The sequence below is a fragment of the Lemur catta genome, chromosome 11 (genome assembly GCF_020740605.2).
Source record: "Lemur catta isolate mLemCat1 chromosome 11, mLemCat1.pri, whole genome shotgun sequence".
NCBI classification, from domain to species: domain Eukaryota; kingdom Metazoa; phylum Chordata; class Mammalia; order Primates; family Lemuridae; genus Lemur; species Lemur catta.
In genome coordinates, this window is record NC_059138.1 from 79,879,217 (window position 1) to 80,167,574 (window position 288,358).

The window sequence follows — 288,358 nt, forward strand, 5'->3', positions numbered from 1 at the left end:
CTTCTGGGAGTGGCGGGCGCGGAGGAAGAGCCCTCTGGAGGTGGAGGGCGCGGGTGGAAGTTTCGGAGTCGATTAAGGCTGCGCGTGGAGCCCGCGCGGCCCAGGGGGCGGGGGCGGGGCGGCCGGACCCGGGAAGACGCCCCGGGACGGCCACGGAGGGGCGCTGTGCGCGCGCCCTGGGCGCCTCGGCCGCGGTGTCTCGGTTTACTGCACAGCGTGTGGCCGCGCTACCTAGAATGCCGCCGGGGAGGCGCCTGGATCTTGGATGCGAGGAACCGGCAAGACCCAATGTAAAATAACAAAGTATCTCGTGGGGCGCCGATAAGGGTCGAGACACAAGTGTAAACTGACAACTGGGATAGGGGCCGAGGCTGAAGGTGATAAATGGAACGGCCAGCCGGAGCCGGAAAGATTATCAACAAGTATGTTTAGTTTGTTGCACCTGCTGTAACCTTGTTGCTTAATAGAAAGCAAGAAAACTTTATGTGGTAATAAGACCGGAGACTTTCGTTGCAAACGTATTTTCTTTCACATAGCAGCAGAATGCGTGAGTAAATGAAACCCAGGAATATTCAAAACAAAACGGGATAGATCCCAGTTATCCCTTCTTTCCTCCTCCGCATTCTTTGCACAGAGCCCTACTGCCTCATGGATTACAACCAAGAGGTTCTTTTCCTGGCTGTGCCCGGTGGGCTTCATCCAAAAAGTTGTCTTTAAGTCCCAGTTTTGTAAATCAAGGCACATCATTCTGCTTATTTACGTCGGAATTTCAGGGACTTCACGTCGCTGTGGGTTCTTACACTTTTCGTTTCTCTGCCCAATGATTGCTTTATTAATACCACCATTCACTGTTACGCTTTTTTAAGGGACAGTGGATGCTTTTTAAAGGGAAAAGTGCCATGCTAATTAATAATCCCTCATACTCTATGTTTTGCGAATTTAGACTTTCAGATGTCTTTATTGGAGCTGGGAACGACTATTTTTGTACACTGGTTTTCAGAAAATGGTTGCAAGTGGGATACAGAAGGCTTGGAGTCTGAAACAATGGGTCAGATGAATCCAGTGTTACTTCTGGGATTAATGCTGAATTTATCAGGTTAAAAGAAACCTATTTCAATGTCTATTGAAGATAATAACAAAGAATTTGTTGATGGATTTTTTTTTAAAATGATTAGAAAGACTCATGGAAAAAGAGGTCCAACATTTCAACTATTGGATTGCTTGTGTGTCTGCCCCTGTATGTGAGAGGCCCTGGATTCAGGAACTGCCTCCCTTCATCTGATACCATTTTAGCAAACACTTGTTAAATGAATAAATGAGTGGATGAATACAGGAGATAACATAATCAAATTATCATTCATAACACTGTCTCCTGTAGTGTACTTGAAAGTCATTTAATTCTAGTTCTCTTCTTCTTGGTCTTGAATTTCTGGACAAGGGATCTTTCCTATCCATCAATTGTCCCTTGGAGCTGCGGTCTCCAACCCACTGCCATGGCCAGTTTGGGTCAGTGATCTGTTAGAAATGGGCATCACATCAGAGCTCCACACCACCACCGCCTGTCCATGGAAAAATTGTCTTCCATGAACAGGTCCCTGGTGCCAAAAAGGTTGGGGACCACTGCTAGAGCCTGGGTATGAAAGTTTGTTGAACGAATTGAAAGGGGAACACATATGTGTAAGACACACCCACTGGGTTTTTATAAGTTCCACAAGTGCTCATCAGTGCTTACCCCTCCTGGCTTGGCAACCACGTAGAGAATCCCAGAGAGGGGCACTGTGGAATATTTATTTTTAAGAAACGTGATCAATTTGGGTCCAGGTTCCAGTCACTGCATTCACCCATACCAACCCTTACATACAATGTATGTAAAGTATCTAACAATTACATCTATCGAAGTAATTGCTCAAAGAATATTTAAGGTAATTTTCTGGATCAAAGTAATTGCTCAATAACTATTCAAAATAGTGGGTGATGTATAAGGAAGATGACAAGCTCTTGGTCCTCCCAGAGTCTGAGACTGACCACCCGTAATGGGGTGGAGTAAGGGGAGAATGTAGCCCAATGGAGGGCTGGAGAGCAAGGGCAACCATGTGATCTCTGGACTGGTCCTGCGCTCCCTACGCTTCCAGCTTCTCAGCTATCTGAGCAGTTGATGCCCCCGGAATGGTTCCCGGCTTTCCTCATGTGCTTTACAAATGATACGCATTTTGTGGGTCCTTAAACATGGATAAAACAGTAGGCAATTCCTCATACCCCTTTCCCCAAAAGAAGGACATTTTACACAGGGAGAGTGAAGGAGTAGAAACTAGCACAGTCATGGGAAATTATATGCCAGATTTCATTTTATCCCTAGCACTATGAGATCCACAAAAGCAGGGAATGTAGTTAATTTATATCTGTATCCTCAGGCCAGTGCCTGCCACATAGTGGTGAATGCTAAATAAATAAACAAACTGAAAGCTACAAGCTGCATATTAAAAAAAATGTGTTATACATGGATTATCCTATGAATCAATTTAAGGTTATAATGAATTTAAATTAAGCATTACAATTACCATCCTTAATGTGCTTCCCCATCCTGGGAGTTCCAGATGCACCAGAAAGGTACTTCCTCTTGTGGCACTACGGAAATACCCAGCCTAGGCAGCTTCTAAGAACAGGCACGTGAAAGAACAAGCAGGCATGAAGAATCACTGGTCTCATACCCTGAGTGCAAACCCAATCCTTTTCTCACTACAAGCTACACTTTGAGCATTGAAATAAAAATGTTTGATTAAATATGTGATATATCTTTTAAACTTTGGACGTGGAGATAGAGGAGATTATAAGAAGGAAATTAGCATAAAAAGGAAGAACATAAAATAATAGAGGAAAACAATGAAATGTAGAAAAATAAAGCTTAGTGATATTAAAGCTAGGGGTCAGGGAATCATCAGCTGGGCAATGAAAAAAGTAAATTTCGTTAAGGGAAGACTGTGCTGGGAACCAGTTTTCTTATTTCTCCACATTGGCATTTTAAAGGCCCCATTTAGAACTTCCAAATGTTCCCTTTTTCCTCCCACTTGCTCTCCTACCCATGGAGTGACAGGTACATGAGAAAGCTGTGGCATTTATTTCTCATTTCCTTGAACTAGGTCACTTATTCACTGTATTCGAGAAATGTCCTAGGGTCAAGTTCTAGATTATGACAGTTGTCTTGCTAAACAGTTGCTCATCCCAAAATAGGAATCTGCATAATCCCAGCACACTGCATAGAAACCTAAAATGGGTGCAACAAAGTATGTCTGTGTAGCATTCAACTTTCAGCAAAGCTCCAACATTAACTTGTCACCGTGTTATAATGTATTCCTGTAGTCTGGTGAGAACAAATGTAAATTGCTACTTTATTGCTCTTCAAATTTTATCTTCTGTCTTTCTTAGAGCTGACCTTGTAATTTAAACCGTTCATGCTCCAGTGAGTGTTCCTGAGAACTCAGAGAGTTCATTATTATAGTCCTAGTTACAGTGCATTGTCGAGAACCACTGTGTTGCAGAGGGGCATGCCTCTTTAAAATGCAATTCCTGTTATTGAGAGCTTACTATGTTCTTAGTGCCTTAGTAGATGTTAGAGATATTACAAATTTATATACTAAGTCTCCATCCCCAAATGGCTTAAAGTTTAGTTGGAGAGGCAAGCTAAGCTAGAACAAAATATAGTTAAGTAGCAAAATGTGTGCTTCAGAGAATACATGCTAAAAGAATTCCGAAGAGAAAAGATGATGGCTGACATGATTTAGTTTTCAGGGAGGAGGTGAAATTTGATCTAGGCCAGGTTGGAAGGATGGATTTTGTTTGAATAGAATGGAACATGGAAAAAGAGTTATAGACAGGGAAAAGCACATTTCTAAAAGCCTTGATTTGGGGCTGGCTAAAATGAACATCTTAAGTCCCTTTCAGATGAGGAAGGACAGAAACACTAATGTAAGTTTGAGGAATAAATGAATGGATTAAAGAGTGAATAAATGAGATAAACAGTGAGTGGAATATGAAATGCCCAGATTGCCATGACCTGGAGGCTGGCTTTCAGAGCTCCCCAACTCTATCTAGACCAGAGCAGACTTCCCCAAGGATGCCAAGGTACCCCCACATTGAAGGTGGCCAGGTGGCCTTAGGAATACTGGCAGGCAAGAATTCTACCTCTGGCCTCTTCTTTGAGCCAGCATTTGTGTGCATGCGGCATTCCTCTGCTGACTCCTCGCCAGAAGCCTGAACCTTCCTCTCTCCTACCTTCAAACACAGAGGAGGATCTGGAGCTGATTCACTCATATATGGTCAGTCTCCTATCCCTACTAGCCAGGGTGCACACCTGGACGTGTCACACACTTTGTCCTCTCACTCCTAAGCTGTTCTCTCTACCTAGCCTGGCCTTGTGCTCCCTGAGGTCAGCAATCTGTTCCTGAGATATTCAGCTCTTCTCCAGAGCCACTGCCACTTGACTGTTCCCAGAGGACCTTCTCCTTTGGCAGGCTCATTTTCCCACAACTGCACTACTCTTTTTCCCACTCCTAGAAAGCTCCTCTGAAGTCTTTGTCATTTCTGTTCGTTCTCATTGATGTCCTGTATGGACTGCCCATTAGCTCCCTGCCCCCCATTTACTCTAGCAGTGGCCTTTGTCCTCCCTGTTCCTACCGATGGTAAGAATGACTTCGACACTGGGACTCTCAGCTCTTTGACATCCTCATCTCCAGAGACCTGCACTCTTTCTCCATGTCATCTACCCACTCTTATGGTCTCCCCCTGCACCTTGTTATCACCGAATCTAGTTTTGCTTCTGCATTTTAAAATTTAAACATCCCTGTCCCCAGCACCTCCAAGTGTCTTTGGTATTCCAACTCAATACCAGGGCCCATCACTGCAACTCCCTCTGCCAGGAGCTCACCTCCCTCCCCTGCATGGTCCTTCTGTCTCGGCCATGTGGCAGAATTTCACTGTCCAACTTTGGGTCTATACCCGTGCTGCTGAGTGCTACTGATGTCCTTAATTCCTCTCTCCTGTCCATAACTTCGAAGGCAGGAACCCTAATGGATTTCTACTTTCCATCAGCAACTGGACCCTACATGCTGCCTTCTACATTCTCCTAGCCCCATTCTCCAGAGCAGATAGAGCAGATGTCTTCTAGCTTCTCAAACCTGCCACCCTGTCACCAACTCCCACATGGCTGGAAGATAGTCTTACTTCCTACTCCATAGGGAATAGACACCATCAGAAGGAGCCTCCACAGACCCACAAACTCCCCTGAGATTCTCCTTTCTTCCCATCACAAGAAGGAACTCCTCTTCCGTACACAGCCAAACTCTCTTCCAGGGGATGGCCTCCCCCATCCCGCCATCTTGTCACTGGTGTTCTGTACAGACTGCTCATCAGCCTCCCCTTCTCCCTCACCATTTACTCTAGCATTGGCCGGTCCTCCAGTTCCTAGCATTGTTCCTCCCTCTACCAGCTAGCTGCTCAGTTATCATTCCGCTCTTTTGGCTGCCTTCCAACAGCCTTAAGCATGCCCAAGTGATTCCCACCTTAATTAGAACCCTCCCCAAAGCCAAGAGCTCCCCAAGGCAACTACCCTATCTCTTTCCTTCTTTCATTCATAGACATCCTTGGTAGAGTTCCTTACATCTGCTATCTCTGCTTCCTCAGAGATTTCCCAGAGTCACTGTGCTTTTCCCAGATGGATTTTGTAGTCACTCTCAAGTTCACAGAAGTCTGGCATTGCATCCAACCCCCCACAGAACTGCTCTCAGCAAGATCACTAGTGACCTCTGAATTGCTAGGTTCACAGGACATGCCAATCTTTATCTGTCTCATCATTGACCACTCCCTTCCTTTGCTTTCTCTGACCCACGCACTCCTGGGTTTTCTGATCTCTTTGGCTACTCTTTTCCAGTCTCCCTTGAAGGTACCTCTTGTTCACAAATGTTGATGTCCCCTAGAGTTCAGAAACTAGCCTCTTCTCATTTTACTCCACACACATCCACTGGGCAGTCCCATTACTGTCTTTTTGCTAGAGATTTCCAAACCTGGGTCTCCAGCCCTGTTCTCTTCCCTCAGTCTCAGACTCATGTACTCAACTGCCCATTTGATGCTTACACTGGGATGTCTTTTTGGCACCTCATACCCCAAATGGCACCACCATTTCCCCTATTCTCTTATCCAGGAAGTCATCCTGCTGATTCTCTCTCATAATTAGCCCTCAAACCAATTCATTTCCTTCCATCCTCACTGCCATGATCCACAGTTATTTTTCCCTTGGCCTCCAGCAGCACCTCCTAACTGGTCTCTGCATCTTCTCTTGCTGCCCGTCAATCTTCTGGAAAGCTACTTCTAATATGCAAATCCAATGCCATTCCTTGTTTTAAAAACCATTTGGCACTTCCAAATTCCTCAGTATGGCTACCAGGCCTTCATGATCTATGCCATGTACCCTCTTCCTGCCCCTTCCTCTCCAGCCTTGCCTCTCACCATTCCCCAGTGTTACATGCCTCTGTTCCCCTGGGCCTTCACCTATACTGTTCTCTTGGATGGCCGCTCTGCTGCCCTGCCCAGCCCCTGCCAGTTCTCCTGGATAACATTGGCTCAGCCTTCCCTTCTTGCTGAGAACTTGGTTCCTGGAGGAGCTTTCCTCTCCTCCCTGCCCCTGCCCTGCTAGACATCTAGTATAACCTACACTCTCCCCTGTCATATCTCTTACCACACTGTTTCATCTGCCAGTTTATGTCTGACTTCTCTGTTAGCCTATACAAGCTTCTGGAGCCTGTAAGAAACTGAGGAAAGTGGAACTGGGCAGAGACAAATTGAACTTCAATCCAATCCAACAGGGAGTTCTAGAGCTAGGATGGCCCTTCAAAGTCATTGCAAATTACAGCAATGGTCCCAAGCCTTTGGCCCCAACATCAATCAATTATCAATGCTGGTTGCTTCCAATAAGTGGGAGTAACTTCACCAAGGCAGCTCTCTTTGGCCAAGTGCAATTGCTAAAGAGGGACTCAGTGGTGAGCCCTCAGCCACCAGCTCCACTGGCATCCTGAGGGAGGTGGGAATGTGGGCCCCACAGCATCTGATACCAGTACCATGCAGTGGCTCATGGCCAGACACAGCATAGGTGCCTATTAAATCTTTGTTGGTTAATGGTAGAATACATGATCGAATGAATTCATTAAATAACAGAAAACAATGTTAATTAGGTTAAATGAGCTGAGATTCAAAGCCCTAAAGAAGGACAAATTTTTAATTTGGAAACAGGGAACTAGTGAAGGTTCCTGAGCAAGACACTGATGGGTTTTAAATAGGAGTTGAGGGACATTGTAGACGTAAATATGCTATAAGGAAGTAAACTTGTGGCGTGTGGGCGTGGGCGGTGGGGATGGCTGAGACGCTGGCGGGACTGTGGGCATGGGGAGAAAGCTCGGGGCCTGGGAGGCTGCTGCTATAACCAGGAGGGCTGGGGTATGGCAGAGCTGTAATAGAAAGTTGAGAGCATGACTAGACAGATAATGAGACCAACTGAAAGGTGAAACTAACTCTATGGAAGGTATGTGTGACTAGGTGTGCTTGATCTCATTCAAGCAAAGATTCGCCATTTGAAACATGTAGACTATAAATTAGGTGTGAGGTCCACGAATGCAACGCTGCATCGCCAGTGCCTAGAGCAGCACCTTCACACACTACATGCATAGCACATATTTTTTGAAAAATACATGAATCAAATCTTGTTTGACAGACCTCTAATACAGATCTCTAATAAATAGGAGATAGTTGCATTACATCTACTGTTTCAAAATATTTATTATGCATTTCTAAACTACACTTATTTTAGATTAATCCTGCCAGTATATTTAAAAACTAAGAGATCTAGTTGTTTTACTTACCAAGCAGGTGTTAATTCAATTCACCTCAGTTCAGAGCAGAAATCTTGGTTTGTTCTTAGGAACAAACGAGGAGTAGCTGGAAATGATTCATTGCCATCTCCAGATGATCTTGAACACACATTGCCCAGCAATACTGGAGGGAGTGAACACCTTTCTTCTGCCTGCCAAGAAGTTCCTTGATGTTACAGTGTCCTTTTTGTAGCAGGTAGCAGGTTAGAGAGGAGTGGCAGGTAAGGAGTCTTCCACCTTTCGGAGAAAACTAACTGACATGGGTTCCAGCACTTGGTTTTTGCACCTGGACAATGAACATTGTGTCTGGAAAAGTCAAGGTTGTTCTAGCAAGAGCTGAAGTACAAAGTACAATGAAATTGTGCACTAGCATTGACCTCTCACTTGCAGAGCAGTGGACACCATACTGGCTCCCTAGCAGCTTTGGGAGGAATGTGCTAGGTGGATTCTGTACAGTCTCAGGAGGAATAAAGACCCAGTTGTCATTGGCCTGAGCTAGTGAGAGGACTGGAAGACACAGGGAAAGAAAGGGTTCATCCCAATTCTTTCTCAACTGCCCCAGATGGCTTGCTTGATGGGTTCAGTGTGCAAAGGAGGAAGAAGCAGCATTAACTAAGCACACAGCCCAAAACTCCATCCTTGGTCCGTAATGCACATTTCATGGACTTCCACCCACATTACTGGATGTGGGTACAATGATGTTAATGATGCATTAGGGCCAATACTTTTCTTGACACTTAGCCTGTCTCACTACTCACTTGTTAAAAGGGTGGAAATCAGAGAGGGTTAAGTGGTTCAAATGCTTTGTCTTGCTTTGTGCAATCAGAGTTTAGTTACACTTCGATCAAAACAATCTTGTGAGCAAGTTGGCACTGACCAATGCATGGTTCCTGTGGCAGCTTATGATAGCACTACAGTTCATACACACACTTGCTATTGTTCTTCTGTCATCTCCCGTGGTGAAATAAACACAACTAGGACTTTAAGAAGTCACCTGTGGAGTGCACACAATTCCTTTAACATCAGCTTCAGAGTTCGAATCTGCAATATTATTTTCTTCATGGGAATCAGGTTTGCGTGGAGAATCTGATGTGAGTTACTTAATATGACATAGACAGCCATGTAATACAAGATGCAGCCCTCTGCAGCAATCCGGGGCAGCTAGATCAATGCTTGGTCATCTCTGAAGCCCACTCCAGCCAGAGATGATGCACAATGGCATGGAGACATTGGGAAGCTAAACTACAAGTTAAATGCAAATGTTTTAAAAATTGGTTTACCTTACTGCAACCTTATGTTTTCTGAATGTCTTTTCTTCTGTGACTGTTTTTGACAAATGCATGCATTCCAGAAGCCATTGAGTGGTTAAGATGGTTGAGAGAGAAAGAGTATGTTGAAATGAGAGGAGGACTGAGGGCCTTAGCAAGGGCAGCCTAGGGAATGGAGAGAAAATGCAGGGAGAGTAGGAAGGAGACGAGTTAGGGGAAGGGCAGCTCATTGGAGCTGGAGGCAGAGGTGACACTGATGTTTGGAGTCCCTCATGCAGCTGGGTAAGGGGCCTCAGGGAAGCTTCCCTGAAGGCCCAGGACAGGCCCTTGCTGAAGCCCAAGCCTGCCTCATCCCTGCTTCACGTCAGCTTGGAGGCACCTCTTCACCTAGTTTAGTTACTGGGATTCCAGGCACAATTTTATTTTAGAGATGGCACTGCTGCTATAAAAATAAAGTGAAATAAGATACCTAGGAAGCTTGCTTCAAATGCATTTTATCAGCCCCTGTCCCTAGAGAATGAAGACTTTGAGGTGGGGTTGTAGTCTGCATTTGTAGCCAGCGGATTGTGATGCATTGCAGTTCCTGACACACCTTACAAAATGCTGGCCTGGAAGGTGGTTTAAGGCTCATTTACTCCAGTGAATCAGTTCTCAGTGTTTGGAGGTCACACTCCCCAGTAATTTAAGGGTTTTTAAAATTTTCCTCCTGTAAGAACAAATAAATATTTTCTCAGATTGCTCTATTATTAACATCTAATAATCTGTATACTTGTGAAGGATACATTCAGGAAAGGGAAACAAATTTTGTCTGTAGAAATCATAGAAAAAAAAATAGACGTACATTTTCACAAAATTTACCCTTCATCTTTTTTTTTTTTTTTGAATCATATTTTAGAGGAATAGCTATTGAATGCCCAAGATAATTCTTCTTTAGTGGTTTAAGATGGATCTTGGAAACAGGTCTTGAAAATACTGCCAAGAACATGAGGTAGGTAACAATAGGCCATGTACTATTTATAAAGCTTTGTTAAAAGGTTACACAGATATATTATTTTGGGATCTGTGGAGTTGGACTATTTCAGAGACAGGAGTCTTTGGGCTTTTCTTGGAACCTGTAGGAAGGGGACAAACGAGGTAACCACGGCAGCTCAGTGGACAACGTGAAGATCTGGCAGCGTTAAAATGACCTCGAAGGCTCTGGGAAATGCTAATGCCCAGCTGTCACTCCAGACCAACGAAAGCACAAAGGGAGAGCATGTGCACCTTTCAGACGGTCCTCAGGTGATTCTGCCAAATGGGGAGCTGCAGACCCACAGCTTTAGGGAAAAAAGAAATGACCTCTATTCTTATTCCTTATGATACGGTAGAAATTTTAATACATCTTAATTTATCTTTACCCAGAGTCTGTACAGGAAAAGGGAAAAACAAAGAGGTAACAAGCAATGCAGACTGTCACTCTGTTCACAAGTCAAAAGAGGAAGTGGTTTTCCCATATCAAGAGTAGGAGTCGTCCCTCGCACTGGTCTCTATTTGAGCTCCCTTTTGTAACCTCTCCAACACTGAGGTCAGGCCATGAATGCTAATTTAACCTGCAGTGCACGGTAGGTACACAGTATGAGATGGCAAATGTTTGAAACTTTAACCTGGGATGCTAGAGGTCCTCCTCCCAGAACCCCGCTCCTCCCCTCTGCCTGGCCCCGGCTTGGCTACAGCTCGGGCAACCTGAGCAGGACTCCCCCCCTTCCCCTCTCCCTGGACTGGCCAGAAACAGAAAGGGCCTAAAAATGATGGATGTAGGGAGGTAGAAATGAACCACGGTGGAAGTCCGAGAGCCAGTGAAGAGGGTCATGAAATATCTTGGAGAAAACCTCTCTGTGGCAAATCTCATTTTTCCTGGAGTTACTCGAGCACAAGACACATTTCAGGAGCCAGCCAACGAAGAGGCTTATGGAATTTTAAGTGTCATGCACACAAAAGAAACCCAGCCTTAGCCAGCCTATGTACTTAATGTATGGGCATAATTCAGTGCAGTAATGATACATTTGTTCTTTACTCCCAAAGACAAGAAGACTGACAAAACATCAAGGAAAACCCTCAGAAAAGGGAAAACTCTCACAATACCAAGTGATGACAGCTCCTACAAAACTGGCTTTTACCAGGTCCAGGCACTGTTCTGTGTTTTCACATGTTACCTTGTTGAATTCTCACAGCAGCCTACAAGGTGCATATTTTCATCATCTCCCATTTATAAGGCAAAGAACACAGACAGGCTGAGGAACTTGTTCAAGGTCATAGGGCTAGTCAGGGGTGGAACTTGGGTGTGAAGCTATGTGGGCCACTGTGCCTAACCCTTGAGATGGAAAATTCATAAAAGACAGGCATCATGAGTTGTGGTTTCCCTTAAAAGCTAAAAATTACTTCCTTGAAAATAAAGGCCAGAAGATCTTGAGGTCACAGTCAATCACAAGAAAGCACGTTCAGTGCAACTGATTGTAGCACATCATGGGGATTAACTTGAGTTCTCTTTAATTGATATGTTAAAAAGTAAGTCATTTGCAGACTTTGGAACTGTATTGTTAGTCACAAATGATTGGCACCACTGGGGACAGCCCATGGTAGCACCCCACTGTGTTGTGACACCACCATGACTGGGAACCACTGGCCTGGAAAGTAGACGTGAGCAGAAAGATACTGATGTACCTGTGTTGGCAAAGGTAGCTAGAAGGTGCGTAAACCCAGACATTGGCAGCGTATGTCGGGCCCCCCAGCTGATACCCTTCCTGGAAAAGTGGGCAGGAAACGTAGCTGGTGGCAAAGCAAACGCTTCACAGTGTTGTGTGTGAACCTACAGAGATCAGCTTTGGGGCATTCTGCTGCCACTAAGACTAGAGGACATAAGTTTCAGAAGACACAGCATTTGCTGCACAAGATTAAATCACTTCTAGCTGACAATTTCTCACTAAAAAAAAAGCATATTACAGGTCATGGGGGAAAGAATGACATCACCCAGGACATCTGTGTTGCTGCTTCTTAGCCATTTTAGTCCCTTGATCCTCCAGGTCAGCTATGTGACTTTGGTCAAGGTACTAATTGTTATTGTGAGGAGATGAAAAATATGATTCCCTAACTTCCTTTCAGCTCAAAAAATCTGTGATGCTTTGATTAAAACGAGACTGGAATATACTTCTGATTCCCTTTGAGAAGGGTGAGCTCTGATTGCTAGATTTTCACTGCATATTTTCCTCCTGTCTTCAATATTCTTCCAACAATCCACCCCCAAATCATTTTCTTTTTCATTTCAAATGAATAGACTTTTCATGAGCCTTAGTGTGTCTCTGGTTCACAGATACTAAGACATATATACTTGTATTCATTCCCTATTAGCAGTATTTGTTTATAAGCCTAATACATATCTGAATCTCTAAATACTGTGTCTACAAACTTCCCTTAATCATTATGCATTCTTTTTTTCCATTCCAATCCCACCTAAAATACATGTTGTGGTATTTCATTAAAAAGAAGAAATTATATTGGAGAAGTTTGTTTTGAAACATCAACATGTGCCTTTTGGTTACATTTCAGATTATCAAGATGGACTTAAAAGAGACAACCCCACTTAGTGTGCTATTTATCACAAGATTCTTAAAGTACACCAGAGCTCTAGGTGGTTTTGCTATTTAAGAAATGTGACTATAAAAACTTTCGTCCATAAATCCAGCATGCATTGAGTATTTACTATGGGGTCGAGTAGTGGGCTTGCTATTGAGGATGAAGATGAACAAAACAGAGTCCTGTTAAGTCTAGTAGAGCAGAAAAATGTGTAAGTAGGTTGTAGCAACCACCTTGTGGAATGGCTCTCCTTCTGTCCCTTACACCGTCCCCACCCCTTTCCCCTCTATGCCCAGGAGGCTGCTGCAGAGTTGTATTATGTGATTGGACCCTGAATGGATATTGACTCAAGCAGGGCCAAGGACATTGTCTGTCCCAGGAATTTGGGCCCATTACTAAGAGGTCTAATTTAGTCTGGACAAACCAGGTGAATAAAAGACTGAAAACCAAAAATGATGGAGCAGCTACTTCTGCTTGTCATGTCAGCTGAGAAGTAGAAATAATCAGTCTGCACAAAGAGTGGAATGCAGCAGACACAGTGAGAAGTGGAGCAGTGGGTGGAGAGAGAGAAAGAAAGACTGAGAGAGGCTAGTTTCCCACCAGTTGTTGGTTCCAGACCCTCTCAAGGCCTAGCCACACTCCAACACTCCAGTGCTTGATGTGCCCTTCATTTCTCTTTTCTGTGTATACCTACTCACATTGGGTTTTTTTCTTTGGAACCAAGAATTTTAACTAATAAATGAGTGCAATTAATTGTTATTGGTATGACAATTGAAATGGGTACAGAACAAATTTTTACCTATCTTATTTATTAATATATAAATAAAGATGTCAATTGTATGCAATAATGAATAGGCCAATGACAACTCATTTTTGTTCTTAAATTCTTTCCACTATGAACTTTCCTATGTAGCAGCATTTGCAAGACATCAAGCTTTGGCACTGAGTGTAACAAGATGTATAGCAAGGGTGGGCAACCAGACTTGATCAAGAGCAAATTCAGGAAAAAGCAAAAGTGCTTACAGGCTACATTTCTCTTTCATTTAAAATCTCTTTATTATTGAGCTCATGGGGGAAATTATACTTTTACAATGCAGGTAATTTATTTATTGAAGTTCTCTTTTCCAATAAGAAAACTGTTTTTCAGCCTCTGAAAGATATAATGTAATCCAATTTGAGAATTAGTGATGCCAGACAGCTTTTTCTAGTTGTTCATCTCTTTTGTGTGGCCAGCACCTTAACGTTCACATGAGTTCATCTGCGTTAGTCCCAGTTATCCTCCCATCCCTCCAAAAAAATTGAGCCCAAGAGGTATTATTGCCCCATTTAACATATGAGAAACTGAAGCTCTGCGGAAGTTTCGGAGCATGTCTGTAAATTCTTTGACACTCTTCTCAACAAGCAGAGGGACCTACATCCACTCCCTTGGAACATGTGCAGCACTCCTGACTCTCTCCGTGAGTATAACATGGTGGAAGTGACCCTGTGTGACTTGTAAGGCTGGATTGCACAGGGCAGTTGACTTCCACCTGCCTCTCGCCTGGGACAAACACCTTGGGAGCCTGGGCCTTCATGGAAGAAGCCCTGCTACCCTGAAGCCACCATGCTGGAGAGGCCACGTGGAGGGACTGCACTGGGATAGGGAGAGGTGTCTGAGGAGCCCCAGATGTTCCAGCCTCAGCTATTTAGATTTTCCCAGGCCAGACACCAAACAATATGAATGGAAAGCCCTTCGAGAACTCTAGTCCCAGCCATTGTCTGACTGTCACTGCACGAGGACCAAAAACTGCCTAGCTGAGCCCAGTCAACCCCAAAGTAGTGAAAGATAATAACAATAAATGCTTGCTTATTTGTTTAACAGTAAATGTTTTATACCACTAACTTTGGAGTGGTTTCTTGTGCTGCACTCTTTAAGAGAAGTAACTTTCCAAGATCACTCAGGAATGTCCTGGTGGAGCTGGGGCTCAAATCAATTCATTCCAGTCAATGCAGTGTTAACCAGACAACTCTGTTAGGCCCTGGGGACCAGGGAAGGTTAAAGAAGCCCAAGCCTTCTGCCAGTCCAGGCCTCCTCCTTCCACCTTCATCTCCACGGCAGCTCTTCCTCTCTGGGGGTGACCAGGATGGATGAGACCCACCACTGCTGAGTTCCAGAAGGAACTGGTGCCAGGGCACTCTAGCCATTCCTCTGCCCCATGCTGTGTGCAGGTGGCTCTGACACCAGGAGGTGGTACCAAGCCTGCTGCCAGCCTTGGCTTTCTCTTCAGTCCTGCTCTGATGAGTTGATAGCCTGTGTTTGAAATCGAGGGCAGGCAGTATCGCAAAGGTAGGTTGGCGCCATCCAAACTGCCTGCAGAGTGTTGGTTGGTTCTGATGAATCATACCCAGTGCCTGGGCTCGCATTTGGTTGGATCTTCAGGAAAAATATGTGTTCTGGGTGCCAGCTGATCCTTTTAGCTAGCTTCTGTCCTAAGGTAAATATTACCTGTGAAAATTCTAAATTTTCATCTGCTTCCTCCAAAGAGATTGATAGAAAGACATAAAATACATAAAAATCATTGTCGCTTGTATGTAATGAGCTCAGGGCTGCTGAGTGGCCCGCGCTCACCCAGCACCCTGGGACTGTGCTGCAGGGGACACCAAACACACACACCACCAGGCAGAGGGCGCCCAGACTGCGGCTGCGCCAAGGTATTGTGTTCCAGGCGAAAACAGATTGCCATTCTCATTCCTGAAGCACAGGTAATGCAGTTTCATATAACATTTGCATGTTTCATAAATTAAGGCAAAAAATATTTACCAAGTATTGATTTTATTAAATATCCTTTTTTTCTAGAATAAAAGAGAGCCAGCTTATTTTTTCCTGTCATGAAATCAGAGATCAATTAAATAATCATTGCCAAATTTATATTTTTGTGTTCTAGGTTTCCTTTATTTAAGGTATTCCTATACAGTCAGAGGAAGAAGAGAAGAGGGAGAGGGAAGGGAGAAAAGGAGGGGGGAGGAGGAGAGTGAGGAGGAGGAGGGAGGAAGAGGGAAGGGAGGAGGAGAGTATGTGTGTTGGGAGTCAGGAGAAGCTGCCCAAATAGTTAACCTGGGTTATTATTTTGCTTTTGGTTTAAAAAAAGATACCATTGCATCAAATTAGGCAGTGAGCAATCGTGAAGCAGGCAGAGCCAGGCATGAAGCAGATTTTCCTAAATCATCTTTCACAGAACACCAATTCACCAAGATGTTAATAAGCGTTTCCAGAGAAAGATGTCTATTTTTCAGATAAGTTCAGAACAGGCTGCATCTCCACTCCTGGTGATTCACAGTTCATTTTAGCATTTAGTTGAAGGCTCTGGAAAGTGCTTGCATAAAAGCAACCTGAAGCACACCAAGCTAAAAGCTTGACTGACTTTGTTTTAGCCTGACCCTCCCACCCCAGATGGTGGAACCCGTTTATTTAAATCGCCGATGAACACAGCCCATGGAACGCGGTGGCAATCCTCTGACAGATGCGTGACTGTGGGGTGGTCCCTGCTGGCTGCCTGCTAGGTCCCAGCGTGGCACTGGAGGTCACAAGACTCCAGTCAGGCTCTCTGGCATCCTGCTTTTTGATAGGGAGAGAAACTTCCAGATTGAGTGTGAACTGAAAATCACTTTCCCCTTGCACCACAGTGGTGGAAACCCCGGCATGGTGTCCCACTGTGAAGCATTCCCCAGCCCTGCAGTGCCTCAGGCCTGTGCCGCTTTGCCCTCCTCCTGCCCTTTCTGGGTAACCTGTCATGATGACCTTCCTCCAGCTTCCATTCTATTTTTGCAGCATGCCGCAGCCCCTCTGGCTAATCCCCAGACCCGCAGACGAGACACGAGGTGAGAAAGCAGAGTTCCGGAAGTGCCCACCTTCCTCCTGGCTCTGGAGGCTCATCCTGAGTGCAGGGGGAGCAGAGCCGGACGGAGAGGGGCCCCTGGCGGGGACTGGTTCTGCTGTGAACATTTTGGTCCTGTCCCTGTGCCTTTCCACGCCTCCCCCCTGCACTGCCCCGGTGGTTAAGCAGACACTGAGCCTCAGTTTCCCCCCTGTCTCAAATGTTCTCATTTCAGGGTTGGGATAAGGAGTAAATAACGTATTTAGAGTATTAAGCATAGTGCCTGGCCCCTGATAGCTGCTCAATAAATGGTCATTACGGATCATTACTGCTCTCGCCCCATCTTCCTGAGGCCTCTCCACGCTGAGGATACAAATGAGGTCAGGTTAACAGCACCGTTTCAGTCTCACGACTGCTTGGCCCGGCCATGGCCTTCCCACCCCTGCACCTGTAAGCGCCAGGCTAGTATTTCTGGGACTCACCGGAGGCTGTCTCGCAGGTGTGTGAGAGCAAGCTCGCTCCCCGCAGGCCCGCCTGTGCCCCACCTGTCATCAGACGGCTCATCACCGGCTGTCACAGCTCGGTAGGGTGCAGGAACTCACCCCGATCAGCCTGGCACAGCGACTCCCCGATGGTGGCTGTGGCCTCTGTGCCAGCCGTCTGCTCCGACGTCCGAGATCAGCCTGTGCGCGGCCACTGTGTTACTGGCCGCTGGAGGGGCGCCAGGTAGGGCTCCTTGAGACTCCCGTGATGGAACTTACAGAGTTATTATTTTTAAAAATCTAGTCTTTTTTTCTCTCTAGGAAAGGAGCCAGGCTGGGGACAGGGTGAGTAACTGCTTTCACGCTGAACTCGGAATCTCCGCCCTCCCCGGCAGTGAAGCCTGTTACTGGGTCCAGCCTGCTGCCCTGGCACCCCTGCTCTTGGGAGGGTCCTGCCCTGGTCTGTTCGGTTCCCTGCAGATAGTCAGCCCCGTGGTGGGCCCAGCCTTAGTCCTCTTCCCGGTGCCGCTTCTGCCTGTGCCACCCGCCCTCCACCTGCTGGTCTCTCAGCCTCAGCGGCCTGCCCTGGTGCTGTCCCACAGGAGCCACCCCTCCTGCGTCTCTGTCCCCTCAAAGGAATGCCCACTGTAGCCACCACAGGTTCTGCCTGGCACCTGCTGGCAACTCTCTGCTGCCATTGCCAGGACACAGCTCTTTCTGGCCCAGAGCGACAATCCTGGCAAATGACCTTGGATAGCCTGGCCTCTAAGCTGAATGCAAAGAAACCAGCATATGGTGAGCACTGACCATATGCTGGCATTGTGTCCAGCCGTCGCCCTCACCCCTGTGCAGGGATTCCCCTTCCATAGAGGGGGTGACAGGAGCCTACTCGGCCCTAGGCAGGAGCCAGGCCTCAAACCCAAGTCTGGCTGAACCAAAAGTCCGCACTTCCCAGAGACTTGCCATCTCTCTGTTCCTAAGGGAATCTTTGCTGTTATCATCACACCTCACTGTGTCAAGACAGTCACAGGAAGTCCCCCAGGAGCTAGGCTGCTGGTGACCGGACGCTGCGCTGTCTGACCAGCATGCTCCTCCCACATTGCGGCTAAGCTGGCCAGCACCCAGTCTGGCTTTGCCCGTGTAGTACCTGGCACCTTTCTGCGGGGCTGCAGTAACTGTCCCTAGTCCCTCTTCGAGTGTGTCTCCTTATCCTGAGGTCTAAAGTTCTGATAATCTCCCCCAGTGAACCCCCACTTTCTCCAAGGGGCCTAGGTCCCCGAGGGCATGGGACCCCCAGTGGCCTGCCTTGCCAACCTGGGCCTTCTCAGGTGGGTGTGCTCCCAGGGAGCATTAGCCCAGAGGAAGCACCTGATCAGTCCCTGCCCATTACCCCTAAAAGCCACAATAATAGACTCATAGTGATGACCTGCTATACCAGAACCTCGCCCTCAGCAGAACTGCTATTGGTCTCAAAGGCGACACTGTGAAGAACTGCTGGAAATTCCCACTCTCCTAGCCTCCTGTTTATTGACTGCATAGCCGCCTCCCCTGAGTAGAACCACTGGGGAATGTGTGTAGACACCACGCGTCAGCCATCATGTTTTCATTCAGAATCCGCCCTGTGCCCAGTGAAGTGCCAGGTACAGAGTGAGATTCCATGCAAAAATATGCGGCATAGTCCTGTAAATAATTTGCAATTAACCAGGAAGATACATTAACACAGGAGAATTAAAGAACAGTGGTAAGTACACACCGGAAGTGAGAAAGCTCTGTGGCTTCCCTCACTGCCCCACTTTACCCCTGCCAGCTCAGCCCGGCCGCTTGCTGAACCCCAATCATGCCCAGCGACTCCTGCCTCAGAGGCTTGTCCTGCTAATTCCTACCACCTGGAAAACCTTCTTCCGGACCTTGCTAGTGCTCCCTTTCTCGCTTTGGTCAGTTTTCCACTTCAATGTCCCCTCCTCAGGGGGCCCTCCCCAGGTGGCTGTCTCTAAAATAGCTCCTCTTACAGCGTCTTCTCAGCTCACTTCAGTTTTTCTTCAGAGCTCTTATCACCACCACCTCATATTTACTTATTTATTGTTCATTGACTGTCAGGAGTGGTGTCTGTGGTTCCCGGCAGTATCCCCGGAGTCTGGAATAGCGGCTGGCATAAACCAAGCTGAGGAAATGAGGTAATAAATGAGGACATTGGATGAATGAATGAATGAATGAATGGGACAGTCTGTACCTCTGGTAGGCTATATATATTAACGAGGATAATGATAAAAATAATACAATTTTACATTTGTTTATCACTCAGTCTATTTCCAAGACCACATACATGCGTGTGAGTTATGTACTGTGTGCTGTGTGTACGTGTGCGAGTGTTGTTTGTGCGGATCCATTCAATTGATCATTGTGCAGGAGAAAAACTCAGACCCTATAGTCAGACAAGTCTTCCTTCACAGTGCTGCTCTGTCTTGTAACTATAAGACAATAAATATACTTGTCAACTTCTCTAAAACTGGGTTTCTTCATCTGTAACACAGGGATTTGCAAAGATATGAAATCAACATAAGTGGCCATCAACTGATGAGTGAATAAAGAAAATGTGGTGCATATATACACACACACACACACACACACACACACCATGGAGTACTACTCTGCCATGAAAAAGAATGGAATAATGTCTTTTGCAACAACTTGGATGGAACTGGACACCACTATTCTAAGTGATGTATTACTGTCTCAGGAATGGGAAAACAAATACAGCATGTACTCACCTGTAAGTGGGAGCTAAGCGATGGGTGTACGGGGTCATACAGAGTGCTATAATGAATGTTGGAGACTAAGGAGGGAGGACAGTGGGGGAAGAGTGGGAGGGGGATGAGGGATCAAAAACTACCTGTCAGGAGCAATGTACACTGTACAGGTGATGGGTACACTAAAAGCCCTGACTTCACAGGGATTTCAATAGATTTGTTTATCCATGTTACAAAAAACCATGTGTACTCCCTAAATCTATTGACATTTTTTAAAAGTACTTATTTCATAGGTTTGTTATGGGGATGGAATGAGGCAACATACCTAAAACACTTTACAAATAAGAAATACTAAAAAAAGCCAACTATTTTTTGATGTGTATATTTCTTTTCTTATAATTTTTTAATTTTTAATTTACACAAGATAATCACTGATTTTGGTGTATAGTTGTATGATTTTTCCAAGTGCATACGATTGTGTTACCACCACCACAATCAAGTTAACCCAGAGTTTTCCCTCTAACTTCCCCATGTGGGGCAACTTCTCCTACTCCAAGCTCCTGGCAACCACTGATCTGTTCTTCTTTCCTATACTTTTGCCTTTTCCAGGGTGGCACGTAAATGGATTACCATATGTAGTTTCTTGAGCCTAGTTTTTTAAATTTAGCATAATGAATTTGAGATTCCTCTATGTTGCATGTATCAAAATTTTGTTCCTTTTTTCTGGCTGAATTTGCTTATTCATTGTTTATCCATTCACTAAAGGACATATAAGTTGTTTCCAATTTTGGATGATTACGGATAAAGCTGCTATATTACATTTGCATAATGGTTTTATGTGAACATAAGTTTTCATTTTTTTTTCCTTTGGATAAATACCTTAAAGTGAGATTGCTGGATCATATAGTAAGTGAATATTTAAGTTTACAAGAAACTGCCAAACTTATTCAAAATGCTACTGGGGCCCTGAATCCTCACTAGTACTTTTGTTTTGTCATATTTTATTTAAACTTTAGTCTTCATAATAAGTGTGTAGTGGTATCTCATTATGGTTTTAATTTGCATTTCCGTAGTGACCAGTGATGGTGACTGTCTTTTCATGTGCTTATTTGCCATACATAGATATTTTGGTTGAAGTGTCTGTCTAAATCTTTGACCCATTTTTAAATGTCTTATTTTATTGTTGCATTTTAGAATTCTTTATATATTCTGGATACAAGTCTTTTGTCATATATGTGATTTGCAGATGTATTTTTCTTTGTGGCTTTTCTTTGTATTCTTTTGACAATGTCATTTGCACAGTAAATTCTTAATTTTTGATGGAGTCCAGTTTATCAGTTTTTATATGTATTATGTTTTTGGTGTCATATATAAGAATCTTTTGCCTAATTCAGTGCTGCAATAATTTTCTCCTATATTTTCTTCTAAAACTGTCTAGTTTTACACCGTATACTTAGCCCTATGATTCACCTGAGTTAATTTTGTTGAAGAAACTATTCTCTCTCCACTAAATTGTCTCTGTACCTTTTTCAAAATTCAATTGACCATATTTGTGTAGGTGTATTTCTAGACTCTGTTTTGTTTGATTGACTTATGTGTTTATCCTTTTGCCAATATCATACTGTCTTAATTACTCTAACTTGTAATCAATTGGTGTGAGTTTTCCAGTTTTGCTCTTTTTAAAATTTGTTTGCTATTCTAGTTCTTTTGCTTTTCCCTATATACTTCAGAATCAGCTTGTCAATATGTACAAAAAGATCTGCTGGAATTTTGATTATAATTGCATTGAACCTATAGATAAATTTGAGGAGAATTGACACCATGTTTCTATGAACACAGTACAATTTATTTAGGCCACCTTTGGAATTTTTTTTAAGATCAGGGTTTATAGTTTTTAGCATACAGATCCTGCTAATATTACATTTAATGTTAATATTTTATTTTATGGTGCTATTATAAATGGCATACTTGTAAAATTTCAATATAAATTGTTTATTGGTAGTATGTACAAATAAAACTAATTTTCATATATTGACATTTTTAGCCAATTATCAGTTTTAGGAGCATTTTTGTAGATTCCTTGGGATTTTCTACACAGTCATTTTGTCTAAACAAAGAAAGTTTTATTTTTTTATTTCCAATCTGCATGCCTTTTATTTCTTTTTCTTGCCTTATCACACTGGCTCAGCCTTCCAGTACAATGTTGTATAACAGTGCTAACAACGAAAATCCATGCCTTGTTTCTTATGTTAGGGTGAAAGAATTCATTAAGCTAACAGCACATTTTTTTCTAGATACCCTTTATCAGTTAAGAAAGTTTCTTTGTATTATTACTTTCCTGAGAATTTTTATTATGAATAGATATTAAAAATTTTAAATGTGTTTTCTGTATCTATTGAGACAATCATGGTTTTTCTTTCTTAACCTATTAATATGATTAAGTACTTTGATTGATGTTCAAATGCTGAACCAGTCTTGCACTTCCAAGCTAAACCCCACCCAGTAATGGTGTATTATCCATTTTAAATAGTGTTGGATTAGATTTGCTAAAATTTCTTTAGAATTTTTAAATCAGTGTTCATGAGGGCTGTTAGTCTGGTTTTGGTGTCAGTGTAATTCTAGTCTAATAAAATAAGTTATAAAGTATTTCCTTCTTTTCTATTTTTTTAGAAATGATTGTGTAGATTTGTTATTTCTTCCTTAAATGTTTGGGAGAATTGCCCAGTGAAACCATCTGGATGTGGAGTTTTCTTTTTTGGAATATTTTAACTGCAAATTCAATTTCTTTGATAGATATGAGATAAATCAGGTAACTAATGTTTCTTCACCGAGTGTTGTTAGTTTGTGTCTTTCAAGGAATTGGTCCATTTCATCTCAGTTGTCATATGAGAATAGAATCATTTATTTTATCCACTTTTTCATTCCTGATACTGGTAGTTTTTGTACTCTCTCTCCCTCCCTCTCTCTCCCACTCTCTTTGTTAGTTTAGCTAGAGATTTATGCATTTTATTGATATTTTAATTGGCTTTCTCTATTGCTTTTCTGCTTTTACATTCACTGATTTTTGCTCTTATTTTTATTAATTTCTTCCTTCTACTTGCTTTGTGTTTACTTTGTTCTTTTTTTCTAGTTTCTTAATGTGGAGGCATACGTTATTGATTTGAAACTCTCTTTTCTAATATGAGCATTTAGTGCTATAATTCTCTTCTCTTTAAGCACTTCTACAATTTTTTATATGTAGTATTTTATTATTATTTATTTAAACATATTTTCTTATTTCCCTTGAAACTTATTTGACCAATGGGCTATTTAGAATTATGTTGTTTAACTTCCAAATGATTGGTTATTTTCTAGATATCCTTCCATTTTTTACTTTTTTCTTTAAGTGTGTATAGTCATACATACTTATTATTGTGAACATATTTAGTATACTTTCAATTGTCTAAACATTCTTAAGGTTTATCAAATGGCTCAGAATGTGGTCTTCCTGGGCACTTGAAAAGTGTTATGTGCCCTTTGCTGTTGGTCACCTGTTGATGGTTCTGCCCCTGAGAACTGGTCACGTTGTCCTGCTTTTTTGTGTGTCAAGTAATTTTTGTATTGTGTCCTAGACACTTATGTTGAGAGACTCTGAGTCCTGTTAAAATCCTCTGGAGAATGTTAGCTTGCTTGTTGTTGTTTTAGTAGCCAATCAACCTGGTTAGGTACAGACAACAAGCTCCGTGGAAGAAGAGTGGTTTCCATACCAGGTCAGCTCTCACAGTGGGGGCTTTATGTTGCTTTGAGTCTGTGTAATGCATGCACAGCTTGGTCGCTAGCCCAGAACTAGCGCTGGTTTGTACACAGAATTAACGTATCTCCTTCTCCACTTCTTCCCTCTAGGATCTCCCTCACACTCTCCAGTTCCAAAGGGCCCCCGTGCCTGGTTCCTCTGGCCAGAAAGATGAGTTCCCTTTCGAACTTCATACCAACCACTGTGTTATGCAATTTCCACATGACTGGAGCTACTCTCAGAGTGAAGTGGTGGGAAAAAAAAAGAAAGAGGAATCAAAGGAGGATTTCTCCCATTTACTTGGGAGCACAGGGAACCCTTTTGTAAGATCCTCTGACCAGAGAGGTAGGCTTTCCCCCTCTGTGTTTCAGGTGCTCATGCCACAACTGCTGCCGTGAAGCTCCAGACTGTATCTTTTCCTGAGTTAGAGGTAGGGGAAAAAAGAAGGGGAAAGAGAAAAAATAAAGGAATTTATCCTATACGTCTCAGCTCACGAAGGTCCCTTTTCCTGCTCTGGTTAAACAAATGAGGTTTCTCTTGGCATTTTGATGCCTGTGCCTACTGCACAGTTCTAAACTAGGGCCACTTTCAGGTCAAAGCAAGGAGATAAAAGAAGAAAGAACAAGCCAGGATACTCATCTCAGTGTTTTTTCTTCATGTTTTGACTCTGGTCTCTAACCTTCCTTCTAGTGTTTCTTTTCAGAGTCCTTAAATAGTTGCCTTTTGTATTTGTTTTTAGCTACAAGCCATGACCGAGACAGGTTACAGAGGACCTACTTTATCTTGGCCAGCAACGACAGTCTTAGTAATATTCTATGTACCACTCACATCTCCCTGTCCCTCCCTCTTTGGGAAGGCTTGTAAGAATCCTGGAGAGCTGGAATTTTGGGAGACATTGTGGGAATGTGACTTCTGTTATAGCCCAGAGAGGCAGTGATAGCTTTGTTAAACAAATCCTTTCTATTAGTCTACTTGGGACTCATTTGCATATTGGTAGCTCCAACCTCCCAGAAATCACATTGATCCAGCGTCCCATTTTTATGTTCACACTCTGGAAATATATCTTGCTACTACTGCCACCATGACCTGTGATATTTAGTGTAATTGCTGGTTTCTATGTCTGTCTCCGCCTTGGGGTTCCTTGGGGACTCAGAATGTACCTTTGCCTTCTGAGCTCCAAGCAGTTTCTGGCACATAGCAGGAATGTGATTTTTTTTTTTTTTTTAGAAAATTGATCTTGCATTAAAATTGACTTTCAGATTCTTGGCATGAGGGATAGCATTTTTCTTGCCTCGTTAAACATTCGTGACAACGATACACCACAACCTCTGAGAACTATCTTGTGATCACAGCCCTCTGGTGCCTAGAAGGGTGGACACTGCACACATGCGTGTCCCGGAGCTGGTTGGAGCGGTCGCACGGAGTCTTCTGTCTCAGACACAGGCAGCCTAAGGCAGGGGGAGGTCAGGTGTCTTTCTACTCAACCTCAAATTATTAACCGCCGCAAAGAAACTGAAATGGGGAATCTGAGTCCATGCGGACGCAGAGTGGCAGCGCTGAGCTCGATTTCCGTCTGCTGCACAGTAGGCAGCCCGTATACATTGACACAGCACGCATTTTTCCTTTCCCATTAAGACATCATTTTAGAATAGGCTTTCTGACTTTCCCTGTGTCTCTGACTGCATTAACACCAAATGCCTAGCTGAGCCACGCTCTGCTGACACCACTGTGCTCCCACCTCGGATCATTTTCATCCTTTTGTGGAGCAAAAGTCTTAAAAATGCCTTTAGTTTAAAAAAGCGGGGGCCAGGGAAGGAGCATTTACATTCAGCCGGTGTATGAGTGCACTCTAGGCAATTTCATGTTATTTTCCAAGGCTTTTACATACTTGGGGAACTCGGCACAATGCATCTGAGAGGTTTCAGCAGGACGTCCCATCAGTCATTCACCTGCACGTTCTAACCGGGCGCCGGCCTCCTCCGGCTGCACGCTCCATCCATCTTGTCACCTGGAGCAGCTCGGCGGCCCTCAGGAGCCTCCCTGAGTCTCTCACACACTTCACAGGGTCACAGATTTGCCTCACATGGGATTCTGATTTCCTCCAGAGAATTTTACATTCTAGGAAACGGGCACTAGTAGATAAGAAAACGGGCAATGCTTCCAGGGCCTGTGCCCCAGACTTCTGCTCAATGCAAGTCCTATGCGGGAGCACGTTCAGCAGGGTCATGAGCACATCCAGCAGGGTCACCCACCACATTGGAGCCAGCAGCATCCTCTCACCTCCCGGTGACACCAGCGCGGGGCAGTCAGCTGTGGGACTCCATGAAGGTCTCTGCCCCTCCCATTAATTAGCTTATTACTGTGGGAGTAGAAAGAACAGGCTCCTCCTGGGAGCTGGGAGCTCCTGGGTTTAATAAACGACCTGTCTGCCTGCTTCCCGTCCCCTCTGTGGACACTGGCCACCCCGCTCCCACCTGCCGAGGTTCAGCCCCAGGCCTGAGAAGGTTTGGGATGAGCAGATCTGGGTAATTTACTTACAATTTCTGAGACCTTTGGAACCAAGTTCTTTAACTGCAGACTTTCTGTCTTACTTTTCCCTAGCAGGAGTGAGAGTACTTTTATTCTCAGCCAGCTAGTCTTTGTCCTTCATGTCCTGCACCACCTGGCCCCAAATATGAAATGTCAACTCCTGCATCCCTTACTTTCTAGACATCCAGTTCTGTCTCCCCTGAAATTAATGACTTCCGTCCAGGGCACTTTGGGTGTTGTTTGATTGTATCAGTGGATCAGACAGGCCCAAATCTAACTGCAAGCCTTGCCCCTTTCTAGTTGTAGGATCTTAGGAAAGGCACTTGCCATCTCGAACCTGATTTTCTCATCTGTAGAACAACTTTACGATGTTCTAAAGATTAAATGGCATAATATATAAACAGCCTAGTACACGGTAAGCCTATACATGATGGCTTTCTGTTTTTTAGTTTTTTTTTTTAGGGAGTGTCTGCCTATCCATTTTTTCTATGTCTGTTGGCCAGGTTTCCAGAACTCTTCATACATACCTTTCTTTGATCACACATCGCTGAGTCCATGGCTAAAAGAATCAGTTTTGGGCCTGACTGTCATTCAGATTTATACTATGCTTTCATGGAATAAATTTGGTGGTCAGCTATGGATTACTGGTCCTTCCTGAATTACTTTCTATGGTTTTTCTCTGCCTTACTGTCCTACTTTATGAGCCCCTAAGTTATTCAAGTGAGAAAGCAAAATTGTGCAATATAAATTATGCAAGGACAGCTTCACTCCAAAGTAAATTATAATATGTTATTCAGGAAATGACTGGATATTGATGGTTATATAGGTCTTCTACTAAAACAGTAGAATGAATGGTTTAAAGTTAGACACTTAGAAATAGATTGCTTTGCTTTTCTTAACTGATGACCTTTTTGGATCAGAAGAGATAGTCACAATATTAAATCTATAGTAAATTTGTGAAGGTAGCCAATAATAAGGTATCTATTGTCTTTGGATTTGATTTAGTTCACGTCTCCTCTGTAGGATGGAAGGGCCAGTACTGGAAGTGCCACAGGAAGCATCAGACAGAGATTAGACAGAGATAGTCCTTCCAGTAAATCTTAAGAGGGAGACTCCTCCTTATCTGGGCACTAGAATCAAGACTGCATTACGGTTGGAGTTATCAATCTACAACAACAAAAGGCTCATTATAATGATAAAAGTAATAAAGGTATAGTTAAGAATGATGGGACACACATTGCAGAAAAAGAAGTATATTAATTTCATTTCAGCATTAACTTGAGCAATAATATCTGCAACAACTACAAGGATTATACGTTCATTTATATTCTCATTAAAGGAGAGGATGGGCCCTTTTTGTATATGGATTGCTCATCTTTCCTTTGCACACCTCATGTCATGAATGCCCCATGCAGGTCTAAGCTGGATGGCCTTCTCTATTTCCAGACCATTTTTATTTATTATAAAATGATCAAACTAAGTATTATGTTTTTTTTTAATTTGTTATCTTGAATTACTATGGATACATAATATTGTATATCTTTTAGGGTACATGTGATGTTTTGCTACAGACATACAATGTGACTTAATCAAATCAGGGTAATTGGGATATCAAACACCTCAGACATTTTTAACATTTCTTTATGTTAGGAACATTCCAGTTCCACTCTTTTAGTTATGTTGAAGTATACGCTAACTTATTGTTGATTGTAGTCACTTTGTTGTGCTATCAAATATTTTTCATTCTATCTTACTATCTATTAATATATTTTTGCACCCATTGACCATCCTCACTTTATCCCCCCTTTCCTGCTACCCTTCCCAGCCTCTGGCAACCATCATTCTACTCTCTCTCTCCATGAGATCGATTCAAACTAAGTTTTAAAGAAAAGAATTTCTATCTTGTGCATTGCTAAAGGATCTTTTCCTAACATATGCCATTAGGTAGGTGTTATGGGCCGAAGTGTGTCCCCCTCCCCCATTCATATTTTGAAGCCCCAACCCCAGTAACTCAAATGTGACTATTAGGAGATAGGATGTTTCAAGAGCTAATTAAGGTAAAATGAGTTCGTTGGGGTGGGTCCTAATGTGACTGGTGTCCTTATGTGAAGAGATTAAGACACAGGCACAAAGGAAAGACCACGTGAAGACACAGGGAGAAGATGGCCATCTGTAGGGCAGGGAGAGAGGCCTCGGATGAAACCAGCCCTGCAGACACCTCAGTCTCAGACTTCTAGCCTCTAGAATTTTGAGACAATAAGTTTCTGTTGTTTAAATCACCCAGTCTGTGGTATTCTGCTCTGGCAGCTAGCAAACTAATATAATAGGTATCCCCCAAGGTGTACTGTGTTTCATTTCAGTGATCTATGTTCTGGCCAATTGTGTCTGTCATCTTCCTTTGTGTGGAAGTGGGTCCCCAGTGGACAAAAGCATAGTCAGCATTTAGAACCTACCATGACCTTGGGTCTGTGAGTATTTACTTCCAGTGATAAGATAACACATATAAAGTTAGTATAAAATACAGCAATAAAATGCAAAATGTGTGTGGACCAAGAAGTACCACAGTGGTTCAGGGAAGAGTTTGTATTAAGTGGTCAAGAAAGGCTTCAAAGTGGGAAAATTTAAGCTGCATCTTGAAATATGGGTATAATTTTTGGAGACATGTGGAGAGGCTGGAGAAAATGGAGAGAAAATAATAGTATGAGCCAAAATACGGACACGCTCAGAAGATTGAGCAAAGACTATCTTGATTTAGTTTTAGCAGGTGAACAATGGGAGATGAGATGGGCAAGGCGGACTGGGACTACGTTGTGGAATGTCTCCAGTGCCAGGTACAGACATGTGCCCTGGGAAGAGTGGGAAGCCACGGGAAGTTCCGAGTGGGAGAGTAGCCTGGATGTACGACAGCCAGTGTTTGGGAAGATTAGTCTGTGGTGGGAGGAAGGATGAGGCAAAGGGAAGAAGTGCTGGAAGACAGGGGTATAAGGTAAGAAGTTACTTCTGTTGTCTTTGCACCAGGTGAGGGGGAGTGACCACAGGCTGTATATCTGAACAGGAAAGCAAAGGACAATTCGAGAAGCATTATAGGAGGCATGGACAAGAGCTGGCTGGCAGTAGGGGTGGAGGAGAGTCAGGCAACTGATCTTTCAAATCTTGATTAAAAAGGAAAGATTAATGATGAATATGTCCATTTTACTGATGGAAACACCAAGGCATAACAGATTTGCCTATAAGTATTAAAATTTTAAGACCAATGAAACAAAATTCCTTCTCATTTGTCTTCCTTGGTAGGTAGCCTTTATCACATTTTCTACTGCCATGATATCACTAAAAATAATTATCATTAAAATTTCCCTGCCCAGATAACTGTGTCATCTATTTTTGCAATCTATTTATACCTTTACTCTTGAATTCTAATTGGTTCCTTTACCTTCAAACCATCATGTCTATTTTTCAGATTATCAGAGGCATAAGGAAGGAGTGAGGATCCCCTTGGGAGAAATTAATCTGCTGCAGCTACCACAGAGTAGCTATTTATTAAGCATTTATTTTAAACTGGGCTCTCTGATGCATACACATAGAATTTAATCTCCACAGCAGCCTGTGGGTAGGCAGTATTGTCCTCAGTTTATAGATGATTAAACAGATGTTCATGCAATTTAAATTCCCTGAGACCACAGCTAAGTGGTACAACGAGGGCTTCAACCCATGTGGAACTGACCCCAAACCCATGATTTCCTGCATCCAGCCACTGATAGAGCTGCCAGGATAGAGGGGACAGTGGTGCCATGGTTTTAGGCTGGTTCTTCTTTGCTTCCACCCTCTGCCTCTGTCACTGCTCCTTTTTGTCACCAGCCACGTAAGAGGTGCTTACAAAGTACTTAACTGAGCCCAACTGGATTGTATTCAGGCTCTAAGTTTGTTACTAAAAATCATCCACTTAAGATTCTGGAGAGTCTACCTTGAAAAAGCATTGAATGGAAACTTTCCTACTTTTCTAAAGATGCACCTGTTGCTATACAGTCTGTGTGTCATCAACTTTAACTGCTGTTTTTCAACAATAAATATTTTCATTATTTCATCCATCCTCTAAAAATTTCCTGTGGAAATAGATTTCTCTAGAACTCTATAGTTCACATGTTTTCCACCTAAACCAAAAAGGTTCAGTTGATTTGACTATTTTTTTCTTCTATTTTAAACCGCTTTTTTTCCCTTCCTCCTGAAATAAAAGTGTCCATGCCCAGGAGGCGTACACAGATGATGGGCTTTTTAGAGCCAAAAGGCCATTAGAGGTTATCTAAGCTGGAGAGAGTTGTATGAGAGAGGTGTTCTGCTGGGCAGGCAAGAGAGAAGTCGCCGCAGGCAGAAAGACAGACATGGGTGGGGAAAGAGCTGATTCCATCAAAGCAATATTGTACTATTTTTAGTTACCTTTTCTTTTAATTTTAAGACCTTAGTGATTTCCCTTATTTGTCCAGTTGTGGTTCTCCATGGAAACCATGCACATGGAATCTGTTTGTATATCTAAATTCATTTGGAAAACATGTCCCAAGTACCGACGAGAGGCTGGGTGTTGAGCTAGGTCTTGGACGAGCGAACAAACTGCTCTCCCAGTGAGGCAGGTGTGAGCCTCTAAGGAAGCGGGAGGCAGTAGAGACTGAAAGGCACTCAATCTGCGGACCCTGGAACAGGAGCCTGGATGGTATGGCAGAGACCTAAATGGAGATGCAGAAATTTCAGTCTTGCTTATGTTTCTGATCTGGAGAACAACATAGGTGACTTCATGTAACATCTTTGTATACTTTTGCTGAGCTCTCATGCTTATTTTCTGATGTCACCATGGTCTCAGGCAGTTAAGAAAATTGTTATAACATCAGAGTTCTTGCCTTCACTGTGGTGACTATATATATTAATTTTCCTGCAGGAGAGAGTGGCTCTGAAGGAAAAGTTGTCTCTTTAGTGAAGGCCTCCTTCACCTCTCTGGGACACTCTATGGTGACCTTGCTCCAGCTTGGGGGTGGGAGGGCTGTGGGCATACTGAATACGAGTATGAATTTGTGTGCGTGCGTGTGTGTGTGTGTGTGTGTGTGTGTCAGAAGATTTAAACGTATGCAGGTATTTGACAAAGAATATTGTTTCATATGATTGTGTGAATCATAATCATAAACCATCTAAGATGAAAAGATGACTAGCTATTTTAGCATTGTCTGAAACTGAAGTTTAGATTTGTTCTTTCTTAGGTGGTGAGAAAGTAATGCCCGGAGAAAATCCCCTGTTATGGTGAGTAGACGCTCTGATCAGCTCGGGGAGCAGAGTGTGGAAAGCGCTGGGAGGAGTGGGATTGAATCCCAGCCTGGTGGATGATCTGGGAGCTTGGCCTCATAACCCAAGTTTTCTACTGTTAATGTTCATGTTGCGGCTCTCCCCAGTCACGTGCAGACGAGGTTCTGGTGAGGCGCTGCAACATGGGGCAGGCCAGGCAGCTACCCACCCACCACTCCCTTCCCTTTCCCTCCACATCTCTCATTCACCACTTCTCTCACACTGTTGCAGGTAGTAAGAGTATGAAGTAGAAAAAAGAGCAGTAGAGCCACTTATTAAAGAGGTAAGCCACAAACTTTGCCTCTGTTTACCTTTTTGGTTTCTCTCTCTCTCTCAAGGTAAAATCATCTGATACAAAAGACAGGAATTTAGAGAAACATTGACAAACTCCCTCTAAAAGTAGTCAGAAACAGCCACCTTTCCCGTCCTGACTAGGATACGACATTGATAAAATTTGTACACTGGACACCAACTCCCTTGATGGTATTCGGCTTCATCTCCAATCGAGAAGCAGTCATTTGCCTTTTTAGATTTGTTTTGCCTTCACTGGTAAGAAGTTAGTCAGAAGGCAAGACTCTAGAGGCCTGAGGCTGTTGAGTTTTCTATTTTATACCTGGAGGGTAAGCCCACTCTAGCAAATGCAAAGTTATTTCAAAACTCAAAGCCATGTGTTACCACTGCACTATAGCACCCTGCTATTTTGCAGTGTAACCTACATTCATTCATATGTTCATACCTTCAGGCTGTGTGCATTTTCTGTTTCTAGTATAATGGCTTTTAAAAATTAAAGATATAAATTAGCCCTTAATAGAGAAGCAGCACAGTCATAAAGCTCCCCCAAATTGGCATAATAAAATATTGTTAGTAGACTCCAGAGGGGACAGACAATCCCTAAAGAATAAACAAACTATTGAGTAGAGAATAGAAACACCACCCAATAAGCAACTGCTCTGTGCTGATCTTCAAACAATCAGCTCCTGGATCTAAGCAATAAAAACGAAGGCAGCAACAACAAACCGCTACCAGGTGCTTACTCTGTCGTATATGCTTTGCATGTATTACTTCATTTTTTCCTTCAAACATCATTTTCGAAGGAGATACCTTTAATATCTCCATTTTGCAGATGATAAAATTTTAATGTTAATTTCCTAGCTAGTAAATGGTAGAGCAGGAAGTCAAACCCAGTCTTAATTTATATACCAATATTTTGAACTGGATCCCCTGAACACCCAATATAGTGTTGGATACCTTAAAAAGAATTCAGAAAATGTTGATCGATTTTGGGGGGATAATTCAGCCACACTGTAGGAAGAGTAAATAGTAAAAATGACCCAAAGGGATCACCAGTCACCCTACCTTTAAAATCTTCCTATGTTCTAACCAGTTATTTTCCACATTATTCCTCTGTGCAACATTTACTGATCACCTACTATGTGCCAGGCACTGTGCTGGGTGGAAAACAGAAACCAGTAAGACACAAATCCTGCATTTAAGTAATTCACAGCTCAATAAGGGACGCAAAAAAGCAGACAGATCATTTTTAAACTATCAAACCATGTGACAAGTGAAGTGGAATTAGCAGACCACAGAGGGGAGGGTCAGGACAGGACAAAGGGGAGGGGAGGACAGGTAAGACCTTAGCAGGCTGAGGGGAAGGGGTGAACAAAGGCAGGAAACAGTTGTTGGAAATTTCAAGCAGTTCATCTCACTGACCCCTGGGAGGGTCAGCGGTCCCAGAGAGGAGGCAGGATGCAAAGCACAGAGAGCCTCCTAGAGCACTGGCGGAGGGAGATGATGACTCAAGCAATGGCAGAGAGGAGTGGGTGAGGGAGGGAGGAGCTAGGAAAGGTACTATCCACTGAGATCATCACAACTGAAAGTGTAGTTCATGTCCTTGAGTTCTCTTGCTTGCTCCCATTTTCTGTTAAAACTCATGTAAATTTCATGGCAAATATTATAATGTCATAGCCAGCAGATGGCACTAAGTATACATAAAATGAACATTTTGCACACTATAACTTTTTTAGTAGGCATTTCCTCCTACTTATTTTAAAAGTAATTTAGTCTTTATAATAGAGTAAATCATTTGATTAAGTGTGAGGAATATGGAAGAGCTATAGTTCCTATCAAGATTGTTTTGTTTTTTGTGATATTATAAAAGGAGTCTAATATAGCCAATGTTCATTTAAAATAACTGCGATTGGCCAGAATTATTTTATGACCAAATTTCCATGTTTAACTCTTCATAGAAATTACAGTGTATTACATACCATGCCTCAAAGATCTGAATGCTCAGCCTCTACTGTTCTCAAGGGACTTTTCTTCATTCTGGGGACTCTGAGATTTGACTAGAGTCTGGAGCTGTGAGACAGGATAAGCATCTCATGGGCATTCAGTCCTCTCATCTGACGGTGAGTACTGTGCTTTACAGCCTCAAAGGGATTCCCTCGGGAGATACTACTAAAGTTGTAAAATTAATAATTGCCTTGGTGGCACCGTTTCTGGGTGGTGAATTTCCAGGAAAATTCATGGAAAATTAGGATGGGTGAAAGGGTAAAATTAAGAAGGGGTAAGAGCTGTTAAAGATAGAGGAGGGGGAAGCAGGATTGGGTGGGGAGAGCCTTCAGCCTGCGAGGCTGATCTGGAACCTGTGACAGGAGGAACAAGCAGGGAAAAGCTCCCGCTGCAGAGACATCTGACGAGGCCTGGGCTTACTGAAAGCAAAAGTGGGCTGCTTGACGAGGCCAGCATTGGGCAATACCCTGCTTTGCTCAGTCATTGTCTTGGCACTGTCTGGGAAGAGTGTGACCTGGGCGAGAATGCTCTGACAGAGGCTGGTGGTGCTGCGCTCCCCACTGCTGGACAGCAAGTTCTTTCTCAGAGGAAGTTCCCAGGGGGCGGTGCACTTTTGTGCCTGCCACACCATCCTAAAGAAATAACTCTTATGTTTATGATTCCCGTTGTATTCCTTAGGTCTCTGATGAAGCTGTGGGAATCGGCTCTGTCTTTTCCATAGCTGAGGTGCTACAGAAGCTAGTTACTAGGTTCTTGTGTATAATTCAATCCAGTACATTCCATGAAGTGGCTTTGCAGCTTCTTCTGAATAATCTCAATATCTATATCTGAGTTATATGTAGCTCTTGGATGAAATTTTTAAAAGTCAAGTCCATTGTCTATGTGTTCAAAGGATAGAAATGAATTTTAATTTAATAGGGAAGTCACTATGGGCACAAGCTCCTTTAACATAATTCAAAGTCAAGTATAAATGATCTTATTATTTGCTCTTTCAGATTGTTAATACATCTCAGTGCTTTTTATTAACATCCAATTCAAAGATGACCCACGTCTTAGGTGGTACTAAAATGGATCACACGTGTTGCACTTAATGCCTTTCCACAGGGAATATCTTGTTCGATCTTAATGATTCTGTCAGGTAGGTATTATAGCCAATGTACAGATAAAGAGCGGATCCTGAGAGCTAACTGACTAGAGAGTAACGGCTTATACTATCCTCCCACTCCAGAGCCTAAATCTTCCTTTCCACTCTGCTACCCTCCTGATCTGCTTCTGTCTCTCCAGCTGATGGTATGTTCCTCCACGTGCACGTGCTTCCACTGAATCAAAACGCAGTTCCTTGCTGGTGCTATATGCCTTAATGGTCCTATGCTGTTGCACATGCCATTCTCGGTCCCTGGAATGATGCCTTCCCCATTTATTATACTTGGTTACTTCCTACCTTCCCTTCAAGATACAAATCTAGCAGCCTCTAAACAGTCTGAGATGAAATGGTCTGCTCAAGTGTCCTGCTGTGCCCAGCACAGATTATAAAGTGATCATCACCCACTAGCTTCTAAGCTAGTGAATATTTGAGAATAGAGAATGCCTTTAAAGAGTAAATGGACTGGCTGGGCATGGTGGCCCACACCTGTAATCTCAGTGCTTTGGGAGGCTGAGGTGGGAAGATTGCTTGAGGCCAGGAGTTCCAGACCAGCCTGGGCAACATAGCAAGATCCCATGTCTCTACAAAATAAAAATATTAGCAGGGCATGGTAACATGTCCCTGTAGTCCCAGCTACTTGGGAGGCTAAGGCAGGAGGACTCCTTCAGCCCAGAAGTTGGAGGCTACAGTGAGCTATGATTGTGCCACTACATCCAGCCTAAGCAACAGACTGAGACCTTGTCTTTTTTGTGTTTTTAAAAGAAAAGAAAAAAAGTATATGGACAGACTCTTGCATATTGTATCCATACGGTTTGCAGACAATGTATGTTGAATACAACAAAGAAAGACTTTAAAAGTTGCAGGGTATACAAAGTGGTATTAAATATCAAGTATTAATACTTGATTTTATTTCATTTCAAAGAAAAGCAATGTTTTTCCTATTGAATGTTACCAAAACCTATGTTAGAGATATTTTTTGAAAAAATCCCTTTTGGATCATGTGCTAAGTAGGTACATTTTTGTATTTTTTCCAATCTTTGTAGTTAACCACAGGAAGAGATGAAAAATAGTAATTTAACCCAATTAAAGAGAAACAGGGATACTAATTTGAAGTTCTGATCAATGTACAGCTGAAAGCTGGGTAATAAAAATCTTGATTTTTTTAAAAATTAAAACATCTAATTTGTATTTTTCCTAGACAGTATATGATACAATATGGGTGTTGAAATACAAGGGGCATCAAAAACACTGATGAACTGGGTTGCAAAAACAGCATTCTCATCATATGAAGGCTATTTTAAGGCCACGAAGAAACCCCATAATATTGCACATCTTGATTATACAAAAAAATCAAGTAACTGCTATGAATTGCAATGTAATAAAAGACATTAATTTCTATGAATGTCTTTTTTCAAAATCCTGTGAACCACAATCTGAAAATTTTTAAGAAGGTGTACTACTCCTGAAAGTTCATATATTTATTATCCTGGATTTTCCAACTCTTCCTTCATTAACATGAATTACTTTTCATAGACAAAAATTTAAATAAGAAAACAATATACAAAATAATCAAATTACTCTTTCTAGTTTGTTCTGTTCAGTAAAGGCATAGTCACAGCAACTGCTATTTGAAAAAAACAAAGTAATATATTGCACAAATGGAAACTCAATACAATTTACAATCTGAGAATTTGTTTGAATAGCTGAATCTCAGTCATCAGAACAACTCTTGATGCTGTTTAAGCACCCAGAGCTACTTAAAGAGAATGTGAGGTTTTAAGAAACACAGATGTGGTAAAACAATACTTTGAAGAGTATAAAATATATTAGACATTATAAAGTGTCCATTTTAAAGGATTATAAAATGAACACATGTACGTAGCACCAAGTTAAAAAATGAAATAGTAATATTGAAGCACCCAGGGCCTCTCCTGTATTGCATTCTCTCCTGGAAGTGATCACCAGCCTATGTTTTGAACTAATTATGCCTATGCTTTCATTGTCTTGCCACATTGTATCTCCTATAAATATTGCTTTGTGTTCAGTCTATATATAAATGGCATATCTATTTACATACGTATATACCCCCTTTGAATACTTAGTTTTTTATCCTTAACCTTATACTTGAGATTGGTTCCTGCTGATACTAGTGAGTGTAGATCACTTTCACGCCTTTATAATATTCCACTATATAGAAATACTTCATTTAATACATTCTGTTGGTGGCTTGTTGGGTTGTTTTCAGCTTTTTTTTTTCAGGTACAAATAATACTTTCATGAACATTCTTATATTAATAATTGGTTTCTCTAGTATATTTATACAAACATTTCTTTAGGCTGAAATTTTTGGTTGTAGGGACTACATACCTTAAAATTTTTTAGGTACCAAGTTATTTTCCAAGGTGGCTGTACCAGTTTATACTCCTGCTATAATTTCATGAGAGTTCTTATTGCTCCCTGTCCTCACCAATTCTTATTATCAGACTTGTAAATTTTGCCATGTGGTTTTAATTTGCATTTCTCTATTTTCTTCCAAAAGTTTTAAAGTTCTGCCAGTTTAAGTCCTTGACTCATCTTAATTTGATTTTTGTGCAAGAAATTATATACCTACTTGCTCTTTTGAAAATTTCCTTATATTTCTCATAGTTAAAATTATTTTCTGATAGAGATTTTTTTCTTTCTTATCTCTATCCCCACCACTTATGAGGAGACTCAATGTATTAATCAAAGAATAGAAGCACATACAGAGCTCCAGAGAAGTACACATTCTAAATAAAAAGAATACAGTGAATTTTTACTGGACATGGAATAATGCAAATTAAAATAATAATATTTTGAAACTCACAATTAGCAAAAAGTAGTTCTAATGAGGCTAACCAACGTGAGAGTGTTGTAAAATGAGGACTGTCACACAACTAACTTTTGGTGGTGCATACAATCCTTTGCAAAGGTAATTTTAGCAAACTGCACTGAAGGCTTTAAGGGCGTCCACATTCTTTTAATGATATTTAGCTTTATGAAATCTATCCTATGGAAATAATTTTGAAATCATAAAAAATATCTTAATGCACTAAGATGTGAATTGTGGTGTTCTATGTATACATACACATAATAGCAAAAATTAAAATAGCTTAACAGTGGTTAAAGATACACACACAAAATGGGATATTACATAGCCACTAAAGTTGCCTATAACAACATATTTCCATATTTATTATGTCAAGAATAAAATAAAACAGCTTAAAGCTATGTTAAAAGAGGAAAATAAGCAAAAAAATATATGGCTAAGAGAAAGTCTGGAAGAAAACAATGAAATGTTAATGGTGTCTATGAATATTTTCCCCTGTTCTTTCAAATTGCCTGTTTTTTCAAAACTAATTTTCCATAATGAGTTCATATTGCTTGTATAATAGAAACATATACAATATAAACATGTTTATTATTAAAATAAAAAATATTCAACTGTTTTGGATGTGTTGTCTATAAGCTGCAAAAGGGTAGCACACACATATTTATTGCAGCTCTGCATCAGCCTCTGACAACTGGATGATGGCAGGGGTTGCTGCAGCTTGTGTGCCCCTCCTGTCTCGCCATGGTTTCAAATCCATGTGCAAAAATATAATCACAGGAAACCACCTGCCTTCTGGCAGGCAAGAAGCCAATAGAATAATTTATACAAAAGTAAGCTGTTGTCCAGTATTACTATTTGTTGACACCAAATAAAGGAAGGACTATTTGAAATTCTGAAATTAGCTAACTTCACCCTGTAACATAATATTACTGAAATGGTTATTTAGTGGGATGGGGGAGAGGGAGGAGAAAAACTAATGTTGTTGAGTGCCTTTATGCGCTAAGCACTTTGACACATTATTTCACTAATACTCATAATGACCCTGCCAAATAGGTATTGTGAGTTTTGATTTCCAAGTTGAGAAATTGAAGCTCATAGAGTTAAGTAACATGGCTAAACTTAAGCACTATGCCTGGTATACTGTAAGTGCCCAATAAATATTTTTTGCATGGATGGTAGGTATATCTGGTATGGAAGAACCAGGAATCAAACTTAGATTCATCTCATTACAAAGCCCATACTATTTTCATCACAGTACAGTGCCATCTGTGTGAGACTCTACAGAACTATTTGAAAATAGGTAAGAAAAATCACCGCCATCATAAGCATAGCTATTAAATCTGGCAACCTATGATTTCTCCCTTCATATGAAAACTATTTCAATTTCAAATGTATGCTTGGTAAAAGACATGAAAAGACAGAAAAAACACACAGGATCTTCAATGGCTTTTAAATTATTTAACATACATAGCACATGAAAATAACATAAATCCATCTGAAAACGTGTATGGCACATTTTATTAGTTAATACAGCTCATCCCCTTTTTGTTGAATTCTGCCAACTTCTTTAAAATGTTTCCTATGAACCATTATCTGAAAAGTGTAAGTTTATCAACATTGGGTGTTATGTCTCTTTTCCATCTTTGCCCCACACTTACACTGAAACAATTATTTGAAAATGCTAAAATGAATAAAATGTGGTATGCTTTCTTAGCTGTTTTGTATCCTGCATCAAAATAATTTACAACCATAAAAGTTGAAAATAATTTTATTGGTTCTCCTATACATAAATCCACATAACCAATAGAATGCTCCTTTTTAAAAAAAATTCTGCCAACTTCCTTAAAATATTTCCTGTGAAAACATCACCCAAAATGTGTTATTTTAATTTTTATGAATATTAGGTGTTATGCTTATTTTCTTTCTTTGGCCCTTACCTTTACTCCACACTTACACCAAAACAAATTATTTGTATATGCTAAAATAAATAAAATGTGACATGCTTTCTTAGTTTTGTATATTATAATAAAATGTTTACAACTATAATTGAAAAATAATTTTATTGTTCTGTATATAATTGTCTATCTACTATAAGTGAACTAATAATCTCTGGAATTAAGTCATTTTGTTATCTCAAGTATAAAGGGCCAAAAATTTAAGGAAATTGTAAAAACTCCAAGATGACTACTTTAAAGTAGATGCACATTAAAATATTACAGATCTTGCATATTTAATATTTATCAAACAGAGAAAAAGATTGTTTATCTTTGCAGTTGGAAATTATATCTTCAAGAAAACTTTTTACCACTTTTCAAAGCATTATTGTTTGGTAGGTTGTACTGAAGGAGAAGATTTGTAAAACAATGACCTTCCTCATCTAAAACCAAAAACAAATGAGGACTTAAAAATATGTTATTACAAAAGATGGTGACCAGAAATAAGGACTATGTCCAATAAGCTACAGGGCTCTTCATTTAAGATTTAGGATCTGAAAATCTCATTTGATAAATTTAACTGGATTTTCTTTTATGATTGTGTTTAACCCCAAAATTTGGTTGTATATCATAGCAATTTTAATTTTACCTGGATATTAAAAGAAAACCCATGGGATTCCAAAGGCAGATCAATACCCTATTGAACTTAGATTGAGAACTAATCAGTAGAATATACTTATCTGGTTGGGTAAATACATTTCAAGAGATTCTAAACATTACAAAACAAGATGTTTTTAGAAATACTAAAGTTATCAAAGCTATTAAATATCTTTCTTATAGGCTAGTTAAGAAAAAAACACCTTAGTAGACACATGGTTACAAATTTCCTCATGGAGGTAAAGAGGTTGTGACCAGTATCAGGATCTTAAACCAGTGTTGTTTCAGAGCCTAAGTTATTCTACTCTCAGTAAAGAGTTTGAGCTGGTACACCCTGATACTAGAAAAAATCTATAGCAGTGCACCTAGTTGGATTAAAAAAAAAACTTAACCTTGATTTATTAAAATTCATTGTTCTTTTACATACATTTTTCTTTAAAATTCTAAGATGGGCATTTGTTTATGCAGTATGGAATAAGCTTTATAAGGCTGATGTTTCAATGAAAAACAATTAATCTACCTTTAGTAATTGGAAAAATTTTAAATCACTTCTATTTTCTTATATTTAAGCATCCCTTATTAAAGCCTGTGATTTTTATTAATGCAAATAAGGCAAAAAGTGATTGTTTTTGACACACTTCACTGTACCACAGTGTAATTGATAGTCTCAATCTGAGTTAACCTTCAATACTCTGTACATACTATTCTGAAATACTGTGGTGAAGTAAGGCCTTGCATCCTTGAGCAAGATGCTGCATAAGGGAGCGTTAGCTGCATTGGACGGGTCTTCCACATCCCAGATTTCAAGCATACTGCAACCAGGCCTAAAACAAGATAGACATATATATGTATAAAAATGTATTCATATCTAGAGGAGAGACATAAATTATAAACTATCTCCTAGATTTTCAGAGACTAATTTATTTAATAAATTAAATATTTTAAAGCATTTCAAAAAACATAAGTTCAACATTTAGAAATTAAAAAATTAAATTAAGTATGTTGCATTTTTATGTCCTACTTAGCTAAATAATGAGACATCCTAAAATAAAGGCTCAACATAACATTTATAAATATATACTTAAAAATTAACTTTCAAAATGAAATATAAATATTTTACAAGTGACATTACCATCCAAACATAAGGTCCATTTATAGTGGAATGAGACAAATTAAAGGAAAGCTAATCAAATTCCTGATGAATTTCATATTGTTGAGCATAAATTGCCTTGGATTAGCATGAAAACAAACTCCAAGTCAGGGAAAGGAGGCTCTTAAGCCAATTTGTTTTCCTCACCCCTTTCTGGTTTAGGGTGGCTGCTATGAGTAGGCTAAATGAGACAATATTACTCACTACAGAGTAACCCTGCATGAAAGTCATTAAAGGAAAGGAGTGAGGCAGAATTGGTTTCTTTCTTATTTTCTCTCTCTCTCTCTCTCAGGCTGGTCTCGTGATTTCTAATTTTTTTAACATCTATATTGAAGCATAATTTATATGTAATAAAATTCACCCATTTTATGTGTAAAGTTTGTTAAGTATGGGCAAATGTGTATACATGTGTAAGCACTACCACAATCATAATGCAGAAAATTACCATCACCCCAGCAAGTTCCCATGTGCCGTTCTACAGTTAACGCCCTCCCCAAAACATGGCCCCAGGCAACTACTGATCTTTCTGCACTATAGTTTTGCCTTTTCTAGAATTTCATATAAATACATTATGTAGTCTTTTAATTTTTGGCTTCTTTACCTTAGCATGTCTTTGATATTCATACCTCAGATGTTGTAGTTCTTCCATTTCTAACTGTAGTTCAGTAGTTCCTTACTTTTTATTGCTAAACAGTATTTCATTGTGTGGAGATAACACAATTTATCCATGTGTAAGTTAATAAACATTTGAGATGTTTTGAGTTTTTGGTGATAATGAGCAATGCTGCTATGAACAATCATGGACAAGGCTTTGTGTGGACATACGCTATCATTTCTCTTAGGAGCACATCTAGGAATGGAATTGCTGGGTTGTGTGGTAAGTGTGTACTTAACTTTATAAGCAACTTCAAAACTGTTTTCCAAAGTAAATGCACCATTTTCCATTTCCACCAAAAATTTATGAGAGTTTAAGTTGTTCTTTATCCTCAGAAACACTTGGTATTATCAGTTTTTGTAATTTTAGTCAGGCTAGTGTGGTTATGGTTCATTCAAAATATTTTCTTTGGGGGAATGTCTATTCATTAGTTTGCCAAATTTTGTGTTGTTTCTTATTTATTGAGGTCTGAGTTCTTTACATATTCTGAATAAAAGTCCTTGTCAGATTTTTTAGCAGCTTTATCAAGGCATAACTGCTCAATAACTACTCAACAAACTACACATACTTAGTACACACTCTGATGCATTTTAACATATGTATACATCTGTGAAACCACAGCCACAATAAAAATCATGAACATATCCATCTCTCCCAAAAGTTTACTTCTGCCCTTTTGTAATCCTATTCTCTTGTCCCAGCCAACTCCCCTCCTCAGGCTATTCATCTGCCTTCTGTCACTAAAGATTTATTTGCATTTTCTGGAATTATTGCATATTATCTTTTTTGTCTGGCTTCCTCAGTAGAATTATTTTGAGATTCATCCATATTGTGTGTATCAATAGTTCATTATTTCCTTTTGGTATTATTAAACTGGCTGGATATTACACAATAGTGTGTTTATCCATTCATCTGTTGATGAATATTTGGGTCATTTCTAGTTTTTGATTATTATAAAATATAAGCTGCTATGAACATTTGGGTACAATTATTGGTTTGGCTGTATGCTTTATCTTATGTAAATACACATAGTAGGTGTATGTTGCACTTTTTATAAAATTGCTGAACTGTCTTGCAAAGTGGTTGTACTATATTACATTCATACCATCAGTATATGAGAATTCTAGGTCCTTCAGAGTGTCAGCACCACTTGGCATGATCGTTTTTTCTAATTTTAGACATATTATTAGTTCTTTAGTGGTATCTCATTGTAGTTTTGACTTGTATTTCACAAATAACTAATAATATCAAGCATATTTTCTTGTGATTATTTTCCATCCAGATTTTTTTTGTTGTTGAAGTGCCTGTCCAAATATTTTGCCCTTTTATTGGGTTGTTTGCTTATTACTGCATTTTGAGTGTTCTTAATAAATCTAGATAAAGTCCTTTGTGAGACATAGGCTTTGAAAATGCTTTCTCCTAGACTGTAGTTTATCTTTTAATTCTTCCTAACAGTGTTTATAAAAGATCAAAGGTTTGTAATTTTAGTAAGATTGTATTTACCAATATGTTCTATGGATCATGCTCATGATACTGTACCTAAGAAATCTTTGCTTGACCAAAGGTTTTCTAGAAATTTTATATTCTTAGATAAATAAGTTACCTTCTATTTCTAGTTTTCAGAGGGCTTCTAATTAATTATGGATATTGGATTATGTCAAATACTGAATCTATTTTCCTGAATATATTGAGATGATCATGTGGTCTTACTTTTTTAGTTTGTGAATATGGTGAATTCCCTTGATTGATTTCCAAATATTGAGACAACCTTGCATTCTTGGGATAAACTCCACTTGCATATCATGCCCACTCTTTTTAAAAATATACTGCTGGATTTGTTTGCTATAATTTTATCTAGAAATTTTACATATATGTTCATGAGAAATTCTGGTCTGTTGTTTCCTTTTATTGTAATGTTTTTCTGGTGTTGATATCAGGATAATGCTGGCCTCATAGAACATATTGGTAAGTAATCCCTCCTTTTTAATTTTCTGGAATAGTTTGTGAAATTAGAGTTACTTGCAGTAAAGATATCTACCCTAAAGTTTTCTTTGTGAGAAGAATTTTTTTTACTATAAATTCAAATTTATTATAAGATATAAGATCATTCGTATTAGATATAACATGTTCTATTTTTTCTTAAGTGAGCTTTAGCAGTTTGCATCTTTCAAGGAATTTGTCCATTTTCATCTATTTTGTCCTACATGGTGAAGTAAAGTTGTTCATAATATTCCCTAATTATCCTTTTAATTTCTTTAGATGCTGTAGTGACAAAATTGTTTTGAGAAACTTAATTATGATGTTTATTGGTGTAGTATTTTTCATGTTTGTCTTTGGGGTTTGTAACCTTTTTGGATTTATGGGTATAGTTTTCATGAACTTTGGAAACAATTACACAATTATTACTTCAAATATTTTATGTCCCACATATGGGGACTCCAATTATATGTATATTAAATCACTTAAAGTCCTGTAGATCATTGATGGTCTATGAATATATATTTTTCTTCTTTCTCTATATATTTCATCTTGCATAGTTGCCATTGCTACATCTTCAAGTTCATCAATCTTTTCTTCTTCTACATCTAATCTGTCATTAATTCTATCCAGTGTATTGTTCATCTCAGACTTAAAATTTTTCCTCATTAGATGTTAAATTTGGGTCTTTTATATGTCTTCCATGTTTCCACTTAACTTTTTGAACATATGGAATGTAGTTATTTTAATTGTTTTAATGTTCTTGTCTGCTAATTCTAACACCTGTTCCAGTTCTGCTTTGCTTTTGATTGGTTGATTTTTCTCCACATTATGGAGATATTTCCCTGCTATTTTTAACTGATAATCATTGAATGAATAACAGACATTATGAATCTTACTGTTTGTTACTGGACGCCTTTGTGTTGCTGTAAATATTCTAGAGCTTTGTTCTATGATGTAGTTAATTTACTTGGTCCTTTTGTTAAGTGGGACCAGAGAAATGTATAATCTGGGGCTAATTACTCTCCACCACTGAGGCCCTTCTTAGTACTGTACCCAATGCCCCATGAAATATGAGGTTTGCTAGTCTGTGAGAGTGCCAAAGCTCCTCTCATTTATCATCTTGATTCTTTCCACAGCCTTAGTTTCCTCAGAAGCATGGCCTCATAATTACTCTACTGAATACTCAAAAGGGAAACCTCACAGATCTCTGGAGGTCTTTCTCTGTGATGATCTATTCTCTGTAGTCTTCTGTCCTGCTCACCCTAACTCTCTTAGTATCCCCAAACTCTCAGAAGATCACAAGGACTTTCTGTTTTCTCCTAGTTATTTCACAGTTTTAGCTCTTCTGTATAGGTCTATTACCCACTTAAAATAAAAGAAAAAATGGAAAGATTTGAGGTAAAGGGTTTCTTTGTATGTGCATGCATATGGAAGTGCAATTGTTCTAGTGCATTTTGTTGAAAAAAATTTTACTTTCTCCAATAACTACCTTGGTGTCTTTGTTGAAAATCAATAGAGCATGTAAGTGTGTGTCTATTTTGAAGTGTTGTTTTTGTTCTAGTTATCTATCTTTATGGAAATACCGCACTGTCTTGTTTACTATAGCTTTGTCATAAGTCTTAATATCTTTTGCTATTGTTCTATAAAATTGTTTGGTCATTCTAGGTCCTTTGTATTTCCATATAAATTTCAGAATCAACTGGTCATTTTCAACAGGAAGCCTACTGGGATACTGATTGGAATTGCGTTGTACCAATAGACCAATTTGGGGAGAACTGCCAAATGCTCTTTTAATCAATGAAGTGAATTTTTCAACAATGTTCTATAGTTTTTGGTGTACAAGTCTTGCTCTAGTTTCAGGAAATGTATTCCTAATATTTTAAATGATAACATAAATAGAATTTATTTTTAATTTCATTCTCCATTTTTTCATTGCTGACGTATAGAAATACAACTGATTTTCAAATATTGATCTTTTCCTGTGATACTGATACACTTATTCGTTTATCACCTTTTATATAAACATGTTAACTATAAATAAATTCAGTTTTTCCTCTTCCCTTTTAATCTCAATGCCTTTTGTTTCTTTTTTCTTGACTTACTACATTGGTTATGACTTCTGTACAATGTTTTATAGAAATGGAGAGAAAAGATAACATTGCTTTCATCCCAATCATTGGGAGAAAACATTCAGTCCTTCATCATTAAGGTTGTTAGTTGTAGGTTTTTTGTTTACATGATTTATCACATTGAATAAGTTCCCTTCTATTTCCCATTTGCTGAGAGTTTTACCATGAATGGGTACTTAATGTTATCAAATGCTGTTTCTATACCTATTGAGATGATCACATAGATTTTCTCTTCATTAAACTAATACAGTAAATTTAAATCATTTTTGTATTCCTGAGATAAAACCCACTGGTCTTGATGGATTATTCTTTTTAAGTATTGCTGAACTCAATTTACTAATTGTTAAGGATTTTTCATCTATGTTCACATGAGATAACTGTCTGCAGTTTTCTTGTGAAATCTTCTCAGTAGTATCAGGGAAACATATACCTCAGGAAATGAGTGGGGAAATGATACTGCTTGCTCTATTTTCTCGAAGATTTTGTAAAGGGTTAGTATTATTTCTTTATTAAATATTTGACAGAATTCACCATTGAAATACCTGGGCTTTCTGAAGCATTCTTTGTGGGAAAGATTTAATTTTGAATTCAATTCATTTAATAAGCACTAAAATATTCTATTTTGGGGGGTAGTTTTGGTAGTTTAAGAAATTTCTCCATTTTCAGTAAGCTGTCATATTTATTGATGAAAATTTATTTGTAATATTCCCTTATTCTTTCTAATGACTGTATGATTCCTTTTTGTACCAATATATTGGTATTTCATGCATTTCCTCTTTTTTTGTTGATTGATCAAATCAGAAGGTCATCAATTTCATTAATCTTTTCAAAGAACCAGCTTTTCTTTTCATTGATTTCTTATTGTTTTCCTGTTTTCTACAACGGATGACCACTCTGTAATATCCTGCCTTCTACTTAGTTTGGGTTTACTTTTTTTTTTTTTTTCACTACCTTTTTAAGGTGAAAGCTTAGATAACTGATTTAATATCTTACTTGTCTTCTAATATAAACAAAGCTATAAATTTCTTTCTAAGTACTACTTTGGTCATATCCCACAAATTTTGATATGCTGTGGTTTCAAGTTCATTCGGTTCAAATATTTTCTAATTTCTCTTGTGGGAGTTAAGAGCATATTGTTTAATTTACAATTATTTGGGCGTTTTTCACATAGCTTTCTGTTGTTGATTTCAGATTCAATTCCATTTTGTCAGAAAATACAGTCTGTATGATTTCAACAGTTTTAAATGTATTGAGATTTGTGTCATAGCATATTGTACATGTTGCACTGGCACTTGAAAAGAATGAAAAGTACATGTATCTGCTGTTTTGCGGCAGAGCTTTATATAAATTTCATTTGGGTTATGTTGGTTCGTAGTATTGTTCCAATGTTCTATATTGTCGATTTTTTGTGGGTTTTTTGTATCATTTAACTGAGAGAATTATTGAAATCTCCAATTATAATTATTGGTCTACTTTTAAGTTCTGTCATTTTTTGCTTCATATATTTTGGAATTCTCTTTTAAGTTCATACACATTCAAATTATCATATCTTTGTGCTGTATTGAACTATTTAGCATCATATAATAAAATGCGATTGTCTCTAGTATTACTCCTTGTCTTAACATCTACTTTATCTGACATTAATATATATTCACTTCAGCTTTCATATGTTTACTCATATGGAATATATTTTCCTTTCTTCCTTCAATCAATATATATATTTGTATTTAAAATGCATCTCTTACAGGCAGCCCATAGTTGGGTTTTGCTTTTGTATTCAGTCTGCCAATCTCTGTCTTTTGTTTTGAGCGTTTAGTCTCTATTCACATTTGTAATGACTAATGTGATTTGATTTAGGCTTGCTATTATGCCCTTTAAAAAAAAAAACTGTTTGAGACATTTGGAGATCTACATGAAGTAAGAAATAATACAAAGAGATCTTGTATAGTCTTTAGATAGCTTCCCTCAATGGTAATATCTTGAAATTTTCTCTAATATCACTTCGAGGTTATTTATATAGATAGAATCGAGATACAGAACATTTCTATCACACAAGGATCTCTTACGTTGTTGCCCTTGCGTAGCCACACCCACTTTCCTCATATTCCCATCCAACCTTAACCCCTAGCAACCACTAATCATTCTCCATGGCTATAAATTTGTCATTTGATATATGTAACCTTTAGGGATTATCTTTTTTTTCATTCAAATAATTCTCTGGAGATTCATCTAGGTTCTTATGTATAACAATAGTTTGATCCTTTTTATTGCTAAGTAGCATTCCACGGTATGAATGTATCATCATTAACCATTCACCTCATGAAAAACATCTGAGTTGTTTCAGGTTTGTGATATTATAGACAAAACTGCTATAGACATTTGTCCACAGAATTTTGTGTGAACGTAACTTTTCATTTTTCTGGAATAAATGGCCAGGAGTACAACCGCTGTGTCTTATGTTAGTTACATGTTTACTTTTTTCCATTTCTTTTTAGTTGACACATAACAGTTGTACATATTGGGGTAGCAGGATATCCATCATCTCAAACACTTATCATTTCTTTGTGTGGGGAAAATTCAAAATCCTGTATTCTAGCTTTTTGAACACATACAATAAATTATTAACTATTAATATATTTGTCCTATAGTGCTATAGAACCCTACAACTTATTCCTCCTATCTAGCTGTAATTTTGTACCCATTAACCAACTTCTCCCTATCCTGCCCTCCCTGTTCCCCTTCCCTGCTCTAATAACCATAATTCTACCCTCTGCTTCTACAAACTCAATTTTTTTTTTAGCTTCCACATATGAGTGAGAACACACAGTATTTATCTTCCTGTGCCTGAATTATTTCACTTAACACAATGACTTCCAGGCTCGTTCAGGTCATTATGCTCTTTTTTTTTTTTTCCTATTTGTTTCATTTCTTTTTTGATTCTGTTTCTCTTTCTTGCCTTCTTTTATATTAAACAAAACATTTTTAGTATATCATTGACTTCATCTATTGGATCATTAGGGTTTTTTGGGTTTTTTTTTTTTTTTGCTTTTTTTTAAGTGGTTGCTCTAGGGATAACAAAAGGCATCTTCTAACATATCACAATTTACTTACCATTAAAATTGAATTATCTCCAGTAAATCATATATTTTATTTCCATTTATATTCCATTTTTGTGCTATTACTGGCATGTATATTCAATTAATTTATAATGTAAACTCAAAAATATAATACTATTATCTTTGCTTTATATATCTGTTAAAGATTTCCAGAGAATAAAATGTATAGTGATTAATATCCATACATTTACCATTTCCAGTGCATTTCAGTATTTCCTGTATATCCGAGTTACCATCTGGTATCATTTCTCATTAGCTATAGGACTTCCAGTCCATCTTGAAGTATAGGTCTGTTAGTAACAAGTTATCTTTGATTTTGTTGATCTCAAAATGTCTTTATTGACCTTCATTTTAAAAAGATAAGTTCACTAAATATAGAATTCTTGATTTTTTTCCTTTAGTACTTTGAATTATCATCCCTATGCCTGTTTATTTCCACTATTTCTGATGAGAAGTCAGATGTTTATATAGTGTATCATTTTTTCATTTGTTATTTTCAAGGTTTCACTTTATCTTTTGCTTTCACCAGTTTGACTATGATATGCCTTGCTATGGTTTTCTTTGGGTTTGTCCTAATTGGATTTGTTGAGCTTAGTGCATCTTTAAATTTAATGGCTTTTACCAAACTTAAGAAATTTTTGGCCAACATTTCTTCAAGTATTTTTTCTGTCCCTTTTTTCTTTCATTCTGTCTAGTACTAAAATTATTCATGTGTTGAACTACTTGATGATGTTACACAGGTCCATGCTACTTTGGCTATTTTTATTCAATCTATTTGGTCCCTGTTTTTTCGACTAGCTACTTTTTCTTGTTCTATCTTTAAATTCATCGAATTTTCTGTTTTCATTTTAAAGCTGTTGTTGAGTGCATTGAAAGAATTTTCACTTCATTTATTATGCTTTTTAGCTCTAGAATTTCCATGGAGGGAGATATTTCTATTTCTCCATTGAGATTCTTTATCTCTTCACTCATTGATACCATGTTTCCTTTAATTCTTTGCACACATTTTTCTTAATCCTTTGAATATATTTATAATAGTGTCTTTGTTGCTAAATCTAACATCTGGGCCTACTGGAATCAGTTTCCACTAACTTGTATTTTTCAGAGTATTTTTCACACTTTCTCATTTTTTTTTTGCAGGTCTGATAATTTTTGGTTGAAAGATGGATAACGTAGATAATACAGTGTAGCAACTGTAGAATCTATTCTGCTCTTTTGATTGTCAATTTGTTGTTGTTGTTGTTATAATAGGCAATTAACTTGCCTGAATCTCCTGTCATGTGCAGCAACTCATATATCTGCTTAGGAATCTAAATAAAGTCCTCAAAAGAGCCATTAAATATCTTAGGATTTTATGATTGTTAGAGATTCAAAATTCAGAAACTTAACATTTTTATTAGAAATATTTTTATCTCATTTCTCTTAAGTCTTACACATCCAATATAATTTAGCTGTTGTAACAGAAAGATATCTTTGTCACAAATTCAAATCAGGATTTTAGACATCTAATAAAAACTGTCATAAATATTTGAAAAATTGTGAAAAAATCTAAATTTAAGATGTTGAATTAAAAACTTAGGCTACTAAAATATACTATGATTTTTTTGTAATTAGGTTCTACCTAAAAGATAGTATAATTTTACTTCTCTAGATGAAATAATTTTAACTAAAATGCCAGGATGATATTTTAATGGAATTTATTTAAAATAAAAAATTCTTAAAGAATCAGAACTACAGTAATAAAGTGAAACATCTATTGCTTAAAAATATATGGTTATCATATAGCATAGGATTAATACTCACTTAGTTCTTACAACACACCATGCCTCTTCCAAAACATAATAATGCACATGTAACTCCAACAATTTATCTCTTACTTCTTTTGGGGATTTTCGACTATATGCAGAATAAACTATTTTTGTCCGGGCCCTTTAAATTTAAACAACAGGTTAAAAGATTTTAAAATAAATTATAATAAAGTAGACTAAAGAAATCTTACTAGCAAATTGAAATCTCAATACTCACTATAAGGAACATTGATATATATGACCCAAAATAGCATAAATTATTTTAGGGATAGCAGTTCTACATTCCTACTTATATTTTGAATGTGCTAAAACTTAGAGCCATTTTAATTTTGCAATATTGCTTGTTAGTGTATAAATTGTCTAGAGTTGTACTGGGTAGAATAGAAGCTCAAGATATAAAGTTTTCATCATATAATTCACAAAATTATTATGGAATATATTCTGATAGAGACTGAAGGTAGTAAAAAAATAGATTTCAATAGATAATTTCATCCACAGAAGCTCTAAGAAACACATGAATTGAAGCTGAATGTATCAAGTAGAACATTTAGACAATGGGCATCTATGGTATCAGAATAGGTAGAAAAAACACCTTCACAGAATCTTGAGAAATAGGGAGGCTCACCAAATCATGGTACAACAGATAATTTGGCTCTAAGTGGGAGTTCTCATGAAATCCTGAACAAACCACTACTTATGCATTAGCTATTACTCAGGATTTCAAGCATATGGGATGTCCAATCACCAGAGCTACACATAAAACTTAAATTAAATAAAAAATTACCTCCAATAATAGGCCAAAAGTCCATTAAAAGGAAAATATTACCCTTACAATTACTAGAATGATCAAAATAATTTTTTACAACCTTCAATTTAAGTAAACAAAATTTTAGACCTCAATGGAAACTAGCTAGAGTTCTCATAATCAACTAGCAAAATACCCTAAAATTTTCATAAAAGCATGTAATACAGAAAATCTCATGTACTTTTTCTACCTGTTAAAAAAGGGTAGATGTTGGCCACCAATAAAATCTAGAAATGGTTTCTTAAACCAGAGAGGGGCTTGTGGTCTAGAGCAGGGGTTGCCAAACTATGGCTGTGAATCAAATCCATCCTACCGCCTCCTACTACTACTTAGGAGTTTTACTGAAATACACACACACACACACACACACACACACACACACACACACACAAGCCATAAATATGTGACATGGTTTTCACTTTAAGAAAAACTGGCTTTTGCTTTTTTCAGTTTTCAGAAGTTTATTAAACCTGCTTCAGAGGCAACAGGTACATATTGTCATTTCTGGATAGTTACTATAATTTTTTTTTAACTTCCAGCACAAATATGCAAATGAGAACATGTGTGTGTGTGTGTATGTGTGTGTGTGTGTGTGTGTGTGTATGCATCTAGATTCTTCCCAATTCCTAAGAATCAGTAGTAAGTAGCAAGTGAGTCTGGCTGAATATTCAATCGGTGTCCAACCTCAAGTCTGCATCCTCATAATGTGGGTGATTCACAATGGGATGAAGCGTAGACAGCTTGACACTTGCCATTGTAGGCATGGCACCTGCGAAAACAGCATCTAAAAGACACGATTATACTCCTTACTAAAATGTTCTCAAGAAAACCAAAAGTTAAACTTATTTATAATATTTGAGCCCAAATTAAGAAAGATGAAGCATATTTAAATAACCATTGACATCATTCTTTGTCTACGTTCATTGTCTTACTATAATAACAGCTAACTTCTGTTAAATGTTATCTTGGTGCTAGAAACTGTGCTCATTATTTTTTTACAAGGATTAAACAACTTAATTTGCACAACACCTCTAAGATGTATGTTCTCTGTTCTTGTTTTGTAGATAAGGATGCAACTGCAGAGACAGTGAAGTTAAGTGACTTGCCCAAGACTACACAGTTAGGAAGTCTCTTAGCCACATTACTACAGCTTCCTGCCAGGAAAGAGGACTATGCTAAGGGCCAGGACTGCAGAGAGACACACAGGGCTATACAGAATGTAAAATTTCATATCTTGTCCCAATAATTTAAAATGCTAGAACTGAGAGACTGCTATAAAGGGTAAGCCTCATAGTACATCTTTCAAATGATTTTTGCAGATTATGAACTGTACTCCTGTGGAGGTGCCAGACAAAAGCATTGTTTTCTTCCCTCAGATCATCTGTAAATATTCATAATTAAGTTCTCTTAGTTTCCATTTGACTTCATACTATTTATACATTCCATCAAATCATTTTATGCTTGCTAGTAGTACTTTTCGGAATAATAGCATGTATAAATTTGGTCCTGACTAGAGCTACACCAAAATCTATTATCTGGCTTTAGATTCATGTCTTAAAAGACCAAAAGACCAGATGCTTACTTCCTGGCTCTTTTGTATAATAAATGATTATATAATTGTGAAGATTATTATCATTTTTAATCAGCACAAAAAGCAATAATAAAAACATGTTATTCAGTTCTGCTGTGAATAACTGAATGTTTACTTTCAAATATAACTAAACATTCTAAACATAACTTTGAATGAAAATCCCTTATAAGCCTTAAATTTGAATATTTATATGTTAACTGAAGAAGGAACGTGTATTTATTATTGCAAGATTCAATAATTAATGATGACAGCTTTTAGGCCAGAGAAGTAGTTCTCAACCAGGGGTGATTATCAACTCTGATTATCAACTCCTCTGCTCCCCAGGGGACACTATCAACTTCTGGAGACATTTGTGATTGTCACACTGGGGTGTGGAGTAAGATGTTATTGGCATTTGGTACGTAGATGCCAGGGATATCTTGCAATGCACAGGAGAGCTCCCTGTGTCAACAGTGCTAAGCTTCAAAACTCCTGGGCAGAGGGACCCAAAAACCCAGGGTCAGGGTCATCCAGAAGAATCTAGGAATGCCTATTCAGCAAGAGCTGGAACCACTGAGAAGATACCATCTATAGCAGAGAATGATGGACAAATACTCCCCACCTTTTCTTTTGGCAGTGAGGTAAATGACCACAACAAGGAATAGGAAATAAGATGTTTCCCTATCAAGGGACTAAAGTTTACATTTAGACTACTACATGGATTAGAAAAAGGCAGCCCCTCTGACTTGACAGAGCCCCACTAGTACAGGGCTTGATAAATGGACCATAGGCTGGATTTCAGCTCCCATTTGTCCTCTCAACTAATTACCTCTGTGCAGTGCACAAACTATAAAACCTTACATGGTGGACCTCAATGTAAGCATCAGTCCAACTCATACCTTAAAACTTCATGCAGCTTTTAATAAATATGTGGTAACCATGAGAGAATTCATACTAATAGGAATTAAAAAAAGAATAAAACAGATTGAAAAGAAGATCAAAGAAGAGGCAGCTAAAAATGAGATAGGGGTTTGTGGGTTTATCTCAGAATGGTAAGTTGCTAAACACTGGTTTTGTATGCCAGGAACCCAAGACAAACACTGGAACAAAGAAACACACAAGAAAAGATTAAAAGAGTAGGTATCTTTAAAAGCTTGGGGAAAATAACTGTAACTGGGGAGGGGCAAGGGAAAAGAAAGGGAATTCCTATCTTGAGCTCCTACAGGTAAAGTCCGTTGGGGATTAATTTAAAATTTCTAATTAAAATGGTGTGGCAGTTTAATGAGGCACTGTCACCCATACCCTTTGAAACCACAGACAAAATATCTGAGTTGAAGCTTATAAAGATTTACCTTAATGATGGTTAATTAGTAAAATGATGACTATCAAATAAGAGATAGAAGGAAACCAACTCAAGGAGGCACAGGAAAATTTACATAAACTACGGTGAATAATTTGTGCCAGAGAAAGTTACCAAATATCAAAAATAGTCTCAGACAAGATTATAGATTTAGTTACAGAAAATCTTGTAGAATATACTTATTCTCTGCAAAGGTATTTAAAAATGAAATATCTATTTGCTTGAGGTAGTTCTGAATAAAGATAGCAAGAAAAGAAGATATGCTAAAAATAACATTTTGGAGTATTTCAAAGTAGGATGTATACTCATCCCTCAGAGATGATTTAGTAAAGAAAACAGAATATCCAAGATTTTAACTCTTCTGCACATGGCTGGTTTTACAGAGTCAGAGGAGACAGCACTGACTAAAGTGGTAGAAAAGGTGCTGGGTAAGTCCCCACAATCAAAAGTATCTTCACCGGGGGCCTGCCAAAAGGTGTGAAATTTTGCTCTCTTAAAGATTTCCTCAATTTGTTGTTGTTATAGTTAAAATACAATAATGCTGAGAGTTAGAGCACATAACTTGCAGAAAATCATTAATTCCTTGGTGTTAATTAAATTTTTTTGACAGTTACCTAGGAGAGGTTTAAAGGCAATACAAAATTGCCTTTTGAAAGGGTTTCATTGAGTGGTCACTGCAACAGGCATGCTCAAAGTTTGTGAGAGTATGAATGACTGTATTTGTAAATCATATACACATATACATAAACAGACATATATGAGTGATAACTATATAATTATATACAAATATGTATGTTTGTGAGTGTGTGTGTGTAAAACTAACTACACATATAACTAAAGAGCTACATACCTGGTCTGGTGTTGTATCTGATCCATTGTATAAGTTCTTCCTGAGGCAAATTATTAAATTCCCCTATTATGCTCCATTGATTATGGAGGTTGGCACAACCTTGTACTGACATCACTGTTAGAATGCCAAAGATAACATTCTCAAAACGAACTCTGCAAAAAAGCCAGCCAAAGAGCTGCAATAAAAGAAATTATTTATTTATAATTCTTATATGAAGAGTGCTATAGAGTCTATAGTAAATTGTCACCTTGCAATTTAAACCAAGGTGTATTATCCTTTTATATCCGTACACAAGTATACAGAATTATCATCACCCATTGTTTAAAAACAATGAACATGTTGGAATTACAGGACCCAGGTAAAAATGGAGCTTTCTTTCCACTCAAAAGAATTAAGGAAGGAATGAATACCTGATCCTTCTAATATTTATTTACCACCAGGGATTAAGATTAGTAATTCACAATTGTGAAACATCCTAGAACAGTGATCCCTAACCTTTTTGACATCAGGGACCGCTTTCGTGGAAGACATTTTTTCCATTGACTGGGGGGTGGAGGTGGGGGCTGGTGCTGGAGGATGTCGCCGTCTTGGCTCCACCTTGGGCTTTCGCTTCTTAAGGGGAGCGCAACCTGGAACCCTCGCATGTGCAGTTTGCGGTGGGAGTCACACACCAATGAGGGTCTGATGCCAGGCTGATCTGACGCGGGAGGTGTGGAGGGGCCCCTCCGGTCGTGATGGGAGTGATGGGGAGCGGCTGTGGGTGCAGGTGGGGCTTTGCTTGCCTCCTGCTGTGAGGCCCAGCCTGGATCCTGGTGGTCTGCAGGCTGGGGTGGGGTGGCGGTTGCAGTCCTAGAACTAAATTCTTTAACACTGGCTGCCTTTTATGGAAATCTTGAATAACTAGGGGAACCCTATTAGCATTGTCAGGGATATTCCTCTCAGAAAAACAGGTGTTATGAAATTTTAAGACAATACACTCGAAATCAAAACTATCTAAGGTGTTTCCAGAAGTGCCTTAGTCCCAAAATTCTAGTTACTTTATCTAGCTATTTTGTATGTTAGATAGAATAATAGAATCCCAGGATTTTTTAGGGATTCTCTGAGCCAAACAGGACTATACTACAGCAATTGCTCTGCACCTACTCCCGTCTTGGATAAGTAATTGAGGGTAGTTCTGGGGAGGAAGGAGACTCTTCCAACAGACCTGAGCTCCAAAAGATTATGCGTGCGGATAGGATGCTAATGGAGGGAAAAGTGCGCCTCATCACTTGTGACAGAAATACCTGTTAAAATCTAGAAATGATTTTCAAAGCTACTTGAAATTGCTTTTTCTACTCTATAGTGAATCATGAACATTTTAAATCATTTTATTAGTAGTTATGTTAAAAACATTTAGTGCTTTTATGTTTTGAATTACTCAGCAAAGCCATGGTAACTACACTGTAGCTGCTACAGTTATCACAGTGTAGTCATACAAGAATGAATTCCTTACCCGTCGTGAACACATCAAGGAAGCCATAATGCACATATGTGGTGTCAAAAACAGCTTCAGCCTCATAATTAAAATGGCAAGGGTAGTAAATGCTAACAACTGCAATGTGTGAAAAACCAGCTATAAAACACAAATAAAACAAAATGACATTTTTACTTTATACATTTTTAAATTAATAAATATAAAATATATTAAAACTATTATATTCATTAGAACAAGGATCTTCTAACTTAGTAATAAGTCTATTAACATTTATTCATTCATTCAACAAGGTTTATTGAATGCTTTCTATAGTCCAGGTACTGGTCTGTGTGTTTTAGATACAACAGAGAACAATTTCTGCCCCTGTGAGACTTATGTGTAAAATTAGTCTAAACCCATTTATCCATGAAAGTTCTCTATTATTTAAATATTGTAATTATGACTCTGCCCTATCCCCACTTTCCCCCTTAGAAAGCTTTCTATTCTTAGGCTAAATATTCATAAGACTTCACTTATTAGTTCTGTATTGTCCCAGTTCTGGTTTCCCTTCTCTGGACATAGTGCAGATTGCCTTAAAATGTGGCATCAAGAAATAGCCTATAATAGATATGGTCTAATCAATGCAACCACACATCTAATTTTCCCCAATACTCCTTTCCTTTGGCTATTTTGTGCCACAGATTGACACTGTCATTTTCTCTCATATTCCATTTGCTTCTACCTCAGCAACAACTTTTCACATGATCACAATTAAATCCAAAGTAGTAATTCTTCTTGACTTTCTTCTGTTATCTAAGGGTTAAAAGAAGGACTCTGTTTTCATGTGGGGACTTGAATAAGCCCTACCATTTCCTTATCTTTCCTGTATGTTTTTTGTTTGTTTTTGTTTTTTTGTGGCTGGATGACAGACTAGCAGCTATTCCAAATGGCATCACATGTTTGTTTTTCTGTTCTCTCCCAAATGCTCCTAACCATCCGCTACTCTCAGGCTCCTGACATACCATACAGTTCTATCAGACAGATTTCTTTTTAGCAACTAAGTAGAGGACAGAAGGCTACAGTCAGATAGTGTAGTCCAAAAATCACTACTATAAGTACACTACTGTCGACTTGTTAGTACCTCTTTCCATGTAAAAAATTATTAGGAAAATCTTCTCAACATTTTTTAGAGACTGGAAGCAAGGCAGGAAGAAAACTGTTCACTATCAGTCTTTGGAATAAGTGAACCCAACAGGATAAAGAGTGAGGTAGCAGCTACCAAGTGGAGAGAAAATGAGGATTACATGTCTAAGAGCAGTCCAAAGGGCAGGACTGATCCTTTAAAAACTACCTCCAATCAGAGTTCAGAGATGTCATGTGAACAAGCTAAAGAGATGCCCCTTCATGGACACAGTTAACAGAGGCAGAATACTAGCTGGAGCCTCCTGACCTCTTGGTCCAGAAGTGCACAGGTGAACATTTACACAGTGCTTAGCTTATATGAGGCATTATTCTATGTACCTTACGTGTAATTCATTTAATCCCTAGAAACCATATGAGGTAGGTACTATTATTGTTCCCAGAATGACATTAAGCAACTTGGTCAAGATCACATAGTAAGTGGCAGAACTAGGATCTGAGTCCAGTCTCGCTCCTGAGTCTCTGCCTTTACCACTATTATGCTTCCTCTCCAAATAAACTATTGATCAACATGGTCAACTGGGTTGTTAACATGGAAGTGAAAATACCTCCAAACACACATCACTCAGTTTCTCAAAAAAAGTAATTCTCCCTCCAAATTCTGTATCATTTCACTCCTTTAATAGAATACCTCCATATTGATTCAGATACCTTCACAGCTGCTTGTCACAGAAAACCCTTCAGCTGTAAGTCATAGAAAAACCTTGTTTGTAACAGAAAACACAGACTCAACTGACTTAAAATATAAAGGGTCAAATATAAACTGATCAAATGACATAATGAACTGCAGGGATTAGAAAAAAAAGTGAAGGCTGATGATACAGGACTGACTGTTACAGACAAAACGACATGTGAGTGGGTCAAAAGAATAGTTGGGCAGAGAATACGCTCAATATCATCTTTCCACAGCCTATCTTCACACTAATTCCCTATAGTGATGATGACATTCTGGCAGTAAATATTGTTCCCAACTCTCTTTCCCTTCTTTCTCATTGCTGTGAATTACTAGGTATGTCTTCACTAATTTCTAAGCCCATAAAAAAATTGGTTAAAAGGTACTAATTTGACAAAATAAATATAGCCATTTTAAATTAGGAAAAATTACAACAGAATCCTTTAACAAGTTTTACTAATCAATATCATAAGTGTAGGGAGATATCCTAGGGGTTTATTTAGTGAGTTAGGGGATGCAGACTGTCCCCAACCCAGAGTACTGGCAGAAAGCAAGCAATCCAACACTCACTCCCTGATGATAAAATTATCCTACCGAATCCTCCCCTAACCCTGAAACACACTGGGATGTACACCTTTGGTCATCACACCGCAGTCACAGTGAGCAGCACCCTCTGTACTACTCCTGCCACATCTGCTCCTCCCTAAAGAGAAAACAGTCCCTGTCTCCAAAGCCATGTGAGAGAGATTAATCAAGTGAGTCCAAAGAGGGAATGGGATAAGGATATATGACTCTACATTGGCACTGCACTGAAATTTATCATTTCCTTCCATACAATCTGTTTTTGGAAATTTAAATTTCTAATCTGCCTGTGCATCAGGAGTTTTGCATATTCTTTTGTTAAGATATTTGCTATCACTGTCCTCCTGCTAGTCAGCTTCACTTCTGTTTGCCTTTTTAAAAAACACCTGCTTTACTGCCAACAGACCTAAAAACTCAGATATGACCTTACCATCTCCTGCTTAACAATAAAGTCCAGAATGAAGCTCAGATTCTTTGTGTACAAAGCCTCCATAGTCTGAACCCTGCCCACTTTTCCAGTCTCATTTTCTGCTACTATTTGCCTTTTTTGTATATCAGCAACACATTTGCTCACAGCACTGAACATATTACCTTATGCCACCTTTGCACATGCTTATCTTTTGACATTGGTAATTCCTTTTAACCTATTCCTTCTCTAAAGTCATTTCTAAAAAAATCTTTCCTCAACTACTCCATCCCCTTCATATAGATTTAATCACTTCTGTACTACTTTTGTATCTACTTTTACCATTATACATATAATTATCTATGTACATTATTTAATCTTCCCCCACTATACTGTAAATTCATTAAAGTAAGGACTTGATATATAGCAGGCACATGATAAAGAGTGAACTTTTAAGTACATAGCAGTGGTAGAAAAAGTAAATGTACAAAATAAGGATAAATGAAGAAATGAAAGACAATGAGAAAATAGCAAAATAATGTGAGAAATAAAGACAGAAAATTAAAGACCATTGTTTCTAAAAAGAGGTGGGTTTTAGATACTGTATGTTAAAATATAAAGTATGAATATGTACTAATAAGTAAAACTGGGTAATGTTACATTTCATGATTGATTTACATAAAGGTCATTTACATTAGGTACTAGTAGAATGAGTGCTTAAAAGCCTAAATTCTTTAGCTTAGCTGCCTGGGCTCATATTCCTTGGCTCAAAGCTAAGCTCATTTTAGCTTTGTAAACTTAGGCAAATTACTTAACCTTTCTATACCAGAGTTTCCTCATCTTTAGAACATAAATAATTATAGTACCTACCTCAAAGTGTTGTTATATGGATAAAATTATATATGTAAATTATATATTTACAAACAATGTCTTGCACACAGTAAACAATAATTGTTGAGAGCTTTGGAAAACTGAACTCCTTGGGTTCAAGTTGAAGCCTTACTACAAATTAGGTGTGAGATTTTAGGTAAGCTACTTAATTTTTATGAGTCTCTATTTCTTTGTTCTTTTTCCCAGACACATAGCTAGACTACATTTCCAGCTTCCCTGGTAGTTAGGTGAGGCCATGGGCCTGAGTTCTGGCTGTGGGCACAGTTACGTGCAACTGTTCCAGGCCTAGCCCTTACAAAAGCTCTAGTGCATGATCTTCATGTTCTTTCTCCTTTGCTGGCTTGAAACAGGCAAATATGTCAACTATGGAAGCCACATGTTGAAGATAGCAGAGTCACAGATAGAAGGAGTCTGAGTCCCTCAATTGTTGCTTGTCATAGAGCCACCTGCTAATGAGGAACTCTTGGTTTTAACTTTATGTAAGCAAAGAAACTTCTACTGAGTTAAGTTATTGAAATGTTGGTGTTTACCTCTGTAACAGCTAGTACTACCTAAATAACATACTTTATTTACAAAATGGGAATAATATTCTGAAAATTAAACAGCACAGTACATGGTAACTATTCAAAAAATATCAGTTGCAGATTGATCATCCTTAATCCAAAAACCTGAAATCCAAAATGCTACAGAATCTGAAACTTTTTGAGTGCCAAAAAGTTTAAATAAACTAAATATCTAAGTTTAAAATATTAGATACTAATACTAAAAATTACAACATGATGCTCAAAGTACACGCTCAATAGAAATGCTTATTGGAGCATTTCAGATTTTGGATTTTCAGATTAGGGATGTTCAACCATTAAGTATAATCTAAATATTCCAAAAATTTGAAAACAATCCAAAACCCTAAACATTTTTGGTCCCAAGCATTTTGAGTAAGGAACACTCCACATGTATCACTGTTCCTATTAAGTTCAAATTCAATAGCCCTGCCTTATAAATTTGACCTTTCCCTCAAGATCCACTTAAAGTTTGATCACTGAGGAAACCGTATTTCCAGCCCACACTGATCTTTGCCTTTGTATGCCAGCATCACGTAAAATGTTTTGTGTAATGTCTCCTTTGTAAAATTACACATATGTAAGTGTAGTAACATTACTACACTATCTTTTGTATCCTTCAACACTGCTGAGCTTGTAGCTGGCGGACCGTCAGGTCTACGTGGTGGCAGACAGCCACCAGCTGCAGGGCCACGAGTGCTTGCCCTGATGGACCACAGCTGCTTAGCTCAGCAGGCTAGAACCAAATGCTCGTTATTGTTGAATGAATGACTGATGGAATGAATGAAGGTAATTTAATTCAATTACGTTCCATGGTCATAAATCAGCCTTTGGCTTTCAGATCCTTGCTACTATTCAAAATTAAGAGCATATTAAGGAGTGAGAAGCATCAGCAGAAATTTATTACCAGTGCTGAACAACTCCAGCACTACTGATAGTGTATCAGCAGCAAGGTTATATCTTTGTGAATTAATCTTGAACTAGAATTTAATACACAAGTCTACCAGAGATTAAAATGAAAGCTTTACCTCACCATGTTCAAGGAGCTGTTTTCTGGAATAAAACAAAAATATTATCTATTTACTGAATGCACATTATACTAAGTTATGTAAGAATAAGCTTCATTTATTTGTTCTTATAATAGATTTAAAAATTTGATTCTCTCTAAACTACTTAAGAGTATAAAAAAATATTAGATACTACTACTAAAAATTACAGCAATTTAAAAGCCATAACTTACAGTCATCCTATTTAAGATATGTCAAAAAATCATTCTTTGGTTAACATAAAATAGGTTTTACTGATCCGTGGAGACTGGACTGCTGGAGGGATAAATGAATAGAAAGACTGTCTATTAAATATTCAACCCATGCACAGGATATATAATACTTTAGATAACCACTGTTAGACTTTTGAGTTATTTTCATTTTTCACAATTATAAATAACATGAACATCCTTGTACATAAAACTTTGTGAGCATCTCTGAATATTTCCTGCGGATAAATTTCCAGAAGAAAAATTACTGGGTAAAACATATAAATACTTTTAGTTACAGAAAAGTTGTGTCAATTTACAAAACACTTACATTATACCTACTGTGTTCTAGGCACTGTAAAGTCAATACAGTAGTCCCCCCCTTATTTGTGGATTTGCTTTCCACGATTTCAGTTACCTGTGGTTAGCCACATACTGAAAATATTAAATGGAAAATTCCAGAAATAAATAATTCATAACCTTTAAATTGAGCACCCTCAGTAGCATGATGAAATCTTGTGCCATCTCACTGAGGCTGTAAATCATTCCATTGTCCAGTGTATCCACCCTGAAGATGCTCCCCAGTTGTTAGTCATTCAGCAACTGTGGTGGTATTTCAGTGTTTGTGTTCAGGTCATACTTATTTGACTTAATAATGGCCCCAAAGTATAAGAGCAGTGATGCTGGCAATTTGAATATGCCAAAGAAGAGCTGTAAAGTGCTTTCTTTAAGTGAAAAGATGAAAGTTCTTGACTTAATATGGAAAGAAAAAAATCATATGCTAAAGTTGCTAAAACTTATGGTAAGAATGAATTTTTTGTCTCTGAAGTTGTGACGAAGGAAAAAGAAATTCATGCCAGTTTTGCTGTGACTCCTCAAACTGCAAAAGCTATTGCCAGAGTCCATGATAAGTGCTTAGTTAAGATGGAACAGACATTAAATTTGTGGGTAGAAGACATAAACAGAAATGTGTTCTGACTTAAGGCAATCAGCTGTGGTATTATTAATGTTATCCACTGGGGGTCTTAGAACATATCGCCCACAGATAAGGGGGACCACTATATAGCATGAATAATATAGATACAATTCTTATCCTCGTGGAGCCTATGCTAGATTTATACAAGAGGTAGAAGACTGCCTTTTCAATTGTTCCATTGAAAAGACTGGGTATTTTATATTTTACAAAAGGCTTTATAGGATGCAGGGGTATTCTAACATGAATTATAGGGGTGGAGACAGAAATAAGACAGTGTGAAAAAATTCAAGGATACCAAGACTCATGGATTTTAAAAAGGGTGGCTGGGGGCAGACCTCAAGGACAGTAGTGGAGTCACCAAATTACTCTGCCTCCACTGTAGCTCCTTCCCTACGCATGCACTTATGACAATGGGGTTCCTCCACTTTCCCTGCAATCTTCCAGTCACAACAGAATCCTGTAGTGTACTGTTTCATTGAAAGGAATAAACCTGGTAGGTAAGTAATTATTATAGTTACCAAGAACCCTGATAGTAACTACTGATAAAAATAAATCTAGTAGCTGATTTACAATATGAATATACAACCAAATCACAAGACACAAAAAGCATAAAGAGAAACACCAAAATGCCAAAATGAATAAGGAAAAAATAAAAAAAAAAACCCTAAAAAAAACAAAAAAACAACAATAAACCAAAACAAAACTAACCTCTCAAGAAACAGGTAAAATAAGAAATGAGAGAGTATTAAATTAAAGCTCCAATTTTTATCATCACAGAAGTTTGACAGGACACTGCATCCATATAATTAGAATAAGCTGCAATGAAAAGGAGTTTTCAGAAATTCTGAGAAAAACAGATTTGCTTAATTTAAAGTCTCAAAATACAGCTAAATGGCAGAAATGCACACAGCAGAAGTTGGTAATATTTAAGACTCACTTACAGAATTCTCTCAAAACACAGAGAAAAAAGAAATAGGTAATATGATAAAAGCAATAATAGAAGTTAAAAATAAAGAATAAAAGAAAAACAAAAAAATTTCCTCAGCTGAAGAAAGATTTGAGTGTTCAGTTTAGAATGACTCACGAATAAATATAACATGACATCTCTAAACCTTATAAATTTCTGCGAGAAAACTATATAGGATTTTTCATCTGTAATGCTCAATGCTAGAGAACAAAGAAGCAGTATCTGCAAAATGCTGAATAAAAACCAAAATATCTACTAACCAGCCCATCAGTCAAATATGAGGGCAAAACGAAAGCATTTTTCAGATAAGCAAGCACTCAGAAAGTATGCCATTTCTACACTCTTTCTGAGAAGCATAATTTGAGCATGTACTCAATGAATCTGAATAGGGGAAATCATAAGATTCAAGAAAACAGTCAAGAATACATCAGTAAAATCTGAAGGCTATCCAAAAATGGCGGTGTCTTCAATCTAAATGTTTAGAGACTTCTTAAAACAGAAGAGATATTACAACAATCTAGAAGTTAACTTTTGTACTGTTTCAGCACAACATGGGAGGTGAGGGCATGGAGGAAGGAAGAAGGAAAACACACAGGTCTCTAAAGCCAAAGCCTGAGTGCAAATCCTAGCTCCACTACTCCCTAGCTGTGTGCCTTTGGGAAAATTACTTATCTTCTTTGTGCTTTAATTTCCTTATTTGTAAATAATGGTAATAATAATTGACTCTTTTTTCACAGGGTGGATTTCAGGATTTATTGAGTTCATACAGGTAAAACACTTAAAATATATAGTAAACAATCAATAACTGTTAGCTATTATTGTTGGTGGTAATAGGTTTTAGATGCTGATTAATTCTTTATATCAAGATAAATATATTTGCTAATAATTTAAGGGAAACAACCTTAAAAAAATAAAATATTTTTATTTTATAGTAAAATAAAAATAAAATAAAATGGGATACAGATAACAAACAATTCAGTACATATCAAGAAAATCATTTTTGAAAAGCATGATGAATAGAAAACATAATATCAGATGGCTGGAAGAAGTACAAACACAGAAGTTATCATAATGAATATGAAAACAAGTTAAATTTACCAATTAAAAAAAGAATATCAGAGGAATTTGAATAGAAAAAATAAAATCCAACAATGAGAAATATACGTAAACCAAACTGTCACAAAAATGTTGAAAAATAACATAGATAAAGCATACCAGGCAGATAATATAAAAAGGAAAGTGGATGTGGCAATATTAATTTTCTGCAAAGAAGAATTCAAAGCAAAAATCATTAGACAAAGAAGATCCTTTATAATAATAAAAAGTACAATCCTATAATAACCATGCAATGAACAATTGCTCTGTCTATATAAACCAAACATATAAGACAATTTTGGAAGAAAAAATGCATTCCTAATGTTATATATGAAGACAGCATTCTGAGAAAATAACAGATAAAACAGAAAAATAAATTGGTGTACTAGAGCATTTAGAATAGCAATATTAATTACGAGATATAACATGTAAATTGAAACTCCTCTAACATAAAAAATGAACATTTTTAAAACCCTCTTAGAGCACTTATAAAAACTAAACATTAATCTCAATAAATTAATCATAAAGGCAAAATACAAAAACTAGTTAGAAATTTTAAGACATTCTTCTAAATGATTTTTGATTAAATGGTCAAAACTTGAATCACAGACTATACAGAAATCAACATTAATGGGAACTCTACATCATCCATGGGATATAGTCTAAGTTGTCTTGAAAAGAAAAAGTTATAACTTAAATGTGTTTACTATGAAACAATAATAATTGATAATAAATGAGCTGGACTTTAAACATAGAAAAACAAAAGCATACCAAAAGAAAAAATAAAAACCATAAAAATATTAATATAAGCAGAAATTAATAAAATGGAAAACAGCTTTGATAGATATGATAAATAAAACCAAAACCTGGTTCTTTGAAATGTCCAGAAAAGAAAGAGCTTTAATTAATCTGAATATGAAAAAAGATAAAAAATGCAAAATACAACATTAACATAGAGAAACATAACTACAAATACAGATGAAATTGTTTTAAAATAGTTCCTTGCACAATTTATAATCTATATGAAATGGATCCTTTTCTCTAAAAATATAAATCACAAAAAGTGACTTAAGAAGAACACGTGCATATACCTAATTGCTATATGCTTAAAAAAAAAAAAGCCAAAGAGCTGTTTTATAAGAAATGCTAAAAGGAGTTATTCAATCTGAAAGAAAAGGATGTTAGTGAACAATAAAAAATCATCTGAGGGTATACAACTCACTGGTAACAGTAAGTACACAAATACAGAATACCCTATTGCTGTAGTCGCAGTGTATAATCCACTTATACCTTGAGCAGGAAGACTAAAAGACAAACCTATCAAAAAAATAACTATGACAACTTTTGTGAGATAGATAGTATAAAGAGATATCAATGGAAAAAAAAAAGTAAAAAATGAAGGTGGATGATGGAATTAAAGTGTAGAGTTTCTTTTAAATATCTCTTTGTTTTTTGCAAACACAGTTATCATCTGTTTAAAATAATTGGTTATAAAATGGTTTCTGCAACCTTCATGGCAACCTCAAATCAAAAAACCTACAACAGATACACAAAAAATGAAATCAAGAAATTAAAATGTACTATCAGAGAAAATCACTTTTACACAAAGGAAGACAGGAAGGAAGGAAAGAAAAGAGGACCACAAAACAACTAGAAATCAAATAACAACATGGCAGTAGTAAGTCCTTTCCCATAAATAATAATGTTGAATGTAAATGGACTAAACTCTCCAATCAAAAGTCATAGACTAGCTGAATGGATAAAAAAAGAAATAAGAGCCAACTATATGGTGTCTACAAGAAACCCACTTCACCTCTGAAGACACACAGAGACTGAAAATAAAGGGATGGAAAATGATGTTCCATGCAAATGGAAACCAAAAAAGAGCAGAAGTAACTATACTTCTATCAGATACAATAGATTTCAAGACACTGTAAAAAAAGACAAAGAAGGTCATTATATAATGATAAAGGGGTCAATTTAGCAAGAGGATGGAACAATTCTAAATATATATGCACTCAACACTGGAGTGCCCAGATAAATAAACCAAACATTATCAGAGCCACAGAGAGAGACAGACCCCAATACAATAATCACTACAGACCTCAACACTCCACTTTCAGCATTGGACAGATCATCCTGACAAAAAGCAACTAAGGTTTGTGGCAACCCTTGTTGGGCAAATTTATTGGTGCCATTTTTCCAAAAGCATGTGCTTACTTCATCTCTCTGTGTCACATTTTGATCATTCTCACAATATTTCATGCTCTTTCATTACTACTATATCTGGTATCGTGATCTGTGATCAGCCAGTGATCTTTGACATTACTATTGTAATTATTTGGGGACACCATGAACCTCACCCATACGAAGAGATGGTGAACTCAACTGATAAATGTCATATGCATTCTGACTGCTCCATTCCCTGTATCTCTCTTGCTTCTTAGGCCTCCCTATTCCCTGAGATACAAGAATATTAAAATTGGGCCAATTAATAACCCTACCATGATCTCCACTGTGTTCAAGTAAAAGCAAAAGTCTTATATCTTTCATTTTAAATCAAAAGCTAGAAATGATTAAGGTTAGTGAGGAAGGCATGTTGAAAGCCGAGATATGCCAAAAGCTAGGCCTCTTGTACCAAACAGTCAAGTTGTGAAATGGAAAGGAAAATTATTGAAGGAAACTAAAAGTGCTACTCCAGTGAACACAAAAGTTATTAGAAAGCAAAACAGCCTTATTGCTGATACTGAGAAAGTTTTTGTGGTCTGGATAAAAGATCAAACAAGCCACAATATTCCTTTAAATCAAAGCCTAATCCAGAGCAAGGTCCTAACTGTCTTCAATTCTATAAAGGCTGAGAGAGGTGAGGAAGCTACAAAGGAAAATTTGGACGCTAGTAGAGGTTGGTTCTTGAGCCATCTCCATAACATAGAAGTGCAAGGTGAAGCAGCAAGTGATAATATAGAAGCTACAGCAAGTTATCCAGCAGATCTACCTAAGATAATTGATGAAGGTGGCCACACTAAACCATACATTTTTGATGTAGAAGAAATAGCCTTATATTGGAAGAAGATGCTATCTAGGACTTTCATAGCCAAAGACAGAAGTCAATGCCTGGCTTCACAGCTTCAAAGGACAGGCTGACTCTCTTGTTAAGGGATAAGGCAGCTGATGACTTTAGGTTGAAGTCATTGCTCATTTACCATTCTGAAAATCCTAGGGCTCTTAAGAATGCTAAATCTACTCTGCCTCTATAAGTGGCACAACAAAGTCTGGATGATAGCACATCTATTTATAGCATGGTTTACTGAGTATTTTAAGCCCATTGTTGATACCTACTGCTCAGAAAAAAAGATTCCTTTGAAAATATTATTGCTTCATTGGCAATGCACCTGGTAGCCCAAGAGCTCTGATGGAGATATATAAGGAGATTAATGTTATTTTCATGTCTGCTAATATTAATACAACAACCATTCTGTAGCCCATGGATCAAGGAGCCATTTCAACTTTTAAGTCTTATTATTTAAGAAATATACTTTGTGAGGCTATAGCTAACATAAATAGTGATTCATCTGATGGATCTGGGCAAAGTAAATTGAAAACCTTCTGGAAAGGATTCACTATTATAGATGTCATTTGTGGTTTATGCGAGAAGTTCAAAATATCAACATTAACAGGAGTTTGGGAGGTGATTCCAACCCTCATGGATGACTTTGCAGAGTTCAAGACTTTGGTGGAACTGCAGATAGAGTGAAAAATAGCAAGAGAACTAGAATTAGAATTGGAGCATGAAGATATGACTGAATTGCTGCAATCCTGAATAAATGAGGAATTGCTTCTTATGGATGAGCAAAGAGAGTGGTTTCTTGAGAAGGAGGCTATTCCTGGTGAAGATGCTATGAACATTTTTGAAGTGGCAACAAAAGATTTAGAATATTGAAAAAACTTAGTTGACACAGCAACAGTAGGGTTTGAGAAAACTGACTCACACTTTTAAAAAAGTTCTACTGTGGGCAAAATGTCATCAAACAGTATCATAAGCTACAGATAAATGTTTCATGAAAGGAAAAGTAAATAGATGTGGCAAATTTTGTTGTTGTCTTATTTAAACAAATTACCCCAGCCACCCCAACCCTCAGAAACCACCACCCTGATCAGTCAGCAGCCATCAATATCAAGGCAGGACACTCCACCAGCAAAATAATTACAACTTACTGAAGACTCAGATGATTGTTAGCATTTTTTAGCAATATAGTATTTTAATTGAAGTTTGCACATTTTTAAGACCTAATTCTATTGCACACTTAATAGACCACATTATAGTGTAAATATAACTTTTATATGCACTGGAAAATAAAAAAATTCATGTGACTTTCTTTATAATGACATTTGCTTTACTGTCATCTGTAACTGAACTTGCAACATCTCTGAGGTATGCCTGTGTCTAGAAAACCCTAACAATGGCATCATAAAACTGCTAGAGCTAATAAATTTATTTGGTAAAGTTGCAGGATAAAAGTCAACATACAAAAATAAAAATTTCACTTTTATACACTAACAGCAAACTATGTGTAAAGAATATTAGAAAAACAGCTCCATTTATAATAACACCAAAAGGAATAAAATATGTAGGAATAAACAACTAAGGAAGTGAAAAACTTGTTTTCTGAAAATGATAACACATTAATGAAAGAAATTAAAGAAGACATAAATACCTCCAAAGACATCCCACGTGACTGAATTATAAGATAATATTTTTTAAATGTCCATACTATCTCAAAAGGATTTATAGATTCAATACAATCTGTATCAAAATCCCAATGGCATTTCTTGTAGAAGTAGAAAAAACAACTCTAGAATTCACATGGAACTGAAAAAGACCATAAATAACTAAATAAAGCTGAAAGCAACACATGTTCTGACTTCAAAATATAGTATAAAAATACAGTATTCAAAACAGTATGGTAGCAGCATAAGGACAGACATATAGAACAATGGTACAGAATAGAGAGCAGCCCATAAATAAATCCACACATATATGGCCAACTGTTCTTCAACAATTGTGCTAAGACTACCTAATGGGAAAAGGTAGTCTCCAGCAATGATGTTAAGAAAACTGGATATCCATGTGCAAAAGAATAAAACTGGGCTCTTTTCTTACACCACATACAACAAAAATCAACTCAAAATGCATTGAAGACTTAAAGTTAAGATCCGAAACTCTAAAACTTCTAGAAGAAAACATAGGGGAAAAGCTCCATGACATTTGCCTTGGGAATGATTTCATGGACATGATACCAAGAGCACATGCAACAAAAGCAAAAACAAACAAGTGAGACTATATCAAACTAAAAAGCCTCTGTGCATAAAGGAAACAACAGAATGAAAAGTCAACCTATGGAATGGGAGAAAATATTTGCAAACCATGTATCTGATAAGAGGTTAACCTCTAAAATATTAATATATAAGAAACTCCAAAAACTAAATAGCAAAAACCTAATAACTCAGTTACAAAATGAGCTAAGGACCTGAATAGACATTTCTCCAAAGGAGACACAGAAATGGCCAACAGGTATATGAAAAAATATCACTAACTATCAGGGAAATGCAAATCCAAACCATGATGAGATTATCACCTCATACATGTCACAGTGGCTATTATCAAAAGAACAAAAGACAACAAGTATTGGCAAGGATGTGTAGAAATTGGAATCCTTACATACTATTGGTGAGAATGCAAATGGCACAGTTGCTATAGAAAACAGTATGGAAGTTCATCAAACAATTAAAACAGAACTACCATAACATCCAGCAATCCCACTTCTGGGTATTTATCCAAAAGAACTGAAACCAGAATCTTGGGGAGATACTTGCACTACCATGTTCACTGCAGGGTTATTCACAATAGTCAAGATATGGAAAAAACCTACATGTCTATCAACCAATGAATAGATAAATAAAATGTGGAATATATATATGTGTATACAATGGAATATTATTCATTCTTCAGAATGAATGAAATTCTGCAATATTAGACAACATGGATGAACCTTGAGGACATTATGCTAAGTGAAATAAGACAGTCATACAAAGACAAATATTGCATAATGCCACTTATATGAGGCATCTAAAATAGTCAAATTCATAGAATCAAAGAGTGGAATGTTAGGTACCAGGGGCTGGAGTGAGGGGGAAATGGGGAGTTACTAATTAATGGGCATAAAGGTTCACTTAAGCAAGATGAGTAAGTTCTAGAGATCTACTGTACAGCATTGTACCTATGGTCCACAATACTATAACATGTTAAGTATTCTTACCACAATAAACAAAAGAAACCTATTAGTGTAGTTATTCATAAAGGAGAAAAACCATATAATGATCCCCAAAATATTTTTAAAGCCAGTTTTTAAAAATTCAACATCTATTTTATAGTTTAATGAGTTATAATTCATATACCACGTACTTTCAATGTCCATTTTTAATTTAAAAATCATTTTGGTTTATATGGACTGAAAGGAAATTTCCTTCACTAAATAAAGCCTGTTACATCTGTTACATATTAACAGCAAATGAAACAGTCAGCCACTAAAGGCATTCTTCGCCTTGGAGTCAGAAACAAAATAAGGGCAAAGCAATCACTGCAATTCAAACTTGTTCTGGAAGTTCTAGCCAATACATGAGACAAGAAAATAAAGAGGTATAATTATTAAAGTATTCTCATTATTTGTAGATTATATGATAACCTGCCTAGAAAAGCCAGAGAATCATTTGAAAAACTACAAGAATTGAAAAGAAAGTTTGGTAATGTGGCTGAATACAAAAGTAATGCAAGAAATCAAACAGCTTTCCTAAAAGCTAGCAATGACAAATATATTTAATAATAAAAAAAAGTTATCATTTTCAACAGAAAAAAGGAAAACCCCCTATAAAATCCATATTTAAAAAATCATAGTAGGACTCACAGGGAAAAAAACTATAAAGTTTTACTAAGGTATAACAATTCGAACAATAAAAATAATAGCTAACACTCAAATGTTTGTTCTGTCAGCAATTCAAAGCACTTTCATATGCATTAACTCTTCTTATATATGGTCACCTGTGAGGTCAGTGTTATTCTCCCCATTTTATGGATGACGAAAGTGGGGCACAAAGGGGTTAAGTGACTTGCCCAGTCTAGTAAGTAGAGATATATCATACTCCTGGGATAGAGACTCAATCTTATAAAGATTAAGCTCTCTTTGAATTAATCTGAAGCAATTCCAATAGACTTTGTTGGATAACCAGGGGTGGGGAGGATTCTAAACATATTTATTCCAAGGTTTACCTGGAAAAGTAAATGCAAGCAAATGTGAAAAACGATAACAATAAAGGGACGATTGGAATTGTGTTGCTCTTGCTCAGAAACAAATAGATCAATATAAGAGAGAATCTAAAACAGACTCAAGTACATATGAGAATTAATTGATTAAGTGATAAAAACTGACCTTTCAAATGAATGAAAAAGATTATGTGATATTGTGTTTGGACCAGACCTCATTTGAGGGGATAAACAATAGACTCCTATATGTCATTATACTACAAAATTAATGCAAGAGTGATGAATGAACTATAGGCACAATACAAAAATATGAAAGAAAATATGGAAAAATATTTTAATGTTTTTGAGGTAGGGAAGTGTTTCCAAGCAACATATGAACACAGAAAACAAAATGTATTGTCATGATTGTATAGAAATTTTAAAGTTCTACAAAGCAAACATAAATAAACTATAAATTGAAATCTTGGAAGAAACTGTCAAGACACATAATAGACAAAAGGTTACTGTCTATTGAAAAAACCCTACAAAATACTAAAAATCAATTTTGTAAAGGTCAAGAAGAAATTAAATATTCAACAGACAGATGAAAAGATGCAAAACTTCACCGATAAAGAATTATTTTAAAAAGACTTTTTCTTTTTTTTTTTTTTTACCTATCATAAAAAGTTAGAAGTGTGATAACATTGGTGTTTGTAGAGATTCAGGGAAATGGACACTCTCATCATTATAATTTTTTGGTATTTATAAAATTATGATTTAGCAGTCCCAATTTAAATATTCTATGTTGTAGAAATACCAGAATAAGTGTGCAAAGATATGTATACAAGGATGTTGATTACTCATAACATTGATTGTTATGATAAAAGTTAAATATAATCTAAATATTGACAAGGGAATGGCTAAATACATGGTGGTCACTCATGATGGTGAACAAAAAAACTCTAAGACCATTAAAAAGTATGAGGAAGATCAAGGCAGATGCTCAAGAAACACTGTTGAATACAAGTAACAAGTTACAGAATAATAAGAATATTAGATTTCATTTTTTTAAAAAAAATTGTGTTTCTGTATGTGTTCCCTAGAATGATACATACAAAGCTGCTTACAATCAGTATCTCTGAGGAGCAGATCTAAAGGAGGGGAACATTCTCTCTTTTCTTGATGCATTGTTTACTTTAATGTACTATTACAACCATGTACAATATTTTTTATGTGTGATTTAAAGGACCCCTACCTCCCCAGGCCTGTCACATTCAGATATGTGATCAATAAGAAAGACTTCCTTATCCTGAGCTAAGAGTCTTCCACCCATTGGCCCCCTTAAGTATGTCCTCTTCCGCATTATACTCTCTCAAATAAATGAAGATAGCTGCTATGTAGCCCTCAATCTTCTATTATTCAATTAAATATCCCAAGTCCCTTCATATATTCCTTATGTAAATAATTTTCAGGGTTCTAAATACACTCTCTTTAGAATGTCAAGACATATTCCCCTGGGCTCCGTCTGACTAGAACAACATAAAGTGAGTCTATTATACCCCTTGTATTGGAAATGATTTCAACAAATGCACCTAAGATCTTCAGTAGCTGTTTATTATCTAACAAAACTGTTTATTAAAAATGCATGCATGGGGTACATATGAGGGTCATGGAAACTCTCTGTACTATCTTTTCAATTATTCTATAAATCTAAAACTGTTCTAAAGGATAAAAGTCATTAAATAAAATCAAATAACATATCTACACAGAAAATGTAATTTGAGATGAGATTTCCCCTAAGGAAACTTTTCTTTATAATATACTTCTTGTGTCCAGTAGCAATTTATGTGATTTATATGAGTCATGTTATATTTTACTGGCATCTATTTACGCCTTAATTCTAGTAACTTTGCCAAAACTATCAAAAAATGTAATACAACAAATAGTTTTAACAATAAATGTAGAAAAATATTGCCACCAAAAATATTCTGAAAAACAAACAATTATGCTTTCTCAGAAAGTTAAAAAAAGGAAAAAAAATGGCCAAAGTAAAATTTTAGCTTACTTTTGTTTACTGATGTTAAATTCTAGTGATACATTAAAATTAAACTAAATCAACTTAAACTTTGAGTTAGTTCACAAATGTAAGTATTTCCAAAACAAGTCCAAATACACAAAAGAAATCCATAAAAATAACAGTTTTTTTGAAGACAACATCTAAAGTTTGGTTCATATCGCCTCTCTTAATCCCATGCTGAAACTTAATGTGTACCATTCATTTGAAAAATATTAAAATTATTTAATAATCAAATATAGTATGTTTTAAAAACTATTATATAATTACCTTAGATAAGTGTTTGTAGATAAAACACATAAAATATCACGAACAGTCTGTGAATAGAACCAAATCAATGAAACTTTTCTAAGGAATGTTGTAACATTTAGAACGCTTTCATTCATTAATATAAATATCCCACCCAGGAAAGAAGTATTTTTTAATGTTTAAGTGAATCCTCAGGAACAATTTAGTCCCAGCTCTGCCCCAGACAAATAACTTCTTTTATTAATAACTTCCCCTTCTATAAAAATAGTGGTGGAGTAGATCTTTAAGCTGTCCACTTGGGGAACCTGTGGCCTTAAGGCCACATGTGGCTCTCCTGATCCCCAAGTGTGGCCCCTTTACAGAATCCAAACTTCACAGAACAAATCCCTTGATTAAAAGAATTTGTTCTGTAAAATTTGGATTCAGTCAAAAGGTCATACTCAAGAATCTAGAAGGCCACATGTGGCTCCAGGGCCGCAGACTCCCCAGCACGTTTGTATGTGGATAACTACTTACTAGTGCTGTGAGTTTACATTTTTACTGGGAAAGGGAGTAGGGTGGCGGGGTGGCTAGGCATGCACAAAGGAGGCTGCCTCCTCCATGCACTTTCAGAGACTATTTTATGTAAACCTCCAAAGCAAATTAATAATATCTATCCAGCTATCCATCTACCTACCTACCTACACACATCTATATTCCTACTTCACTCAAAACTCCATATTATCAAATTAATTATGGGCTTATCTGCTTCTCTGATCTCTGTTTTAACCTGAAATGGCTGCTACAGAAGGCTTAAGAGCACTCATCAAGATGTACCAAATGATGGTAAGGGTGTGAGAAAGGGAGAAGTAGAAGGTGAATGTGGCAGCTAAATTTGGTCAAAGAAGCTTTGGCAGCAATCGTGTGCGACTTAACTGGTAACACAAAAAAGTTATGGGTGACTGAAAAATTTGCACTCTGCATGACATGTATTTTATAACTCAGACAAATGTTGAAAAAGAATCATAGTTGAATTCGGATTCTAATTTAAAATGAAATTTAAGTTTAGAATTTTTGACTTTTCTCACTGATTTGAGAGCATCCTTCATAGAAAAATGTTTCCAATTCCATAGAAACTGATACATAATGCTGATATCACAATTTATTATGCATGAAGTTATGTAAATGAGATTCTAGTCACATGTACAAGCAGATGCCAATACGAGGGTATATTCATTTATAGGACTTTAAGATTCAATACTGTCACAGGAAAGTCACACTAGATATGCCTTCTGTTTTTCTTTACCAGAAGTGACTTTACAGAACAGAAAATTTAAATGCTCATCAGAAGTATCCTTGGGGTGAAAAATAAGCCACAATAAGACAAATAAAGACTTAAAGACTGAGAGGTTTATAAGCAAGTGCGGAGAAAGGAAAAAAGCTTTGGTGGCTGCAGGGATGGGCACACGCATGTGTGCTTATGTGCCTGCTAGTGCACATGCATAGTTTGGGCTGTGGTGTGTTTGGGGACTAACTGAGTATTTCTAAGTCTTGGATTTTAATTTTAAAGATATAGCAATAGCAGATTTAGCTATCATTTTCTCCCATGCCAGCTGTTTCTCCACTGAATAGCTAATTCATGTATTAGCCCCTCTAAGTGGAATCCTATAAGAATAGGCCACATTTGGCCGCGATGGAACAGAAATATGCCAGTGGAGAAAATCTTCAACCTGAGCTGGGATGGGAAAGGGGTTGGAGAGTGGCAAACTTGTTCACACTTCACCCACTCCTTCTTGTTTCCTCTATCCTGTCTCCAAAGCGTCCCTAGGGAATTGAATCAAGGGTGAAACAGCAGAGATGTAGAGGGAGATGCCTTTCTCACTCCTAAATTATTCATATGCTATGTGAAAACAAAGGACTCAGAAATATGAGAACTGGAATTATATAAAGAAAGTATACAATTTCACTTTAAATACAGAAAACTCATTTCAATAGAACCACAGCTGGTATGGTGGTAGAGAAATCACATGACTGTTATCTGCTTAAAAATATAAAATAAATACACACTGACTTAAGGCAAGACAACTTGTAAACAATATAAATAAAGATGGTTCAAAACTGTTAGAAATTCAAGGACCCACTGTTTTTACCCATGCTTTTATTAATAGATAAATCACGCCCAGAACAAAAATATCTGCCAGTGGTATTTTATTTTTTAAATTTTTTGACTACCTGGAGAATGCTAGTGGTATTTTAAAGATTATTTCTTTTATTGTGGTATTTTCTTCTATTGTGAAAACAGTGATTATATAGAAAATTATTTTTAAATGGCTATACAATTTTTTTCTGTGCATGTCTACTCAAAATAGATCAAGACTTATTTGTGCTGTATATTCGAAAGGTACTAAAGTTGTCACTGTACTTTTCTTTTATAGCACCTATAACAATTGCAGTTCTTTAGTCATTTGTGTGATCACTTGTTTAACGTTTGCAAACTGCCCCCCATAATCCAGGACTATCAGCTGAAGATGGAGTTGGCCATGTTTTATTTGTCCCAGTGTACCTACGATGTTAATGTGGTCCTCGGTACATAGTAAGTCATTAATATATTTTGAAAGAATAAATAATATTAATAATAACTTTTATAATATGGCTTTCTAAAAAACCCATATACTAGTTCATCTGGATAAAAAACAAATTTTTAGAGAGGGAAAGAGTTCACCCCAAAAATAAGATGGAATTCTGAGCAATTAGCATTAATCTATTATAGTCTTTATCTTGAATCCAAAAACAAGTTATAAATTTAAAAAAGTACCTTTTTAAAGATAAAACAAGTAATCACCATAACAACCGGAAGCAATAATGTCTTTGTGTATCTCAGTGGAGTCTGAAATATAGCAAATTATTCAAAATCATTATTTACTGAATTTTATATTAAATTACCAAAACTCTATGTCAAACTGACTGCCATGATAAAATTTCTTAAAGGTAAAAGTCTTCATCATTAGTAGAATATGTATTTATCAACTTCCACATTCTAATATAAGAATTAAAATTACAAAAATGTTATAAGAAGTATTCAAAAAAATTAATGATAAAAACTATTAAACCTGGAATTAGCTAGTCTTTTTTCCCTTTCTTTCAGTTTTGTTTTTATTTATACAATATTAACTTTTAAAATGTGTGTTCACTGATCCCTACATCATCATTTTCTGTGCTGTTTAGTTCCATTATTTTCATCAGTGAAGCTAGAGATAATGAGGAAGAAAGCTAACCAAGGTAATTACTGAGAGTTTGAATAAGTACAGAATTAATGTCAGTTAAATAATTCTCATGACCTATTATTGTGATAGGGAGTGATTTACCATATAACTAAATTATATATTTCTTGAAAGCAGAAACCAAGTCTTTTTCTTCTTTGTAGTCCCATAGCAAACTGCCTCACAGATAATCAGTGGTCAATAATAGATTTTAAAGGAATAGATAACTGGTTGGATAGATAAGAGAATAATGTAAAATTTAATTGTATATTTACCACTAATTTAGAATTCATAATCATGAGACAAAGACTAATCCAGTGACAACTTTTTCATGTTTTACAAAGAAAAAATTAAGCTGCAGACAGAGAAAAGAGCACTGGATTGGGAGTTCTAGAATCCATTAGCATCTATGTCCCAATATTGGCTTCAGTATATATTTTAGGCAAATCTTTTAAGCTGTATTTTCTTTATTTGCAAATGAAAGAATTATATTACATGGTCTCTAAGGTATCTTCTTGATCTTGTGCTCCATGATTCTACAAAGAGGCAAATATTTTAAAGCTTAACAACAGGAGCTTTTTTAAAGGATAATACCATGTATTTCTATAACTTAAAAGGGATTTTATGCTTTCATGAAAACCCATTAGTAATATACCTTTCTTGGCAATATTATGCTTAAAAATTTAATAATATTTGGAGTACTAAATGTAATAAAGCTAAATTTCTTAAAAATAAATAAGAATTTGGATTTCATTTTCCTGAATGGTCCCATATTTCCAAGTGGTCTAGATTATTAAAAGTAATTGATTTGTAATAATAGTAATTATTATGGGTCATATATTACATTAAGTATTCTTTCTGGATTATCTTATTGAACCATCATCAATAACTCTTTAAGATAAGAGCTATTATTCATTGATTTTACAGATAAATAAAACAGGTGAGGAAGGTCATATGATTAGCAAAAGTTTTAGTAAAAAATGATAGAATGTTTCTGAGTAAAAATGTTAAGTTTTAGATTGAAAGAATAACTAAAGAGCAAAAACCCATCATACCTGTACAGAAAGAAGAAATAAAGAAACATTCATACCGCTTTTTCCATGAAGTCAAATTCAGGAGCACAGGTGTATATTAAGGTATCGAAGTCTGTGTACCTTAAGATTCTAGCTGCTATAAGGTCACTCAGGCGAATCTGGGAGAAAATAAAGTAAAATGAATTAAAAGTACACAAATGATTGTAGTCAGTAATTGGTTTGATATAAGGATAATGAAGTTCACAGAGCAGATAAATCTAAGGTACATATACGTCTCTCAAAGAAAACAAAAACCTACAGTGAATCAAATGTACTATGTGCTGGCTTATTAAGATAACTGAAAATAAAGAGAAATATTAAGAAAAATGAAAAGTAGAAAGAGGTCAGAAAAAAATAAGCAGAGAAGATAAAGAGTGAGCTAAAATCATCTGCTGGGAAGAAATCACCATGCTGTTACGGTGAAAAACCATTTTATTTAACCCCTTTCACCACACATTATAAGTCATAAACAAACTTTCTATACATTGTCATTTTCACAAAGCTTCATACACTGATTATAATGTGTGGTACTTGACATTTTCTAAACATACATTCAAGCCAATAAATATGAGAGCTGATTCTCATAAGAATTTCAACAACTATACATACCACTTTTAGTTACTTGATCTCAAAGGCCTTAAAAATAAACACCAATAACTAAACCCATTGTAGAACTCTTATTTTCTACTGATTATTTACTACCTACTGTTGCTGAGACAATTATGTTTCCACTGCATTCTCACACGGCCAGAAAAACAAAAATATTTGGCATGTAAAATCTTAATTCAAATTATTTTATAGGGACAGAAGTTATTTTATAACAAGTTTGATAATTATCAGTGGTTTTCATTCCTTCATTGTTCCTCTTATCTGCCAGTACTCAAGGATAATTTAGAGTTGCACTTCAGTTTTCTAATTTAGAGTAGTCCTGGTGACTAAGAATAATTTAACCAAAAGCCACTATAGTTTTAAGTCTTTCTCATAGCTGTCACATAAAGGAAGTCATTTAGGACCACCAATAGGGTGTGTGGGTGTTTCTTTTAAGATTTAAAGAGCTGGGTGGCAATGTGGAGTAAGACAAGAAACAAAATCACAGACCAACTTAATAGATAAATAATGTAGAAAGTCTGAACAAAGTTCAGCATAAAGTATATACCCTACCAAAATAAAAAGAACAATAAAAGGGAAAGAAAAAAGGGAAATATGTCAGACATCCTAGAGGACAACAGCAACAAATAAACCTAATAAACCACTATACAAAGCTAGAAATGAATAGCAAATAAATGCTTACATTTAGAAATTTTATTTGGCATAAACACTTATTCGTGTTTTATTGAATAGCGAAAGCACTTGACCTTTCAGGGGGAGTACTATAATTCCTTGCTAAGTTAATGTAATTTCATCATCCGACAGGGCCCTAATTGCATAGCATGATACACTCATGTATACTTATTTCTAAATAGAAAGCGCTAGAAATCAAAAGTAAATTCATGCACTGTTTTCTATTCCCTAACCTAGTTAGTTAAGTAGGGACCTAGACTTTCAAAAGGGCCATTATTTAAGACATTAGACTTAAACCAAACAAAAATATCACACAGAGATAGTCTAGAAAATGAAAAGACAGAGAATCTTTACCATTCTCTTTTTATATAACAAAAAAGGCCTTAAAAATATCAAATTACATCTTAATTTTAGTCTGCATTTAGAAACAAATAAAACTCTATTGAAATTTAGAAATAGTTCTTTATTTCAAAGCTGAGGACAAGTTGCTCATGTTAACAAATGCAATAAATGGATTATTTGTATTTTAACTGAAATATAAACAAATAAATACTCAACAAATTATTAGTTGTTTCCCTAAAAGACTAAGAATTCACTGATACACTTTGTTCTTGCCAGGTCACAAAGATCACTGAACTGTGAACTGCAGGATTTTATTACTCAACTCTGGCAATAACTAGCTTGAGGATCTTAAAGAAAGCACTTACCCTCTGTAAAACAAAGACATAAGAATAGATGGTTCCTAAGTTTTCATCCAGCTACATATTTATAGGAACTTTTATGTTTTAACTATAAAGTACTTACATGGTCTGAAACACCTAAGATTTCAGATGTTAGAAATTTCAAAATGATTGTTCCACTCCACCAAGCACTACCTTGAATTAGCTGGAAAATATAATAGCAGTCGAGTCTTACAAATTATAAATTACCCAGTTAAAACATTTAGTTATACCTACAAATAGCATAGGAAAACTTTAATCATGTGAAGTATATTACTGAGTTATATATAGTGATGTCTACAAAAAGGCATGCTCCTTTAGAAAACATTCACAATGGCTAACTCTGGAACTGATATTTGTGTATAATGTGAGTTTTCCCCAGAGACACAATATATTGTTCCAGCATCATTCATTGAAAAGTGACCTACAAGGCAATCTTAGTGGAATTGTTTTGAATCTAAACATTAATTGGGGAGAACTGACATTATATGAATCTTCATACACATAAACATTATTTATTTTTCTATTTATTATTGGATATTATGTCTTAAGAATATTTAAATAAATTTCCTCATATAAATATTGTATGTATTTTGTTAGATTTATTTAGATACTATGCATTTTTCTTCTGTTTGTTGCCACAGAATATAAATGCAGTTGATATTTGAATATAAATCTTATATCTAGCCATGGCACTGAATTCTTATAATTCTTGGTTATAAATTATTTTATGTTTTCTATGTAAATATTGATATTATAATAAATTTTGCTTCTTCCTTTCCCTTTCTTTCTGATTCATGTTATTTACTTTTCTTGCTTTACTATGCTACCCCAAACATTTAATAAAATGTGAAAAAGTGTATTTATCTCTATTTTGATTTTAAATGGAATACTCCAAATACCTCATCTATAAGATCAATGATTGCTGAAGAATTTTACTGGGTTGAGAAAACTCCCTGCTATTTCATTATGCTAAAAGTTTTAATCATAAATAGTTGTTCAATTATATCAATTTCAATTTCTGTGTCTAATGAGATGATAAGGTATTTTTCTCCTTTAATCTGTTAGTGTGATAATTTATATTTATAAATTTTCCAGAAACACCTTTGCATTCCTGGCATACAGACAATTTGATCACAAATATATAATCGTCATTATATATATGGCTGTTCTTAAATTACTAATCTTTTTTATTTTTATATCTATGGAATGTTTTTAATCTAGGTGATCTTTTAAATCTATGTTTTGGTTTAAGAATGGCCTTTCTCATACTATCCTTATCTGGCCTTAATATTGAGCTTTAGATTACCACAGGGGTCGCTTTCTCCTCTTATAAGGATTCTCATGCCTTACGACACAAACAAAGCTCTCCTTTGTAAATTTCAGCATGTGTTCAGTTCAATAAGTACCTTGCAATGAAAAATCAAACTCTCCCATTAAACAATGAATTTGTGCCTACTGAAGGAAACTATAACCTAAAATTGCCTTGTTCAGGTTCTATGTAATAAATATTTATCTTTGCTAAAAATTCATAGGAGCTAAAAACAGAGAATAACATAATACTTAGGCTGGCTAAAAAAAAAAGAGAATCTTCTTCCAACTTATCATGCTATAGTAAGGAATATTAGATTTGATAAATCATAAATGATCATCTTTCTTTGCATTGTTTTACTGCCATTTAGTTTAAGAAGATAAGAATTTCTTTGTTTTTAAATTTATGACAGAGTATAATATACAATATAATTGTTATTCCATAGGCATGAAAGAATTACTTGGAATAATAAAACAGATTATTTTTGTAAGAAAAAGCTTAAGTTCACAAAATATCCTTGTTTTTCCTTCTTCACTGTTTTCTGTAAAAAAGGTATATCAAAGCAGAATATCTTTGGGTTTGTTTGTTTATATGACTACTATGATTTGTCTCTCCCTTTTGTAAGAGACTAATGAGATAAATCATTACTTTCAAACCACAAATATATCCTGAACATCGGTTAAATCTGAACTTTTCTTTCCTTAGATTTTTTGTTTCTTTGATATTCTTGAGTTTAAAGCTTAGTTAATTCTTGTCATTTCCAGTCCACTACTAAAAATGTAGAAAATATAGTTTAAGATAGTAAGTTTTCATCTGAGCACAGCTTTGTCAGAATTCCCTTAATGTACATACACGCTGTTCTATTTATTGTCATTTTCAATACTTTGTAATTGAAATTCTGCCTTTCTTTTGAGTTACTACAGTGCCTGATTTTTTTGGTGTGAAAAAATTATATTAGTATATTAAAAGTGTTATGTTATCCAACAACTTGGTTGACAAATTTTCCTATAATTTCACAGTAAAGGATGGGAGAATGCCTCCAGCAAGAAGAAACTGGCAAGTCACTCCATTTTGTTCTTTTGTATTATGAGTAGAAATATACCTCCCCATTTTATCATAACTTTCCCAGTTTTACCCTCTCAATATATAATATATAAACATCTGGCTCTTTAATACGGCAGGTTTCATTTTTAATACTAGTACATCAAAGACCCAGAGAAAAAGAATGAATATCTGTCTGAGATTAAGAGAATTAGTAATTGCAGGACATACCTGATAACTTGTTTCACTATGAAACAAAATACACAAATATACAGGTAACATGGCTATCCATTGGCATATTTGGGAAAAAGCCCAACAAAGATTAGGTGGTGGCTGAATTGAAATAAGAAAGGGCTGGGAGATTGTAGCAAAATGTTAAAGGGACAAAAATAAGAGTCTAAAGTTGGAAGCAGAAGGAAAGAGATGATGGATAGGTGTGGAGGAAAGAAAGGGGAAAGTTGGAAAAGGTTAAAGAAGCTAAAGAGAGAAACTGAAGACAAAATAAAAAAGAAATTTATAGAGTAAAACTGTATGGATACAGCAGAATGAAAAGTAAAGGAAGAATGGTCTGAGAATAGTGCTGAATAAATGAACTAATTCTTGAAAATGATTTATAGTCTTTGCTAAGAACTATTTCCTCCCTTAGATAGAAACAATTATAGTTGCTACTTATTTATTAAATATGTCATTACAGTTTTAAAGTATATTATCTGTATTCACTTTATAGAAATAAAAAGTAGAATTTAAAGAAACTGTGTTACAAACATTGAAACTTACCCAATAGTTGAGTTCAGATACTCCCAATTTTTGAATTTTATTTCTCTTTTGAATTATCACCTAAAATGCATATGATACAAAATGAAATAATGAAGTAAAATTAACACATATTTTATAGGAATGGTACATTTCAAAAATCACACAACTACTCCCTTTCATCTTGGCTATCACTGTCCTCCTTCATTGGTGATTTTTCAAATTTTGGACAAGGCACATTTCCTTGAGGTAAGAGCTAAATGGTTGGTGTGCCATAAAGTTGCCTCTTGAATCAAGTTAACTCCTGAGTTACTATGGACATGTTCTGCAGGGTAACTCCTCTACAAAGGCGGATGTGTAATTAGAGCATTCATGCAAGTCTATACGTGAGTTATCCAGCAAAATTAATGGACTAAATTAACAGAAAATCCTTCCTCTCCAAACTACCAAATGAAACATTTAAAAATGTTTCAAAAATGCATTACTGAATTTATGTGAAGGAAAAGGAACCTCTTTGGTTCCAGAACAAAGGAAGTAATAAAAAAAACTAAAATGTTAACATTAATTAGGAAAGGACCTATGACAGTCTTTAAGGAGGGTTGTAGAATAAAGTTACAATTCTGGGCTTGCATTATAAGAGGAGGGCACCAGAAGAGGCTTTAGGTATATGCAAAGTAAGAAGTTAGAACTGAGAGTCATGTATAAAGCCGGAGTCCTCAAAAACTACATCGTCAGTGGTGTGGCCCAAATGGTTTTATCCCTATCAAGTTCATGTACTGAATCTCTAATCTCTAATGTGATGATATCTGGAGGTGGGGCCTTTGGGAGGTAGTCAAGTCATGAGGGTGGAACCTTCATGAATGGGATTAGTGTCCTTGTAAGAATAGACTTTAGAGAGATGATGTCTCTCTACCCTGGGAGGATACAGCAAAAAGACCGCTGTCTGCAAATCAGAAAGAGGGCCCTCACCAGGAACCAAATTGACCAGCACCTGATTTTGTACTTCCTAGCCTCCAGAACTGTAAGAAATAAATTTCTACTGCTTAAGCCACCAGTCCATGGTATTTTTGTTATAACAGTCCAAACTGACTAAGATATACAATGATTAGGAATACTTCTTCACTTATCATCTTTACAAGTTGACAAGTTATGTGTTTATTCCCAAGTTTGGGGTAGAAAAAAATGCTTTCCATGAGAAACTAAATTCCTGAGCCTGTGTACTATTTAGATTTAGAATAGAATTTTGCATTATCTAGTTGTTTTAGAAATTCCCAAAATGATCCAGGATTCCTGAACTTCCAATAGGAAAATATAAATGTACTGGATTATTCATTGCAACATTGTTTGTAAATGCAAAATGTAGGAAACAACCTAAATGTCCAGATATGGGACAGTAGCTGAATTACCTATGGTGCATCCACAATAGAACACTATGAAACTACAAAAAAGAACGAGGAAAATCTCTATGAACTGATAACCAGGATAGGTTGTTAAGTAGGAAAAAAAAAACAAAGTGCAAAGACTATATTATGCTATCTTTCATGTAAGGAAGAGGAGATATAAGAAAATATACATGCAGCATTTTATTAGTGCTAAAAAAAAATCCTAACTAAATGGGTCAACCAGAGAACTAATGAGATTTTTTTTTTTTTACCTGTGAAGAATAGGTAGGAACAGGGTGAAAAGAAAGATGAAGAAAAAGGGGTGGAAGAAATAAGGAGTAACGATATTTTCTGAGTATAACTTTATATATATATATATATATATATAAAGTTATATATATATATCTTTATATATATATAAAGATATATATATATCTTCCTCTTAGAAACAGGGTAATATTTTACCCAAAATAGAATAAATTAGTTAACTAAAATGAATCAGAATGGAACTGCTTCTGGCCAAGTTTGTATAACAGGAGCCACATTTATTTTTCTGAAAAAACTAAATTACTATGCAAAATAGACCATAAAGATTCCTATGAACAATTATATGCCAACAAATTGAATAACAGAAGAAATAGATAAATTTCTAGAAACATACAATCTATTAAGAGTAAAATATGAAGAAATAGAAAGTCTCAAAAGACCTATAACTATTAAGGAGATTAAATCAGTAATCAGAAAACTTCCAAAAACAAAAGCCCAAGACCAGATAACTTCACCAGAGAATTCTATGAAACATCTGAAGAAGAATTAATTCCAATTCTTCTGAAAACTCTTCCAAAAAACTGAAGAAGAGGGAACACTTCCAAACACATTTTATGAGGCCAGCATTACCCTGACACCAAATCCAGAAAAAAAAAAAAACTACAGGAAAGCTACAGGCCAATATCTCTGATGAACATAGCAAAAAACCAAATACCCCTATTAAAAAATAGGCAAAGGAGTTGAATAAACATTTCTCCAAAGAAGACATATAAATGGCTAACAGGTATTTGAAAAGATGTTCAACATTACTAATCATCAGGGAAATGTAAATCAAAAACACAATGAGATTTCACTTCATACTGTTAGGGTGGCCATGGTGTGAATAAAATAAAATAAAACAAAACAAAACATAATCGTAAATAACAAGCATTGACAAATAGAAAAACTGGAACCCTAATGCACTGTTGGTAGGAATGTAAAGTGGTGCACCCACTATAGAAAACAGTATAGAGTTTCTTCAAAAAACTAAAAATAGAACTACTATACAATCCAACAATCCCACTTCTGGGTTATTTATCCAATAAAATTGGAAACAGGATCTCAAAGAGATATCTATGTACTCCTATGTTCACTGCAGCATTATTTATAATCGCCCAGAGGTGGAAACAATGTAAATGTCCATTGATGAATGAATGGATAAAGAAAATGTGGTATGTACATACAATGGAATGTTATTTAGCTCTAAATAAGTAGGAAATCCTGTTATATGCCACAACATGAATGAACCTTGAGGACATCGTGCTAAGTGAAATAAGCCATTCACAGAAGGACAAATACTGCGTAATTTCACTTATGTGAAATAGCTACAGTAGTCAAACTCATAGAAGTAGTATTAGAATGATGGTTTCCAGGGACTAGAGAAAAGGTAGAAGGGGAGTTGATGTTTAATGGGTACAGAGTTTCAGTCATGCAAGATGAAAAAGTTCTAGGTATCTGCTGACAATAACATGAATATAGTTACCAATACTGCATTTAAAAATTTAAGAGGGAAAATTTCATGTTTTGTGGTTTTTACCATACTACAACTACTACTAATTATAATAATAATGATTAAGGAACTTCAAAATTTTAAAAAGCAAAATATATAAAACAATGGTTTTCAAGAAACTGGATGACAGGCAACAATGGACAAAGATCACTGTGAGACAGGAAATAAATAAGGTGAGTGCTGTGATTGCTCCAACTTACTGCCTTGAGAGTGTACAGGCTACAAAACAGGGAAGGAGGAACCAGAAAAGGCACAGCAGTCTCCGTGAGCTGAGGAACTGGAATTAGGAGCCTAGGAAGACTCGAGTGGCTAGAGTTCACAGGTCAGAGTACTGGAGAGGAAAGAGCAGTGTAGACTCAGGGCTCCAGTGTACACAAGATCTCCCTTGTGTCTTCAGCTCACTGATCAGTGCATGCATATTAAAAAAAAACCCTGAAGCCAGGAATAGAAGCATATAAAGCAATTACAGGGAATAATCCCCAGAGCCTAGACAAAAAAGGAATAGTTCCTGCTCCCAGAGTGGAAACCTCATAAATCAGGAGGCATCAGGTAGTCTACATAGAAGGGTTTGCTTTAGTAGTGGAGTGATATTAGCCATAAACTAACCACTACTTTAGTTCCACCAAACAAATCTTAAAAGCAAGACCCAAAAGGATCAACTTGTTTCCAGAAAACTGCATTACAGTAAAAAGCTCAAGAATATTTATAGGAATAACAGAATATCCAGTACCTAACAAGGTAAAACTCATGAAGCCTGAAGAGTTAACTAAAACTGACATAGAAAACAGTAGGTGGAGACATTAAAGTAGTTACTGCAACTGTATTACACATATGAAAAAGAGATAAGAGAGAGAACATGTTAACTGGAGATAAAAATATTTTAAAAGATACAAATTAAACTTTTATATATGAAAACTACAATATCTAAGATAAAAAATATACTAGATAGGATTAAGAACAGATTTGATACTGCAGAAGAAACACTAGTGAACTTAAAGACACAGCAATATCAACTATCCAAAATTAAATACAGAACAAAAACATATTTGAAGAAATAATGGTCAAGAATTTTTCAAATTTGGGAGACAAAAATGGTGGAGTAAAGGTGACCTCCTGGATTCCTGCTCCCAGAGAAAGAGGCGTAGATCTCGGTCTGCTACACATGAGCAGATCGTTTCCCCTCAAGAACAGCATTGTGAATTGGCAGAGAATCAACACGGGACACACAAAACAGGAAAAAAAAAAAGGTGAACGGGAGATAGGATCGCGAAATCTGAAGAGTGCGAGACAAACAATAGAGAATAGAGCATGGGATGGCTGGGCCCACCAGGCCAGCGAGTGCAGTGGGCTCAGACCCACAGGAGAACGTCCTGCCTCCCCACTGACCTCCACACCCGCTCAGACAGGCATCTGCCTGAAGTCGGTGCAAAATCATGGCAGGAGACTCGGGGCTTTGTGGAGAAAACCATAGCGGGAAGCATCTTGAACCCCCAGAGCTCTGTGCCAGGACTGCACTGGGCGGGGGAGGGGCTGGTCTGAGCTACTGCTGGAGGGAGTTAGGAGACAAGTAACTTGCCTCTGGCAGTCAGCAGGATCAGAACAATGGAGGCGAACACTAAGTAGAGGACTCTAACCTGGAAACCGCTGCAGGGGAGTAAGCCTGCTTAGGGAGGGTCAGAAAGAGCAAGAGCTCCTGCTGGACAGGTGGGAGATTGTGAGAGGGTGACATAAAAGAGACAGCGGGCATCCTGATGACTCAGCTCCCTCATCCAGCACCTGCCAACTCCTGAACAGTCACCCCCAGTGCTAGCGCTCTGTGGACGGGTGTTGCCATTTTTGGGGTCATTTTGCCATTTTGTTAATGAAACAAAAAAGGTCTCAAATCAATGACTTTACATTATACCTTTAAAAGAACAGGAAAAAAAGAGTAAATTAAATCCAAAGTAAGCAGAAGAAATGAGGTAATAAAGATTGAGTAGAAATGAACAGAACAGAAAAAAAACAAAACAAAACACACAGTAGAGCCAATCAGTGAAACCCAAAGCTGTTTCCTTGAGAAAAATCAATACAATTGATAGACCTCCAGCAAGACTGATCAGAAGAAAAAGAAATAGGACACGAATATTTAATATCAGAAATGAGAGAAGAAATATCATTGCAGACACTATAGATATATAAAAGATAAAAAGAGACTATCATCATGAACTTTGTTAATAAATTTGACATCTTATATGAAATTGAAAAAATCCTTAACAGCTATAGCCAATCAAAATGCACTCAAGAAGAAACAGATAACCGTAATAGACTTATATCTTACTAACAAAATGGAACATGTAGTTAAAAACATTCCAACAAAGAAAGTCCTGGATGGCTTCGTTGGTAAATTGTACCAAACATTTAGGGAAGAAATCATACCAATTCTAAACAAATTCTTCCAGAAAATCAAAGAGAAGGGAATACCTCATAACTCATTTTACAAAGACAGTATTACCTTGACACCAAAACAAGATGAAGATATTGCAAGAAAACTGCGTACCAATAATCCTCATGAATGTAGGTACAAAAATTATAAATAAAATTGTAGAGAACTGTGTGCAACAACAAATAATTAGAATAATACAGCATGACCAAAGTAAGGTCTATTGAAGGGATATAAAGATGGTATAAAATGTGAAAATCAATCAATATAATTCACCATATTAACAAACTAGAAAAGAGAAACTATATAATATCACATCACCTTCAAAATTCATTTCTGAAAAAACTTTCAGCAAACTACAAATAGAAGGGAAATTCTTCAAACTTATAAACATTTCTCTGAAAAAACCTATAGCCAATACCATTACTTAAGGATGAAAGACTGAATAATTTAAAAAAATTCAAAAACAACTGAATCTTACATTTCAAAATAAGCTAAAAGATATTTAAAAATATTAAAAAATACAAAATAGTGACATAAATAGAAATTAGTAAAATTGAGAAATGAGTTAACAGGACTGAGGAAAGAATTTGAAATAAATGAAAAATAATTTCAGACATAAAAGGCAGAAGGAATATAAGGGTAAATAAACACAATAATAGTGCCTTAAGAGATATAAAAAGTGAGGAGAAGAAAACTTTTAGAAATAAAAAAAGAAATAAGATATAAAAAGCATTCAAGAGAAAGTAACACATTTAAAACACAAGTGAAACATATCCAACATACATTTAATGAGCCCCTGAAGAAAACCAAAGCAAGGAAACCAAACACTAAAAATTATTCTAAAACTTAATACTAACAATTATCATTTAAGAAATGTTTCATGAAATAAAAACAAAAATGTCTGAAACCACATATCGAAAGGGCATACTATATAACTGCGAAAATCAAGTGAAAACAAATGACAGTAACATATATGCTTATCTTTAAAGCAAAGGAAGATGACTTTGGGATCCAAGCAAAAAGATCAAGTCACTTAAAAAACTTCTAAAAGGAACCCTTTTGGACAGAAGAAAAACAAGATCGCAAAGAAAAAAAAAATATGAGCCAAGAATTTTACATTCAATTAAAAGGCCATAAGACAAACTGTGAAAAACACAAAAGAATTAAGGGAATTCCCATGGAGAATAAGCCTTAAATAACCAAAATAACTAGGAGGTAATGAAATAAGTTCTAGTGGTAAATGAATGTATATTCATTCATACAAAAACACAAAACAAGAGTTATAAGGCAGACAGCATGGTATGTAATGCCTCTGTGTTCTGACAATATAGATACAGAACTAGTAAAATAAATGGGTGAAGAGAATGAAATAAGGATATGCAAAAAAAATTCTTTATTTTCAGTAATCGTGGTGGTGTAGTAATTCATTCTTATGTGTGCACTTTGGGATAAAGCAAATCAATATGATAGTGTAATTATATCATCACTGGTTTCTTGAGAACCAAGAGATACAAATACAGGGTAGAAAGATTTAAGTAAAGACCTTGTAGTCCTATAGTCCTGAATTTGATTTGGAAATACCCGTAAGAACTCATTAGCTATTTTACCATAAATATACATACAGATACACTGTATCTCTCAGATTTTCTGAGAGACAGAGAGAACATACCCTATAACATTTCCTAGCTCTAGCCGCTGATAATGACCTACTCATAACCATGAACATTGAACACCCCTGGGGCCCAGACTGTGGTCTTGAAATACCATTTCCTCAATAAAGGAAAGCAGGGCTTGACTCCAAGCGTTGGCCAGGAGTATACAAGAGGGACCTAGAACAACTTGTTACACACAACGCAAGTAAACTAACTATCAGACTACCAGGGTCATGGCAAAAAGCTTAGGAGAAACCTAAAGAGGCTCTACTTGTCAACAATGAAACAATGTGAGGATGAGCAAAGATAATAGTTTCAATTGACTTAAAATATATCAAAAATATTTAAATCCCTATGTTCATTCATAATGATACTTACACACACACACACAAATACACACACACACACACACACACACACTCTCCCCCCACCTCTCTCTCTACTCCCCGCAAAAGATCCCACATTTGGAAGATGACAGAGAATCAATTCATTATTTTTAAAACTAGCAAATAAGGAGGTAAATCAAACATTTACTTCACTTTTCCTAAATGAACTGTAAATGAGAGATTAGAATATCACCATTTTGCAATCCCTATTGAATTAATGGATCTAGTATGGAGTGTTGATGGCTGCTATCAGAAAAGGAGAGGCGTTATGTGACTCCCAATGAAAGAACAATACTATAGACTTCCCAAAGTGGTTAAATCTGAACCTGTCTAAGTTTTGCATTCAATTACTAATATATTGGAAATTCAGAAGACAAAGGAACATGTTAAACTACACCATGAGAATTCAAAGAGCAAAATCTGGACCACTGAATTCTCCACATGTTCAATGACTTAGCTTCTTCAAAAAAAATCTCATGCTGAAAAACCAGGGAGATATACAGTAAGTGTGAAGATAAAAAGAGAAACTGAAGTGACAAAACTATAAAGGAATGTTAGTAAATAAATACTATAGTAGTCAAGACAGTCACGACTGTTTTAGGGTAGGGCAAGGGAGTTATAATTGGGACAGGTCACTTAGAGGGCTTCTAGAGTGGTTTGAAAAGTTATAATTTTGACTTGATGGTAGTTTAAGAATGTTTGCCAAATAACAGTTCATTAATCATTAGTACAGTTGGTCCTCCATATCTGTGGACTCCACACCCATGGCAGATTCAGCCAACAGCAGATAGAAAATATTTGAAAGAAATTTTTTTAAATAATACTAATTTTTAAAAATATAACAATTATTTCATAGCATTTACATTGTATTAGGTATTACAAAAATCTAGAGATGATTTAAAGTACATGAGAGATGTGTATATGCTATATGCAAATACTATGCCATTTTATATAAGGGACTTGAGCATCTGTGGACTTTTGTATCCTCAAGGGTGGGGAGGTGGGGTGTCCTGGAACCAGTTACCTCATTATTACAGAACTGTACTTAATCAGTATTAGTCAGTACTAAGTCACCACATAAAACATTTGTTTTATGCAGTTTTCTGTACCTATATTTCAAAATAAAAAAGTTTTCATGAGAAGACATGGATGAGCACACTCTTAGGAGTCCCTTACTCTGTAATGCTGAAAAAGTATGATAAAATGTTGAAAAGAAATCGCATATTTCTTTGAGGAGAGAGAAGGAGGAAGCATTAATTACTATGAGGGAAAAACAACGTGGAAAGCAAAAATGTTGAAACATAAGGGCTACCCCCAAAGATTTAATCACTGTACCACACATGGAAAAGAGCTATATTTTGGCATTACTGTTGTTGGTATCATTTTAAATCAGTGTGGAAATGGTAGATAGAGAAGAATATTCCAGGTTCTGGTTTATGGCTATCAGAAGTGTGACTATAAAGTAGTAAAAATGTTTTATTGAACCACCAATCCAAACACATGTCCAAATGAAGGTAATTCCATGAAAGTAAGTAATGTGAGGAAGCTACACACTTATTATAATTATTTTTCCATTGTTCAAAACAGTTTGGAACTTCATTTTGTAAACTGTCTTCAGAGATAATTCAGTTATAGGTGCAAGAGGTCCTATTACTTTATTATCATATTGTAGGTTAAAGAAAATCTGTTACCAAGCCCAATTACCTGCCTTATTTACAAGATTTTGGTTATTTCCAAAAATCAAATCCACCCTTGAAAGATGAAGATTTGCCACCATTGAGGATAGTCTTAAGAATGTGCCACAGTCTGTGAAGACAATTTATGGAGTTCCAAAAATGTTTAGGGCAATGGCAGTGTCACTGTAATAATACTTAGCCTACTAAGGTGACTTCGGAGAAATAAGTCATTTTTATCATAAAATATAGGATGCTTCTAAAGTAAGTCTTATTACCTTATGATCATTTAAAAAAATATTTACTTGGGCACTGCTTTCAAAAGAAAAATTTTATACTGTATTATAATATTTTTCAAGGATGAGATGGAGAATAAGCTTTATTTAGGGAAAACTTGTTTATGTGAATGAAAATCAGGAAAGGGCCCTATTCATTCTCCTATTCTGGTAATAGACAGGTTAACCTGGTATTTGGCAGGTTAAAAAAATCTTCGTGAACTTAACAAACACTTACCCATGTCATTAACAAAGATGAAGAATAATAAGAAGATAAGTACATTGGATTTCCAAACATCAAAACGAAACAAAGGAGAACTGAAGTCTGAAAAATGAAAAAAACACAAAACACATTTTATAGGTATTATATATATGGCATAATGCCTACTTTGTTTGGAGACATATAGCCATTTCTAATATTAATTCTATTTACATGAAGATGATGAATGAATCTTGGCCAAACAGTAATGGAATTTCAAGTTACTGCTAGGTTCTAGGCATTAAAATTCAAGACTATAAATTCTGTATGGCTGAATTTAATTCTTTTCTCCATCTTCTACTTGAAACAAATAAAAATAAATATTATTTCTATTGTTTTAACAATAAAGTAATATAATAAGAAAGAGTTATAAATATTAGTTTCACTGATTTTTGTTTGTTTGATTACTTCAGAATTTCCATCACTTGTGAAGCTTTCTTTTACTTTTTACTTTTCTTTCATGTTTTTAAGGAAAATATGCTTGGAAACTAAGATAAAAACAAAAATGAAACAACATGAAATTTCAGTTAGAGTGTCATATTCATGCAAAGGTCTAAAGATCTCAGGTCTGAGAAAGAAAAGGTAGTTTCAAAAGTAGTGACAATAATAATGATATATAAAAATAAAAAATAGTTTTAAAGCGTACAATAAATCTATAGTTGAAAGTATAATGAGCTGTAATATGATATCTATAATATATATTTCTAGTTTTCATTCAGGATATCACTAAAACCATATGTATTAAATAGTACCAAAGAGAAGGTACCCCCTAAAACAGAATCAGTTATGTTTTACAAACTCTGAGATCTTATTTTAGCATCTGACATAAATATCAAAAATGTTACCATGTTCATATAAATGATCTTCTGAAACTTGCTTGGCTCAATGTATCCCACAATATACATGGGAAATAATGAAGCTATCTGAAATAAAAATATAAAAATGCAAAAGTGAAAAAAATTGTAGAAAACAAACATTTCACTACTCATAGGCAAAGAAAATATAATGGAGAGTTTACAGTTCTAATAATGCTAGGCAAAATAATTTGAACCAACCTTCCTATTGAGATATAGACTAACTAGGAAAAAATATAAATATACATAAATAAAAAACCAGACATATAAAACCACAGATTATTAACATGGCAAATTAACAATTAAGAAGATAAAACCAGGGAAAATTATGGTCACTTTTCCCTAGAGGTATCTGCCAATTCCAGTAGAAGCAGATGCCTGCCTACTGACAGGCAGTTGAGAAATGAGCAAGCTGAGCAGGTATTTCAACAGACTCAGCCCTTAGGGCACACAAAGAAGGGGATACCTGGGAAATCCCCAGGCTTTGGTTTGGAGCTTCAAAGCACTATAAAAGCGAACCAGAAACCAAGCAGCCCTCAGACAGACCAAAACTCATCTATTAATCAACTCAACCTGATTGGATAAAGTTGATTCAAGATTATTAGTGCCCTTACTTGACTGCTGGAAGCAAATTTAATCTTCTCTACAAGAAGTTAGTATCAACTTAGCTTCAAATTGACTCTATAATTTTTTATATATCATGTCCAGCACCACATCAAAAATAACCAAGCAAAGGCAGGGAGAAGACAATACCACTAAAACAATAGAAACAGACCCACAAAGAATCTAGATCAGGGATCAGCAAACATGTTATATAAAATGCCAGACAGTAAATATGTTATGTCTTGTGGGCCACATACAGTCTCTGTTGTATATTATTCTTTTTCTATTTTTTACAACCCTTTAGAAATGTAAAAACCATTCTTAGACTGGAGACCACTCAAAAACATGTCAGACATGAATTTAAACTATGCTTGAAATGTTTAAGGAAATAATAGACAGGATTGAAAATTTCAAGAGAGGAGAGGACTAGAGGTCATAAAAAATCCAAATAGGAATTTTACAACTAAATAGTATAATAAATATTAAAAAGTTAACAAATAGGTTTAAAAGCAGATTAAATACAGCCAAAGAAGTGGTGAACTGGAAGATAGGTCAGAAGAAAACATCTAGAAGGAAGCACAAAATGATAAAAGGATGAAAAACACATGAAAGCATAAGAGATGTAGAGTACACAGCATAAAAACCTGATATGTTATACTTTACATCTCAGGAAGAGAGAAGGGAATTAGGTAGAAGCTATATTTAAAGGGAACTTCCCAAAGTTTATAGATAAAATTGAGCACTGATTCATGAAGCATTATAAACCCCCAAGGAGGGACACATTTTTAAAAAACCTAAGGCGATGGGTATATAGATAATGAGTGCGATGCACATCGTCTAGGGGATGGACACGCTTGAAGTTCTGATTCGGGTGGGAGGGGGGGCAAGGGTAATATACGGAACATAAACTTTTCTACCCCCATAATATGTGAAATTAAAAAAAAAAGCGAAGCTGCATCTAATATGTGGTCTCTTTGCACATGCCCATTTCCCCTTCTGCTTCCTTCTCTGACATCTTATGACATTGCACAAGGCCCTCACCAGACACCAGCCAGATGCAGCTGCTTGATCTGAGACCACCCACCCTCCAGAACTGTGAGCTAAATAAACCTGTTTCCTTTATAGATTACCTGGTCTGAGACATACTGTTATAGTACTAGAAAATGGACTAAGACAAACACTATAAAGCAAATGAAAAGACAAGCCAAAGACTGAGAGGAAATCTTTGCAAAAGCATGTTTGATAAAGGATTGGTATCAAAATATACAAAAACTCTTAAAACTCAATAATTAGAAAGCAACCAACCAATTTAAAAATGGGCAAATGACTGAACAAACACTTCAAGAATGAAGATATACAGATGGCAGGAATATGCACATGTAAAGATGCTCAACATTATATGCCATTAGGAAATTACAAATTAAAACAAGGAGATACCACTTCTCACTATAGAAAGGCTAAAATCCAATACACTGACATAAATGATACGGTCCTTAAAAAGGAAACATACTCTTACCATGCAATCCTGCAATCATACTCCTGCGTATTTGCCCAGTTGAGTTGAAAACTTATGTCCACACAAAAACCTTCACATGAATGTCTATGGTAGCTTACTCACAATCACCAAAGACTGGAAGCAATCATAATGTCCATCAACAGGCGAATGAATAAACTGTGGTATAATCATACAACCGAGTACTATTCAGCAATAAAAAGAAATGAGCAATTCACCCCTAGCAGGTGAGTGGATGAACTATGGTACACCCAAATAATGAAATATTATTTGGTACCAAAAGACATGAGCTATCAAGCCATGAAAAGACATGGAGAAATCTTCTTTATAATTTCAAAATATTAAAGGGGTACAAATGTCTTTGTTACATGGATAGCTTTTATAATGCTTAAGTCAGGGCCATTCATGTGCCCATCACCAGAATAGTGTTCATTGTAACTGTCAGGTAGGTTTTTAACCCTCTCCGCTCCCCCTTCTTGATTTCCAATGACTTTTACTTCTCTCTGAGCCCATGTGTGCCCATTGATTAGTTCCAATATTAGAGTACATATGTTGTTTGTTTTTCCATTCCTCAGCTACTTCACTTAAGATAATGGTGTCCAGTTCCATCCAAATTGTGGCAAAAGACATTAATTCATTTTTATGTCTGACTAGTACTCTACATTCTGTTAACACATTTTTGTGATTGTGAATTGTGCTACAATAAAGTACAGGTGTCTTTTTGATAAAATGACTTTTTTTCCTATGGGCAGATACCCAGTGGTAGGACTGCTGGGTTTAAAGGTAAGTCTATATTTATTTCTTTGAGGAATTTCCATACTGTTTTCCAGAGAGGATGTACTATTTTGCAGTTGCACCAACAGTGTATAAGCATTCCTTTCTCTCTGCATCCACACAAGCATCTACTGTTTTTGGACTTTTTAATAATGGCCATTCTGACAGGTGTAAGGTGATATCTTCTTGTGGTTTTAATTTGCATATTTCTCTGATGATTAGTGATGATGAGTATTTTTTCATGTTTGTTGGTCATTTGTCCATCTTCTTTTGAAAAACTTCTGTTCATGTCTTTTGCCTACTTTTTAATAGAGTTGTTTTTTTTTCTTGCTGTTATGTTTCAGTTCTTTGTAGAATCTGGACATAAGCCCTTTATAGATGCACACCCCAACACCTGGCCCAGTACCGTAGCCTGAAAGGAACCAGGCTGCTCAGTAGGAGGCTGAGTGGTGGGTGAGCAAGCAAAGCTTCATTTGTATTTACAGCTGCCCTCCATCGTTCGCATCACTGCCTGAGGTCTGCCTCCTATCAGATCAGTGGCAGCGTTAGAGTCTCATAGAAGCACAAATCCTACTGTAAATTACACATGTGAGGGATCGAGACTGCGTGCTTCCTATGAGAATCTAATGCCTGCTGATCTGATTTGGAGCTGAGGCAGTGACGCTAGGGCTGTGGGGTGGCTGCAAATATAGATTATCATTAGGAGAGGTTTGACTGCACAGAGACCATAATAAATCCATTGCTTGCAGACTCATATCAAAATACTACCAGGGAGTGGCAAGTGACAATTAAGCTGCATCTGGTGGCAGGCTTTATAGTGGCAAGTTAACATTTTACTTCAATTGTACAGCTGCATCTGGTGACAGGCTTTAAGTCAGAATCTGGCATTTATTTTAGCCTGTCCATGGCCTGCCCATTATTTTATTTACCACTTCCATCTGCACCTCTTTCTCACACTGAGTACTTGTCTCAGTCACAGTTTTGGTAAGCCCACAAGCTAACCCTAGCAAAATGAGTACAAAACAAACATTGTTGGAGAGCTTCCTTGAAAAGGGGGAAAGACCCAATGATGAGAGAGCAGAAGACTCTAAGACTGCCAACAAAATGAGAGCTACATTTGAAAGAAAATACCAAAAATCCCACTTAAATTATGGGTTCATTGCAACAGGTGATTCACATTCTCCAAGCCCACTTTGTATAATATGTGGCGACTGGCTATCCAAGGAAGCCATGAAACCTTCAAAACTGCTTTGCCACATGGAGCCCAAGCACCAAAGCATTAAAAGACAAGCCGTTGGAGTTTTTTAAAAGAAAGAAATATGAACAGGAAGAACAGAAGCAATTATTGAAGGCCACCACTTCATCAAATATGTCTGCACTGAGAGCATCATTATTAGTGGCTAATCGCATTGCGAAAGCTAAGAAGCCCTTTACTACTGGTGAAGAGTTGATCTTCCCTGGTGCTAAGGACATTAGCTGTGAACTTTTAGGAGAGGCTGCAGTTCAAAAGGTGGAACATGTTCCTCTTTTGGCTAGTACCACAACTAGATGAATTGATTAAATAGCAGAGGATACTGAGGCACAATTGTTAGAGAGGATTAATGAATCACCATGGTACACAATCCAGCTTGATAAGTCTACTGATGTTGACAACAAGGCAACAATGCTTGTTTTTGTGTGATATATTTTTCAGGAGGATGTGCAGGAGGATATGTTATGTGCAATTTCATTGATAACCAACACCACAGCTGCAGAAGTATTCAAGTCTTTGAATGAATACATATCAGGAAAACTGAATTGGTCATTTTGTGTTGTTGTATGCACAGATGAAGCAGTTGCCATGACTGCATGACTTTCTGGCTTCACTACTTGGGTCAAGGAGGTCACTACTGAATGTTAGTCTATGCACTGTGTCATCCATAGAGAAATGCTGGCTAGCTAAAAAAAATGCCGCAGAACTAAACAACATTTTGCAGGATGTGATTTAAATTACCAACCACATTAAAGTACAAGCCCTTAATGCATGTCTGTTCACACAGCTCTGTGAGGAGATGGATGCTAAGCACACACGTCTTCTCTTATACACAGAAGTGAGATGGCTTTCTAAAGGTAGATTATTGGCCAGAGTTTCCGAGTTATGAGAGCCACTGCAGAGATTTCTTTTAGAAAAAGTCATCACTAGCAGCACATTTCAGTGACACAGAATGGGTCACAAAACTTGGTTACTTGTGTGACATATTCAACCTGCTCAATGAATTCAATCTGTCATTTCAGGGGAAAAATGACAGCTGTGTTCAAGTTGGCAGATAAAGTGGCTGCATTCAAAGCCAAACTGGAATTATGGGGGCGACAAGTGAATTTTGGGATTTTTCACGTTTCAAACATTAGCAGAGATTTTGAAAGAGACTGAGCCAGGGCCTTCTTTCTCGCAGCTGGTGCATGATCACCTATCTCAGCTTTCAAAAGAGTTTGAGCATTATCTCCCAACACAAAAGACCCCTGAACTGGGAAGGAATGGATCAATGATCCAATTGTGAATAAACCAGGTGAATCAAGTTTGTCCATGCTAGAAGAGGATCAACTGCTTGATATCACAAATAGCAGGGCCTTAAAAGTATGTTTGAGACAACTTCAAATCTCCATACATTCTGGATTAAAGTCAAGGCTGAGTATCCTGAGATTGCCACAAAAGCACTGAAAAGCCTGCTTCCATTTCCAACATCCCATCTTTGTGAAGTAGGGTTTTCTGTAGTGACAGCAACCAAAACAAGATTACAGAGTAGAATGGACATAAACAACACACTTCAGGTGTCACTGTCTCCCATCACCCCCAGATGGGACCATCTAGTTGCAGGAAAACAAGCTAAGGGCTCCCACTGATTCTGCATTATGGTGAGTTATATAATTATTTCATTATATACTACAATGTAATAATAATAGAAATAAAGTACACAATAAATGTAATGCACTTAAATCATCCCCAACCCCCTACCTGTCCATGGAAAAACTGTCTTCCATAAAACCAGTCCCTGGTGCCAAAAATGTTGGGGACTGCACTGTTGTATAGAATGTATAGTTTGCAAATATTTTCTCCCAGTCTGTAGGTTGCTATTTACTCTGTTATTTCTTTTGCTGCACAGCAGCTTTTTAATTTAATCAGTCCCATTTATTTATTTTTGTTGTTGCTGTAACTGCCTTTGGAGTCTTATTCTTGAATTCTTTGCCGAGGCTGATGTCTAGAAGAGTTTTTCCTAAATTTTCTTCTAGAATTTGTATGGTTTTGTACCTTACATTTAAGTCTTTTATCTATCTTGAACTAATTTTTGTAAATGGCGAGAGATAGGGGACTTGTTTAATTCTTCTGCATGCGGCTAGCTAATATTCCCAGAACCATTTATTGAATAGGGATTCCTTTCCCCAGTGTATGTGGTTGTCTGCTTTGTTGAAAATCAGTTAGTTGAAGGTAGATGGTTTTAGATTTGGGTTCCTTGTTCTGTTCCATTGGTCTATGTCTCTATTTTGTACCAGTACCATGCTGTTTTTGTTACTATAGCCTTGTGTTAAACAGTATTAATTTGAAGTCTGGTAATGTGATGCCTCCAGATCTGTTCTTTTTGCTTAAGATTGCTTTGGCTTTTGGGGCTCTTTTTTGATTCCAAATGAAGTGTAATTTTTTCTAGACCTGAGAAATATGATATTGGGTATTATATTTTGATGGGGATTGCACTGGATCTGTGAATCACTTTGGGCAGTATAGACATTTTAACAATGTTGATTCTACCAATCCATGAGCATGATATGTTTTCTATTTGTTCGTGTAATCTGTGATTTTTTTCCTCAGTGTTTTATAATTCTTTTTGTACAGATCTTTGACCTTCATGGTTAAGTATATTCAGTACTTGATTTTCTTTGTATAATAGCTATTATGAATGGTATTGAGTCTTTGAATTGGCTCTCAGCTTGACTATTATTGGTATATAGAAATGCTGATTTGCATATGTTGATTTTGTAAACTGAGACTTTGGTGAATTTATTTATCAGTTCTAGGAGTCTTTGGGATTTTCTAGATATAGATCATCAGTAAAAAGGGATAGTTTAACCTCCTATTTCCCGACTTGGATACCCTTTATTTCTTTCTCTTGTCTCTGATTGCTCTGGCTAGGACTTCCAGTACTATGTTGAATAGAAGTGGTGACAGAGAGCACTCTTGTCTTGCTACAGTTCTTAGGGGGAATTCTTTCAACTTTGTCCCATTCAGTATGATGTTGCTAAGTGTTTATTATATATGGCTTTTATAATTTTGAGGTATGCTCCTTGTATGCCTAGTTTATTGAGGATTTTAATCATGAAAGAATTCTTGATTTTGTCAAATGTTTTTTCTGCATCTATTGAGATGATCACATCTTTATTTTTGCTTCTGTTTATGTGGTGAATTACATATACTGATTTATGTATGTTGAACCATCTTAACATCCTTGAGTTGAAGCCTACATGGTCATGGTAAATTTTTTTTAAAGTGCTGTTGGATTCAGTTTGTTAGTATATTGTTGAGGATATTTGCATCTATATTTATAAAAGATATTGGTCTGTAGTTTTCTTTTTTTGTTGTGTCCTTTCCTGGCTTTGATATCAAGGTGATACTTGATTAATAGAATGATTTAGGGAGGATTCCTTCCTTTTCCATGTTATGGAATAATTTCTATACGATGGGTACCAGCTCTTCCTTTTAGGTCTGGCAGAATTCAGCTATCATTCCAGGTGGTCTGGGGCATTTTTTTATTGGGAGATTTTTTAATTACTGCTTCAACCTCATTGCTCATTATTGGCCTGTTCAGCAGTTCTATTTCTTCCTGATTGAGGCTTGGGAGGTTGTGTATTTCCAAAAATTTTTCCATTTCCTCTATGTTTTCTAGTTTAAGCGTGTAGAGAATTTCATAGCATTCAGAGATAATGTTTTGTATTTTTATGCTATCAGTTGTAATATCTCCTTTTTCATTTCTGATTGAACTTATTTGGGTTATTTTCTATTCCTGGTTCATCTAGTAAGAGGTTTATCAATTATGTTTATCTTTTCAAAGAACCAACATTTTGTTTTGCTGGTGCTTTGTATTTTTTTTCTTTTTGATTTCATTTAGTTCTGCTCTGACCTTTGTTATTTGTTTTCTTCTGCTGGCTTTGGGTAGGATTTGGTCTTCCTTCTCTAGTTCCTTGAAATGTAACATTAGGTTGTTAATTTGCGATCTTTCTGTCTTTTTGATGTAGGCATTTAAGGCTATGAATTTTCCCATTAGGAATGCTTTTGCTGAATCCCATAGATTTTGATAGTTTGTACCCCTTTTGTCATTCAGTTCTAGGAATCTTTTTATTTCCATCTAAATTTCATCATTCACCTAAGAATTCTACAGCCACAGGTTGTTTAATTTCCATGACTTTGTGTAGATTTGAGTGTTTCTCTTGGAATTGATTTCTAGTTGTATTCCACTGTAATCAGAGAAGGTATGTGGTATGACTTCAATTTTTTTGAATTTGTTGAGAGCTTTTTATTGATAAATTGGACTTTATTAAAATTAAGAGCTTTTCTTCCTCAAAAGACACCTTAAAGAAAGTAAAAATGCAAGAACAGAATGGAAAAACATTTGCCATATGTGTATGTGACAAAAGCCTAACATCTATGATATGTAACTAAGTCACATAAATTGATAAGAAAAAAGACAACATGCTGGGAAAAATGGACAAGAGATTTGACCAGGCATTTCACAAAACATAACCAAATGGCCAAGAAGTACATGAAAAGATGCTCCACATTCTTCCTCATCAGAAAGATGCAAATAAAAACCACAATGTTATACTATTACTCAATGGCTAAAATTTAAATAAATAGACAATATCAAATGTTGGTAAGAGTGTAAAGTAGTACTCCTATGCTGCTGTCTATATAAACTGTTACTAATGCTTTCAAAAACCCTTTGGTAGTAAGAGATATGTTTTGTGGCCTAAGATATGATCAATCTTGGAGATTGTCCCATGTGCTGATGAGAAGAATGCATATTCAGTAGTTTTGGGATAGGAAAGTTTTTTAAATGTCTTTTAATTCCATTTGTTCTAGGGTCCTATTTAAGTCCAGTGTTTATTTATTTATTTTCTGCATCCATGAATCTGTCCAGCTCTGTCAATGGGGTGTTGACATCCACGGCAATTACGATGCCACTATTTATCTCTTTGCTTAGATCTAGTAGAATCTGCTTTATGAATCTGAGAGCTCCTATATTAGGTGCATATATATTTAGGATTATGTCTTCTTGTTGAATTGCTTACTTTACCATTATACAATGACCATCTTTGTTTACTGTTGTTGATTTAAAGTCAATTTTACCTGATATGAGAATAGCCATACCTGATCTACATTGGTTTCTGTTTGTTTAGAATATTTTTTCCATCCCTTCATCTTGAGTCTGTGTGAGTCCTTGTGGGTTAGATGTGTTTCCTGGAGACAGCAGATACTTGGGTTATGTTTTTTCATCCTTTCACTACGCCTATGTCTTTGGAGTTAAGCATGCAGACTGTTAACAGTGAGTGATAGTATTGATATGTGGAATGCTGTTCTGTTCATCATGTTGAGTAGTCCCTTATTGCTTTGTTTTCTGTCTTATGCTATTGTTTTATATGAGTTTTGAGTTTTAGCTTTTGTGTGATTTTACCCTGGTGGGTATCTATTGTGTTGATACATGTATAATGCAGTTCTTAGTATTTCCTACAGGGTTGGTCAGGTCATGACAAATTCCATGAGGGTTTGCTGGTCTGGAAAAGTCTATATTTCTCTGTCAATTATGAAACTTAGTTTTGCTGGATATAAAATTCTAGGCTGCCAGTTGTTCTGTTTAAGAAGACTGAAGATACGGCCCCAATCTCCTCTGCCTTGTCAGGTCTCTGCAGAGAAGTCTGCAGTTAGCCTGATGGATTTTCCTTTGTAGGTTAATTGTTGCTTTTTTCTTAATGCTTGTAGAATTTTCTCCTTCGTTTTAACTTTGGTCAGGTTGATTACTATGTGTCTTGGAGATTTCCTATTTGCTAAGAATATTCCCAGTGTTTGATGACCATCTTGTATCTGGATGTCTGACTGGCAATACTAAAGAAGTTTTTCTCAATAATTCCCTCAAATAGGTTTTCCATGCTTTTTGCTTTTTTTCCCTCTCTCTGGGATACCTATTAATTCATATACTGGCTCATTTCACACAGTCCCATATTTCTCTCAGTGATTGTTCTTTCTTCTTTATTCTTTTTTCTGCATCTTTTACCAATTAGGTTAGTTTGAAAGCCTTGTCTTCAAGCTCTGAGATGGTCCTGGAGTGGGAAACCTGTGCCCACAAGACCAAATATGGCCCTCTGGATTCCCAGGTGTTGCCCCTTGATCAAATCCAAACATCACAGAACAAATCCCTTTATTAAAATAATTTGATCTGTAAAATTTGGATTCAGTCTTGGCCTCACTCAAGGATCCAGAAGGCCAAATTAGGCCCCAAGGCTGCAGTTTTCCCACCCCATGAGTTGTTGAAGCTTTCTGTTGTATTTTGAAATTCCCTAAATAACTCTTTCATTTCTTTGTTATATCCTTCTTATGTTGTCTACCTCTTTGGTGACTTTTTCATTTTTTGGATTCTCATCCTAAAATATTTTGGCTTCCTGGTGTTGGTTTTCAACTTTCTCTTCAATTCAATTCATCTTATTTTCCATCCATATTCTGATTTCCATTTCTATCATTTCAACAATTTCCTTTTGGCTGGAGTCCACTACTGTAGTTCCATTGTTATCCCTTGTGGGTGTCAAACTTTTTTTGTGTTTTTATGTTGCCAGGATTCTCTTGCTGGTTTCTTCTCATGCGAATCCTCTTCTCTCAGCTCAAGGCTGATAGTTTCGCAGGGCACCTGTTCTCTTTTGCTGGGAATTCTCCTACTTAGCAAGAAGGGTAGGTCCCTAGATGGTGCTTTTTTGTCCTACTCTGGAATGTTGACATGGCAAGGGAGGGGCAGGAGTACTGATAGCCTCCAATACAGCTGTTGTTTTTTTCCATTCGCCTGTGATTGTCATAGTTCAAGCCAGTGCTGGATGATCTTCATGCAGGTTGGTGTGCTATTCCCCAGATTATTACTGGAAGTTCAAGTTGGGGGCTTGGTGAAACCCTCTCCTACAGCGACTGGCATTGTGTGGGATTGCTCTGCCCAGGGTGTTTCTCCACAGAGGTGACTGTGGCTGCCAGGTGAGGCTATCAAAGCAACGGTCACTGGTGTCCTAGCTGTGGGTTCTTGCTCAATTCAGGTCCAGGTGAAATGGCACCTCAAAGCTGGAGGGTGGGGTCCCGGGGGTGGAGCACTGGACCTCAGGGCGGTTCTATGGGCCCAGCGGCAGTGGTGGAGACTCAGGTCTTGGGGTCTAGGCACGATGCTGGAATCTTGGGGGTGGCATAATTGCCTCGTCAACTTCTCTTCACTCTGAATGTCCTGTGTCATTTCTCTGGAGTTTTACAATCTTCTTTCTAAGAAGAGTCATCCGTAGGTGGGCATATACCTACAACTTTTGATCCTTTCCTTGAGAGTGGCATGAGGGCTGCTACTAGTCCACCATCTTCCCTCCTCCTCCAACATGGAGGGATCTTAAATGCATACTGCTAAGTGAAAGAAGCCAATCTGAAAAGACTACATACTGTATGATCCCAATATATGACAACTTATAGAAAGCAAAACTTTAGAGAGAATAAAAAGATCAGTGGTTGCTGGGGTTGTGGACAGGGGCTAGGGGTAAACAGGTGAAGCACAGGGGATACCTTAGGGTGTGGAAACTATTCTATGTGATACTGTAATGATAGATACATACCATTATGCATTTGCCAAAACCCACAGAACTGTACAATACAGAGCGTGAACCTTAATGTAAACTATGGACTTTAGTTAACAATAATGTATCAATATCAGTTCATTAATTGTAACAAATGTATCACACTAATTCAAAATGTTAATAGTAGAGAAATCTATGTGGGGGTTGAGGTTGAGGTTCAGAGTGTAGGGAAAAAGCTAGGGAAAAAAAGCAGAATGTCCTCAAAAAGAAACAATGAGATGTACAACTAACCTCTCAACAGAAAGGAGTTGGAGATAATAGAATGAAATTTTCATAACAATGAGAAAAATAAACAAATTTAAATATTTTCCAACCTTGAATTCTATACCTAGACAAACTAACCTTCAAAAATGAAGGTGAAATGAACATTTTCAGACAAGCAAGCAAAAATTACCACCAGCAGGTCCACACTAAAAGAAAATACTAATGGATCTTTGGACAGAAAACAAAAGATCCTATATGGAAGTTTGGATACATAGAAAAAATTCAAGAATTAACAGAAAAATAAACCATGTAGGTAAATCTAATTATTATTGACTATATAAATAATGATGCTGTCTTATGAGGTTTAAAAATAAATGTATGTAGGCCAGGCACAGTGGCTCACGCCTGTAATCCTAGCACTCTGGGAGGCCGAGGTGGGAGGATTGCTCGAGGTCAGGAGTTCGAGACCAGCCTGAGGAAGAATGAGACCCCATCTCAATTTATAAAAATATTTTAAATTTAAACATTAAAAAATAATAAAAATAAATGTATGTATATGTGTTAAAATATATACATAGTATAAACACATGCATATATACACATATGTACATGAAAACATACATACACATACACATACTAACATACACACCAAAAATGGCATTTAAGCCAATAGGAGAGTAAATGGAGTTAAATTGTTATAAGACCTTCCTATTATTTGGGAAGAAGTGAAGGTGTTAATTTACACTGGACTTCCTAAATCAAGAATAAATGTTTACTCTCTAGGGCAACCATTAAAAGAATGAAAAATACATATGACTAAACAAGTAAACAGAACAGGGATATGAAATAATAAAAAGCATTTAACAACCCAACTGGGAAAGAGAAGTATAAAGATGATAGAGCAGATGGAGCAAACAGAAAGCCTTGGTAAGATGCTAGATTAAAATTAAATACATTAATAATCACATCGATCATAAATAGATTAAATGATCCAATTAAAAGACAGTAATATTTAACATGATTTTTTAAAAGACTAACTATACACTGCTTTTAAAGGAACACCTAAAATGAAAGATACTGAAAAGTTGAACATTAAAGAATGTTAAGAGATCTATGCAAACACTAACAAAAAGAATGATGATGTAGCTATATTATAGCATAAAAACAGGCTTTAAGGCAAAAAGATTACTAGCAATAAACAGGCACATTTCATAAAAATGAGAAGACTATATAACAGCTATGCACATAACTATACTGCATCAAAATGTTTAAGGTAAGAATTTAGAAAAGTAAAAGCAGATATAAACAAATCCAAATGTTACAATGAAAGATTTTAACACACTCTTCCTGTAGTAACTGAAATAAGCAAACAAAAATAATAGAAATCTAGAATATTTGAATAATGCAATTAACGAACTACCTAGTTAACATATGTAGAACTGTATACATAACAAATGTAAAATACCCAATATCTTTAAATGAATCAAAAATAGAAAATATTTCAGAACAAATATAATGAAAGATCTGTAAGATGTCTGTTTAAAAATCTATGAAACATTATTGGGAGAAATTAAACAAGAACTGTTAGTACGTATCATGTTCTTTGGAAGATGCAATATTTTAAAGATATCAAAATTTTTACTTAATGAAATGACACTTTTCCTTAGACTGAATAGGAAAGAAAAATATATGGGATCCCCTAAAATTTCATCTAAATTTGGGGAGAAAAAAATCCAGAAAACAAGCTTTAAGAGGCACTGGGAGAAAGAATAGTTGCTTTCTACTTGTCTACTATTGAGTCTAGCTCTTTTAATAAAATAGTTACAGTTAAGAGAAAATTCATAAATTCTTGTGAGGAAAATTAATCTTGATACTAATTATGAGAAATACATCATAAGGATTCTTATATAGGAAAGCAATTAGGTAATAGATTTAATTAATTATAGTTTCAGGAAAGACACATAAGTATTCTTCAAATGCATATTTCTTTTATCAATGTTGCATGAAAGGCAAAGGCTTTTCTGCAAGGAAACAACATAATTAAGTGTGTAACTTTTAATAGAGAAGAGTTCAAAAACCCTAAATACACAACAAAAACAAATTGGAAAGTGTAGATGTTTCACAGTGAGGCAGATCTAATTTTAATTAAATCTCCTGACCCTCAGTATCTTCATCTGTAAGAGTAAGTTAATAATACCTGCCTGACTGGACTGAGGATTGAATGAAATAAACTCCAATACTGAAGGCTGGCATAAATTTATCTTGCTTTCTTAACTCTCATAGATCAATACAGTTAAGATATGCAAATCTAGACCACAAATATCACAATTAAATATCACAAATTAAATATCACAATTAAGCTTTGGCTGAGAAAAATACTCCACAGGTGAAAACTCTGCTGAGTCTCTGAAATGTCACTATTTGAATTGCTGGTTAAAAAAGAGCTCCCTATTTTAGACACAAATAGCAGGGTTGATATTTTGCTGTGAAAATGTAGAAAACTGACTTCTGTTCTTGCCACCCAATGAGATTTCATCACACTTCCGCAGACACTGGCCTCATAGTCAGTACATCTGAGGGCAGGTCAAAATTTATTCACAAGAAACAAACAAGAGAATTTTTAATCTATTCGAGCCCTTGAACAAGTTTTGTTTCTGAAATCAGAGATGAGTGCAGATATCTTAAAGTAAATTATTTATAAGGATTTGAAATTATAACACTCCTTGTGAACTAATTTTTGATTCTATTTAGTTTACATGTAGATAATATAAACTATATTTTAACTATATTGTTGCCACAGTAAGATATTATCAAACTAACAAGGGGAAATCAACTAGGAGACTGAGTTTACATAAGTAACAAGATGCCATATCAGACAAAACCTTTAGAGAAAGAAGCTGGGATTTATAGTAAAAGAAGCTGCATCTATTTCTAATAGAGAAAACATCAAGTCCCCTTAGAAAAAAACACTTTTGGTGGCCTCTCTCAGTATTACAGATCAAAGGCAAGCCAGTACCTACGGTTCTTGAATAGAAGGTGAATTTGGCTTGACACAGATTGTCCTTTCTCTGACTCTTAGTGTGTGAAATGTAAAGTCCAGTGAAGGGGAACTAGAAAAAAAATTTCATAGGAAACCAAGAGTTTCCTGGGTAGAAACCTTTTTCTTTTGGGATTTACCAATATTTGAACATATCTAAGAAACTAGCGTAATCCTAATCTGGGGAAACTGGCAGACAGGACCCCAAAGAGCTTGGAAAACAAACATCATACAGACAAAAGGACTTAGGACTTTGAACTAGGGAGCTCACTCAATACCAGAGCACCAGAGTCTTTTCTTAGAAGAAGGCCAGTTAGTTCTTCAAGACAGCATGTAGTTGATGCTGAAACTCTTCTGACTTGACCAGCTATCTTAGCACTATAAGCATACTATGAGACAAAATGACCATAGTTACATAAAAGAGAGCTGTGCCACTTGTAAGTGAAAACACAAAGTCCTGATCCATTGAGTGTGAAGCACTCAGCAGGCATCTATGACTGCTGTGAAGGTTTCTGTGTTCAGTAAGGTGAATCTGAGTTCTTTAGGGCAACACCCACCAGGTGGTCTTCTTAAGTTCACACTTGGCCTCAGGTTCATTCAGAAAGCTTTAGGATAGGAAACATGACTTGTCAGCAGGGCAGCTTCAGATGGTTCTCTTCAGTAAGGATCCTCACAGAAGTCCATACAGCACCCTCACCCCCAGGTGACAGCTCAGGGGCAAACAAATGTCATGCACATCTGGTAGATGCAGAAGTCACCCTGGCTTAGGAGCTCCATAACTCACAGAAGCCTCCGTAAAGGAAATGCCAATTAAAAGACTCACTTCACTCAAGAAAGCCCAATGTTACAGCATCCCCCTCAGGTAGATCTTACTTTACTTACTGTTCCTTCCAGTCCAGATGCAACTAGGCAACCATCAAACAATGTGCCTAGGAACATCATGGACACACTACATTAACGGGGTTTCCAAGGGAAGAGAGCTAGAAAGTTAACAGGAAGTCAAATCTCATGCAGAAGGAAAGAGTGTTTTGTTAACAGCAATATAGTGGCACCTGCCATAGTACACAGAATCTCTCTCTCATGGTTACAGGATTCTCCAGATTTAAGCAGTCTGACTTCTGGCTCCAGTGGCGAGGCTAGAACATCTAATACTAATCCTTGCCCAAATAAACTGCCCATGATAAAAAGAGAAACTCCAAGGATGGTGGAAAATATTCTTGATACACGAAGGATGAGGGCGTGAGGTCATATCAATTTAAATATTCAAAGAAATATGAGCTTATTATGTACCCCAAACAAAGAACCAATTATATGAGGAAAGAAACTTAAACTGATAACCAGTTATGTATAAGCATATCAATACTAATAGTTGTACTCTTATAGACATTGGCCTAGGCAAAGAATTTATGAAGAAGACTCCAAAGGCAATCATAGCAACAACTAAAATAAATAAATGGGACCTGACTAAATTAAAAAGCTTCTGCACAGCCAAAGAAACAGTTACGAGAGTAAATAGACAACCTACAGAATGGGAAAAAATTTTTGCATGCTACACATCCAATAAAGGACTGATAACTAGAATCTATTTAGAACTCAGGAAAATCAGTAAGAAAAAATCAAACAACCCTATCAAAAAGTGGGCAAAGGACATGAATAGAAATTTTTCAAAAGAAGACAGAAGAATGGCCAACAAACATATGAAAAAATGCTCAACATCTCTAATCATCAGGGAAATGCAAATCAAAACCACGATGAGATATCACTTAACTCCAGTGAGAATGGCCTTTATCAAAAAGTCCCATAACAACAAATGTTGGTGTGGATGTGGAGAGACAGGAACACTCATACACTGCTGGTGGGACTGCAAACTAGTGCAACCTCTGTAGAAAGCAATATGGAGATACCTTAAACAGATACAAGTAGACCTACTATTTGATCCAGCAATCCCATTATTGGGCATCTACCCAAAAGAACAAAAGATATTCTATGACAAAGATACCTGCACCTGAATGTTTATAGCAGCACAATTCACAATCGCGAAGATTTGGAAACAACCCAAGTGTCCATCAATACATGAGTGTATTAATAAAATGTGGTATATGTATATCATGGCTATAAGAAACAATGGTGATATAGCACCTCTTGTATTTTCCTGGAAAGAGTTGGAACCCATTCTACTAAGTGAAGTATCCCAAGAATGGAAAAATAAGCACCACATGTACTCACCAGCAAATTGGTTTCACTGATCATCACCTAAGAGCACATTTAGGAATAACACTGATGGGGTATCGGGCAGATGTGGGTGGGGGAGGGTATGGGTGTATATATACATAATTAGTGCAATGCGCACTATCTAGGGGATGGACACGTTTGAAGCTCTGACTCAGGGGAGTGGGAGGGCAAGGGCAATATACGTAACCTAAACTTTTGTACCCCCACAATATGCTGAAATAAGAATAAAATAAATAAATAAATAAATAAATAAACGTATCAATACTATCTCTTCTGGAAATAATTTACATCTCTACCACTTCTGATTTTACAATCTCCTTTCTGCAACTATCACTTTCTATTTCCTTAGTCGTAACAGTCTGTCCTACATCAATGGAAATTCCCTAGTAATAAAATTAGAACACATTATAAATTAAAATCCAGTTACCAAAATTAAGTTACAATTTCTCAGTGTCTTTTAATGATAACATCTAAGGTCTCATCACCCCAAATACTCCAGGTTTCTACAACAGTCTCATAATTTTTTCCTTTGAAATGTAGCTAATCCTTGGCTCCTTAACCCCCATTTCTGAGACAATATGTTTAGGAGACATGAACTAATTTTAACCTTAATCTATGAAAAATGCAATCAATAATAAAATCTTAGAATACTCTCAGAGAAATAACTTTGAATCACCCCTCTGTTAGCATGAAAAAACAAACACAGAAACAATCAAAACTCTACACATTGGTTAAGAAAAATATAATAAAAGTCTAGAAAACCCTTTAAAATAACTAGAAAACTATTAAGGCAATATGAAACTTATCCAAAGAGCTTCTTAAATATTTTCATTAGCACCACTGAATTAATAAATTTGCTTGCAATGAAGTGATGCTCATTAAAAATCTATTCTACTATGCTGGCATGTGCAAATAATGAAAACCATAAAATAATTTCTGTATTATAACCTGAAAGGGGACAACTATTAGGAAGTAAAACCGAAGGAATACTTTACACATGCAGTACCAATTGAGGTTATAATTTCATGCTTTATAAACAACTGGAAGCATGAGGCTTCCTGGCAGAATTTCTCCCTTTCATTGTAGAACATTATTATTATCATCTGTGTTAGGTGGAAAGCAGTTCTAATGGAAAGTCTTAGTATCATGAAATTTCATCAAAATCTTCCATTTACTCTCTGATTCCCCACTTCAGTTTCTTGCCATTAGTTACTCAGTTGTTTTAGAAACAAGATTTGGCCTCAATTCACTTAAGTAATATCCTGATTAAAGCTCTCAGAAATGGTTCCCAGTAAAATTCTGCTCTTCAGACAAAATGGCCAACATTTAGCTGGATTAGAAATAGAAACCTCCTGCCATGAAGAGGAGGATTGGCCCTTAGCATACTGTGGATCTTGGCACCCAGAATAATTCCTAGGCAACGGAAAATCTACAGATATCATCTAAAATACCAACAAGAACATTTGTGAATTAAAATGACAGAAAACATCTTTTACACATTCAACAGTAATATTAATAACTCTCAAACTAACCAATACGCTAATAGAATTATATTGTTTTTTCAAATCACACATTTACATAAACTTTATAATTATTCCATATTTTGAAAATCTTTTCGGGCATAAATGCAATATTTTAAAATGTGTCTATAGAAACAACCATGTACACCTCACATTCAACTCAAATTAGTTAAAAATCATCTTACCTGTGTAAAAAGTATAAACTGAGCAAATTGCCAAGGAAGCATAAAAGCAACATTGGAAAGACAGAGTGCAATGTAATTCTTTCCACAATTGTTCGAGGTCCTTAATAGAGAGAATGATACCAATAAGTTTTACCATAAAAGTAGCCTGCCACTGAAAAAAAGACTATTGCAAAATGATAAAATCTAAATGATCCCTTTAATATAATACAACAAGATATAGTTAACTGTTAAAAGTTTATTAGAAAGAACTTAAAATGCCTTTAATATAATGTAATAAAATATAGTTAACTCTTAAAAGTTTACTAAAAAGAACTTGGACTATAAAAATGCTAAGCATTAAAACAATCAAAATTAGAGTTTGAACAGTATTGTAATTTATCATTAAATATTTTAAATATAAAAGTTCATTTTCCTTTAAATATGCATGACATTAGAAGTTTAACACTCCAGCAAGAAAGTCAGAAAATAGGACATGATGCTGGCCCTGCATGCCTTAAGAAATTCAGTTGAAGTACTGCATGTTGAAGTTTAAAATGCCCATTCTGCATAACTAAGATATATTAATACCCAACCCCTTTTACCACAAAGGACTTTACTATTTTTTAGAACATGAAAAAAGAAGTGCAAAAATTTTGTGTAAGTAATAAAGCTATAACTGTTCTTTTTATTAAGATTGCATTAGATTTTGATAAATCCTTGTAAAACAGTACATAAGTTTTTGAAAGCAAAATTTTAAATGTTCATATCGTTTAGTAATATTATCACAAAATATTCTCTAAGCACTCAGTAATCTTTATCAAACAAAAATTACTTTCGGCTAAGGTTCAGAGTATAGCACATGCCCTCCAGAACACAATCGTAGATGTTCTAATTAAGACATTGCATACCATGAAACCCCTGACTGCCCAGAATAATATCACTTCAAAAAAAAAAAACAAAAGAAAAAGAACCCATCTTCTGAGGAGTTTAACTGGGAATGAATGGGGTGCGAGGAGAATGGGCAGCCTCCTTCACTGTAATCTTTGAGAGAAGGCAATGTGTAGAGCAAAGATATCAAAATCTCAATGGGGAGCAGATTACCAAATCCAAATTCAATCTCAAAATATACCTGTAAGGTGATAACAAATCAGGAATTAGCTTGCTCCTTTCTCAAGGTATGTAGCCACCCAAATATGCCACTATTTACCTTCATTCAATTAGCTTCATATCAGCACCACAAATACCTGCATGGCAGTGTGTGAAGTGCTCTGTGGTTAAAGAGATAAATATGGCATGGTCCCTGTTTCCAGTGGTACTTTTAAATATATGTAAGTGTGTATGTAGATATTTGTATGTGTGAATGATTACAAATTTACACTTTCAAGAAAGAAAGAGGATACACACACAGATGACTTTCAGGTAAGGCAAAATCTGTCAGGGACTAACTAGTAAGGAAAGTACAAGGTTCCTTAGGTTGGAGGAGACAGTGACCACTATTGCAGTCAAGGAGCAATCTTACTAGCATTCTGTGAAACTTATTTCTATGATAAAGTTATTTATAGTACTCTACTGTTTGTGTGGTTTTTTTGGTTTGGTTTTTTTCTCAGACTTCTTAAACCTCTGAAATGCTTATAAACTTAGTCCCAACAAAAAATGTGTCAAAAAAACAGTTGAGATGAAACTCCGGTTGAACTGCTAGAAACATCAGTTGCTCAGCAGTGCTTCACAAATATGTGAATATATATATATATATTCCTTTATCCATCTAACCCAGCATTTCCCAAGTTTATTTCACTTAGAACACTTTTTCCATCGCACATACATTTATGCTCCATTAAACTCACAGGCTGGAAAACAATGAGTAAGAGTACATGAACTTTGAAGAAAAAAAGTAAATGTTTCTCAAAAGCCTTCAAATCTTTGCAAACTATGTGAGAACACACACATTTTAATTTATTAAAACATGGTGTAGTTATCTCCAACCTGTAGTCTAGACTCTTAAGTGGAAAGCAATTTTTACATATCAATTTTAAGTATTTTGTAACTGCATACTCTTCATAACTTTATTTTTTAAATAATTAAAATAATAGCCTAAGTTTGGAAATTATAACTTAATAGGTTGAAGCATATTTTAATAAACTTAACTTATAACTTATTTGGCTTTTGTGATAAATCAAAATTACCTGAGAATGAAAGTTAAAACATACATCTGAAGTACAAGGAATGGATATGAAAAACTTTCACGGAGAGGTGGCGTCCACATCACACGGGTGGCCTGAAATCAATAAAATGCTCACTTCGTATTATGTTCTATTACAACAAACATTGTTAATTTAGAAACCAGGGTTGTGACTTGTTTAAATAATTTTAATATTAGGCTTATTATCCATTTCTGAGCGCCTGGCATAGCTTCTCAGTTTTGGGAGCTCCCTTAATGCACAGGGCCATTACATAAAGAGTAGTGATTACTCCAAAACAAGTGAAAGATAGATCAGACCAAGCAAAAGAAAACCCCAGGGACAAACAAGCTGGTAGGTATAGGGGCTGTGAGGATTCTAGGGCTGACAAATCAGATCCACATGCCAGCCTGGCAGGTACGACCCTGTCATCCCAGGCTTTGGGATATATACATGACCAGAAAAATACTTAAACAAATGTTACCTAGGGCATTTGCAAACACCAAGAGAGTTTATACATAACAAGTTCAAGTGAGTACAGATACACAGCACAAGTAGTTAACATTGCCTCTGAATCTGCAACATTTACCTTCAAAAGGGTTAACTATAAAATTTGAAAACAACTAGAAGTATTTGGGAGTCATAAATGTGATACATGTAATGAAGGTATTCATTAAATTTTCATTAAAGTTATGTCTAAGATATATGGGTCAGAGTATTCATAAAAGCTTTCTATCAAAAATTGTAAAATTCTAGAAAGAATCCAAACTCTTATTACTTTGTGAGAGTCTTAAAATTTATTGCATCTCTTCCAAGAAACTAAAATTATGAACATTGGAAGATGAACTATACCAGTTGTCTGGCATACTGAAAGAAAAAGGCTTGTCTTTATATCAACACATTGCTGAATAACAATGCATTTGTTTAAGTTAAAATAATATATTTAAGGCACTTTATGTATAATTTTTAAGACTCCTTTGTCTAGCTGTCTTTTAAAACTTAACCCTTAACCCAATAGTAGCAGATAAAAATACTTCTACCCTATATAACCTGTGCCATAACATATTAATATTTTGCTTCCAAAAGCTAGCAGTCAGATTCTCTCTCTTTTTCACTGTCATATCCTCAGCATCTAACAGAGCATGGCACATCGTATGTACTCAAAATTTTGTTAAATGAATCCATCGCATTCAAAATAAGTTTCTATGAGCTCTTTTTAGGTGGACCATGTCCCATTGGGCTGAATTAGTTAAGTTAATTTCCATTTTGAATTCAGCATTTTGTGTTATTTAACGGGCAGCATGATGTAATAGAAAGAAGCGAGAGAGCAGGTGGCCATGCCTTAACTGTATGCCTATTGTCAGGGCGTCTTCCTTGTTAAAGGGTATAAAGTTTCAGTTAGACATTAATACTGTATTAACAATACTGTATTATACACTTAAAAATCTGTTAAGAGGACAGATTTCATGTTAAGTGTTCTTACCACAATTTTTTAAAAAGTTAAATATTTAGGTTTTAGACCCAGACAGGTGCAGAATGGGAAATCCAGCTTCATCAGGTAGTGAATGTGGAATCTTGGATAAGAAACTTAATCTTTCTAAATTTCAACTTCATACCTGGTATGGTGAGGATATCAATCACCCCCTAAAAATGTCTAGTAGGAGTAAATGAGATAATATATGTAAAGTGCTCAAACTCAGCAAGTACAGTATTTCCTTTTTTCTATAGAATATGTGTATACATATATATTTACTAAATACCCGGCAAGATATTTCACGTTTTAAATTCTAGTCATTTAAAAATTTAGATCAACATGATTAAAATATCAACTTACAACACAGGTTCCTTAAAATATTGTGAAGTCATAAGTAATTTGCAATTATATATTGTTTTGATAAGTATATTTCCTTGTTCTTATACAGCCCCTTCTATTTCTTAAAAATCTTCTAGAAAACAAACCTCTCCATGGTTGAAAAAGTAGCACAGTACTGTGATCAGACCACCTAGTTGAGTCCCACTGTAAAAAAAAAGCATACAAAACATAAAATCATAATTCATATATAGTGACTTCTTCACAAAATTATCTATTTTAAAATCATACTGTTATATATTTAAAGCATTATAGTATTAAACCATGTTAGTAAAAATTTCAAAAGTACCCATGTAGTTGATGTTGAAATCCTAAATGTACAACCAAAGTGTACATATAAAGTAATCTTAATTTTATGATCTACTATGTCTAAAATATTTTATAAATAAAATATATAAGGTATGAACATAAGATGATTTTTAACAGACTAGCATTTCAGAATGTTCACAAAGAATGTAAATATTCTGAAGATTAACTTTTGTCTTTTGAAATTAGATGTAAATGAATGAGAGATGAAGAGTCTAACAAGTTTCATTTAGCAGTAACTTGGAACTGTCTAAACTACAGCAAATATTCTTTTGGTGGGTCCCAAAGAAGCAATAGTATAGACTATAAAAGTCAGAACAAAGATGCCTATTAATCATCAAAGAGTAAGAACTATTTCTTTAGTTGCCTTTTGGTGATGGTGTGTGTCTGAGTGGGTGTGTATGAAAACACAGATGCTCAAACCCACGTGTGTAGTGTTTCTATGCCTCCCTATACACTGCCTCATGCCTCACTTTCCATAATCTACCACATTCTAAGCACCATGCAGGCAGGTTCTTCATCTGTCTTGTTCATCACTGTATGCCCAGCTTCACACTTGAAAGACTATAAATATTGGCTGAATGATTGAAGGAAGGAAGAAATGAGTTCAAAAAAAAAAAAAGCAGAAGAAAGCTAATGGGAATTGATTTACCATTAATAGATTATCTCTAAAGGAAATTCAAAGGATGCATTTCAAAAAAGAAGAAACTGAAAGGAAGGTGTGAGAAGCAAGGACCAACTGTACACACAGGAACTGAGAACATATGGATAAATCTAAACAAGACTTGACAACAAAAAGCAATAATAATCATGGCAGCTGTTAGGGGTAACAGGAGGAATACTAACCTGGTAATAACATGTAAGATGGAAGAGGATATTTTGAAGTAAAGCACTCTAAAATCCCTTGTGTTCATTTTAGACTTGATCAAGTTAGATGTGTATGTTACCATTTTAGGGTTAACCACCAAAAGGATAGAAATAGAATATCTACCTTCCAAGTTAGTGCCAGTGGGGGAGGGTGGTCAGGGTAAGAAATACAAAATTCCCCCCTCCCCCCTCCATTCCTATTGCTTTTGTTTCTTATATGCCACAGTTTCCAATCTCCTCACAGTTTTGGTGACACTTTGATATTTGTATATGTACATATCTTTCTTAAAGACTAGAGCCTAATAATGTATTTGATATTCCAGAACTGTGTAACCAATTTAGAGAGATTATCACCTCTTGGATAGCTCTTCCAGTAAAAAATACTGATTTTAAAAAGTTTCAGTTACTGTTGTATAACATTTTCCACATTAAAAACCAAAAATAGTTTGTATAAGAAATACAAACTATTTTCAAAAATAGAACATTTTTAAGCCTGCCAAAATAATCTCAAAGTAATCCTCTTCCCTCAAAATACTTTATTAAGCTTATATATATAATTTTTCCTATATGGATATAGAAAAGTGCATAAAATTTCTAGCTTATAGAACAATTATGACGTGAACACTCATGTAGCCACCATATAATTAGTTGAAATGGAGAAATGAATGGACCCTGAGTCCCCACTCTCCATTCCGAGAGACAGCCACTATCCTGATTTTTGATATTATCAGTATGACCACCTCGATATACATTCAAGCTATGATTTACTTTCATCTGTTTTTAAATTTTATACAAGTGGAAGTATGCAGTATTTTTAAACTTTTGTACCCGAATTCATTCAAAATTAAATTTGTAAGATCCATCCATGTTGACGTGTATAGCTGTGTAGTTCATTCTTATTACAGTATGGTATTTCACCATGTTAATAAAACAAAATGTATTCATTTCTCTCTTAACAAACATTTGTTTCCAGTTTGAAGTTATTGCAAATAATGCTGCTATACTCTTCTACATATTTACTGCTGTGCAAGAGTTTCTTGGGATTACATCCTTTAAATTAGAATTACTGAGTTATAAGGTATCTATACATTCAACTTTTCTAGACAACATATGTTGTTTTCCAAAACAGCTGTACTAATTTATATGTCTACCTGTGGTAGATGAAAGTTCCCTTACTAATCTGTTAGATGTGAGATAGTATTTCTTTATGGTTTGAATTGACATTTGCCTTATAACTAATGATGGCAGTCAACTTTACGTATGTTTATTGCCCATCTGGGGTTCTTCTAGGAAATGTCCATTCATAAATATTTTATCCATTTTTCTATCATGTTGTCTGTCTTGTTTGCCTTTGTATCCCTGGTAGACTGTAAATTTCACAAGGACAGAGATTGTCTGTTTTGTATTCCAAGCACCTAAAATAGTGCTCCTGGTCACAATAAGCTTTCAACAAATATTTGTCAAATTAATGAATGGAATTTCTACATACTATGTTTGGAATATACTTTGCAAATTTCTTCTCCCAGTTTATGACTTATTTTTAATTCATAGTGTCTTTTGAAGAACTGAAGTTCTTTTCATCAAATTTATCAGTTTTACCAGTTTTTTCTTCATGGCTGGATTTTTGAATCTTGTTTAAGAAATTCTTTCTTATTCCAAGTTACTGATGATATTCTCCTATATTTATACTAAACATTTATAAATGTGTCTTTCATACTTGAGTGTTTATCACAACTGAGATTATTCATATAGCTCCAATTTCTCTTCATTAAATATGATGTCCTAATTGTTTCAGCACCATTTATTAAGAAGCCTGTCTTTACTTACCAATCTGCAACATCCACTCTGTCATATATCAAGTCTCTTAAATGTACATTTCTGCTTCTGGTCAACAAAAAATATGTTGGAATTTTTATTGGTAGAGCACTGAACTATAAACCAATTTGGGGACAATTGTCATCTTTTTAATATTGAGTTTTCATGGCATCTGTCTCCATTTATTTACATTTTACTAAATGTATTAAGTTTTAACAATATTACCATACAGGCCATAAATATCTTTTATTAGCTTTATTCTTAGTAACTTCATGTTTTTCATACTATTCTAAGTGGCATTCTTTTAAAATTTCATTTTCTGTTTGATACTAGAGGATAGAATTTATAATTTCAGTGTATTAATTTTATAGCTGATAACACTGTAAATTTTCTTATTTCAAATACCTTATCCATAGACTTTTTAAATTTTCTACATATACAATGTGATCTATTTTTAAGAACACTGTTTCTCTTTTTTTCAAGAACTTTTTTTTTTTTTTTTTTACTTTACTGTGCTGGATAGGATGATCTCTGGTATAATATTGAATATGTCACTAGTGTTTATTGATTCTATGCTAGTTTCTTTTTATGTCAGAAACTTCCTAAAACAAGGTGTATATATATTTATAAATCTCTACAGTGACATAAGTCCTATGAAAATGCAATAAATACTTGTTAGAAGTTTAAATATAGACTTTTTATATGTTGTGCAGTTCAAGAATAACATTGTAAAGAAAGCTGATGATTCAGTTGGGAATATGTTTCACTGAAAGAAACAGAAAACCTAACAAAGGCAGCTTCAACAATATAGATATTTATTATATTATTCAACAAGAAAATGAAAGTAGGTGTTGGTATTGGTTCAGCAGCACAAATACTCCCTCATGGTCACAAGATAACTGCTGCAGCTCTGGGCATCACAACCAAGCAGGACGAAATAGAAGAGGTAGCTAATTCTGTCCTTTTGTGAGAAAGGCAAATGCTTTCCTAGGTGTAACCAAAGCTGACTTCACATTATTTTTCACTAGCAAAAGCTAGCTCATACAACTATCCCAAGGCGCAGTGGAGTATGGGAGCAAAATACGTGACCATCATAATTAATTTCAACGTATCACCTGAGACTGTTGCACTGTTTCTGCAAACAAAATTGAGGTACTGTTATCAAGAAGGATAAGCTAGCAAATGCAAGTGTCTGTCACAAGTGATATACAGTTTCTTGTACTGCTTTCCTAATTTCACCTTTACAGAGAATGCAATTAGAAATAGTCTGCTACTAATGCTAACCAAGGATCCCCTCTAATGTTTTAATAATTTTACACATGAAACTAGAAATAGTTTCATTAAAACCTGTGTTAAGAAATCTTAATTAATTAAAAAATATCCCTGCATGACAAAGGAGGCCTTTAAGATATTAGCGACATCTCCAATTTCTGGTTACATATTAGTTAATCTTCTGAAAGATCAAATAAATCCACAAACTGTCCAATTATTAATCAATTAATCTCATTAATTATCATTTTAATTCAATAAACAAATATCAGCTAGTCTTCATAATCCCACTGAAAGATCTTTTAATTCAGTAGTCTTACCTCAGGTATGTACCATATATGAAGAACAAGCCCATCATTAGTCCATTTAAAATAAAAATCACACCAACATAAAAGCAAGCAGGGTCTCCCAATCCTTTGAAAAGACACAGATTATTCAGCATTTAATGAATAAATGACTATGATGCAAGTGGACATAATTATCTCAGTGCTTTGTAATCAAGAACTCATGAATTTGCTGAAAGCATTTGCTTTCCATATTGCTGCTGTCTTTAATAGTAACTTTAATACTTTACCCTTATGTGAGGTTAGTATTTAGTTACACTTATACTTTATTCTTTATTATAGATACATTTATACTTTCCCCTAATGAAGTATTATTACACTGTAATGATTTGCTGAGGTTTCACATTTAGTTGATGCTATTGTTCAGCATCTGGAACTGTCAGTAGAGCCACTTGATGAATTCTGAGAGAAAATCCATTGCATTGTTTTTATCTTTTGCTAGGCTCTAGGATGAGTAAGAGATGGTCCTGATCTCAAGGAGCAGCTTTAGTCTGCATTAAATGATCCAGTTATTTAACCAATTATTATGTATAACTAGAATTTTAATATATCCCATACACAAGATTGTATTATAACACATATTATGTGCTTTACAATCACCTGATCTGACATAATTCTCAGAACAAATTTATGAGATTAGTTGGTATGAGAGTACTTTTCTTATGGTTGAGAAAACAGAACACAGAAAACTTAAGTAGCTTGTCAAAGGTTATTTAGCTCTAACTGGTTGGAGCTAGGATTTGAAGGCTAGCCCTCCTGATTCCTTCTACTTCTCTGCTCACTCCTTGAAGTCTGTTCTGATTAATTCTATTGTGTAATGCACCCTTCTTCAATACTGGGCCACCTTAGGCTCTGTCATATGCTCTTTTCTTTTCTTAGTCTGCATATTCTCCTTAAGAAAATTCTTTCACTTTTATGGCTTCAATTATCATCTATATACAGATGATTCCAAGCCTATATTCAGCCCAGAATTTTCTCCTTATTCTCATACATATGTATGCAGGTAGCCACTTGTCATCTCCTCTTTGAGGTCTCTCAGGTACCTCAAACTAATACATCTACAATGACATGTAGCAATTCAAACCTGCTACTTTTCAAATGTTTCCTATCATTCAAGGGGACTCAACTATTTAAGCTAGAAACCAAGCTGGTTACATGACTCTTCAATCTTTTGCCTCTCCTATCAAACAATTACCAAGTCTTATCAATTATACTTCCAAAATACCTCTCAAATCCAGGCATTTCCCAGTTATCTTTCCTGCAATTGCTTGCTGTGAATATAATAGTCTCCTATCTGGCCTCACTGAACTCACTTTTGTCCTTTACTAATATCCTTTCCATATAACTGACAAAATATGTTTTTTAAATACAAAGCTGTTACAATTCTTCAATGCATAAAGTAAAAATCCTTAACCAGTGTATAGCCCTTCATGATCTTGCTAACACTCCCAGCATCATTTCAAACCATTTTTCTTTTCTATCTCTTTCTTCCAAGAATTCTAGTCTTCTTTCAGTTCCCCACCTAGGATAGTTGAATATGCTAGTCTATATTAAAATACTCCTCTCTTGCTCCTAATCTCAACAACCTTATTTTCTTATTTGTAACATCCACCACACTTTTAACTGCTAACATCCCTCTGTGATATAAACTCTGTGAGGTTAAAACCCCATGTTTACTTGGTTCATCTCTGTGTCCCATATACCAAACACTAACCTATTGCTTACTGGAACGTAATACCATACGTGTCCACATATAAGGTGATTATTTTCATCCCTCAGGAATTATACCTGTTCACTGATTGAGTCATTACAAAGTCTCTCACTTTATGAGGCATTTTCTCCACTCCTTTACTGTATACAAAAAAAATATAATTGCCCTGCAAATTTCCTCACGAATTCTATTTTAGATGTTATAAAGCTCATCTGAGGGAATCAGTAAAAATGTAAGAAAAATATAGACTTGTAATATTCTAAGAGTTGAATGCTATCAAAACAAGTCTGTAAAAATATATTTATAAAATATAGTATGTAGTCATGTTAAGAACCAGAAGAAATGAAAAAACAACTGTGTTAGTGTTATGTAAGTAGATACATGTGGCTTTGAACAAGAGTCTCAAGGGATAGCATCAAAAAATGCTGAAATGCAAATATCTATTATTATATATCTGATTTTTAAATATGTATACATAACTAAATTAATATATTAACTATTACAAATAGATATTTGACTGTTTAATCTAGTCCCGAAATTTATACATTGAAGCTACCAAAAATTTTATCTTTTTTGTATCTTCTCACTCTGAAATAGAAGGCTGACTTACACTCAAGATTGCCTTACATTGGGGTATGTTAATACTCAAATTAAATTCCAAATTTATACTTAAATATATAAGTACATAACCTTCTCAGAAAACTACTTTAAAGTGTAAAATACTCATTGAGCTTAATCAGTTCTAAAAAAAATTAGAGTAGTTTATAATAATTCTTAAAATGAGTCATAACATTATAAGATGTTTATGAAAATACTAATGACAGCACAGTGGCACTTCAGGAAGAAACATGCCTTCACAGCTTTGTACTTCATTAAGAGGTTCTATTCTGGTGACATTCCAGCAGGTCTTAGTTTCTAGCCCAAATAAATTCATTATTCCCATGAATGTGCGATACCAGGAGGCTATGATTACCTAAAAAAGACAAAAACAAAGAGATAATGGAGGAAATTACCCTCTTTTCATAATAACCATTATTCCAAAATACCGTATCATTTTATAATATGATGGTTGCTTTTGACATTATCAACTTTGACAAATTTAAATCATTTCACTTAGGAATCGGCCATTTTAAAATTATATATAATGCTTCTATATATCAAATATACATTTTATATATAGTAAACAACTCTATAATATATTAATAGTAACTATTTAAGTCAATTAAAAAGTATATAATTAAAATATCAATGGTGATCAGTAGAAAAATACAAAGATTTACAGAAACATTTCACATTTCATTTAGATCCTTGGATTTATTTTCTTCGTAAAATATATGAAATATGTTATTAAAAAATACTGAAATAGAATGGAATAGCTCCCATGCCCATTAAAACTTTGATCAAACAGAAGATTTAATTAACCAATTCTTTCCAATCTGCAATCCATTTTTAAAAGTTCAAAGACAAGAGAAAAAACAGATAAATTTACAAATACAATGCTCATGTCCAAGGTTTTTAAAAAATAACTTTACACATTTTAGAAAAATATGAGATAATTTTGAAAAAAGTAAAAAAATAAAGAGTTGAAAAGAGAGAGTAATAACCACTCACAGCTAACCACTTTTAGTACTTAGATGGTCATCCTGCTAGTCATCTCCCTAGGCATTTAAAATATGTAACTAGAGTTACTTGATATTACATAATGAGAATATATCATAGATGTTATTGTAATATACATCAATAAACATCATAAACATCTTTCCATGGGCAGTAAGTGTAGATTGACTATTTTATCCCTTTATTTTAAAAAACTATCATTCTGCTAAAATTTATAATTTCTATTCCTATAAATTTATCATACGTACACACAAAAAATTACCACATTAAATATACTGCTAAACCTAGAATTATACTCCGTTCTGGGATGCAGCTTGATATAGAAGGGAAAGCATGGCTTTGAAGTCAGAATTGAACTTAAATCCTGACTCTGCAAGTTATAGTGTCTATGGACTCAAGTAATCCTTCAACCTCTGAACCTCAATCACCTGATCTCTCAAATGAGTTTAATAATAACTATTTTGTAAGAGGGGGTATAACAAGAGCTTATATATATATGTGTGTGTGTGTGTGTGTGTGTGTGTGTGTGTGTGTGTGTGTGTGTGTGTGTATATATATATATATATAGTGTTGGCATACAGTAAGTATGAAATGCTTTTACCTTTTCAAAACATATTGCTAAGCTGACATTTTTAGCTTTACATGAGAAATTAATTTCTTCGTGAACAGAAAAAGTATGAACATACAATTAAACATTATAGTACTGTTTATTATATAGGGTTGACAGTAAATCTAGATCTTCTCAATTTTGTATCTATGTAATGTAAAAAAAACTGAGAACAACTCCTTGTTGCCTATCATTTATAATACTATCAAGTTTTAAAAACAATTGAACTATATTATGATAATTACTTTTTATATCAAAAAAGAATTTGAAAAATGTGCTTACTAATATTTCAATAAGTATTATACAATAAGTAAAAAGAAAACAAATAGCTAAGGCCTCAGTGACCATACCATTGAAAATTAATGAAATATAAAATTTTACTACATAATTTAAAGATCTAAAAATAACAAAAAATAATAATTATCAAACACTGGGGAAGAAAGAGGCTAGTATAATAAGCTAAATCCTCATCTTATATAAATAATGTAAATCCTGTTATATATACAGAATAAATCAACATTAACTGAATCTGACAATAGGTTTTTCTTTGATTTTTGTATTTACACTATAGTTAGAGATAACCATTAGAATAAATTAAAAACAAGAGTGCTTCTGAAGAGTAAGTGAGAATATAGAGAATGCTGGTGCATAAAACTGCTTCTTTCATCTTAGACAGGTCTATACTATACAATTGTTACTATTACAAATTACATTTTTAAAAGTATGTAGGAGGATGTGTGAAAAAAAAATTACAGAAATCAAAACCAGAACGAAATCTGGGAAACTTCTAAGTGCTTGGAAATTAAACAACATAATTCTAAATAGCCGATGGACCAAAGAAGAAACCACATGGGAAATCAGAAAATAATTTGCACTGAACAAAATGAAAATACAATATATAAATATTTAAGTAATGCAAATGTTTGCTTTGGGGAAGATGCAATAGATGTACTTTTCCCTATTATTCCCTTTATGTGCAAGTAAAATCCCTTTGAATTATATATAAAGCAAACATAAGATGACTCTGAAAAGTAGAGAGAAAAAACTTGCCTCATTTTCTCAAATTTGGAGTTAAAGAGGCTGGCGATCCAGAAATGCAAATGGGTACTGCTGTGGTTTGAATGTGTCTCCAAAATTCAGGTGTTGAAACTTAATGGCCAATGTGGTAGTATTAAGAGGTGGGGCCTGTAAGAGGTAATTAGGCCATGAGAGTTCCTTATGAATGAGATTAAGGCTCTCTTGCCCTTCTGCACATGAGAACATAGTGTCTCTCCGCTTTGGAAGATATAACATCATGGCGCCATATTAGAAGTAGTGAGCATCTCTCACCAGATAAACAAACCTGCTGGGGCCTTGATCTTGGTCTTCCCAGCATCCAAAAAGGTGAGAAATAAATTTCTGTTCTTTATAAATTACCCAGTCTCAGCTATTTGTTGTGTGCTTATTGGTTTTTTTTTCTTTTTTTAAGATATTTCTAAATATTAAGAGGGTACAAATGTTTTTGTTACATGGTTAGCTTTTGTAATGCTTGAGTCAAAGCTGTAAGTGTGCCCATCACCAGAATAGTGTTCATTAGGTAGGTTTTCCCCTCTCCCTTCATCCTCCCTCCCTGCTGCTTGATTTCCAATGAGTTTTACTTCTCTCTGTGCACCATGTGTGCTCATTGGTTAGTTACAATTTATGAGAAGGCACATGTAGTGTTTATTATTCCATTCTTGAGATACTTCACTTAGGATAATGGTCTCCGGTTCCATCCAAATTGCTGTAAAAGACATTAATTCATCCTTTTTTATAGCTGAGTAGTACTCAATGGTATACACATACCACATTTTGTTAATCCACTCATGAATTGATGGGCACTTGAGTTGATTTCCATAGCTTTGCAATTATGAATTGTGCGGTAATAAACATTTGAGTGCAGGTATCTTTTTTATAAAATGACTTCTTTTCATTTAGGTAGATACCCAGTAGTGAGATTGCTGGACTGAATGGTAGGTCTACTTTTAGTTCTTTGAGAAATCTCCATACTGCTTTCCACAGAGGTTGTACTAATAATCATTGCAGTCCCACCAACACTGTATAAGCATTCCTTTCTCTCTGCATGTATGCCATCATCTGTTTTTTGGACTTTTTAATAAAAACCATTCTAACAGGGGTAAGGTGATATTCCATTGTGGTTTTAATTTGCATTTCCCTGATGATTAGTGACGTTGAGCATTTTTTTCATGTTTGTTGGCCAGCTGACTATCTTTTGAAAAACGTCTTGTTCATGCCTTTTGTCCACTTTTTGATGGGGTTGTTTAGTTTTTTCTTGCTGATTTGAGTTCTTTGTAGATTCTGGATATTAGCCCTTGATTGGATGTATAGTGTATAAATACTTTCTCTCATTCTATAGTTTGTCTATTTGCTCTGTTGACTATGTCCTTAACTGTGTGAAGCTTTTTAATTCAATCAAGTCCCATTTATTTCTTTTTGATGTTGCTATAACTGCCATTGGGGTCTTGATGATAAATTCTTTGCCTAAGGAGATAGCTAGAAGAGTTTTTCCTAGATTTACTTCTAGAATTCTATGGTTTCATGCCTTACATTTAAGTCTTCTATCCAGCTTGAATTAATTTTTCTGAGTGATGAGAGATAGGGGTCCTGTTTCATTCTTCTGCATGTGGCTATGCAATTTTCCCAGAACCATTCAATGATTAGGGCTTCTTTTCCCCAGTGTACGTTGTTGTCTGCTTTGTCAAAGATCATTTGGCTGTAGGTAGGTGGTTTTATATCTGGGTTCTCTATTCCATTCCATTGGTCTAGGTCTCTATTTTTATACCAATAATATGCTGTTTGGGGTACTATAGCCTTGTAGTATAATTTGAAGTCTAGTAATGTGATACCTCCAGATTTGTTCTTTTTGCTTAAGATTGCTTTAGCTATCTGAGCTCTTTTCTGATTCCAAACAAAGAATAGAATTATTTTTCTAGATCTGTGAAAGCTGACATTGGCATTTTGATGGGGATTACATTGAGCCTGTAAATCACTTTGGGTAATATGAACATTTTAGCAATGTTGATTCTATTAATCCATGAGCATGATATGTTTTTCCATTTATTTGTGTCATGTGAAATTTCTTTCCTCAGTGGTTTCTAGTTCTCCTTGCAGATATTGTTCACTTCTTTGGTTAAGTATATTCCTAGATATTTTGTTTTCTTTGTAGCTATTGTGAGTGGTATTGAATCTTTCATTTGACTCTCAGCTTGGCTGTTATTGGTATGTAGAAATGCTACTGATTTGTGTACATTAATTTTGTAAGATGAAACTTTGCTGAATTTATTTATCAAATTCAGAAATCTCTCCGTGGAGTCTTTGGGGTTTTCTATATACAACATCATATTGTCAGTGAAATGCAATAATTTGACCCCCTTTTCCCTTATTTGGATACCTTTTCTTTTTTTCTTGTGCCTTACTGCTTTGTCTAGGACTTCCAGCACCATATTGAATAGAAGTTATGACAGTGGGCACCCTTGTCTTGTTCCAGTTCTTAGGGGGAATGCTTTCAACTTTTCCCCATTGAGTAGAATGTTGGCTGTGGGTTTGTCATATATGGGTTTTATAATTTTGAGATAAGTTCCTTCTATGTCTAGTTTGTTGAGGGTTTTTATCATGAAAGGGTGCTGGATTTTGTCAAATGCTTTTTCTGCTTCTATTGAGATAATCACATGGTCATTGTTTTTCCTTCCATTTATGTGGTGAACCATATTTATTGATTTACATATGTTGAACCATCCTTGCATCCCTAGTATGAAGCCCACTTGGTCATGGTGGATTATTTTTTTGATGTTGAATTCGGTTTGCTAGTATATTATTGGGTATTTTTGCATACATATTCATAAGGCATGTTTGTATGCAGTTTTTCTTTTGTTGTTATGTTTTTTCCTGGCTTTGGTATCAAAGTGATACTGGCATTGTAGAATGAGTTGGGGATGATTCCCTCCTTCTCAATGTTATGGAATAATTTCTATTGTATGGGTACCAGTTCTCCTTTGTAGGTCTGGTAGAATTGGGCTTTACATCCATCTGGTACAGGGCTTTGTGTTGGAAGACTTTTTATTACTGGTTTGATCTTGCTGCTCATTACTGGTCTGTTTAGTTGTTCTATTTCTTCCTGATTGAGAGTTGGGATGTTGTGTGTTTGCAGGAATTTGTCCATTTCCTCTACGTTTTCTAGTTTATGTATGTGGAGATTTTCATAGTATTCATGAATGATGTTTTATAATTCTGTATTATCAGTTGTAATATCTTTTTCATTTCTGATTGAGATTGAGTCCTTTCTCTTCTGTTCCTGGTTAATCTAGCAAGAGGTCTATCAATTATGTTTATCTTTTCAAAGAACCAGCTTTTTGTTTTGCTGTTTCTTTGTATTGTTTTCATTTGTTTGTTTTTGATTTTATTTAGATCTGCTCTGACTTTTGTTATTTCTATTCTCGTGACAGATTTCAGTTTGATTTGCTCACCCTTTTCTAGTTCCTTGAGATGTGATATTAGGTTGCTAATTTGTGATCTTCCTGTTTTCTGATGTGCACATTTAAGACTATGAATTTGCCCCTTAGGAATGCTTTTGATGAATCCTATACATTTTGATAGTTTATGTCCCTTTTGTTGTTCAGTTCAAGGAATCTTTTGATTTCCATCTTAATTTTATTGTTGATCCAATAATTGTGCAGCAGCAGGTTACTTAATTTCCATGAGTTTGTGTAGATTTGAGTGTTTCTCTTTGAACTGATTTCTAGTTTCATTCCACTGTGGGCTGAGAAGATGCAAGGTATGATTTTGATTTTTTTTAATTTGCTGAGACAAGTTTTGTGACCTAAGATGTGATCAGTCTTGGAGAATGTCCCATGTGCCAATGAGAAGAATGTATATTCACGGGTTTGGGGGTAGAATTTTATGTAAATGTCTGTTAAGTCTACTTATTTTAGGTCCTATTTAATTCCAGTGTTCACTTATTTTATGCTTTGATGATTTGTCCACTCTGACCCAGAGTGAAGGCAGTGCTGAGAAGGAAATGTATAGCACTAAAATGAATACATTAGAAAAAAGGAATAAAATGAATAATTCAAGCTCACAGCTAGGAACCTAAAAACAAAAAAGAGCAAAATACACTGAAAACAAGCAGAAGGAAGGAAATAATAAAGACTCGATATCAGTGAAATTGAAAACAAAAATAATAGAGATGCCAATGAGGGAAAAGAAGAGCTGGGTCTTGAAAAGATCAATAAAATTAACAAATCTCTAGCAAGACTAACAAAAGAAAAAAGGGGAAGACACAAACTACCTCTATCAGGAATGTAACAGAGGCTACCACTACAGACTCTGCATACATCAAACGGATAGTAAGAGAATCTTGTAAACAACTCTACACATTTAAATTTGTCAATTTAGATGAAATATACAAATTACTTGAAAAACACAATCACCACTTGCCCAATATAAAATATATCATTTGAACTATAATTATTAAGGAACCTGAACTCAAATGCAGAAATTCTCCAGGGAAAAAAGTCCCAAATGTTTCCACTGGAGATTTCTACCAAACGTTTAAAAAAGAATTAACATCAATTTTATACAATCTCTTCCAGAAAAGAGAAGTCGAGGAAACATTTCCCAATTCTCTACCTCAAGCTGGTACTACCCTGATACTAAAAACAACAAAGTACCAGAAGTACCAAAAAAAAGGTAAATACAGACTAATGTCCCTTTTGAATATAGACACAAAAATCCCAAATAAAATAATAGCAAGTGGATTTCAAAATTATGTAAAAATAATTATATGCCATGACCAGGTAGAGTTTTATTCCATAGATGCAAGGCTGTTTCAATATTCAAATATCAATCAGTGCAATCTATCATATTAATAGGCTAAAGAAGAAAACTCATGTGATCAATATCAATTATTGCAGAAAAAGCATTTGAAAAAATTCAATTCTCATTCATAAGAACTCTCAGGAAAAAGGAGAAATTACAAATTTATAAAAACCATGTACAAAAAACTTATAGCTAACTTTATACTTAATGGTTAAAGACTGAATTCTTTCCCCTTAAGACCAAGAATAAGGGATGGAGGTTCACATTCACTTTTATTAAACATAGTGCTAAAAGTTCTAGATAATACAACAAGGCAAAGAAGAGAAATAAAAGGCATACAGATTTAAAAAAAAAGAATGTAAAACTTCCCCTATTTGCATGCAACATGACTATGTAGAAAATTGTAATAAATCTAAAAAAAAATAAAATGAAGACAATAAAACAACAAAACTCATAAGACTAATAAGTGAGTTCAACAAAATTGAATGATAAAACATAAACATACAAAAAAGTGTATTTCTATGTACTAGTAATGAGTACCAAAATTAAAAATACAGTTCCATTTACCATCACTTGAAAAACATGAAATACTTGAGTGTATATCTAACAAAATATGTACAAGACTTGGACGCTGAAAGCTATGCAATGCTTATGAAAGAAAAATCAAAGGATATGTAAATAAATGGAGAGACATACCACACTGACCAACAGAAAGATTTAATATAGTAAAGATATCAATTCTCCTGAAATTGATTTACAAATTTAAAGCAATTCTTATCAATGTCCCAATATGATATTTTATAAATATAGAAAAGATTATTTTGAAACTAAGCCAATTTTGAAAAAGAGTAAATTGGGATGAATCAAGCTACTAGATTCCAAGATTTATTACATAGATGCATTAATCAAGACTATATGGTATCAGAAGAGGGACAGACTTATAAATCAATGGAATGGAACAGAGAACTCAGAAATAGGCCCACACAAATATGTCTGATATTTGACAAAGGTGCAAAAGCAATTCAATGAAAGGAAGATACATCTTCTATAAATGATACTGGAGTAATGAACATCCAAAGGGAAACAAACAGACAAAATGAACCCTGACCTAAGTTTAACTCAAACCGGATCCGAGTTAAATGTAGAAAACAGAACTCTAAAACTTTCAGGAAAAGTACAGGAGAAAATCTTTAGCATCTAGGGCCACACAAAGAATTCTTAGACTTGACACCAAAGGCACAATCTATAGGGAAAAATTGATAAATTGGACTTCATAAAAATTTTAAAAGTTTGCTATCCAAAAGACCCTGTTTTAAGAAGGTGAAAAGGCAAACTACAAACTGGGAAGATATTGCAAACCACATATCTGAAAAAGAATTAGCATCTAGAATATATGAAGAACACCTTAAGATTTAACATTAAAAAAATAAACAATTCAAATAGAAAATGAACAAAAGACATAAAGACACATTTCACTGAAGAAGGTACAGATGGTAAATAAGTACAAGAAAATATGTTCAGCATCATCAGCTAGTAAAGAAATGCAAATTAAAATCACAATGATATATCACTACATACCTATAAGAATGAGTAAAATTAAAAATAGTGACAATACCAAATGCAGGTAAGAATGTAGAGAAATATACAGCTGTGTTTAAGTTATAACTATTAACTACCTAGTATGTACCATGACAAAATTAGCATAGTTTCATTCATTCAATGAATATTATATTGAATCTACTCTATAGTCCAGGCACTAGGCACCTGGCATACAGCCAAGGGATACAGATGGGCACAGAAATACAGTAGCAAACAAGGTCATTAGCTAAGAATGAAAAAAGGAGAGGGAGTTTGGGAAAACTGAAGAAAAAGGATATGAAATCACCATCAAGGATAGGCGTTAGCAAAAGTAAGGCCCAGATGTTTTCACTGGAGATTTCTACCAAAGGTTTAAAAAAGAATTAACATCAATTATACAAATCAAGACATATAGCCTAATTTTGTATCAGTAACTTTAGGGGGACAGTGCTTGTTACCTTTTCCCCAGCAGTTTAAGGATGTGGGAGATAAGAGAGTTTAAGGCTCATAGGGGAGGTAAAGGAGAAGGATGTGGGTGGGTTTCACACCTTTCCCTAAGTGGCTTCTGTTGTTCTCCCAGGCTTTACCAGGAAAGATGCTTTTTCAGTACTATTGCTAATCTTATTTTGTCAGCATCCTGTGAGATCTGTGAAAAAAGTCATTCCCTCACTAATCCATACTAGGCATTTACCAACTGGTGAATAATTTGAGCTGAATTCCTTACCTTGTTGTCTAGTGGCATCTGATCCACATAATCAAATGCTCTGTCGCTGTTCACCTTGCAGGTGCTTTCTTTCCTTTAATTTTGTGTTAGTTGATTTCTCTGTGACCTCAGCTCCCTGACAGCTTCAGGAAAATTGTAAATTTGCAGATTGTCTCGCTTTTCTTGTTGCCGCTGTTTTTGGAAGGCTGAGAGCAATGCTGTCTTTGGCTTCCTACATGCAAGGGAAAGCTGACCCAACATGATTAAATCCAACTCTTCACCTTCTCAGTGTTTACACTTGGGAAGCTGATTATTGCTGAAGAACAACCCTGCTGGCCAGTCTTGTTCTTAATTCAAGACCATCAGCCTCAAATTAAGGCCTTGGTGCTGCCCAGGAAATCCACCTTATATCCATAATATATTCATTTTCCTAGTTCATAAGTCAGCAAACTTTTACTACCAGGAGCCACTCTTTAGGCTTTGTAAGACAGTCTCTGTCTCATATTCTTCATCTGTGTTTGTACTTATTTCTAGGTTTGTATACGCATGTTTTGTTTATGTTATCAATTAATTCCTGAGTTTGGTATTTATCATTCTCGATGTTCTCTAAGCTTCTTGGATCTGCGGTTTGGTATCTGTCATTAATTTTAGAAAATTCTCAGTCACTTATAAATATTTCTTCTTTAAATATTTCTTCTTCCCCATCCTTCTTCCTTCTCCTACTAGAATTCTAATTATACATGTTATTATAGAATGTTTTATCTCACAGCTCTTAGATGCTGTTTTGTTTTTTCCTCCACTCTTTTTTCTCTTTGCATTTCAGTTTGTTTATTTCTATTGACCTATCTTCAATTCAAGCTGTTTCTTCCGCTGTGTTCTAAGCACTTTCATTTGTTACTGAGTTTATTTCTAGCATTTCCCTTTTATTCTTTCATATTATAGTGTCCCTCTCTCTGCTAAAATTATCTGTCTGATCTTGCATATCATCTATCTTTTCAATTTGAGCCTTTAAAATATTAATTGTAGTTATTTTATATTCTGTTTTTTCCCGTATCTGTGTTATTTGAGTCAGGTTGATGATCACTTTGTCTCTTCAGACTGTGCTTTTTCTTGCCTTTAGTATGTCTCATAACTTTTTGTTGAAAGCTAGACATATTGTATAGGACAGTAGAAACAGAAGTCAATATCTTTAAGCTTGAAAATACTGCTTTCCTTTCCTATTGCTAGGTCTTCATTGTGGGGGTTTGTGTTGATCTACTCAGGGGTTGGGCTGGGTTTAAAGTTTTTGGTTGCTATGATTATCAGAGCTGGAGTTTGTTGTTGCTGTGGACACTGGGAATTTCAAATTCCTTTAGTGGCACCTTGTTTTGAGGTTGGTTTGGGGTTTTCTCTTTGTGCTGCTTCTCAAAAGAAACTGTCCCTCCAAACTCTCCTAGTCATATTCCACTGTCATTTTTACTCATGGCTTATTAATGTGGTGAGAAGATGAAAGGTTTTCTGACATTCAGAATTATGCCTCAGTCTTAGGCAGGTACTGTGAACTTGGATCTTGGGGATGAAGGCTTCACAAGTGTTCCTGCTCCTCCTCCAGGAATACATCTTTTTTAAAAATATATATATATATATTATTTTTCTGCCTGTTCTCTTTCACGAGCTTCACTGGGCATCCACCAACGTCCTCAAACAATGATTTTGACATCCTTCTCCCTGCAGATCATAGCCGTTTTTACTTAGGAGAGACAGGAAGCATGGGTGTGAATGGAGTATGAGCAGTGGCTGCTGTTCCCCTTCCTTAGCCGGCACCACAGGGGAAGCTTTCTCCGGATTTTCTCCAATCTTCCCCAAGAGAGCCTGCTGACCTCCAGGGCCTTCACATCTCACCATAGCCCACACTGAGCCATTAGCAGTTTATTAAAAATTTCTAGTTTAATCTTTCTATTGGTTCCTATGGCATTCAATAGCATCTATCTCAGTCAAGCAAATGCTCAGTTCCTATTTTTCTCTGCAGGAGTCTGTCCGTTTCCAAATTTAGGGTTGGTTGTTTGTCCTCTGACCTCAGTTTTCTAATGAGTTCAAGAAAAGGTGTTAACTTGCAGTTTGTCCAGCTTTTTGTTTTGTTGTAGGAATGGGAGTGTCATCCTTCCAGTTCTCTTCATCTCCAAACTGAAACCTGAAGCCTCCAGAAGCTTAATATATAAAGAATTAAGAGTTCCTTGTATGTTAGGGTTTATAAAGCCCTTTTATGCTGATATATGTATTACAAATATTTTCTCCCAGTTTGTCAGTTGTCTTCTGATTTTGTTTATGGATTTTTCATTGTGCCCTGCTTTGCCTTCCCCACAGAAACCTCAATAAAGGCTTTGGCTTAGGCTTTCCCCTCACTGCTGCTCCTACCTGACCACCTGGAATTTCCCCTGTGGCCCTGGATGATGTGGCCTGTCCCCTTCTCCAGGGAAATGTCAGTCATAAATTCTCCTCTCAGTGGCATTGACATCTCCATGTCATCACTCAGTCAATTGCATAAATTAAGATCTGTGCACAGAATAATTCTATGATTCTATTCAAATAAAATTTTAGAAAATGCAAACTAAAGTGACAGAAAGCATATTGGTGGTTCCCTAGGTATGGGATGTGGGCAGAGAGTGGCAGGAAAGAGGCATTACCAAAGAACTCAGGGAAACTCCTGGGTAATGGATTGTTGTCTTGACTATAGTGATAATTTCATGTGTGCTAAAATTTATTTTTTTTTTCTTTTTTTTTTTTTTTTTATTTCAGCTCATCATGGGGGTACATAGGTTTAGGTCATATACATTGTCCATGTCCCGCCCATCCCCCCAAGTCAGAGTCCCAAGCGCATCCGTTCTCATTCTCCAGACAGTGTGCCTGGCACTCATCATGTATTAAAATGTATACTTTATCTATGACCATCCATGGTATGTCAGTTATGCCTCAATAAAGCTGTTTTAAAATTTTTAAGGTACTTTTATAGGAAGCAAAAAGTAAACCTGCTTTTATTTACAGACTGTGTAATCATATACATGTAAAAATAGGAAGGATTCTACAAGAAAGCTACTAAAACAACTAAGTGACTTCATCAAGATGCAGGTACAAAGTCAATATTTAAAATCAACTATACTTTCATAGAAAAGCAACAAAAAATGGAAAAATAAAAATTGTTAAATACATTATAATAAAAAACATTGTTGAGACAAATTAAAAATAATCAACAAAATGAAAATCTATACCATGATCATGGATTGGAATATTCCACATTGTTAAGATGTCAATTCTTCTCATATACATGGATAAATCTAACATAATCCCAGTCAAAATGCCAGCTAGTTTTTTTTTTTTGAAGAAACTAACAAGCTGCCTCTAACATTTATATAGAAATGTAATTTTGAAAAGGAAAAAGAAAGTTGGAAAACTACCTTCTTTCAAGATTTACTACAAACCTAGAGTAATCAAGACACTGTGGTACTGGCAAGTAGACATATAGATCAGCAGAATAATAAGAGTCTAGAAACGAATACGCACATAATACAATCAATTTTCAACAAATGTGCCAAGATAACTCAATGCAGAAAAATTATTACCACAAAGGAGCACATAGAAACTTTTTGGCATCATGGAAATGTTTTGAACTCCACTGCAGTGAAGGTTACACAGTTTCATACATTTGTCAAAACTCAAACGTGTACTCGAAATGTGTACATTTTATTACATATAAGTTGTACCTCAACAAGCTGATTACAGAGAAAGAAGCCAGAGTGAGAAAAGATATATTGAGGGTCCCGGATCCAGGATGGTGAGACAGAAAAGCTACTTGGCCCTGCAATGGTCTCCTCTCAATGCCATAGTTTGTGAGAAGGCAGAAACTTCCAGTGATGAAAGACCAAGGAGATCACTCAGAATACCAAAGATTTTTGTGGCTGTGAACCTGTCTACCTGTGATCTGTCACATCTTCAGAGAAGAGACTTCTTTTTCACTAAAAGAAACCAGGATTTTATGAGGAACTAAAATTCAAAATCTAGAGTTGAGTCATTATTTATATTCAGAACTAACTGGATGCTAATAAAAAATGCTAGGTATCCTTTTGGGCTTTTTTTCTCTTTTGTTATAAAAGTTCTATCTCTGATATTAATGTCAACTTTAAGCTTTCTAGGGCAAATGTATAAGTTTATTTTATAATAGGAAGCCAAAGATCCTTATGATGAGAGACATAATCTGCCTGAGCTGGTCTGAAGTGCAGATTCTACTCTGCATTGTAGAAAGGGACTTTTTCATGGCACCATGGAAAAATTTCTGTGTTTTTCAGAGATATCATAAAGGTGTGAAGAGTTTCCATGGACTATGTGTCAAAGAATTAGAGCTCCTGTCCAGATGGTTCATTTTCCCCATAGTGATTGCTTTTAGATGTGGACGTACCAGTCAGAAGAGAGTCTCTTGAAGGTTTTATTCTACATACAACCACATTGTCACTGTGCTATCAATGATGTGAGCATGGGCAATGACATCCAGCCAGGAAAGGAGAATCTGGAAACCATGTGCAACTTGCAGGGCAGAGGTGCCCTTGGCTTTCAGGCCAGGAAAGTTCTCAGATCAGTGAATTGTGGTTGAAGGCAACATTGTTCTCAGGGCAACTGCACAAGCCAGTCAAACAAGATGTGGTCAGTGCCTTCTTGACTATCACCAGCAGTTTATCACTGATTTGTTCATCCTGAGGTGCTTGCCCTGTGGTCAGCCAGTGGTTGGAGCAGGAAGATTCTGCTCAGTACTGGGGAGAGGTATACTAAGAAGAAGAAGGAAAAAAAAAAACGTTTCTAACTTCAGGGAGCCTCTGACTAATACTGAAGGCCAAATTACATGCAAGTATACATACACATTAAAACTTGTGTACTTAAAGGAAGGGGTGGGCCAGCAATTATGTCAATAAAAAGATATTACATTTACTTGGGCACACAGAACTTGTTATCAGTGCAGAAAAGCAGAAGAGAGGAATGTAATTTTCTTTTCTAGAAATGAGAATACTAGCAGAATGAATGGTAGATGTATGCAATCAGAAAGTCTAAGGGAAAGGTATTTCTACATCCCACTTTGGGTTAAAAAAAAAAGCTGAGAATAACACCTACTCTTATTTTGAGATGGAGTTTTAGCAAGATCTGGGAAAAATCTCAATTAATAGAGCAGGATAGCAGTGGCATACTAATAGAGAACTGTCCAGACAAAAATTTTTCAGCAGAGGTATATTATGTTTTGATTTATAAGCAGCGAATTTTTTTAAAGCAGTGTTTTTCAACATTTTGTGCTGGAGCTACTGGACATCCAAATGGAAAAAAAATATTAACCTTGACCTAAACATCACACTTCATACAAAACAACTCAGAATAGATCATTGGATTTAAGTGTAAAATGTAAAAGAAGACAACTTTTAGAGGGAAATGCAGAAAATCCTTGGGACCTATGACTTGGTGAACAGTTCTTAAGCCTGACACTGAAAGCATGACACATAAAAAAATAAAGATGTATTAGACTTCATCAAGTTTAAAAATATTTGCTCTATGTAAGACCCTGTTGAGAAGATGAAAAGAAATGATACACTGGAATACAATATTGGCAAACTACATATCTGACAGAAAAAAAATCAACAGTAAAAGGCCAATATAACTAGAAAATGAGCAAAAGATAAAAGATATTCCATTGAATAATATGAATGGCAAATTAGTATATGAAAATATGTTCAACATGTCTAGCCATTAGAGAAATGCAAATTAAGACCAATTAGAATAGCTAAAAAAGGTGACAATACCAAATGCTGGTGAGAATGTAGAAAACCTGGATCTCTTGTACATTGTTTCTGGGAATGGAAAATGGTATGGCCACTCCAGAAAATAGTTTGACAGTTTATTAAAAATTTAAACATGCTTACCATGCAGATCAGCAATTGCACTCCTGGATATTTGTCACAGAGAAACGAAAACTTAGATCCACACAAAAAACTATACAGGAACATTCATAGCAGCTTTATTTGTAATAGCCAAAAACTGAAAAAAACTCCCGTGTCCCTCAGCAGGTGAATGTTTAAATCCCATGGAATACAACTCAGCAGTAAAAAAGGAATGGACTACTGATCACACAGCAATTCAGCTGGATCTCAAGGGCATTATTTGAATGAACAAAAGCCACTCCCAAAATGTCACACATGGTATGATTCCATGTATATACAATGTCTTGAAATGACAGCTAGATAACAGAATCTACACATGATAAAATGGCATAGAGCTATGCATACACATTGTGCCAATGCCAGTTTCCTGATATTGATACTATGCCATAGCTGCATAAGATGTAACCACATGGGGAAGAAGGGTGAAGGGCACACAAGGACCTCTGTGTACTGTTTGTGCAACTTCCTGAAAATATGTAATTATCTCAAAATAAAAAGTTGAAAAACAAAAACAAAAAAAGAAATGTTCAGCATATATTATTTAGGATTACTACACAAAATATATTAATTATGCCAACAAATCAATAAGAAGACTGCCACCAAATAGGTGATAAAGATTTATACAGGTTATTGATAGAACAAACCCAAATGCCTATTAAACATGAAAAACATGTTTAACCCTACAAGTAATACATATAAATTAAAACAAAAACCATATCACAGCCATCATAGGAGTAAAAATCATAAGGTTTGATAATTCAAAATCTAATAAGGATATGAGAAAAATTCTCCTGGATAGCAGTGTGAATGCTTCAGAGAGCAATTTAACAATATCTCATAAAGCTGACAAAGCACACTCTACAACACAGCACTTTCACTTCTAGTTATGTATCAGAGAAAATCTTGCATATACACAGTAGAAAACACATATAAGAATGCACATTTTAGAATTGCTTATAATAAAAAAATTAGAAATAATTTAATATCCACAAATAGGAAAACAAATAAATTCTAGAATTCATAAAATGGTTAAAATTAAATAAATATATTTATATACACAGAGCTGAAAAATACAATATTGATGAAAAAGCTGTAGAGTGACACATTCAGTATGAGATCATTTATGTGGACTTAAAACACATAAAACAATCCTTGAAAACAGGGATTGGATGGATACACACATCAAGTTTACGATAAGGATACTTGTGGGAAGAGAAAAGGAGCAAATTGAACCAGAAACAAAACAAAGGTGACTTTAATTGTATTTATAGTATTTAGTTATTTTACAATGTCTGATGCAAAAATGACAAAAGATTAGCATTTCTTTATTCTAGATGGTTGGTCACACAATTGAATATTATTCTCTATGTTTCTGTAATTTTAAACATTTCAAAAAGAAAAGAATATTTTTAAAATCTATAAAAATATGAATAAAGGACTAAAAAGCACTAATTTTTAATTAATATATAAACTAAGCTTACTAGTATTTTTGCTTTTTAAATTTCTAGAGTTTATAGACTACTATAAAAAAACTATACTTTTTTTAGGTTAAGTATTGGAAGATATTCATAGATTTGTGGCTATGTGACTAAATAAATCTTACTTATGAAAACTCCAAGATCACTATTCTGCTCATCACTGTCACTGTCCCATCATGTGATCATCATACCCACTGCAAGGTCTCCAAAGCCAACAGCCCACACCCATTAGAGACTCTTTTGGCTCCCATGACTCTCAGGATCCCATGTGGCCTTGTCTACTACCCTGGTCATCATTTCCATACTAAGGTTTATTCTTTGAGTTCATGTAAGCACAGTTTCTGGGGTCTTTAAATCTTAAGAGGGAACTTTTGATATTTTGCTCAACTATAAGGATGCATACAATCAATCAATGTGAAAGGTCCTCTCCTTTTATATTAATATCATTATGCTTACTATTTTTATCTGAAAAAAAGGATCACTCTACAAATATTAATTGTCTCAAATTACCACTCACCTCTGGATAAAGATGGAAGCGTTTCACTGTATTGATTACAAGGGGATATTCAGTAAGCCTGTCATTCATAATCATCCACAGTCCTTCCAAAAATGAAGGTGCTTCAATAATGGTCTTAAAGTAGGAATAATAAAGTCCCTTTAGAAAAAGACACATATTATTGATATAAGTAAAACTTTATAAAAATAATATGACCTTTTCCTTCTTTTAAGACAGTTTTTTCTAAAAGAAGGAAAAGGTCGTAATAAAACTTCTTTATTACTCCTGGCTATCACATTCTTGAACTCAAAAATCACGTATTTTTAGGTTATCACTGTATTCTTTCAACTTTTCTATAGGTTTGAAAATTGTCAAACTAAAGAGGTGGAAGGATGGTCAAATGTTTTAAGGAGATTTTCTAATAGTGCCTTAAAATATGTATGCAGCATACTTTAATATTACCAAGTCTGGTTTTACCCTCACATTATGAGATGCTTGGAGGCTGGCATCTGATGATTTCTATCATAAATGGATGCTTTCATGCCCCTATACAACTTTGCATATATAAAATTATTTTTTCCCAAGCTTTTAGGAAATAACAAATAATTACCATTAGCATCATGGGCATGGAACTCCATGCTTCCAGCTTACTTGACAGCTGTATCTAATGGCTTGGCACAAAGTGAAAGCTAAATGTCAATTGACTATTTTGTTCACAAATGCTGGGTACTGAAAAGGGAATTCTTTTAGTGTACTGCTCCAGTATATGAAATAATGGATAGTAAAAGTGCTGCTGAGTTAAAAATTCATGGTTTAACAACAGCATCTTGTGTCTTATTTCCCTCATCAATTTCTTGTTTTCCTTCCTAAAACCTAAAAGCAAATAAAGGGCCACATTGTTTATAATATAGTCTCCCCCAAAAACATTAATCTTTAACTCTATAGTCATTCCTGCCCCATCCAACTACTTTACTTTTGGTACATTAAGCAATATTACTAACTACTAAATTAAAGATCTGTTTTAGCTGATGTCTGATGTCTGTTCCTCATAGTTTTGATTGGTAAAATATGACTTCATAAAGGATTTTCCTTTCTGTTTAGGAGGATAACAAGGCAATAAAACAATTAAAGGATATATAATATGTAAAAGTCTATATTCAGAGAAATATTAAATATATAAATATGTTTTATTATCAGCTATTTCTTTGTGCCAGGTACTATGCTATGTGCTCCCGTTCATGGTCTTCCTGCATTTTCACTAAAACTCTATAAGGCTGGCATTATTTCTATTTAACAGATGAGATTACTGAGAATCAGAGAGGCTGACTAGCCCTCATACAATGAAGCATAGAACCGTGATCAAAATCCAGTGTTCTGTCACCAAAGCCCAGACTCTGCCACAGCTACACTCTTTATTTAATAATATTTTATATCTTCTTTGGAAATAATACCTTTAAAGTATTCAAATGCCATACAAATGTTACCATATCCAATTCTTCAAAGGTTTACAGGAGCTATCGGGATGAAAATCAAAAAGCAGTGGCTGTGGTGTCTACAATAGGCACGTTCATAGATAAAAAGCAGAGAGGGGGATCAGGGTTTAGTGTATACAGAGTTTCCGTCTGGGATAGCAAAAAGTTCTGGAGATGGACAGTGGTAATGGCTGCACAACAATGTGAATGTACTTTAATGCCATTGAATTGTACACTTAAAAATGGTTAAAATGATAAATTTTATAAAACTTATGTTTCAATTTTTTAATTTAAATTTTACCACAATTTAAATTAAAAAGCAGTGGCTACAGAGTAAGGAAAGCCAGTTTTAATGCTTCACTCAGCCCCCAACCAGCTGTGAGTTGATCTGGAGGACTGTTGTGGACTCTTCTAAATGTAAAATTCTACAATTCTGGCATTCATTACCCCATTTAATACTCCCGGTAATTATGTGAGACATGTATGGCAGAGAATATTATCTCCGTTTTATAGATTAGATATCAAAAACCAGGAAAATTACTAAGAAATTATATCAAAAGTTATCTCTTAAAAGAGATTATCTTGAAATCAAAAGAGAGCTAAAACAAAAAATTAAAAGAGCCAGGTAAAACATGGGCTCTCCCGAACCTAGCCAAAGAGATAACAATTTCCGATAATATGTGATACCCCTGTATCACTTCTTCAGCGCTGTCTTTGTTCTCCTTCTTCATCCACTATTATAATTGATCTTTATTATTTTAAAAAGAAGTCTGCATTAGGAAAGGGGGAGAGATAACGAGATAAGTGAAAGAAAAAGAATCTCAAAACACTTTTCATATTACATTATATTAATAGCTTAAGAAACAGTGCAGTTCACCAAAAGGTCATTTTTGTTCCCAATAAACTTCTACCTTATAGTCTTACTATTTTTAAACCACAAAATGAATTCATTAGAAGAAAGAACCTAACCATTTCAGTGCGAAAAGTCATCTCCCGTTCCAAAGATGAGAGGTGAGAAAAATGGCGGTCATTTTCAAAAAGTGTTATTAAATGTATCCTAGGGAAAAAAATGAAGTATCGTATTATAAGAACAGGATTCAAAACCAGTATTAAGTTATAGATAAGCAAAGTAAGAAAGCCATAAAAAGAAAAAAATAAATTTTTATAATAAATATTGAGACAATTTTATAATTTGCTTACTAACTGCTATGTTTTTTAGGAATTTATAATCTAGTATTGCACACACCTGGAATTCCTTAACTTGCTGGTTTTTAAACTTACATAGCTAAAGTTCTTGTGGATCTCCCCACCCTTTCTACCACTGCAGGCCATTAAATCGGAACAGAGGCAGGTTTTTATTTGTTTTTTAAGTTTTACAGGTGATCCTGATGTACCAGGTTTGGGAAATATCTCCGTAACTATTGAAGAGCATTCAGAATATAATTTTCAACAAAATTTCTTTAGATTGAATTATTTTTTAAATAACTATAATACCACATAAGGGATCCATTTTTAAGTGCCAAAGAACACAAGATTGTACTCGATATTTTTGTGGTGTAACTCAATAGCTGTAGGAGGTGAAAAAAGGAACGTATGTGATGAACAAAATTAGTTATCATCAGCAATTATGCTATCTTTAATTTATATAGGAAGTGCTTTCCAGTGAAGTTGAAAATAAAGCAAAATTCCATATATCAACCTTGTTTTCCACTAACCCTTCTTTATATGTAGAACATATGGCAGGGTACCAATAGCTGTAGGAATATTTCCTACCATTATAGCCTTTGTTCTAACATCAAAATCTCCCTGCAGACTGAATGGCCAAAGCAACACTGTCCCAACAGAACATCAGGACAGATTCCATTTTTCCCAAGGGTAGAAATTCCTGAGCTCAGGTAGAAATGAAAATATTCCAGAGTAAAATATTATATTTTACATATAATTTATACAAATAGAACACTTTAGTAAAATAACGTGCACAGGCATGCACACTGAAAGGCTCCAAGTCATTTAATTACTACTGCAGAATCATCTTCACTTCTACGTGAATTCCAATTGGTAGGTGTTAATAAAATTTTATTTCTAAACTTATGTCACTAACAACACATAGGTACCAAAAAATAAGGAAGTGTTTTAGATGAGACATACATAATATACTGGAAAAGCTAGATATCTAAAGAAATACAGTATTTAATTCCTCACTAAAGCAAAACTATTCATAAGTTACAATTCCTGTAATATATCTATTTTGTAAATGCTGCTTCACATGAGATTTATCAAAAAGTAATATGTATATATAAACTGGTATACCTATAGGTGTTCTATACACATGGCCAAAAGTTATTGTTTTACTGTATGCAAACAGCGATAAAAAATTAATCCAAATGTTTTTACTTATTTCAAACTGAAACTTAATCTTACCAGTGCAAAATTCCCACAAAGGCAGCTGGAAAAAGAAAAAAAAAAAGAAAGTTATTAAAAGCTTATTTATTATAAAATACCTTTAAAACAAGTATTTCAAATGCATTCCTTTATATGTCTAGAGAGAGAGTACATAAAGGAAGATGGCCAGCTATTCCTGTCTACATGAGTGTAGGGAAAAAAATCCAGAAGGGCACAAAATTGTGAATAGTGTTTACTTCTGCAGGGGAACTTAATGAGCACAGAAAGAGATTGGAAAGGTTTTTACATCTCATGTACGAAATTCATAAAAGAGTGATTAAATCATGGATGATTTTGACTTTTTTGTGATTTTTCAATATTATTCTCTATTGTCTCATTCTCTAATCCTTTACATAAATTTTTAAAAAGAAGTAAATATATATAGTCTGCTCAGCTAGATTCTTTCAGAAAAGACTTGAGCCAACCAGAGCTACCCCAGTTCACTTTCCCTCATCAGAAGATGGTTAAATGCAGGCAATCACTTCCTCAGCAGCACATTTGAAAGCCCCATCATGCAATTCAACCCTTGATGAATTGCAAGCTCTTTGTGAGCTCCTAGATTGCTCAGAAGACTCCTCTAGAGTCACTGTGCTAATGCCCCATGCACAAACTAGACTTTATCAGGGAGCTGCAAGACAGGTCAAATAGTGACACTGCTCTGGGTGTAGGGCTTTTGGAAACGCTGCAAACACAGTCTGCCTCCTCTGGTGGCTGGGAAGTTCCTTGTTTTCAAGGGTACCATGGAGCTGGGCAGAGGGGATAGGGATAGAACAAGTTAAAACAACACAAGTCTTGCTGTTCTTAAAGAGGCTCAGCAGCTTTTCTTAAATTAATGCTCTTTAGATTATTGTAAACATTTGGTTAATTTCCAAAGTTTTAAAAAAGCTGACTTTGATAATTTTCCAAGTGTTTTTATTATTGTCATGGAGGAGTGAACTTAACTTGGCTATTCTAGAAGTCCTGCTTCCCCTCTAAGATTTTATAGTGGTATTTCTTATGGTTGTCTCTAATATACTTGGCAAGTCATCTTACAAACTACCAACATTAACCTGTTAAAAAATTACTCAAGTTGGCTAATATAAATGCAGATCAACTCAATAACTAATTATCAAAGAAATTAAATATAAAAGAAATTTTAAAATTGCAATGTTGAAATTACCAGTCATACCTCTCCAGGTCTTTTTCTATATTACTAACCATCCTGGGCTTATCTTAAATACTTCTCAGAAGATTCACTTGTTTTACATCAGGATGGGCAAACTATGGCCCATGGTCTGTTTTTGTACTGTCTGTAAACTAAAGATGATCTTTACATCTTTAAAAGGTTGTAAAAATAAAGAAATAAAAGATGATGAAGATGCAACAGAGTGTACATGGCCCTCGAAGCTCAAAATATTTACTTCCTGGGTCTTTACAGAAAACATATATATTTGACACACTTGTTAACTCTTTCTGTCTAGTACACTCTAAACCATTTGGAAATTAAACCTCATTATACGTTCTCTCTCACCTTGAAACAGGTGCCCCTCTGATTAGGCTTCATTAACTTTAAGATATACAGAGACTGCCCTAGTCAACTGTATTTGTATCCTTTCTTATTCTCCTGACAATTATATATTACTGGCAAAACATCTTCAAAATGATATTTAAGGAAAATATCAACTGTTATCAGATTCACCCAGCTTTCCAAAGATCCTCAAAATCTTTCTGTGTCTCTCACTCCCTCCCCTCACCCCACATTCCACATATGGGAAAAAAATATATATGGTGTAATCATGTCGATATTCTAATGCATGAAGTGCTTATCACAAGTCCTAAGTTGTGATGAAAAGCACATGCCCTGGACCCCTGCATCCTACCTCTATCAATCTCACCTTTGAAAGCCACCCAGCCTTATACTGCACAGAAACAAAGAACGTAGACATTTAGTAGACATTTAGTACATTCCATGGAAGATGGAAGGGGAAGAAATCTAAGAATCTGACCAAATGCTACAGAAAAACTGAAACGCACAAGAATTGAAGGCCATTGATTGTGCCTCTCTGCTCCCCCTCTCTCATCTTGCACTACACCACCCACCTGTCAGTCTGTCTCCATCAACTCTCACCTTGTCTTCTGCTCTCCATTCCTGCTTTGGCTACCCTCCTTAAGACCATTAGTGCCTGGATTCTGGTAATAGTTTTCCAACTTTTCTTTCTGCTACCTTTCTCAGTCCATCTCCAGTCCATCTTACATACTGCTGACAAGTTAATCTCTCCAAAGCACAGTTCTGATCACGTCACTCTCCTATTTAAAAATCATTCGGTGCCAACATTGGGAATGTACTAAATGCCACTGAATTGTTCACTTTAAAATGGTTAATTTTATGTTATATGATTTCACCTCATTAAAAAAAATTTTTTTTAAGGAAAAGGAGGAATCAGTGCCTTCCTACAGAATTAAGCTCAAATGCCTTACACCTAGCCTTGAATCAAACTCTCCACAGCTGGTCCCAATCAATCTTCTCAACATACTTCCCTCCTTTCCTATTCATTTCAGCCTAACTTTGCTTTCATGTTTTCTTACTTCCATAACTTCAATCATGCTGTTCTATTTGCCTCTAATACCTATTGTTCGCAGCTCCATACATCCATATATTAGCCTTTGTCACAATTCAAATCCCACCTTTTTCTAGAATTCTTCTCTGATCTCATTTCCCACCCTAAAGCGTTTGTTCACTCTTCTGAACTTCCATAACACAATATAGTCAGTCATTATTTCACCCAACACTCCAGTACCTCCAATGTGCCAGCCCTCAGTGCACTGGAGCTTGTATTTGGGACGTTTCCAAGACCATGTTGATTCTGGATGTGGGATATGTCTGTATGCATAATTAGAAATCTCATAAAATCTAAATGTGAACTCTCATTATTTCTCAAGTGTTGTTAACACTCCAAGTGTGCGGACTCACTCTACTCTGACATGAGCAGTCAACTCATGGTGGAGAAAAAAATTACAATAACTTACATTAAAGAGACATTTTATCTATGTTTCAGTTTTTATCAGCAACCAGTCTGATCAAGGACAAGGCTCAAAACTGATTTTATTACAATAGCAACTTTTAAGTTTCCTCTTTTTACTACAGAAAATGAGGGATGGAAGTGATGGAAGTGGAGGAAGAGAAACCTTTCAAATGCTTAAATAAGAAAATCCCCCAATATGGAAGTAAATGGATACCAACGCAAGCAATAAATGGCCTACTTTGATCCTATTTCCACTATTAATGATCTCAACTAATTAAAAAACAACACTTCTTTTACTTTGCTTTATTTAAGGTGGTGAGAAACATAATGTCTGTCTCTCAAGAGCTGACCAATTATTTTGACAAACTGTGATAACTGGCAGCCCAGATTAACATTTTGTTGACATCGGGGTGACGACTAACTCAGAAAATCCTGACAAAATGTTTTAAATAAGGGTTGGCGATCCTTGTCAGCGATTCTGCATAACTCAGACCTTGCCATTTTTGCTACTAGGCGCCCACAAACCCTTGCTTGTTAAATTAATCTCCTTCAAGACTGAAAACCACTTCAAACCTTGAGGATCAGACAAAAGAGCCTGCGGGTCCCTGCGGCCCCAAGGTCCTGGCTGGCGCCTTCGGGCTGCCTCCAAGGGCTCCGCCCGCCCGCCCTGCTCACCTATGCCGAAAATGCTCCTGCGGGAGAACCGCCGCGTTTGCAATACGTGCACCTTTTCGCGGAGCTGCTCCAGAAGTAAGCGGAGGAACTGGAAGCGTCCAAGAAAAAGAGTCCTGTCGACCACTTCCAGGTGCATGCAATTTTGCTCGTGCAGATTTCGGATCCTCCGCGGCGAGTAGTCCCGGGCTCCCCCCGGCAGGTTCCTGCCGCCTATGGGCGCAGGCTGCAGCGGCAGCTCGGGCTTTTCCACCTCCTTCTGCGATTCCTCCTCCATCTCCGGCTCCCCGGCTCCGGTGGGCCGGCGCCGCCGCTTGGACTGCACGGAGCGGGAAGACTGGCACGGCTCTGGCGCCGCTCCTTTGAGCTTACTCCTCGTTTGCCCGACCATTTTCTCATAGTCCCCGTTCGGATGGAGCTGGGTCACTCTGCGGTGCGGCCCAGCCGAGTCGGGCGAGGTCCGGAGGGGCCTGGCTCGCCTCACAGCCTCAACGACTCGTCCCTGCCGCCGTTGCTGCCGGCGGTCGTCATGGCGACCGCGAAACGCGGCGTGGGGGCGTGCGGTGGACGCTGCCGCGCGCGCGCACCCCCCGCGCGCCGCCACACGCGCGCAGCCCCACCCCCTTTCCGGCGCGCGCAGGCCCCCTCGCGCAGTCCCGGTCTGTGCCCCGCCTCGGGCCATAACCCTGCGGGCGGCCCCGTCTGAAGAACTTCCTGCCATTTAATTCTGTTCTTCGAAGTCAGACTGGGTTTTGACTTTTTCACTGAAAGGTTACACGTTAATTAACGAGGTTATCAAAGGGGAAGGAGACCGCAGTTAAATGACTGTGGAAAGAGAGCGAGTGAAGCCCACGAACACGCCGGCGCGCCTGTGGAGCGCCCGGCGCCTTAGGAACGCTCCCGTCTCCTGCGAACACGCCGTGGTGGGCGTTCGGTGCCCGTCTGCGCGGAGAGAGTGGCCCAAGGCCACGGGCAACACGTGGCAGAGCCAGTGTGAGTTGGGTGGGTCTGACGCCAAAGTCTCGTTGACGCGCGCTCGGTGGCACCGCGGTTTCCCAGTTGAGGGAAGTAAACTGCTCTGTTCCAACAAGGTTCCTCCGAATTCCTCAACCTTCCGAGCCTTGAGCTCAGCGAATTTAGCGCTCTCCTAAGCCAGACACCCCTCGGGACCAACTAGGAGAGGAGCGCTTAGCCTTGCAGTCAGTCGCTACACAGCCCTACCGGAAGCCGCAGCGGCCAGCACAGATGGACGGGGGCCAGTGATGTTTTCCTTGTCCTCTGTAAAAGGCTATACCGCCGGCGTCCACACTGCTTTCATGATGGATCAGATGTGAACTCCCTAATCCCCATTTCCCCGTCTAAACTATGGCCCATTGAGGCCATAGGTTTCCGATACAACTCAGCTCAAAAATGTTCATAGTTCCCCAAAGCCCACAAATAAAGTGTAAATTCCTTGGTTTGCTCATCGATGCCCTCAATAATCTGCCCCAATCTACATTTTCTACTTTAATTTCCCACTTTCCTGGACAAAAATCTTCCATCTCAGTCATTCCAAGTGAGGTCCGCACAGTGAGACTCCGTAATTACTGTATTCCTTTACTCATACGGAAAAGCCATCGTATCTTTTTCAGCCTTTGTCCCTGCCTATCTGAATCCTATCACTTTTCAAGCTCCAGCCCCTTTCTCCAGCCCAGATTAATTATGCCTTCTCTGAAGCGGAGCACTTATTGACATTACTATGCATCTTGTCACTCATTTAAATTTAGTAAGTACCGTTGCTGCTTATTTGTTTTGTAAGATTTTTTTCTCAAGAAGTATTTCTATATTCCTGGCACTGTGTTTGGTGCTTAAAATGTTTCCTCACTTAATTTTTACAATAATTATATGCAAATTAAAAAATTGAGGATCAGGGATGTGGTAATTTGCCCAAGTTTTAACAGCTAATAAATTGTATCCGTTCAATACTGATATTGGACAGATAACAAGGAATTTATGGGTAGCTGATAAAAATATATTCTTGGATTAATATACAAACTCAAAATAAAACAACTTATTTTTTTTTTTTTTTTTTTTGAGACAGAGTCTTACTCTGTTGCCCTGGCTAGAGTGAGTGCCATGGCGTCAGCCTAGCTCACAGCAACCTCAAACTCCTGGGCTTAAGCGATCCTACTGCCTCAGCCTCCCGAGTAGCTGGTACTACAGGTATGCACCACCATGCCCGCCTAATTTTTTATATATATATTTTTTAGTTGGCCAGATAATTTCTTTCTATTTTTAGTAGAGACAAGGTCTCGCTCTTGCTCAGGCTGGTCTCGAACTCCTGACCTTGAGCGATCCACCCGCCTCAGCCTCCCAGAGTGCTAGGATTACAGGCGTGAGCCACCACGCCTGGCCAAAACAACTTATTTTCAACATGAGTATTTTAATGCTTTTGGGGGAGGAACGCTAAGTGGAATGCAATGATTATGTTTCTCTTTTTGGTCAATTTGTTTTTTTCTAGAGTTTCCAGTTACCTTTTGGGTCACTCAATAAAACATGTTCTTACCTGTGGTCTAGCCATTGAAAGTGCAAATCTGGTCATTTTTACCATTTAAAAATTAATCTTTTTAGAAGAATGTTCATTATACTATTATTTGTATCAGTGAAAAAATAGAAATTGTCTCAATGTCAAACATTAAGTTATGAAACATTCATATTGTGAAGCACTAAAGTACTAAAGTCATTTTGAATGAATATTTAATGATATAGGGAAATAGTCATGATATAGTGTTAAAGGAAAAAGAGGCAGGATCTATTTTATGATTCAGATATATAATAAACACAAAAGATTAACTGTCTGCCATATGCCTCTCTAAATTTTTTACATAGAGAACTCATATAGGAAGATTACCAGTAAGTGACATTGAACTAGTAGTTTATTCATTCTAGGATTAATTTCCTCATCTGGAAAATGAGGAAAGTTGTGCCTGTCTTACTGGATGGTACGATTGAACAAAGTAATGCTTGTAAGGAACCTAAAACATGGCACATGCTTAATAAGCAAATGTTCCTTTATCAACTTCTATTAATAGATTGGCCATCCTATGGTGCACTAGTATTAATACTTTCAATTAATATTTTGCTCACCTGGATTTTTTATAATCAAGTTATATGTTCTGTTATTGAACTATGTTCATTCTATTATTGAATACATGTTCTAGGTTCATTAGTTAACTGAGAAAACAGAGAGAGTTGTGTAAATAATTATACATTCTCTACTAAGGAGAGATCTGTCCATGAGAGGGAAATCATGACAGTTTTATTCACAACTGAATAGAATCATGGATGTTTTCATCTTTTTATAACTTCGCTAACATTTGTCACTTATTTTGATTTAGTTATTTTTACTAGACAGTTATGAGAGTCACATTTTAGCTACATGCTAATCAATGACAATAATTTAAACCAGTATGCCTGATACTTATTCTATGAATCAACAATTAAAATAGCACATTATAACTTGATATAATGCAATATATTCTTGCATTATTTTATCCTCTTTGAAATGAAGTTGCTTTATGATTTAGCAAATTTTTTTCTTACATGGAGATTTCTAATCCAGTCATACACATCTAAAACTTGCCTCTGTTTTCCCTTTGTCTTTTAGTGAAGCAATGGGTTATTATGAAAAATGCAATTAAACTGCATAACCAGCAGATGGCAATAATGACCTGTAAATCAGAATTTTTTAAATTTTTTTTTTTTTTTTTTTTTTTTTAGGTAGTTTTAAATTCATTTTTAAAAAGAAAAAATCACTGGTGTTCTTATAAGTCAGTTTACTAAATATGGAATATAGGAAAATTTCAAATGCAACCTTGCATAAAAATAATTACATTACATATTTCATATATCAAAATAATTAAGATATTCATGGCCAATATTTAGTTTTCCAAATAATAATGACTTTGCTTTAATTGAAACAGATAATTTGTTATCCAATTTAAATGCTTTAACTTTGCAAAAATACACAAAGGTACATTTAAAGTGGATAACTAACTTGCATCTATATCTAGTCTGGTCATGTAGACCAAAATAGAAATAGTTCAGCAAATACCATTTTGAAAATATTATAAATTTTCCACTTATAATTTACTAATTTAAAATATTAATTTCACCTTAATTGAAACTCCTCTACATAAAAGATAGGTTTTTATTTGTGCTGTTTTAGTTTCTTTTACACTAAGGTAGTTCTTCCCCTTTTACAATGCAAGAAGTTGGAATTGGCATCAAAGTATTTCTCTCTAGTCTGTCAGTATTAGTTATTCTCAAACATGGTGGCAAAATTCTTAGGATTTCATAATTGTGTTAACTAGAATTTAACCACATTTCAAATCTTTTAGAGCAATTTTATTTAGTAATTTTGTTAATTTTAATTATGCTTAGGTAGCTGGAAAGATGTATCTGTTGAGTCACACAGTGCCCTATCCTAAGCTCTCTTCTTACCAGTGCTTCCCTTCCCTCCTCCTCTGTCTCCAGCTGTGTGTCCAGACTCCACCCTGAGGGTCTTACCCTGCAATCTACCGGTAGTTTGTCCTACATCCTGTCCTCCAGTTACCACACTTGTCACTGTTCACCCAGATAAGCTGAGCCCATCTCTCTTTCTTTAGCCCAGCCCCAGCCTGACATTCCCCCATCCCTGGCCTCTGTTCCTCTGGTTCCTTCCTATCTCCACTGGCTGTTCAGACTCTAAGTGTAATGGGCTTCTTTGTACCTATTTCCTAAGGACCTCTACCTGCTAGCAGCATAAATGGCAACCAGAATATAAGGAGGAGGGGGAAACATCCCTAAATAAGTAATAAATGTTTGTATCAAGATCACCAGACTTGTTTTGGGCAGCAGAGTCTTGCCTCCACGTAGATATGGATCCATCCCCCAGAAGATAAATATGGAACTTTAAAATGCTCTCCTCATCTTTGCAACAATCTGTTGAAACTCTTTTTGAGATACATACCAGCGACAATCTATAATCCAGCAGGAGAAAAATAGTTGTTATGCAGCATTTATATTTTCTAATTAAGTCTGTGTACCTGAATTTCAAAAAGACAAGGTAGGGTTTTTTTAAAAAAAATTCTTAAAATATAGACATGTTAGTTTAAAGGGCTAGTACAGTGTCTTAGTTACGAGTATAGATAGGATTTAAACCCTGAGTATATCATTTACAGGTTGAGTATCCTTTATCCAAAATGCTTGGGACCAGAAGTATTTCAGATTTGGGATTTTTCCAGATTTTGGAATATCTGCATATATATAATGAAATATCTTGGGGATGGGACCCAAATCTAAACACAAAATTCATTTATATTTCATACATACCTTATACACATAGCCTGAAAGTAATTTCATACAATATTTTTATAAAATTATTTTTAATAATTTTATAAATGAAACAAAGTTTATGTACATTGAAACATCACTGAACTGAGACCTATTACATGAAATCAGGTATGGAATTTTCCACTTGTGGCATCCTGTCAAAACTCAAAACACTTCAGATTTTGGATTTTCAGGTTAGGGATGCTCAACCTGTACTGTATAGGTCTCCGAGCATTTAATCTTTCTCTAAGCCTCCATTTTCTCATAACTGAAATGGAAATAATAATAGTACCGACCTCATAGAGTTGTTGCAAAGATTAAGATAATCTACATAAAATGCATAGTATAGTAAATGTATTATAAAATTGCTAGATATAGCAATTATCATTACCATATTAAGGCTGAGACTAGAGAGGGGGTTATTCATATCATTTTTTTCTTTTCTAGGGAATCTCAAGAACTAGCTCTAATTCCTCCTGGGGGGGTGAGGTGGAAAGAAGGGATAAAAATTAATATAAAATGAGGACCTAAACCCCACACAATGCTATGTAATAGGAAGTATTATCTTTTTACAGATTAAAAAAAAATGAGGCAGGATTAGATTCTAGACAGCCCACTCTTTAAGCACACAAGATTTACATCCCTGAATGTCTTCAAAGCTGACAAGATGGGCCCTAAAGAATGGAAATAAAAGATCTGATGGATAGTTTGAGGGTTTTATTTTATTTTTAATGTTTTAAATAATAGTGTTAGTGAGATATAATTCACATAGCATAGAATTCACTCTTAAATTATACAATTCCGTGATTTTACTATATTCACAAAGTTGTGCAAACATCCCATTTTCTTATTCCACATTTTCGCTTTTCCTAAAAGAAACCCATATCCATTAGCAGTCATTTCCATTTCTCTCTCTTTCTGGGCCTCAGCAAGCACTAATCTATTTTCTGTCTGTATTGATATTCGTAGGCTGAACATTGAGTGGGATCATGCAATATGTAGTCCTTTGTGACTGGCTTCTTTCTCTTAGCACGATGTTTTCAAGGTTCATCCATGCTGTAACATTTATCAGTACTTCTTTTTTCTGTAGCTGAATAATATTCCATTATATGACTATGCCACATTTTATTTATCCATTCACCAGTTGATGGACATTTGGGTTATTTCCACTTTTTGTCTGTTATGAATAAGCTGCTATAAACATTCACATACAAGTTTTTGCGTGGACATTTATTTTCATTTTTCCTAGGTGTACACCTAGGAGTGAAATTGCTGGGTCATTTAGTAACTCTGTGTTTATCTGTGATTAATTGCCAGACCGTTTTTCAGAGTGGCTGTACCATTTTATATTCTCACCACCAATGTACAAGTTCTCCACATCCTTGCCAACACTTTTTATTGTTCCTGATTTTGATTATAGCCATTCTCATGGATGTGAAGTAGTATCTCGTTGTTGTTTTACTTAACAGACTTTATTTTTTATGTTACAGAAAAACTGAGCAGAAAATACAGAATTCCCTATATCCCCTCCCTGCCACCCTAATATTAACATTTTGCATTAGTGTAGTATAATACATTTGTTACAACTGATGAACCAATATTGGTGCATTATTAATTAAATTCCATGGTTTACATTATGGTTCACACTTTGAGATGTATGGTTCTGTGGATTTTGACAAATGCATACTTTCATATATCCACCACTACAATACCATTACAGAATTGTTTCATTGCCCCAAATATCCCCTGTGCTCCATGCATTTATTCCTCCTTCCTTCCTCCCAAACCCTGAAAGCCACTGATCTTTTTACCATCTCTATAATTTTACTTTTTCCAGATGTCATATAGTTAGAATCATATAGTATGTAGCCCTTTCAGAATGCCTTTACTTATCAATCTGTATTTGAGATTCCTCCAAATCTTTTCATAGCTTGATAGTTCATTTCATTTTATTGCTGAAAAATATTCCATTGTATGGATTATGGATATACATGTTCATCCATTTACCTATTGAAGGATGTCTTGAGTCTAAGTTTTAACAATAATGAATAAAGCTTCTGTAAACATTCATGTGCAGGTTTTTATGGGGCCATAAAATTTCAATTCATTTGGGTAAATAGGAACAAGACTGCTAAATCATGTAATAAGACTATGTTACCTTTGCAAGAAACTGGCAAACTGTCTTTTTAAATGGCTGTACCATTTTGCATTCCCACCAGCAATGAATGAAAGTTCCTGTTGTTCTTCATCACCACCATCATTGGTGTTGCACTGTCTTGGATTTTAGCCATTTTAATAGATATGTAGTGGTATCTCATGTTGTTTTAATTTGCAATTCCCTAATCACATGTGACATTGAGCATCTTTTCATATGCTTATTTGCCATCTGTATATCTTCTTGGTGAGATTTCTATTCAGATAGATCTTTTGACCATATTTTAATTGGATTTTTTTATGGCTGAGTTTTAAGAAGTCTTTTTATATGTTAAATACAAATCCTTTATCAGAAATGTGTTTTTGAAAATATGTTCTCCCAGTCTGTGACTAGTCTCTTTTCCTCTTAACAATATTTTTCACAGAAGTTTTTGATTTCAATGTAATCTATCATGTTAACTTTTTTTGTTAATGGATCATGCTTTTGGTATTGTATCTAAAGAAAAAAAAAAAGCGACCTAGATTTTCCCCTATGTTATCCTCTAGAAGTTTTATAGTTTTGCATTTTATATTTAGGACCATGATCCATTTTGAGTTAATTTTTGCAAAGGGTGTAAGATCTGTGTTTAGACTTGTTATTTTGCATGCGGATATTCCATTGTTCCAGTACCATTTGTTGAAAAGATTACTCTTTCTCCACTAAATGGCCTTTGATCCTTCATCAAAGATCAGTTGACTATATTCATGGGGGTCTATTTCTAGGCTGTCTGTTCCGTTGATCTATTTGTCTATTCTCTTGCCAATACGGCACTGTTTTTATTAATGTAGTTTGGTAGTAGATTTTGAAGTCAGGTCCTGTCAGTCCTCTAACTTGGTCTTCTTCAAAACAGTGTTGGCTATTCTGGGTCTTTTGCCTTCCCATATAAACTTTAGAATCAGTTTGTAGCAACAAATAACTTGCTGGGATTTTGACTGAGTTCATGTTGAATCTATAGATTAAGTTGAGAAGAACTGACATCTCAACAATATTGAGTCTACCTATCCATGAACATACAATAGTTCTCCATTTATTCAGATCTTTATTTCTTTCATTAGAGTTTTGTTATTTTCCTCATATAGCTCTTGTGCATATTTTGTTTATTTATACCTAAGTATTTCTTTTTATTTTCTCTTTATTTTTTTTAGTGCTGCTATAAGTGGTGTATTTTTATCTCAAATTCCAATAGTTCATTGCTGGTATATAGGAAAGCAATTGACTTTTTAAATATTAATCTTATATCCTATAACCTTACTATAATCATGTATTAGTTCTATGAGGTTTTTTTTTTGTTGTTGGAATCATACTAATTTTCTGTTTTTTTTAAAAAAAATCAATAAAAATAGGAAGAAAAATCCATTATAACTGCAAGAAAACTGAACAAATGAACCGAACTGTATTGCAAATGAATGACATAACCATCCAGGAGGACAAAAACACAACTAATCTAAGTAACTGCTAGACATGTCACTTGACTATATAGTTGAGTAGCTGGGATACAATGCAAACAAACCCTGACCTCTTTTTATAAGGTTTATTGTAGTTGTATAAGTGAGACAATATGAAATTAGTTTAAGTGTATGGTAGAATTAAGTAAATAAATATGTTGATGTTGTTGGGAGCCAGGGTTCTCACTATGGAAGAAGGCAGATACAGATATGGAATGGGGCAAAGTAAGAAAAAAAGGACCCTATGGGAGTGCATTGGAATTGGAGTTACCAGCATGAACTTGGGATTTCTAATACAATAGGAATCATTGTGTCATGAAAGACAAAGACAGGCTGAAGAGCTATACCATATTGAAGGAGACTAAAGAAACATGATAACTAAATGCAATATGTGAACCTGAAGTGTATCTCTAATGAAGGAAAAAATATGCTATAAAAGACATTACTGGGTCATTGGACAAAACTGGAATACAGATGGTAGATCACAGTATTGCATCACTGTTAAATTTCCTATGGTTGCTAACTCTACTGTGATTAATGGAATCTTCTTATTTTTAGGAAATACGTGTTGAATCATCTAGGGATAAACAGGGTATGATATGTGCAACTTACTCTCAAATGGTTCAGAAAACCATTGTGTATATTACATATCCATGCATGTGTGTGTGTTTATGCACATACTACACAGTGTGAATGCACACGATAAAGCAAATGGGGCAAAAAGATAACAACTGGTGAATCTGGGTAAAGTGTGCACAGGGTTTCTTTACACTATTCTTGCAACTTTTCTGTAAACTTGAAATTCTTTCAAACAAAAGACTTTTAAAAGGCTGGTGTTTGGCATGCACAAAAAAATTAAGGGTAATAGAGCAGACTTTTGAAAGTGGAAGGTGTGAATACATCAAATGTTTTGAAGGACTGTCATGCTGAAGGAGGATTAAGACTTAGAATTTGGTTAATCTTAATTTTTGTCATCCTGCTTTGTGTAGTATTATTACAGCACATCCGAGTGCTGGTGGCCGGAATGAGAGGTAGGGGTTTTTAAGCTTTGTAGAGTCTTCAGTATCATTCAGTACAGAGAGGCACAAAATCATGTGATTCTAAGGGTTCATCAGGTAGCATAAATGAGTGAAGGAGCCTGGGTGCAGGAAAATGGGAAGTAGTAGGAACTTGAGAGCAATGTCTTCTTCAAAGGCTTTCCAATGTGTTTAAAGACAAAACCAAAACACTGTGTAGTAATCCAGAGCTCTGTCCAGCCTGAGTGGCCAGCTGTGACTCCCAATCTTATCTAATCCTCTTTTTTTCATGTGAGGAAACAGGTACCAAAACTCACAAAGCACAGCATGTAAGAGAATGAAAGGTGTAAATGTGTGCATCTATATCAAAAACACACCATTTTTAATGAAAGAATCTAATATCCACACATTTGTACTTATGTACAATTGGGGTAATATATAATTTTAAGCTGTTTACAAATAATAGGTAATGCTTCAAATATTACATAAGGTTGATAATACATTTCTAGCAGAAATAAATATATTGCACTTAAAAAGAACTTCATTAGATGTTACTTCATAGTATTAGGCTTGTAACTTTTTTTCATAAAATATTTCCCATACCCTTCCCCCAACCCCCAACACACGCACTTCATAACAGTGACTGTTCTCACGCAATTCATTAAGCAAATGAACACAGCAAACAATGGAACTGTGACAGAGTCTACTAGAGAAGCTATATCAAATTTTATCCTTTAGGAAATAAAAGAACTTCTTTTAAGTTTCTGAAAATAAGGGGGGGAACCAACTAAACACAATATTTTAATGTACCAGAAGTAAAATACAAGTTGTATTTTTTGTCCATAATTATTATTTCAAAAAAATGTTTTTACTTGGTTATCAGGATACTTTGTTTAAAAAGGAGAGAGGATTGAAATTATTTGAGGAAGGGACAGAGAAAGAAAGGCTGGAAAATATTATGGATTATTTGCCTACCCAATATTTATAAATGAATCTTTCCATATTTAAACGTGCTAAAGAAAGACAGGTATTGAAATATTATAACTGGCATAGAGTAATAAGTAGCAAATAAAGGATTTTAGGGTCTTCTAAAAAGTTTTAATAGTTTGTAACCTTCCCTTTGCTTGTTTACAAAAAAAAATAATCCTTACATTCTAAAATAATATAAAAACTTATAAAAAACCCATCCTCCACCCAGGCACGGCTCTTTAAAGGAGCAAGCTGAAAATCTTATCTTCTGTCCCCTGCTTTCTCTAGATTTAGGGTATAGTACTGTTTTGTCTATAATAACTATCAATTCCCTACATGTTTAATAATGACAACAGTTTTCGTACTCATTGGAAAATTGAGTAAAAATATTGTTTTTCTTGCAATATGCTATCCTGAATATTACATAACTGAATTTTTTGAACTTTTTAGTTATTGAGTCATGGATAAGCTTAACTGAATATTTAATGGGGTGTAAAGTCATTCCATCCTCTTTATTGGAGGTGATTCCCCTTATATATAAGCAGGACAGCCTAAAAAGCTAATGTAAAATGGGATATAAGAAATGGGATAAATATCCTACTGTCTCTTTAAAAGATTCAGAGGCAGTATGGAATGAGGATGCTTTACTTCTAAGAATACTTATTTCTTGGGCTTTTAGAGGATTTTCTTTCCTTTTGTTTTTTTTTTTGGAAGGAAAGGGCAGGGAGGATTTGGGAAGGGAGAAAGTTACTTTATCTGGAGAAGAAAAATGGCAGAGATATGGATAAGGGTAGAGGAGGGGAGATCTTGGAATGCCCCGGAAGTCAATGTAAATCCTATAGTATTAGCCCTACACAGGGCTTTTGCTAGATGGTCAGTCATAATCAGGAAGCTTCTTAATATCTCCCACTCTATGCCCACCTATTAGGAATGGTAGGAGGCCCGCTAGAGAATATAGCATTGTTATAAACTCAAAAGTATCAGCAATGCAATATAAGTTTATTAATCTAGACCTTGTTACCTAACCATTTGTGATATGTGAGACACAAAGTGGATGTGTGTACCTACATACTGCTAAGGGTGAACGGAGAAGGGGGACGATTTCCTAAATTAGTAAAAACCACTGAATTTACTCAGAACTATTGATAAATACTTTAAAAACAACTCACAAGTGCAGAACCTACCAAGTTCCGAATTAATTCCTTAGAGTCAGGTAAAGCAGGTCTGTCAGGTTCTCTTTGTAGCAGCACTGCCCATTAGCCATGCTTTTTGATACTGTAATATACTTGGGGGGAAAACCCTGAATTTATACCAAACATATTATAATTCATGGTCTTGGTTATTTAATTTGATTTCCTATTAAATATCCAGTTCTTACAATTACTTTTGGTAGAATAGACTTTGGAATTTTAAGTACTAAACTCCCAAGGGGTTAATAAAAATCAACAACTGGACTAGCTCAGAAAGGCCCAGGTGGGATAAATTTCTACCCCCTAGTTTCGATGGCTAGAGTGACTCTGATTAGGTTAAGCTCCACTTCACTTGTGCTTCTTCTCTCTGGTTCAAATAATATCAATAGGTAAAAAATATATTTAATTTAGAATTTCAGGACTGATTTTTCAAGAGCATGCTTTGATACCTTAGTCTTTGCTTTCCTCTAAGCATGCTACTTATTTTTAGTCTTATATTGCTTAATTATAAAATAAAGTTATAAGGTTAGGAAATATTGGTATAAAACAATATTTAACAACAAAAACACACAAACCTACTTTGAGACACAGATTGGGATAAATGTCAAAATAGTACATATTAAAATAATCCTTTCATTCTCTTTGAAAAAGAAGATGCAGACACAGATTCACTTTAGTAGACTAGTAATTTAACAGAGTATTGAGTAGCATCATGTAAAACAGCATTTTTTGTTATTCCTGCTTTAAGCAGCAGGAATTAAAAGTATTAAAAGGAGCACTGGCAACAGGCCAATAGTAAATATTAAACCCCTTTCCTAGCTCTATGGATATTTATTTTAAACATTACTCATAACTGTTTTATAAAGAAATTCACATCTGTACTTTGTCTGAAAACAAATCACCTGTGGATACCATAGCATAACATGCAAGAAGTTAGAATTGAACCTACAGTGTTTGCCACAGGATTCTGAGATGCTTTGTTAACACAGCCCATGCTTCTCTGTAAGTAAACTTTGGGGTACAGTGGAGAAAGGCAAGTGCAAAACCCAACAACAGCATCACAAAGACAGGCTGGGCCTGATGCCTTGTTTCACTGGCTGGAAGTGCCCAAGAAAGGCATTTGATATGGAAAAGGCTAACATTAAAACAAATGAATAAAATCCCACAGGCATCTGATGTGATAAGTATATTGCATTTACCCCCAAATATACTCCTACTGTCAGTAGCAATATTTCCCATCTCTTTTAACAGATTCAGTACTTTTGCAGTGAGAACAGAGTAGAATGAATATTACATACAAAAATTAAATTAAATTAGAGTTTTGGGGAAATTTGCTAAGAGGACAGATTACATCCTGTAGCTGAAATGCATTATATCTGAAGTTGAAAGACTATTAACTTCATTAAATTTCTGTTATTAGGGAAATGAATTGTTGCAAAATGCCAAATGTGTTACCCTTACTATAAATGCTTATATATATGTTGCTTTAAAATAATATACAGGTTATATAGAACTAAAATATAATTAATTACTATTATAAACATTAAAGGAAGGCTTAAGAAGATAGCAAGAGTTGAAAATAACGTGGATGAATGCTTTAGATTTACTTATAAGAACTGCCAATGTTTCTGTCAGGGAGTCACTGAGTTAACGTGCAATTTCATAATATAGAAAAATAGAAACAGGGTCAATGAATATAACACAGTAAGAAAAAAGGACAAATCAGATGTATGGGCACATTACTCCTCATGAGCACAGGTTAAATGTGGCTATACAGGCATTTAGAATGGTCATTCTCAAATCCCTGTCAATCAGTGGCAGCACAACAAAGCAGATTCACCAAAAATGAGAATTTGGCCCAGTGCATTTTAACATTCATAAGGTCTCCCAAAGCTGAAGTGAAAATGAAGGAGCCTTTGGCACCCATGGCAGAGGCATTCCCTTCACAATAGGACAACCATCTTTCTATTGCAGCTGCAAGTGAAAGAAAGCCTCACATATCATCATGCAGAGGCTTTGGAGTGTTCCTCAGTGAATAAATCAGTAGTATATAGAATGCAGCCCAGAAAAATTAAACCTCAGTTTTACAATGTAACATAGAGAGGCTCTTGCTTCAAAATTTTATATGGAAGATTTTTCCTACATAAATGGCAAGTAGCTACAAGAAAGAGAATTAGGAAGAAAGGAGACAAGACTGTAAAAACAGAGCTTGTTGAGTATTGGCCCTTCAGTATTATAGAAAGAACTTTGTGAAGTCATTACCATGTATTCATCCACAAAACAGGATGCATTAGCATTATCTGAGCACCTTCCCCAGCAAACTAACACAAAGGAAAACTAAACATGCTTAAGCTACAGCACTACAAATATTTCTCTATTGGCTTCCATTTTCTACAGGGAGAAATTGACTTAAGTTAGTCATTATGATTGGTATGCTATATAATATTGCCTCTTTGAAGATTCTTTTAACCTGTGGAAAGCAGAAAGAAACCCTATACACATTGATTTTATACATTACTGCATCGATACAGCATTTTTAACCACCAGGAATAATGCACCTTAGGATTTATCTGCCTCGTATTATTAAATTTTCAGGCTGGCTTAAGAACTTTACACTGATTCTCTCCTGAACCCAAGAGCTGTCCCCTAGCTACAGATGAATCCTGGTCCATGGTGCATTCCCTTAGCAGTAGATTTTATTGTGAGTCCAGCTCTCCTCTTTAACAGGTTCCATGTCTCCTGGAAAGCCCCTGCTCCAATACCCCACACATCCCACCCTCTCAACCCTGTCCTATATTTCCATACCCATTTGCGCATTCTGGATCTGGATTCTCCCATTTTTTTTGAAGAGTCATACAAATGGCGTCATCACAGCAGAGGAATGGCGCAGTCCCTGGATGGCAGCGTAGGGCCCCTGCTGAAAGTAGTGATGGTATCGCGGCATGTGGAATGAAGGGAATGTGGGGCCGTTCCCTTGCATGGAGCTGGCGATGGCTGATGGGGTCAGGGGCATCCCCAGCCGGCTATATGGTGGCAGAGAACCCTGGATGGGGTGAGGAATGGGTGTTGCTATGGACGCTGTGCTGGTGCCAAGAGCAGTCAGGGACTGTGGGTGCTGAAACCCAGGAAAACTGGAAGAAGATGATACCCAGGAGCTGAGAGACAAATTGTCAGATGTTGTAAAGGCTGATCCTGTAAGGAAAAACACTCATTAGACTGGAAACGCTATTTCCATGTACAGATCAAGAATTAAATTATCGGTAAAGATCAATTTATTTTCAAAAATATTTAACAGATCTGCAGTTTGAAAAGACAAACATACATAAGATTTGCCATGGGGCAAATCTACCTTTCTCAGAAGATATTATTTATGCTCTGCATGGAAGATAGAATTTACTTATGGGAAAAAATCAACTCATTTGATGGCCCACATACTCCCACAGAGTGGCCAAAACATTAATACCCTGCCTGCAGGTAATGACCTGATCCCCTTAAAAGGAGCTCCAAATATCTCACATTTGTCCTAATCTCTGCAGCATTTCCATAAAGAACGCTGGATATATGAGTCTCTACGAAACTGCCTGGCTTCCAAAACTGTTGTGAGAACCCACAAGAGTAAGTTTTGCTACATTACAGCATTCAGAGGTTTAGACAAGAGTTGACATCGAATTTTCTGACTGTATATATTAACAGTGATCCTTGAACAACACAGGTTTGAACTGCTTGGGTCCACTATACGCAGGTACTTTTCAATAAAAGTTACACCAAGTGTGCCTGCCTCTCCTGCCTCCCCTTCCACTGCCTCCACCTCTTCTGTCTCTGCCATCCCTGAGATGGCAAGAACAAATCCTCCCCTTCCTCCTCTTCTCAGCCTTCTCAATGATGAAGATGATGAGGATGAAGACCTTTATGATGATCCACTTCCACTTAATGAATAGTAAATATATTTCTTCTTCCTTATGATTTTCTTAATAACTTTCTTAATAACATTTTCTTTACATTTTTTAACATTAAGAATTTCTTAATATTTTTTCTCTAGCTTACTTTATTATAAGAATACAACATATAATATAAATAACATACAAAATATGTGTTAATTGGCTGTTTATGTTATAGGTAAGTCTCTAATAACAGTAGGCTATTATTAGTTAAGTTTTAGGGGAGTCAAATTTATACGAGGGGTTATAAGAAATATCCTACGTTTTCACTGATTACGTTATTTCATATTATGGAATACAGGAGGGCTCTCCCCATAAGAACATTCCTGTTCCCAGGATGGGGCACCTCAGGCCTCTTTTCTCTGGACTTCCTTCCCAGATGCAGGTGGCTGCTCCCTGAACCTTTCCAACAGAGAAATTTTGTTCAGTTCCTGCTGTCACCATTGGGGCCACTTCCTCTACATAATGCCCTTTACTTGGACAATCCTCTTTTAAAAGTGTTTTCCATTTTGGTCTGTGATCCTAATAAACTATCCCCAACATAGACAGAATAGATACATCCCCTGATTTTCAGATTATAAAACAGGTTCAGAAAGACTAAGAGACTGCCCCCAAAGTTCAATAGCTCTTTCATAATAAATTGCACACAAGAAACTCCTGACCCCTGACTCAAAGGCTCAACGTCCTTTCACTAAAAAAACCAAATCACAGGAACCTTCAGGCAGCACAACTGCTTATGACTGAAAGGCGAAATAATGAAATGTGTGAGGCTCAGTGTCAGGGGCTGTCCCTTCCTGAAGAGGCTCTTGCAATCCTTTCTGGGCAGTATGTGCACTGAGGACTAGACGTCTCATCAACTGCCCGCCACCTTCTCCTTCATGTGCTCTACCTCAGCAAATCCACAGCCCCAGAAGCCGTCTTACCTCGATTCGGGGTTGTCTGACTCTCATCCCCCAAGACATCCTCTTCTCCTCCATAGGTTCGGATAGGTGAGCGAGCATAGGAATGCTTTTGGATCAGGCTCTCCACACTTTCCCTGCGTTACAGAGTGACAAATGACAAGTTAACTAAAAAGTGAAGGACTCAGAAATGGAGAGGGATCTTAAAGGTAATTCGCTAGTCAGTAAAACCATTTTCTTAGCCAAAAGGCAACCACTTCGGGGAAAGATGACAATCAAAACAAATACATTTATTCTACTATCAAGTGACTTCTCAGAGACAGATCTCAGGTGTGTAAACATAAGCAGACATTACTGGATAGGAAAAGGAAAATCCCCTGAAATTCTACAAAATGAAGGACAAAGAAGTGAACAAGGAGCAATGAAAGCTGACCACAGGAATATGGAATTTAATGATGTGAAAAATAATGAGTAAATGAATTTTGCCACAAGAAGCTGCAATGAATCTTCTTACTGACCTCATCAGCTAACAGACACAAAACAAATACCCAACTGATATGAACTGTACTGATTCAACATCTGATGAAATGTTGGCAAAAAGTTCAAACTAGGGGATGGACACATTTGAAGTTCTGACTCAGGGGGGTGGGGGAGCAAGGGCAATATACATAACCTAAACTTTTGTACCCCTACAATATGCTGAAATAAGAATAAAAAAATTTACGTTAATTAAGGTAACGAAATAATAAAAATTTACTTCTTCAAAAAAAAAAAAGACTTAATGTTCACCAATAAGCCAAACAAATTTATAGAGTATATGACAATATGGGCTGTTTGGGTAATGAATACTCTAAGATCCTTGTTGCTTTCAGACAAAACTACAGAAAACCTATGAAGGAAATGCAAATGGCCATTAAGAAATTTAAGTCCCTAGATAAACTGGCGTGTTGGCTTTGTAGATGGTCTTCCTCTTGCAACACAGTCTATAAACAAAAGAGTGAGGTTAACTTTAAAAATAAAAATTATTTTGGTATCAGAAAGTCTGACCTGCTGCTAGTTTTCTTAAAAGCCAGCAAAATTTTAGCCAAATAATTTCTTTGCCAAAAGTCCATAATGATAACAGATTAGTTTTTACAGCATACATTTCTGGAATAGCTGATCTAAAGACCACACCAAATTAACCACCAAAGGACAAAAGGAGGATTTAAAAAACTTATATTGAATGACGAAGGACAAGCAGAACATTGAATTTCATACTGAGGGTATAAGGAAAGCAAATAAACTGTCAGAATAACTTTTCAAAATGTAACACTTGTCAACATTTCACATTGACATACAGACTTTACCTGTGAAAAAATACTATCTCATTCATAGTAAATTTGGAGTTCTACAAAGCCTATATACCTACATAGATGAAAGCGTTTTATCATATTATATAGCATGAGAATGAGAACTTAAGGATAGGGCTAAAAGGAAAATTAATTCTAGTCACTATTCCAATTACATCTTTATTCCCAAAAGGTTTTAAAATAAGCATGAGGTATCACTTCATACAGTCAAAATGATTGGTATCAGGCAAAACCCTGATCCACTGTATTAACCCATAGCTATTAAAAAGAATGGAGTCATGCCATATTTATTGGTATGGAATAATCTCCAAGATGCAGTAAATGAAAAAAATAAAGTACAGAATAGTGTGTAAAGTATGCTACCATTTGTGAATATCTATGTTTGTATATGCTTGTACTTGCATAATATTTTCAAAATATTACAGTTTCCAGAACAAGAAACTGCCAAGAAGTTGCCTCTGCAGAGTGAAGCCAGTGACCTAAGGGACTGGAGCAATGATTCTCAAACTTGTCTATACATTTAACCCATCTGGGGAGCTTTATAAAAACTATATTGAGGTACAATTAGCATACAAAAAAATGGCACATATTTAAACTGTACAATTTGATCAGTTTTGGCATCTGTTTACACCAGTGATACCATCACCACAGGGAAGGAAAGGACAATATATAACACCTCCAAAAGTTTCCTCAAGCTCACATGCTCCCTGGTCCCCATCCCAGCAAACCTTTTCAAGGAAACCACTAATATAATTTCTGTCCTTATTGATTAGTTTGCATTTTCTAAACTTTTATAAAAATGGCATCTTACCTTATATATCTTTTTTATCTGGATTCTTTCATTCAGCATGTTTTGAGATTCATCACGTTGGAGCATGTATCAAGACTTCTTTCTTGTTCTGAGTAGCATTCCATTGTATGGATGTATTATAGTTTATATATTCACTTGTTGATAGACATTGCCTTTATGGAAAGGTTTTTAACAACAAATTCAAGACTATCACATTATCTATTTCTACTTGAATGAATTTTAGTAGTTTGTGTCTTCAAGAAACTTGTTCATTTCAATTATTGAAATTATAAGCATAAGTGTTCATAATATTTCTTTATTATCCTTTTTAATATCTGTAGAATCTATGGTGATGTTATTCTTTTCATTCTTGATCATAGTAATTTGTTTTCTCTTCCCTTTTTTCTTGGTAAGCTTAGCTACAGAATTGTCAATTTTATAAATCTCTGTTTCTGGTTCAATTGATTTTTTTCTAGTGCTTTCCTGTTTTCTATTCCACTTATTTCTACTCTGATATGTATTAATTCCTTTCTTTTATCTACTTTGGGTCTCACTTGTCTCACTTGCTCTTCTTTTCCTAGTTTCTTGAGATGGAAGATGACGTAATTGTTTTGAGACCTTTCTTCATTTCAAAATCAGGTATAGCACTGTAAATACCCCCATGTAATGTTTTAGCAACACCCAATAAGTTTTTATTTGTTGTCTTTTCATTTTAATTTATTTAAAAATTATTTCTAATTTCCCTGTTGCTCTATGGGTTGTTTAGGCATGTTATCTAGTTTTCAAATATCTGGAGATTTTCCAGATATCTTCCTGTTATTGTTTTCTAATATAATTCCATTATGATCAGAGAACATAGTTTGTATGATTTGAATGTCTTTAAATTTATCAATAATTGTGGTATGGAGTATTGTCTATCGAGATAAATGTTCTGTGTGCACTTACAAAGAAGGTATATTCAGCTAATGTGGGATAGAATGTGTTCTAAGCATCATTTGGGACAAGTTGGTTGACAGTGTTGTTCAGATCTTCTACATCTTTACTCATTTTCTCTTTAGTTATTGAAGGATATTAAAATTCTCAACTATGATATGTATTTGTCTATTTTTCCTTGTAGTTCTATCAGACATGAAACTGTTATTAGGTGCATAAACATGTAGGATTGTATGTTCTCCTGATGAATAGAACTCTTTATTAGCATGAAATTACCTATTTTATTATTTACTATTTTTTCAGAGTAACATCCTTTACTCTGAAAACTGTTTTGATATTAATATAGCCACTCTCATTTTTTAAAATTAGTATTAACATACTATACTTTTTCCCACTGCTTTATTTTCAACTTGTACTTTTATGTATATAAGTACATTTCTTATAGGCGGCATATATTCAGGTATTACTTTTTAATCCAAACTGACATTCTCTGCCTTTTAGTTGACATATTTAGTGTATTTATACTTAATGTGATTATATGATTAGGTTGAAGTTTGGTTGTTTGTTTCCTATTTGTCCTATCTGTTCTTTGTTATCTCTTTCCTCTTTTTTGCCTTCTTTAGGGTTAATTTTTTTCTTATGAGTCTATTTCATCTCTTTTGTTGGTTGATTAGCTATAAGATTGTTATTTTAATGGATGACTTAGCATTTACAGTAAATATCTTTAACTTGTCACAATTTACCTTAAAGTGATATTATACCTTTCTAGTATAAAACCCTCACGATAATATATTTTTTCATTTCTCCCTTCTAACCTCTGTGCCATTCCTGTCAAACACTGTATTTTTATGTAACCCCTACTCTATATTGTTATCTGTTTAAACAGTTAATTATCTTTTAAAAATATTTAATGACTATGAAAAAATTTGATCTACTTATCCATGTAGTTATCATTCCTGCTGCTCTTCATTCCTTTGTGTAGATCCAGACTGATATCTGGTATAATTTTCCTTTTGTATGAAGGACTTCCTTTAACATATCTGTAGTGCAATTTCCTGGTGGTGAATTCTTCAACTTTTATATGTCTGAAAAAAGTCTTTATTTTGTTTTTACAGATATTTTTGCTGATTAAAGAGTTCTATGTTGAAAGACTTTGTTTTTCTTTCAGCATAGATAGTTCTTGACTTACAATGGTTCAACTTATGATTTTTCAACTTTATGATGATGCGAAAGCAGTATACAAGGAGCAGTATGCCCCTTGACTTGTGATGGAGTTATGTCCAGACTTAGGCAATTTTGACTTATATTTTCAAAGTACAATGAGTTTATCCAAATAAAACCCCATTATAAATCAAGGAGCATCTGTACTTTAAAGATGTTGCTCCACTGTCTTCTCATTTACTTTGTTTCTGACAGAAATCTGCTCTCATCCTTATCTTTATTCCTCTTATGTAATATGTCTATCACTCCTTGGCTGCTTTTAATATTTTCTTTTTATCACTGGTTTTGAGCAATTTGATTATGATGTAACTTGGTATTATTTTTTCATGGTTCTTGAGCCCGGCTTTGTTGGGCCTCTTTGGATTGTGTATACAGTTTTCATTAAGTTTGCAAAAATTTTAGGCATTATTTCTTCAAATATATTTCTTCTCCCACCTCCCAGCCACCTTTCAGGGTCTCCAATCACATGTGTATTAGGCTACTTGAAGTTTTTCCACAACTCAATGATGCTCTTTTTCATTTTTAAAAATGGCTCTTTGTGTTTCATTTTGGATAGTTTCTATCATTATGTCTTCAAGTTCACATTATTATGTGTCAGGTAAAAATAAAACTTTTAAAAAATTTTGCCAACTTGTCATACATTTTAATCTTTACATGTACATACATTCTGGTAATGTTGAACCCCAACAGCCTTAACAACTGATGTCGCTTACTTACAATATTGGAGAGTGACTGTCTTTGGGGGACAGTAAGAAGATAGTCAAATGATCTGAGCAACCCCTAATTAAATGACAACTAAAACATACATTCAAGTTGATGTCTTTTGAGTCATGTGTGATACTGTCAGTATTTAAAACAGACTTAGAAAAGAATTAGGTGGTTATTTTCACATGAGAAAGAATTTGCTTCAAGATCCCAGGAAATATTTTTCTTTCTGTATGAAGGAATGGCCATCAATGGGCCCAAATTATGGATGGTAAATTTCTAAGGTATATTCCTCTATCCATGATATGTACATAACTGCTAAATTTAAACATTTAAATTCAAAAGAAGAATGTAGTATTTACCTCTCTAAAAGTGCCCTTATGTAAGATCATTTAAACTTCTTTCACATACACACACAAGAAAAATCATTTCCTAAATTACACCATGAATCACTGCCTCATGAAACATTTTGCTTTTCTATAAGAAGTACATTATATTCATTTTGTCCTTGCTAGATCACTGGTATCATTACTTATGGCTAGGCTCTAGGAGCCGGGAAAAAGGGATTTTTATCGAAGTGATTTACTTGTGTCAGGCCTGGAAGTGAACTGAAAGCAATGGCAGTTCTTAAATAAAGGATGGCATAATCAAATTATTGCCTTTTAAGTGATTGAAAACAGTGGTGCATATCAGGGCCATCTCTTCAAAGATGTTACCAAGAGTAGTCAGCTCATGTGGTTTACTTTATGTCTAATCCCTGTTTCCAGCAGAACAAAAAGTGCAAAGAACTTGTTTAACCTGGAAGCCTATTGTGAGGATTTCTAAAGGGCTGTACCCTGAAAATTGAGGGATGACTCACCAAGTGGGTTAAGCAATTTAGGTATTACAAACTATGAAAGTATCTTGTAATGCTCAGTCTGTCATATCCCAATGTGAAAGACTTAAGTTTTAATAGACTTACCTTTAGATTTCATAGGCAAATGAAATGGGTACCATATGGAAGGTCGGCCTTTCTAACATCTAATGCTCATTTTCTAGGCAAAAAGAGTGTATCATCACCCTAGGTGATCTTTACAAGATCTCTTCTGACTACTTTGTAACCACCAATTTCAGGAATAATACACATGTCAGATGTACAATCACAGCCAAAAAATGGGCAAAATAGAGGATAACTACAGTGATTATGTTTCTCCTGCCCAAATGTTCAGCACCATTTGAAGTCATTTGGAGTATTTATCAGATTCTAGACAAACAGAACCAGCATACCCTGCCACCACTGGAACTAGTTGCCCTTCTTCTATCTTTGAAACTCAAGTGAAAATTTCTCAAAGCTCAAAAAGCGAAACCTTCCCTTCTCCTCACATTCCTTTGCACCACCACTGTTCCTATTATACTCCTCCTTTTCTGCACTTACTAGATTGATGCCAAGTATGTGTTTGCATGACCATCTTCCCTCCTAGACTGACCTCTTTCCCTGACCAGGGAAAAAACAATGCTTGCTTTATCTAGGCAGGGGTTCTCAGACTTTAGGATGCATCAGAATCACCTGGAAGGCTCATGAAAACACAGGTTGTCAAGCCCCATCCTAGAGTTTCTAAATCAGTAGGTCTGGGGTGTGGCCTGAGAATGTGATGTTCAATACGTTTCCAGCTGATGCTGATGCTGCTGGCCTGGAGGTCACACTTGGAGAACCACTGCCCTAGTATAGTTAGTTAGAAGCAAGTTTGCTGGAGCTCTGTCACCTGCCAGCTGTGTGCTCGCGTGCAAATTACTTTACTTTTCCATGTCTCCCTTTTCTCATCTCTAAAATAAGGATATTAATATGATTGAGTTCTTAAGGTTATTATTAAGTGAATTACTAATACACTACAGATCTTAATTGGTACCTGGTATATAAGTACTTAATAAATGCTTATAAGTAACAAAATTAAATTATCTTTATTGTTATTATTGAGTATTAAGATCATGTGTTCCAAAAACTGGTTACATAATCATAATAATTTTAGATAAAATTGAGACTTCTGGTTGCTACTAACTTGCCATGCTTCCTTTAAATCTCCCTACCTTATATACGTCAGAGAGAAAATTAAATAAAAATTGAATGTTATTTCAACTTACATTCTCATTTTCTCTCCTAAATATAGACCTGGCAAAACTGTATTCAAGGAGAAAATGTCAAATCCATTAAAATCAAATCTAATTTATAGGAAACAAAATATTTAAAGTTGTTCTTGCTCATCAATTTGTTCATGTTTACATCATGTTTTACTGAGTCTTTGTAAATAACTCCTTGTCACAATATTTTTCTAAAGATTTATGCAAATACATTATAAATTACTGGAAGACAATATATCAATATTTGTAGCTTCCACAAAATACTTAATAAATGAAAGCTTTAGATAACATAATTTGAGAGGTATTATAAATCATTAATTTTAATTACAGAACTGAAATATGCAATCCATTTCAGAAAAACAAAATAACTCTAAATTAATCTTTTAAAAAGCTTTTAGACTTTATTTATTTGACTTAATCCTATTGATTTTTCTTTTCAGTAGTAATATACATTTCTGGTTTTATATTATCATTAGCTACTTAAATAAGTAAATTATATCACAAAAAAACACAAAAACCAGTATGCATAGTTTCCTAAGTTTTGTATGACAACTAAAAGAGAGGTTTCAGGCAAGATACAGATTACTCAGCCTAGAAATAAACTTTAGTAAACTGTCAGGCAGGGAACAAATATTCTCTATATACAGATAAAAAGAAAGACATAAGCAAGAAAAAAGTAAGATAATTTACAGCTATAAGTCAATTGTGAGTAACTCTACTATTATATCAGACTTTGTTTTGTTTGGCACTTCCAGTTTATATAGTTTTGAAAAATAAATGCTTCCTCTTGGAAGCTGTGGATAAGTTAATAACATTTTAAATGCAGAAATATATCTTGTTAGTTAAAAGAATTTTGTGGTGACTTCTATAATTTTGAAAAAAAATTAGTTTTGTGAAAGGTCATTCCTTTTTTGTTTTCAACAGATTAATTTCATTAAATTACTAGATTTTATTAAAAAGCAGACTTTAATCTGGTTACTAAACAAAATTGCTTTCATTTTATGCATGCAGACTTTTATACTAAGTATCTTCACTGGAGATTAAAAAGCAAATCGATTCTTTCCCAAGAATCTATGCAATCAGATTCCTTATCTACATCTGGGCTTTGATTTCTTCTATGGAGTGAGGGTGTGTGGGGAACTGGTGGGGTGGATCAGATGATACTGAAGATTTACTATGGCTGTAACAATTTATGAATCTATAAATATATAAACAAAAGTAAAAATTTTAAAATAGCTGTTTTGAAAAAGACCAGTACTAGTTGCAAAGAACCATGGCTTCTAACCCCAAATCTTCTACTATTTGGGTGGCCCTGGACAAGTCACTTGAGCTCCCTGGGCCCTAGTTGCCCCACTGGTATAATGACAGGGATAAAACTAGATAACTCCTACATTTCATTCTAACTTCAAAATAAATACTTCCTGGAAAGCTAATTAAATTTCTTTTGGAAGTTTAAAATCAAAATACCAAGGTACACTTTAGTACATATACTATAATTTAAAAATATTTCCTTACTTTTTAATTTATATTTGAGTAAGAATAAACTACATGCCAATAATTTAAAATAAAGTTATTTACATTTTTACATGATTGGAATGTTATAGCATGTTGCTCAATAATCCCAGAAAAAAAATTCAATTTTAAACTCTTTGATTTTTGTCTTTCTGTTCTGATATCTACTTTAGTCAGAATGCTTGTGTTCCTGACAAAATTCCCATGTTGAAACCTAATCCCCAATGTGATGATAATAAGAGGTGGGGCCTTTGGTAGATGACTAGTTCATGAGGGTGGAGCCCTCATGAATGAGATTAGTGCCCTTATAAAGAGGCCTGAGGAAGCTTGTTTGCCTCTTACACCAATAAATCACCATTTATGAACCAGAGGGCAAGCCCTCACCAGACACCCAATCTACCAGCACCTTGATCTTGAACTTCCTAGCCTCTGGAACTGTGAAAAGTAAATGTACATTTTTGTAAGCCACCCAGTTTGTGGTCTTTTGTTATAGCAGCCCAGATGGACTAAGATACATCTAAGCAGCACTGTAGTCCTGGGTTCTGTCCCGCCAAGCAGAAGTGATACAGATGTTGTCTGTCCTCTCATATTGCAGAAACCCTAGTCTGCTCTGTGGCTCCTGTTAAAGAAGGTGGATTTCAAGGGAACACTGTGAGTCAGTGGCAGAAGGGGGCAGATCAAAGCGACTATTATTAACTTTTGCCATTTTCTATTTTTAGTATTTTTACTTTCAAGTAGCTTGCCTTTCATGTAGTGGTTGCCCTCAACATGCAGGGTGGTTTGGTCTTTTTTAGCAGACCTCACTGAAATGACATTTCATGTTTACTTTGTTGTAAACAGTATATAATCTACTTTGTACAAGTCATCATAGTACTCAAATATAGTTGCATTTATGTAAGATTAAGAGACTTAGCAAACTAAGTTACAAGCCATACCCATTTTGCTTTTCACTAGGATTAAGATTAATCTATTTATTTTCTCAGCCAGCAGCTTTTTCCCCCAAAAATGTATATAATATAAATAATCTTCTCCTTTGCCCAACTCTAATCCACCGATCGCCTTCTAATGGTACAATGTAAGAGCCATATGAGAACTTATGTAGTTGGCGACTTGCGGAACTACTACAGGTTGGACTTATCAGTTCACAACGTGCATAACTTCTTCAGGAGCCCCAAGTGGCAGTTTTCTTTTCTCCAAAGCTGGCCAGAGTGCTGGGAATAAAGCCCAGATAAGAGCAGACCTCCCAAGCAGGGGAAGGTAAACACAGAGAGAAGAGGTGAACTAAGTGCATGAAATTACACTGCAGAAAGTCTCACTCTAGACCAAACAGTAAGGAAAAAAATGAATAAAATGTCCAGAATTCCAAGGTAGAAGAGGATTTTAAAAGAAATGCCTATATTATGGGGCAGCTGGTAAAAGTGCTGAGCATGGCATTTATTCAGTCTCCTGCTGAGTCCTCTGAAATGGCACAAGAGCCAACAGTCTGTATGAGACCCATGGTGTGCAGAAGGGAAATCTACACAATCCTCACATTGCATTTCCCTCATGAATTTCCTCCTCTCCACCTCTAAAGTTATCAGCACAGCTTTTGATGATATAAAGAGGATTTCCTTGGGAAGTTCATTAGAATTTACTGTAGGGAGTGTTATAGACTGTCTTCAAAGGACTACTCATTTCTACGGAAGCACGAGGGAGAAGAGTAGAAAATGTGTCATGTTTGTGAGGACTGATGTCATCTTCTTCTTGTCACTTCACATCATCTGTGAGTGAAAGAAACAGGCAAGAAGTCCAGGTAATCACCCTCTGCAAGTTCTGCCCTTTGGTCAGGGACAACACGAGCAAAATAAACAGGAGGAAATCTTTGGGTTGTTCCAGTAAAAACTACTAAGTCTCTTACATGGGAAAGAATATTAGACTGCCGTCAGTTTGACAGCAACACTTTAGGCCAGGAAACAACGAAAGTAACAACATATTTAAGATTTGGCAGGAAAGAAGATGAGAATCCAAGATTGTGTATCTAGTCAAACTGACTTTTGAGAATAAAGGCCAGAGACAAACTTGTACACATACAATATCAAGGAATATAATAAGGCCCCTGTGCCTTCCCTGAGGAATCTACTGAAGAATGAATTTAGGACAACCAAAACCACTGGAGAGTGACTGACATAAGATACTATATTAGTGGGCATGAAATGTACATTTACTTGTAGAACTAAAACTGAGCCATATTTATATGAAAGAAAGAATATACAGTGCATAATGACAAAACACTCTGAAAAAGGTAGATGAAGTACAATTTTCAAAAATGGGAGGAGAATGGGAAGAGAAAATGAATAAAATAAGGCTATTGATTGTCTATATCTATTAACTGGATTAAAGAGATATCACTTCAAATCAAATGCCTAAAGAGAATGAAAGAAGGGGAAAGAGAGAAGTTACTAGTTCATTTTACTATTGCTCAAATAGGAGACCCAATAGAAAATTAGAAAGGGGAGGAATGTAAGTTTTTAAAAGGTATTAGCATAAAGGTAAATATTAGAACAAAAATACTTGTTACCAAAAAAATAGTAAAAAAAAAAAAAAGGTTCCTAATAAAATAGACCACATAGTAAAAGACTATATAAAAGTCTATTTGAATATTACATAAAATGACACAGCTGAGCCCAAACATATTGATATATACATTACATATATATTATATACTCACAGAGATGTACAAATACATAATATATTAATGCACATTGTTATGTGAAAAAAGCAAGGTGAAAAAATGTGTACTGTATGTTAATTTAAGAAAAAAGGGGAAAGAATATATAAACATATCTGCTTATATTAAAAAACACAATGGAAGGATAAACAATATTTGGTTTTTTTAGTGGTTACCCATAGGGGAGGGAGGACAAAAGGTTGAAGAAACACAGATAGAATCTTGATGCCTTTGAATAAGCCATGTTCTGTAGTTTTGTCTTGAAATTATGTGAATCATTTATTAAATAATTATATAACAAAATTATATATTTTTTTAAATTCCAAAAAATAGAAAATAAAACTAATGAACCTAAATGTGTATCACTGGGCTAGTGGTATAATAACACAGAGGAATGATTGCAAGTGACTTTAAAACATTCCAATAGTAAAATTAAGGGTAAAAAGCCTAAAAGAAACTTAAAAACTCACTCTGGTAAAATATAGACTAAGGACAAAAAGAACCACAAAAAAAATGTAAACTATTTTTAGCTGCCACAGTATTGAAGATATGCTGATATGCGTACTCTGAGATTGTGATGTGTCTTTATCCTGTGGGGCAAAGCAAATAAATAACGATGGAATATTCTATCATTCCTGGTATTACTGAGAACCAGATTTTCAGTGTGAGAGAAGAGATATGGGTATAAGCTCAAAGAGGTTAAGTAAAAACCCTGTAGTCTTGAATTTAAATGGAAACTATTGCTTTGAACTCATGTTCGTGTTGGATTTTATCTTTAAGACACACACATACATACACATACACACACACATACACACACAACCTCAAACTGAACGGTGATGGTCTCTGGAGAAGAGATGTGAGAGGGTACAAGCTCATTTTATTTATTTAAAGTTTTAGCACTTTACTCTTATACATTTTAAATGTCATATTATTTTGCAATTTTAAAATGCAAATCTGGCAAATATTAGAAATAGTATTTCCTAATTCTTTAGCAATAAGCTGGATGATATTTTAGGAGTCTTTTTAACACCTAGTGTCCCAGTCTCTTGTCTACTGTTCCCTAAAGGCCGTGAAAGTTTCTAGTGCTCTGAAAGAGAAAAAAAATTACAACCTATTTTTCAATAATTCATAATAATTGAGGCACAAGATTAGAAGATAGACAAAAATAACACAGATAATTGAAATCTGTAGGGAATCTTGAAAAGTATGCATCTCTAAGTTGGTACATCTTACTCTGTCGCCTTTTTTCTGGTTTGAACCACAAGCACTAAAATGACCCTAACAGCGTATCACATCTACCACCGTAAAGACAGGCAGAATAAGGCGTTCGCAGAGATCAGATCTCGCCAGCTTTGTAAACTAGCATCACCATGTGGGCCTCATAATGAAGTTATGAGTTTCTTTATTCTAACCCAGAAAGAGGAAAAATCATCGTACGGTGGTAAAATTTCTGGGTAAGAGTTTTCCTTGCTGACGATATTTCCCCGGTCTCTCAAAGGTTTGAGCCAGGAATCAGCAAACTTTTTCTGTAAAGGACCAGATAGTAAGTATGTCAAGTTTTACAGGCCATGTGGCCTCTGTCACATATACTCAGCTCTGTCATTGCGGCACAAAAGCAGCCACATGACCGTGTTCCAATAAAACTTTAAGACAGATAATAAAATTTATTTTCATATTATTTTCACATGTCAGGAAATATTACTTTAAATTTTTTTTCAACCATTTAAAATGTAAAAACCATTCTTAGCTTGTGGGTTATACCAAACAGGTGCCAGGCTGCAGTTTGCCAACCACTGCTCTAGAGTGTTTACCCAATCAGAGAGGGGCCCCACAGGACCTGCACTGCTCCTAAGGAAAAGTGCTTCGAAAATTCTACAAATTGGCCTAGAACTGTGTTGGAGCCAAATACTACTTTCTTTCTAGCACCCTAAATCATTATGAAAGATCCAGAAATTATACATAAACTGTGAACCTCTTTAGCAAATCTGCCAAAATGCTTCTTCATTATCCTGATGTAGATAAAACTTTTATAAATTCACAGAATATTAGATTTGCAACTTACTTTCCTAAAGTCTCCTTTCTCATCTAAACCAAGAGCATCTTTGAGTTCTGGGCAAAAAAGGCCCAAATCCGACTGGGCCTGTGTCCAAACTTTGTGTGTTTGAAAGTTTTATTCAATGCAAATGGTTTTAAAACCAATTTTATTGAGACTCTCAGTATGAATTTTGAATCAATAGAGTGATATAAGCCTATGTATTTAATTTCCTGCCCTACTGATGTGACCAAGAAAACAAGAGAAACTCAGGAAACGAGGGAAGGTGCCAACCACATACTTACATATTTCAGCCACCAACAAGAAGGCAATGAGGGCAGTATGCCATCCATCAGTGTACAAAGAGGAAAGCCACCCGGGGAGCAAATAAACAAGAGCTTCACCAAAACCCCAACTTGGAGCAACAGGGGTTAAATATGAAGGCAGATCTTTGAGAGATTGATGAGAACCAGACTCCCACACTGCTGAAGTCTAGAAGGAAGGAATCCCACCATAGCACACTCAACTAGCGCACAGTGTATCTGGTGCACTGCAGGTGTGGGCCGTGACCAGGACCATGAGCAGCTCGGGAGGAGGGCATGAGGTTGCTTTGCTGGGCATGGAGAAAACAAGCATTGCTCCAGCTGGTTCCTAGCTGCAGAGGCAGACAGGGAGGGTAGCTGCATCAATACAAAGTCAAAACTCCCTTTCAGAGGCTGCTTCCACCCACCTGCAACAACTCCCTAACTCAAACATAACTATTGTTATTTCCACACTGGTAAAATAACAATACATTTATTTTCCCTTCATCAGCCTGTACCTGGAAAATCGGACAAAGAGCCACATGCTTTTATTCGGAATTATTCTAGCTCCTAATATTAAACAGACATTCAATTCTAGAGATGAGCTAGAGAAAAAAATTAGACAGTACAAAACATTCAACAGTTCAAAAGAAGAAAAGTAATTTAACAGAGCAGAACACAAGTGATTTCTTTTGAAACAAACTTGTTGCAAAGGAAACAGGAATATATATTTTAAAATCTCTGATTTGTGTTTTCAAATTTTTAGTAAGATTTAAGAATATACTATATTAATAAAACAGGAACTAGCAGCCATGAAAAAGAAACAATCCTAACATGTAAAATGACATTTGGAAATGATAAAATAATTACCACATTTTAAAGGAACTCGGTAAAGATGCTGCCGAAAACAGAATCAACTAATTGGAAGGCTGATATAATAAATTCTCTCAAAATTTAGAGGAAAAAGAGATAAGAGAAATAGGGAGTAGATCCAGGAGATAGACCGTATGTATAAGGGTTTTAGAAGGTCTGGAAAGAGCAGACTGATCGGAAGGTGAGGAGGAGGTGAGGAGGAAGAGAGAAGGAGAAGAAAATTTTCCTCAGCTCAATTAAGACTTGAGTTTTCAATTTAAAAGGCTCAATCATACTTAAATATTAATTTAAAAATCTACAACTGGACATATGCCAGTACAGTTTCTCAATTTCAAAGATAAAGAAAACTTTCTAGAAGCATTTCATCCAGACAGAGAGGAAACAAGAAAGTTTCCGACAAACAAAAGACAATGAGTTTGACAGTAGCTTTTGTTCCACAATATTTGAAAGCTAGAAGACAATATTTAAAAGGAAGACTTGTAAGAGTTCTAAGGAAAGACTGTGACCCTAGCCAGGTTCTTACATAATGACAACAGAGCCTATCAGATATGCAAGAACTCATAAAGAAAATGAGGCACTTATCCTTCCTCAACTAATTAATCAATGTTTACCAACCACTGAGAATAAAGTCAGATTACAACCCCAATAACTAAAGAGAATACAGAAGAAATGAGCAGCAAACAATGAAATGAGTATAACTGAAGGTAAAATTAAAATGATTATGGCTAATGTACTGTGATCCTTATGTTAACCAAGAAAATAATTTTAGAATTATTAAGTGATTAAAAATGTATATGGATAAAAATCTATATTTTAAGTCTCACAGTATTTAAACAAAAAATTATTGATTGAGGGAGGAGTAGTATAAGGAATAATTTATATTTCCTATTTTATAGAATAAGAAAATATATAGTTTAATTCTTGGCAAAAATAGAGAAATATCAATTTTACAATTATGTTCTTTTAGAATTTAAATGCAATAATTATTAAATATGAATTATTGAACATGAAAGAAAAGACTGTTTTCAGACAAACTAAGTGCTGTTTGAGGCTCAGCTGTCACAAAGCATGTGAATTTGGATAAATTATTAATCTCTCTAAGCTTTAGTTATCTCATCTACAAAATAGAAATAATAATTTCTTTGTTATGTGATTGTTTTGAAGAGTAACTGAAATAAAATGTGTATACCCACTGACACGTGATAAATGTGGAGTGTTAGCCATTGTTATTAATAATAAAAGGAAAAAACCTGATAAATATAACAAAAGACAGAAGGAGAAATTAAAAGGTAAAGCAAATAGCTGTATTAAACAGAAAGCAGAAACAGTTCAAAGAAACATCACCAAACATATCAGCTATCACAACACTTGAAGATGGGTTAAATTTTTCTATTGAAAATCAAAGACCCTCAAACAAGACTTTTAAAAAACATAGCTACTTTGTGTGCTGTTTTTTAAAAAGACACATCGTTCATTCACTCGACACATATTTGCTTGCTTACTATGTACCAGACACTATTCTAGGTTCCAAGGATATAGTAGGAAACAGAACACAAAGGCTTGGACCTTTCAGATATTAGTGGGTGGGCAGCGCATCCGAACAGAGGATAGTAAGGACGAAGACCCTCAGGCTGAGATGGGCCTGGCCATGCTGAAGAAAGAGTGTGGCTGATGCCAGTGAGCAGCAGAGAGAAGGGCAGGTGAGGTCAGGGAGATAATTGGGAGAAGTGGGGTGGGGCCTTTGAGACCTTGTCTGGACTTTGGATTTTACTCTAACTGAGAAGGTAATTTGGATTTTCCTCTAAATGAGAAGGTAATTGGAGAGCCCTGAGTATCAGTGATATGAGTGAACTTCCTTTCTTTGACAAGATCATTCTGATTACTGTACTGAATGAAAACAGACTGAAAGTCAGAGTCTGAGATCACTTGGAAAATTAATGTACTAATCTAGGAAAGTGATGACAGTGGGCTAGATCAGGATGGTAGCAGTGAAGATGGTAAGTAGTTGGACTCCTTTGGACTGGAAGGTTTAGCTGACGAGATTCCTTAACTGTTTAGATGTGGAAAGTGTGAGAAAAAGAAGAGCCAAGGATGACTCCAGGTTTTTTGGCCAGAGCAGTGGGAAGGATGAGGTCATCCGTGGCTGCAGTGGGAACTGGAAGGGCAGAGCAGGTGTGCAGGACTGTGAAAAGCACTCAGGTTTAGGTGGCTGAGATCTGAGGTGCTCTTAGGGGGAGAAGAGAAAGTAAGAGTAATTCAGATATTTGAATCTGGAAAGGCCAGAACCCGACATGCAAATTCTATAGTTATCAGCATATAATGGCACTTCAAGGCATGATAATGGGTCAGATCACCCAGGGAGCAGATATAGACTGAGAAGGGGAGAAGTGCAAGGACTAAAGACTGGAACACACCACCACTTATAGATGGATGAGATGAGGAGGAACCAACAAGGGAAAGAGAACAAGAATGGCTAATGAAGTAGAATAAAAACCAGAAGACAGGGTAGTCTATGAAGATTAAAGGAGGAAAGAGGGAGGGTATGAATGACTGTACCAAATGCTGCTGATAGGCCAAGGAAGAGGAGAAATAAGAACTGACCAAAGGGTTTAGTGATGAGGAGGTCACTGGTGACTTTGACTAGGGTGGACTGGGGGAAGAGGGTTGAATGTCTAAGAGGTAGAATAGAAGGGAGAGAAGGAAAGGCAAGAAATTGGAGAAGAGAACACACATAACTCTAAGAGTTTAACTCTAAGAAGGAGCAGAGAACTGGGAAAGTCGGTTCCTCAAGAAACATACGGGATCAGGAGAGGGTTTTTTGTTTCTTGATGAAAAGGTCAGAATATTGGTATGTTGATGTTAGAAAGAGATAGAGGAATATATTTCTGTAGTACTATAGATTTTTAAAAATCAAAGAGTAAACAAAATAAAGCAAAAATTTTAAAAGGGTAGCAATGTAGGATTAGACAAAGAATTCAAGACAAAAAGCATTAAATGAGACAGAAGTGAATATATATTTGAATGATAACCATCAGAACAGACTAAGAAAGTTATTAAAGAAGTAGTCCTCAGAACCATACTGCACCCAGATGAATTTATGGGCAAGGCTGATAAAATCTTCAGGTAAATGATCACTTCTTTGCTATTTAAACTGATTCAGACACTAAAAGGGAAAAAAAAATATTTCAGTTAATTTGAACAAACTAGCAGGACCTAATACTAAAATCTGACAGAGAAGGAAAGAAGAAACAAAATCAAATCACTTTTGAAAAAATTAAAATAAAAAGTCTTAAATAAAATGTACGAGTAAATTAAATCCAGCAAAATATTACAAGAAAAACAGATAAAATCCAGGCAGGATTTATTTCAGGAATACAAGGATGGTTCAACGTAGACAACATGACTATAATTAATCATATTGTTATTTAAAAGTAGGAAAATAATTAAAATAATCTCAATAGATGTGAAAAGAGCATTTAACATACATTCCATTAATATTAGCATATCAAAAGTTAATAATTTAGCCATAGAAAAATATTGCCTTAATAAAGAATATCTAAAACCAAAAGCCAATAAAAACTATACATAATGAATCAAGAACAAGAGAAAAAAATGCCAATTATTATTATATTTCAATGGGATCCTGGTATTAGTGTAATGAAACAAGAAAAAGATATTTTTAAAGTATAGCTATTAGAAGAGATAAAAATCATTTTTGCAAATAAAATAGCAATTTAACTACAAGAGACTAAAATGAAAATTTATTAAAACTAATTTTAAGTTCAGTAAAATGGCAGAATGCCAAAGACATATAGAAATCAATAGCTTTTGCATACTAAACCAGGCAGATTTCTAATTTAAAATTCTATTTACAAAAGCAACCCCCTCAAAAGCCCTCTAGTCCAGTGTTTTCCAATAATGTAATGTGAGCCACATATGTAATTTTCAATAGCCTACTTGCCACATAACAAACACAAATAAAAAATATATTTTATGTAACCTAGCAACCCAAAATATTATTTCAATTACTTAATCAATACTTTAAAACTTTTTTGATACTCAGTCTTCCAAATCTAAGGCAGTTTGGTAGCCAGTTAGTGTGTTTGTTTTTACACTTACACCATATTTCAATATAGAATAGCCACAATTGACAACCTCACTAGTGCCTGTGGCCAGTAGCTATTGCACTGGACATTGCAGCTCTCATAGACCTAGGTACACGCCTGAAAAGACATGTGCAGGACTTACTAACTTGAAAATGCCAAAATTTCTAAAGAGCACAGGAGGAGATTTCAGTAAAAGGACAAAATACATGACAAATTCTTAAATAAGAAATCTCAATACTGTAAAGATATGAATTTTTCTCTCCCAGATTATTGTATAAATTCAACACAAGCTTAATCAAAATTTTCATGACATTTTTGTAGAAGACCTGACAAAAAGATTCCAAAGACTAGAAGCATAAATATCAAAAAATATCATGAAAATTTAAAAATGACAAGTAAAAAGGATTGGGATTTGCCATGTCAGATATCTAAGAGTCATCAAATATTTACATGTTATCACTGTATGAAAATTACAACAACGTGATATTAGCAGTTCAACAGGCTGTAAGAACTAGTATAGATAAGCATTTGGTACAGCAAAAGGTAAAGGCAGAATCAAAATACGTGGGAAATGAAAACGTTGGTAAATATGTGGTATTCAGGCCACTTGTAAAAAATATAAAGTGATATGTCTATTTTATATCTTATACCAAAATAAATACTGCATGACTCAAAGATTTAAAATAAAAACTAGGAAGTAGTAAAGTGATTAAAAAAATCTATAGTTGAATATTTATATAATTTTGGAGTGGGAAAAGTTGTTCTAGTATGAAGTCATAAAGAAGGTTGGTCTTGAATTCCTGGGCTCAAGCAACCTCCCAAAGTGCTGGGATTACAGGAGTGAGCCACCATGCCCGGCCTGATATAATCTAATCTGAACAAATCTCTCATTTGTATACAAAAGGTTATACATACAAGGACATTCATTTCAGCATTGTTTGTAATAGAGAGAAACTGAAAGTAACTTAGAGGCAACAGTGGAATGGTAATTATATTACAGAACAGCTACACTTAGTAAGAGTATGCAGCAATTTAAAAACAAAGAATGTGCGAGCCAGGCGTGATGGCGCACAACTGCGTTCCCAGCTACTTGGGAGGTTTAGGAGGGAGGATGACCTGAGCCCAGGAGTTTGACAACAGCCTGGGCAACATAGCAAGGCCCCCCCACCCCATCTCAAAAATAAAATAAAAACTAAAAAGAAAAGATGAGGTAAAGCCACATACATGTGTATGGGGGGTCTATCTATATGTCTACACACATACATATAGAGAGACAAAGTGATAAGTGAAAAAAAATTGTTTGAAAATAATTTATATAACTTGATCTCATATGTGCCTTAGCATGTACATGTGTGTATATATATGATGTGTGTGTATATATATATAGACACAAACATATATATTTTTTAAAACATACATACATACATATATGCTTAGCAAAAGAGTGGACAAAAAAAGGAATCATAAAGAAAAAGAAAAATAGATTTGGTTATAAAATCTATTTAATCTAAAACATAAATATAAAGCTAATTTTCAAACTGGTAAAATGATTTCAACATACATGAATAAAATACTAATGTCCTTGATACATAAATAGCTTTTATTAGATCATTAAGAGAATAAGACGAATAATTCAAAAGAAAAATAAGAATAGTTTAAGTACATAAACAGGCCAATTCCCAAAAGAAAATACAAAGTTTCACCTACCGAATTGGCCAAGATGAAAAGATGAAGACCGTGTTTGATAAGGGTGCAAAGAAATGGGCAATGATGTGGATAACCTTTCTTGAAAGAAAGCTGGAAGTATGTATGAAATGCCTTAAAAACTTATACACTCCTAATCTGCATAAGGACATTTTAGTCAATGATGGACCACATATACAACAGTGGTCCCATAAGATCAGAATGGAACTGAAAAATTCCTATCGCCTAGTGATGTCATAGCCATCACAATGTAGTAGCACAACACCTCACTCACATGTCTGTGATGATGCTGGTATAAACAAACCACATAATTTTAGGTGCTGTACTATACTTTTTGATAATGATAATAAACAACTATATTACTCATTTATGAATATACTATATATTTTATCATTATTTTAGAGTGAACTCTTTCCACTTATAAAAAAATGTTAACTGAAAACAGCCTCAGGCAGGTCCTTCAGGAGCTGTTCCAGAAGAAGGCATTATTACCATAGATGACAGCTCCATGCATGTTACTGCTCCTAAGACCTTCCAGTGGAACAAGATGTGGAGGTAGAATAGATCATTAATCTATTAATGATCCTACCCTGTGTAGATCTAGGCTAATGTGTGTGTGTGTTAGTTTTTAAGAAAAAAGTTTAAAAAGTACAAAAAAGAAATTTAAAAAATAGAAAAATCTTACAGAATAACACCATAATGCAAATTTTTGTACAGTTGTGGGATGTGTATGTTGTAAGCTAAGTGTTATTACAAAAGAATAAAAAAGTTTTTAAAATTAAAAATTCTAATTTTTTAAAGTTTTTAATTTTTTAAAAATTTTAATTAAACATTTTAAAAAGTTACAGTAAGCTAAGGTTAATTTATTATTGAAGAAAATATTTTTTTAAATTTAGGATAGCCTAAGTGTAAAATATTTATAAAATCTATAGCAGTATAGAATAATGTCCTAGGCATTCACATTCACTTACCACTCACTCACTGACTGACTGACCCAGAGCAAATTCCAGTCCTGCAAGCTCCATTCATGGTAAGTACCCTTCACAGGTATACCATTTTTTATCTTTTATACTTTATTTTTACTATGCCTTTCCATCTTTAGATATACAAATACCCACCATTGTGTTACAGTGGCCTACAGTACTCAGTACAGCCACATGCTGTACAGGTTTGTAGCCCAGGGGCAATAGGCTGTACCATGTAGCCTAGATGTAGAGCAGGCTACACCATCTAGCTTTGTGTAAGTACACTCTATGACATTCCCACCATGATGACATGTGCCTAAGGGCACATTTCTCAGCATGTAGCCCTGCTGTTAAGTGACACACAACTGTGTATCTTTCCACTCATATGAGGTACCTGGACTAGAAAACTTCAAAGACAGAAAATAGAATAGAGATTACCAGGGGCTCAAAGGGAGAGAAAATGGAAAGTTATTTTAGTGGGTACAGTGTTTCTGTTTGGGATGATGAAGACATTCTGGAAATGAATAGAGGTGATGGTTGCGTGACATTGTGAATGTACTTAATGCCACTAAATTGTACACTGAAAAATGGTTAAAATGGTAATATTTATGTTATGTATATTTTACTACAATTTTTAGAATTCCATTGCATGACTATGAAGTTTATTAAACCATTCCCCTATTACAGAACATTTAGGTTCTTTTTCCAAAAACAATTAAAAATAACACTATGATAAAAATATATATATATATATGATATAATATATATATATATATATATCCTTGGGCCCAGCATTTTTATTTGGGGGTATTTATCCTATGGTAAGATGGAATATGTATAAAGATATATATTTTCCTCCTGGCATTATTTGTAATAGCAAAAAACCAGAAACCTAAATAACTAACACATAGGATTGGTCAAATAAATTTTGGTACATAATGGAAAATTAGGAAGCCACTAAAAAGTGTACTGCAGACATATATCTATCGATATTAAGGGAGAAAATGATTAAAAATAATACAGATGACATGATAAACTTTAAAAGAAGTAAATGTTTATACATGCAAAGGAAAGTATCTGGAAGAACATATAACAAAGTTTTGCTAGTGGTTATTTCTGAGTAAATGTGATTTCACTGCTTTTTAATCCCCTTTTTCTGCTTGTCTATTTTCTGCAATAACCATTAACTTTTTTGTAAAAAGAAAAAAATTAATAAAAGAAACTTAAATTGAATAAGACATAAATAATTCCTCCCAGTTATTTTTCCTTTCCCAGAAGTGACAGTGTGCCTTCATGTACCGTACAAAGTGCTTCCTCAAAAAACAAAAACAAAATGCCAACCAAAAGGCTGTCTAGGTTATTTATTTTATGGAACCAGCTGATAATTCTTTTTCCAATCTGAGTAACTAGAAATTAGATTACATTAAGACAACCCTTTGGGCTTTTGGTTTGCTTCTTAGTTGGCCGTAGTAGGTATATGTACAGACCATTAATGAAAATACTTTCTACTTTTGCTAATGAGGTGGGTTTTCTTTTATAAATGAGGAAGATGATGTCCCCTGAAGAGTAAGGCTACACACAAAGTGAGATATTAAAGTATCTGAACAGAACCTAGTAAAATTAGAGCAAGAAAACTATGATGCGTTTAAGAGTATCCCAAAAGCTTGTGCAGTTATAGAAGGAATAATAACACTGTGAGTTTAGAGGTATAGGCAAACAGATCCAATCCTACGGGCATTTTTGTTTGGGTGTAAGTTGTAAATCTAGAACTGGAAACTTGAAATCATTAAGGTCACATATTTATAACATCATATTCAATTAGGTTAGAAAAGTGCAATATCTGTCATCATGTCATAAAAAGATGTGTTTTTCTCTCAGATCTCTTATAAAGAAAAGCTCCCTATATTGTTACAGATAGGGCTGTTTTCAATCAGTTACAAGGAGCAATTCAATTACTAGATGGTTTAGTGCAGTAACTGACTCCAGACTAATTTAATTTCTTTAGGTCTCTAAAGATCAATTGATCTGATTTGTCCCATCCCCAAAGGCTGTTTAGGAAAAATTCAGACTTAAATACCTGGAAATGAAATCCAAAACCTTGGCCAATTTCACACTACTTAGGTCATCTTGCAAACTTTCAGCTAGTCATGTAAGAGTGCTCTCTTGGCCCTCAGACCATTGAAGGCGACTTAGCATCACGCACGTGTGAGAGCTCCCACATCAGGATGCTTATTCAATAATTAGAAAATGTGGCCACGTGCATTATCAAATCTGTCATTCTAAAGGGCAGTCAGACTGGGTACTTCTATCTCATAAGCCATGTGCAACTGCAGGGCTATTTTTACTCTAGGAGAAGTTTATATTTGTGCCCCTGTAATATTCTGAAATTTTAAAAAAAACCATTAAAAGTAGTATTAGATGGGATAAGAACTGTTAGATGGAATGCTCATTTAACAAGATGAGGAACTTATTTTACATTTTTAGATTTATAAAGTGCTATCACGAATGTCAGCTTGCTTGATTCTCAAAATAAATCTTTTAAGTGAACAGGGTTATTGTTTCCATTTTCTAGATGAAGGAATAGATTGGGAGGTCTGGCAACTTCACCAGAAAAGGCAGAGCTGGGACTCTGACCTATGACTTTTTTCCCCCAATAGATCATGCGACGTATGACTTTTTTCCCCCAATAGATCATGCTTACTCCCTGGTCTGAGACAGAACACATGATATGCACTAATCTCTAATTCTGCCCAACATTCGGCCTCTCCTGCTGGCTTCTTTGCCTCCCCACTGAGCCTCTTAATCTGTTCCCCCAAATCAAACCTCCCCTCTATGCTCTGCCATTTGGGAAGGCTTAGGAAGACTCAGACAGAGGTTGCTAAAACATGTAATCACTGAGTTGCCAAGACAGGTTGGGTACAGTGCTGAGGTCAGAAGTGGCCATGTGGTAGGTAACAAAGAGTTCGGTACAACTATGTCGTGGCTAGTAGGGAAATCACGCAAAGATGTGAAGATAAAGTAAACTAGAGGGCTGGTGGCTAGCGTAGCTCCTCCCCACACCCATCAGTAAAAATGTTGGGTCCCATAAAAGAGTAAGTTAGTGTGTTTTAGAAATACAAATAGTCAATAAGGCTGAAAAATCTTTTCTTTGAAAAACAGTTTTTGTCATTCATACCGTGCAACCTATGGATCTCAATGTAGTCATTACTCATCACCCAGATAGTCTCAAACTGCATGAACCATTTTAATGGAGTAAAAAATGGGTTATAGGCACATGATTGTCACTTATCTTCTTAGAGGGTCCTTAGACATGATGTTTCTCCTATTAATACAAGCAATCCACTCTATAGGTAAAATTATGTGACCCTGAATTAAACATCTCCTTGTTTCAAAATTTCAAAGTAGCCTTATACTCTTTGTGTTAGCAAGTATATCTACTTTGGAAGGAAAAAGCTATCAAAGTTCTGTTTCTCTGCAGATTGCCACTCATGAAGACATGAAGCTTAATATTATCAAGAGGACTAAGTCTTTGATAACAACAAAGACTATTTTTTACAGTGGAATAAATTTCCTGACCAAAGAAACCACTTCACTCAGAGCATATAATAGATCCAGCTGCAGCAGCTGCATATCTGCAGGGTTTGTAACTGGAAGGAAAGGGGGTGCAGAGAGTTGGAAACCGTATACAATATGGTTATGGTTTTTTGGTGTCAAAAGGAGTATGTCTTACAAACTCCCTTTTCGTTTGATCTTTCTGAACAAGAAAGTAAACAGAAAATTCTCATTACCTCTCAATGTCGGTGAGCCTGGAGGAATCCCGGAATCCTTTGGCAAAAGGATTGCTATCTATTTTCAGCTTGGTTATCTAGAAAGGAAAGAACGGGTACAAAACAATATCATTTCCAAGGCTAAGGAAGTAAAATGAGAAATGGCACATGGAGAATATCGTCATGTCTCTCTGTGTCATGAGAAGGGTGGAGAGTGCTAGACAAGTTCACAGGAGGGACGGATCACGGCCAGGTGGGATGGCAGGGGAAGGCCTCAGAGAGAAGGAGGTATCTGAGGACAGGCTGGAGGTCAATGGATAGACACAGTTAGGGATGGGGGCCTTTCAGGCAAAGGTGGACATGAACTGGAGTGTCAGGCATTTAAGAGATTAGTGAATGGCTAGGGCTGAAGTGCAGAATGGGGACCTGCCCAAAGGAGAGAGTTTTGCAGAATTCCAGTGTTGCTGGGAATGGGGAATGAAAGCAAGAATGCTGTCTCATTCTGACTCGGCAACATCTTTTGTTAATACTATGAGCACACATACATACCATAATAGATAAAAAGATAAAATGGCCAATAATAGCCTCATGTTCAATACTATATTGATATATATGACATAAATACGTGATATAAAGCTTTCAGAATATAAATGTTCCCCTTTCCATTTGACTAAATTAGAATCAGATTAGTTCATCTTTAGTTATCCTTCCATGCAATGTTATTTATAAACTCTATGCTTATATGGGAAAAAATGCATTCTAATAAGAAACAATCTAAGTATTAATATTAAGTGTCTATGCTGTGGTATTCATAATTCCCACAGGACTAATATGAATGTAGAAATGTCCATTAAATCATATGCACTGTGCCTCTGCAGGAAAATACATTAGGTTGCAAAGAAAAAATAAAGGAAATGCTGATTAAAAGATACTCAACATGGAAAATGCCTGAATGTTAGAGCTGAAAGGAACCCGAGAGACCATCTAGCCCATCGTCTCATCAGACAGATAATCACACTGAGGCACAAAGAATGTAAGGGCCAAGCAACAACAAGTCAGTAACTGAATGAGAACCAAGGAAGGCTTCAAAGAGTCAGAGCTCCTTAGCATCAAAATTAGAACTTCTGTTAATCTTTAGAGAGAAACACATACAAAATATTCTTAACAGGGGGGGAAAGTTATAGATTGAGGCATGTTCTCCTCTTTCAAAGTAAAGAGTAAATAATCAAAACAGTTTGAAATTCCATTTTGCCAAAAAACAACTTTTCCTCTGACTAGAGTATATCTATAGTTCATTTAAAACTGTTAACAGAAGCAGAGGAATTCCCTTTTTCATTGCAAAAGAAAAGTGCTTTTTTCTTCTTCATATTTTCTTAATGTGAGCTAACCCAATGAACAAACAGCAAAGAAGCTATTTACCTCGCTTAAAATGGAAACTCCCACACTATCCTGACCACAGACACTCCTCTATCAATAACACTGGCAAGTTATCAGACTGACTGAAAATATTAAATTTTAAGGGCCTTTGACAGTGCCTCAGAAACACTCACTTTTAGCCCATGAATATTCACTATAGAGCACTATAGAGCAACTAATTTTCTTTTCAGCTTAGACATGGAAATTGGTAAGACAGGGAAGGAAATAAGGTAGATAAATAAGAAACCTGTTCTCAATGGATAGCAACAGCTGCTTAAAGTATGCATATGAGGAAATACACAGGAACCCCTGAGGCTGCCTCTAATATATGGCCGTGAACAGCTGACAGAGAACCTTTCCTCATATTTGGCCACGATTTTCTCAAGAGTGAGGTCTATTTCAGCCATTTCAGACCAGGACTTATTTGTGAAGGTCAATTTACAGGAAGAAAGAGAAAATTTTTATTTGTTTGAAATAAACTGTAAACATCTTCTGAAGCCCAGGCAATCAGTATTCTCTAAGATTATAAATACTAACAAGATTTTAAAATCCTCTAGGACAGGAGTTATGTCTCTTTCTATAATTATAATTTGAAATATGAATATGCTTTCACAATGACTCATCAACAAATATTTAATGAGGATTGATCACCACGCACAGGCGCTGCACTAGATGGCGGATGGTGCAAAGGGAAAGAACACGTGGTCTCTCCCCAGTGGAGCTTAATATTCAGTGGCACAGGCAGAGCCATGCACAGCTAACCCAAACTGGAAGTGGCTTTAAAGGCCACGAAAGAAGATGGTGCCACATCCCCTGCATGGTTAGTGACCATAAAGGTGAACTGAACCCAGATGAAAATTTCAAATGGAAACTGTCGGGTAGAGCAATAAGGATCAGTCTCCCTTCAAATAGCACGTATATAAAGTTGAAAAGTAAAGAGACCTGCCAGTGGAGGAAATATTCCAGAGACACTGTCAGGAAACATATCTAGTAGAAGAACTACCAGGGTATCCACAATAAGAACCCCAGAAATGTTTATTCAAGAAAAAATCATCAGAAATATGATTTCCTCTTTTTACCAGTTACAGACTAGGTGAAGCCATGAGTTTACATAAAAAGCATTTTGTTTTGTTTTTAAGATAAAATAAGTTTTAAATAGCAAAATTTTAATATTCTAGGTAATTACACATTTTTAAAAGGTCAGACAGCTTTTATGCCATAATATTTAAATAAAAGTTATATAGAAATAAATACATTTTTAAGGTTTGGTTTTATATCCCTTTGTGAAATTTGGATATTATTTCTCAAATAACACACCTGAGAATGGATGAGAGGAAGGAGCTGAGTTAGAGACAGTGATTTCAGTTGGATATCATTTCATTCCACGTCCTAATATAGGACGCCTGTCGCTTGTAATGCTATTGAACAATATGCCCATCAAACATCAGGTGTAGAAAAACAAGAAATATGGCTTCTTTATAATTCAAAAACAATTTTTAAAAGCAACAATGTTTCTCACTTTGTGAAGACAAAGTGTTAACAAGTAAGGACAGTAGTATGTGCTTAAAGAATCTTGCTGTTTAGTGTATGTCTCTACATATATCCAAATTATAGTCTAAAATACAACCCTGTTTTTCATGTATTATTTCAGGAATATAGAACATAATGTAATCCTTGGCCAGAAAATTCACTCTTTCAACATCTCTATTATCTGTAAACAAATGTATGTATAATTGGAGGGCAGATTTGACAGTACCCGCTGTGCCAAAGAGAAGGGGACCATTTGCAGTAGTTATTCTCTGTGATATCGCTGGACTCTGAATTGAGCTGGGGTTCGCAGCTATATGGTGAAATTGGCCCTCAGAGACCATTTTTCCAATTATCAGGAAAAAATCTGACCAAAGCCATTTAAAAATGAAACCTGACCTACACTTCAACTCTACAACAATGGTCTGCCTGCTCCAAAACAATGCATGACCTTTAAATCTTAAATTATAAAATACTTTGTTGAAAGTGTAATGTATTTAGCTTTTATCTAATAATATAAAGAAATGCAATCATTCACTTGCAAAAACCAGAGAAAGAAATAGCAAAAAAGGTCCCATTTTCATTACTTACAAATGAAATTACCAGCCACAATAAATGAGTTTTTTCACAAATTCGACTGGAAATTTTGATTTGGATGTTAATAGACATAAAAATAACAGTCTGACCCAAAGCTTAATATATATGAAAGTGGTCTTAAATGTGAACTTTTAAATATTCCTTCCTTTCCTTTTACCTCTTTGTTCTTTGTGCACAGAAAAATTCTAATATTTAAACTATCCTTAGTATATGTTTACCTTATTTCTTCCCTATATATTTATTTTACTATATATTTGCTAAAGGAAAATCAGTACACAAACTTCGTTTAGCGATGAAGACATAGTATACATGAGGAGGCCTAGAAAGAGTCAAGGATAACTTCAGAAATAAGCACAGGACTAATGAAAATGCTAACCCCCAAGCTGATTGATTCATTCCACTTACATTTATTGAGCACCTGCTATATGAATTTTGATTGTTCTTATGAGGTTTATAAACCATTTGTAAAACTGGCCCATCAGGGTACCAAGTCAAATCTTTGACTATTAATTGGATTTCAATTTTATAGGTATATGCTTTGTGCTAGGGACTATGGTTTTAAAGATGGATGCATAGAAATAAACACACACAGCAGGATCTATTAAAGAAATTAACTGTGAATTTAGTAACTTCCATTGTGGGTTATTTAGCAATGAAAGGACATACTAATCATATTAATCTTTATATTTAATGATGCAATAAAAAACACCTGGGCACTCATAGATGCATTTTGATCCCATTTATGATATCAATTAGAAAAAAACATTTGCAAAAGGGGCAACTAGTGTTGGAATGTGTATTTATTAGTATCTTAACCTATTTTAATTTGGCCACATTTTCAAATTCAGTTTTCAAACCTTTCACACTGTCAGTGGTCAATTCCTTGGCCGTGCAATCTGTCATGATGCCACCAAAAAGGAAGAATTAAGTCCAAGAAGATCAAAACCTCATGATGGTTCTGTTACTCACCAGACTTGTGACCTTGGGTGAATGTCCTAACCACTCTGACCTCAGTTTCTTTACCTACAAAATGGAACTCATGAGGTCTTCCTCAGGAGATCAGTGTCAGAATGAAATCTGATATTGAGAAAAAAATGTGGAAAGATTTTTGTGAACTAAAAGTAATAAATCCACACCATGAATTTTAGCTGAATCCTAGTTCAGAGGTTATTTGGGGGTAGAAAGATTATCAAAGACATTGTTGATCCAGCCTAAAAATTTTAATATGAATTGAATATTAGGTAATATAAAGAAATAACTCCTATTAATTCCCTTAGCTGTGATAAAAATGTTAGGATTACAAGAATAATGTCCTGCTCTCAGAATACGCTTGCAGAAGTATTTAGAAGTAAAGCGTCATGATACATGCTACTTAGTTTCAAATGATTCAGGGAAGGGGAACAGCGTGTATACACGCAGAGAGAGGGAAGAGGTGAGGAAGAGAACAAGAAGTAAAGTGAATGTGGCAAAAAATAATTGTTAAATCTGGGTGGAGGGATACATGAAGTTGATTTTACCATTAGTTGAATTTTTTATATATTTGGAAATTTTCTAAATAAAGAGAAGAACAAGAATTAAATGAAATGGGCCGGGCGCGGTGGCTCACGCCTGTAATCCTAGCACTCTGGGAGGCCGAGGCGGGCGGATTGTTTGAGCTCAGGAGTTCGAGACCAGCCTGAGCAAGAGCGAGACCCCGTCTCTACTAAAAATAGAAAAGAAATTATACGGACAGCTAAAAACATATATATAGAAAAAATTAGCCGGGCATAGTGGCACATGCCTGTAGTCCCAGCTACTTGGGAGGCTGAGGCAGGAGGATCGCTTAAGCCCACGAGTTTGAGGTTACTGTGAGCTAGGCTGACGCCACGGCACTCACTCTAGCCTGGGCAACAGAGTGAGACTCTGTCTCAAAAAAAAAAAAAAGAATTAAATGAAATAATGTCATTAATGGACGTGGCTCCTATTTGATGCAGCTAGTGCTTAGCTGATACTCTGACCTCCAGTTTAGGATGGTCACCATCCTGTCACACTTGCTTCTGTGCAGTGTGCACATTACATTTGGTTTAAAAAAATGAACATAAGAAGTTTGAACCCTCTAAAAAAGAACATCACAGAACCCATCAGGGTCAAAAGCTGAGAGGAGGTGAAGTTCTGTTTCCTTAGAAACAGCAGACACCTACAACATAGAGGTTAAGGACGCTGACTCTTGACTCTAACCACCTGGATTCAAATCTGTGATGGGAGGAGGAAGATCACCTCAGATGACTTTTTTAACTCTTGACTCAATTTTCCCAACTGTATGATGCTGAATAAAAATACTATTGCTCCTATCTTGTAATATCATTGTAAAGATTAAATAAAATAATGCACTTCAAATGGTGCCTTGCACATAGTAAGTACCCAAATGTTAGCTATTGTTATTATGAAAATAATAATAGAAGGGTAATAATACCATTCTATTCCAGTGTACCATGATATGAGAGGTCCCATCAGCATTTATTCAGGAATGCTCTTTCACCTATTAAACTAAACCTGAGGCAATATATTTAGAAACTTTCTTTAAGTTTTGTTCTATCCCTATAATTTTCACTTTAAAAAACCCTATTTACCTATTCTTGCTTTGGCCCTCTTTACAGAGAATTCTGATAAAAGCAATGAAGTTTCCACATGACAAGTTTTTATGTCATTCCCAAACATCCACAGAATTTCTTAAATTAGTATAAATCTAATGTTTTATATTATAAAAGCTATAAATTCAATTAGTAAAAAATGAAGCAAATGTTTCAGAACTCTTTTCTGAACTTATAATATCTGCATTCTATGTGCCCTTACAGTTTCCAAAGGCATGTTTATTGTTTATACACCATTACGTTTGACCTTCACAGCAGTCCCCTAAATGGTCTGATCAGTCATTAGCCCCAGATTACAGGTCGGGAAAATGACAGCCATGGTAGGGAAATGAAATCCACTCAAAGTTGTGCAGAAATCATAGGTGGGAAGTCTTATCCAAGCCTTACAGATCCACTCTGGCCACTTGCCCACATCCCTTCTCTGGGCTTTCACTCCCTCATCTGTGCAGGCTACCTGTGCTGTCAGATTCATCGTGCCTTTCCTGAGAGAACCTACACCGCATCCCCGGGGCTGGCCATCCCACTCTGGACTCTGAGCCATCTATCAGGCAACACCTAACAGTTACTTACTCAGAGCCCACAATACTACATCAAGACAAGGGGAGAGCAACAGTTCTGGCTACCTACAAGTAATAAAATAAAAGCAAGATAGAAAGACCTAGAGAGACTATGAACAACCAAATTTGTCAAGTAAACTGAGAATGCCAGTTCTTTTTACTAAGGTACCTCAAAAGGAATTCCACTTCTGGTCCTTCCTGACTGAAGAAAAGTTACTTATCCTCTGTTAGACTCAGCTTCCTCACCTAGAGAGTGTGACCACTGCCACTAGCCAGTCAAGCTATGCTGACCACAAAAGAAGAAAATGTGTGAGAAGTATCTAAAAATACCTAGCCCTTAGTAAGATCTTGATAAATATTTATAAAGTTGAAATAAACCTTATGAATGAAGAAATGCAGAAATTTTAAATGTGTTATACAACAGAGAGTAGAAAATATAGGCGGATTATCCCTTATCTGAAATGCTTGGGACCAAAAGCGTTTTGGATCTCAGATTTTGAAATATTTGCATTATGCTTATGAGTTGAGCATTCCAAATCTGAAAATCTAAAATCTGAAATGCTCCAATGAGCATTTCCTTGAGTGTCATGTCACTGCTCAAAAAGTTTTGGATTTTGGAGCATCTCGGATTTTGGATTTTCAGACTAACAAAGCTCAGTCTACATATAACCCAATATTATAAATTAGATATCTTGATTTTAATTAAATACACAGATGCTTACCTACTGCGGTTTGTTATCTAAAGAGACATTTACAATCATTTTACTAGAATTATCTTACCCTAAATTACAGCTAAATAAGCTCCACCAAATATCGAAAGTACCAGTAGTAACGGACATTTGGCTAAAATATGTATGTTTAATTTTGCAGAAAATTTGAACTTTTACATTTTATGAAGCAACAAGAACATGGTTATGCATGTTATCAGGAGGAGGAAAAGGAGGCAGGTAATTTTCCTGAGAAGAACATTTGAGAAGGCAGAGTGGGACAGGTTTGGGTGGGGGAGTAGGCAGTGAAAAACCTGACCCAGAGCATTAAAGATTCTAGAAGACATGGTGCAATACCTGGTCACTCCACACACTCTGAAAGGTCCTGGGGCTCCCACTCTATGGCTCTCTCCGAAGTGAACATCTGTTTGAGTACTGGGATATCCCTTCTCTCCCAGAAAATGTAAGAACCTCCTAAACCCTTATCTTATGCAGGAACTCGATTGTGACCTGTACACTCACCAGTTGGTTCTGGTAGGCAGTGACTGCCGTAAAAACTGTCTCTGGGAAGATAAATGTTCTAAATTCTTCAGACTTCAGATTGAGCAATGAGGCCGTGTGGTCTTTCTTCTTAATGATGTGCACCCTCGGCTGGTACTTATGCATTGAGTTCAAAATTATCTACAAGAAAAAGATGGGAAGTACTGAATTTTATATATTTACACTGCTAGACAGGCCAATTTACAGTGAGACCAAAAAAAAAGAAAGAACCATAAGATTTATAATTTCAAAGTCAATTTTAAGATTAGGTTCTACCTTTTCCATTCATAAGATACTTCAGAGTCATTGTGGCGAATCATATTTTACCAAAACAACTGAGTAACACATGTTGTTTCAAGTGTTCTTTCTGAAATGATTGTAGGGGGGTCATCTGAAGGATAAGTTTTATTTATTTTTTAAAATAAAGTCCCCAAAATATTTTTTGTTTGCTAGTCTGATTAGACCAAAGGACACATGTCTAAATTTTCTAAAATAAGAAATCATATATTCTAGGGGGCCAGATTACTATTTACGGGGGAAAACGAAACAATTTAGAAAGGCAGTATGGTGTGAGACAGACCTGGGTTAGAACACTGAATCTGCCACTCGCTAGCCCTTTAATCTTAGCTCAAGTGATCTCACCTCTTCAACCTCCAGTTTTCTCAAATGTAAAAATAGTACTAACCTCATAGGGCTGTGGTGAGAATTAGATGATATGACCTTTGTAAAGCACATAGGAAACAGGAAGTGTTCAGTAAATGTGAACTGTATTATTTATGACAGCCTCCTCGATTCCTCACTTCCAGTTATAAAACTGAACTTGAATCACAGTGATGGCCGTCTTCCACTCTATAGCTAATAAAAATTGCTACATACTCTGAAGTCATAAACATACCATGGTCAACAAGGCAGCCAATAGATAATATTTTTATATGTAGTTTTAAAGTACAATATAAAATTTTACCATATGAAATCTGGGCAATAAAATTCACTTTCAGATATAGAAGGTTGCCCACATCTTCCCACATGCCACCCAGACACCTATCTAAATCTGCAAAATTGGGCATGTCTTTCCCGTGATGAGAGGGCTCACATTGTATACTCTCCTCCCCAAGGACCGAGAGGAGAGTCTGGTTCTCAGGAGACATTTGATAAACAGTACAGCAGGATTGATGGTGCTCACTGCTGGCTGCTACTGCTGATGTTGCAACTGATGGCTCTCTTGCCTTCTTGGCTAACACGGTGTGGAGAATGACTGTTTCTGCTGATTGACTTTAGCAGAGTTATATACTAGTCACCCGCGTGATAACCAATATATAATCAATCTCTCTCTGTGCTGAGATGTAAGCCAACTGAAAGTTACAGGGCATTAACTGGGACTGAATTTTGAACACACTGCCTTTTTATGATCCCAAACTGGAACAGGAATAAGTAAAACAAGTGAAATCTTTAAATAAATCAAAATAAACTTTAAAAAATGATAATGTTATCTGTTTGTTCCAAGGAGTTCAAGATATTGATACCCAATCATAAAACTGGAATAAACTTACAGCAACAAAAGCAAACATTTTCTTCCTAATACTATTAATAATATAAGAAAAAACTTAACATTCATCATATGTCCTACTGAGAAGATAGGAAGGATTTTCAAATCACTCCCATCCACTCACACATACATATACCAAAATGGAAAAAGCCATAAGCTTTAAATAAGCTTCCCCTCCCTCCCTCACTTCTACCATGCAAAGGTCAATTTCCTTTGGGAAAGGGTCCTGGATAGGCTCAGACCCCAGACTAAGTCTCTCAGCCCCCAGGGCTCCCTGACTCTGCTCAAGACCTCATGGGGCTAGAGAACACTAGCAGAAGTATGGAGCCTGCTTCACTCATGAAATTCCTGGGAATAAGAAAAGTTTCCTGTTGTAAAAGCAAAAATGCATCTATAAGAGGAGCTTCTTCAGAACTGATTCAAAGAAATTAGCTAAACAACATAGGATCTAAGAATCTTTCTTTGTAGTTTTCATAACACTAATTCCAGTGACAAAGGGTTATATTAAATATAAAACTTTTAAAGCGAAAATGCATATAGGCAACCATCTAAGACTAAACAATTTGTCAAGGTCTAATCTTGGCATAATCAGGCTAGAACCCAGAGCTCCTGAAACCCAGTTTACCACCCATGAAGCTGATGTTAAAAGAAAAACATTTCAATTCTGGACAGCTGATCTCAAAATGCACTCTCAAGTCTTTTTAGAAAGACCCAAATAATTCCTCTACAAGCTCACGTGTAGAAAATACCAGAACCATAAAACAATTTCATTCTTCCCTTCAAGGATTTCAGTTAGACCAAAAAAATTTTAATATGAATGATATTAAGAATGATCATTGACCTACAAAAAAATTACTCAGATACTTCATAAAATTTAACCTGAAAAAAAAAAAATCTGTCAGTGGAAGCATCTTAAAAGAAAAGGACAATTATGCCAACATTCTTAAAGATAAAGGTCAATTACCTTTTCTAATACATAAAACAACAAAACCCTTTAACCTACTTCCAATATGCCAGCAGCACCTCCAGCAGAGACGTGAGTTAACCTGATTCCCCTGATTTAGTTGTAATAAACAAGGTAAATGGATAGGAGTAACGCCTGAAGTTATTAATTTGGTTCCGGGTTTATTCTAACCACTTAAAACCATATCTAAAACTCTCATTGCAGAAGACAGTATTTGTGGGGAACAAAAAAGAGAAAAAAAGTTAAAAATTAAAAAAAAAAGAACTCTCTTATCTATCTAAGGCAATCTTTTTTGAGAAGGGTTTTGAAACACTTCCTCTAAATTGCACAGATCCAGTAAAAGCTAAAACCTTAAGTAACAAGAGCTATACTCAGTAAAGGGGATAAGACAGAGAATAATTACATCAGAATATCTAAACCAAGGAAACTATGTAAATACCCATACGCTTTCTGAGAAGGGGAGCAAAAAAGAAACAACGTGCTCCTCATCAAAAAGAAGTCTGCAACAGAAAGACAAATATATCACATATTCTCACTCATATAGGAGCTAAAAAAAATTGATCTCACAGAAATAGAGAGTAGAATAGTGCTTATTATAAGAAGCTGGGAAGGGTAGAGAGAAGGGGAATATAGGAAGAGGTTGGTTAAAGGGTTCCATATTATAGTTAGATAGGAGGAATGAGTTTTAGTGTCCTATAGCATAGTAGGGTGCCTATAATTAACAAGAATTTACTGTGTATTTCAAAATAGCTAGAAGAGAGTATTTTGAATGTTGTCAGCACAAATGATAAATGTTTGAGGTGACAGAAATTCTAATTGCCCTGATTTGATACTTACATATCATACACATGTATTGAAATACACTTGTAACCCATAAATATGTATAATTATTAGGTAGCAATTTTAAAGTTTTTTAAAAAGAAAAAAGTAGTATGTAAGTCTGCCTAAAGTTTGCTTAGCATAAAATCTAAAACAGAATTTTTATATGACTCTTTATTTAAGAGTATGGAATCACATCCAAGACAGTGGCTTAAAAAAGCATTTTATCAAATGTGTAAGGGCCTGCATCAATGGCCATTTGTTCTATTAACTATTATTAAGAGCTCAGATTTCTAATTTCCCTTTCTTCCACATTTTAATAAACTATTAACATAAAATCAAACTTTTGTTTTTAATTATAGTATTTGTTTTTAATTAATATTATTTAATATTAAAGCATTCTCTATGCTTTAATATTCACAGAACTCTCCAAAAAGAGGTTACATAATAAGTAAACAGCACCGTCCCAAAGTTATTTGGACATAAAGCCCTTTTGTTCTATTGCATCTCACATGAATGTGTTCTACGGAACACACTTTGGGAAACCCCCATAGGAGGTCTTAGCTCCATTCCCTTTATGCCATTTTGTTATCTGATACACCCCTGCCAGAAGTTAGATGCTTAACCCAAGAACTGGCTGCAGTAGCCTCCAAAAAATGCTTATTTCCTTTGTTCAGTTGGCTCAGGTGGTGAAACAGTTGGGGAAGTCTTGGGACATACGTGGTATAGAAGATGCCTGATCCTCTTGCATAGAAATGGCACACAGCATCCCTGTAAATCTGTAGTCCCCAACCCCAGGACCTCTGCCAGTCTGCGGCCTGTTAGAAACTGGGCCTTGCTTCACTGCTGCCTTCCCCTCACCAGTCCATGGAAAAACTGCCTTCCACGAAACTTAGGAACTGGGCAGCACAACAGGAGGTGAGCAGCGGTCGCAACCGAAGCTTCATCTGTATTTGCAGCTGCTCTCCATCACTCACATCACCGCCTGAGCTCCGTGCCCCTTCCCGTGGAAGAATTGTCTTCATGAAACCAGTCCCCAGTGCCAAAAAGGTTGGGGACTGCTGCTGTAAATGACCTCTTGACAAAAGCAGTGAGGGTTCCCTGAAGAACACATAATGTTCTGATAGAATGACTCAGGGATGGAAGGTGGGAAGCAGAGAGGGAGACTAGAAAGGAATTCAGAGAGAGGAAGTTTTATGTGACTTGTTCATCCATCCCAGGAACCTGCACAGTCCAAGGCACCATACTCACATGGCCGTGTTGATCCAGTTCATTGTTGGTGAGTTTCACCTTTTCGAAAGACACCATCTGTTTGAGTAGCTGCTCGCCAGTAAAAGGAGAGTCTGGATGCACATACAGCCTAAGAAAGTTACAAGGCAATTTTACCGAGATATTTTTTAAAAATCTGTCTCTATGGGTTATAAAATGTTCTCATCCTAAAGGAATACATAAACCTGATGTAAATGGTAAATTTTATTTGCCCCATATGCCTCAAATTTATTAATACTACAATGCCAAAATAACTCTAAAACATGTAAAGTATTTCTTCATGTTCCAATGATCTAAAAGAGGTGATGCTTAACCAATTTTCTATTATCTGCTGAGCAAGGCATTTTTTAAAGGTGTATTGTCTTTTTCCATCTATCTAGTTAGCTACCGATCTACTTCTGCCAAACACAAAATCTTATTGTTTATCAAAAGATAAACTAGGTTACACTAATTGCATAATGAATTCCTACTACAAGCATGTCTAAAAACCAATGAAAGCATAAAGAAATTTTAAAATTTATTTTACTTTTTTACAGATGAGTCTGGTTCTGTTGCTCAGGCTGGAGTGAAACAGCATGATCATAGCTCACCACAGCCTTGAACTTCTGGGCTCAAGCAATCCTCCCACCTCAGCATCCCAAGTAGCTGGGACTACAGGTGCATGCCACCATACTCAGCTAATTTTTTTTAAACTTTGTTTTAGAGATGGGATCTTGCTATGATGCCCAGGCTGGTACTGAACTCCTGGGCTCAAGTGACCCTTCCACCTCAGTCTTCCAAGTTGCACAGATTACAAGAATGAACCACTGCACCAAATAATGTAAAAGAGAAAACAAAAGAATGTAAAAGAGAAAATAATTTTAGAGAATCTATTTTTTAAAACTTAAAGGTGACCCAGTTTAAAGTTTGTATTCTTTATAAATGCAAGACAGAGTTATTTTAATACAGTGACATGGAGAACTTTTAAAAGTCCCGTAGATCAGAGTTGAAAGTCTATTGCTTCTGGTAATTTAAACATTACTACTTGCACCATCAACTGTTTCTGTGCTCACTAAATGAGAGTTGAAACAAGCTGGATACACTTTAAATTATTCAATTTGTTTATCTGTAAACAGCTTTAGCAAAACAGTGCTTGGAGGGAAAAAATTATTTATCATTTATTGATCAGTTGCTATGCAGAAGGCAATCTTTTATTTACTCACATTTAAATGCAGGTCATTTGTTCTACCTGTGACCATCACCCTGAATACAACTCTTTGTAAATCCCAATCCTAGTATCTTCTTGACTTAAATCTTTCGGAAGTTAGAAAGAGACTACAGAACTAATGAAGGGGAAATGAAATCTTTGATTTAATAAGACGAATTTCTTTATCCATATAACAAGTTATTTGTATCTAAATTTTATATAGGATCCTTATAACTATAATTAAACATAAATATTTTGGTTGGGGCAAAAGTAAAGGGAAAAAAGTCACAAAACCTCTCTTTGTAATATTCATGTAAAGAACAAGAAGTCTGTGCCATGTTTTGTCACATAGGACTAAGAATAGAAGAATTGTGTACACATGCTGAAACTCACAAAGCCCACCAGGATCAATGCACAAAAAAGGCTGACAGTACCAAAGATTCTTACCAGACCTATGGAAGAACTTTAAAGCCTTCAGGCATCTGTCTGCCTGTTTATTGCATTGTTTTTAGTAGGAGTGCTCATAATTGTCTTTCAATTATTCTTTGGTAGTACAACCACTTTTCAAGTGTCATCTCTCCCAGGCTGTAACTTTATAGGTGCAGTTGTTTTCATGATCAGAACCACATTCTTCCCTCCAAAAAAGTCCAAAATTGTTTAAAGTCCTAAAAGTTGATATGATGTTCCCTCTTTCAGGATCACATTCACCATATGAAATCACATTAATAGAATATTAATTTATTTACATATCAATTATGTGCTTTAAAGAAAAAGAAAGGAAATGACCTATATGAAAATGTAACATTATTTGAGATCATAAATAACATTTTGACCATTATTATGATCAAATGATATTATCAAGCATGATCTCTTTTGATTAGAAATAACTGATCGATGAACTTCAGTCTAAAATAAAATGCTTCAAAGACCTAGAATCACAAAAAATTCTTACTACCAGTACAAAAATTAATTGCCTCTCAAGTTCTTCATGTTTCTCTTACGGAGGTAGAAAATATAATAAGCTCTTTTAATAATAATAAAGAATAATTGCTAAATTATCTAGAATATTTCTATCCCATTATGTACTAAACATTTTTATTTAATATCAATATAAATAAACTGAACTAGGATGAATAAAAAAAACATACAGGAAGCTCCTCCTCTCTCAAGTCCCCCAAGGACTTAAAATTCCAGCAATAGCTTAAACATGCTTCAGTTAAGATAGTGTATTGGTACACACTTTCCTTCTCCAACCAGAACAGATTAGTAACATAAACAAGACATGTCATATTTCCAAAGTCCTGCTGGCCTGCACCAGTTACTTCCCCATACCTTCAGATAGGAAGAAAATGTATGTTAAATAAGAATGATTAACTTCTTAGAGGAAATACTAGAAAAAAGGGGGGATTGCTTGCAGAAAATGGTTAGGAATCTGCTAAAATATACATTCTCTCTTTTTCTCTCTGTTTAAAACAATATTGAAAAGTCTGAAAGGAAGTTCAAGAATAATAGTAAATTGGCTATTTAATAGTAGAGAACACTAACTCTATTATTTTAATATCTATTGTAAACTGTTGACTATTGCTCAACTAAAAAAATGAGTAGCAAATTTTTAAAAATATCTTAGTCCTTCCTGACTGTTATTTAATATACTGATTTGGAAGGGTCAGGAAGATGTCCTTCCTAGTCTCTTACGAGAATGGAAAACTCTGAGAGACTGCTTTCAATCTCTTTTCTAGTGCTGTGGTCTCCAAACCCTGGGGCAAGGACCAACTGCTCCATGGACTATTAAGAACCAACCATACAGCAGGACGTGAGTGGTGGGTGAGCCAGGGAAGCTTCATCTGTATTTATAGCTGCTCCCCATCTCTCACATCCCCACCTGAGCTCTGCCTCTGCCCGCCCCCAGGTCTGTGAAAAAATTGTCTTCCATGAAACTGGTCCCTGGTGTCAAAAAGGTTGGGGACTTCTGCTCTAGCACACTTAACATACTATAAGCACAATAATGTGATCAACTACTAATTAATATTAATATTCTATTTGAACTGTATATGTAAATTATTGATCCTATGCTTTGACTATGACTCCAGACAAGACAAAAGACACTTACAAAGAACCAGCCATAACTTAAAAGTTCCTAAATCTGTACATCTAAATAAATTCTTAGCTCTGATACAAACTTTCAGTCAATAACAAAAAAATCAGATAGTCATAAAACAACTTAAATGCTGTGAGGCTTGGTTTTAGAACCCAAAATATACAGTCAGCTAATATTCTTTGTTTCACATTAAACTATGCAGTTAGATTCCTATAACTTCAGCTATTATTCATCTAATCAAATACATGTTCCCCCACCCTGCCAAAATGCTCATTTGATTAAAGCAACAACAATAAAGGTTTACTTGTGATTTTTTAAATAGTATACTCACAGAAAAACATTATAAGCAATGATTTCCACACAAATAAACATACATGACCCCTAATATATTAACTGAGCAATGTTTCATGTAAAAGAATATTAACTTTTGGTTGAATTATATTCATCCACTAAAATTATAAAGGGAAGAAAAAAAGAGTTGGCTTTTTCTTTTTTTACTAAAATTTCTGAGCCCTTTACTGGTCAAAAACAATATGATTTTACCTAAATGATGTTCATTATATGCAGATATAACCACATGCTTAACAAATATTTATTATAAGCAACCACTTTACTAAAATTCACTCTTCTAAAAATGGTTTTAGGGCAACCATTTCATCAGTCAGGTACTAAGTAGTAATTAAAAATGATGTGTGTGTGTGTGTGTGTGTACAAAATGGGTCCACATTTCTAATGAACACTCAAATTAAAATTTAAGAAAAGCTTTGAAATGAATTACTATATAATGAAAGATAAAATTAAAGATCAATGTTTTCTCTACGCACAAACTGCCTTTCTCAGAGAGTAGCCCATTTTTCATAGTCAATCCTGGAGTGTCCGAGCTTGGAATGCTTTCTTGCCCAGAGCCCGGTGCTTTAAAAACAAACCTGCTTAAAATCCATAGAAGCGGAGACATTCTGCCAGAAAAGTTAATAGGCACATTTTGCTTGGGCGAAAAATCACCAACCTGGCTGGCAGCGGAGGGTCAGCCTTGCCGGCCACCAGCCAGGAGGACCGGTGGTAGGCGTAGCGGTACCTCTTGTTGTCCACAGGGACTATGTCCATCAGGACTATGTACTTGGCTTCGGGATCCACGCCAGAAAATGACACCCGGATGGTTGGAAACATCCTCCTGACAGAGAGACAGAGAGAAACGCCCCTGTTCACACTGCCTCCTGAACTGACTGGAATTAGGGAGGGAGGGAGAGAAAAAGTCCAACTCCCCTTCCTATCTGGTCAGTCCCCAAACCCTCCTTGCCCTCACTGCTAGGTGAAAAGGGGTGGGTGTGTGTGTGTGTGTGTGTGTGTGTGTGTGTGTGTGTGTTAAAACCAAAAGGTCTGTGATTAGGGAAAATCCTATGCATTTTAATGACCAAGCACATTAGGACCCAAAGTCTCAGGAGCTGACCCAGTCCTGCCACCCGCATCCCAGCGAGAAAACTCCTGCAAAATAAGAGCCAACAGCGGGGTTCTCTGATGGGTTTCAAAGACCCTCCAGGTATTTTCCAGTGTCCCAAGAGCTGGAGCAACCAAATTCAGCAGACCACTGACCTTCAGAGCCTTTGCCCTGTCCCAATCCCCCGCACCCCGTCGGCTTCCTGCAGGGCCAGAGCCTGCCAGTCTCCAGAGCCAAGAGGCCCCCATGCCTCCTTCCCACTGGGAATGTTATCGTTTCGAATTTCATTCTTCCGCCCCATTTTAATTTTAGTTTTTAATAGGAGCTGGCAGCTTCTGCAAATTGAGGCTGATACAAGGGACATACCCACCTTCCTCAAATCACTCAGCAGCCCATCCTGCACCCTGGGCACAAATTGCCCTTCTCTGGAGATCCAGACAAACCCTCCCAAGCTGCAGGAAGCGGAGACTTGTGCTCTGCCAGGCAGTGCACCTCCAGAGTCCCTGCGCCCTTCTCATCAAAGCTAGGGTGGGGCTTCCCATGCCAGATCCCAAAAGCAGAAACCAGTTCCACAGCTCTTTTCAAAGGCAAATTGGTGGAGAGAAGCCCTCCTAGAGAGCAGCTGCCTCTCCGTTCTCCTAAACCAGCTGGCTCTCATCTAATTCCTGGAAGCCCCCTAAGCCATCCAGGACTCCTCCCTGACTCTCCACTCCCTACCCCCCAGGGCCCAACTACCTGCCGGACTTGGTGATGATCATCTCGGTACCCAGCTCGTGGAATTTGTCCCAAAGCTCCTTGGTCTCCAGGCTGCAGGCAATTTTGGCCATTTCCTCGCTGGGGATGATGGGGGTGGTAGGGATGAGCGGCTCAGTGCAGAGAGAGGAAGAGGCTGGGCTGCTGCTGCCGCCTCCGCCAAACTCCCCATGAGCATCCAGGCTGGTCAGCTCACCCAGGGGCTGGGCACAGGATGACTTCTCCACAAATTGCTCTGGAGGCAAAGAGAATGGAGAATGACAGCTCACATTGCTCAACAAGGAAAGATCTTAAAAGGAGAACAGTGTAACTAAAATTGGCACCTGGATTTGACTCAGCAAAAGTTAAGCTCAGAAACTCCAGGATGGTAGGCATTACCCATCACTATACAAAATGGTGCCTGGGATTCCCATGGAGTGAGGTGCCCAGTGCTCACTCACTGAACCAAACTAGTGAGTTCTAGAGCCATGGCTTATTACCACCATTACTGAAACCCACGTTGGGGAATAAAAATGTGAGGAGTGGAGAAGGGAAAACATGGTGATCATGAGAAATGAAAAGCAAGTAATCCTATAGTTGTCCTTCTCAAATTATACACTTTGCAGTTGTGTGGGACCTGGTTCCAGTCCTGCCTCTTTAACAACCAAGAGAGACTCTCTCCATGGAGACCCATGGAGTGAGGAGATCAGCACCTTCCTCACTTTAAGAGGAACCTTCCCTTCCCTCCTGGAGCCCTCTCCCCATAAGATAAAAGGGAAAGGATGATAGGGGGGTGGGAGAAAAATGGAGATGTGGTTTAAAAAAAAAAATAGTCACTTCACTTGTGTGCCTGGCTCTCACTTTTCTAGGCTTACAGATGAGAGAGTGAGATTAGAACATTTTTATAAATGTTCTAATGTTATATTTCCTTCCAGCCTAAGATCTTAGGAAAAGACATTAGCATCAAGTTTGCTAAATCACAGGATCAGGCTCTATGGGCAATTTTTTGAACTAGGCATGGAACAATTATGGAGGGGTGATGTGTATCATTTTTTTCTCACAAAAAAAAAAAAATGTGCTAGAAGTGAGGAAAACAACCCCAACCCTAGGCTAGAGGCCATTAAAGGGGGAAGATTGCTTTGCCATCCTCCACCAGGTTGGAATACCACTGCCTATGAACCAAACATTCTCCTCCACAGCTGATAAGGGCCCAGGACTACACCAGTCACTTTGATGGAATACAGGGGGGCTTTTGTAATCGTCCCAATTATCTTCCATCCCTTAAAAAAGAAACTACTTGAATTAGCAATGTGAATCAGATCACTTAGAACACTGTTCCAAGTGCCCTCAAGGAATCAGAACAAGTTTTAAATGTACATATGTACATTGTACATGTAGATGATATAGCATATGTGACATGTATATATCACAAAGTGTTTTGTTATTTCCCACACTTCTCCTTGACATAGCGAAAATAGGAAATAAAGAAATTTTACCTTTTCTTCTCATGCAATGATAATCCAACTCATGGAAATGTTTTAAATTAGTAATAATCAAATTAACTGCCATCCTGATCTTTTTTTCAAATTCAAAGAAAGGGAACCAGGCCACGGCAAAATCTTATTTTCTACTAATATTTTCAGAAATACATTCACACAATGTCATATTAAGAAGTAGCCTTAAAATTTTTCTTATTTTCTGACAACTGAAAGAGGCAAATGCCCTAAGCCCCAGACCAATGCGTCAGGGTTGGGAAGTGGAGGAAGAAGAAAATAAAATATAAATGCTCTAGTGGACTAAAGCAGTTCTTTTAAATAGACTTTGTAAGTTTAAATGGGCAATCACAGGACACTTTGGGAACCCTCCCCTCCACAATTCCACAGTTTGCTTTAACAAAGGTACCACATTCTCTTTTAACAGAACCCCTTAGGTGTTCCCCTTGCTCCAGTCCTTGGTTTGCAGTCATTGATTGTGCTGTGCCGAACTGGCAGACAAGAACGCCTGCTAGTTCTTTCCGAGTCTATCTCAAAAGCCAGGGGAAGGATGCTCATTTTACAGACTGTAATGTGGTGGTGGCATAGACAGGGTGTTGTGAGCTGGGGCCAGCTTTATAGTCGAGAATTTATAAATTTAGACAGTGGTTTTTCTTAGGAAAAGAGAGAAGGAAGTAATATTGAAGTGACAGTGCAGCTGAGGTTGGCATGTTTCCCTGTCTGCACTTCTGTCAAGAATTTTAACCTGAAATCCTCTTTTCCTGCTAGGTACCAAACCAAGGTGGGGGTGTTTGCAATGAATTCAGGGGCCCCCTAAACAAGAGTGGATAATGTTGGGAAGTCCCACAATATGATTTTGAAATTGGTAGTTATTTTCCCCCCTAAACAATTGGGGTTTGTTTTATGGGTTGCTAACATTTCTTTGGCAGGTTTAGACTTAGAGGCGAGGTAAGGGGGAAGAACCAGGGAAAAGGAGTGAAAACCTTGGAGGAGAGACTTTCTGTTTTCTGGAGATCTTCCGGTTTCTTTTTCCTTGGTTCTAAATTGCTACAGGAATTTTAGTTCTCTCGTCTCTCTGTCCAAGCACCTTATTTTTCATCTCTAACACTTCTTCTTTCATATTATTATTATTATTTGGCTGTAATACGTTAAAGTGTTGGGAAGGTTGGGGGAGGAAAGGAGGGTTAAAAAAGAAAAATTACCTTAAGTTTGTTATGACTATTTTTACTATTTTAGGGATACCAAATAATCAGGATATGTAATAATTATTTCCTGAGGACCCAAGAGACGATGTCGGGAACACTTCTTTCTGTCTGAATTGTAACGGGATTTTAAAACACTTATCTCCAGCAGTTGCTTTTCCATACAATTCATACTAGTGCTAAGGAGAACATAATTCCTCTTTCCCTTTACTGTGAGCCTAGTGTCTTCTATAAATGGCAAAGGTTGTTAAATAAACAATATAACTAAAAGTTGAGGAATTTAGGAAATGGTTACTGGTTAATGTTTTTGCCAGTCTCAACCGAAAATGACGACAGTTATAAAATGATGTCTTACTGATAAGTCTGGAGCTTCTGCGAAGAAAATGTTCCTGTGGGGAAAACTGGCTTATCCCACAGCACTCTACAGTGGTTTTGAGGAGCTGTTTAGTCTATTCAAATCAGAGGGAAAACAAATTTAAACTGGTTTCTTGAGAAGTTGCTTAGTGTCTCCTTGGTTTCAAATGCACAAGCAGGTGTCACATGCGCCAATAAATCCTGTTGGGCCTTAAAAGGGGGGTTATTATTCTTTATCCCTGAATGGTTTTATTCCAACAAACGTACATACACACACATCCCTATTTGTCCAACCCGACAACGGGATTCTAGACAAACAGGGAGAGCGACTAAACCAAATGGAAGATGCGACCCTCCCAGTATGTAACAGACTGTGAGGCCCCCAAAGAAGACTTGGGCCGAAAGGAAAAACTTCCCATCCGCGGTGTAGGGCTCGTGGCCTGGAGACTGAGGGACAGACGAATGCGCAGCATGTCCGTCCCCTGCCCACCACGGACAGCCAGACGGCTCGACTTACCCAGGGGTTTGATGGTGTTCTCCGTCGCTTCCTTCTCCTTGGAGCCGCCGCTCGACATGAGTGCGGCGATGGAGAAGGCGTTGGCCCGGGAGGAGAGCTGGGGCTTGGGAGACGCCGTGAACTCCATGGCCCCCCGCGCGCGGTCCTGGCCAGGGACGGGGTCTGCCGAACTGCCGTCCAGCTTCCCCAAGGAAGACAAAGACCCGAAACACAGCGCAAAGTTTCCGAGTGCAGTCACAGCCACAGAGGAGCCGGGGACCCCAGAAGGGTCAGTTCCAACCTCCCCAGAGCTCCGCACTGGCCTCTCCTCTCCCCCACCGCAAAGCCCCGGAGCCGCGGAGACTTCGAACCAACTGCAAAGGAAGGAAGAGGACCAACTGGGGACTCCAGCGGGGCGCACGCCCTAGCGCGCTCGGCAGGACTACAGACTGCACCGCCCGAAGCCGGAAACGAGCATCAGCTGAGCAAAGCCCAGGGGTCCCTGAGCACCCAGTCCGGATCTTTCCTTCCTCCCAGCCTGGGCACAGCAGGAGCGTCCCAAGCTGCAGGGAGGTGGCTGGCTACCTGTCGAGCTAGGGCGCCGGCGCCAGGGAACCCGAGCGCTGGCGTGCGGAGCGCGGCGCGACGGACACTGCGCCCGGGCGCTCGCGGCCCTGCGCCTTAATTTGCTGGCAGCGGCGATCCCGGCGGCCCGCAGCCAGTCAGCGCCGCCCCACGTCACCGCTTCCTGATTCCGCCGCCGGGGGCGGGGCCCTGGGCCAGGCGGGGAGGGCACGCCTAGGGCGCGGCGCCCGTGTGCCCTCGCGCCGCTGCCGGACCCGAGCGCGGCACCGGGTCGGAGAAAGGGGTACCCCCACCACGGTGGCGCAGTTGCCGTGGGCACCGCCGCACCCTGGGGCGGGAGGGCAGTGCGCACTGTCGGGAGAGGGCACTTTTGTCGCGGCCTAACACCCGGGATCCGGGCGTGGCCCAGTTCGGGGACCGAGATCAGAAAAAGCCTCTGGAAGTTCTCACTTCTTCCATTTCTTTTCTGACCCGCGTTCAAAGTTCCAAAAGAAAGTTGGGAAGTGCTGAGTAGGGCGGAAACCGGTGTGGCTGAGCCGGCGCCAACGGGCCAGGTCCCCTACTCTGGGCAACTCCCAGGGTTGAGACTCCTACCCGATGGTACCCAAATTCTCTCCTTGACCGTGGGGCTGAACAAACGCAGCCCTGAGAAAGCTAAGCTGAGGGAGAGCTGGAAGTATTTGGCAAAGGATGCTGCTTTCAGAACCGTGGGATCTGCTGCACAGAGGCGCACCTCTCGCCTGGGGTTCCTATTCGCAAGGGGGACTCTGGAAAGTGGGGCGGCGACGGAAAGGAAGGCGAAAGTCTGGGCTCAGAGCCCTGCGGGGACCCCGCGACGCGCAGTGGGAGAGTGCGAGCCTTACAGCTCCGGGGCAAAGCGGCCACTGAACTCTTTGCTTTTGCAAATGCGGCTGCGAGCAGGACTTCCCATTGCCGCGTGTGAGGGCGTCCCGTTGGCCTTGTTCAGCTTGAATAACTCAAATTCTCCGAATTCGCAGGATAATCCGCTTCACTTGGAGCCATGTAAACTCAGGCTGACATACATACTCAAACCGTACATGTAAATATTTGCTCTCCTTTCTAGCCAGTAGGTCTGGCGATTAGGAGCCTCTTGGTGGGTCTTAAAAATGTTTTTAATTAAAATTAATTTAAAATAAAATAGTTCCCATTTCTCACTGCACGACCCCAAACTCCTGAAATAAAATTATGGGGGAAAACTGAAAGTCATAACAGCTGTTGAGAACGTTTGCATAAACAAAATGATGACATCCGGGAGAGTCAAGGTTTAAGCCTGTCTTGGTTATCCCGTGTCAATAGTTTTTAAGAAGGTGCTGCATGAAGGTGACTAAGAAAAAGTGCAAAGTGTCTATACATAAATGTTTGGGAAATTCGTAAAGCCATACACTTTGGTGCTGGAAGGCGTTTATGCAGTTGTTTAGCCGGTCTCCATTTGCTTTTGAGAGAGAAAAACTGCCCGGAGTGGCCAAGGGGCGCATCTCCCCTCCAGTCCCCTCCACCGGCTACAGGCAGACGGGAGCGCAGGACTCACACTCCAGGCCCCAGCCCCGAAGAGACCCTGGCCCTGCAGCTGTGGCTGGGCGGTTCGCGGGACTTCGATAGTAGCTAACGACGTCTGGCGACCAGGCTTTCAGATTAAACCGCGGTTAAGAACAGAGGCTCACCATGGGATGCATCGAAGATCAGTTTCCATTCTGGAATCCTTTGCTGGTTTCGGACAATCCAGACCCAACTCGGGCCCTTCGGTTATCCAAGCCCCCAAATCCCCCCCACACAAACACACACACCACCTTCTCAATGTAAGTGATATTTCCTCCTTTGGAATGTAGGGCGCTCACTGGTTTCCTTTCCTGTTTCAAATACTTAGGGTTTGTCCAGGAAGAAAGACTTCCCTCAAGATGTGGGGTATTGCGGGGTGGGCATGTCATGGTTAGTGTAGATCTTGATAAACGTATAAGCTTCAACAGAGTGTTGGAGATCTTGTTTGCTAGATTTCGTTTTTAAAAATTTGCTGTGGAATTATACCTCAATTTAAAAAAAACCTTGTGATTGCATTTCTACACAGAAGAAAAGCCGTGTCTTGTCTTAATTACCTTAATGGCTCAGACTGGAATTTGAATAATATTATGAGAATAACATGTTCAGAAAAATTGACGGAGCAAGAGGAAAACTGAATTGCCACAACTCGGTTTCCGTCTCCTTTGCAAATGCCAACGCGGCCTTAGCCCAGTTCTGTGTATCTTGTGTGCAGGAAACCCGGACTGTTCATCCTATTAAAAAGTAAAGCACTAAGCTAGAAAAGCTGAGCGATCGGTAGGAGGCGGGAGGCAATCCAGGGGGATTGAAAAGGCCACTTTAAACAAATCCGGGCGCGCAAGGTGAGCCATTTGGGGATCCCTAGGCTATGCATCTTGTTGGTGTTGAAACCGCGGCAGTAAAACATATGCTGCAACATTATTATCGGGGACACACTGTCCTCCTCTTAGATTTATTGCCTTTGCAAATCAATATGGTGCTATAAAAACGGGGAACCTGTGCTGGGCAGAGAGGTACTGTCAAAGGGTGATTCAAAGCCGTCTGAAGCGGGCAGTGCCGAATTCTGAGGTCCGTTCAAGACCCCACAGAGAGATCGGGTTAACAGATAAAACCATGAGGGGGGGGCGGTGAAACTAAGCAATCACATTAACTCGTCCCTAGGCCCTTTTAGGCTGAGGACAGGCTGCGGGGGCTGCTTTGGGGTACTGGAAAGTGCACTGGACTTGGAAAAGTCTTGTATCCTGACTTTAACACGTATTAGCCTGGAGGCCTCTCAAAATTGCAGTTTCATCACCTAATTTAGAATAAGACCAATAATTCATTTCTACCTGGAAGATCTCTATGGATTAGTGCGATAATGTGGGTAAAACGCCTAACACATAACACCAACAGTTACCCCAATATAAGTAAAACATAATATAGAATAAAATTCTATTTAATTTTTGAACCGCAAATTGATCACAGTGACACCTCTCGCATGCTGATGTAGAGCTGTGTAGATAGTTTGGGAATGTACACAGAGGACTGGGGCCACACGGTGGTACTGGACCGTTATTTATATCTCGTTTAAACTTTGGAGCCTAGGAATGTAAGATTTTGTTATATGCCTTGAGTTTGGTTATATGGAATTTGATTATATGAAGGACTGGAAGATGTCTCCCTATATATGCCACATTTCCAAATTCTCATTTGTAGCCTCCGGAACTGAGAAAATAGTCGACCACGAGAACGGTCCAGGAAACAATCAGTTTCCCGCTTGTGGCCAATTATCTCTCCTTTAACGAATACCAGCTCAAACCCCTTCGCTAGGAGCTTCAGGGACCGGTCCCTGGCAGGTCTCGCTGACCATCCGCAGGCGCCGGGGGCGAGAACAGGGCCAGGACGGCCGAGCGAGGTGCCAAGCCGAAGGCGCCGCCCGGCAGCCGCGGTTGGCGGCGGGAGAGAAGGAGAGAAAGGACACCCGCTTCTCCGCACAAGGGCAGCTACTCCCGAACGTGGCCAGAGATCCCTTCCCTAGCCTCTCTCCAGCTCTTTCCGGGAGAGTTTTAAAAGCGACAGTAACGGGCCTCGGTGCCTTTGGATTCATAAATTAGGCTTACAGAACAGGAAAGACGTCCCAAGCAGTGTGGGGCGGGCGGTGGCAGCCCCTCGGGCCGCTGCAGCGCGTCCCCAGGGCGCGCCGAGAGTGGCGCGCGGCCCCGTGCCGGATAGGGAGCGCGCGGCGCAGCCTCGGATTTCTCTGCGCGGCGAGAGGGCAGGTCGGAGCCTTTCCTCTGTGGAGCCCAAGCCTCGGCCCCGACGCACACCTCGGCGGGTTTAAATTTTCTCCAACCCTAGTGGTCTCGGAGAAGCGCTCCTCCCAGCCCAGGCCGCATGAAGTGGCTCAGAAGGTCCAGGCCTCGTGCCGACCCCGGAGGCCCCTGGGCCAGACCGCTCGAGGCGCCCTTGCCCAATTCGAGCTGTAAGGGCAAAGCAAAGAGCCAGCTCCTCAGTTTGTCATCTGAGAGCTCCCGGGTGATGTGCGCGCGTGCGCGCGCGCCCGCGCGTGCATTCAGCTGGGGTCCTCGCTCGCGCCCAGCTGTGGCACCCAGAAAAGGGATGTACCGGCCTAAGGCAGATTGCACCCATCTCCAAGGCCCGCGTCGTCAGGAGGTGAAGGAAAAGGTCCTTCGGGCTGGAGCCCGTGGTGCTGTGACATTAACCCGCCTGGCCTCAGGCTCTGGGCTGCCGACAGCTCTGTGCGCACCCAGCCTCCACGGTCCGGCTACGGGAGCCTGCGCGGGACCCCCAGGCTGCCCCGCGAGCCCGCGTTGGGTCTCCTCGCACCCCCACCGCGCAATGTTTGGGGCCTCGGAGACCCTCCCCGGCTCCCTGAGCGCCAGGCCTCACAGCCTGCTCACAGGATCGCCCTCAGGGCCGCGACTCTCCCGTTCCTCCCTGCGGCCAGTCGCTTCCACGTTCGTCCCCCACGGGCTCACGACCACAGGGACCAGCCTCTGCTCCCCTGTCTCCTCCTAGCCCGGGAAGAACCCGCGCACTAGCATTGGGTGCAAAACTCTCTTGATCCTAAGAACGGAAAAACAAAAACAAACCAAACCTCTTCTGACACTGTCTCCCCGAACCCCTGCACCCTCCTCTTTCCCCTCTTCCTCCTCCGGCCTCCCTTCTGCAACTCCTCTGTTGGGCGGGGACGCCTTCCCCCTCCCAACCTGGCTGCTAATGGATGCTATTTAAACTTTAGGTATTTTGTACATCATGCATGATTTTTGCGTGAATTTTGACTTTCTAAATTACTACATTAAAATATTATTTTCTTGATGGAGTTTGTTTTGCGTTCCTCTAAATTGTGGATTCTCACCCTGGTCCCGGGCCTGTCAGGAAGGTAAAGAATTTGATAGAAAATACACTGACGATAAGTAGAGCAGGGATTTCAGCACAAATCTGTAGCTTTTACTATTAAGGCGTGCAGTGGGCTATTAAGCGGGAACCCCCAAGAGGGGGAGAAAAGCGGACAACGGACACATCCCCTGCTTCAAGATGAAAGTCCATCTGGCCGGGCGTCCTGGCTCGATGGGGCAGCAGAGTGGGGCCTGCGCGTGGATGCCGCACGCCGAAGCCAAACAGGCGACATGCTTAAAAACAAACAAATCCAAACTAATGAGACCACTTGCGTGGAAGAGCAACCACCACACTTGTATTGCTAGCGCCTTTCTCCCAAAAAGTAGCGCCAGTTTGGGGGATGTCACCGAGCTAAGCTTATAACAATTGTCCCATTTCAGAACATGACCCAGCTTCCCACCAGCAACTGCACATTGGCATTGTCCCCTCTGGTGATTGCTAGAGCGCCTCCACACATCCTCCAATCACTTCTCACCTTCGCTCTTAGGGAGCTAGAGCCAACTGTTTGGTGACAACCTATCCACATTTTTGTCAGGAGGTTTGGGATATAAAGGTGGGGAAGACCCAGGCAGGAAGCCACCCCCCAGGTCTCTGCTGCCAACACCTTCAGCAAGTCACCCCAGACCCCATTGATTGAACTTCATCTTATTCCCAGCAGTGGACAAATTCATGCTGTAAGGGCTTGGATGCCTATTCCCAAATATCAGCTGCTCCAGATGACATGTATTATGTAAGGGAACAAAGATGTATACATCTAATAAAAGGTAAAGAATGCAGAGTATTTGTTCATTCATCCAATATCACCTAGTACTTACAATGGACTGGGTACTGTGCTAGGCTCTGGGAGCAGAAGAATAGTGATCAGAACCCTAAAATTCCTGCCTCCTGCAACTCCGAGGCTGGTGGGAGACATTGATAATAAACATATAAACAAATACAAGAAATAGGAACTGTGATAAAGGCTTGAGGAAACTAGGAGCAGACAGAGAGAATTCCTATTTGTGGGCACTCATTCACTCTGGGCCAGGCACTGGCTTGTTGAGGTGGGAATAGGGTTGGGCAACTAGCATAAGATCCCTACTCCTCAAGGGTTCAAAGCCTAGCTGGGAGATGTATAAAAAGAGTATCCATATGCAAAATATACATTACAGTCCCCTCAACATTTTGCTAAAGGGAATGTTAGAATGTAGAGGTGTAATGGCTTAGTGTTAAATACACATAACACAGAACAAACGACTTTAATAAAAGCCCTCATGGAGGAAGATGTTAGGTTGTGCTGCTTCTGTTTTCACACCTGTAAAACATGGTTAGTGACGATAATATGTCCTTCCATCAAGTTTGTTGTGAAGGTTAAATGAAACAATGTCCGTGTAAGGGCAAAGGACTTCCTTCACAGGCATTGCTATTTGCCAACCATGGAACTGGGGAAAAAGCCACCTTTTTGATTTAGGGATGATATAAATTCGATCTGATCAAGGAGACATGTTCAAGAGCCACAATTTCAAACCCTGTGCTCAACGAGTTTGAGAAACAAATCTGCGGTTTGTGTTGGGTCTCAGGAGCTCTGCCCTGGGGGAGAAACCCACAGGCAGCCAAGTGGAAGGGGGCAGCTCCCTGCAGATGCTAGACTGGTGGCCTCTTTGCTGTGAACACCCCAGCTGGGGCTGGAATGGCTGGAGACCCACAGTCTTCCTTGCGGCTGGATCCTGGTCTATCAAGTCAAGTATTTTGAGGCATTTGGGTGTGGTTCAAGCCCTAGATGCCAGCTTTTCAGTGCATTTCAGAGAGCATCTATTGTGCGCTTAGTATGTTCCAGGCACTGCCCTAGAGGCTTTTCATGAAATATATAATGTTGACAATAATATAAGTCGGGTAGTATTATTATGTGCATTTTTAAGTCGCAGAAAATGACTTTCAGAAGGCCAAGTAACTCACTTGCTCAAGGGCACATGGACGGTTTCAGGGTTGAGCAGGATGTGATACTGGTCTGTGTGACCCAAGTCTGTTCCAGCCTCAATCCTAACCTCCGTTTCTATCTTAACCTCAATTAGTTGATTAATCTTAATGTCGGTTTCTATCACTAACTTGCTCGGTTTGCTGTTATAGAAGCAGTTCGGAGGAAGGGGCTGGATTTTCTTGGCCTGTTTGTAAGTTACAACCCCAGAACCCAGAAACACGTACATTTCTTTGTTATCTGCGCAGAGGGATGACAGGGCTACGGCAGAACATGGGCAGCTGTGACTGGAACTTCGAGTGCCCACTCTCCCGGCGCACAAAGCAAAAGGCAGGCCAAGTAAATAAAGGTCTTTCCGCGAAGAACACGGACCCCGCACCCCGGCGGCCTTCCTTTGTAATTGTCCTTTTTCTTTTCCAAGGGTAATTACCTAATTACCTAGTAATCTGCAGGTTCCGAGGGGGCAGCAGAGATTTAGAGGATCGCATACAGCTCTGCGCGGATCTGTGCTGGTCGCCCTGGTGCCCGCGCTGCTCTTCCATGTGGCCTGCCCTCTAGGGCACCCCTTCCTGCAGCACTTGTAGTCTCCGCGTACCCCCAGATTCTGGAGGCGGGCTGCTGGGGTTCGAAGCCAGCGCTGTCCTATGGCCACCCATTTGTCCCTGGGCTGTCTGAACCGCCCTGAGCCTTAGTTTCCCTAGTTGTGAAGTGGGTGTGTGCGATCCTGGTCCAGACCTCTGCAAAAGGCTGTGCGGATTGCGTGACACGATGTGGAACGCGTCTCGTGCTGTACCAGGCGCGGGTTGAGCGCTTGGTGAGCGGCTACCCTAGTCGGGGCGACGCGATGGCGGGAGTCAGATGCTTTCCAGCGCGGACACACGGAGCCCAGGGGCTTGCAAGGCGCTCTCGCCTTTCGGGTCTGGGAGCCATCGGTTCTCTCTCCCTCTAACCTTCTCCATCCTGAGCAGCCATCGTTAGTCCCAGACCTCCTCTAGAGGTGGATTCTGACTCCTGAAGACCCCTCCCAAGCCGAGGCTATGGGGTTTCGATTGAATGGTGGAGGGACAGAATCAAAGCCTTTTCTCTGTTCTCGCTCCGGGGCTCTCACCCGGGACCTGAGGACAGAGGTTGCCACTGAGATGCGGAGTTACAGCCCCCGCCACTGAGTTAGAGCCCCCGCCCCGGCCGGTCCCTGCTTGGTCGGCGCAGTGACGGTGTCGCTGGCGGCGGCGGGGGCCTTCCCGTGGCCGCCCCGCCATTTAATCAGGGCTATTATCAGACTGGGCTTGCAGGATGGCGCCGGCCGAGCTTTACCCCCATTAGCACAGGGCGGCGTGGGGGTTGGGCCTTGAGACCGCAGCGCGCCCGGCCAGCTGTAGCGTTTCTGGGGGCTACGAGAAAGGCAGACCCGGCGGCTTCGGCTGTCTAAACCCAGTCTTCTCTGGCGGACATTTCATTAGAATTTAATTTCCTAGCTCCCCCATCCGACACTTACTAGCTCTGTGCCATTGGGGCAAATCACTAAACTTCTCTGAACTTGAGTTTTCTCATCTGTAAAATAGGTCTAGATAGGTACGGAACTCAAAATTGTGAGGATTAAATAAGATGAGGCATCTTACATGCAATGTTGAGGACCTGCCACGCACAAATGGTGTTGCTACTGCTACTGCACAGTGATTAAGGACTTGCGGGTTTTCCCCACGACTGACTGGGTGACTAAGTGCAAGAGTCACCCCCATAATTTACTGCCTGTGTGACTTTAGGCAAGTCACTTCTATGGATAGCGTGCTAGTACATGATCGGACTGTTGTGCACATTAAATGAGTTGAAGCATGCGAAATGCTGAAAACAGAGTAGGTTCTCTTTAACAGAGCTCTTTGTGACTAGCAAAATGTTTTTACAAACCTCACACTTAAAAATAAAAATCTCCCTACAAGCAGGTAACTGTCTCCTAATCCTAAAGGGCATTTATGTGGCTGGGAGCTCAGGTTTAGGCTTAGGGGAAAGGGGGTGTGAATCATCAACAGCATCTTCTGACCTCCAGAGTTTCCTATTTGTGTTTCGGCACAATGCCCTATTGACGTTCCATTTACAGATAAAAGCCCAGCATCAAAATCCATCACCATTAGTTTCAGAAGGCTGCTAAAAAAAATTAGCGTTCACAGCAACCCTGGTATTGTCAGCATAGTTTCTGATCAGTAAAGTGTAATTAGCAAAGTAGGGCTAATTATTAAAGTGACCTTCTAAGTAGCAAATGTTTGTGAATGGTTGTTAAGTGGGATGTGCTGGGCACACTGCCCAACCTCATGGACTGAGTGGGGATTCTTTCTTTCTGTTCCCAGTTTTAGCCAGAGCTGGTTCCAGCTCTCCAGCTTCCCCCAAAGCTTAGCCTTGTTTTTGGATTGACTTTCTCCTTCAATAGCATGTAAAGCACAGGACTCATAAGAATGGTTAAAATGTTTCCAGTGCTTGCATGTGCCAGGAAATAGCCTAAGCACCTTACCTGTATTATCTCTTTGGATCCTCTCCCTTTTACAGATGAGGAAACTAAGGCTCAGATAGGTTGTGTAACTTACTATAAATCATACAGCTAATAGGTGGTGGAGCATAGACTGAAACTAATGTCTGCCTTTATCTAGACCTCTTATTCAGCTGCCCCCAGCACTATTAGCTCCTACTCTCTGTGTCTCTAAAAACACTTTGAAACTGATGGCAATTCAACTAGTCAGGAGGAAAACAAACAAAAAACCTCAGAAAGTTCCTCTGCTTCTCAGGAGGCACCTAAGGGTAGAGGGTACAACACCTGGCAGGGGTCTGAGGGCATTTACCAGTCAGCATGACTTTTTGTCAGTCACTTACATTTGGGCCACCATTTACTCTTTTGTAAAATGATTGCACACTTCTTATATTTTATAACTGTTAGATATATATTGTATAACTAATGTTTGGTGAGACCTAATGTATGTCAAATCCTGAGGTAGGTGTTTTTATATACATTGTTTCATTTGAAAATAAATTTCATAAATTTTATTTTAGTATATATATTGTCTATTTTGCAGGGCTTTGGTGAAGATCCAATGAGTCAAATTTTTGAAAGCATTTAAAAAAGAGTTTATTATAAATGAGTCTTTATTGCTTATATTTAAAATTCTGAAAAAATATATTTCTTAGGATGGTGATTTTTCACCATGTGATTCAAGGTCTATCTGAATCCAAAAAAACTAAGGATTTTGTGAATTTCTTGGCTCCATACAGAGCCCATGGACTCAGGACCCCTGGAGTTAAGGTGGGAGGGGGAGTGGAAGGAATATGTATTTAAGCCAACCACCTCCAAGAGCCTGCTGAACTCCTAGTATTCCTCATGGTACTACAGTCTTCCTACTGGCCACATTTAGCCTGGATTTGACTAGAGAAAAAGAGAAACAAGAACTTCACACCTCCTCTGAGAAACCTTCTATGATGAGTCAAAAAATCCTGCGCTGAAACCTGGAACTTTCATAATTTCTTACCACATCCTTAACCCAAAAGGGTGGCTTCTGGTTCTGATATGTGGTTTCTCTCAAGGGTTCAAATGGAGAAAAGAAAAGCCACCACCAACACCACCCACCTCCCACATACACACATTACATAGAGGACACTGTTGGAGGTGACCGTCCTTCACCGGTATTGGTACAGAACAGGGGCCAAGACATTTTAGAATGTTTGAGAAGGCGAGAAAAGTCACTAAAATCCACCCCTTCTCCCATCTTATGGATGAGGAGATTGAAAATTGAGGCCTAGGTAAGAAAATGGCATGTCCAAAGTCAGGCTGCTGATCAGGTCTTTGAACCATGACTTAAAATCTGTGCTTGACATGAGTCCTTCAGTAAGAGCTCTCCCTGGGAGTGGAAAGCCCTCTCTTTATCTGTCTTTGATTTCCTATTTTATGCAACTGTTCCTCTCCTGTGTGGTGGCACACACATATTGGGCTTTTTTGTGATGATCACGCAGACCACACAACTGCTCTGAGAATTGAAACTGAATTTTGTACCATGGCTTCATTTGACCTTGAGCACAGAAGATCTGAAGCCTTGTCCTTGTTTGTCTTCAAGGATTCAACTTCAGGAGGAGCTCCTTGCCATCCAGGTGGCACAATAGTCGTCTTTGGACTTTAAGGTTGACAGACTTCCCTGATTGATTTACTATTTTGTAGGGGGGAGAATAGGGCAACATTTTCACATAACCAGATAAAATATTAGTATTTGAAACAAAATTCTTGAGGTAAGGGGATGGGTTAAGATAATGTGTGCATTAATTAGGATTCTATGTTGTGAATAATGGGAAATTCTTTCAATCTTATTTGAATAATAAAAGGAATGTGTTGGCCCATCCACTTAAATAGTTTAGGGACAGCTTTGGGTGAGGTGTGATTCAAGGCTCGTGGGAAATCCTCTCCATTTCTCATCTCTGACTTCTTGGAGTTGGTGCTATTATTGTCAGGCCTCCCTCTGGGGTCACGAGATGACCTCAGCAGGCCCCGTGACCACATTCTTTCTTGTTTGCACCCATTAGAAAATAGTCTCTCTCCTTCAATAACACCTGCAGAGAAAGGAGCCCCAAAATATCTCTTTACATCTCCTTGGCCCTGATTTGAGCTCAAATCAAATCAGTGTCCACCCCTAGTATCTGGAATAGAGGAAGTCCTCCAAACCACATGACTGAGACCAGACAACGGGTGCATTTGTTAAGGAAAAGTGAGATTACTATTGACAAGAGAGGGGACCATCCATGGTGGCTCACCAGGGTGTGCCAGGGAGGTGAGAAAGGCAGGAGGGGATGTCTTCACCCACCAATGTAGTTAATTTACAGCTTTTGAAATAAAGACTGGAGCAACAGATATGATGCTCATTCTTTCAAAAATCCCCACAAAGACCATAAAGTCAGTGAAGATTTGTCACCAACAGATCCTGCCCTTCAAACCTTATTTCCTTATGGAACAATCTAAATGGCCCTATGCTAGCGGGAGAGGAATTGAGGAAGCTGAGTGAAAACAAAGTGGGGGATGTGGTAGGAATATAAAATGTCTGTGCCAAGAAGGGCTATTAGAGATCATCTAATGTCAAACTCTTTTTAAAAGATTCTGCAGCTCTGAGAGGTCATGACCATATTCAAGCTTGAGAAACCTTGCTTAAGATTTTTTTTTTTTTTGGTCTTTTAAGGAAAACTGGACTGTGTTTTCTGAATGAACCTTTGCTGAACACAGGTTGCTTCAGATGTTGCCTGTTTTTATAAATCTCAAGAGCTAAAAATGTTTTTTACTTTTTCAAATGGTTAGAAAAAACCAAAAGAATAATAATTTTTGCCAAGGGAGATTATGTGAAATTCAAATTTCAGTGTCCACAAATAAAATTTTATTGAAGGGGTTGGCAACCTTTTTCTGTAAAGGGTCATACAGTAAATATTTAGGTGTTGCAGGCCATGTGGTTTCTGCCAGTTGTTTTCCTCTGCCTTTGTAGCATTAAAGCAGCCACAGACAATATGCAAACAAATGAATGTGGCTGTGTTCTGATCAAATTTTACTTGTGGACACTAAAATTTGAATTTCATATAATTTTCAAATATCACAAGGCATTATTCTTCTTTTAATGTTTTTTTTAACCATTTAAAAATGCAGAAACCTTTTTTGGCCAGTAGGCTGTGCAAAAACAAGTGACTGGCCAGATTTGGCCCATGGGCCATACTTTGCAGACCCCTGATTTACTGGCTGATTTTGTACTCCAATGGCAAAGCTGAGTAGCTGTGACAGAGACCATGTGGCCTACAAAGCCTGAAATATTTACTAGCTGGTCTTTTGCAGAAAAAGTTTGCTGATTCTTACTCCAGAATGGTACTTCTTAAATTTTAATTTGCATAGAAAGCACCTGGGGATCTTGTTAAAATGCGAACTATGATTCCAGGTTCCAAGGTGATTCTCTTGTTGTTGGTCCATGGACCACATTTGTAGGATTTTTCAGTCATTCTTCCAACATCCTGTTATCAAGCACCTCAGCGGAACTCCTTTCTGGCCCCACCTCCACTTGTTGAATTAGAATCATTTTTGCAGAAGGGTGGGAATCTGCATGTTAAATAAGCTCTCCTGTGTTTCTCTTTGAGAACCATTGATCTAGATGCTTTAACAGAGATTCAGTGACAAATTCATTGAGGTTATCAGTCAGACAGTTGGTTCTGATGGGATTTTGGTGGCTTTTTGTTCAGTAAAGAATTAATAGCATAGTTTTAAAAGGCATTAATCATCTCATTATTATGGTGGAAGAATTATTTAGTTTTTGTTTAATCTCCATGAAGAGAATGCTGCTTATAGCATCTTGACTTTACATGAAGGCAGTGATTTAGGCATATTGATTGTAAGCACACTGGCACCCCCTCCATCTTTCCCATTTCAGTTGTGCATTTATGACCTACCAGATCTATTATTAATGTGCAGACAGGTTTAAAGAGCAGGGATTGGATTTTATATTTTCCGTATAGTAACAAACCAACCCTTTCTATATGACTTCATTAAACCCTTTTATTGTTTCCTTCCTCTTTCCTTCCTCCCTCTATTCTTTCCTTTCCTTGATGGCCATCCATCTTGAATTTTTGATCTTTATTTCCAACTTCAGTAAACTTCAGAAGAATTAATCTTTCAAAAATATGCAACTTTCATATTAGAGCTAAGAAAGAGGAATGGAGAGCCTTTACCAGACATGAGATTTGGGGCTTACAGAATGTGGGTCAAAACCTGGTTCCAGTTACAGCAAGCAATAGACAACCTGAGAGCCCCAAAGGATGGAGAATTGAACACACTTGGCCCTAATTGAGTGGGGATCTGCATTGTGACACGTGATGTGTCAGACACTGTTCAAACCACATTCATGACACTGCGGTTCACATGAGTGGAAAAGTGCTACCTGTTTTCTTCTTTTTTATGCTTGCTAATGACTCAAAGCCAGCTTTTGCATCCAGTCTGTACACTTGATCATACAAGCTAGGACTGTCAGTACCGTCTGCTTCTTAAAGGAGAGATTTGAGACACTGGAGAATGAAGAGGTGGGTGGAAGCAAACATTTCATTTAGAGGCTACATAGTTTAGGGCATCTAGAGGAATTACTAATCTATAATTAATCTAGGTTCTGATTGCTTCAAATTGGACCTTGATGGGCATTTTTGTTTTCATTTCAATTAGCAGAATTTCTTTGGAACAGAGGAAATCAAGTAGATGAAATTTAATAATGGTAGTTTTTGTTTGGAAAGGGAGGACTATCTTGAATGTTCTCGAGCAAACTGTTATTTATCTAAGTTATGGTAATAGAGAAAAAGTAATATTCACCTACAAAAATGAAACACACACACACACACACACACACACACACCCTCAGGGTTGAGAGTGGTGAGCACAGAGAGCCTTCCACTCCTGCCTGGATGCTCACTGTAATGCAGAATAATTAGCCTGCTAGCTTAAAAGGCTGAAGAGTAAAGGAAACCTGAAAATGAAAATCCCCTTAGACCTCTTAGAATAAATTATGTGGATTTGCTAAGTACACAGACTGGCCCTCTTAAAAGGGAGATAACCACTTTAACTATTGCTTTGTAAAAAAGAACCCATGAGGCCAATTACAAGTCTTATTTTACATTAGTGATTTTACACCAGCAAAAATAACCACCTAGGGTCCTTCCCGGGGTGTTGTTATAAAACAAAAACCAAACAAATTTGGAATCTGTTTACATTTCAAAGATAAAGTAGCAAAGCGTAGTAAAAAGACCGCCAGATTAGGAATCAGAAAACCGGAATTTTCCTGGCTCCTTAGAGCAAGCCTGTGAGTCTGTTTCATTTGCAAGAGGTAGGAAAGATATCTGCCCAGCCTTCTTCGTGGTATTTTTTAAATGAGTTGTAGTACAGTCCATGGTACTTTCATGAAGCACAAATGAAATAATAGATATAAAATTCCTCTTTGCAAATTATAAATTCTAACAGAAGATATTTTGGAAGGTTGCAATAGGTTTATTGAGACTTTAGTTAACAGCATTTACATGATTATTTGAACATCCAATCATGTTCCACTCTCCCCTTTTCCCTCATAGCCTCAGCTTTCCTGATATCAAAAATGATATATAATGTCAGAAAGGTTTGGAGACTGATGGTTTTATTTTTTTATTAGAGACAGGGTCTTGCTGTCACCCAGGCTGGAGTGTAGTGGCATCATCATCACAGCTCACTGCAGCCTCAAACTCCTGGGCTCGAGTGATCCACCTGACTCAGCCTCCCAAGTGGTGGGACTATAGGCATGCACCACTACCACTGCCTATTTTTTTGTTGTTGTCATTAGAGCCAGGGTCTTGCTATGTTGCCTAGCCTGGTCTTGAACTCCTGGGCTCAAGGGATCTTCCCACTTCATCTTCCCAAAGTGCTGGGATTACAGTGTGAGCCACCACACTGGGCTGAGACTGACTGATCATAAAATCTGTGGTAGCTAGCATCCCAGATGGTCCCCAGTGAACCCATTTCCTGGTGTGCCCTCCCCAATACAAACATATTATACCAAGATTGGCTTGTGTGATGAAAAGAAAGCAGTAGAGGTGATGGCGTGTCCCTTCCAACATTAGGTTATAAAATACTGAAGCTTTTACCTCCCACCCCATCTCCCGCTCTGGGGGAAGCAATCTGTCATGTTATGAGCAGCTCTATGCAGAGGTCCATGTGGCTAGAAACTGAAATCTCCTGCCAGTAGCCTGACTTAGAAGCAGATCCTTCAGCCCAAGTCAAGCTTCTAGAATGATTTCAAGTTTGCCAATCAGCTTGAGTACAGCCTCATGGGAGATCTTAAACTAGAATGACTCAGGACGACTGATTCCAGATTCTTGGCCTTTGTACATCGTATGAAATTATTTTAAGCTGCTGAATTCTGGGGTAATTTGTTAAACAGCAATGGATAACTTATACAGGTTCTAACAGGGAGAGAAAATGGCAGAGATGCAGATAATAAATCTTTAATTAGAGAGAACTTGACAAAGAAAGCCTGTTGGGCATAGATTTCATTACTCATCAGTATAGCTTTGATAAAGATGTGAGAGGCAAAATGTCAATATATAGAAATTTGATCTAATGACACATTTGGATCTTGATACTGCCCTTGAATCATAGCACACAGTCCAGGCAACTATACAGCATGAGGAGTGGAGTTCACTGAGGTACAACATGATTCAGCGAGGCTCTACCCAGGAAAACAGAATTCGTGCAATAGCTCAATGGGGGGAATTTGATGTGATGATCCTGCCACAGAGGTTGAGAAAGCCAAAAAGTCCAATAAGAGAATGGGAAGGCAACCCAGATCAGTAATAACAAGAAGCTACTGTCACTCCAATGACTGGAGAAACCAGGAGCTGGTCCATGTGGCAGTGACTGGAATGACAATGAAACCCACAGAGAAGCAGCCGCTGCTGGGGGTGCTGCCCGGAGTGGAGAGAGATGGGTAGAAATGCTTCCTGGGGTAGCCTTAACCTTCCACCAGTCTCACTCTTGGCTGACCTAACCAGAATCCATTTATAAAGAGAATCTTGGAAACATAATTTGCCCGAGTCATCCCCTTGTGAAACAGAACAGGGAAAGGGTGGAAAATAGGTCAGAGAGCAAACAAACTGCCAGCACACTCCACCATTTGTCACTCAGTGTCTGTTCTCACATTCCTACCTATATTTATTTCCCAAGCAATATCAGCTTCATGCTTCCACCATTCATTCAAATGAAGACTCTCATCCTTCCATGAAGGAGAGACACAAAGTCCCATCAGTCATTTCCATGTCCACTGTTACCCATGTCAAAGTGTAGAATCACCAGGTGATTCACTGTGAAGTCAGAGATGTGAGTTGCAGAGCAGCTTGTATAGAAGCTTGAGCAAACTAAAGAGGCTTCTCAAAACTAGTAGTCTTACAAGTAACTCAGTAAAAGACTAGGAGCAGTAAATTCAAATGAGGGAACTATTGCCTTCAAAATGTAAAGAAGCTCACTAAGCTTTGTACCACCAATCAAGGTGAATCAATTTGTCTTTCATTTTCACCAAATGTTCCACTGTCTTTCACCAACATGTTCCTGTGCATTTAAAAGTGGCAGGAGCCATGAATTTTTGTGGGATTTATTCTCCACCTGCTAGAATGCATGTATCTTACTAAGGCATCTAGGTTCAGTCAACATGGAGTTTTCAATGTGACTGAGCAGCACGATGTTCTCTGGAATGTCAAAATGATCAGACTTAGTGGACAATATTATGATGGAAAGCAGGAGAGTTGACATAATCCTGAGGAAAAATAGTGAAGGTATACTGCTGTTCCTACCAAGTGAAAGCTAACTGATTCTGACTAAACCTGCTAATTGGTATAGAAGAAAAAGCATTTGTCAAATCATTAGTTGCATAATAAATGCCAGGGGTTCTGTTAAAATTTTCTAGTAGATATATTAATATATACATCTGAATTATCATTGTAATTGATATACCTCTTTATCAATTTAACAATAATCTCAATTATTCTCTCAGCAGAGTCATTCTCTCTCAGGCCTTTGCTTAGGCAAAAAAAAAAAAAAAATTGGGTTAAAATGGGGATGTATCAGGGTCATTATCCCTGCATCTTTCAAGTCTTTGATGTTAGCATTAATCTCTGTAATTCTACAGATATATGGTACTACTTTGGTTTACTATTTTGGCAGTAAGGGATAGTACCAGGGTCTTCAACTTGGCCCTTTCTACCTCAATAGCCCTTGCATTAAGTCAGGGAGCCAATGAGACTATTCTTCCAATTTCCTAGTATTATGTCTTCTCCAACTATGCAATCGCTGGAAAAATAACCACATGGGTGGGTCAATAGGTCCTCTGTTAGACTGACTAGGACCCAAACTCTATTTATCACCTTAGACTTCCATAAACCTCTCACTTTGACCAGTGGACCACAGTGAAATTTTGAGTTCCCAGAAATTCATGTAAACTCAAAGCCAGTGTCTAATAACTTCTGAAAGCTCTTGGTATTATTGTTTTTTTTTTTTTCTTTTCTGGTGCATTGTCACTAAATTAAATGGTCCTAGGTTCCTTTGGGAAAGGTGTAAGGAAAGATTTACAATATATACTTATGGTAATGGGACCTGCTTTTCCCTCAAGTCAATGACTCTGGGTCTGCTAAGTCGCTTAGGATAAGGAACCAGAAGAAAGTTCTTTCTTTACCTCCTATTTGGCAGCACAATTCAGAATTATGTTCACTAAACCTATAATTTTTCTGATAACGCAGGTCAAATAATATTTTGATAGGCAGTCTGTTTCATTCCTAGAAGCACAATGATCAATTAATCACCATCATAGATCCTTATGTGTCTAAGCACTCATATTGCCACTCAGCCCTATTGCCCATTATTAGGTGCATTATGGTAATTGCACCTACCATGCTGCCATTTGGCCACTGCTTCTCTGAAATCCCATCACTCCCACAGAATTAGCATGCCTGTTACAGAGGTATTATCTCCCAGCCTATAGAGGGCACCCACCAGAGAGCTTTTCAAGGATGTTGATTGTGGCCTCCCTATGTATTTTTAAATTCCATAATGCACTATCTCCTAACACCTCCAACTTACCCCCTGTAAGTTGCCTGTAATAAATTCACTGAAATATTTACATCTCCCTGAGCATTTACATTCCTCCTTCTACATTATACCAAAGAAGTTCTGACATCTTGATCTCATTGGATATAAGATCAGGCTATTCAGTCATCCAAGCAAGCAAAATGTCAGAGCCATTTTCAGCCAGGTAAGGCAGCACATTAAATTCAGAAAGTTGGGTAAGTGTACTCATATTGATAAATTAGTCTATACTATATTGTTCTAACAATTATTCATTCCCACACATGCTCCCCAGGTTCTTACCAATAAAATTACCAATAACTGGAAAAGCTTTGGTGTATAAACTATGTCTTCTCAGAATAGCCTTCACAAAACTCCTTTTGATGTACACTGGGATCTGATGTTATCTTAATAGATCTGGAGGTAATAAGTACATTGGGGAATTGCTTTGAGAAGAGTAGGTATCACCTGGCAAAGCAACTTCAGAGGAAAGATGGTCTTAACCTTAACAAGAGATTTGCTGAGGCTATACATTCAAGTTTTACTAATCCAGAACAACTGAGTTCAAATCTAATCATTAACTATGTCTGCCCTTGGCTACAAGAGATAAAAATGTTGAAGCTGGTATAGAATCTCTCTGGTTCTTTGGTCATGCCTTGGGTTGAGAGTTAAATCACTGAGCATCTAATTTCATTTCTATGAGTTCTCTAGCATCGCTAGAAATAGCCAGCCCACTGCAAAGTCTCTGCTGTCTTCATTACTACTGCAATGGTCAGATGCACTAGCCTTCAACCACCAGTTCATCCTAAGCAACCACATGGAATAACTGAAGTAATCTTGATGTCATTGTAGGCCATGTATTATCAGTATTTCATTTCCTACCAGCAATGAGGTCTTCCTAGGCAATGCAAAAACCTTGTAACTATTTAACTCCTTTTACCCTCTTCCCACCCTTTCTACTATTGTTATCATATATTTTACTTTACATATGTTATAGACCCCACAATATTATTGTTATTGTTTTAAAAAATCTATATTTTTTAGATTTACCTACACATTTATCTTTTCCAGTGCTCTTAATTCTTCCTTGAAGTCCCATGATTTCATCTAAGATTTCTTTCCTTGACTCTGAGGGACTTCTTTTAGTAATTTTGTAGTTCAAGTCTGATGACAATAAATTTTCTCAGCTTTTGTTTGTCTGAAAATGTCTCTATTTCATCTTTATTTTTTTAAATAAACTTTACTTTTCAGAACAGTTTTAGATTTAGAGATTAATTGCAAATTACAGAGTTTCCAAATACACCATACTCAGTTTCCTCTTATATTAGTATGGTACATTTGTTACAAATAATTAGCCATTATTAATATACTTCATTATTATTAGTATATTATTATTAACTAGAATCTATACTTCATTCAGATTTCTTTACTTTTTACCTGATCTTTTTTCTGTTCCACAATCCTATCAAGCATACCACATTACCTTTAGTCCTAACTGTTCTTAGTCTTCACTCGGCTGTGATAGTTTCATTGTTATTTTTGAGGGTTGTTTTTACTAGGTATAGAATTCGAGGTTGGCAGGGTTGGTGTTTTCATTCAACATTCCATTAACATTGGAATGTTGGATGAAATTGGAAATTGGAATATCAATGACAATGTCATCCCCTTGTCTCCTGGCATCTGTAGTTTCTGATGAAAAGTCAGACAAACATCTTCTGTTGCTTTTATGCTAATAGAAGTCCAACTAGGATTAATTGAGGTGGGGTTAAGGTGAGGTTGTATCAATTGGTAAAGGGCACAAGGAATCCTTCTGAGGTGCTAGAAATGTTCTATATGTTGATCTGGGCAGGGATTACATGGGTGTATAATCACGTAAAATTAATTGAGCTATACACATCTTATTTATATACTTTACTATATGTGTATTATATTTCAATGTAAACATTTTAAAAACATCATGCAAAGACAAATCTTGATAATACAGTGAATCTACCAATTTGGATCCAGACTTTGCTTCTATAACCTGCAATAAGTATTTAATAAATTGAAAAGGAGCAGTTATAAATTAAAGGAATCAATTTTTGTTTTCATGACTTGTAAAGTGATCTAAGGCAGATTGATATGCTTTATTTAATATAATGATCATGGTAAATAAATAATACAACATTTAAAATGTTCTTATGTAAATCAACTCTGGTAGTCAAGAAAGGTATTTTGTAAACCAAGCTTGTGTTAAGTGATAATTTAATTTACTTATATGAATCAACCTTATTAACAGGACAATAAAGGCTCTGGATAGGTCACCCTGACATTCAATATATCTTCATACTATAATGTAAAAACACAATAATTAACAATGATAAACAACACATTGAAAAGAACATGAAGTCAGACACAACAGAGTGTGAATCCTGGCTCCATCTCTTGCTGGCTGTGGAAGCTTTGTGACCAAGTTCTGATTCTTAGCCTCCCTGAACTTCAATTGTCTTACCTGTGCAATGAGCATACTAAGACTCACCTCACAGGGCTGTGGTGAGGCATCAAATTATGTCATATATATACAGTCCCTGACACCCCATAGACAATAAGTGGTCACCATTAACAATCATAATTATAATATTCATAACATAATTATGGCTTATGCTCTTATTTATTATATGTAAAATATTTTCCCAGTATCTAAAATGTTTTATTACTGTCCTTTGCAGTTTTAAGATACTGTTTAATAACGTGGTAGACTAGCTGTGCTTCAGCATAAATTTCTGACATGATTTTCCCTTCCTTTTATTTAACACCCCATAGAATCGTACTCTCTCAGGGCAGTCAGCGTAATGCCACAAATGCTGCCGAGAGAAAATCGGTGCTGAGGAAGTTCTCCTGAATGTGGTTGGCTCTTGAGTCCATGGCAACAAGTTGGCCACAGGGTACCCATCACAACGAAATGACTCCATCCCTTCTTGCTATCTCATGAATAGCAGTGGCTTGTAAATAAATGAGGAAAATGATAACAGCCCTAGAGCATGAAACTTATTACTCTATAAGACATGCCTTCCAGATAACAGAGTTGTGTAGTGCCAGCATTTGAGGAACTGTAGGAACCTAAATATTAATTGTATAAATCTAGAACTATGTGAATTTTGTGAAATCAAACTCCACCTCAGAATGCTGCATCTCAAGCACCAGCATGTGGCATATATGCAGTAAATGTTTGCTGAGTGAATAATAAATAACTTATGAATGTGCTAAGCACCTGGAAATAAAAGAAGTGTAGGGCTTTGCTCCTGCCCTTGGGGGATGTATGATTGAACACCCAGCAATAAAAAAGTAGAATGTGATTAAATTGTAGGAGTTCAGAGGAGGAGGCTGGGGAGGTCACAAGTGGGATTAAGTTGGAAATGATGGATGAATAGGATATACATGAGTGAAGAGAGATGAGAAGAAATTTCAGAGGAAAAGAGGGACATAAGCATTAAAAGGCTAGAAAGTCAGGTGCAGGATAATCAAGGAAGGGGCTTCTTTTATATAGAGAGTTTTACCCTGCCAGAAAAGAGAGTTGTGAAGTTTGCAGGTTTTAAGAGGAGCCAGCTGGAGTGTAAGGAGGGATAGACAGAACAGGTATGGTGGGTGGAGAACACATTGGTTGTCTGGTGGTCTAGATTTGAGGACTTGCAGCCACACAAGGGGCAGATGAGAGAGATATTTCTAACGAAGCGCCAACAGACCTTTGGTCCCAAGATGTCTTTGTGGGGAGTGGGGTGAGGTTTGGAAGGGAAACAGAAGGTGCAGAGCTAGATGTCCACACAATTCCCAGTGTTTGTACCTTGCTGAATGGAAGAATGACTTTATCACTATAGAAACATGACAGTTGGGTGTAAAATGGTGTGGGTGTGTGTTCATCAGAACATTTGTATGCAAATGAACCCCAAGCTAAAGTGGGAATGCAGCAAGGCCACGTAAACAGGGGAAGAAAGAACAGTTGCCAGTATTTTGGGGTAGCCTCTGGGGATTAGTGGCAGGAAAAGGCCCTTCCCTCCTCCCCACAACCTTCTGTAAGATGATTTGGTACAATGAAATCAAGGCCTCTGGCAGACTCATACCAACTACTTTATCAAGCAGGTGCAGAACAGTTGTATGGCCTGTTTCTATGAGCTTGGAGAAGCCCTGTTCTGTTTTCAGGCACTTTGACAAGCATCTTATCTAACAGATATGCTGATGCCAGGAGCAGCCACTCTTCTGGTCATATCGGCAAGAGTCATCTATTAGATGTGTGTGGGAGTGGACGCTGGGTGGGCAGAGGGGTAAACAGATGGGGGTCAGCCAGAGACCTCATCGTACTTCATTCCTGCAAAGCCAGGGGAGCCCATGACATATCTTGTATGCCACTTTTTTCACAGATTTAAAATGATTTTTAACAGCCCTTGTGCAAAATAGCACTCTATCTAATGTAAAACTTAAATAACAACATTGGAAGTGCTTGTCACACACACACCCAACCCCCTCACCAGGGGTGTGAATTCCTGATGAGATTTCTGCAACCACTAGCTAACTGCATGCATATACATCACACACAGAAAGTATCTTAAAGCAAGTTACTGCACGGAGAGGTAGTCCGAAAGAGACAAAAGCTGAAAACCACCTGAGCCAGGGAAACCTTTGACAGACAGGGGTATTGGAGGAGGGACACATTAAGGGAATGAGAACATTTCAAGACGGTCAAGGGTGTCTACCAGCAGCAAACGCTTCAAAAGAAAAGGGTCATGGGATTTGGAGAACAGGGAGGTATTTGGTGACCCTGGAGAGAACAGGCTATGAGGGCCACTGGGGCTGGAGCCAGATGGCAGGAGAGAGGACGGGCAGAGAAAGTGAAAACAGCAGGCGTGAGCAGCTCTGTGAGAAGCTCTATCCTAAACAAGGATCATTCTCCATTCTCCGGGGGCAGGTGAGGTGGCAGGGCTGGGGTGCAGGCAGCCACACTGATGCCCTGGATTTCTATTTTAATGCTGTCCTGAGACTCCCCCGAGCTTTTCAGCACTTGGGTAACTCAACTTCTCTGGGCAGGCCCATGGTGGCCCACCTTTTACTAAATATTGGGTAGGGAGACAAAGCTTCTGAGTGTATGATTTCTGTTCCTATGTAGCAATGATTAGATCTCATAGACATGTGGCTGTGTGTTCCTCTTTGCCTTCCTTGTGTGAACACAGCGACGCCTCCAGGTGTCTTGGGCTGCATAACTGCCACAACAGAGGCTCTGTCTACCGGGGCCCACAGGTGCTTTGGTGTGGGAGGAAATGGTCACTGCAAGGTACCTCGTACTAGAGGCACAAGGGAGGTGTTGTACAGACGGAGCCTGGGAAGGCTTCCTAGGTCCTGAAGGGTGGTTAGGAGTTTGCAACCCAGCTAACTAACCCACAAAGCCCGTTAGAGTCGGTGAAGCAAGAGTTTCTTAATTGGATGGCTTTATCCAACTGGGAAAGAAAGTGAGCGTTGGGAAAGTGAAGAGAGGACAGAAGTAGCGATGCTTCTGTTGTCGCTCGTTCTTCATACCCTGGGACGCTATTGCTATCATGAGAAATTAGAAGTGTGCTTGTGTGCCTGTGGCTACAGTAGAGAGTCATTTCATACGTGATGGGCACGAGTTCCAAAGAAGAAAATAAGGGACTAAAATCGCATGAATAGTCATGTGGTCACAATGTGCTTGGGCCAGGGGCTGCCCGCAGAGAGAGAGACGGCTTGCCCAAAACCTGAGCCTTGGAATGAGTAACACACAGATGCGCAGTGGAAAGGCCGTCGTCCCACCGTGAGAGCCCAGGCAGGAACACGGTGTCACCTCATTCGGAGCTTGTCTTCCTCGAAGAATGGGTCTCAATGACCCCTCAAAAGCAGGAGTTGTTTCTGCAACCCCTGGCGTGGCCTCAGCAAGGTGCTGTGTGGGCGTCTTCGCTAATCTTTTCTGACGACAGGCCTGGTGACCTTTAGTGGCACTCAAACTTTTTAAGGAAAAAAAAAATATATAAAGTGCAGAAGCCTCAACAGTCCAGCCCCCAGGATTAGCAGCCCATGTCCAGCCTTCGTCCTGAATCCTTCATCTTGCTCAGTTTTGCATTAACGTGAGACAAGGTATTAAGAAGGTCGGGGTTTTTGAACACAGCCAGCGGGCTTGGTTTTCTTTGTGGGCCCATTTATGGCTTAACTAAAAGTCTCACTTCCACATATTCATTTGCAACTCAAGAAGCAGCCGCCCCCCAAATCTAAGAGTAATTTTTAGAGCAACATTTTGTGGCCCGGAGAGGGACGCTCATGGTATTAATGTGAAACTACCTGTTCCCAATCCCCTTTCAATAGCATGTCAGGGAGCAAAGCCTCCCTTATAAGATCTGACAAGCGTATGTTCTTGAGGAAGCAGAGGGGAAGCTCTCCGTTCATATGACTAATTAGACGGGCTTCATGCTGGGTTGCTCTTTTTTGATGCAAGTCCTGCTCCTAATTGTCAGTTTGCTCCTCAGGAAAGGAAGGTTGAGTTCAAATGCTAATGTGGCCTGTTTTCTCTTAGCATTCCTGACCTGAAACTGATGCGGGGTGACAGGGAACAGACGGGAAAGAGACTCATTGCACCCAGAGTAAACCTTTTCACGTTCCCCAGGAGGAAGACGGGAACACTGGGAGCAGCTTCTGAGGGCTGTGTTTATCACTTAGTGTGGCTCACACCGACTGCGAGTTCTGCCCAGGAGATTCCGGTCTCTGCGAAGAGCAGCCAGGCCCGAGCAAAGAGACCAGAGAAGCTCATTGGCCAAGTCCACTCTGCCAGTTCTCCGAAGGGCAAGGAGTTATTAGCAACAGACGTGGTCACTGCGTTTAGGGATAAAGCAGGGAAATGGGGTGTGAGGGACTGATTGCAAGAGTGGGGATGGCTACAGTTCTTACCTCCCTGCCACAGCCATGCCCTTTGCCATGTGGCTTTGCAGCTCTTCCTATCAAGAGGTGGGATCTGTTTCCTCACCCTTAAATCTGGGCTGGCCTTTCGTGTTGACCAGTTAGTTGAACGCAGCAGAAGTGACTTTATCAGTTCCGAGCTCAGATCTTGATAGGCCTGAGTGCTTATGCTCTGTCTCTTGAGAGAACGCCATGTGCACAATCCGTGGATGAGCGATCACATGCAGCAAGGCCAAAGCCTCCCAGCTGAGGTCATCCTAGACCATTCTGTGCCCACATGACCCACCGTCTGACGGTGATGCATGAGCAAGCCCAGCCAGTGTCAATCGCCCATCCAACCTGTAGACTTATGAAGAAAAATAAGGGCTTATTGCTTTAAGTGATTAGACTTTGGGGTGTTCATTCAGGTCATCTGAGAAAGAGGTGCCAAGATGGAATTAGATGTGCAAGAGATTTATTGGATGAAATGCCTGTGAGGGATAAAGGGGAGGGGAGAGAGAGGTGGGGGGGGAACCTTCAAACTGGACGCAGGTCTGATTTCTGTGAAGGGAAGATTGGGTACAAGAGTCTCAGATTGCAGCACAGTTCTAAGAAAGTTCCGGCCAGCCTGATGGGCAGTCCTTGAGCCAAAGTCATTGTTCTGCAAGGTGGGCCTGCAATAGTAATCCCACTGTGCTCGGTCACTGGCTGGGAGCAGCCTTGGGGAGTGTGGCCCCATTGGGAAATTGGGACTGATCCAGAAGGGCAGCTGTCCCCACAGCAGAAGCTGTGAGCAGCACAGGCTGTTTGTTACACAGCACCACTGGGGCAGTAGATAACTGCTTTGCAGGGCAAACAGGTTTCCATGCCTCCAGAGACTCTGGTTGTGGCCTCAGCTTGATTTCTCTTTGCCAAGCATGCCTCTTCGATTAAAACTAGAGCAGAATCTTTCTTGAATAACATCAAAGTTTTAAAACGTTCTCCAGCACCTAAACCCAGAATGTCCTGACAAAAATCCAACAGACCCAACATTCCACTCCCCTAGAGGACAAAGAAACGTGTAATCTTTTCATCATTTTGCCAAAAAAGGTGTCACATGGCATGTCAGGAGGAAACAGTCATAGGCTAAGAGGCTTTCAATTACCTAGATTTGAAATTGGCTTCAACCTGTGAAATAAAATTTATGGAATATTGTTGTTGATGGCAAATCCTTTACATATCTATGGAGCCTAGATTAGCATGCCTCCATATTATTGTTTTTATAAAGCAATTTAATGACTAAGCATTTGCAGTCACTATTATTAATTAGTTTTTTATAGATATCTGGGAAGAAGATACAAGCTCAGATTGAATTAACATTTACAGAGCTCTGTTAATGTGCTAGGCACTTTGCCAGGAACATATTTTATTGAATTCTCACCAAAACCAAGGGAGGTGCTTGTTACCTCCATTTGTCTAGGAATCACACTGCTGCGGTGGAACACAGATTGGACGGAGTCAGGTCTCCTGACTTCACAGTTCATGTACTCAACAAACATTCCTTGAGCATCTGGCATCTTCCAGGATCTGTACTATTTATAGTAATATCAGCAGGGTTCCTGTTCTCGAGTCATTCACAGATTAGTAGGGGAGACAGGTATCATATTCATACCTTTCAGTGGGCTGTGTGCTATGTCTCAGGGGAGCACAGGACACTGTAGACACTGAGAAATGGCACCTGTTTGGGGTTGAATTGTGTCCCCCCAGATTCATGTGCTGAAGCACTAGCCTCCAGTACCTCAGAATGTGATTATGTTTGGAGATAGGACCTTTAAAGAGGTAAAATGAGGTCGTATGGTTGGACCCTGATCCAATATGCCTGGTGTCCTATTAAGAGGAGGAGTAGGACAGAGACAGGAGTGTGCACAGAGCAACGGCCGTGTGAGGATGCAGTGAGAAGATGGCCATCTGCAAGCCAAGGAAGAGCCCACAGAAGAATCCAACCCCATCAACACCTTGATGTTGGACTTCTACCCTTCAACAGTTGTTGCTGAAGCCACCCAGTCCGTGCTATTTTGTTATGGCAGCCTGGGCCAACTAACACAGCAGCTAACCATACTGGGTGGGGTTGGGGGGCAAAGCTGTTATAGGACCATCTCAGACAGACAGGCAGCATGTAGCAGAGTGAACGCTGGACTGAGAGGAGAGAACAGGCATTTAGTCCTTGACTGGCTATCGATTCACAGAAGAGCCTTCAGCAAGTCCCATCGTCCCCTCCAGACCTCAGTTTTCTCATCTGTGAAATGAGGGGATGAACCTAAACGCATGTTTCCCAAAACATGTTTCAAGGAACACTAACTCCTTGAGAAACTTCTCAAAAAAGAGAGGGCACCTCTGTGATCAGACACATTTGGGAACATTGTACACTAGACTCTCTCTTCGGTATTCAGAACACAGTGTCGCTCATTATAGGTTCTGAGAGTCCTACAGGAAAAAAGTCCTGTTTTATGTAGAATTCATTCCACTTATTTAGCTGTAAAACTCCATTTCCACAGCACACTCAATACTTTTGTTCCAAAGAACACACTTTGGGAGACTCAGGCCCAAGGGCCTTATTTATTTATTTTTTTTCCAACTCTAATACTTAGTGACTTTTTTAAAAAAACAATTTAAAAAGTTCCCAACACAAAATCTTCAGAGACTAGGGGTTAGATCTGTGACTTAAACCACTGCTAGATAGAGGTATTTCTAACACCAAGGACAAACAGATAGAAGATGGCATTAACTTGGTCTATGTTCTCCCACTTGATAATTTTCTCTTCATTTTTAACATTTAAACCTAGGTGGGGTTTTTTATTATCTTGACTTATTTCTTTAGCAAAAAGTCACTGGACAATATTGAATAATAGTGGTGATGGTAGGAATCCTTGGCTTGCTTTTGACTTTAATGCAAATACTGTAGTGTTTCAGCATTAATTTGATGTAGGCTGTTGATCTGAGAAAGCTGTCCTTTACTATACTAAGGAAATATTTTTCTATTTCTAGTTTTTACAGAGTTTTTAACAGGAATGGCTGTTGACTATTAACAAAATTCTTTTTGACTTCTATGGGGTTAATCAAATGATCTTTTATTCTTTGAATTATTAATTTAATAAATTATATTAATTGACAAAATGACCCTTACATTCTTAGGATGATTGTATTAATAATTTGGTCATGATATAGTGTGACACATTAATTGGCTTCAGAATTTCAGCCTAATATAATTGCTGACTTTCAGCTGAATGTAATTAGATGTGTATATTACAAAAACACTTAAAAGAAAACAGATTTGTGCTAATGAGCATTTCACCATATCCTATCAGGGTGCTTTAGTTCCCATTAGATAATCAAACTGCCCAGCTCTGGTTCAAGGTGGTATCAGTCAACTCTTAATCTATTTGAATATTCAGTAATGCATGCATAGAGTTTAACAGAAAATGAACAATCTCCTCAGAGGAACTTCTAAGGAAAATTCTGTCATACAAGTCTCAGTTTATACACATTAGTTGTAGGAACAACAAATATTATGGAAGTAGTTTTTTTTAAGTTAAATTATAAAATGAGAAAATGAAAAGGGGGTTTTTAAAAGGCATGTTAGCATTTATCTTTTGCAAATTCTCCTTTATTAACCCCACTCTCATAACACAGTTACAATAGCTGTAAAGCACCACATCTGATATCTATTAACAAATGCACTTACCTGTTTCTTGTCACATGATCCAAGCTAAAAAAATGTGGTATCTTATCTAGACCTTTTCTCAGATTGACTTTAAGAATATGTAAACAATGGAGCTGGACTAATTATTATGATAAAGTAAAGTGGAAAAATCATTAGGACTGATATTCTGTGTTCTTATCTTAATAATGGAAAACAAACACAGAAAATAAGACACTAAGAGACATGCATTGGGCTGATTTGCTTGTAGTTAACCAGTTCATTTCACTTTTATTTTTTATTTAAATGGTTATTCAAATCTTGATAGTAACACTCATATACACATCAGTGACAAATTATCAATTTACACTCACTCGTCTCAGCAATGTTTCTCAGCCATGGAAATAATCAGGCTTTGGAGATCTTCAGAAGAACACACATATTAAGTCCAGTTACATCATCAGCCTCTTAATTTCTCTTACAACCATAGCAATAACCATGGAGCTCAGCTTGTGTAAAATCACTGCTACTGAGACTGTGGAAAAAAACCTACACGTTTGTTCCAATCCCAAGAATTCATAGACAACTTCTCCGCTAAATGAGGAGCATGACTCAATGGATCATAGAATCTTAGAGCTAAGAGGGACCCTGATTTGCTGTTGCTAGCTCAGCCAGATTTATCACCAGCATTCCTTTACTTTTTGTTTTGGTTTGGTTTTTGTTTTGGAGACAGGGTCTGTTTCTGTTGCCCAGGCTAGAGTGCAATGGTGTCATCATAGCTCACCGCAACTTCAAACTCCCAGGCTCCCGCAAACCTCCTGCCTTAGCCTCCTGAGTAGCTGGGACTACAGGAGTGCACCATCACCTCAGGCAGGCTCTTATTTCTATTTTTTGTAGAGACAAGGTTTCCCTACCTTGCTCAATCTGATCTCAAACTTTTCGGCTCAGGAGATCCTCCTGCTTCGGCCCCCCAAAGTGCTAGGATTACAAGTGGGAGCCATCACATCTGGCCTCTCTTACCTTTTTGAACGTCAGTGAAGCACTGAAGACAAATGCCATATCAAGAAGTTGAAGAAAAGTCTCAGGTAATAGCAGAGCGGTAATGCATCTTCTTTTGCTATGCAGAGTAGATCTATGAACACACGCTAGGGATACTCTCCTCTTTGGGATTCACAGCATGCCAAAAATGGTTGTGAACCTAAAGATCCCTTTGTTCTCCTAGCTCATCTTATATAATGGAACTGAGCATCAGAGTGCTTGAAAAATGTGGTGCTCATCTGTCTCATTGCTTTGTCCTGGGTTCCCAGAAAAACTGCATTTCCCAAATTTGTGGCTAGATTAGAGTATGTGACAACCCATGGCATGTGGGCAAGGGTGATGTGGGCCATTCTAACCCTGGAACAGTCCTCTTCTCTCACTCATGAGTTGAATGCAGAGGATCTTTCAGAGGATTCAGAAAATCCTGGAAGATGGCAGCATGACAGGATAAGAAGAACAGGCATTCCTGAAATATCACATGGAAGGCTAGGCACATGAGTGAAGGATATGCCTTCATCGTGTTAAGTCACCGATGGTCATGTAATTTCATGGTGACAAAGCTAAAAGCAAGACTTCTAACATCCTGTCCTTGATCCCAGTTACACAGCATCCTTTAAGCAGAGTTATTTATCTCCAGAGAAAACCTTCCAGAAGAAGAGAAGTTTAACTTTCATAAAGCTGAAATGATAAGTGGTGACATGATCATATTCAAAAATTCTCAGTTTCTCTCACAGTAGCATGTATTCTTCCTGACATAACTGATGAATAGTTGCGCAATTATTCAATGTGAAATGAACTGTGATTTTTTTGATTGCTTAGAGGACATGAAAGGACTTAGCAATCTTTAGGCACTTCTGGAAACTTCTCAGGAATCAAGGGAAATGACTCAGTCAGCTTGGGGAAGATAGTCTCATTTACTTTTCGTAATTTCTTTTATACTTATCATTAGCTTGGAAGATGATTAAGAGGGCCATAGGAAGAGACTATTCCACTTGACTTTCTAGCCTGTTGTGTGAATGTTGAGCTCATATAATGCTCTGGATGGCCTCTCTATAAATTCATGAATGAGCCTAGTAATGATCAAATGTTCATGTTCATAGAGAGGTAAAGAGAATGTTTGTTCCTTCTAGCCACTATGGTAGACTCATTGAAATACCTCATTGTGCCAGAAAGGGTGAATTATGTTTCTTAGTTTCAAATAGAGAGCTTTTTGGTGATGTTTCCTGTGAGATTTTTTTTTGTCCTTAGTATTTCTTTCTGATATGTATTCCTGATTTAAAATTTTTCAGACTGGGATAAAGGATGATTTACTTTTAGTCTTCTTATGTCACTTATTTTATACTACTTTCTTAGAAAAATAGGACTTTATGAAAATAGTAAAATTTTTGATGGATATTTTTAACTTGAGTTGAACCAATTGACATGTTGCTCAATTCCTAGATGGATGAGTTGTAACTGGCTTCCTCCAGGACTGGAGCATAATTTTCAGGGGAGATTAGGAAGCAGTTTGACCTAAGACTGCATCTGTTTCAAGACATTAGGAAAAGGACAGAAAAATAAATCCAAATAAAGGAGAAGGAAAAAAATAATAAAGATGAGAGTAGAAATTAATAAAATAGAAAACACACATACAATAAAGAGGATCAACAAAACCAAAAGTTTATTCTTTGAAAAGACAAATAAAATTGATCAAGAAATCAACTGGCAAAGCTAATAAAGAAAAATGAGAGATCTCTCTTATTTTATAATATATTCATTTAAGGCCATAATTTTCCCTCTAAAAACTCCTTTGTCTGTAGCCCACAAGCATTAAAAGTAGATTTTTTTGGTTAGTATTACATTTTGACTAATTTCTAATTCCATTATGATTTCTTCTTTGACCCATACATTTTTTAGGAGTCTATTACTTAATTTCCAAACATATGGATATTTTCTAATTTTCCACGATTTTAATCATTTCAAATTTGATAAGACTTTCTTTATGACCTTGCATATGTTCCTTTTTTAAGAAGCATTCCACTTGTGATTGAAAGACATGGATTTGGCAGTGTTCTACTTATGTATACTATAATATGCAATCATGTTGCTAATGTCTTCTATGTTCTTTCTAATGTTTATCTGTCAGTAAGGATATAGAAGATTTCAACAAAATAATTACAAACAACTATCAGTTTCTGAGAGGCAGGACTCTAGATATGTCTAGTTCTCCTCTTTGCTCTGTCAAAATTTCTCTTTATATTTTGAGGCCGTATTTTTAGGCCAATATGTATACACACTGGTGAAATGAACCTTGTGTCATTATATAGTGTATTTTTAATATCATTTTTTGCCCTAAAGTTTACCTAGTTTAATATTGATATAGTAGCCAAATTAGCATTTGTTTGGTTATTATTTTCACAGAATACATAAAAATACAACATATAATGTGTTATGTATATTTTATACAACTATCTTTTAATTTTTACCTTTCTTGTTCATTATGTTTTGGATGTGTATCTTATAATCCATATAATGTCTTGTTATTTTTCTTAAACACAATCTGACCATCTTTGTCTATTAATTGGAGCATTTCATCCATTTATGCAATGAGAGGAGTTATAATAGAGTAATATGACTAGAAATGTTTTTAGACTCCATTTAGCAGCTTGGCTTGGGGTTGTAGACAGAATTGTTTGAGCTACTGGCTGGGAAAGTACTTCCTGTGTCTCTGGATCATACCCAAACAACTCAGAAGACAGACAGGGTCCTCCTAGGCATTTCTTTTTGTTTCTGATGGAACACAGGAGAAGGAAAGCAGAGGAGACCCACCCCGTCAGCCAGATCAGCCCATTCGCCCTGGCTCCGTACATACGACAAATGCCAGGCCAGATTGCCCTCACATCCAGAATGCCCTGAGGGGTGTTCCGTTCCTTCTGTGGTCCTCACTGACTGGCAGCAAAGTGGCCATGTGCACATTATCAACCTTTTGTGCACAGTTGGGGCCGTGATATGCAAGACGGCTATTTCCACTTTTGGTGTTTATCTAAGGAGAATTTTCTTTTGAAGAAGAGAATCTTTCCCCGCTTCTAGTTAAGATTGGAAAATCTGATGACATGATTCCTATCCATTTTGTGGTCTGTTGATGCTTAGGGGTGATAAGGCTCCCTGTGTCATCCTGACTATGCTATTTATGTAAAATTGTTCGTCTCTTCCATGTGGACTCTGAGCATGATAAATAAGACTTCTTCTTCCTCATCTTTGATCTCCCTTGTATCTTGGCATGTAAATAGGCATTCCCTATTTATAAGCCTATTAGAGAATTTATTGTTATTAAGAACTAAGATATGATTAATTATTATTTATAATTTCAAGTTCAAAGTCACGTCTTCTATTTGTCCCTTGTTAATAAGGCAAGTCCTAATTTTTCATTAAATTCTCTCCAGCAGCTCTTGGTGCCTTTATTCCTTCTGGGAGGAGTTGGGGGTGTTAATTACCGAACATGGCAGCTGCTTGGTTTGCATCTGCTAGAATCTAACCATCTCCATGATGTTCAGGTTTCAGCCAAAGGATGTGTTACCAAGGACCTTAAGCCCCTGGGCTTAGTTCTTCTTGCCAGGTAGGAGAGAAATGTCTTTTAAGATATAAGCTGTTTTAAAACAAGATTATATCATCTACAATTACATTGCAAGCTGCCCAACAATTGGCTGACATTGCTTTAAACATGAAAGAAACTCAGCATCTCCTCCAACCATTTAAATTATAAAATGAGACTTGTGCCCCCTCAACCAAAACAGTCATAGCATCCTCAATGACTCTGCCCTGATAAAGACAGCTGCTTGGCAAAGAGAGAAGAACTACTGGAAACTGACTGGACAAAGGCAGCTCTTTCCAACTAACTAATGGCCTCCGAGGGAACTGTGAGATTACTGGTGATCATTTGAAATGTGCTCTGGTTATTAGGTATGCAAAGTGATTCATTCTAAGTTTTGAGTAATTGGAATGCTGGTAGATGTTGAGGATTTAGTTTTAATAGAATATATGCTGATGTCACATCCTCATGGTTGAGACAAAAAACAAATCTGGAAAGTTCTTATATGTTCTAAAGCAAGGCACAAAAGGCAGGACAAAAACTTATCACATATGTGGTAAAGTTTAGGAATGCTCTCAAGGCCCTCCTCTCTGGTATGGATCTGAGGTTATTCAGGCCACAGGTACTATTTTGGAGATAGTCCTCTTCTGGCACTAAGAGGAAGGGAATCCATTCCTGGGTTGAAGAAGAAAGGAAAATTGATCTTGGGCACTAAGATATTAGGAGAGTTTTACAAAGAAGCAGCAGGATGATAAAGATACTGATAATGTAGTACCCGTGGATGTACCGGGGGGGAAATGGTCACAAGAAATCAGCATGGTATGATGGAGGGAGGGTTACTAGTGTCAGTGTTTCTCCATGGGAACCACATTGACATCTTTGGGAGGACAATTCTTCTTGGGAGGAGTGCCCTGAACAAGGTGAGACACTTCACATGCCTAGTGGTTAGGGCAGTAGCATACTTCAGTCATTGTGCAACAGTCAGATATGCCCTCATACACTTCTATGTGGTCCCCAGGGGGAGGACACTGTCTTCCATCTAGGGCCAAGTGTTCAAGAGTTCTGGATCTGGACTGGGCTTTGCTACTAACATACAGTGAGTATCTAGACAAATCATTTCTACCTATATAGACCTCATCTGGAAAATTAAAAGGATTGAAAGTTCTATAAGCTCTCTTTCAGCTCTTACATCCATTGAATCTTTCATTTTTAAGTAAAAGAAATACTAATGGCCTCCTTGGATTTTAAAAACGAGACTGTGTACTCTAAAACATCATAGGAAAAAGCTAGGTCTGAGATGGTTAGCAAAGAAACTAAACGTAGGCAGTGAATTGTAGGCATTGTGGCTCTTCCAGAGCTGATAAGAATCTTTTCTCTTCTTATGTTTTCTCTCCCAAATGGTGGCTCATTTCTATTTGCATTGGGTGAGAATGGGAAGGAGATCAAATTAAAAAAAAAAAGAAAGAGTAAAAAAGTTCTGATTTTAAGTGAGTGTGATGAGAAATAATTTATAATGTCATTGCTAGCCCCCTGTTTATTTTGTGTGTAACTTCTCCCCTCTTCCACCTTAGCCCTCCCTCCATGGGCCAGGCTTTTATCACTGGGATCATTTGATAAAAGTCTTGCTTTGCTGTGTGAGATTGCAAAAAGGATCTTTGTACCCAGGAACATTCTCACCATTTTCAAAGTATCCAATTTTTGTCTCACTTGCTTGGTAGAAACGTTTCCCCTTGGGGTGTTCTTACTCACTTGAGTGCTTTAAGTCTACATTAATACACTTATTTAACTAGACCTTTAATCAATATTTCATGGGATGTTTTGAGAAGACCCATTTAATCTCTTTTAGTCTCTGCAGGTGTAGAAGTGAGAGAAAGCACTGGCCCGAGAAGACGGGCATCATTTACACACAAATGAAGATGTTCCTATCGATCATGGGCTTGCTGGGATAATAATACTTGTGATAAATCATTTATAAAAAGGGAAGAAGGCATTTTATGTTTTACAGAATGAGATTTTGGATCCTTAAATATGTATCGGAGTACCATTATTGAAGGAGTCAAGGATAACCATTGGATTGATCTCCTGGCAAGGAAAAATACGAATAAAAATAAAATGAATAGCCTGACTGATTGGAACCACAAACAATTCTACTATTTGTAAACTGAAATATTCTGATGATATCTCAAAGTCTTATCATCAGGGACAAATAAGACTCAATGCATGGGAAATTTGAAGTGGACTTTGAAATGGTAATTTCTTTTTGGTAATTTTATACCATGGTGCTAAGTATCCTGGAATTTAGAATCAAGAAGTCTTAGCTCAAATTCTGGCTCTAATACTGATTATCTGTATGACTGTGGACATTTTACTTTATATGTCTCAAATGTCACTTCCTGAGCTTTAAAATGTTTGATTAATAGCTACCATGTGTTAAGCACTTACCATGTGCAAGATACTCATCTAAGTACTTAATATATATGACCTCTTATAATCCTCAAAATAATCTTCAGAAAGAAATACTATTAATTACTGTAGCCATGTAGTAAGTCTATAAAGTGAGATTTCTCTCACTTTTTTCTTTTTTTTCAAAATTGTTTTATCTGTTTTAGTTCCTTTGTCTTTTCATATAAATTTTAGAATAAGTTTGTTTTATTGTCTTACTGGTATTTTGATAGATTGCATTTAACTTATGGATCAATTTGGGAAGAAATCACATTTTTACTATGTTAAGTCTTCCAATCCATGAAAATGGTATGTCCCTTTATTTAGATCTTTGATGTCTTCACTGGCTTTTTGTAATTTTCAGCATACAGATCTGGTACATGTTTTATTAGGTTTATATGTAACTATTTCATTTTTTGGAGTGATTGTAAATGGTATTGTATTTCTTAATTTCAGTTTTTATGTATTTATTTCTATAGAAATATAATTGATTTTTGTTTGTTGCTTTTGAATTTTGTGACCTTGCTGAACTCACTTATTGGTTCTAGGAATATTTTTGTCAGATAATTCTTAGGCTTTTCTATATAGACAATCATTTTATCTGCAAATAGGGAAAGTTTTATTTCTTCCTTTCCAACTTGTATGCCTTTTATTTCCTTTTCTTGTCTTATTGTGCTGACTAGGACTTCTAGTATTATGCTGAATAAGAATGACAAAAGCTCATGTATTATAAATATTTTAAAATTTTCTGTATGTTATAATGTTTTGACATCCTAAAAATAAACAAACAAATGGCTAAAAATAAACAAACAAACGTTCTGGCTGGGAAGAGACTGCCCCTCCTAAGGCTATCCAATTCTTTGGGAGATTATTATAAAGAGCCCAACTAGGAGCATGTCTTTGATATGCAAACTAACCAGTCCAAGGCCATATCTCCTCTATCACACCCCAAGAAGTGATGTTTCTCTGTGTTAATCATTCCAGGCCCAAATGCCAAGCAACTAGGGACCACCCCTATGGCTTAAAGCCTGCCAAAATTATTCAAAGTAACCAATCCTAAACTGTTCACCCTGCTCTGCTTTGCCTTCTGCTCAGAAAGCCCAATAAAGGCAGTGGCATAAATCTTCCCCTTTCTCCTATCTTCTGCCTCCTGATCACCCTGGTGCCTTTCCTATGTGGCCCTGCCTGGTGGTCTGTCATGCCCCATACCTCTAGGACCTGTGCATATAATAAACTTTGTTTTCCTGAGTCTCTTCTTTGTCTTCTCTTGTGGCCACACCTGACTAAAAATCTCATAAAAGAATACAAAACAGCCAATATCCTTGATTTGTTTCTGATCTTAGGGAGAAAGCTTTTGGGTTTTTTTTTCACCATTAAGTATAATGCTAGTTGTAGGATTTTTGTAGATGTTCTTTATCAAGTTGAGGAAACTCTCATCTATTTCTGGTTTGCTGAGTGCTTTTCACCAGAAATGGATGTTGAATTTTGTCCAATGCTTTTTTCTGCATCTATTGATATGATCATATATTTTTCATATTTAGTTTGCTAATATAATTGATCACATTGATTGGTTTTTGAATGCTGAACCACACTTACATTCCTAGGAAGAACTCCACTTGGTTGTGCTGTATTTTTTAAAAATATATTGCTAGATTTGATTTGTTAATATTTTGTTGAGAATTTTTGCATCTGTGTTCATGGGCAATATTGATCTATAGTTTTCTCATAATGTCTTTGTCTGATTTCAGTATTGAGATTAAAAATATTTTTAGTGTTACATTTTTGAGCTGACATAGGAAAGCTATTAATTTTTTTCCAATTTGTTCTATATCCAGCCACCTCCTTAGAATTCTGTTTTAATTCTAATAATTTTTAAATTGGTTTCTTGGATGTTCTAGATAGATAGTTATAACTTTTATAAATAGATGTATATAAAAACACTCTGATCTCTCCTCTACTCCCAAATTGATATACTTTTTAATTGTTGTTGTATTTGTGCATTATCTGGTGCCTCTCAAATGTTTACAATAATTTTAATATTTTATATTTTTACATGGTATTTGTATATAGTATTTACTAATAAATTTAACTTCTTTCCTACTGGTACTTGTATTCCTTTTTCTACTCCTAAGTTTTGCGACTGTGTTCAATCTCTCTCTCTCCCTCTCTCTCTTCCTCCTGATTGGACATATCAGAACTTTAAGTTTTTAATTGACCTTAAATAGCATTTGATTGTATGATTATCTGCTCTTTTTGGTAGTATGTTTTCTATTTTGTTAATTTATATTCTTATTTTTAATTGATCTCTTCTTTATTTAATTTTTTAGCTTCATTCATTGAATGATTGCCTTATTTGTTTTCAGGTTACTAATTTTTCTCTGAGTGCCCTTTGGATATATTTCATAGATATCAAAATGTTGTGTTTTCATTATTATTTATTGCTAAATGTTTATAATTTCAATTTTGCTTTTTTCTTTAATCTTAGAATCAGTTAGAAGTTTCTTAAAGTTTGCAATTTGATAGTTGTTTTGGTCTACATTTTAAAAAAATCCCCTCACCTCTAATTTCATTGCTTCATAGTCAAAGAATATGGCCTGAATGACTTCTGTTAGAGGAATTTTTAGACATTTCTTGTGGCCTAATACATGATCAATTTTTATTCTCACAGATATTTGCAGAGAATTTTCTAATTCTTGCATATATATATATATATATATATACATATATATATATATATATACATCCAAATACATCCAAATGTGCTTATTAAATTGTTCAAATCCCCTATGTACTTACTTATTAAAAAATCTGTCAAAATTTTTCCACTATTATTGTAATTTTGTGAATTAGTGCTAATGCTGTCATCAGCATTATATATTTCAATGCAATACTTTTCTGATATAAAAGTATTTTATCTATATTATGAATTTTTTTGTAAAAACTCATTTTCTTATTTAAAGCCATTTACCTTTAAATCTATTTTGTCCAGTATTAAAGTTGTCATCTCTGTTTTCTTTTTGTTAACATTTGCTTGGCATCTCTTTGAGTATCACTTTATTTTCAGTTCCTCTATGCGAATTAATTTTAATTGTATGATACTTATAAGACAGTTTTCTAAGACAAAAAATCTACTCACACTCATTTTGATCATTAATATATTTGGACTTCATTATTTCTGTTATTCTATATATTCTATTTACCACGTGTATCTCCCCCATTTTCCCACTTTCCTGTGTTTACTGTTTGCATAGGATTTCTTTTTTCTTTTCCTTCCCCCTTAGGTGAGTTGACATTTGCACTATTTTTTTCCTTTTAAATAGACTTTATTTTTTAGAGCAGTGTTAGGGTCACAGCAGAATGGAGCAGAAAGTACAGAGTTCCCATATGCTCTCTGCCCCCACACATGCATATAGCTTTCCCCACTGTCAACATCCCCCAGCAGAGTGGTACATTTGTGACAAATGGTGAACCTACACTGGTGACATCATTGTCAACCAAAGTTTGTGGTTTACATTAGGGTTCACTCTTGGTATTATACATTCTGTGGGTTTGACAAATGTGTAATGATATTTATCGACCATTATAGTATCATGCAGAATAGTTTCATTGCCCTAAAAATCCTCTGCACTCCACTTATCCATCCCTCCCTGCCCCCTAACCCCTGGCAAGCACTGATTTTTTTATTGTCTCCATAGTTTCACATTTTCTGGGATGTCATATAGTTGGAATCATATAGTATGTACCCTTTCAGATTGGCTTCTTTTCCTTAGTAATATGCATTTAAGCTTTCTCCAAGTCTTTCCATGGCTTGATAGCTCATTTACTTTTTGCACTGAATAATATTCTATTGTCTGGATGTACCATGGTTTATCCACTCACCTACTGGAGCACAGCTTGGCTGCTTCCAAGTTTTGGCAATTATGAATAAAGCATAAACATCTATGTGCAAGTTTTTATGTGGACATGTTTTCAACTCATTTGGGTAAATATCAAGAACATTATTGCAGGATCATATGGTAAAAGTATGTTTAATTTTATTAAAAAACTGTCAAACTGTCTTTCAAAGTGGCTGTACCATTTTGCATTCTCATCAACAGTGAATGAGAGTTCCTGTTGCTCTGCATCCTTGTCAGCATTTGGTGCTGTCAATTTTCCGACTTTGGCCATTCTAATAGGTGTGTGGTGGTATCTTGTTTTACATAGTTGCCATCTGTACATCTTTTTTGATGAGCATTATTTCTTTTTATTTTTCTTAGTATTCCTCAGTGATCATGCTTTATTTAGAAAGCCATCCATTAGTATATTTTTCATTGATGTACTATTTTGTCTTTCTAACAAGAAATGATGATTTCCTCAAAAGTTAATCCATTTTCCTTAAACATAAAAGGATATTTATCTCAGCACTCTGAAACTCCAAAATATGAAATTCTGCTTTATGAGTAAAGAGGAAATGAGTGGTGGACATTATTTCTTTTATTACTCTTGTGACTGTTCTTAAAAATTTTATAAATATCTTTGGAAATATTTTTATTGTTTTCTTAAATTATAAAAGCAGCACAAATTTGTTAAAAAATTCCATTTATAAAAAGCTTAAACAGCCAAAATGAAAGTCCATCCACGCCCCTGGGACAAGCACTAATAAATATTATACTTTCAGACTTAATAATGCATAAATAAGTATACACATGGTTTTCTATACAAATGTAACTATACCACATATTAACATATGGAACGATATATTTAGATTTTACTTTCTCTGCCTCCACAAATTTTGTGTGTAGTTGAAATTATATCTAATTTTAGTTCAAGACTGTTCACTTTTTATTTAACATTTTGCCTCAATATTTCCTATCAATTGCCTCAAGATCACAACCACATTATAGTCCTTTAGCTGTATTTATTCTTTTGCTGTTATCTTTGCTTACCAACAAGCCTTTTAGTTCATTGTCTTCTTTGTTGATTTTACTTTTTGTTTTGCTGAAGGATTTTCTTACATTTTTTTTCAGAAAGGGCACATATATGATAAACTTTTTGAGTCTTTGCCATTCTGAAAATATCTTCATTTTACCTTTCATGTTAAGTAATAATTTCATTGTCTTCTAGAATTCTGTGTTACAAAAATAAAGGTGGACATTGGTCAAATACTAGTTTCTTTGAAAATAATTCATCCTTTTATTTTCCTTATGAGTTCAGAAATTTCTCTAGTATATGTCTAGATAAATATCTATAAATATCTTTATTCATTACTTTTTCTCAGTGGTCAATAGTAAAGTCTCAAGTCTTTGCTCATCTCTATAAAATTATCCTCTATTATTTCTGTAACTGTGTCCCTCCTTCTCCAGCCTCCTTTTTCTTTCTTCCTTTTCTATTAAGTGGATACACAAATGGATTTCTATTAAGTGGATATTGTAAATATTTCCCCTAAATCATTTGTATAATGCTTTTCATTTGTTTATTTATTGTTGTGTTTTCTGGGAAATTTCTTTTCTTTATATTCTAGACTCTAATTTGGCCATTGGATGGTCCATTTTATTACTTTAATTTTTAGCATTTCTATTGAACAGTTGTTTCTTATTTTTTGATTCCTATTTTAAAAATAATACCTTGTTCTCTTTTCATGAATGAAACATTCTTCTGAAAGTTTTTGAAGGTGCTAATTAGAAATTTTTACATCGCTCTCCCATTTTTCATGACTTTTGTTTTCTTCAATCTCTTCAAGATTGTTTTGCTTGTTCGTCTTCACTCTCTCTTTGTTGCTCTTGGTGTTTCTCAAATATCTGGCAATCTTTAATTGCTTTTTATATTTATAGATGCATGGATTTCCTTCTTTTGTACATATCTGTTTCCATATTAGATTTTTTCCCTGCATGGAAGGGATGACTACAGGGTGGGCCCGCTGACAGGCATGTTTCTCTTTAGAGGGGAGGAGGGAGGCAAGTTAGGGTCTCATAAGCTTGTCAAAGTAAGGAAGACTTTACCCTGCTACTAGAATACTTTAGTGTTTTCATTCCTAAAAGAGATACCTTTCTTCCCTACCCACCTACCCTGCATGGTCCCTTATGTAGGACTAGAATTTCCTGGAGCCCTGTTCTACTTTTCTTTCTTCTCAAACTCAAAAAATTACCCCCATGCCCTCCACCCAACAGGGAGACTTGCCACCATGGGAAGTGTTCTCAAGGCTTTGCCCTGGAGGCAAACACCAGCCTCTGTCTGAATGTAGGGGTGCGTGGGGACGACAGCCCCAGCTGTTCTGCCAGCAGAACTTAATTTTCTGGAGGATGGTCCTGTGGCCAGGGTCTAATCCAGTTTCTTGTGCTTGTGTTCTCTAAGTCTGGAGAATTTAGAATGCGTGGGAAGAGCAGCTCTCTTCTCTTCAGGAGCCCCTTCTCAGGCTGTTTTGTGTTATAATTTGTTCTACTTTGGTTTCTCTTTCAATCTGATCTTGCTAGTTTTCTAACTTCCAGAAACTCCCCAAAATATCAACTAGTGTTATCCTTTTCCTGTTTCCCAGTTTGTTGTAAATTTGTTTTTTAAGTATGTACTCTGTGTCATTTCAAATAGATTTTGGGAGAGAAGGGAAGGTAAATGTGTGTGTTCAGTCTGTCATATTGGACTGGAAGTCTTTACCCATTTTTTGATCCATAAATTCTACAGACTAATCAATTGGAAGCTGCTTCATGTATCTAGATTCTGGTTTTAATTATCTTTTAGTTTCTAAATGAAGTCTCTGTATCAGGAGTTCTTATCCCTAAGGTCTATGGATGCCTAAAGATCAATTTACCCCTATATTCCTCAAGAGGTTCCAATCCACTCTCTAGAGGACTTGCAGGAGAAAGAACTAAAATAAAGCCCTTTAAAAATATTTTTTCATGAGCATCTTAAAATGGCTGTGGACAACTAATGAAAGATAAATAAAATCTAAAATTGCACATATCATTCAAGAAATCTTTATACAAGGTGATTTCCCCCAGCATTACATTATGAAAAATTATAACCATACAGAAACGTTGAAAGACTTTTACAATGAATACCCATATACTCACTTAGACCCTACAACACATTTAACTTTATTTGTATTATCTTATATCTATCCAACCCTCTATCCATCCAGAAATTCTTCTTTCCTTTTTCATGTATTTCCAAGGAAGTTGCAGACATTAGTGTACTTTAGAAGGTATTTTAAAAATGATGGTAAATATTATTCTCTAATTTCCTTTACCCTCTTTTTCTTTTTCTTTTTCATCATCACATTCTCATGCTGGTAAGAGGTGAGCTTCCCTCTGCATGTCAGGGCCCTTGCCCTACTAGGCTGGTTGACTGGGTAGACGTTTAGACATGCAAACCAGATTGACTGTTTTAAGGGCCATCTGAAAGGTCACCTCTTCTTTAAAGTCTTCCTTAACAGAGTGGGTTGACAGTCTTTTCTCTTGTGATCTGAGAGCACTTTGGGCAGATCTCTGCTAAGCTATTCATCAGATTGGTATTATGATTCTTCCTTTATCTGAACCTCTCTCCTTTTGACTACAGGATTCTAGACATGTATGTGTCTATGTGTTTACATGTGTGGTTGTGGAACAGGGAATTAGAGGCTGGATCTTGTTTATCTCTGTATCGGAGAGTTAAGCTCTTCCTGGAACATAGTAAGTGAATAAATCCGTGGGTGACCAAATGAGTCAATTCTTGTTTATTTGAATAGACAGATAAGTTCAAAACTGTTTATGTGATCATTGATTTCTGATTAATTTGGTGAGTTAAATTAGAATGGTTTCTTTGCCTAAGAGTGTTCGTAATCCACACAATTGGTATGGTTTTGGTGTAATGTTTAAAGAAGGGATCGCCCAAGTGAGACTTTTTATATGATCCCAGTTTTAACTTCTCAGAAGTAAGGGTGGATATTACTGCAAAGATGGGATGAATCTATTAAGTCATAATCCCTGACTCCTGGCCAAACCTAATGTCTATTCTGTTTTGTTAGTGTCATCAGAAATTTCACATTTCTTCCATTAGGAGGAATAGACACCATGCCATTATAAAGACATTGCCTCTGATTTTCACTTCTCATTTTAAAAAGTTTTCCCAAGGTTAATTTTGGTAACTGCTCTACTAATATCTATGTCGCTAGCTGGAGTAAAACTGCACATCGTGCCCCAGCTACTCTGCATGTTGTACCTTCCTTGAGCATAGGCGATCCAAAAGCCATCTGCACTAGAGAAGCTCAGAGCAGGCGTTGAGCAGGACCCAACATTTACTGATGGCATATGATGGGCTTGGCACTGTGCTAGGCAGTTTACATTGGTTGTTTTTATCTTAACTGGCCTCCAATTGGGGGGAAATTGCATTAACCAAAATCATGCGGCTGAGCTATCTACATGGCTAATGGTCACTGATTGCTTGCTGACTTGAGGCTAAGGGACCACTCCCCCCCTTTCATGTTTGCCTTCATGGTTCAACATGAATACTCAAGAGCAGTTCCAGAAAGCTACACCACCAAAGCAGGCCCACAGAAGATACTGAACTCACTTCAGTATTGACTGTTTAAACCAGAGAGCACTTAAGCCCATTCCATGGCAGGAAAGGCCTGGGGAAGACCTCTTGGGCCCAGCTTTTACTGTATGTTCAAGTCACAGATTCCTAATCTTTAGAACAAGGACACAGACCCATGCCCCCTCTTTCTTCTCAGTCTCCACAGGTAGCCCGTGGCCCTCTTGCTTCGGTTTGGTAGCCCTGGGAGCTCATTTAACCAAATAGAACTAATGTGGCCCTGCAGGAGATTAAAGTAGGCAAGCGGGATTCGCCCTGGGAGAAGCCCCACAGCTGCGGCCTCCCTGAGCCCCGAACACCTGCAGGAAGCACCCCAGAAGCCTGCTCCATCCCGTGGCTTGAAGACACCTCCCAGGTACCACTGGGTGGCTGGTGTCTCTAGCATGCCTCTTTGGGGCAGTCTGTGCTTGTGAGGGCAGATAAGGAGTGAGCTTACAGGGACCTTTTATCAGCTGCTTGTGTTCGCAGAGGCCAGATGATCTTCAAGGAGTTGCTTAGAGATTTAAAACACTGATGTGACAAGGATGCTTTGATTCCAAAGTCCCAGCCGTCTCCCTGCAGCCAGCGTTTACATAAACTTGAAAAAACCTGCCACTGCTGTTCATCACCCTCGTTTTTCAACCTTAATGGTAATTACATTCCAAGGACTAGCAGAGATTTAGCCTCTCCTGCAAGTCAGGGGTTAGATACGCCCTTTGACGCGGCGCTGGAGCTTTGGCGTCCAGCGCTGGGGGCAGAAGGGTTGGGGGTGAGCTGCAGGAGACGAGGAAACTACTCTCTGATGGTGTTTTGAAATCAGTCCCTGGAAAGCTTTACCTTGTTTATTTATTCTTTGCTTATTATTATTGTGTATGCAAAGTTCTGACTTAAAAGACCTGAGGTTTATTTTTGCTTTAATGTATCAAAATGTACCACAATTTTGCATATGATTGAAATCCAAGAATTAGACGTGGTGGCTTTCTCCCTGCCCTCAGTGAAGCCTGTGATCTCTTCTGCCAAGATGTCCCCCTCCCCTATTCTCCTCACTACGCTTCACTCTCAAGCTCAGACCCCATCTTCTCTCTTTATGGTCCTTCTTTACAACGGCAAAGACAGGGCTGTGAGGAGAGAGACCTGATCCCAACAGTTCAGAATTCCAAATCAAAATAGCAGGAGGGAGCATTAAGAATTGAGACTGGGCTGGCGACAGAGGCTCACACCTGTAAACCCAGCACTTTGGGAGGCTGAGGTCAGGAGTTTAAGGTTGCAGTGAGCTATGGTGACACCACTGCACTCCTGCCTGGAAGACAGAGTGAGACCCTGTCTCAAAAAAAAAAGAAAAAAGAAAAATTAAGACTGTTCCCCCCAAAATAAAAGACACATACTTGCCCTTTAGACAGCTTTAAGTGCCTCTTCCTTACCTTCCACTTCTAAGGGGCCTTGCATGTCCCATCATAGCTCACTATAACCTCAAACTCCTGGGCTAAGCGATCCTCCTGCCTCAGCCTCTCAAGTAGCTGGGACTACAGGCATGTGCCACCCTGATGGCTAATTTTTTAAAATTATTTTGTAGAGATGGGGTTTCGCTGCGTTGCTCAGGCTGGTCTCAGATGTCTAGCCTCAAGCAGTCCTCTCATTTTGGCCTCCCCAAAGTGCTGGAACCACAGGCACGAGCCATCTTTTTTCCCCCACAATTTTATGGGGATACATACAATTTGGTTACATAATTTGCTTTTGTACAATTTGAGTCGAAGTTATAAGTGTTCCCTTCAGTCAGTTAGTGTGCATTGTGCCCATTAGGTGTGAATTTACCCAACCCCTTTACCCGCCTCCCCTATCTAACTCAGCCTCTTTTTCTGTCTCCATCTGTCTTTATCTCAATGCATACTTTCCTGTAAGAACAAAGGATAAACAAAAGACTTTGGATGGAGGACAGAGTTGTGTGTGATGATACAATTGGTTTTTGTTTCTTCACTCCCTTTCCCTAATCAAGCCTTGAAGGATGGAGTTGGTGGGTTCCAGTAGACCAGATCCTGTGATTTGAGCATCCCAGCCACTTCCAGAGCAGTCCTCTGGTCTCTGCTTGGCACCTTGGGTGCCACCAAACCCTGATCCTGGCATGGTGCCTTTGCAAGCCCTGCCTCCAGGCTGGTCATTGGCATTGTGCTTAGAGCTGTGGGCACAGCCACCAGATGAAAGGAACTTGGGTCCTATTTCTACAATCCAGATCAAGGATCCTGGTGGCGCCTTTTCCTTCCTCTCAAGGGCCCAGTCTCTGGCAGACTTATTTTTCATCTGTCCAGGAAAGCCAGCTTTCAACAACACAGGCTTTAAAGAGGCTTCATCCTGCTCTCATTTCCAAGAGCTGGCCCAGAGCACAGCTCTTGGCTTTTCTTAAAACCAACCCTGCTTGGCTGGGCATATGTACTCCATAGGGCTTGCTAAACAAGTCCTGGCATTTTTCAAATTGCCTATCTTAAATGGAAATGCAGGGGCAGATGCAAGTTTTGTGGGGCTCAAAAGCTTACACAACTTTTAGGAGCTCTCTTTAAGAAAAATTATAAAAACAAAATCAGGTACTCGACTTGTTCTTAGGTATATACCAAAAATGCCCATGAACATTTCAAAACCACCAATCTGATGGGAGGTATGATGAAGTAGAAGAAGGAATGGAAAGAGACACTAGTCTTGACAATTGGGTTAGAATGTCTTACTTTAGCAACTTAACATACAATCAGATGAGCATGTTACAGGAAGAGGCCTGTGAAAATCAGAGCACTGTAGCTCGGGCTTCATCAGCCTCACTGTAAGTTGGGCCCCGTAGAGATGTTCCCCACAGAAATGAAAACACATCCTTCCCTCTCCCCCAAACCATGTTACTTTATGTTTCTAAAATTGCTTTCAAATGTTCTTCATACAATTTGACAATATGAATCAAGAGCCTGGAGATATTCATGCTTTATCCCAGTAGTTCTACTTTTGGCAATCTAGTTTAAGAAAAATGACTAGATCATGGAAGGCCTATGCACAAAGATATCTATTGCAGCATTATTTATTATAACCCAAACTGGATAAACTCTAATGACTAACAACATGGGAATGAATAGGTAAAATATGATATATTAATATTCACCTGGTAGAATATTATACCATTATTGCCAATGTTTTACAAAATGCTTATAATAATGTAGGAAAATGTTATACTAATGTTATCAGAAAATAGCAGCACACAAAAATGACACAAACTGTATATTTAAGTAGCCAAGTGATAACATTGTCTGAATTTCCAGCACTTTGAAAGTATTCTAGATTCATTACACATATCTTCTTAAATGAGCAAAAGAAAGTTCTGGAACACTTGGGCCCATGGAATTTTCAAAGTTTAGAGCCACACTAAAAGAAAGTCTCATTTTAAAAAAGCCTCATATTTTATATTATTTTTTAAAGATAATTCTTGACATCCATGCAACTATGACGAAATCAGTACTTTTATTTACTACTTATAGAAGAACAGCACATACACTGATACAACCTTTTGGAAATTATTTTGGCAATATTAATCAAAAGCCTTAAATGTATTCATACCCTTTGATGTAATAATTTCAATTCTGAGCATCTATTCTAAGGAAATTACCAGAAATGTAGAGTTATTATGCACAAAGATGATATTGCAATGAAATATATAATAGGAAGGCATTGCTAACAACTTAAAGATCTAACAGTAGAGGAATTATTTTTAAAAATCTCCATATATATCCATAAATGGCATATTAGCCATGGAAATGGTGAAATAGGCGAGAAAGAAAAAGTATAAAACAAAGATAAGGACATACAGTGGAGCATGAGTAAAGTTAATACAAAAATGCACATTGGAGAGTTTATTTTCTTAATAAGCTCTCATATGTACCAGTCACTGTTCTAAGCCCTTTATGAAGCTGTTTAATCTTCATAACAACCTATGAGGTTGGTTCTATAGTCATTCCCATTTATGGCTGATGAAAGAGTACAGAGAGGTTAGGTAACTAATCCTGAATCACACAGCCAGTGAGTGGCAGGGCCATGATCCTCAATTGGCAGTCTGGTTTGGAAGTCCCTACTTTTGTCCTCTGTGCTGTGCTTCTGTAGAATTATCCCTCAGCTTTCTAGTAACCAACACGAAAATGAAAACCAGATTAGTTCCTTGAGTCAATGTTAATAATAGGAGAGTAAAATGGTTTAGTATAAGTGATTCCTGATACTAAAGCCAGAAAAATTTTTTTTTTCCTGAACACCACACAACTACAATGTGGTGTTACTTAATGAATGTTGTCCTTGGAGTAGAGACCATACCATGCCTTATAAACCATTTTTGCTACTCTTTCCTCGTTACGTGCTGAGCCAAGGAATACTGGAGCAAGAATAATTCTATGGGGGGTAGGTGGGGGCAGAGGAGCAACACAGTAATGCCTGGGTGCTTTCTTTAATGAGATGACTTAATTCAAGGATAAATTAAAGAGTATCTGGAAGAATAAGTAGGGGAGCACATTCTTCATGCAATACACTACACTCCAAAAATACCGTTCCTGTCAGTCAGGCTTTCCATAGAACTTAAGCAGCTTTAGTACAGAAATCCTATTTACCTAAACAATTGTGTCCCCGCAGACAGCTCAGGCATAGTAGCTAATTAAAATGAGAGGAAAGAGACTTGTCCCAAGCTGCACCCCAGGGTTGTACACCATCGGGCATTTGTGAAATCAGTCCTGGTGAGGCCCCGGCAAGTGCCCTGGTTCTCAGGGACAGCTGCCAAGTGGACCAGCTCCTGCGTGGCAGGCAGAGCAAGCTCCTCCTCTCCCAGTCACTGGGGTAGAGGATGGGACTTGCAAATGGATGAAAAACAGATGTTAAAAAAATGTAACACTTTTTTTTTTTTAATAGAATGACTTTTGTTCTTTTGGGTAGATGCCCAATAATGGGATTGCTGGATTGAATGGTAGGTCTACTTGAATCTCTTTACGGTATCTCCATATTGCTTTCCACAGGGGTTGCACTAGTTTGCAGTCCCACCAGCAGTGTATGAGTGTTCCTGTCTCTCCGCATGCACACCAATATTTGTTGTTTTGGGACTTTTTGATAAAGGCTATTCTCACTGGAGAAAAGTGATATCTCATTGTGGTTTTGATTTGCATTTCCCTGATGATTAGAGATGTTGAGCATTTTTTCATATGTTTGTTAGCCATTCTTATATCTTCTTTTGAAAAATTTCTATTCATGTCCTTTGCCTACTTTTTAATAGGGTTGTTTGATTTTTTCTTACTGATTTTCCTGAGTTCTAAATAGATTCTTGTTAGCAGTCCTTTATCGGATGCGTAGCATGCGAAAATTTTTTCCCATTCTGTAGGTTGTCTGTTTATTCTCTTGACTGTTTCTTTAGCTGTGCAGAAGCTTTTTAATTTAATCAGGTCCCATTTATTTTTGTGGTTGCTGTGATTGCCTTAGGGGTCTTCTTCATAAATTCTTTGCCTAAGCCAATGTTTACAAGTGTCTTTCCTACATTTTCTCCTAGAATTCTAATAGTTTCACACCTAAAGTTTAAGTCTGTTATCCACCGTGATTTGATTTTTGTGAGAGGTGAAAGCTGTGGGTCCTGTTTCAGTCTTCTACATGTGGCTATCCAGTTTTCCCAGCACCATTTATTGAATAAGGATTCTTTTCCCCAGAGTATGTTTTTGTCTGCTTTGTCAAAGATTAGATGACTATATGCGGATGGTTTTATATTTGGATTTTCTGTTCTGTTCCACTGATCTGTGTCCCTGCACTTGTGCCAAAACCAAGCGGTTTTAATAACCACAGCCTTGTAGTATAGTTTGGAGATACCTTAAACAGATTCAAGTAGACCTACCATTTGATCCTGCAATCCCATTATTGGGCATCTACCCAAAAGAACAAAAGTCATTCTATAAAAAAGACATCTGCACCCAAATGTTTATAGCAGCACAATTCACAATTGCAAAGATGTGGAAACAACCCAAATGCCCATCAATTCACGAATGGATTAGTAAAATGTGGTATATGTATACCATGGAGTATTACTCAGCTATAAGAAATAACGGCAATATAGAATCTCTTTTGTTCTCCTGGAGAGAGTTGGAACCCATTCTATTAAGTGAAGTATCCCAAGAATGGAAATATAAGCACCACATGTACTCACCAGCAAATTGGTTTCCCTGATCATCACCTAAGTGCACATTTGGGAATAACACCAATTGGGTATCAGACAGAGGTGCGGGGTGGGGAGAGGGGATGGGTGTATACCTACATGACGAGTGCGATACGCACTGTCTGGGGAATGGACACGCTTAAAGCTCTGACTCGGGGGGATGGGAGGCATGGGCAATATACATAACCTGAACTTTTGTACCCCTATAATAAGATGAAATTAAAAAACAAATGTAACACGTCATTTATTCTATCCCCATACCTGTACCCTCTGGAACCCCGGTGAAAAGGAAGGAAAAGAGGAAAGAAAAGCAAGTGTGACGACCCCTCATTCCCTCTCATACCAGCAAGGAACCGACTCCTCCGTCTATGCCCTGGTCCCTAGCGGGTAAGAAAGGCGGAGTCAGAGCACAGATGTGCTGTGAGCGACACTCCGGCCACGCCCTGCGCCTCTCAGCGTCCCGCACAAACAAACATGCGGGAGAGGGTGGGACTCTTCGTTTATGGTTTTAATTCCTTTAAAGAAAAAACAGGGGAACTGATGAGCTAACTCCAAATACAACACGAGCCCGGGAAGCAGTGAGGAGCCGTCGCTCTCCTCTTGGCGGCCATCAGCGTAAATCCCCTCCGTTCCGTTCATTAAGTGTCCACAATTTATTTGGAGTTTACCCGTTTTATTTTGGTTTGGTTTTCTGTGGTTCCCACTCCATACCAGACGTCACTGTTATTCATAGTGTCCCATCTGGAGACACTATTGTCATTTGACTATGATATATTCTATTTTCACCCATCATGGACATTTATGTTGGAGCCACTAAATAACTATACACATATGGGATTGAAGCTAACTGGAGAGGACGAATCTGTTTTTTCAGGGTAGATTGCTATGCAAACTACTTCCCTATAGGCCTTTGTATTTAATGTAGCAGAGCCAGATTTCATTTCATGACGGGCCTAATTCCGTGACTGGGATCTTTTGAGGCGTTTCCACAGAAGTGTGATTCTTTCCATCCCTCTGCACACCACACACCCCTGCCAAGCATGAGGCTCTTCCTCCTGGCAGGGGCCTTTCACTTCGACCAGTCACCCCCACCCCTAACCCCACCCCCACTCCCCAGCTAACTGTCTCTTGTGGCCCGTCCACTTTGGAAACTTTACTTTCAGCTGAGAGTGCAACTTTACTCTCATCTGATAAACAGAGTGTTTAGTCATTGGTGGGTAATGATGGTATAAGATAGTGTTTCTCAAATTTTATTACATACAGAGATCACTTAGATTATTTGTTTAAAAAAATAATTAAATAAAAATTAAATAAAAGATTTCTAAGTCTTTGTCCACAGGGATTCTGGTTCTGTAAGTCTTATTCCTCATTTTATTTGTTGTTCACGTAAATCAAAATAAGATGAGTATAGTTAAAAATCAGGTAATACTGAACGGAGGTGCTCTGATTACAATCATGGCAGTCCTGATTCAGAACCACCGTCCCACTGGTAACAACTAGAAAAAGTGGATGAAATGAGAAAGGAAAATAGTTTGAAGGCTTCAGTGAAGAATTACAGAGCTAGATGCTGGAAGAAGAAGGAAGCTCAGAGAGGTGACCCGGCAGTCAGGGCCGCTTTTTCCCTAGAGGTATTTGCAGACTCAGAAGAGGCAGCTAAAAGCTGTCAAGCTTAGTAGGACTTTTGACAGAGTCATGGGGCTGGGGGATGAAATTGGAGGTTAGATCGCAGTAAAAAATCTTTGGGAAGGGATATGGAGGGAGCACACCTGGGAGTAAGGCGATGAGAAGGCAGACCACTGAAGCAGGGTGCAAACAACTTCAGCACTTGATTGGAGTCCAGTGGGGGGATTTCCCTAGCACAGCTGCGTACCAGATGCAAACCAAAATCCTTTCTGGAGGATAATGGCATCATTTTAGAGTTTAAATTGTCTCTACAGTTCTTTATGTGTAATGTCCAGCATGCATTAAGAAACAACCAGGCATGGCATATCTGAATAATACACATGAAAACTAAGAGAAATAACAAAAATTGAAAAATCCACAGGATATTCAGATAATAGGATTATTAGATATAGATATTAAGATAACTCAGCTTAGGAGTTTGAGGAAATTAAAGACAAGATTTAAAATTTTAGCAAACAAGTGATATAGTCCTAGCATAGCTGCTGAATGGCCCAATAAATATTATATTAAAGAAATTGAATCCATAATTTAAATTTTTTCACAAATAAAACTCCAGGGTCACGTGGCTTTACTGAAGACTTCTACCCACATATTTAAAGGAGAAATGAGACTATTGTACCCAAACATTCCAGAAAAGAGAAAAAGAGGGGGCACTTCCCAAGTCATTTTATAAGACTAGCATTACCTAAATACCAAAATTGGACAAAATTGGTACAAAAATGAGAAACGTATAGGCCCATCTCACTCTTGAAAATAGATGCAAAAGCTAGAAATAGATGCTAACTAAATATTAGCGCACTGAATCCAGTGATATAAAATGAATAATCCATTCCAACCAAATTGGGTTTGTTCCAGGAATGCAAAATTAGTTTAACACTCCAAAATCAATTAATGAAATAAAGGAGAAAAACCATATGATCACCTCAACAAGTATAGGAAAAAAAGTACTTTACAAGTTTACCACCCTTGTATGATAAATAGCAACAACAAAAACACACAAAACCTCTTAGCAACCTAAGAACAGAAGGACACTTCCTTAATCTGGTAAACGGTGTCTACCAAAAACTGTAGCAAACATCATACCTAACAGTGAAATGTTGAAGTTTTTTCCCTTGAGATTGGAAAGAAGACAAAAATGCTACTATTCTCACCTTTATTTAATATTGTTCAAGGTGTTCTAGTCAGTGTAATAAGCAAGAAAAGGTAAAATGATTTAAAATTACCATTATTTTTAGATACTGTGCTACTGTGTGCAGAAAATGCAAAAGAATCTATGGATAAACTATTCAGATTAAACAGTAGTTTAGTAAGGTGGCTGGATACAATTTTTTTTTTTCTTTGAGACAAAGCCTCACCCTGTTGCCCGGGTTAGAGTGGCATGGCGTCAGCCTAGCTCACAGCAACCTCAAACTCCTGGGCTCAAGCAATCCTTCTCCCTCAGTCTCTCGAGTAGCTGGGACTACAGGCATGTACCACCAAGTTTGGCTAATTTTTTCTATATATTTTTAGTTGTCCAGTCAATTTCTTATTTTTTTTTTTTAGTAGAGACAGGATCTCACTCTTGCTCAGGCTGATCTCAAACTCCTAACCTCGAATGATCCTCCTGCCTTGGCCTCCCAGAGTGCTAGGATTACAGGCGTGAGCCACCGCGCCCGGCCAACAATATTGATATTTAAAAATTCTATTGTACATATTGCTAAAAGATAGAATTAAGAAAAGGTCAGTTAGACTAAAATAACACCATATACCTAGAATCATGTCTAGTGTAGGATGTGCAGGGTTATTTCCTAGAAAACTATAAAATATTTTTGAAAGAAATTAAAGAAGACCTAAATAAATGGAACTATATCATGCTCATGAATTACAAAACCAAATATTGTTAAAATGTTAGTTCTTCCCCAACTCAACTGATACATATAGATTCAATGCAATCCCAAACAAAATTTCAGATTTTTTTTTCTTTGCAGAAATTGATAAGCTAATTTTAACATTTATAAAGAACTAGAAAGTTTATAAAGAGTTGTTTTGGTTATCTTTAGCAAAGAACTAAAGATAACCAAAATAATCTTTTTTTATTTTAAGCACTCAGGCTGGAGTACAGTGGTGGGACTATAGCTTACTGTAACATTGAATTCCTGTCCTCAAGCAGTCAGCAATCCTCCTGCCTCACCCCTCAGCCTTTCAAGTAGCAGGGACTACAGGTACATGCCACCACACCTGGCTCATTTTTTCACTTTTTATTTTTGTAGAGACAGGGTCTCGCTATGTTGTCCAGGCTGGTCATGAATCCCTGGCCTCAGGCAATCCTCCTGGCTCAGCCTCCCAAAGTGCTAAGCCACCAAACAATCTTAAAGAAGAACAAAGCTGGAGGAGTTGCTCTATTAAATACCAAAACAGACAATGTGCAGTTATTGGTACTCATTGTTTGTTTTAGTAAAAAATTGGAAATAAGCCAGGTGTGGTGGTATGTACCTGTAGTAGAACAGGTAAATAAATTGTAGTATAGTCATATGACAATGCTACATGCAGCACCATAGAGGAACATAATATTGAACAAAAGAAGGCAGACTATGATTCTATTTATGTAAAGTTCACATATGGGCAAACCTAACCTGTAGTGTTAGAAGTCAGGCTAGAGGAGAAGAGAGGGAGTCCTGATTGCCGGTGGGCAGCAACAGAACCCCTGGACTACTGGCAATGTCCTTTGCTTGACCTAGGTGATGGTTATGCAGGTATGTTCATAAATCGCTGAACGGCCCCATGCCTCCCACTCCCAAACCTCACTCTCTGGAGGCAATCACTGTTAACCACAACCAGTTAGAACGTTCCAGGTGGTTTGTTTTACATGCCCAAATAATAGGCCTGTGGCATTGTTTTTATTTATCAAATTTATACGTAACTATGTTATATTTAAACCTCCATTTCTTTTCCCATCAACTCTGGCTTTATTTATATAAAGGCATGCATTATATATATAAAGACTTCATAAATGAAAATTATTTTTGACAGTGATATGTCTAGGTGTAGGTCTGATCTTATTAAATCCATTTGTATTTTATAGACTTTTTCAATTTGAAATTCGCTTCTTTCTTTTGCTCTGAAAAATACCTTTGGTTGTTTCTTTGGCAATTGTCTCCTCTGCATTTGTTTGGCATCTTTCATTTTGCATTTCTATTGGGTGGGTGTTGGACCTCCTGGTTTGATGCTCTATGTCTTTTACCTTTATTGCCCATATTTTTTATTCCTTTTCCTTTTTCCTTTTATATTCTGAGTTTTCTAGACTTCTCTCTCTTCAACTCTGCTATTTAACTTTTTATTCAGCAATCACATTTTTAATTTCCAAAATTAATTTATTAGAAATTAGTTTTCTAATTCCTGGTCATTCCTTTGTATAGTTTCCTATTCTTGATCTGTGGATTAAATAGTTCTGTAAGTCTCCCTGAGCCTACTAATTAAATATTTTTTTTAAAAAAATCACTGAACTTGAATTATTTGTGTTCAATTTTTCTTGGGCTTTCTCTTTCAAACTACTGCTTTTCCTAAAATGTCTGGATACCTTTGAGTGTTTGTTGATATTTAAGAGTGGAACGGGAAGGCTAGTGGGGAATTCTCTGTACATGGTGTGGGCTTGTTGAATTTGTGGGCATCCCTTTAAGACAAGCCAGTGAGAAGCTAATTACCACACTGAAGGGCTTCTAAAAGCCAGAATGAGAACCATATTGCTTTCAGGTGCTAACACTTATAGCCATTGCCTTAGTTCACTTCAGGTATTGTCTTAGAACATTTTTGCTGCTATAACAGAATACCACAGACCGAGTAATTTATAAGAAAAGAGATTTATTTGGCTCACAGTTCTGGAGGCTGAGAAGTCCAAGATCAAGGAGTCACTTCTGATGAGGTCCTTCTTATTGCATCCTAACACGGTGAAAGGCATCACATGGCACAGAAGTGTCCAAAGGAGACAGAGAGAGGAAACTGGGCTGAACTCAACCCTTTGTCAGGAACACACTTCCACAATAACTCGCCCATTCCCACAATGATAGCATTAATCCATTCATGAGGGTGAAGTACTCATCGATTAATCACCTCTTACATGTCCCACCTCTTAATATTGTTGCATTGGGAATTAAGCTTCCAACACATGAATTTTAGGGAGCACATTCAAGCCATAGTAGGTATATGGTGGCTTTTTACTTTTTTGAGAAAAATGCTCTTTTTCTGACTGGGTATAAATGTCTGCCTGCCCGAGCTTTATCAAGAGTGGAGTGTGTACTATTTTGTTATAGTCCTCTCACTGATTCCCTGGTGTTCAGCCCTGCTGCTATTTCCACTCTCAGATGTGCTGTGTCCAAAGGTTCTGTGGTCCTGCTGCTTTTGAATTCCTGCAGCTTCCTCAAGGCTGCTGTTTCCTCTGATCTGCTCCAAGCCACTGATGCTTCTGCATTTAGTTTCTATCTTCTGGAAGTTTCTTAAAACCTCTTGTTTGTTGATGAGTATTCCCCCATTCTCTTGGCTGTTACAGATTTATGCCTTTATTGCTTTACAATCATTTTGAGGGTTTGGGAGATGGAGAGTCTAACACGGGGACGTAGTCTGTCATCTTGAAGCGGAGTCCCTTAATGCACTTAAGGGGAATCTCTTAAATTCCATAGATGTTTGATGTAAGCCCAGTTTTGTTTTGTTTTCATTTTTTTAAAAAATAAATTTTATTGTGTATATTTTGAGCATATGTATATTGTAAAATGATTACTATGGTGAAGTTGATTAAGATATCATCTCAAATAGTTATTTTTTGTGTGTGTGATGAGAACAGATAAAAATCTTACTTGTTGGATAAAAATCCCCAATGCAATACAATGTTATTAACAACAGTCCTCATGTTGTACATTACATCTCTAGACTTGTTTATCCTATGTATCTGCTACTTTGTGTCCTTTGAACAACATCTCCCCATTTAAAGCCCAATTGTGAAAAATAAGTAGAATTTTCACAGAAACGGGACTGTAGAAGACAGACCAAATAGAGGGCATGTTTGAGTCGTAGTGAGGAGATAGGTGCAACCATGCTAGGTTTGACAAAATAACGAGTCCCCCAGACTAGTGGGATCCCCAAATTCTAAGATGAGAGTCATAGGAAATAAGACTGGAAAAGGAATCTGGATCTAGAGCTTTTAATTCTAGATGGGAAAATTTGGCTAAGAGATTTTGAACAGTGCAAAAAAGCAATGAAATCAATATTTTAGAAAGATTCATTTGGCAGGACATGAAAAATACTTTGGAGGGTAGATAGGTAGGAGGCAGAGGGCCAGTTAGGACGTAGCTGTAATCATCCATTTGCGAAATGAGGGATGAAGGCAACAGAGACAGAAATGTAGGAAAAGATGTAGACAAACAGAAATACATATCTATAGTACTTAGTGACTGGATGGATCTAGAGGACAAGGTGATTCTAAGTTTTCAGGACTGAATAACTATGGACTATGGATAATTTGTCAACACTGATGTAGTTAAAAAATTCATAGGCACTCATCCTACTTCTACCTCCTCTCTCTTCAAGATTAGTTTACCCACAGTGGAAATCTTGTTTTTCAGCACATATTTTTATAGGCAGTGGTAACAGTGGTGTATGGTGGCTTTGATGATGGTGGAGATGGTGGTGGTGGTGGTGGTGAAGGTAGTGGCAGAAATAGTGATCGTGGACAGTGATGGCAGTGGTGGTAATGTTGAAGGTGGTGGTAGTGGTGGTAGTGATGGTGAGAATGGTGATAATTAAAGCAGGGTGGAATGGAATAGTGGAGGTGATCATGGTGGTGGTGATACTGATGGTGATGGTGGTGGCGGTGACAGTGGTGGGAATTATGGAGGGGGCTGGTGATAGTGATAATGGAGGTGGTGGTGGTGCTAGTGATAATAACAATGATGGTGGTAGAGATGGTTGTGATGGTGGTAGTGGTGATGCCGGAGGTGGTGGTGGTGATGATAGTGATGGTGGTAGAGATGGTTGTGATGGTGGTAGTGGTGATGCTTGCTGTAGGCTGTGGTGACAGTGTTGGTGGTAATGGTGTGGACAGTGGTTATGGTGGTGATGTTGGTGAAGGTGTAGATGGTTTCAGAGATGGAGGGAATGGTCGTAAGTGGCAGTAATGGTGGTGGTGGTGACAGTGGCAGGTGGTTGTGGTGGGGATGGTAGAGGGGAGGGTAGTGGAGTGGTGGTGGTGTTAATGGTGGCTATGGTGATGGAGGTGGTGGTGATGTGGTGATTGAGGTGAGGGTGGTTGTAGTGATGAAGAGAGTCATGGTGCTGGGAGCAGTAGCAGTGGTGGTGATGGTGACAGTCCTGGTGATTGTGGTTGGGTGTGGTGCTGCTGGACACATCTTAGCTGTGCAACAGTGACTTTAGGTCTTGCTCTTACTCTTCTTTATACATATACTGACTTTAGTAGAAAGGGAGCAGGCTGGGCTACTGCAGAGCTACGTGACTGCTCTGCTCCCTCCCCTGGCTGAGAAGGCGAGGAGTGGACGTCTGACTCAGGGGAGCCAATCCTTAGTCTGGGTTGTGCTAAGAAGATTTTCAGCCTCTAGAATTTAACTAACAGACTTGGAAATTATAGTCGTAATATGGGCCACAAGAGACTTGTGGCAGCAGAGCCTGTGTCATCACCATGGCAATGAAATGCTACATAGAGGCGGGGTTAAGACAGGGCTTGCGGTTATGAGTAAGCAAAAAAGGAAGCAGGTGGGCAGAGAGAGGCAGATCAAGAGAAGGGGGCAGCCTCAGACCCTGTTCTCATCTTGCATGCCCATGAGTTTTCCAGTTGTATTCCTTCCATAAACTTCCCTTTTATTTGAATTATTTTGTGTGTGTATGTTCCTTGCAGTAAAATATTAGGGACTAAGATATTCATAAAGTAAATTGCTTATTTTCCATGTTGTCTGCAGACTTCTTCAAGGGTCACAGGCCATAGATACTACTATTAGATGCTTTTGTGTTTGGTTCCTTCAGCCCTCTCCCAGGGAACTTATATTTGACAAATCGCATACCTAAGAATTATATTTAAGGTCAGGTCCATTTCACACAGGGTCCAGGCTTTGCTTGCCACATCTAGCACTTAATAGTTCCCCCTTATTATTTCAAAATCAGAGTTTCTGCCCCCATGGGGCCTCACATCCTACTTCTCCAGCTGTGGGAATGTCTCTAGGTTGTATCTTCCACACCCTCTGGCTGTGTTCTTGTTTCCTGGTTTGCAGCCTCTTGACTTACCCCTTGACCCACCTTTTCTGCCTTGAGCACCCACCCGCTTCAGATGTCTAATTCAAACTCTCCATCTAGACTCTGGTGTCTCTCTTCCAAGGACAGTAGAGAACAGCTGATGGACGAGCTGAACTTGGGCCTGATGCCCTAAGTTTCTGCTGGGTTGGAAGAGACAGTGGAGGGCAGGAGAGAACCCTGCTCTACTGAGTGCCTTCCATGACCTGGGCACTTTGCAGTTTGGGGGATCAGCATTCTTGGCTTCACTTTATAGATGACTAACCTGAAGCTCAGAGAATTTAAAGTGACTTGCCCCAGTTTATGCACTGAGTGAATGCCAGGTCTGAGGTGTGAACCCAAGTGTGTTTGACTTCAAAATTCATTTTTCCCCTTTAAACTGTGCTGACTTGCCAAAGGATGGACTAAAACCCACACTTGTTGAGGACATGGCAGTGACTGTAAGCGACCACCCACTGTCCATTCTCTTCTTCTTTCTTAATAGCAAATCCCTGGTTTGTTTCAGTATAGAAATGTTTGCCCCCCACCCAGCTGCCCCACAAAGACTCTATATTCCAGGCTTCCTGAAGCAAAGTACGTCCATGTGAAAGCTGCTATGATGGAAGTGGAATCATTCTGGGGGCTTCTAGGAAGACTGCTTAGAGCTTAAAGCTGACCTGGCTGGGAGGTTCTGTTTTGGGCCCTTACTTATTCTTGCTGTTCGGAACAGGAGTAGAGCTCTACTCCTGTTAGAATATCCTGAAGGCAGAATCCATATTCTAGGACAGTGGAGACTGGGTTCTTGAAGGCTTCAGTGCTGCCGTATGAGCTCTGAACTACCTACCTCTGGACTCTTACATGTGGAAGAGAAGAGATTTGGTTTAAGCTACTTTCATATGCAATAGGATTCAAACACGTCCTCTATGTTAGACACTGTGCTAGCACTTCGGTATTTGGTTGCCCCTGTTTCAGATGAAGACCCTAAGTTTCAGAAAGTGGAGGTAATTAACTTAAGATCATACAACGAGTTAAGTAGCATGTCTTGACTTTAGAGCATATTGTTCTAATGGGATAAAAAAAAATCTAAATTCCTAAACATGACATATAAAATACCCATGATCTAACTATTGCCTATCTCTCAAGTCTTACATTTTTCTTTATGCTTTTGAAAATGCTCTTCCTCTGCCTAGAATTCTCTGCCCCTACTTTTCCTCTGGGTAACTCCTACTCATCCTTCAACACCCAGTGGAAGTGCTACCTCCTCTTCAAAGCCTTTCCTAGACAGCGGTCACACTACGTATCTTCCTTCTTCAGTGCTTCTGTTGCTCCGTGTTGTACCCTAATAAGACATTGCATTACTTAAGATACATGCATTGTGTTGCACAGTATGGCAGTTGTTTATATGCCTGTCTCCCCTCTAAAATGTCAGCTTCTTTAGGGGAAAAATCTTTCCATCTCTATCCTCAGCATCAGTTCACTGCCTGGCACCCAAAAAGAGTAAATATTTATTGAACCATTGACTGCCTGAATGAATAAACGTAGGCGATCAAGTTGAACGACATCTTTCAGTAGACTTTGGGAGCCAACTGTAGCATTTCGAGGCCTATCTCTTCCTGTGCCTCCTAAGCTACCTGGGAAGCACAGGGAACATGTCACTGCTGCCTTCTTTAAACAGAGACCCTAAGACCTCAGGTCTTCATGGAGACCCAGCCATTCATTCTTAACCCTCATTCTGGAGCCTGTGCATTTAAAGAGGACTGCAGCATATTTCCAGTTCAAAATATCATTTTCTTGGGGAATGTACCCGAAAAGATCATAGAGGTAGATTTGATTCTTGCTTTAGACCTTTCAAAAAACTGAATCAGCTTTGACACAGCAACCCTTTTTCAAGGTTTTGAAAACTGTGGATCCATTTTAAACTAGATTGTGATTGACAAACCCATGGGAACATTAGCGAACAGTTAAATGCTAATTAGCCAAACCCCTGCTAATCTCCCAGCTGTCAAAGGCAGAGATAGAGACAAAAGCTTCAATTAAACCTTAGTTGGTCCCCGAGGAGGGAGAGGTCAAAGGGGAGTGTTCAGTCAACTGTGAGATTATGTGAAGGAAGTCCCAAGTAATAATCATAAAAAAATCCAAGTGTCCCTTTACTCATTTAAAAAGACATTATATTGACATTAAAAACTCCCCTTCTGTCATTTTACTTTCCCCAATCTTCCCGTCATTTAAATGCTTTCCATTATTTTTAGGATAAAGTTCAAAGCCTTCTCACTGACTTTCTGCCTCCAGTGAAGATTTCTGGTTATATCTGTCACTTCCTCCTCCTCCTGGAGCTCTTGCTCACTGGCTGAACATGCCCCCAGGTGCAGGAAGTTGAGGCTGAACTGTACCCACCTCTTGTTTGGCTGTCCAACTCTGAGCTATCTAATTCAGACTTATCAAAATGCTACCTTTTCTTAATGTTCCACTGCATTAAAAGAGCAGTTGGCGAAACTATTTCACTGACATAATCTCTTCTGATCTTGATCTTCCCCGCAGCTTTAAGAGGTAACTGTAGGGAAAGACAAATACACCAGGATGGCAGAAACTTCAGTCGTGTCTGAGGTCGCACAGATGCCAGGTGAGCCACCAGGGCTGCAACCCAGAGCGCAGACCCTAGCCTTTGCCCTCTGGTCTTCCACTGACCAGCCTTCCCAGGTGTTCAAAGCCTGTGCCAGCCCCCAAGGAGGTTTTCCTCACTCTGGGGGGCAATGAGACAAACGTTATGAATTCTTCATAAAGCTCGATTTAGTCAATTTATTGGACTCCCTTTTATTCTAAAATTATACTTTTGGGGATGAAATGTAATTACTTTTTATTAAATAGTAGTGGAAGTAAGTTATAGCTGCTTTCTTTTTAATCCTTATTTGGCAAAATCAAAATCTGTCAAACTGATGTGGATGCCTTCATTTTATCTGAAGTGTTAGTATGTTATAAAATCCCAAAGTTTGAGTAACACTGGGCTTGTGTGCATCAGTAAAGCCTTTTTTGATATAATTTCAAATTAATCTCTACCTCTTTGCTCCTTATTAAACAGTAATAAATTATTGCATAATTCATTGACAATTAAATTTGACTATGTATTATATTAGAAAACTAGCTCCATTGTTCTGATGACAAATTTCCCCTAAGACTCCATATAGGTTGAACTGGCCATGCCCTCTTTGGAGCACCCGTGTCTGTGGAATAAGCCCCCGGTAGAACACTTGTCACTGGCTCCTATTTATTTATTGGCCATCTCCCCTTCTAGACCACAAGTTCCGTGGAGTGTGAACCTTTTATCCCCGCACCAGAGTACCTGTGCCCATCATATTGAGTGGGCACAAAGAATATGATCTACATCTGAATTTTGGCTATGGAACTGCTGTTGAGTTGAATCAGCAACATCAATAATAACAGCACCTAACATTTATTGAGTATGTACTATCTGCTTGAAATTGAGCTTTCTCCTGCATGTGCAATATTTCATTAAAAGTCAGCATCCAGGAGCTGGATCACTGCAGTTTCAAATGGGGGTTCCATTTAATCCAAAGGGGAAAACTTACACAAACTTGATCATGTGTGGCCTTGAAGATAGGTAGAATAGGGAGGATATAGTGCCAGCTACACGCTGGAATTTAAAAAGCATTGTGAAGATATCCTTGCCTATGAGATATCCACCCCATCTAGTCCTTCTAAACTCCACCTTTAGAACTTCACCCTTTTCAGTCATTCATTAGCTTTTCTCTAGGTATTCCTTTTAAAATGCAGATAATCGTGGAAAGATAATTGCAAGGTACAGGATGGGACAGAGATCCTATGGGTGTGAATGTGGTGGTGATGAGGGGGTGATGAGGACAGAAGGTGGAGAAAGCTGCTTCCTAAAGACCCTCACATCTCACTGCACCCTCCCCAAATTTCTCCTAATTGTTTGAGCAAATGTAGTCCAGTGCTTTGATTTAGCCTAAGTCCCCTATTCAAGTGAAGCCATTCTCACACCTATCCTCTGAAGATTCCACTGCAGTCTGAGGAATTTTCTTTTACTCCTTGGTAAATATGTGAATTTGGGGAAATTCATAACTGTCATGTAATTCCCACAGGTTTTAAAAATTCCCAAAGGTTAAGAAGGATCCATTTAGAAGAGATTAATATAAAGGATTAAAACAGAACTTCTTAAATTATGGTCTGTGGATCACTGATGTCAGGGTCAACTGGGAGCTTATTTTTTATTTTTATTTTTATTTATTTATTTATTTATTTTATTTCAGCTCATCATGGGGGTACATAAGTTCAGGTTATATACATTGTCCATGTCCCGCCCATCCCCCTGAGTCAGAGCCTCAAGCGTGTCCATTCTCCAGACAGTGAGCCTGGCACTCACCATGTAGTCATACCTCCATCCCCTCCCCCCACCCCCCACCTTCCCGAGTCAACACCTTCAAGCATGATCATTCGCCAGAGGGGAGCTTATTTTTTAACACAGGTTCCTGGGCCTCCAACACACAGCTCTTGAATTATAAAATCTGGGATGGAAACCCCAGAATCTGCATTTAAAAATCCTCCCAGAGGATGTGCTTTAAAATTTAATTTAAAAATTTAAAATTTGAGAACCACTAGCTTTAAATGGATTCAGGTTCCTATTTAGTGGTATCTTATAATTTCTGGGTATTTTATAGTTATCCATATTCCTGAATTCTAATAGTTGAATAGTTAATTCCTTGGGTTTTCCTGAAAGTCAATCATATCATCAGAAGTAATTATAATTTTTCCCCCTCTTTTTAATTTCTATAATTATCACTTTTTAATCTCTTATTGCACTAGCTACATTGTAGAACACGGGTCAGCAACCTATGGGCCGCAGTCCAAATCTGGCCTCAAACTCTTTTTGTGTGATCCATGAACTAAGAATCATTTTCACATCTCAAAATCATTGCTAAATAAGTACCTACATTATAATCCTTCACATTGTCTCTTGGCCAGCAAAGCCTAAAATATTTACTATCTAGCTCTGTACTGAAAAAGTATGGTGGCCCCTGCTGTAGACTGAAAGATGGACCATCCAGAACCCCCAACCCAACCCCATGCTGCACAGCCTCAGAGAACACAGTCAGCAAAGCCCACCAGCTGGCAGAGGTTCCTTCAGGGTCGGCATCAGCTGCATGGAGCCAGCTCACCAGAAGAAAATCCTCTGGGATAGCTCATAATGGGGTAGAAAGACAGGGCCATTTCAGCACTGTGAGAGACACTTTATGGGCAATACTTGCTACAGAGCTGCCACCAGATTGGCCAAGGCTTTGTTGGGCCAAGTCACAGCTGGACTTCTTTCTTTGAGAAGCCCTGCTTCCCATTCCATCCCTTCCCTTAGGTGTTGACCCCTAATGCACATGTTATACCCCAAGCCCTGCCTTGACATCTGCTTTCAAAGAACCCAACCTTTGGGAGGCTATCATTTTGAGTACAATATTAATAGTATTGATGCAGGGAAGTGACTCCCAATGCTGGGAGCCACTTGAAGTCCAAGTGGACCCTTGGCTTTGCACAAGAAAGAATTCAGGAGGGAGCCAACAAAATAAAGTGAAAGTGAGATTTATTCAGAATCTATAGAAAGTTAGAAAGTCTACTTTACAAACTGAGCAGAGGTAAGTTCTCCCTGCAGAAGAGAACTGGCCCCCAGTTCCTATTGTCTTTCTATTTAAGCAGCGAGCTAAACAAGGGGAGGAATATTCATGGAAGGGGCAGCGTTCCTCCACCATCTTGGTTCTAACCGGTTAGAATTTGCCTGCCTCCATCTTATTTTGATCAGGCTAATTTGAAACTTTGTTTTGAGATTTCCTGACTAGGTAAGGCAATGCTGCAGCAATGCCCAAAGCAATGCCTAAGGCATCACCTGCAGCAATGCCGTATCCAAAGCAGTACCTGCCACTTCCCCTTCTCAGTATTGGTAATAATGAGCACTGTCATCTCATTTCTCATTTGGAAAGACACAACTCTAGTTCATTGTTATTTAAAATGTTTGTTACCAGATAGCAAGCAAGATGGTGGACTAGAAGCAGCCTATATAACCCTGCTCTCTCAGAGAGGATCAAAAGTGGCAAATAGATACCACCTTTGGATCGATCATTTGAACAAGAGCACTGGGAATGCACAGAGAGGAGGCCAGAGTGAAGTGAAGAAGATAGAAGGGGGATGGGCTGCTCAGCAGGATGGGAGGTAATTGGGAAAGGTGCACATATGTGGGAAAGAGGAGAGAATCCCAGACTCCACGCTTCCCCTGAAAATACTGCAACCAGAGCAGCGGGAGGGCCTTTCCACTGCAGCAGGCCTCCGGACTGATACAGAGACCTGACTGGAGGCTGTGCAGCTGTGTTGCCTGAGAGAGAAGGGACAGTTGGTTTGCAAGCCCTGGGCACAGCAGCTGCTGCCATTGTAACATCCCAACCCCAGAATGCTAATTTTTCCCAGAGATCAGATTTGTGACTGTTGCCAACCCCCTTGCCCCTGCCAGGCAGGGAGGGAGTGGGGAATACCGGTGTTGCATGCTCCTCATGGGCAGGTGACATGTACTCCCTAACACCACTGCCGGGGGCCCTGGGCAGAGCAAGAGACCACAGCCCAGCACCCACTACTGTGGGCTGGGCAATCCCGCTCAACTGCACTTTCTGTGGGACCCAGGCAGAGCACATGCCCATTGCCCTCAGCACTCACTGCCCACTGCCAGGGCAACTGGGCTGCTGCTGCTTGAAAAGCCCTGAGTGGGACAAAAGCCAGTTCAGCCGCAACCTATGGATCTGGGTGAATTGTATACCACAGACCTGTGCTGCTCTACTCAGGCATCTTGGGTGTTGTACCCTGTGCATGTTCTGACCTGCCTTTGAGCCCTGTCCCATGGCTGCCCTGACCCACACACATAAGCACTGCACCTTGCAGACCTGCTCCATCCCACACAGGCACCCTGCCCCATGGGTTCGCTTTGTCCTGGGTCCTTGCTCTGGCCTGCACCCTGTGGGCCTGTGGGGCTGCTATGCTCTGTGTACCTGCTACACCCTGAACCATACCCTGCACCATACCCTGCACTGACCTCACCCTACTCATGCACCTACCCTCAGCCACCCAGACCTGTATGCATGTGCGCCATGCCCAGCAGACCTCCTCCATCACACACATATGCCCTGTCCTGCTGGCCAGCCCCGCCTCATGTTCATACCTGGCACCAGGAGTTGGCCCTGCCATAGAAGTCTGGTGACAACCACAGGGGCACAGGGGAGGCACAGCAGAGCAGCAGTGGTAAAGGCACACAGTGCATCCACCCTTCTCCAACCAAGCTTCTGGAGTGGAATCAAGCATCCCATCCGGGGACCTATCCCTATCTTCACTGAGCAATACAGCAGAGGAGAGCAGGTATCTGCTGCATCTGCTATCTGTTTTGAGCTGAGAGAAGAGGCCCCAGATGGGAAGGAACCAGCACAAAAACTCTGGCAACATGAAAACCAGGCTGTCTCAACGCTCCCAAAAGATCACAGCAACTCTCCAGCAATGAACCCCAACCAAAAAGAAATTGTTGGAATGACAGATATGAAATTTAGATTATTGATGGTAAGCAAGATGAGTGGAATTGAGAAGATGGTAGAAAACTATCTCAAAGAAATACAAAAGTAATAATTCAGAACATGACTGAAAAATTCACTAAAGAGATAGATAACATTAAAAGAGAGATAACAAAATGTAAAGAAATGAAAGTCATTTAGGGAATTTCAAAATACAGCAGAAAGCTTTAACATGAGGCTAGACTAAGCAGAAAAAAGAATTTCAGAGCTTGAAGACAAGGATTTCAAGGTTACCTAGTTAGTAAAAAATGCAGGAGAAAGAACAAAGAAAAATGAACAATCACTGCAAGAAATATGGGACTATGAAAAATGAACAAACATAAGAATTGTAGACATCCCTGAGGGAGAAGAAGAAAAAGCAATAAGCATAGAATACGTGTTTGAGAGGATAATACAGGAAATCTTCCCTGGGATCACTAGAGGTTTAGATATCCAGATACAATATGATCATCAAACACTTAGAAGATTCACAGCAAATAGGACATCATCAAGACATATAGTGATCAGCCTGACTAAAGCCAAAGTGAAGGAGAAAAATCCTACAAGCTGCAAGATGAAAGTAACAAGTTACTTACAAAGGAAAATCCATCAGATTAACAGCAGACCTCTCAGAAGGGATTGGGGTCCCATTTTTAGTCTTCTTAAACAGAATAACTTGCAGCCAAGAATTTTGTGTCTTGCAAAATGAAATTTTATAAATGAAGGAAAAATAAAATCTTTCCAAGACAAGCAAACACTAAGGGAATTTGACACCAGTAGACCTGTCCTGCAGAAAATGTGTAAAAGTGCTTTATACATGCAAAAGACCAGTTGATACCCACCAATATAAAAGCAACTAAAAGTTAAATCTCACAACTCTTATAAAACAGTAACCCAAGGGATAAAACAAAGCAACTAGGTATCATTCAACATGATGAACAGAACAGTATCTCATATATCAATAGTGACATTGAACATAAATGGTCTTAACGCTCCATGTAAAAGATACAGACTGGTTAGCTGGATGAAAAAACACATCCCAAATATCTTCTGCCTCCAAGAAATCCATCTAACTCACAAGGATACTTATAGACTCAAGGTAAAGGGATGGAAAAAAATATTCCACACAAATGGAAACCAAAAGCAAGTGGGAGTAGCTATTCTTATATTAGATAAAATATACTTTAAATCAACAATGGTGAAAAAAGACAAAGAGGCTCATTACATAATGATAAAGGGAGCAATTCTATAAGAAGATATAATAATCATGAATATATATGCACCTAACACAGGAGCTCCCAGATTCATAAATCAAATACTACTAGATCTAAGCAAAGAAATAAACAGCAACATCATAATTGCTGGGGACTTCAACACTCCACTGAACAAACTGGACAGCTCATCGAGGCAGAAGATCAACAAAGAAACAATGGACTTAAACAGGACTCTAGAACAAATGGACCTAGCAGACATCTACAGAATGTTCTATCCCCAAACTACAAAGTATACATTCTTCCTATCAGCACACGGGATATTTTCCAAGATAGATCACATGTTAGCCCACAAAACATGTCTCAGTAAATTCAGGAAAATCAAAATCATTCCATATACCTTCTCAGATCAGAGTGGAATAAAACTAGAAATCAATTTCAACAGGAACTCTCAAATCTACATAAAGTCATGGAAATTAAACAACCTGTTGCTAAGCAATCCTTGGATCAATGACAAAACTAAGGTGAAAATCAAAAGATTTTTTGAACAGAACAAGTCATGACACAAGCATCCAAAATCTGTGGGGTAGAACAAAAGCAGTGTCAGTGTAGTTTAAAGTTTTTGCCAAGATGTTTACAAGTGTGAGTCAATTTTCAATAATTTTTACCTGGAATGTAGTGAGTTCATTTAAACAATAGGTCTTTCTTCAGCTCAGAAAAGTTGTATTAAATGATATGTTTGATTATTGCTTTATGTAACATTTCTGGTTATGTACAGTTCTGGTCTCTCCCTTGTAAATGCCATTATCCAGATGATAATCTGCCATTCCATATTCTGTATATCTATTGACTTTTCAATTTTCATTGTTTTTTTTTTAAATTTTTTATTTTTAACTACGATGGGTACATAATAGTTGTATATATTTATGGGGTACATGTGATGTTTTGATACAGGCATACAATGTATAATAGTCAAATCAGGGTAATTGGGGTATCCATCACTTCAAGCATTTATCATTTCTTTGTGTTAGGAACATTGCAATTCTACTTTTTAATTATTTCAAAAGACACAATAAATTATTGTTAACTATAGTCAACCTATTGTGTTACCGAATACTAGATCTTATTTATTCTAATTGTATTTTTGTACAAATTAACCATCCTTACTTTATCCAACCCCTCCCCACTACCCTTTCCAGCCTATGCTAACCATTATTCTACTTTTTATCTCTATGAGTTCAATTTTTAAAATTTGTAGCTCTCACATGTGAGTGAGAAAATGTGAAATTTGTCTTTTTGTGTCCGGCTTATTTTACTTAATATAATGTCCTCCAGTTCCATCTACGTTATTGCAAATGACAGGATTTCACTCTTCTTTATGGCTTAATAATACTCTGTTGTATATATGTACTACATTTACTTTATCCATTCATTTACTAATGGACACTTGGGTTGATTCTGTATCTTGGCTAATGCAGTAGTACTGCAGTAAACATGGGAGTGCAGCTATCTTTTTGATATACTGATTTCCTTTCTTTTAGATATATCCTCAGCAGTGGGATTGTTGGATCCAATAGCAGTTCTATTTTTAGTTATTTGAGGAAGCTTGTACTGTTCTCCATCGTGGCTGCACTAATTTACATTCCCACCAAGAGTGTATGAGGGTTCCCATTTCTCTACACCCTGGCCAGCATTCATTATTGCCTGTCTTTTGGCTATAAGCCATTGTAACTGGGGTGAGATGATATCTCATTGTAGTTTTGATTTGTATTTCTCTGATGATTAGTGATGTTGACCATTTTTTCATATACCTATTGACCATTTGTATGTCTTCTTTTGAGAAATATTTATTCAGATCTTTTGACCATTTTTAAATTGGATTATTTCATTTTTTTCTATTGAGTTATTAGAGTTTCTTACATATTCTGGTTATTAATCCCTTGTCAGATAGGTAGTTTGCAAATACTTTCTCTCATTCTGTGGGTTGTCTCTTCACTTTATTGATTATTTCCTTTGCTGTGCAAAAGCTTTATAGCTTGATGTCATCTCATTTGTTCATTTTTGCTTTGGTTGCCTGTACTTTTGACATATTACTCAAGAAATCCTTGCCAAAACCAATGTCCTGCAGTGTTTCTCCAATGTTTTCTTCTAGTAGTTTCATAGTTTCAAGTTTTATATTTAAGGCTTTAATTCATGTTGATTTGATTTCTGTATATGGCAAGAGATAAGGGTCTAGTTTCATTCCTGTGCATATGATATCCAGTTTTCCCAGCACCATGTATTGAAGAGACTGTCCTTTTCCCCACTGTATGTTCTTGGTGATTTTGTTGAAAATGACTTGACTGTAAATGCATAGATTTATTTCTGGGTTTTCTATTCTGTTCCATTAGTCTATGTGTCTGTTTTTATGCCATTACCATGCTGTTTGGGTTATTATAGCTTTGTAGTATAATTTGGAGTCAGAGATAATGTGATTTCTCCAGTTTTTTTTTTTGTTTGTTTGTTTTTTTGTTTTTTTTTTTTGAGACAGAGTCTCACTCTGTTGCCCGGGCTAGAGTGCCGTGGCATCAGCCTAGCTCACAGCAACCTCAAATTCCTGGGCTCAAGCAATCCGTTCTGCCTCAGCCTCCTGAGTAGCTGGGACTATAAGCATGCACCACCATGCCCAGCTAATTTTTTCTATATATTTTTAGTTGTCCAGCTAATTTCTTTCTATTTTTAGTAGAGATGGGGTCTCACTCTTGCTCAGGCTGGTTTCAAACTCCTGGGCTCAAACAATACACCACCTTGTCCAGTTTTGTTCTTTTTGCTATGCTTTTTCTTTTTTTTTTTTTTTCATCTACCTTCTGTAATATCTTCCTATTTTGTTACCTTTTTATGTCATCTTATTTTCAGATTTTTTGCCCCCATTTATTGAGGTTATTTGATTTGTGCTCTTCTGGATATGCCAACTAGTTTTCTGAAATTTTATTCTGACTTTTAGAGTAGATATTTTCTAGGTTTATGCTTTTCTTCTGAGTCTTTGTTATGTTGTTCTTTTTCCTTTGTTTTTCAGTACTCAATTTAAGTTTTCCCTTTTTTTACTCAACCATTGCCTAGAACGGGGTCTGGCATGCAATAGAGGTTCAATTGACAATTGTTTAATGAATTTGAGTAGTAAGGAAGGTGAAATCTTTCCAGACGTTGAGTATGTGAATTACCTTTGGCCTTGCTGTGACTCTACTAATGTAATTGTCTAATTCCCTTTTCAGATCTATAACTGCAGGCTAATTGATGTACACAACTTCCAATCTAATTCCTAGGCTTTCATCTGATGTGTCTCTTTTCTGTTAAGATGATATCTCTTCCTACATCTGATGTCCACCTATCTGGTACTCTGAACTGATGGAATGCATGAACAAGCATAATTCTCATGGCTATCAACTTTCTTTGTATATCTGTGAATACCTATTATCTAATGGCTTCTCCTGGTGGTTACCAATCCCATGTACAATGCTCAAATCAAAGTTTCCTACCTGTACTTTCTGCCCAGCTGATATCTAGCATTTGCTCTTAGACTGTAGGAAGTTGTCAGCAAGATCAAAGAGTCTTGTAGACAGATGGGAACAGTAGTCCAGCTGTGTTCAGTCATTGAGGGAAGGACTTTTACCCAGTTTTCTGGGTGGCACAGACTAGAATCTCTGAGTCAGTGGTGATATAAAATACAATATCGTTCCACACTTTATCTCTTTTTGTATGCTTATTTAACTTATCATGAAGTTAGAAGATACTGAATATTAATACAGAGCCACCAGCCAACACCATTTTGAGCCAGAACTCCACTACTAGTATATTTTTAAAATATTAGGATTTATTGTAAAAAACCAGCCAGAATCTAAGGCATTTATTTTGAATGAAGGCACACTGCTATTTTTTCTTATCATATATACCTCCTCCTGCACACTCTGAAATATAAATATGCCAAGATTAAATATTCACACTGTGCACTCACTCCAGACAGTTGATAAAGGACTTTTGGGATTATTTATAAACATTTATTAAAGTAAAATAATAGCCACTGTTGCCAAAAATAGCATCCCACCTAAGTACATTCACAACTGATGATCTCCCAAATCATGTTACGTTGACCCCTATTTTCATTTTACTCTCCTGCTGACATGATATTCTTTTCAAAATCACTTCAGAGTTATCAACTCCTCTCTCTCACAAATTCCCAGTCCAATTAGTAACCCTTATGTATCCTATTACACTATCTTTTATAACGTCTTGCTGAGTTCCATGTCCAGCATAATCTACTTCTAGTCTGTGGTTCTTCCCATAGGAATGCTTTTTACAAATTCTTAAATGTCAAGGAATTTATTTTCCAAATAAAAACTGACCAACAAGTTGTAGAAAAATGTGCATATTTCTCCCCGGAAAGATAACTGCAAAATGTAGGAAAAACTCATAGATGTCTGATTTATCATCTACAATAATCCTGGTTTATATACTGGCCTCAGCTAATCCCAAATTTTCTTCCCTTCATGATTGCAAAAGCATAGCTGAGGAAACTGCCTTGGCTACAGAACCAAAAGCAAGGAAATGCTCAATTAAAAAACTAGGAAAACATACGCTGTACATAGTTATACATTTTTTTTAAGCATTTTAGCAGCTATCTTACCGATCAATTTTTTTCACCCTCTATTGGCGTTTCTTTAAAAGCAGTTAATGCCGTAGTCCAAACTGCTGCA

General features: G+C 37.4%; 2 protein-coding genes and 1 long non-coding RNA gene across 5 annotated transcripts; 1 reads left to right on the forward strand and 2 right to left on the reverse strand.

Annotated features, from left to right (window-relative positions):
• Positions 1 to 17,446: 17,446 nt before the first annotated feature.
• LOC123647157 lies at positions 17,447 to 53,663 on the forward strand. 3 transcript variants are annotated; one of them, XR_006738150.1, is made up of 6 exons: positions 17,447 to 17,471; positions 19,224 to 19,300; positions 31,415 to 31,454; positions 31,728 to 31,779; positions 33,746 to 33,907; positions 53,085 to 53,663. It is a non-coding gene; the product is annotated as an uncharacterized LOC123647157 (long non-coding RNA). The 3 variants fall into 3 exon arrangements; XR_006738149.1 differs by lacking the exon at positions 17,447 to 17,471 and having other exon boundaries at positions 17,481 to 19,300; XR_006738151.1 differs by lacking the exons at positions 17,447 to 17,471; positions 53,085 to 53,663 and adding an exon at positions 34,787 to 35,473 and having other exon boundaries at positions 17,481 to 19,300.
• Positions 40,815 to 151,287, reverse strand: DPY19L2 (dpy-19 like 2). Its single transcript, XM_045564415.1, has 22 exons — positions 150,782 to 151,287; positions 147,084 to 147,108; positions 145,632 to 145,719; positions 143,212 to 143,349; positions 125,763 to 125,883; positions 123,176 to 123,269; positions 118,688 to 118,745; positions 116,735 to 116,826; positions 114,573 to 114,672; positions 95,607 to 95,684; positions 94,741 to 94,827; positions 84,921 to 84,980; positions 81,876 to 81,956; positions 79,808 to 79,909; positions 78,273 to 78,344; positions 75,500 to 75,546; positions 62,594 to 62,618; positions 57,293 to 57,412; positions 55,801 to 55,975; positions 52,705 to 52,804; positions 51,211 to 51,336; positions 40,815 to 41,201 (listed from the first exon to the last, which is right to left on the reverse strand). The coding sequence occupies exons 1-22, from the start codon at positions 151,167 to 151,169 to the stop codon at positions 41,045 to 41,047; spliced, it is 2,334 nt and encodes a 777-aa protein (XP_045420371.1). The 5' UTR covers positions 151,170 to 151,287; the 3' UTR covers positions 40,815 to 41,044.
• Positions 151,288 to 161,125: 9,838 nt separating this feature from the next.
• TBX20 (T-box transcription factor 20) lies at positions 161,126 to 215,138 on the reverse strand. Its single transcript, XM_045564417.1, has 8 exons — positions 214,455 to 215,138; positions 210,892 to 211,144; positions 209,728 to 209,892; positions 205,420 to 205,528; positions 200,822 to 200,980; positions 192,887 to 192,963; positions 167,806 to 167,918; positions 161,126 to 166,136 (listed from the first exon to the last, which is right to left on the reverse strand). Exons 1-8 carry the CDS (start codon positions 214,579 to 214,581, stop codon positions 165,796 to 165,798), a joined length of 1,344 nt encoding a protein of 447 aa, XP_045420373.1. The 5' UTR covers positions 214,582 to 215,138; the 3' UTR covers positions 161,126 to 165,795.
• Positions 215,139 to 288,358: the final 73,220 nt, after the last annotated feature.

Coding starts and splice junctions, on each gene's coding strand:
- TBX20 (XM_045564417.1), bottom strand. CDS start 214,581: ATGGAGTTCACGGCGTCTCCCAAGCCCCAGCTCTCCTCCCGGGCCAAC. Junction 211,145..214,454: donor GAACACCATCAAACCCCTGG/GTAAGTCGAGCC, acceptor CTTTGCCTCCAG/AGCAATTTGTGGAGAAGTCA. Junction 192,964..200,821: donor CTGCCTACCAGAACCAACTG/GTGAGTGTACAG, acceptor TTTCCTTTCTAG/ATAACCAAGCTGAAAATAGA.
- DPY19L2 (XM_045564415.1), bottom strand. CDS start 151,169: ATGGTCGGGCAAACGAGGAGTAAGCTCAAAGGAGCGGCGCCAGAGCCG. Junction 114,673..116,734: donor GTTTTAACTTTCATTCTCAG/GTAATTTTGATT, acceptor CTCTCTATTAAG/GACCTCGAACAATTGTGGAA. Junction 81,957..84,920: donor TATCTGAACTCAACTATTGG/GTAAGTTTCAAT, acceptor TATATTTTCCAG/CTAATTCAAGGTAGTGCTTG.